The following is a 288,358-nucleotide window of genomic DNA, read 5'->3' as shown; positions in this document are numbered from 1 at the left end:
TGCAGACTCATTGTCTAGGATCCCTCACGAATGTATAAGTGACCAATAATATGAACTAAATTGGGAAAAAAAAAAAAAAAGAAAAGAAAAGAAAAGAAACTAATGTTTGGTATCATATAGTTTTTTTTGTGTGTTTGTTTATTATTGTAACACTAGAAAGGATAATGTTCCATGCTAATATGGCAAAAAGCATATAGATATTGTAACGTTCATTTATTATTTTTTTGTATTATTGTGGTTACTCTAGAAAAGGTAATATCATTACTAATATGTCATTATTGTTTTATTGTGTTATTATGGTAGCTCTAGTAAAAGAATAATTCATTACAGAAGTGTCAGAGAGTTGTTTTGATATTGTAATGTTTTGTTTGTATTGCTATAGAAATTTGGACATGTGCAGTTTTTATGTTTATATGTGTTATGTTTTTTTTTTTTTTTTTTTTTTTTTTTTTGTGTGTGTGTGTGTGTGTGTGTGTGTGTTAGTGTTTATAACTGTAGCATGACCCCTTTTTTTTTTTGCTCTCTGATTTTACTGTGATTACTTGTGCTGTGCCCTGGGAAAGAGGGACTACCTGGTAAGTGCCAAAATAATAAGGGTTTCAAATTTTTCGACTTAGTCGTAAATATTACAAACCAAAGGGGAGGTGTGAAGTTCCTTCCCCTGGTGAAAGACGATGAACGGAAGTGACCTACCCCGGAAAAACCGGTCGAGGCAGGCTGGTGGGGGGGGGAAGACTGGACTGGTTGGCACTTGGAGTTGGACCGGCAAGCATGCCGTGTGGGAATATAGAGAACGGAAACATGTTTTAATTTATTTTGCGCGCCTTGTATATATATAGCATATAGTTTATTTTACAGTGTATTCGTTTTATGGTGTATCAATAATGTAGTATGTGTAATGAATTAGTGAACAAAATGTCAAAGCGGACAAGTGTTATTTTTCTATCATGGTAAGTTCACCAGAAGAACCCACCTCGTGTTTGAACGAGCGCGAGGTATGACAGGTCAACTACCCTTTATTTCACTCAAAATAAGATAAACAATCCGCCCCTTTCTTCGGGCTCACGACAAAGCTTCCACTCGGGCTTGAAATCAAAATACGAAATAAGAACTAACTATCTCTAACTAAAAGACTTTGCCGAGGCTTGCGCAAATATAAAGTAGCTGCCTCTTAAATTTAAACTAGCGGGCGACTATCTAAAATGCACGTAATATACGGCCGAGCTTAGCAGCTTCTATAAACTTAGCCCGAATGCAAATAAGCGCTATTCAAGATTCCTAGCTCTCTCTCTATCGAAGTAAGTTGAACATTCCTTTTATACTCCTTCTTACTAATTTGCATTCAGTGCAATTCTAAAAACTCATTGGGAGTTGTAAGTTGAAACGAGGAAAGATAGGAAAGCACAATTAAATTAAAATAACTGTTATAAAATTAAAATATACCTTAAACATATATCTAATATTCTAATATTAGAATTAATCTAAAATCTATATAAGTCTAATATTTATATAAATAAAAAATCAGTTAATTTAAATGCTCATTATGCTTCCGTAAGTTAAATAATACATATTTTATAACCTTATGTGAAAATTTATTCCGAAATTTGGGGACGAATTGATCGATTGGGTCGCTTTCAATGATGATTGAGAAGATATTTTGGTAACATTTTAACCACAATTAAAGAGAAACTGCAAAAGTATTTTTATCTTAACGATGAATAGTTAGATATCGATTAGAACTACGCTTAATAACACATAGATAACTCCACAAACCGTTAACTAATAGCTAATTATCTAAGAGAATTTTCACCTAAATGTGAATACTTTTATTTCTTTTATACGTAAATACTTGAATACTTCTGTAAAATCTTCTGTAAATCTGTAAATTCTGTGTGATCTATGATTCTGTGTAATCTGTAAATTCTTCGAATACTTTTACTTACTGTATTTGAATAATACTTTTTACACTTTTCACGTGAATACTTGTACGTTTTTTTATATAAATTTGCTCCAGATATAAATCGAGATATTATAAGACGCAACAGATTATTATTATGGAGAAGCATCATTACAAAATATTTTAACTTTCAACACTCTTTTGAGGATGTAGCTTCCATTTTAAACATTTTACTTGTTTAGGAACAGATTTTCAATAGTAAATGCCAGTAAATAAGATTCTTTCCGTCTTCCACCTCGGCTTACGATAAATTTGCACATCATTATCTCAGCACTAGACGAAAATTTAAATATTTACATCTCTAATAAAACCCTCGAAATCTAATTCATGTTTGGACATATACACCCTCGAAGAGCTCGCAAATATTTAAACAGCAAATCCGGAAGCTGAATAATGTCGCGTAAGGTATTCGGAAAGATAATTTTCTCCTCTCGAGCATAAAGAATAAGTTTAAATTTTAATGGAAACATTTATTATCTTTCAATGAGAAGTTTTCTTTCATATTTCATTTTGAATTCTAACATCAGTAATGCCATACCATGTTTTTTAATTATCTGTTAAATAAGATACAATGCGTTTAATATTTAACACAATGTTTCTACTTTATATACAACTGCAGTTTATCGTCTGCCTTGATTATTATAATTTTCAGGTACTATACGATGGTTTATCAAAGATTTCTACATTTATTACATAAGCTTTATATTTCCTGAAAACTTTTCAATAATGAATCCCCTTCTCTAATTTTATTTAAAAAAACTGATAGTCATGAAATTTCTATGTACGTTGCTGGCTATTAAATTTGCTACACCATAAAGATGGCATGCAACAGATGTCAAATTCGAAAAAATGTCTAAAAGTTTTCCGATCTCATATTACGCAGAAACTGGCGTTTTTAATTCTTTGTACAAAGTAAAGGAAGTATTGTAATTACGAAAAATTCCAAGTACAGTATTTCAACGAAAATATCCATTTTGACTGCTATCGAATGCAATGAAATGTTTTTGCGTTACTTCTGTACGTAAGAACAGAATAAAAGATCCTTTTTCCAAAAATGAATTATAAAACTAGTTTAAAATGAATCCGAGAGAGACTTTTTCGTGGCGTCTCTACGTATATATATCGCATAATTCAAAAACGAGAAGCCTCAGAAGGTTGCAATTTTGTATATACCACTGCTATAGCATGTAGTTGTGGACGTCCCGTTTTGGTGGCAACCGACCGCATCAAAAGTATATAAACGCATATATATATCTATATCCACTCTGTTACTCGGCTCATTGAGCTCGGGTATTTTTATATGTTGTTAAAATGTGCATTTTTGCTTTAAAAATTATTGAATTATGTTGTTCTTATCTTCCGGGTAAGGTTTCTATGCCTTTAGTTGACTTTCACGCAATAGTTGCAGAAATATCGACAATTTAAAAGCTGTTTAAGTGCAGCTAAGTCTATATTTTAACCATAGCAGCCATATTTGTTTACATTTGAAACTTAGAAGAATAGTTGATTTGCTGTCAATCTAGAGAAGCTAAGCTTCGCATCAACAAAGATAATGTCTTGTTTTGTCATTACGAATTAAATAATGCTTAATCCATTCTGGAATTATCATTTAAGTTATTGAATTATCCCATATATTGACTCAGCATAGCGTCCAGAACAAATTCAGTTTCTACGCCTTCGGTGTCTGCCAAGTGAGAACAAAAGTAAACGTTCAGTTTTGTGCACCGAAAGATACGTCTTCTGGTGCGCTGGCTGAATTGCTTGATTTTGCACAGAAAATTTAATTTTAATTGTAAAAAAAAATTTCTTTTAATTGTTTTAACTGTATTTATGTATTATTGTTTTCAATTTTTAATAGAGATATTTTGAGGGTTCATGTATTTTGACTTTGCTGCGAAGTGAGAACTGAATATAGAAGGAAAAATACATCTCTAATAAAATTCAAAGAAATAATGCAGGAATAATAAAATAAACGAAATGCAGGAAAAAATGCATATAATTTAATATTCCATACAAGGAAGTCATGTGGTATACATATCAGATTTTTTTCATTTACAGACGCATCCTTGTTTCGAGAGCATTTGGACTAACGGCTTTTGCGCTGAAAATATTTAAAAACAACACATCTTTAGAATTTCTGATAAACAATCTCGCGAACTGGAGATAAAAATATTTTATTCTGTACAGTGCGTTGCCACTGCTCGCTTTGAAATTCTGGAATTCCTTAAAAATTGGTTAACGTAAATAAAATACGAAACAGATAATAAAACAAATTCGAAATTTCAAAATTCGTACTTTCAGGTCCGCATATTCGAGTAGAACATTATGTTATTCAAAATTTGATGGCTCTAGGTACCATTGGTTTTTCACAATGTGAGAAACATACATACTCTCATGTAGATTTTTATTATTTAATTTCTTTAAATATAATACAAGGCGATAATATTTGGTGGCAACAATTTGAAATGTGGTTCTTACTTTCACAGTAATTCAACTCAAAATTCCGTTTTGTGACTAATAGCCCTTGTTGTCTAACGCCATTTGGGACAAAACGTAATAAATTAATGATAACGCAATAATCTACAATGAGAATGAAATTTGGAAAAGCAGAAATTGCATTTTAGTCCAAAGGAGTTCAGAAACATTGGAGGCTGAGATACAGGCAGGTGCTTCAAAGTCAAATAAATAGTTACTTTTTCATTTCTTGCAGCAGAACCTAAAGGTACGTGTATATCAGAGCAATCATTAAAATATAAAGGATAGCAGTAACAGTTTATACTTTGTAATTATTCTTCCAACTAGATATTGCTAACATTTTCTTGCTATCCAATTAAAAATGAAACAATAAAATTATTTTATTTCTCCTTTCGGGACAACACTTACCTCGAGTTGATTATAATAAATATACGCAGGAAAAACACTTAATTCGAGTTCATTGTAATACGATCATTATTAATTTTTCCTTGTTCATATCACATGAAGGAAAAGGTCCAGCTGATATTTTTACTTCCTTCTACGAAGTAAAGGAAGCTTTGAAATCGCGAAAAGTTTCGGGTTTTTAAATGAAAATATCCATCTCTGTAGGAACAAATTATAAATCTGAGCTAATTCCTCTTTAAATGCATTCCACCCAAGTCTCCTAATGTATCTCCTATGGATTTATGTGCAATTGGACTTTTAAAAGAAATTCTTTATGAGTGGCATCGCAAAATATTGGATGGACTCTGGAAGATTGTGAAGGAGGGAGTGGAATAAAACCAACTTGTTTTAAGAAAATACATTTATCTTGGAAATCCAGATGTAATATGACAGTTCAACAAAAAGATAGTATAAAGGGTTATGACTGAACATATTATAGAATAAAATTCTAAGGTTTGTTTATATATAAATCTTTACAAATTGAAGTCGTTGAAAAAATGTGTAACTACCCTCTGCAATATGTAGTAATACGAGGACGAGCAATTGGCTTATAAGAGAAGAAAGCGTTGTATATATTGTAAAACGTTTTCATGGCATTGCAAGTATACAGGCAGGAAAACTGTCCATTGGTAAACTAACTATGCTTGTGGACATAATTCATTTAGTAATTATATACCTGCGTGGTTGATTAATTATAAAATTTTCTGTTTAGAATTAATTTTCGATTTTTAAGTTAAATTTTATTATGCTAAAATTTATTAAATTACTAAATTTATTACGTTAAAATTTACGTTATTTCGATTTATAAGTTTATACGTTTTTTAGAATTAATTTTCGATTTATACGTTTAAATCTCCTGAGCTGCTGCATATTCTAAAGATACGTTTTATAATTTTCGAAATTATATATTTCATAAAATTAATACCTTCAATTATGCTTTGATTTTGTCGCATCGTGAAAAACCTATCACAGAAAGAAAACATTATTTTTTGACAGGATGAAACTAAAAATGCTAATGAGCAATTAAATTTATCTCTAATAAAAATTAGCTAAATATTCAATATATGTATCAAATTTTTTAGAGTAAAAACTGTAGAGAACACGATTAAAATAATGAAATAATAAATTTATTTATATGAAATCAATTTGATACTGAATACGCACAATTTTTATATCGTGACAAAAGAAACAAATTAACACATTCATTGCATATAAACAATGAATAAATCAGGCAGGAACAATTCAATACTTCTGAAACAAAATCGACTGTAAATATTTTATTACTGCATATAATTACACTAAAAAACAACAAAATCTGATGTGTACACTACATGACTTCCTTCTACGGAATATTAAATTATACGCATTTTTTCTTGCATTTCATTTAAACTTATTGGATAGAATTAAATCTACTTCGTCGATAGCGCATGCATAAACCACAATAGAATTAACTCCACTATATTTATTTACCATAGCCACACTCTGGTCCTAGGTTCACTTAACAGCATTATATTTCGTTCATTTTTTAACTCAGAATGCACAAAATTTATATCATCTTAAGAATTATCTAATCGTTGCCACATGTTCTGTTCAAATACTATAATAAATCTAAAAAGATGAATAAAAGCAACAAAGCATTACAATTAAGCAAACAAAACAAAAGAAAAATAGTTTTTCACAGACGATTCAGTATTTCTCATTCAATTAATTCAGTTCTCACTTCCCGACAAGGCAAAATTACATAAAAAGAAATCTTAAACCCTTATTTCCTTAACAAATTCCACAAAGGATTAAGCATGATTTAATTCGCAATAATAAATGAAGGCGTTGTCGTTGTTGTTGCGAAGCTTAGTCTCTTTAGATTGGCAACCAGTCTACTAGTCTGCTGTTTCAAATGTAAACAAATATGTCCGCCATGTTATTTAAAAATTAGTCTTAACCTCGCTTAAACAGCTTTTAAATTGTTGAAAATTCTACATATATTGCTTGCAGATTTCCTAAAGGCATAAAACCTTAACTGGAAGATAAGAACAACATAATTCAATCATTTTTAAAGCAACAAATGCACAATTGACAAACGTATAAGAGTAAAGAAACTGAGATTACTGAACCGGGTAACACAGTGGATATATATATAAATATATTTACATACGTTTGGTGCGGCCGATTGCAAGCAAAATACGAAGTTTACATCTATATGTTATATCAGTCCTATATACAAAATTTCAAATTTCTGAGGCTACTCGTTTTTGAGTTATACGAGATACATACGTTCGTACAGACATCACGAAAAATTCTCTTGAGAATTCATTTTAAAGCAGTTTTATAATTTTTTGGGGGAAAAGAGTCCTTTGTTCTGTCCTTACGAACAGATGTCAAGCAAAAACATTGTTAAATTGCATTCGATAGCGGTCAAAGTGGATATTTGTTTTGAAATATGCTGCCTGAAACTTTTCGCGATCACAATACTTTCTTTTTACTTCATACAAGAAAGTAAAAAATAGAGAATAAAACCCTACATTTAATTTCAAACCTGATATTCTCTAATTAAGCAGTTTGCATTTCAGCTACTGTATATAAACGATCCTATCAGCTTAGACAGCATCTATAATTCTGTTATGACTCTCATTAAACTTACAGTTTTCCAAGTACATCCTACCCAAAGTTTCGTTCACAGTTAGATTAGCTTCATTTATTCTGTCACAGAGTTCTTTTTTCCCAACGATTTCATTTAATTTCATCTTCTGTCTGCAAAAAAAGGGCGGGATTGCCATTACATCTAAGAGCCCATGTTTCATCTCTTTAATTCAGATGGGTTTGGCTGACATACGCCGCCCACCAACTAGGTATTCAGAAACGCACCGACAATTAGTTTCAGGGAATTATACCACTTCAGCAGATAATTCTAAAAGTGAGATTGATTGTCATTTAGATGGCTGCCATTGGAAAAGATGTTCAATTTAAAGTGGCCTATCTGGAAGAACGAAAAAAAATTATTTCCTGCATAAAATGTCTAAGAAAGTTGATGAATTCTTCCATAAGTTTAAATATTCTGAGACGTGCTACTTAATAAGATGTTTCAAAAGAGAAAATCAGTTAAGACCAGTGTTTCACATCGGACATATGTTATGTAATTGTTACATATGTGTGCCTACTTGTGACGATTACGATTTGCACTGTAGACATGACAGGAAGCCATGTAACACTTGCAAGCAATAGAATGAATCCTCATGAATAGTGTCTGCGACTGGTGTTGTTGTCTTCAAAATAATGTATACTGTTTTTATATTATTTATAATGTTTGGGAATGAATTTCCCAAACATTATAAATAATATAAAAATATAAATTATAAATAATATAAATTTCCTTTTTCCGAATACACATAATTTCATCTTGTTGCATGGTTTTTGTAATAAGTTTCTATATTCCCGGCTAGATAATAAGAAATAGAAACTACACAAATTCTGAATTTTTTCAGTTTTTATATTACGCCCAAAGCAGCGTTTTTTTAACTCTCTACGACAGAGTGTGTCCGGTCTGGACACAACTAAAAATCTCCTTCTGTACGCACAGAAAAATTGAATGAAAAAGTATTTGTAGGTTACTATAGATTACTCTGAACCTTCTTTACTTATGGTAAATGGCAGCTCAACACAAACCACTCCATATATTTTAGCCATGTTTAGTTTTTTGAGACCCTCATTTTTCAAAGAAATCTTCCAGATTTTTTAGGGTATAAAAGGAATTGTTTGAAAAGAAATTTCTATGTTATTTTTTTTCTGTAGGCTTATCTCCGTATTCTATATTAGTTTTAAATTTTTACCTTGAAATCTTGCCTAAAATCAAACGGCGAACCCTAGGTGTGTCCAGACTGGGCTCACCGATCTCTAGGACAACTGAGAGTGTTCTTTGTTTCTCCGCATCTCATTGGTCAGTTCATTGACAACAATGCTCGTTTCAGCACTTTTTTAGAAGGTCTATTCAATCAGTGTGCGACTTTGGGCACACCCACAGAATTAAAAATATAAGTGCTACCTTCACAAAATTTTACTTGTGTACTCCTCTAGGCCTAATTAGACTGCCTACCTTTTTCTTTTTTATCAAAACTCCGACTTTAAAAGGTAGCGTACCAGAAAGGGTTAACGCTTTGTGCGTCACCCTTATTTATTAAATAATCATGTTTTTCACATTCAATCTCTACAATTCAATTCAAAAGCAATATCAGAAAATATTTAACAGAGCGTATCTTTAGGATTTCCTATACACAATCTCGCACGCTGGAGATATTTTTTTTAGTCTTACTGCGTTCCTCGCTTTGAAATCCTTGAGTTTCTTCATCAAAAATTCATAAATGCTTTACAAAATGTGAAATACATAATAAAACGAATTCAAAATTCTGGCTTCCAGATGCCCATATGCGAGTGGAGTGCTACGTTATTCAGAATTGGATGTCTCCAGTTACCGTTGTTTTTTCACAGTGCGAGAAACATACATACATTCATGCAGATTTCTTCATTATTTATTTTCTTTAAATATAATGCAGGTTTCTAATAATTGGTGGCAGCAATTTGAAAAGTAAAACGCCGAAATTAGGCTAATAATGCTGAATTAGGCTAATAATGCTAAAACTGTAGTTTCGCTCTCTAATAATATTTACTTGAAATTAAATTTTACTTAATAGAATAAGAACTAAATTTATATTTTGTTCTGTCATCCAGTTTATAAAAATGTGTGGTTTTCCATTTAATAAAAGTTATAATTTTTAGTTTCATGATCAATGAAGATTAAAACTTCATTTCAGAAAGCTAAGTAGAATTACTTTTTCGTAATTGATTGGAGTGTGGTTGATACAACAACACTCCATTCATTATGGTAAACGGTTTGGTATGTTATTTTTATCGTTGGAGTTTTTCCGAAGCATTTCGAATTACCGGCATTGAGCTCATAACAAATATAAGTGTAATCACGATTTAATATACACATTATTTAACATTTGTTTTTATTAGCTGCCTCAGAAAACGTAGAAAGATGATGCCATTTTTTTTTCCTATTTGGTAAAAAAACTTCTCGATTCATCCATAAACTTTCATAAACTAAAAACTTTTAAAACCTTATCCAGTTCCCAAATTTACAACACTTAAAAAACTTAAAAAGTTGATCCCAAAACCTTCTCAAATTTATAGCTGAAATTTTCGGGACACTGTTAGAATTAAAGATGATAAGAACAATATAATTAAGAAAGAAGAAAAAGATTTTCGAAACAGTTTTGGTCTTCTTCAAAAGTGATTGGCTAACAGAAATAAAAATCTATAATCATATTTACATACGATTTCAAAATGTATGCGATTCGGTTTCAAAAATAGGACAGCCCAGAAACGGTTTAAAAAATTTAAAGTTGGATAAAGCATCATTGATGATGAACCCTGTTTTCAGGACGTTTTAAACTGTTAAAACCAAATCAAAGGATTAATAGTTTATACTGAACAAATTTGCCGTCTAAACTCAGATTAACCTTTTTAAGATTAACTGCAGTTTGTCTAACGTTCCAAAATAATTCAAGAATTGGGTTTGACTGTCGAAATTCAACTTTGGGAACCAGTTAAACTTTAATGATCGTCATAAACTAACGTTAATGATCTACTTGAGATTTCTGATTTTCGGCGAGCAAAGAGAATTTTATGATACAGAAGGTTACGCCAAGCGTATCTTTGACGTTATAAAATCTTCTAAAGATGTTTAGCACACTGTATTAAAATCAATGAGTCTTCATCTATATATGTAAAGAGGAATGTCTGTTTGTGTGTTTGTTCGCGATTACCTAAGTCACTACTACAGCCTATCGTCAATAAATTTTTTACAATTCTTTTCCGGGTCCTGGGAAAAGTCCACTTTTTTCAATAAAAAAAAAATAGCTTAAATGAGAGATATTAATTAAAATCTCTGAAAACGCTCATTTTCGCACTCATTTTTCCGAGTGGCAACAGTCTCGAGCGTTGGAGAATAAAAATGCTTTATTTCGAAAAGTGTTGCCACTGCTCGCTTTCAAATCGTAGAGTTTGTTAATCAAAAATTTGTAAGTTTTACAAAATCTATACATATAAAGACGAATGTCTGTGTGTGGGTTTGTTCGCGTTATTGATTTCTGATCAATTCTGATCCATTTTCGAGACATTTAATCGACTCAAATTGAATATAGGTAAAATATTGGATGGAACTTGAGCTTTTACGACCATTCGATTAGAAAGGCGAAAATCATTCAAAACTACGTGCCATTGTTGCTGATATAATGAGAGAGAATTAGTTTATTTTTCTGTGGGTTCCATATCGCATCAGACTGTAAAATGAATGACTATGAATCGTATCTTTTGCATCGTTATTAGAGCAGTAGCGTTTTCTCTGTTGTTAGATACGTTACTCTGAATCGAACTTAACTGGCATCGGGTACTTCCGCTAGTGGAGGATAATTATTTTTAACATAATATTATTAATTTAAAATTTTACAGAAATTCTGTGTTTGTTAAAAAGCATCCTATAATAATGATTAAAACATTTAGCATATCCCATGCTATAGCTGTACGTTATGTACAAACTTAGTACATTAGGTATAAATTTAATAGTACAATACTACTGCACATGCGTAATGAATCGAAAAGGCTTCTGACTTTTATTGCGTGGTAATTTGGAATTTAACTTTCCTCAGAATGAAAAACCTCTTTCTTCTAATACTACACGAACGTGCTGCAATGAGAAGAATCTGTTCTCTGTGATCTGTTCTCATTCATATCCCGTATGACCATTATTTCTCGAAACAGGCAGAATAGGGGAATTTCTGGAAATGCAAGTAAAAGTCTGATGAGAAGTTGACTAAATCCACTTACAGCAGTTATTAACCTAGGGAAAGAGGATTTCCTACCCTGTATCAATTATGTTGCATGAGAGAAGAACCAGCTTGTTCTAATCGAAGCTGAAATAGCAATCTAAAAGATGGTTTGTCATGCTTCACCATTAAATTTTATCCTTCATTTGGACGAAGTACCAAATTTATAAAGATCTTAAAATAAAACATATTCAAGACATTATCCTGACAAGTTCTTAAAGTTTTTTAACGCTGATCTTCACTTTAAATTTTACTCATATTGCCAAATTGCAAGGTTACGCTATTTTTAACTATTTTGTGATTTTGCTGTTGAACTGAATTCTATAAGACCTAATTGGGAAGAATATGCTATTGAATAAATAAAGTTAGCATACAAAAAGGTTGTAAGGATTATGTTAATTTTATTAACATTTAAATTTTAAGTTCCTTTCCTGTCAAAGTCTTAACTTCAACTTACTACTTCCGGCCAGAACGTAGTTTTGAAATCACTCTTAATACTTAATGAGGAGGAGCGGTATTTAAACCGCGAAGCCTACTTGCAGAGCAGAGTTAGAGAGAATCAGAGTTTCTGATTTGCGTGCGTCTGCCTTTTGGCTACTCTCTCTCTCAAAGCTGTTATTACGCTCGGCCGTACTCAGCCCCTTGATAAGCTTCGTAGTCAAATAGAGATAAGGTGCCAACTCGATTAGAATCTTGATAGCTTCGGCTGTATTTCTTTAGTTAATCTTAGTTTTAGCTTATTTCTTAGTCTCTTAAGTTCAAGCCCAAGTGCCGGCTTTTATTGTACACTCCAAGACGGAGTTTTGTTAAATCTTATTGGAATAATAAAGGGTTAGTTACCCTTCCTTCTTGTTGTTTCTTGTCACACGAACTTAAGCGATTATATTCGTCACTTTCTACAGTAACTGAGAAATACAACAGTGAGAATCTTACAAGGTCACTGATAAAAAAGATAAGAAATAGAAGTTTTGCAAGCCCTCTTACAAAGAAAACTGAACATTGATATGATGAAATCAGAAAAGAGTGAGAACATAGAAAAAGGTATGCCACTGCATCGGATATTCAAAACATATGTTACTTTTAAAATTTTTGTAATTTTACAGTTGAATTTCACATAATATAAGTGTGATGAAAATTATGCTTAATAATAAAATTAAAAATACTTGTGACAATTAGGATGTTAGCAGGACGGAGTGCGATAGCAGACGAGTAGACTGCGAATTCAGCGGCAGGTTAAAAAACCTTAACAACTCCCTTTTGGACGATCATTAAAATCTGAACCCTTTCAGATTTTTGTTATTAAATATTCTATTTTTATTTAGTATTTATATTCGTATTTAAGTTTTAAAAGCTCTTCCCCTCTCAATATATTCCTAACTAAGAATAGCAAAAAAAGTAGCGTAAACGTTTTAAATGAATAGAAGGATATATTGCTGAAAAGACATTTTATTTCATTAGGGGAAATTGAATTATGTCAGGTAAAAGATAGACTATGGAAGAAAGCTACAGCGTCTTTAAGGTAACTAAAATATTTCTTTTAAAATATGTCACCTTTTCAGAATTATGATATTTCCATTAACTGGAAAAGTACTCGTTGGGACAATAATTGATAAAAATGAAACTTTACTTTTACTACTAACTACTCGATAACTACTTGATACTCGAAACTACTAGATAATTTCTGAAAACAATACAATGATTAAAAGTTCGAAAATATTGTAACATATTCCTTTCATGAATGACAATGCTCTTTTAGAATTTCCAATGAAACAGCTTCCCATTATACATTACTTGTTCCGAATTCATTAGTTCATAAAGCCTGAAAATTTCTGTTCTAATATTTGAAAAATAACATTTCAAATAACCATGAAGGTTTATTTTTAAGTAGTATGACCTGGAAGAATTTATTTTTAAATATTTAAAGTATGATATTACTATGATGCAAGACGCTTTTTACTTCCTTGTACAAAGTAAAAGAAGTATTGCAATCAGGAAAAATTTCGGGTACATTATTTTAAAGAAAATATCCATTTTTGATGGCTATCGAATGTAATTTAACGATGTTTTTGCCTGACATCTGTACGTAAGAACAAAATAAAAGACTCTTTTTCCCTAAGTGAATTATAAAAGGGATTTAAATGGATTCAGAAGAGATTTTTTTCGTGGCGTCTCTACGTACGTACGTATATATGTATCTCGCAAAATTCAAAAACGAGTAGCGTCAGAGCGTTGAAATTTTGTATATAGGCCTGCTAGAACATGTAGTTGTGAACCTCCCGATTTGGTTGCAATCGGCTGCACCAAATGTATATATAGCAACTAATAAGTCTTTTTAATTAACTTATTTCTTCTATTTAGAATTTATATATATATATCCGCTCTGTTACTGCGCTGAGCACATTTTTTTTTCTTTTGTATTGGTAAATTATGCATTTTTTGTTTTAAAAAGGATAAATTATGTTGCTCTTATCTTCGGGTAAGGTTGTTATACCTTTATTAAATATGCATACAGTAGTTATAAAATTATCAACAATTTAAAAATTCTCTTGTACGAAGTAAAAAGGAAGTATTCTAATCGCGAAACGTTTCAGGCAGAATATTTCAACGAAAATATCCATTTTGACCGCTATCGAATGTAATTCAACGATGTTCTAATATTTGCGTCACATCTGCACGTGTTAAGGAATATTCTTTGATATCTCCAAGAGATGGCGTTAGGAGTCCATCTATTGGCTTACTTGACCTTTCCCCTTCTGAACACGTGACTTGAAAAAATATTCTTCTTCTTGAAGGTAGAATTTCGATGCACTACGCAATAGAATTCGATTGAGATTTTAGCTGGAACTATGCAGTTCTTGCCTTTTGAGCCTTAAATATTCGATTCAGGCATGTTAGCCAACATTGTATATATGTAAATATTAAGCTTAATTAAAATTTATGGAAAACCCTCCAGGCCATGCATCTCGTCTTTTGGATTATGAGTGATTCGACTTTGATCTAGAATTTTCGTTACATAATGGTGCATCGGCTCCAGAAAAGAATCTGATTAATTTGAAAATTTGTGTTTTTCACCTTTTGGATTATCTTTGTAAGAGAAGACTTCTCACGGTAAGTCTCCTTTGATAATTTACTAAAATGGAACAGGAGACACTAATTAAGAATCGAGCACATATACGTGCTTCTGTAACTCAAATTATTAAAAATGTAGATGAGTATTTAAAAGAAGAAAATCAAGAAGAGTTAGAATATTGTTTGGAATTGTTAAATAGTAAAGAAACGGAACTACGTGATTTAAATGAAAAAATACAAAATTTGATTGAAGATGAATCAAAATTAGATTCAGATATTAACACTTCTATGGAATATAACGATAAAATAATAATAGCAAAGTCTAAAATCAACCGTTATTTAAGGAAATACAATACTCAAAATATCAACACGAATTTAAATAATTCATCTACAGAAGTTGAAACCAAAAGACAGATTGAAGGCAATGTGAAATTGCCCAAACTCTTAATTCACAAATTTTCCGGAGACTATAACGATTGGATGAATTTTTGGAATTCATTCAAGGTCACTATTCATGACAATGTTACACTTTCGAAGATAGAAAAATTTAATTATTTGAGAACTTATTTATGTGGAAACGCAGCATCAGCCATAAAAGGTCTCTCAATCTCAGAGGCTAATTATGACTCTGCTATAGACATTCTTTAAAACAGATTCGGTCAAAGTGACCTTATTATCAATACACATATTTCTAATCTCTTAAATTTAAATCCCGTTCAAAGTTCAAGTGAGGTGGCAAAATTGCGAAAACTTTATGATACAATTAACGTTCAAGTCAGAAGCCTTTTAGCATTCGGTGTGAAACCAGAAACATATTCCAACATGTTTATTCCAATTTTGATGAAAATTGTCCCTAACGATATAACTTTAGAATTTCATCGTACAAGTACTGAAAATCCTTCAACCTATGATTTAAACAAATTTCTAGACTTTCTCCGATTAGAAATAGAATCGCGAGAAAAGATTAATTCGTTATCCTTTCCACGCAAGTCAAACCCGGAAATGAAAGGTATTATCAGATATCCACCGACGCCGAAACATAAACAAACTGTCACCACACATGAATTTATGGCAGCCGCGTCATCAAATCGAAACTGCATTTTTTATTTTCAAAACCATGACTCAGAGTCCTGTTTATGCCTTACAGTTAATGAGAAGAGAGATATTTTAAAAAAACAAGCGCGTTGTTTTCTTTGCCTGGCCCCTAAACACAAAATCTCACAGTGCCAAACTAAAGTTTGTAAAATTTGCAAAGGTTTGTAAACATTCAGAAGCCATATGTTTTAAATCCAGTTCGATAGTTAAAAATACACCAAGTCATAAAAAGGATAGTATATTAATTTCGAAAAATGATACACAAACTAAGGAACAGAAAGAAGAAATTGTTTCGGCCGTTTCACATAATGCAAATAATACAATTCTTTTACAGACTTGCACGATAAAAGTTAAAACAGCTAAGGAAAAGGTGTTTGCCAGACTTCTCTTGGATAGTGGAAGTATGAAAAGTTTTTGTGCTCGCGAGTTAGCGGACAGGTTAAACCTCGAAGTCATAAGAAAAGAAAAATTGACTGTCTACACTTTTGGGAATACTTCTCCCATCCAAAAAAAATTATGACGTAGTTAAATTAACTTTAGAACATAGAAGTTCTACCGATTCTAGAATAGAAGTTGAATTATTAGTAACTGATCATATATCAGGTACAGATATTCCACCTCCTAAATCAGAAGAAATTAAGCAAAACAGACAATTAAAAAATTTGCTGCTCGCAGATTTTCCCGATTGTAAAAAACCCATTGCCATTCTAATTGGTGCAGATTATTATTACAGCATAGTAATGGGACACGTTAAATGCTTAAGCAAAAATCTTGTTGCAGTGGAAACTATTTTCGGCTGGTGCCTACATGGACGAAAAGGTGATGATGATGTCTCCTAAACTTTCAATGTAGTTGTAGGGGAAGATTTGATTTCCAAACAAATAACAAAATTTTGGGACTTTGAAAACTCAAGACTTATTGATAAGAGGGAAAACTTCGATTCAACTGAAAATGAAGTCGTCGAATATTTCGAATCAAATATAACATATGAAAATTCTCGCTATAAAGTTAGATTGCCTTGGAAACATGACTCATCAAATCTAAATAATAATAGGGAAATCGCAGAACAAAGATTTCATCGACTTAGAAAACGATTTAAAAAAGATCCTAATCTATTTTCCGAATACAGGAACGTATTAAGAGATCAGTTAAAACAAAATATTATCGAACCAGTTTCAGAAATTTCAAATGAAGAGGATGTCGTGTTTTACTTGCCACATAGGGAAGTTATGCGCGAGGATCGAGCTACAAGTAAATTACGTATTGTTTATGATGCATCATCGCATGCCCCAGGATCCATTTCTTTAAATGACTGTCTACATGTTGGGCCAAATTTATACCCTGAAATATTCGAAATATTGTTAAGATTTCGGTATAATCTAATAGCCTTCACCGCAGATATAAAACAAGCCTTTTTACAGATTCTCATACATGAAAAAGATCGAGACGCAACCAGGTTTCTGTTTTCCGATTTCCCTAATGATGAAACCATTTCTCCTGACATATATAGGTTCACTAGAGTTTTATTCGGAATAAATAGTAGTCCATTTCTATTAGCCGCTACCATTAAACATCATCTGAAAAAATATAATAAACTTTATCCTACAACGGTTAACTTTTTGAATGAGAACGTATATGTAGATGATGTGATTGGAAGCCAACCAACGATCAATGAAGCATTAACTACGAGTCTAGAATCGGTCCAAATATTTAAGGAAGCAAGCATGCAGCTTCACAAATGGCATAGTAACTCAATACAATTACATGAATTGTGGGTAAAACAGGGTATCGTTCCAGATGAAAATCCTGAAGATTTTAATAGAGAAAATTTCCCATTCAAAGTCTTAGGTATGGCATGGGATAATTCAAAGGACTTACTGTATTTTGATGTTCGGAACTTATTGTCTTTCACATCTAAACCAATAGAAACAAAACGATTTCTTCTACAAGTGTTGGGTCGGATATTCGATCCGATTGGAATTTTAGGACCATTCACTGTTAGAATAAAGTGCTTAATACAGAAGATTTGGTTGTCACAAATAGATTGGGATGAACCGTTACCTGAAGATTTGTCCTCTGAATGGAGAAAGTGGTGTGAAGAGCTACCTCAAATGGCTGAATTCTCCATCTCTCGTTACCTTTTCATGCACTCGAACATTAATGTCGAAAATCTCGAACTACATTGCTTTTCAGATGCAAGTGTCAAAGCCTATGGTACAGTCGCATATTTACGTTTCACGACAGAAAATAAAGAAATCAAAACGGCCTTTGTCTCTTCTAAAAATAGGGTAGCCCCACTAAAATCCCTTACTTTACCGAGGTTAGAATTAATGGGGCATTGTTATCAGTTAAGTTTTTCAGCAATATTCTGAAAGCACTGAAATTGAGAATTCCGTGCTATTTTTGGACAGACTCAACAATTACTTATTTTTGGATCCAGAAACAACCTGAAGCCTTCAAACCCTTTTTCAGGAATCGTGTCGAAGAAATACAAAAATTGAGTTCACCTCAAGATTGGCATTATTGCTCAGGTGTCGACAACCCTGCAGATCTCGTATCTCGGGGAACGAAGATTTCCAAGTTAATAAATGAGACCATTTGGACGCAAGGTCCCCAATAGCTTCAACTCCCTCACGAACTTTGGCCAAGATCAGATATTAAAGAAACAATAGATGAAAACAAGCTGGAATACCGAAAGGGATCCGGTGATATACATCAACTAGAATGTACAATCGAAAAAAATGCAGATGATCTTTTCGACATATCAAAATGTAGCAAATTAGAGAAGGTGTTAAGAGTCACTGCTTGCACAACACGTTTCATAAAAAAATTAAGAAAAACTAGCGACATTCAAAGAACTCTCACAGCTGAAGAGTTACAAGAAGCAGAAAGTTTCTGGATAAGATCAGAGCAAAAGAAGTTTTTTGCTGAAGAATATAAATCCCTCAAATAAGGTAATTTAGTTGGAAAATATTCTCCTTTGTACAATTTTCTTCCTTACATTGATGAAAAGGAAATCATGAGGTTGAGAGGAAGACTGGAATTTTCTGACTTCTCACTAGATAATAAACATCCAATAATCTTACCTAAAAATTCTCGACTAACGATTCTGATTGTATGCAAAGAACATGAGAAGATAATGCATGGAGGAATTGCTGCGACTTTAGCTAAAGTCAGATCACGCTTCTGGATTCCTAAAGGACGACAGTTAGTCAAAAAAGCATTAAAAGGTTGTATAATTTGCCAAAAATATTTAGCTAAACCAGCAGACCAGATGACAGCACCCTTACCAAAGGATAGAATCCAAGAATCGCCTCCATTTGCAGTCTGTGAAATTGATTTCGCCGGACCAGTTTACGTAAAGAATTCTAAAGACACTCGAAAATCCTATATTGTTTTGTTCGTTTGTGCAGTAACCCGAGTTGTACACTTAGAACTTGTATCAGATATGTCAACAGAATCCTTTTTACTTGCATTTCGCAGATTTTTGAGCAGAAGAGGAAATTGCGTAATCATCTACTCTGACAACGCCAAGACCTTTAAGAGGACAAAGAAAGAACTTGAGAATTTTTCAAAAGTTTTAAAAGATGACAAATTTAAGAATTTCATTGCCAAAGAAAGAATCCATTGGAAATTTATAATCGAACAAGCCCCATGGTGGGGAGGGTTTTATGAGAGACTTGTTAGATCTGTTAAAGAATGTTTAAGAAAAATCGTAGAAAAAGCATTGTTGACTTTCGAAGAAATGTCTACACTACTTGTCGAAGTGGAGTCAGTTCTTAATTCACGACCTCTAAGTTACGTTTACAACGACAATGACGAGCCACAACCGTTGCCTCCAATGCACTTCTTAAACATTGGACAAACTGATTTGAAGTATCCTTTGACTTTTGCTAGAATCATCGGTAGCGAAACGACAAGAGAAACGCTGTTAAAAAGAAAGCGTTATCAAGAATTGCTGTTAAAACAGTTGTGGTGGAAATGGAAGCAACAATATTTATTAGATCTTAGAACTGCCCATTTCTTGAAGAATCCGCAACTTCAACCAGAACTAAAAGTAGGAGATGTTGTTTTAGTCGAAGGAGGTAATAAAAACAAACTCTTATGGAAACATGGTAGAATCATAAAAATTATTCCTGGACGTGATGGTAAAGTCCGATCATTCGAATTAAAAACTGGTAATGGGACCTTAAAACGTACTGTTCAACATCTATATCCTCTTGAACTTTAGATATTTTGAACTTTAACGATTTATTATGTTTTTATTTTCTTTTTTTTCTTGTCTATTAATGATTAAATTGTTAGTTAAGTTTGTTCAGTTAAGCGGAAATTATTTTAAAATTTAGTTCATTTATTAGTTATAACATTTATTATTTGATACATGAAGTGTATAACCTGTATTGGAATTGAAGTGTTTGACTAATTAGTATTTTTTAATATTTTTATAGAATAGTGATTTATGTACTTGATTGTATGTATAACTGAGTTAGATGAACTCTTGTCAGAGTTCAGGTGGGGAGTGTGTTAAGGAATATTCTTTGATATCACCAAGAGATGGCGTTAGGAGTCCATCTATTGGCTTACTTGACCTTTCCCCTTCTGAACACGTGACTTGAAAAAATATTCTTCTTCTTGAAGGTAGAATTTCGATGCACTACGCAGTAGAATTCGATTGAGATTTTAGCTGGAACTATGCAGTTCTTGCCTTTTGAGCCTTAAATATTCGATTCAGGCATTTTAGCCAACATTGTATATATGTAAATATTAAGCTTAATTAAAATTTATGGAAAACCCTCCAGGCCAGGCATCTCGTCTTTTGGATTATGAGTGATTCGACTTTGATCTAGAATTTTCGTTACATACAAGTAAGGGCAGAATAAAAGACTCTTTTCCTCCAAAAAAATTATAAAACTGCTTTAAAATGAATTCTGCAGAGAACGTTTCGTGGCATCAGTACATATGTATGTATCTCGCATAAGTCAAAAACGAGTAGCCTCCGGAACGTTGAAATTTTGTATATAGGACTGCTATAACATGTAGATGTGCACCTCGTATTTTGGTAGTAATCGGCCGCACCAAACTTATATAAATATATTTATATATATATCCACTTTGTTACCCGGCTCGGTGATCTCAGTTTCTTTACACTTATATGTTTGTCAATTGGGCATTTTTTGCTTTAAAAATGATTGAATTATGTTCTTCTTATCTTCCGGTTAAGGTTTGTATGCCTTTAGTAAATCCGTATGCAATATGTTTAGAATTATCAACAATTTAAAAGTTGTTTAAATGCGGCTTAGCCTAATAATTTTTTCCAGGGCGGCCATTGCTTGTTTACATTTGAACAGCAGAATAGTAGACTTGTTGCCAATCTAGAGAAAGTAAGCTTCCCAATAACGTCTTCTTTTATTATTGCGAATTAAATCATGCTTAATCCATTCTGGAATTTATTCGAGGAAATAAGTGTTTAAGATTTATTTCGTAATTTTTAATACAGATATTTTAAGTTTTATGTATTTTTGCCTTGTCGCGAAAAGAGAACTGAATTAATTGCATGAGAAATACTCAATCGTCTGTGAAAAACTGTTTCTTTTTTGTTTTGTTTGCTTGATTTCTTTTATACATTGTTCTAGACTTATTATAGTATTTGAATAGAACATGTGGCAACAATTAGATAATTCTTTAAATGATATAAATTTTGCGGATTCTGAGTTATATTATGAACGAAATATAACGCTGCTAAGTGAACCTAGCGCCAGAATGTCGCTATGGCAAACAAATGTAATGAATTTTAAAGAGTTCATTTATTCTATTGTGGTTTACGCGCTATCGAAGAAGTAGATTTAATTCAATCCAATAAAGTTTAAATGAAATGCAAGAAAAAATGGGTATAATTTAATATTCCGTACAAGGAAGTCATGTGGTGTACACATCAGATTTGATTTTTTTTTTTACCATAGCAGCCACATTTGTTTACATTTTAAGCTTAGCAGAATAGAGAATTAAGTCTTTCTGCACCTTCAATGTCTTTTTGCCGAGTAAGACCAAAAGGTAACTTTTGGTTTTGTGCACCGAAAAATCTGCCTTCTGTATCTGCATGGCCGAATTGCTTGTTTTTGCGTAGAAACTATAATTTTAATTGTAAAATTTTTTAATGTATTTTGTGTTTTATGTTTTTCTGTATTTTTCAATTTTTAATGATGGTAATTTGAGTTTGTATGTATTTAGCCTTGCCGCGAAGTGAGAAGTGAATTAATTCAGTGACAACCATTATCCCTAATGAAATTCGAGGAAATAACTTTAAATGAAATACAAGGGAAAATAGATATAATTTAATTTTCCGTACAAGGAAACCAAAACACATTACATTTTGTTCTCAAGATTTCTTTAAATTTTGGGCAACTATAAGCGGGAAAAGGAAGTAGTTATGAGAATACTTTAGTCTTTTGTGTTAGAAATAGAAGTGTAACACAAAATCTGTTTAATCTCCTAATAAAATAATAGAATAATCTAATCTGCCTGTTCGCGATTGCGCTGAGCAGAAAAGGTGAACTATATAACTTTGCGGAAGGTTCCTGCCGACGGAGAGAGATGAAGAGAGAAAGGGGTAGTGTGTCTTCTGATGGTGCTGAAGTCTGAACTTCGTGCTATGCCTATCTGATGTGAAGCCAGTAGCTGTGATTCTCTCAAGCGTGGTGTAGAAACGGGATGTATGGAGTCGTAACAAGGAACAGCGCAGCGGAAATAAGAATCTATTCAAGCATCAAAGAACACAAACATTCAAATACATGATTTTTGTTTATCTAATTGAATCATAATTAATTGAAATCATTTAGTACACTATACCGCTGTACTTACAAAAATATTAATCATATTGTTATGAAATGTCTAGGCGCGGTGAGATGGCTTCCCCGCAAAGCAGTTTTAGGGTTGCCATAAAATGGCAAAGGAAGGCAAAATTGCCACATTTGGCGATATTTGGTGACAAAATCGGCGATATGTCATCGACTGATGGAGAAACTTCTGGAACGAATTCTTACCGGTTTAGCCCAGAATTTTCTCGAACACAAGCCGAAAGCTATATAAACCCTGCTGGTCTGCAGTCAGTTAGTTAGTATCGAGTTAGTGTGTGTGCCTCGTCTAGCGAGCTCATAGTCAGTCATTGAGCGAGTGTCTCGAAGTCTAGCTCCGAGTGGGTCGTCGAGTGTATCGACAGAGTCTTTTAGTGCATCGCGAATTAGTGCATCGTCGAGTTTTGTCTTAGACTGTGCTGAGTCGAGAGCTATAACTCTTGTGTATTGTCAAGTGCATCGCGTGGAGAGTCTCGGGAGTACGAGGAGTTCCGAGAACGACCAAGCAGAGTTGGGAGCGGTACTCGGGTGCTTTGCAGTGAAGCTGTCTCCACCGTTATTGCCTGACAGTGAGGCTGTGCCGCTGAACGTGTCAGCGTGTTTGTAACAGTTTGACGACTGTAAAAGTGACTTTAGAGCTGTCCTGATTAATATTGGCTAAATAAAGTGTGTTTCGATACTTCATCAAGTCTCGTCTTTACTCGCTCCAAATCTACGAACCCCGAACGAACGTGAAGGAAGAAAATAACGTAACAACTGGCTTCAGAAAAAAAAAAAAAGCGCAATAATATAAGTAAATTTCAGCTTACAGCGACACACATTAAAACATAACAAAAGAACTTTATTGTCCATTTTCGTTCCTGTTCCATTGTCACTAAAACGCTACGACAGAAATTACGATTAAAGTAATTAATAAAAGTACAAAACCATAAAATGTCAAACGCCATTAATCCTTGACACTGAATTTTGTAAACGTTCTTCAGAGTAATGGTATTGCTACATTAGACATCCTTCCTTTTGGTTCCTTTTAGCTAAACCAGTTACATTTGTCTGGGGACTACGCACTACCATAATGGTAATGAGGTCTTTTTACTTGCCAGGATTTTCTGGAAACTGGAACAGGAGCGAAAAACTGGAAAGCTCCTTATCGGGTGAAGTTTTTGTGGCAGCAGCTGTCAGATCAGATACTATGTTTATTTTGCTTTTATATGTCTAGCAGTTCTAACAAAATCATTGAAACTGAAGGTAATTTTCCGTTAGACGTGAAAAAAAAAAAAAACTAAAATCGCAAAGCGTTTCGCCCCGAGAAATAGTTTGTCTTGTCTGTAGAGTTAGTAGTTCATGAATATATTTAGTTAAGATTCTGCTCTTTTAAAAATGAGTAACGATACATAATAAAAACGAAATTCTTGAGGCATTTGTGAGTGATACATTGAGTAAAATTAAGACTTCTAAAACTTTGATCATTCGAATTTTTTGTAGACAGCCTCTTTCGTTAACCGCCCTTGTCAATTTCCTTCGAAAAATCTTCAAAGTATGAATTAATTTGCGTATTCCTCGTTCTGAAGTGTCATTTAGACGTAACAGAAAAATTTCATTCCACTGCCATTATAAATGTTTAGAAATGACTCCATAAAGTGTTGCAATTTATTTTAAAATTGCTATTTTTGTTTCTGTTTCTCATATAGCAAAATCAAAATTAAGTTTCAATTCTTAATTTTTTTCTGTGTTTTGAAATAGTTAATATATTTTTCTTAAGAAATTGAAAGATAATATCCACTCAAACTAATATAACAAAAGCAAAAGGCCTCATGATTTCACCTATATTACTAAAAAGCAGTACTTTAACACAATTGCTGAGAAACGTTTCCCAATAAAAAGAAAGCCTTTCATTAATTTTCAATACTCCTTTTCGAACGGATTTATTTACACCGCCTGATATCCATCACGACCATTTATTTAAATCCGTACCATTCATTACAGCACTATTTTAAAACAAATACGCAAGTAAAAATATGATCTTGATTTTAAATATGTTTCATTATTTCTTCAAAATAACTATCATAATTAATGTATACGCAATGATATCCTCTGCACTTAATTAAATATATCATGTGGAGTCTGTAGTTCCTCATTCTCCTGATCAGAGGAGATATTTTGCTCATATCCATGAAATTCCTCATGAAATTCCATGAAATACTTCATGACGAATAAGTAATGAACGCCAGTCATCGGCCTGCACTGGGACGCCTTACACGATTTTGACTTACTTCGTCAAAATTCTGAAGCAGAATCTTCCTGGGAATGAATCCGAAGATCCTCTACCATCAACCTTTCGAAAGGACTTACAGCTCAACTATATTCTAAGTAGTTCCATGCTGCAAAGACGCTATACATTTACATGGTAACAAATTTACAATAACCAACGACAACATCTGTAAAAAACATGGTAACATGAAAGAATTCTAATGCGCAGTAAAATGTTCAGATTTGCGAAGGATTCGATGAACTTTATAAATGGCAATAGAACAATACCGGGAATTCTGATTTGATGTTTTTGACTATATTTCTAATTTAATCTGTGTATCTGTGCATACTGTGATCTGTGTAGATAATTTAATCTGTGTATCTTTTAAGTGTATTTTTGTTTGTACGTGTCAGTTGTGTGCGTTAACCTGTGATGCGTTAACCTAATTACTATACATTTGCAATCATCCATGCCTTTTCCGAAATTCAAGCTGACCGTGAAGCTATGTTTCTCTACAACCAGGCTAATACTAGTACGACGTATATCTAGTTCTAGGCGCTTTTGCACGGTAAACAAAACGCCTCATGAATATTTCACTACTTGATTTTGTGTTTTCCTTGTCCTATCGAAGTCTGACACATATTCTATATCTTCAGCGAATAAAGAAAGGCCTCGAATGTTTAGACTATTTACTATTTTTCCTTTACATTTTAGGTGTGTGCAAACGTTTACAGCACTTTTTTTAAACGGCTGCATTAAAATACTTGAGGTTGTAAGAATTTTTGGTAGGGGTATGTAACCTGAGACCTAGTTGCTATATGAAACGATTTCATACTTCATTGGACATGACTGCCGACAATGTACACGTTCGCATTGCATGCTATTCATTTTCAACTTTCTCAACAGCAACAACTCGACTGTCAACAACAACAACTCAACAACTCGGCTGTAGAATATCAAAGAAAAAAAAATTCGAGAAAGCATATGGGGAGGATATCACTGGTGACAAGATGGCAATGTGACGGGGTGGTCCGCCAGAAGGAGATGAAAATTGAGTTAACACGAAACTAGACCTCTCGAATACGTGCCGAGTGTGCTACCGTTACACCACGAAGACATGCTGAAAGAAGGGAGAATCCTTCAATTTCCATTGCTAAAACGAATCTCTATGACAAAGGGCATTTGTTGTACATCTGGTGGGATATGAAAAACGTGAAAATCTGGTGAACCGTCTTTGCCGAACGCAATTGCTCATTCTATTGAAAAATTCGCGAAGCAGCGATCTTTTGCTCGCCAAGGAACGCAACAGGTCATATTACATATTGTTGCGTTTTTCTTATTCTTCTGACACCAGTTATTACGTTATTTTCTTCCTTCACGTTCGTACGGGGTTCGTAGATTTGGAGTGAATAACGAGGACAATTGATGAAGTATCGAAACACACTTTATTAGCCAGTATTAATCAGATAGCTTCAAAATCCCTTTTTACAGTCGTCGATGAACTACTATAAACACGCTGACAGGATCAGCGACACAGCCTTCAGGTTATCAGGCTATCACGGTGGAGACAGCTTCCTGCAAAGCACCCGACTCTGCTTTCCGGAGTACAGCTCCCGACTCTGCTCGGTCGTTTTCGGAACTCCACGTACTCTCGAGACTGTCCAAGCTACAACTCGCGATGCACTCGACGACACACAGAGCACGGCTCCCGAATCTTCGGTTCAGTCGTTCCCGGAGCTCAGTACGCTCTCTCGACGATGCACTAACCGCGATAAACTAACAGACTCCTTCGGTGCACTCGACGACCCACTCGGCACTCGCTGCCCGGCTGCTAACTTGATCGACTTCGCAGGGATAGACTCGCTAGACGAGACACATTCACTCTCGATGAGAGGCACACTAACTGACTGCGGACCAGCAGGGTTCATATAGCTTTCAGCTTGTGTTCGGGAACATTCTGGGCTAAACCGGTAAGAACGAGTTCCAGAAGGTTCTCCATTCGTCCATGGTATATTGCCAATTTTGTCGCCAAATGTGGCAACCCTGCCTTCCCTTGCCTGCAACCCTAAAACTGCTTTGCGTTGAAGCTATCTCACCGCGCCTGTACATTTCGTAACAATAATGTTGCATGGCAATGCTCATCCCCAACGAGATATATACTGGTAGAGAGCGTATTGCAACCTCCAGCCGGTTCCAACATTAGTGTCACGTGACTGCTGGTCGAATTCCGAAAGTCCGGAAGTACTTTACATTCATTTCTATGGGATGAAAGACTGCTGCTCTGCTTGGGCACATAAAATTTAAGAAAAAATGGTTATCCGCTGCAGCGCCTGTGGATGAAAAGAACGTTTCGTAAAAGGAGGACTTGTAACCTTTCATAGGTTAAGTTAAAACTGTATGATTTATTATTTTATTTCCAGCATTTTTGTCATTTTACTATCTCTGTTGAATTGGTTGGAAAGTTTCAGCCATATTGTATAAGAAAATTGCCGCTGTATATGACATTTTCAGTATATATTATTAGCATCAAAATGTGTTAAATACGGTGACACTATTTACTAGAATCTCCCTTTGCAAATAATTGAATTTTATATTCTTTTTCCGTGTACACCGTTGAAATAAAAAGCTGCGCCAATTGGCGCTAACCTTTTTTCGCCAAGTCGTGCGCGTTTTGATTTCGTAAACAATTACTGCCTGCGATAAAAAAAAGAAAAATGCTATTATTATTAATAATTTAAGTAAATTTATGTTTACTTAAATATAAGGAAGTAAAATATCTTTCTTTAATAAGATTTCAGTATAATTTATCTTTTTGTATCGTAAACTATATTATAAGTTTGGACAGTAATAGTTTATAGTTCCAGCTGAAAGTCAACAGTCTGTAAGTATATCTTTCATCAATTTCATAAATACATATATTACAATGTGATTTTCTTTTTCTCTTTAGGATGCAATGCATTAATAATAAACGAGATTTTTTTATCTTCTAAAATATTATAACAGTAGTGCAATTAATTTTTAAACGTTATTCAAAATTAAAGTTTCTCTCTCAATTTTTTATTATTTATTTTACATTTTCTTCCTAAAATTATTCAACTTAAACATCTTAAACAACGGTGCAAATAATTTAAAGCTATTATTAAAAATATAGATAAAATATTCAGGAAAAGAGGAGTTGTTATTTCTAAAAATAATTGTAAAAATTCGAATAACCTAATTCGAGGTCGTTGTCTGCCGACTGCCAACAGACGGAAATAAAAAACACTACCTGCCATATCAAAATCGCGCCAAACTGGCGATGAACAGCCTACGCTATCGCTCCCCAAGAGCGCCAAGACCATAAGTCACCTGGTATATGTTGGAGACAGCCTATCAGACAAATTCTCTGTGGGTGAGCTGTCTACCTGTTATATGAAGTCGTTACTCATCCCCATGTCGCTTTGTCAACCAAAAGAAAAAGAAGATCTTCAACTTAGACCGGAAAGTTCTACGTATGGCATATTCGCGGGACCTTGTTTCTTCAGATTATCATTTGTTTAGTTCCCTATATAAGCACACATTTTCTGTCTAGCACTTTGGAAGACAACGATAATAACATAGACTGGATCGACAATATCATCATCTCTAAGCCGCAATCCTTCTTTGAGCAGGGAATACGAAAACTAGCTGATTTATAGGCTAAATATTGCTACAGAGTTATCGAAAATAATTTGATGGTTAAGATTGTATAAAATTGATCAGAAGGTTACATTAACGATTTCCTTTACAAAATTGTTTAGTTTTTAAAGCATAGCCAATCTCTTCTATACGTGGTTTATGTAATTGAAATCAAAATGAAGAGACTGCTAGCAATGGCAAATTCAAATTAAATTTTACGAAGAGGTTGTTACAGTTTATGTAGCTGGCCAAGAGAGGGCGCAACGTTTTTTACTTTTAGCTTGTTATATTTTTCTTACCGCATTGCGGATTTTTGAGATAGATGTAGTGGCAACCAGAAAAACATGATGAATGTTCTAGTGTAAGCATACAATTCTTGTACATAGCAGTAAATAAAGCTTTTGTGTGATAAAAATGAAGAGGAATTCCAAGCGTTCCTGTGGATATTCATTAAGAAAGGTAAGCAAAATTTCACTATCGATGTTGTTAAATGTAAATAATAAGAATAAGAAAAAAGATCCTAAGTTACAACAGAGGTAAAGGTGAAGGTAAAGATAAAAGTATGGAGGACACCAGCGATGTACCATAGGTCAACTGGTAATGCCTTCCCATACTAACTCTTAAAAAAAGGGGGGAAATTGCAAGTTTTATAGGAATTTACATAGACTGAAGCTTTCCAGAAGGTCTAGAGTTTGCCTATTATGGTACATCGTGCAATCCCTCAGTACGCCCTGCATCCAGTATTTAATTAAAATAATGATGTAGGACATAAGTAGGTTACAAAATAGTCGGAATACAATTTGAGATTCACAAGATAAATTGAACATCTGATTTGGTGCATCAAAAACAGGAGATAAACATAATTAATAAACAGATAAACATAATGAGATAATTATAATTAGTACTGGCAACACAATGTTAAAATAAATTGTAATAATAATGCTAAAGAGGTGGGTGGCCATGGGTTATTTCAGATATATTGGTTTATTACACTTTATAAATTTCACCAGAGGAGCCATTTTTTCCATAATCACAGCATGTAAAAGCTCACTAAGCCAGTATGGGGACTTACACTTCACAGAGATCTAGGCCGTAGAAAGAGAGTTGTTGCATAATTTTCTGAAATTTTGGATACTGATGTTTATCTTTAATTAAAACCTTTGGAATGCCAGGAGATCAGTTCTTGGATCAGTTCACGAGATCTTTTAAGAGCATTGGCGTAAGATGTATTTGGTCGTAGCTCTGTGGTTTGGTCTAATGTTCTGGCTTCGGCATATGAGATGTTCCTAGTAACTTCTGCAGTCTGCACTTCTTTTTCTGATTTCCATTTTGGGCACAGGCGTGAAAAGGCTGGGTGCTCACCCTTGCAATTTATACACAAAGGCGCAGCGGTACAATTTTCAGAGTCGTGGCCAATCTGTGAGCATCGGGCGCATGTGAGGCTGCCACAACAAGACGTCTTAGAATGGCCGAAACGCTGGCATTGGAAGCATCGCATAGGGTTTGGAATATAAGGTCTTACAGGACAAATTAAATATCCGGCCTTAATATTCTTAGGCAGATCAGGCGTGTTGAAGGTCAGGATCACGTGTTTCGTATCAATCAACTGGCCTTCCTTTCGCATCTCGATCCGCCTAGCACCACAGACATTTTGGTCAGCTAACTCCGAGACGAACTCTTCTTCTGAGACACACAGAAGGTCGATCTCCGAGATTACACCTCTACATTAATTAAGTGTTTTGTGCGCTGACACAGTTATACATATTTCTCCAAGTTTGGTTTGTCGGGAAAGAGAAGCAAGCAGACTGGGTGGCCGATATCGTATCAATAAGCAGGTCTCCTGATCGGAGACGCTTTATGTTCCTTAGCTCACCTATACATGAATGTATATATTTACTTACGAGAAAAGGAGACATCTTTTGCAGTTCACCAGAAGGACTAGAGACAACAAGGAAGCGAGGATTTTCAGTGGTTTCGTTGGCATTTGCATTGGTACGAATCTTCTTGTTAATGGATTTGTCAATAATCTCAGTATCTTTGGCATTTGCTTCAGTACGGATCTTCTTGTTAATAGATTTGTCAACAATTTCAATATCTTGGTTCGTTTCATTTGACTCGGGTTTTTTAAGAATAAATAAAGAAGTCATGATTGAAAGAGAAAAAATTCGGGTCCGACGCCCCCGCCCACCACGGAGCCCAACAAGGGAACACAGATTCCTGTGTTAGGGCTAGCCGGATCCATACGCAAACTGAAGCCACACAGTCAACTTTCCCGAAAGCAGGTACTCCCGAGAGCTTGACCCCAAGCCACTGACACAAGGACTAGTGACCAGCCGATTGACACCCGTGAGGACGACTAAGGTGCCTCCCGTTTAGCTGAAGCAGAGGCCAAAGTAGTGTGTTGGGGACAGTACCTCGCCCCTCAACTACCAGGACCCTCTTCCAGCGACACGGGTCTCCACCCATGGCAAACACGTGGGCAGTTTTCTCGCCCCTCGAGAACTAGAGACAAGGGCTGTTCCAGTTTCTCGTGACGAGCCCCAAACTCCCTAGAGAGAAACCACGAGGGAGAAGGGAAGGGAAAAAGTTCCAGCCAAGAGGATAGGAGACGGAAAAGAGGATAGATCACTGGGGCTCCAGGATCGTGACAACCGTCTCACCAAGAAGATGATCCCCTGAAGGGCTAGGGTACCTCTGGATTGCCACACCCGTACTCACAAAAGTGAGCATCCTGAGGGATTGCCGATGTTTAGAAGATCTTTAATTTTATCAGTAATTCGTAGAATATCATTCAATCTGGAGGAGTCAGCATTTTCAGGATTGCTAGTTAAAGAACGGGAGATGTTTAATAATGATGGTGAGGAAGACCTATCTTTAGAAGCCATCGATAGGAGTTTACAATTTCATAGCGCACACAAAACAAAAATGACAATAAATCAGAAACTATTCATAAGGAGAGCAGAAAATTACTAGTACATGAAGTTAAGAAAAATAAATAAATAAGTAAATAATAGTGAATAATTGCTTTTTAGAATAAATGTTATTACTCACATAAAGCCTGGCAAAAATAATTCTAAATTCAGCTGTTATGCAGCTTCAATGTTTCTTAGGAAAAAGAATATATATATAAAGAAAGAAAAACAAATTAAATAAAAATAAAGAATTATCTGTTGGTAAATACTATACTATGTCAAGTCTTAACCAAAGGTTAATTAATTAAAAACTGCGAGTTGTCAGACGTACATTATATTAAGTGGTTAAGAGGAGTTCTAAACCTTATTCAGACAGGTATTTCTGCAAGTGAGTGTTAAGTAATAAGTATTATACTTAGAAAACAGATATAACAGTATGTAAAAACTTTTCAGAACTATGCAAAACACACAAAACACAATGTGATAGGTTAGGGGAGTATAAATAAGTATGAAAAGACACACTAGTTACATTAACACATGTACATACAATTCTAAATACCAAATAATAATAATAACAATAATTCTAGTGAAAATAAAATAATAATAAAAAAGAATTTTTAAAAAAAGTATATTCTTTCCTAAAGTACAAGACTGCAGGAGTTAATAAATATACCGTGATAACTGGTAAACTGTGCAGAGTTCTGCTTGCAAGTGAATAAAAATAGTGATTCAAGAATTAATTAATTGAAAGATAAGCGCGTGGTATCAATCTGATAATGTGATGATCTGTGAAGATGCAGTATTTAAGCCCGTTTCATTCACAGCTTTTATCCTTTTAGAATTTTGGTTAAAGATTTAAAACACAATTGTTGAAATTGGGCAAAAATGTTCCGCCGCTGAAACTGAGAAAGTCGTGTGCACAAGCGTCTAGCCCCTCAGACGCTAGTTTCCTCCCGGTTCCTCCCTGAACATCTGCGCAGATTACTGCGCATGTCGTCATTTCCCTGAAGGCGCGTCGTATTTACTCTTACTCTTTGCACTGCTGTGGTAAAGTGTGATTGATGATACAGTTCTCTTTTTTTTATTTTGCTTCGATTATTATATCTTCTGCATAAAATTAAGAAAAACTGCCCATTTCATGGCCAAGTACTTCTGTTTCCCCAGAAGGTATTTTTGATTCTAAATCGAATCAAAATCAGGAAGGTGTAATCCTGTGTGATAATTCTGATTGTGTTGTGAGTGATATGGTTCATTGTGCAAATGATTTTAGTATAGCTGAGAGTGACTTTGTTTGCCGTGATTGTTTAAAACTTTCAACTATAGATACAATTTGAAACGCCATGCATATAAATTTCTGTACAATAATACTACATTAATTGAGTGTCTGAAAACTAAGTTCTAATTGTATGGTTGATTGTGCAAATAATTTTAGTGTGGCTGAGAGTAATTTTGTATGTTCTGATTGCTTAAAAACGTACCATAATAAATGCAGTTTGAAACGCCATACGAACACATTACACTCTAATAATACTACATTAATGATTCATTAAAAAGTGGTCAATCACCAAGCTACAAATGTGAGGACTACCATCTAAAATTTAGTGACCTAAAAAATTGGAAATATCATCAAAATAAAATTCATACTTCTAACAGGTAATTATGTGTGTCCTGTACGTTATGCTAATTTTTAAAAGCGAGAAATAATATTTCATTTCAGTAATGTTCATGATGTTGATTTGAATCATACTGAACTAGACTTTAATTCATTTAATGATTTTTTGGCATTTAAGGCAGAAATTGAAAATAATACGAAGTCAAAATTTCTTATGGAGTAAGCATATTTAATATACATGGTGTAATGCCACTGTTCAGGAAATTTTATATCAGAAAGTAAAGGTTTGTATCACTTAAAAATCCTTGGTAGCAATAAAATAAATACATATTGTGCAGCTGCATTAAAAGTAACAGAACATACAGATGGCAAATGTGTAGTGTCATATCAGAAAATACATACTGGGCATCGGAATGATTTAGGTCACTTATTTTTAACAACAGATGAAATAAAAAATATTGCATCAAAGATAGCAGCAAAACTTTCTCTGGATAATATTTTAGATGAAATTAGAAATTCTCTATGAGATACCCGGCTTGAGAGGTTTCCTTTTCTTACAAACAAGATTTACATAACATCAAAAAATCTTTCAATTTGTCTTCTAATTCTGTTAAACATGAAAATGATTGGGTTTGTGTAGATACATGGGTACCTGAAATGCAAAATTCTGAACATCAATGCATTTCATTTTATAAAACCCAGGGATCAACATAGCATGAATGAATATTGTACACAATATTAATTTCTAAAAGGAAATGATTTTGTTTTGATAATGATGACAGAAGCACAAAGAGAGATAGTGAAAAAATTTAGTTCTGACTTGTATATGTATTGATGGTACACATGGGGTAAATGCATACAGATTTGAACTCATAACTTTACTTACAATAAATGATTTGCACCAAGGATTCCTGTGTGCATTTTTAATTTCTAATCGATGTGACCGACCTGTGCTATCAATTTTTTTTTCATGCATTAAAGAAAATGTTGGGCAAATACAACCACAAATATTTATGTCTGATATGGCTGAATCTTTTTTTAATGCTTGGAAGTCTGAAATGGGTTTACTACAAGACATCTTTTTTGTGCATGGCATATTGATAGAACCTGGAGAAATAATTTTAAAAAAAAAATCAATGGTGTTGAAAAACAGGCAAAAACATATAAAATTATTACTGTATTTAATGGTGTATAAGACGCACCCTTATTTACATGGCCACAGACAAGGAAAAAAAGTTTCAATAGCGTGGTTTCTTTTAGTTCTCACGTTTCATAAAAGCCAAATAAACAATTATTGAATGCAATTACCTTCACGTATAAGACTGTGTCCTTCACGTATAAGATGCAGGTAACTTTTTAGAGAACAAATTTAGGAAAAAAAGTGCGTTTTATATGCCGTCAAATACGGTAGGTCTCACTTAGAAGAACAAGACATTCATACTTTTCATACACTGAAAGAAGCAGCAATAAAATTACTTAAAGAAGATCTGGACATTATTGAATTTGCAAATTACTTTGAAACATATTATTTACAAAATAGATCTAGCTGGGCATACTGTTATAGACTTCACAGTGGTGTTAACACAAACATGCACATCGAACGAATGCACCAAACATTAAAATATATTTACCTTCATGGAAAAAATGTTAAGAGATTGGATAACACTATACATGGTATTATGAGATTTGTAAGAGATAAAATGATTCATCGCTTAATTACAGCAAATAAAGGTAAATTAACAAGTAAGATTTGGAATTTAAGAATCAAACATAAAACAAATGAAACACTGTTTCTATGTAGTTGAGAATGGGTGGTCTGTTTCATCAACACATAATACAGAAATATACACTATACATGAAAGTAACAAAACTTGTACATGTCACATACAGTGCACTGATATGCATTCATTGATATATATGCAGCTGTATTGATTCATCAGTTTGTAGAGGCATTAGGTATTTTTTTGGAAGCAGGTAAGATGAAAAATATGCAATGCCTTTGCCAGGAATCAAACCACGGACCTCTGGATACACATCACACCATGAAGACATGCCGAGAAGGTGGGAGAAATACTTTATATACTCCTCCTTTTAAAGGGCGACTGAGTTTTTAGGGAACCTAATCGCCAAATCCTGGGTGTGGAGAACAATCATCTAACACCCTTTTAGTTCGGGCGCCACTGTACAGACATTAGAATTTTACATTGGAAGCAAGAGAGAATGAAAAATTAGCAATGCCTTCGCCGGGAATCGAACTGCGGACCTCTGGAATATGCGCCCAGTGTGCAGATCACCACTCCAAGAAGGCGGGAGAAATACCTTATAAGTTATGTAGAGTATGTGCAAGCACACTAGAAATACTGCTACTTATACTACAACTACAATACATAATGAATTATCCACTTATTATAGATGATAAAAATGAATTTTGAATTAAGTAGCCAAAAAAAAAATCACAGACCCTCTCACTGGAACACAAAAAATGAACTAAATCAAACATGTTTAGAATAAGTAGATTCATTAAAATCTGACAAACAATGTGACGTGTTAGACAGGATTCTAAAATCAGCACCACTACAACTAGATAATATATGATATGTTAAATGCACAAGAAATACAGGTAAAAGTATATTTTAGGGTGCCCCTCGGCGATTTGTGCTGGTACATGGATACCGATTTTGTGCGATTCTTTGACTCGTTAATTTTGGCTTGCGAAGCGGCGATTTTTGCCGAAAATAACAATACAAACAATTGCAGAAACTCGGTATCCATGTACACATCGACTTATTTTCACTTAAAAATAATTCCTCGAATTGCTCAAAAATGGCATTGCGCACTCTTTTAACTTTATCCATGTACACCAACCTATTTTCTCTTGATAAAAAATCCCAGAATTGCACAAACTTCCATTGCGCTCTCCCTTTACTTTGTCCATGTACACATCGATATATTTTCACTTAAAAAGTCAAAGGAGTACCAAATTATACAATATAGGCAAACAAAAAAGACATAATCTCAATAAAATACATTTTAAACCAAACAATAAAATAACATAAAAAAGGAAAAACATGTTATACATTTAAGCACTACCAAAAGCAAATATTCACTTATCATGATTTTCGAATTCGCTTCGTTCACCCAGAGCCACGTAAAAATCAAAATATCAATCGTACTCAAATGACTTTTTTCAAACCAAGTACTCTTTCTGATCGAACGCTTCACATAGTGACCATCTGAACCTTTCTTCCTGCAAACTCATTCACATCCATCTAAGTGGTGTTTACGTTCGACTAGACGCATATCCTTCCTGCAGGGTGATCAGCGAATAAGCCCTGATTTCAAAATTAAATAACTCTACAACAAAGATCGATAGAATTATGCAGTAAACTCTACGTTTATTAGAAAAACTGTAAAAATGATGTACAAAAGTTTATAAAATTTAGTTATGAAAATCGCTAACAGATGGCGCTGTAATCGCAATGACCTAACAATAGCCTTTAAAATGTGCTTCGAAGTCGAAAGTAATCAGTACAACTGTTGGCTAGTGAAAAGAGGCTAGCGTAGAAAGTGAAATAATGTATTTCATTGAACAATGTGTATTTTGATTCTGGAATTTCGCCCATTAGAACACAGTCTTATGGCAACACGTCGCAGATTTCAAAACCGATTCAATGTTCCAGTTGGACCCGATGCGAAAACCATTCTCATGCTCTTCATGAAATTCGAATGGACTGGCAGCATGGCTGATGATGGAAAGGGAAACGTTGGGCCTAAGCAAACTATAGTCACTCCTGAAAATGCAACCAAAGCTTCTGGATTTGTTCAGCAAAATCCTAGGAAAAGCATCAGAGACAGGTTTGAACGGGCACACAAAAAATATTTAAAAATAGCCTACGGCTGTTTCCATACAAAATCCAAAGTCATCAGGCCATACCCATGAAAGCTATGCAACAAAGGGTTGACTTTGCGAATCAGATTCTAACAATGATCGACAACGACAGATTTGATGGGAGCTGCATCTGGTTCACAGATGAAGCACATTTTCATTTGAATGGAATCGTTAATAAACAAAACTGGAGCTTTTGGTGTACTGAAAATCCTCATTTGTGTGAAGAAAAAGCACTGCATTCGCCTAAAGTTATAACATGGGCTGTGGTATGCACCAGAGGCATTATCGGACCCTTTTTCACATGAGAAACGATAACTACTGAACGTTACGTTACAATTTTAGAACAATTTGTCAGCACTCAACTAGTGTTGGAGGGTTGACCAGGTATCGACTGGTTCCTGCAAGATGGGGTTCGACCACATCGAACAAATAAAGTTTTTCACTTTCTTCATGAATACTTTGAGAATAGAGTAATTGCATTACATTATTCTCAATTTACTAACACAGGAATAGTTTGGCCTCCATATTCTCCCGATCTGAGTCCATGTGACTTCTTTCTGTGGGGCGCATTGAAAGACGCTGTCTATCCTCATTATCGAAACAATCCTGCTACTCTAGATGAGCTTGAATTGTTCATTAGTGTTGCATGTTATTCCATTTCCGTCGAGACATTGCAAGACGTGATGTCAAATTTCATTGTTCATTTACGCCACCTCATTGTTTCGAATGGTGAACATTTTGAAAAAATTGTATTTTGATTGCAAGGGCTGCTTTATTTTTTTAATTATTTTTTTTGACTCCTTTCAGAAAGAATTTTCAAGGCAGAGCGCCATCTATTAACGATTTTCGTAACTAAATTTTCTAAACTTTTGTACACTATTTTTACAGTTTTGCTAATAAATGTACAGTTTACCGCATAATTCTTTCGATTTTTGTTGTAGAGATATTTAATTTTGAAATCAGGGCTTATTCGCTGATCACCCTGTACATACAGGACACTTATAATAGCTACTAAGTAAACCTTCATTTACACACCAGTCAATTAAAGCTCTTTTCCCCTTTCGCTCCAAATCGTACAGAAACTTCAAATTAATCTTACTACATTTGGCCATTCTACCGTCTAAACACACACCACAAAAACGCTTACAAAACATCCCATGATTAAAAATTTCCCAGAATCATGCATGCACCCGATTACGTCACAATAGGGTTTCCATAACATTCAACTATTCAGGCTACCATAAATGAAACAACAACTTGGCGATAAATCAAACAACAAATTCGCCAAAATACAAGGGGTACCTTAAAGTCTACTTTACCCGAAATACATTTCCCAACTGCTAATAAAGATATTCCACCTAATAAAAATATAATACCCAAAAGATTCTCAAATACAAAACGAAAAGGAAACTGACAAAAACTTCTACAATAACTTCACAGAATGAAGACAATAATACAATTCTAAAAATTATTTTGGATCACAAAAATTTTACGCATAATTCCACTGAAGAAACTTAACACATCTAGTGAAAAATATATACGAGTATTTTAACAATAGTCATTAGTACCTATTCACAATTCCTTTTGTTCATTTTTATCATCTAAAACATCTTTCAACTGCCTGTAAGTGTTTTATATGTGTCAGATGATATTTTTTTCTTATTTATATAATACTATCTCTTTCTCATTCTTTAGAACTTCTCTTTAATAATAAGATAATTCCAACTCTAATCCTTAAAATGATCAGGAACAGATGTAGAAGGTCAGAACAGGGTTTTGAAACATAAAAACATGTTTTGCACGCCGAATCTTAAAAAATCGCTTCTTAAATAACATCTTCGATACAAAAGTAATAAGCTCCTAAAGTTTTGATATCTGCATCTCTAATAGCTTCGGGCGATGATCTGTACGTGAATAAATCAGGAATTCTTCCTTTATGTATAGATTTATAATAAAATATCTGAACAAATAAATATATATACCAATTAAAAAGAAAACTATTTCAGAAAAACTAATAAAATTAATTAATTTACATTCAGTAATGCGCACCAAGTTCGTAACGTTTTAAACGCGTGGCGCTTTAAAAAAATCGCCTTTGACCACGCCCAGCTCCTTGGAGTAAACACGCTGCGCGTGAATCTGCGCAAACGATCAAGGAGGAATCAGGAGAAAACTAGCATCTGAAGCCCCGTTCACAAGAGCAGATTCGACCGGTAGCGAAAACCGGTTCTTCCAACGTGCCCCGTTCACATGGGACAAGCATTAACTGCCTCGCCGAATTGGAGGTAGAACTTGGTTGAATGTTTCTTACCTCTCGGGAGCAGGGCAAATGGGGAGATTTCCCGTACTATACTGCGCGGTTCACTTAATTTTAGTTACTGCTCGCTGGACTGTCAGCGAAACAATCGCGCTGATAGATGTCTGGGGATCCCCCCCAAATTAGATAGAACTGTACAAGATACGGAAATTATAGGCAAATACAGACAAGGTTATCTGATGCTAGGTAATCCAGAAATATCGTTCAAATTAAAACTAAAGTTAAAACAAGTGCATATCGGCTTCAACGCAAAAAGGGACTCTACCTTTTGAATGATTTTTTTTTAAATTTAAGCATTTTCATCTACTTAATAATTATGAATCATCCATTTAATAATTATGAATATTATTAAATGGTCTTGTGAGACAAAATAATTTTAAGCTGAAAAAAAGTTTTTGCTAGCATTTTTTTAATTTAAATTTTTGAAGAAAAATTTTACAATTAAAATGTCTTTCTTCTCCTACAATTTTCAATGTCTCCCCCCCAGTTTTTTTATTGTATTTATTAGAGTGTTCGTAATAACTTCAAGGAATGATTTTGCAATTAATGAATTAGTTTCTGAGGAAAAAAATACACTTTTATCTAAAATCTTTAAAACAAATATGATCTCAGTCACATTTTCATTTCAAATAATTTTTTCCCAAAGTATTTTGCAAAATCCATCCTTGTTTCTATAAAGTATATAATTCTATATAAGCAGTAAAAATAATACAAAATTTAATCCATACGTGTATATGTTTTAGGAGTAAAAGGATTTATTGAAAAAAGTGCAAAAGTTTCTCAGTTTGCATTTGCAGTTTAAAGAATTCAAACTGTCTAAATAGACATTTAATCATTTCAAATCTTTAAAATTTTATTACTGAATTTCAATATAAACATATGTATATAAATCAAACCTAGTGCTATTTATTCAATTGGTAAATATAAACATAAATTACAATCCTTTTTTTAAAACCTTATGTGGCCAGAAAAATTGCAAAAACTAATAAAACGCAAGCAGAATTTTTCTTTACCTCTTTTTGTTTTGTAAAACACGTTCAAAACAATTTTAATACATTAATTACTTCTAATATTGCTGCTTGCGTATGGGTTTGTAATAGATTGATAATAGTTCGTAAATGATTGTCATTGCACTCAAATCCGATGATAGCTTAATTAAGTTTATTTTATCAACATAAACACTTCAAAGTTCTGGAATTTTCCACAGAAATACTCGTACAAGTGTTTAGCATATCACTAAGTATAATCAGTAGTTATGCTTCAATCTAAAGAACGTTAAACACAACGGAATGCAAAACGCATCTTAAGAGAAAGTTAACTCAGAAATATCTCCAATCTCACGCTGAACTAACAACTGGTAACAATAACAACTTATATAGCGTAAATAATGTCATAAAAATAGTGTGGTATAATGAGATTATTACTTTTAAACCGATGTTTCGAATTGATGCCCAAGAAGAACTAATATTTTCCATTCTGCTTCATTGCATATCTTTCAAAAAAGTACAAAATTCTCCCAAAATATTTTTTTAAAAAATTACGCTAAAATTTCATTTAATTTCTTTTTTCTTTCGCAGTGTGTTATGGTGCAAACTATAATATTCTGAGATTCTCAGTTTATCTGTTAATATTTGCAAAAAGTCGTTTCAGCTTTAAATTTGAAAAAAAATCTAATTCTCTAAAAATCAAAAGCGTGACACCACATCCACAAGCAGTGTATGTACAAAGTTTGAGTTCTATATCTTATCGGGAAGCAGTTTAAAAATCCATTACCCTCTTTTAACCATAGCGACAAGCACCAAGAGTGAACTAAATAACAGCTTATAAAATAATAATAATAATAATTAAAAAGCATATATTTTTCAGGAACCATTACGAAAGTTCAGGTACCAGTTGCGAAAGTACAGATTACAAAATTAACAACAGTAAAACACGTTAAAAATGTGTAAACAGTATTAGAAATCTGCCAAATCGGAGACATGATTGTTCACAGAGGCTTTAGGTGTAAAGGGGAAGGAAGATGGTGGTCTTCTGAACGGGTCCTAAAGACGAAACTCTTTCATGTCTCCTTTTTCTCCCCTTGCTAACGGCAGCTGTGCGAAGGAGCGTTGCATGTGAACGGGGCTTGAGGGGCTAGACGCTTGTGTCGTGTGCAATGAAAGGGCGCTGTTTTTATTAGAGCTATAACAATAGAGCACAGTCGTGGGCATACAGATACAGTTCAAGGTCGCCTCCCAATTGGTTTCGGGGGCAAGTATGTGGGGAAAAAAAATATCTCTGTAGAAGATGACGGGGGAAATGGAACACGCTTGCACGTTAAATGATGTAAAATAATTAAAATAAACGCCTCAGAAGAAGGAACGGGAAGAAATTTCCAATGAAGATAAAGTGTTTAAGAGCCTACCTCTTGAGTACGATTTCAGCGTGGATAGTCTTGTAAATAAGTTATAATCCAGGGAAAACTTGCATTAATTGAACTGAATATGGCACAATTTTAATGAGCTGTACTTCCTTAATTGCTTGAAATAATAACATCAAATGGCATCCATAGGTATCCTGGGAATGTGAATTAATCAAAAAGTTCAATTAATTTTATAGACGGCAGCACTATTACACAGGAAGAGTATTATAAATAACTTGTGGTCCTTGGCACTTTGCTTAACCACTTTCACATGTAGGGTTTATATTTATTTTAACTAACATTTATTTTAAGTTTAAACTATCTTTCCTATCAAGCCTTACTTTCCCCTGGAACTGCCAATGCCAGAGTATGTAAATTTTTAGTAGAACGCGCAAGGATTCAAATTATCAGCGGAAGTATTCTGAGTTAAATAGAAAGGAAACGAGTTCGAAGTGTGCTTTTCTTACTTCACGAGCGCGGAGGTAGTTAGTCAGAAAATGAAGAACCGCGCGTTTCGGCCTGGGTGCTTGCCTCGGCAAATTGTTAATCTTTCAACGTAATATTCAGAGTTTGCTGAATTATCAGCGGTATTGTGGAACGCGGTGAGGTCAGTTACGTTTAGAGAGCCTCGTAGTTAGTGACTTGTTAGTATCTCTTTTAGTTTCTTATTTTTATTTTACCGCCGGGTCGGCGTAGTTTGTGAGCGTCAAGAGCACGCATTTGTAATTTCTAAAGATGAATAAAAAGGGACTTAAACCCTTCTCAAGACTCTGTCTAATTTCCAGTTTCAGCAATCACCACTTTGTTGCGTGCAGGTTGGAGGCGCGCAACTTTACACACAAGCAAAGGAATATCGGCCATGTTTCACTGGAGCAATAAAAACTAAGTATTTGCTGAAATAATGGTCTGGCAACTAAAACTTTGCAGCACTGTGTTCGCGGTATGTTGCTGAAACTTGTGCTATACAATTGAAACCGACTTGTGTGATTTAAACGACACTTACAACAAAACAAGCGGGAGCACGTGAAACTGCAGCCTACACAGCTGCTAGCGTTTGCATCAATAATTTTACGAAGAGAAATTTATGCGAAGTCTATAGACATTTTTTTTTTTCTTTTTAGTCTACTGAACGGGGAAAAAATAATAAAGGAAAACAGGAGGCCTCTGAAAACAGGAAAATTATCCCTTCAAATTTATTCCTTCTATCAGCATAGCAATAAAGTAGCATTATATGCAAGACAGCAGTTTTTTATTAATTTTATTTTTAATGAGGTCTTCAGATGAATACAGTGGTGTAAAATTTCAAAAAAAATCGTTTAAATTTTCGTCTGGTTTAGAACTCTGATCTCATCATTACTTAAAATCATTTTATTGCTTACAATAAATGATTAAGTCTTTTAATTTAATCATTTATTAAAATATTTTTTTGAATTCTAGCGTCGAATGTTTCACGAGAAATATCAAATTCTGTGAATAGTATAAAGTCTTTAAAGATCTTCATTTGCAAAGTGACTTATTATCTATCCTATGGTGCAAAAATATAATAAGAAATTAATACCAAATTTGAAATAAAAAGTCTATATCGAAGTAAGTAAAATTTTGTATGATGTAATATTACATCATCGAAATTACGCATGTGTGTAAATCATTTCAAACAAATCGATTTTGTGGACGGGTCAACACCTTATTTCAAACTTTCAGCCGAACAAAGAAATAGAGAGAGATAGTTAAATAAAAGCATCTATTAATATACTTTTTTCCTCGCTTTGCAAAAGCTTGCTTACAGGACAGTTTTCATAAAACGATAGGTGCTTTTAATATTGCTTATAAATGTGTCGGATATTTTTAATTATAAATACAAATACAAATTTTTTTCCTCAATATACCTGAGACCTTCATTATACAGCAGTGATTCTCGATAATTGAATCAGCAAAGCATTGTAGATGATAAGGGTACACATTTCTTAACCAAACATGAACGTTAAAATTTGTTAAATCTAATCAAGTGAAAATTTATTAAACGCAATATGCATCGAATTGTTTTATCATTGTCTAATCAGACACTGCTATGTGTTATCATTTTGATAGGCATCTTTCGCAGCATTTCTCCTAAAAACCAGTATCCAATTTTTACATATTATTGTTGCCATTTATTTTCAACTTTTTAAACCACTTTTTTTTTTTTTTTTTCTGAAACTGAATCACTGAGTTGAAATAGGAGTAAACTGGAAACTTTAATGTTGTAGCTTGTCAAAGCAGTTTTCTTATATAAAAAAAACTGTATATAATAGCAATAAGAGAATGTTATTAAAGGACTATATCATTATGTTATACACTTACTTTTCTGACGCTAAGTTTGAAAATACCTAATGTGGACACCACGTGACTTCCTTGAACGGTCAGTTAAATTATGCGCATTTTTTGCTGCACCCCATTTGAACTTGTTTCCACGAATATCATGAAAGATATATTTCTCATTCAGACAATTCAGTTCTCACTTCGCAGCAAGGAAAACTAGATAAAATCTTAAAGCATCTTATTTAATAATTGTAAAATATAGAAAGACCTAAAACACCAAATATAATTAATAACAATTAAGGAACAATTAAGGAATTAATTAGAGCTAATTAAAATTAGAGTTTTTAAGCCTAAAGAAGCAATTCAACCAGAGGACGGGAAAACAAAATTTTCAATGCACAAAACTGAAAGTTAACTTTTGGCCCAACCCGGGTAAAAAGACACTGAAGTTATTGTGCCAGCTGACTTAATTCATTATTCTGCTAAGAATTTCACATGTAAATAAATGGCGGAATCGTTAGGCCTATTGTCACTTAAACATTTAATTTGCTGATAATTCTACAACTATTGCATACGAATTAATTAAGGTATAAAAACCTCAGCCGGAACATAAGAGCAAAATAATTCAATCACTTTCAAAGCAAAAAATGCACAATTTACCAACATATATGAATAAAAAGAGCTGAGCTCACTGAGTCGGGTAACAGGGGTGAAATATATATATATATATATATATTCCGCGAATATATATATATTCTACGCTTTCGTCCTCCATAGATGGAATATATTTTCTCATACTGCAATTGTTCGATAGTATCATTCTTGATGTTATTTATTGATTGATTAATTATTCGCTACTCTTTAGATAAGAGAATCATATTTTTCGATGCATCTTTACAATAACAAATCATTCTGACAAGAAGATCCTACCTTGGAGAAAAATTAAAACTGTCGTGACATAGAATGCCACTGGCGACGATTAATATCAGACTAACATAATAAAAGCGTAACGTTTTGTTGCATTATACAAGCATTACTTATTTACATTAAATTCACCTTTATATCAAACCTTCGGTTGCATTTTAATATATTTGTCAGTTATCAGCACGATAATGTATAGCATGGCTCTGAAAAAATATATGTTATCAGTATTTCATTGAATCTATTTTAATACAGAAGACTAATTTTATTTTTAAGTATGATTGGTCAAACAATCACAGGGCTTAATAATACATACACTTCAACAAATAAATTATTCACTAAATGATTGGATATTTATAACTCTACACGAAATGTTTATTTTTGGACTCTTTTCAGGATCGAAGTTTCAATTGTACTTCGATATTATTCTGAATAACTCTTGCTGCATTGCACGAAATGCTTTCTTTTTTTTTTTTTTTTTTTTTTTTTTTTCCTGGACTTTCCCTCTTTTTAACATCGTATTATTCATCAGTTCACTGCAACCAAGCAAAAGCAATGTAAATATTAGCGAAATGGACCATGTCGCGAAATGTTTAGTGCTGCCATCTGTCGATACGTTATGTTATTTTAACTTGATAGCAATTTATTTAGAAAGAATTTAAGAGTAATAAACGCCTGCACTTTTGTTTAACTAACATTCTAACAAAAACTTTGAGCATTTTGCGAAACTGTTAGAAACTTAATAAATAATCAAATGTTATTTATTTTAACACACTCAGTAATTTTTTTTTTGTCGTTATACGACAAAAACGAATAAAAAATATAAATAAATAAGAAAGGAAAATAAAATGTCGAAGCTTTCATATTTTACACTACCGCCCAAAGAGGCCTCTTTTTTAACATCTTGTGTGTTACACGTTCTTCGCACTTTATCCATAAAATTCAGTTCAACAGCAGTATCGCAAAATAATTTTAAAATGAGCATATCCTTTAGAATTTCCAATACACATTATCGCGTGCCAGAGATAATTTTGTTGTTGTTTTGTACAGTGTTGCCATTGCTCGCTTTGAAATCGTTGATTTTATTAATAAAAAATTTGTTAAAGTATTACGAAATCGATGATAAAACAAATTCCAAATGAGGGCTTCCAGATGCCCATATTCGGTGCAGGATGACGTCATTCAAAATTTGATGTTTCTAGGTGCCGTCACAGTGCGAGAAACATGCATACATTTATGCAGGTTTGGTTTATTTAATTATGGCAAAGCACACTAGGGGTATTTGCCTAAGGGGAGGGATGCCTTCGAAGAGGACTTCTAAGGGAAACTGGCTTCTATACATTGGGAAAACCACGAAAACGCCCATGCAGCGAGCCCGTTCGCGGAATTCGAATCTCGGACCGAACTATCAGTGTTCAGCGACTTTACCGCTCGGCCGCTGGTGGGCCTACATTTAGGTAGATTCTTTATTATTTAATTTCTTTAAATACAACACATGGGGATAATATTTGTTGGCAACAGGTTAAAAATTTAAAGTTTTCAACGCAAAATGCCAAATATATGTTAAAAAATACAATAGACCAAAAAAAATTTAAATTAAGAAAATACAAGAAAATTATAAAAAATCAAAAAGTTATAAAAAATTAAACTTTGTTTTCTCTCTATCTCTAAACTTTCTCGAGCCCATCTGGCTCCCTCTAGTGTGAATCAAGATAATTAGTTATGCATGTTTCCTATTTCTGCTCACTAATTAAATATTTTGTTGATGTGAAGGTACATGGTTTTGAACTATAGGCACTCCGTATATTTAAATCATTGGCTTGGCAAAACGCCAAAACGAAATTAACAGCCTTTCTGGGCTAATAAAACAAAATAAAATAATCTGAAAGCTTTCAGATTTTATATTACGCCGTAAGGGGCGTTTTTTTTTTTTTTTTTTTTTTAACGTTCTGTGTGCTACATTTATTTATTAAAATATCATATTCTTGATGCACTTATACCATAAAATTCACTTCAACAGCAATATCACGAAGTAATTTTAAAACAACATAAGATTTTCGATAAATCTTTAAAAATTTCCGATACGCAACCTCTCGCGCTAGAAATAAATCCCACCCGTCGTACAGTGTTGCCATTGCTCGCTTTGAGTTTTCGATGAGTTTCCTAACGAAAAACTCATAAATGCTTTACAAAATATGAAATAGATAATAAAACGAATTCCAAATTTGGTCCTCCAGATGCCCATATTCGGGTGGAAACCTACGTTATTGAGAATTGGATGGCTCTAGGTACCATTGTTTTATCACAGTGAGAGAAGCATACATACATTCATGCAGATTTTTTCATTATTGAATTTCTTTAAATATATTACAGGGCGATAATGTTAGGTGGCAACAATTTGAAAGGTGATTCAGACGTTTAAAGTTTTCGACGCAAAATGCCAAAACGAAATTAATAGCCCTTCTGGGCTAACACCCTTTGGGCTAATAAATAAATAATAAATCTTTTTCAAACAAATCTAAAAAAAAACTGAAACTAAATTTTAATATGGTTATATGTACTATAATTAGACTTAAAACTGCTTCGTTAAATTTCGCGGAAAGTTTTGGTTGGACATCGAGCTCTAATCGCTCATATTCATGCCGAAAAAGCTGAGTTAAGGCACCAATAATCTGTGCCTTAAATTACATTACGCTTCTGATATCATTAATAAAAAATCATATGTATATAATATTGCTAGCAGCTACGCGGCCAGCCTTCGTCTGGCTTTTATATGCACCGGAAAAGTGTCTGAAGGGAACACCAAACGTTAAATTTAAAAACTGCGCAAAATTTTACTCTGCAGAACAACTTCATTAAAAAAAAAATAATAAAATAAAATTAAAAATGTATTACGCATAACAAAATAACATTGAAATAAGCAATAGCCCTTAATACAAATATTAATTATCCTAATAAATAAATTAACCATCTTCGCGTTGCCTTCTCTAAACTTCCAGTATCAAAGAGAAACATTAAATTTAAAAACCGCATGGAATTATCTCCCTCATTTTTCCAAGTGGAAACAGTGCTGATTTTCAAGTCAGCAGTCCAGTATATGATTAAATGAAAAACTGTTGCCAAAACCACATTTCTAAAAGAATGAAACTATTCAAAATGATGCGATAAAATTGAAAAGATGAAATTTTAAAAAAATCTGATTCGAATTTTGAAAAAATCGCTTCGAGGTGCACTGGCTCTTGTCTAGATGCACCTCTATACCGAATTTTGTAGCCCTGGGTCTATTTGCTTACGCGCAGCACGAACGAAAGACACACAGACTCTTTCTTTTATTATATGTAGAGATTACAAAAAAACTTGATATATCATAATTAGGAAGAATCGTTATATTTATTTTTTGCCACAAAACAAGTAAGTATTTAATTGAAATTATATTTAAATGCATTTGGAACATTCCTTCATGATTCTTCTTTTTTTAGAATAATTTCATTAACAATTAGACTGACTGTATTTCATTCTAAGTAACTAAATTTTAATAAATGTTGAAAATCAGCGGAATAGAAATTTCACTTCAATACTGTTGCGCGCGTAGCGATTCGTAATAGATTGAATGCACAAGTCCGATAAAAGTTTAATAAAATTTATTCTTATGAAAAGAAATATAACACAACGCTGGAATTTTCCTCAGAGATATTCGCACAAGTGTTCCAATATCACGCTATATAATAAGTAGTTATTCTCCTAACTACTAAAAATGTTAAAATGCAACGCAATCCAAAGCTTTATCTAAAGAAAAAGCTCATTCAGCTATCTCAGTTCAAGCTAATTCAGCTAATCAAATCACAGTAGCAGTAACTTAGAAACTAACTAAACAACTGACCTGAGCAATGCCAATGATTAAAAGTTACGGAGTGCCTATGGTATCCAATAGTTAGGGATAGCGAGAATTTATAAAACTTAAGAATACATAATTTGTTTTTAAGATTTTAGATGTTTATTCCTTTTTTTTTTTTTTTTTTTTCTTTGTGTGTGTGTGTGTGTATTTTTTTATTTTTAATTTTTGGGGGTATTTTATATTTTTATATACAATACAACACTAAAGCAAATAGCGGAGAGGAAAGATTTTACAATTAATATGCTCATTGGCATGTGGCATAAAATGGGAGTGCAAATAATAAAGTTATCGCGAGAAAATATTCTAGGCAGAATTAGTTTCTGCGGAAGATGTGATTCTATAGTGAACAGAATGATAACATTGCAAAATGACCACTTGTCAGGTTGCAGAAAAAGATGTTGGCATATCTTTAGTAAATGAAAGCAATTTAAATGACTTCAAGGCGACTTCTCGCACATGCGTGAAGAAATAGCACACATGGAAAGGGTTTAAGTTTTCCTTTTATTTGATTAAAATCTTTAACAAAAATGCACGTACTTCGTGCTAATAATAACACCGACTACTTGCGGTGGGAACTTAAGAATAAATTAGCAATAACTTAAATGGCAAAGAATTGTGCTGGACTACTTAAAACTAATAAGCTGACTCAGCAGCCTACACCGGCGATATATTTCAAACAAATCACGCTCTGACTAGCTTTCTCTTTTCGCCCGTTTAAATATTATTCTTCACTTTAACTTAATTTGCAGCCTGGAGAGGAAATGGGAAGGGAAATTGAGGAGTTCAGAAAAGTTAACAAAAATAAGAATTATTCGTTATTCAAACTAAGGAAAATCCTACAGCACAACTGTTAAAATAAATTCGATTTTCAGTATGACTATACTTTCTAAAACGGCTGTCTTATAAACAACACATAAATTATTGGTTGTTTTGAACGACAATTAGTACGTAACTTAGTAAAACGTTACTCTTCCTTCGAATTTACGACGCAAAACTCATACCAGTATTTGATTTAGAAAATAATTTTTATTCTAAATACATTAACAATACTCTTCAACAATTCATCAACTTTTCATTTTACATGCAAATGTCATTAAACACTTTAAATATTGATCTTGACTATGTAAGAAACTTTTGAACTTAAATTAAAATTTTTCTTGCATATGTTTTCATTGTGCACCGAATAGACTGTAGCAAAGTAAGAAATAGATGCAGACGCTATAGGAATGTGGTAAAAAGCTGCAAAAATATATTTTGCTGCCATTCTAGACTATTTTACGGTTCGCTTCGTTTACTTAACATTCAGATTTTTTGTTTTTAATCTCTACTGATTTGCAGCTGGCATAATTCAGAAGATTTAAAATGCTTTTGGTATTAAATTTTAAACATTTAATACACAAAGTTTCACTACAGTGGAACTCCAATTATTCGAATCAATTGGGACCGGACCAAATTTGGACACTTAAAAATTCGGATTACTGGATTTTTTCGGAAGAAAGTGTCTACGTACACTTTAATTAATTACTGTATGTATTCTATGTTGAAAATGCGAGGGAAAAATAACTAAAATGAAAGTTTTAAATAATTAAAATGAAAGGGCAACCCTTTTGCCTACAATTTATATAGCGTATTGTACAATACTTACAAGTGCTGAAAGTTGCTTGCTGAACATCTCGGTCAAAGTAAGCTGCTTGATTGTCTTCATCCGTCTTCGGGCAGCCAAGTTGCGCGTCCGCTCGACAATGAGAAGCTACATTGCTCCGTCAACTTCAACGCAGCTTCAAGGCCGGCAAACGCTTCACTAGCTGATGGTCCCGCGTCTGCTTCAACTTCGACATTAAAGTCATCTTCTACTTCGACACCTTCTTCTGTCATACTTTTAATAAGTTCATCATCATTAAGAATTTGAAACACAAGGTCTGACACACCATTTGTTCCTTTTTATGTCTAAAATTGTTATTGTCAGCACCGTACATCTCAGCCAACTGTTTACGCATAACTCCTTTATGTGACTGCTCTATAATTTTTAGTTTATCCGCTAACGATAACACAACACGTATTCTTTTAGAAGCCGTGGTGAACGACGATTCGGATAGTCGGAGTTCGGATAATAGGACTTGTACTATACTTGAATTAGTTTTTTGGTGTTAAACCCCAAACGATTAATCGCCACTTATTTCACGGTTTATGGTATCTAATTCGTTTAGAAGTTAAAGAAAATTTGTATCTTACTTTTGATTGATATGGATCTCTGAACCTTACCTCGAAATGAAAAACAGGCTATTCGCTATTTTCAGAATTACAGCATACTACCGGAAAATGAAGAATGCAAACTTTCGAGCTTAATGAAGCTATTACATTAACGAAGACGAGTTTTTTTGGAAATGTAAGATCTGTACATGGCGAAAAAGTATTAAAATGCGTGCAGGAAACTGGTTCGAAAAGAGGTCGAATAACAGCTAAACAGCATATATTGGCTGGTGTTTTCGATGTTAGTTCGCTAAAAGTTATTCAGAAGACCTTGGGAATACAGACACATTTTCAGGATGGCCTTTCTGCTGTAGTTACTCAGTCGATATAGCTATATCAGGTACAAATGTCCATATCAGATATCTAACATCGTGAAGAACGAACATCGATCAAGTTCTGACAAAATCAAAACTAGGAATGTCCGACAAAACGAATAAACAGTGAGCGTCCTGAATGTCATCTTCAGACTTTTACACGTATTAATTTCGAATTATCTTTGACTCAACATCATATTTTATACATAAAGTAATATCATTTCAGACAGTTCTTGCTTTTTGATTTAATTTAATGTATTGTTACTAAATGTCCAGGCGCAGTGAGATAGCTTCCCCGCAAAGCAGTTTTAGGGTTGCCATAAAGTAGCAAGTAAAGCAGGGTTGCCACATTTGACGAGAAATCGTTCATTTGGCGGCAAAATTGGCGATACGCCATGGACGGATGGAGAACCTTCTGGAACAAATTCTTACCGGTTTAGAGCAGAATGTTCTCGAACACCCGCCAAAAGCTATATAAACCCTGCTGGTACGCGGAGAGTTAGTTAGTATCGAGTTAGTGTGTGTGCCTCGTCTAGCGAGCTGATAGTCAGTCATTGAGCGAGTGTCTCGAAGTCTAGCTCTGAGTTGGTCATCGAGTGCATCGACAGAGTCTTTTAGTGTATCGCAAGATAGTGCATCGTCGAGTTTTGTCTTAGACTGTGCTGAGTAGGGAGCTATACTCTTGTATATCATCGAGTGCATTACGAGTTGTAGCGTGGAGAGTCTCGAGAGTACGTGAAGTTCCGTGAAGTTTACGTGAAGTTTTCACTTAAAAAAAATCAGAGAATTGCACAAACTTGGCACTGCGCGCTCCCTTGACTTTGTCCATGCACACATCGATATATTTTCACTTAAAAAGTCAAAGGAGCACCCAATTCTAGGTAAAAGTATATGTACGGAAAGTTCAACTACTCAGGTAACCATAAATGAAACAACTTGGCGATAACGAAACAACAACTTGGCGATAAATGAACAACAACTGCGCGATAATACAAGGGGTACCTTTCAGTCTATTCTAACCAAATTCTTATTCTTATATTACGAAAAAAGAGAATAAGTATAACCAACGAAAAGTGTTATTGAAACAATATGGATTAGTTGTTTACTATGTGGAAAGCTGGGGAATAACAGGCACTACGTGGAAGAGTGCGAATTAACGGAAAGACATTAAAGGAGGGAGCAGAAGTAAGTAGGAGGACTTAGGAGTAGCAAGAAGGACATTAAAGAGCTGGTTTATAATGTAAATGAAGCAAGAAAACACAGCTAAAGAGATCGTGGAAAGAATTGATAAAAACGCGGTCGCAGTTGGAAAAGAACAATAACAAAGAACATCCAATACGCTCGGCCGTATATTAAGTGCCTTTTGATATTCGCCGGCTAGTTTAATTTAAAGGCAACTACATTAGATAATTGTGTCTAGCTTCGGCTAAGTATCATTCAGTTAATTGTAGTTTAGTTTCTTATTTCTTATTTTGTGTTGAAGACAGAGTAGAGGCTTACTGTAAGCCCGAGAAGGGGCCGACTGTTATTCTTATTTGAGCGAATACAAGGGTAATTTAACCCTTCTCGAGGCTACGTCTTAGCTGTTTTGAATTCAGTGAAAATTGGTTACAGTGTTCACTAGGTTCCTCGACATTCATCTTAGATAAAAAGTTAGGAATCCTACAAACCTTTGGAGAAATATTTATTTGACCTCCATGGAAGTAATTAAGAAAATTATCGAAATAAGCCAGTTTTTTTCCTTCTTCAAAATAGTAGATGAAGCAGCAGAAGTAGACGAAGATACCTGAGGCATACCATTGGTATTTCTTTGAATATCATTCGTACACGAAGTACAGAAATAGGTATATAATTGGAAGGTTTCTTTCGAAGCTTTGTAAATATGAAACTATTTTTATATTCAAGCCATGTTTCCACTTCTGTAATGTCTTAGAAAATGCAAGATCGTCATATGTATCGAGCTATTTTGTATTCAGATGATAAAAGGAAAAATTTACCATTTTTAGCCATTTAATATGTACGAAAAATATAATTCTTACTTGAACATACCGCGAACAAAAAAGAAAAGAGGATGAACCACATTTTGATTCAAATTTTGGAGCGCACTAGTAGGCTAGAGGATTTTGCATTCTTAAGTTTACACGGACAATGCCTTGGGGAAGTTTTAAGTTATATAAATCTGATCTGAAATGATACGCTCCGGATATCCTTTCAGTCGAGCAATTAGTATTAATTATGATTTATCTGAGTAGAAATAGCAGAAGGGAGAGATTCCATATTTACACATATTTTGACTGCTTTGAATATTTCCGCCAGGAGAGAGGACATCAGAGGGACTCTAAGCAAAGAAGTTGAAGGGAAAGATATATAGATTCTTTGCTCTAGGCATCACTTACAGGGACGAAAGATCAAGGTGTTTACAGAGTACCTTTGTAATAAAATTACATGTTGGGTTGGCAAAGGGTCAAGGTCCTTTGATATTTTCAGTGACGGAGTCCCTCTATTGTCCTCTCCCTAATCTGATCTTTAGAGTCGTGTTCGGTTGTACTTAGCTTACTTTTAAAACTGTTTGCTAAAAGGTTTCGAGTAATTAATTATAAATATTCTTAAAAGAGGTTTTAAACCTGGCTTTAAAACTACTAATGTTGCATAAAAATTTGACAACCTTCCAAATACAATTCAGCGCCACTCTTGAATATGCCGCCCTTAGAAGTTGCCGCCCGGGGCACATACCCCGGCTTGCCCCCCCTACATCTGGGACAGCTTTCACCCAAGCAATTAGTGGAGTGATTATGATTTATCTGAGTCTAAAGAGCAGAAGGAAGAGATTCAATATTTACACAAATTTTGGCTGTTATAAAAAATCCTACAATTAATTACTAATTAGGCTCTGATAAGGAAATCCGGTTGTTGTTAGGTAAACCGTTTAAGCTGTTTTCTAAAAGAACACTTGTTAGTATTTGAAGACTTTTTCCTTTACGTTATCTTCAAGAACCTATCGTGGAACATTTTATACATTCGTGTTAACGCATAGGAAACTTAGATGTAATAACGTAGGAATGTTGATTGCGTAGATACTGAGATGCTGATTCGTAATGAAGGGCAAAACATACACTTTTATTTGAATAAACATTCTGCGACACAAAAACATTTTTGTGTAAATGTGCAAATTTACACCAATGTACCACACACAATGTAACTTAGGCAATCTAAATATACAAATTTACACAAATTTTGCAATCACAAACAAATCTTTGTGTAAAGGTGCAAACTTGCAAATTAATGTTGATGTAGTATTACTGTCCTTTAATTATCCTATTAGTATTATATACCTTTTCATAAAATATTTTTTTAATAATTTTAAGAGAAAAGAAATTTTATGCCCAATAAAATAAAAACTATTTTTATTTGGATTTAGAAGTGAAACAACAGAAATCAGCGTTGTATTTTCAAATTTTCACAGGACTAGTTTCGACGGTTTCATCGAACCATCATCCTCAGCTGCAAAACCGCAAATGGACGAGATAAGACATAGTGATTAAATGAGAAAAGCTAAGAAAGAAAGGACAAGAGTGAGTCAAGCTACTGGCGCCATCTGTTGATGAAACCAGAACTAAAATCTAATATCTTTAAAGGCTGAAGGCAAAGATGCATTGGAATTAGGGTCGTTAACTAGAACAGAAAGATTTTTTGAATGTGAAATGCCTCTAGAAAATCCATTTCACCAATGGAAGATGTTTTACGAATAATTTTGGCTGCAGAAAAATTGAAAGTGTGATTTTTCGGACCAACAATGCTGGGCAACAGAAGATTGTGTTTCCTTTTTTCTAACATATGCCTCATGTTCCTTAACGCGAAATTTTAAGGCTCTCTTTCTTTGACCAATGTAAATTAAACCACACTGGCAAAGAATCCTGTAAATACCCCAGGAATTCAAATCCGGAATGAAATCCTTGAGTATGGAACTCGGAATCTTACTGATGGGATAATAAACGACCCGAAAGTTAAATGTCTGTAAAATACGTACAGCCTTATAGTTAATTCATGGAAAGAAGGGAATGAGAACAGAATTTTTATAATCTCCTAAAACAAGAGTGGGCCTTTGTGTTGAGATGAGAATTTTTTAACTGCTTGATTAATAATGTTGGGTGAAAAGCCCCTGTCAATAGCTACTGCTTTTAAATAATTTAGTTCTTCATCAAGGGCTAGTTTGGAGGAGCAAACTTGAAGAGCACGGAAAACATAGGAATAAAGTGAAGTTAACTTTTGTTTAATCGGATGACATGATTTGAAGTGCGGGAAAAGGCAAACCGATGAAGTTTTACGGTAAATCGTAGTACTGAAGTCGGATGTGTTACGTGTGACCAAAATGTCGAGAAATGGAAGAGAATTGCAAGTCTCAAGTTCAAAGATGAACTGAATAGCAGGAGCAATGGAATTCATTGTTGATAGAGCTTTATTTAAATCATCTGTATTACCTTCAAACAGAGTAAAGTATCGTCTACGTAGAGGAACCATGCCGGGAAGTTTTAAAGAATTTTGATTCATAATAATGCATGTAGATATCAGCCAGGATGGGACTGAGGGGGCTTCCCGTGGTTAATCCCTCAGTTTGCTTGTAATATTTATTTTGGAAAACAAAATGCGTTTGTTTCAAACAGAGTTGAATGAAGGAAATTAACTCATCGATCTGGATGCAAGAGAAATGAAATTCGCGAAGTCTGGTTTCTAGACATTGTAATGCACCCTCCACTGGAACATTGGTGAATAACGATTTTACATCAAAAGAAACCATGAGTAAATTTCTAGAAGAAATGCTTTTAACTTTTTCACGAACTCTATTGAATTTTTTATGGTGTAAATGCTATTATCTAATAGAGTTGAAAATCTAGAAACTAAATATTTAGCTAGCGGATACGAGGCAGTGCCTAAATTTGATACAGTAGGGCGGAAATTTATGAATTTTGGGAAGAGCATAAAATCTGGCACATTTCGCAGCAGATGGGATAAGCGACTGTTTTAAGTTGCTTGAAAAAATTTATGAAGATTTGATCGCAGTTTTTATTTTTGACAGGTCCGAAGATGAAGAATCTTTAGGGATCGGATTATAGGGTCCTCCGTTTAAGAGTTTATTGACACCATCGATGTAAGTGGTTTTATCCATGACGACTATCTGGCAACCTTTGTCAACATTTGAAATGATAATATCCGGGTTAGAATGAATTTCGCGCATTTTGTTGTTTGACTCCTAAATTATTACTTGTTCGGCGTGTAATTGTATCTTAATTATACGCTGGATATTTATGCTATTTATGCTACTTCAGCGGTAGACACTCTTCAGTGAAATATAAAGCATACAAATGCACATGCACAAAGACACGTCCACGGTACTCTCATGTGGGACTGTCTGTTATCTCGTGTATACCCAGCATCCCCTAGAACTAACTCATCTAGGGGGGGCTGGTATACCGCGGACGTAAGATAGAAAGTGGCTCAATTACTTCTCAACCTCTTAACTTAATATGCGAAGTGTGCACTCGAAAACACATCAGAAGCGGAGCAGCTCACCGAATGCTGAAACCGGAGATCAGATAATTAGAAAGTACCAATTGATTTCAATTTATTAAGCTTACATGTGTACATCTGTTAGAAATTTTATATGCAATAATTCAAAATAATGATTCCTACAAGGAATATAAACTGGAGATTAAATATACACCAGAGTACTTCTCGCCACGCTCATGGCTAAAGCCGCAGACATTTATTGGAATTAAAAATATATGCTTGGAGAGATAAACGGGTTCCATTTTTTAATATTTTCCAGATAATTTCAGAAAGAATACAAAGTAATGCGCATTTCAAATACCCAATTGAAAGAGGAATTCACAAAAGGAAGAAGAAAATATGGTAGTATTCTGTTTTGAGGGCCGTAAAAAAATTGCAGCGAAAATGTATGCGCAAAAGCGTCAAATCTAGCAAACGCGCCCATTTAACAGCGCGCCAAATCTAGCGTACGCGCTGATTTCAGATTGCGTAAGTTTATATAATTCTATATTTCTTAAGACGCCATTGAAATACTAGTTTAATTTTAAAATCCTTTTTCGATTTTAAATCCTTTTTTGATATCCTATGGATTTAACAATTGCCCATGACGAAAAGTCGGCAGTAGAATTTTGGGACCCTTGTAAAAAGAAGCGAACAAATAAGTGAGTGATTCTGCACTGTACCGAGAATATTTTCAAAGAAAAGGCATCATTCATTATAGAAAATTACGTTTGAACAACCAACGAGATGAAATTATGCTTTTGGGATAAGTCGGTAGCGAAATAGCGATGCAGGCATCCATTCAGTTATGTTTAGCAATTTTTATATAAATTATAATAATGATCTGAAATAGTTATTTACTCTTATGCTTCCATTCAGTCATGTTTAGCTTTTTCACATAAATTATAATAATAAAAAAGTATTATATGAAATTAACCTTTCATCTAAATTAAAACATCAATCTTAAGTAGTTATTTACTACTATATTTCCTTTCTTGCCGCAATTATTAGGGTTGCCGCAATTATTTTTGGCAGCATTGGCATCAACAATAGTTTGGCGATTTTTTACGGCCCTCGAAACCGAATAGTACCGAAAAGGTTGAAAGTTTCAATCATCGATGAAAATTCAGATATGAGAAATTGTGCACTAATTCATTTATAAGGTATTTCTCCCACTTCCCTAGCGTGCCTTCGTGGTGTAACGGTAGCACGCTGGGCCGGTATTCCAGAGGTCCGTGGTTCGATTCCCGGTGAAGGCGGTTGCATATTTTTTATCTTTTCTGCTTTCAATTAACCTAATGACTCTACACATTTATTAACAATGTATTCCCTAAAAAAGACAACATAATAGTTGTTATTTTATTTTATATTAGTATTTATTAAGAGCATACTATTTACTTGTACTATTTTATATAAAAGTATTTGTTAAACGCTCTTATTATAAGAAAATGTGACTTTGAGTCTAAAAGGTCATATTTTTATCTAAAAGGTCATAGTTAGAGTCTAAAATTTAGACAATAACTTTATCCCCTTTTTTTCGTTTGTAGAAGAAGCCATCTCGAAACAACCTTCTTTATGCAAAATGCATAAAACGGCTGGTTTTAGGAAACATTGTGTTTTACTGAAGCTTTTGAAAAGAAAGTTCTTTAACGCACACGCATGAGGAAAATTACAAAAATTTCTTTGCAGCCATCTCATGTCAGTATGAAATGTAAGTTGGATAAAAATTACTTTTGCTTTTAGGGAAAAATAATAAATTGGGTAAAAACTACTTTTATCTACAAAGGGAAAGAGCAGAAAAGCGAAATACCGTGTAAAACCTAGGAGAAAAGCCATCTTATCTAACTCCCAGTGCTTCGTAATGTGCAAATATACGATCGTGCGGAACAGCCCATCTAATCAAAAACCAGTACCCTGGATTTCCTAATATATTCATATAAATATGTTCACATAAACTGTGAAGCATTTTCAATTTCTAGCCCACGACAACTGTGCTTGTAGATTTTAGGAGACTTCGATCCAGGTGAGTACTTTTGAATATTTCTTGCTTATCAGAGTGAAAAAATTATAAAAATAATCCCAATCGAGTAGGGGGGAATTGAAATGTGTGATATACTTGTGATAGAATGCCGATAATGTGAAAAGGAAAATGACTAATATAGGATCATGTTACAAATATAAGATTTTTCCATTTCTGACTAAAAAGGAATTTCACTATCGTAATTCCGTGTATAAGGCAATCATTTTAGGAACTTTTTCAAAAGCTACATTTTGGGTATGGGCTTCTATACGCATCCGCTAATCTCGCAATCACAGAACTGCCTCCTTTTGTGTGTGTGTGTGCAGAGTGTACATATTCGAAGTAAGAGAGTACAAATTCAAAGATAATTATAACTGCTTCCTTAAACTATTTATTACACTAAGCAAATAAAGTTATTAAAGCCTTCTTTTCCAGGAACCTGACACATATATGTCCCGCACTTTCACTACTTTAAATGTGTCTCAAGAAATTTCAGTAAACTATGGAGATTTAAAATTTACTTCTTAATATGGATTAGGAAATGCAAGACCCTGTAGATTTGTTTTTCTGTTCCTTTCATTTAAAATAAGTGACTAAATGGCCATAATACTTTCGAAATTGGCCCCTATAGCTCACGGGAAAAGGTAAGGGAAAAAATATCGAAATGCGGTCGTTTACTTGCATGACATACCAAAGAATATAAATTGAAATGTGAAGCAATAAAAAATTATAAAAATAAATGCAATGAGAAAGAGTACATGAAGGAAACACGTCAGAAAAACCTTACCATCTATTTTTTGAAATTTGATTTTTGATGGTCTACTAAAGAACATAGCAAAAATAACTACCTTAAATTCTCAAATGCCAGTGTTAAGAGTTGTTGCAATTTCTCAACCAATAAGAATTTTTTCTTTCGTGCATAGTTAATGCAACTAAATACGCAGATAAAAAAACACATGTATTTCCTAATATTTTTTTTTGTTTTGTTTTTTTGTTTGTTTGTTTTTGTTTTTAACTTACTTTTCGATAACATATGGAATTCATAACTTTCATAATTATTTATACCATTTGTGCCATTACGAAAAGATGTCTCCATATATCCATATAATATAATTTATCTACAAAATAAATTTTTAAGACACCTAACCACCTAACAACAAGATTGCTACATCCTCTGTTTTATTCCTTATCTATTTACGTATTTTAAGTATCTTTACGAAATTTACTGAAGATTTCTTGAAAATTTCGCATTTTATAGAAAAATAAGAAGTTAAAAGTATATCTTTATTTATGAAACTTTCAAGATGAGATTTAGTTACTTGAATTCGGCAAAGCACACGACGGCCATTTCCTTAAGGGAGGGGATGCCTTTATGGAGGACTTTCTGAGGGAAGCTGGCACGTATGCTTCTTATTCATTTGGAAACCACGAAGACCAACTACGCATTGCAACTATTGCGTGAGATCAAGCCCGGGTCGAACTCCTAACATCCAGCGGTATACGGCCACTGGTGGAGCACTAAGGATTAGGAAATCAAACTGGAGTACAAATAGAATCCATTTAGGAATTACTTTTAAATACAAGATAAGAATGCAATGATAAATTATATATATATATATAATCCAATTAATGAAAGGAAATGGTATTATATATATACATATATAATAGCAATATAAGAGTATAAATGATAAATAAATCGACTGGAACCTGAGATCTGAAAATTTGTAATTAGCAGTCAGTGAGAACAGTCTGAATGCAGACTGTCTTGTAATCTTAAGTCTCACTGCCCGCAAAAACGAAAACAACCAGCATTAGTGCCGAAAATAAAAGTGACAAATTTTCATTATGAGGGGATATTTTACTAGCATAAGCGGATCTCCTTAAAAAACATATATATATATATATATATATATATATTATTTAGCTTTCGATATAAATAATATATATATATATATATATATATATATTATTTAGCTTTCGATATAAATAATATAAAACAATATAAATTCCATGGCCTGGCATACTCGAGGACCGAACAAAGAGCATTATTGCTGAATCATACGTTTTCACTTACGTTTTCACTTTCAAATAAATGCTATAATGCCCGAGCTCCCGAATCATCATTTCCTGATAGCAATCCAAAGCGTATCTGGAGTTGCTAAAAGACAACAAGGTGACATGAAATTCTTTTGGGCAAAGAATTCTCGCTATTTTTAAGCATCATAAGGATAGTTACAAATAGTTCTCTTCTTCCACTCCGGCATATTTTTGTTGTATATTGTCAGCTACCCTTCATTTTCAATATGCATCACATAGCTTGTTTAGATCGGCATGCTTTCATTGAAATTCGTGCTGTTTTCAATTAAGAACTATTAATTTAATAAACGATTTCGTCTCATGAAATATCAACTGAGTTTTTTCAGGCCAGTTTCTATTTCGCTATACGATTGAAGGACTGCCTAATAGGAAAGCCTTAAAATCTACTAATGACGAAAAATTGTAAAAGATCTTCTTTCCGCTTATGTACTTTACTTTGCATATTCCGATGGAATTTGTACATGCTGTCCCTAAAATATTACTGGAAATATCTGACTTTCATCGCTATTATAAAGTAAACTGATCTTAGGAGGAAACCTGACCATTTCTCGCACAGGCGGGAATAATAGCAGCACAGAAGAAAGATAAAATAAACCCTTTCATTCGTCAAGCACTTGACACAAATGGCACGTACTTCGTGCTTATAATAACACCGAAGACCGGCGGTGGAACTTGAGAATAATTTAACGATAAATTCAAAGAGAACGGCTGGGCTAACAGTTTAGTTTGAGGATAAATTAGGATGACTCAGCAACCTACGCGGCGATATATTTATTAAATGGCAGCACAGGGCGTATCAGCAACTGCGCGTAACAACAGCAAGGACAAACTAGTAACGTGTGCTGACTAGCGTAATCACGCATTGAAACACTTCTAGATTCGTTTGTATGTAAACTCTCTTCACTTTAAATTTGCATCCTGGCGAGGAAATGCGAAGGCAGAATGAGAGTTCAGGAAAAGTACCAAACTTAAAATAATTTGTTGTGTAAACTAAGGGAAGCCCTCCATTATAAAACATGTTACCTTTGAGTAAAGCATGTTACCTCTGAGACTATAAAATCTCAGTATGCATAGAGAGATTCTCGTGCCAGGTTTTCCAAGTTCGTCTGTTATGCTGAGAATATCGTGTTACCTAAACGATATTTTCCGGCTCTTTGAGATATCCATCCATCCATCCATTTTGCTATGGCCGGTGTGCAGCTAGTAAATGCCGCTTTACCGGCTCCTGATGTGTGGTGGCACCTGAAATCAGTAGTTCTTACAGGTAGGTGGTGGTGACTAAAGGTCAGGAGAAAAGGGGGTGACCCTGCGTCACAGAATGAAAACCAGACTTATTGGAAAACGCGGTGGTGGGAAAGCATTGTCTTTTCCTGATAATTTCCTAATAATATATAAGATTGAGGAGAAATACATAGTATAAAAATTTGCATAAATTGATAAAGTCTCTTTGAGATAAGGTCCTGTATGGACGCTTAGCGATGAAGACTTGTCATGTGAGCTCAAGTCAGATGCTGATTGGAGGTGCAAGGAAAGAGGAGTGACCGGTTGTCACGTGTGCAGTAGCAGGCTGTCTGATACGAGCGCTTGGAAGTACACCCTGAGTTGGATTTAATACATAATATACAATAATTTTTTAAAGTAATAAAGTATAGATGAAAGAGAAAAACTATATACAATTTAGGAAAACATTTCAATTTCATGAATAAGTCATCTAAGTTAGAACATTTTCTGCCATACGCAGTTTATGTGGCATTAACGTCAGGTGAAGCTCATACTTCATAAATAAGGTAGAACGTACTGAATATTCATTCCGAGATTAGCTTCCATTCTCTCAATTTTATGACGATAATGTCGGCGTAAAATTGCTTAAATTCCCCTTAAAATTTTTATGCCCTTTCAAAAAGGGAGAAAATCCCCCTCCAGACTTTTTCAATCGGCTTAAATAACAGCATAAAATCAGAAGATATTGTAACAGCTGTGGAAATGATGTTCATGAAAATTATCTTCTACTTTTGGGTTTAAGGTAATCTTCACCGAACTTTGAAACAACAAGCAACATATTGGAATCTAAGAAGTTTCACTCAGTCGATTTTTTTTTTCCAATGGCAGATTGTGAGCAATTACAAATGTAAACCAGTCCATTAATCTATACAAGGCCGGATGTGGCGGTCTCTTTATTATGGAGACACCTAATAGGTGGGTCACCATCGCCTTTCCTATGAAGGGACGGACAGTTACAACCATGCCTTCTCCGGGATTCTAAACCAGGCCTTTCGACATCGCAGTCAGCTTCCCTAACCAGTATACCGACTGGGCGGCTCCCTTAGTCGATCTATGCAAAGAGCAAACTTAAAACGTAAGCTGAACTGAAATATTGAAACATTATGTTAAGAAACTAATTTTTATATTACAAAAGGCCTCAGTAGCCGTCGAAAGCTATGTATACAGGAGACTGAAAAATATAATGATATAAAATCTCAATCTGGAGTTGCATATCCTATATGCTTAACAGAAAACTGCTTATGAAAGGTTAAGGTCAACAAAAGCATGCTCAGAGAAGATTATTGATGAACCAGAGGTGGCTGGCAGAATACATTTTAGTGATAAAATTTTAGTGATATCATATCTCCAACATCAAAAGCTGCAAATTAGCAAGAAGCGGTTCACAAAGATTGTTTAAAGCGTTGAATAAAATTTGCCACGCCTCTCAAAGTAGACGTGTCCAAGCAGTTGGTTTTTTGTGTGTTATACAGTTAATTCCGAAATGTAACAACATGGGTGAGTCCCGGTTTCTCTTAAAACGTTCTTCTCATTGAAGATATCCATCCCTGAAGATAGGTAGATAGCCGTCGTGTGCTTTGCCATAATCTAACCAATAGAATCCTTTCCGAAGTGAGCCCACCAGCGGCCGAGCGGTAAAGTCGCTGAACACTGGTAGTTCGGTCCGAGGTTCGAATCCCGCGAACGGGCTGGCTGCATGGGCGTTTTCGTGGTTTTCCCCATGTGTAACGTGTATACGAGCCAGTTCCCCTTAGAAAGTCCTCCACGAAGGCATCCCTCTCCTTAGGCAGATAGCCCTCGAGGCTTTGCCGTAATCTCACACACACACACACCCTTTCCAAAGTGTAACGAGAAATTATTCCCAGTTTCCTTTTACCTCCATGGGACATTTCATATAATGCTGCTTTTTTTTCAGCAAGATTCTGTCTTTTAATCAGAATATTATTGTATACCACATAGTATTCTGTCTTTTAATCAGAAATCTGCCCACACAGGATCACACCATTTTTGTCATTTCGTGAAGACAGAGTGGTGGTGTCCGTTATTCTCCTTTACAAACCTCTAATCATCGCAAATCTCCTAGAATGTTTGTAAGGATGTAGGATCTACTTGTCCAACTTCTAAGCCCACAGGGAAAAAAGTCCACAGGTATAAATGCTCACAGGATAAAAGCCCACACAGAAATCTGCCCACACAGTATTCTGATTAAAAGACAGAATACTGTGTGGTATATGTGTGCCGTATTGACCATTACTTTTCATAGGTAAATCGGTGTGATTCTTTGCCCCAATAAACTCATAAACTTTGAACAATGCTGAAAGTTTTGTGGGAGATTATAAAGGAACCTGCCACAAAAGACAAAAATGATCCCGTTTTCAATTTAAATGTTGTATTATAGGTTTGTTTTCATGGACGAAGAAGAGACTGAACTTCTGCAAATATTATACGAAGTTGCTTATTTGCCATTATGAAAACTAAAATGAATGAAGCAAAGCGGCAAATTATTTGGCTAGTTCTACCTTTTTGGCCAAGTTCTACATTTAACTTTTAACTACCCTAATAACTTTGAACTTAAAAATTAGCTGATTTTCCCCAATACTTTGAATAAAAGTTTTGTTGAAACTTACGGTATCATTTTCAATTATATGCATACAAATTACTATAAATATTGCCTTTCATCATTCTGAATTTTTGATCTAGTTGTAATTAGCTACTTAAAACTCTTTTTCACAATAATAATTTCTTTTTAGCAAAATGATTTTAAGAAGAAAAAGAAGTGGCAACAAAAATACTCACATGTTCCTGCTCTTTCGAGAAATGTAATCCATAAAAATAAATTACACCATAAGGGTATTCAGTTTTTCTTTCTTCAGCTAGTTTTTATGCACTGCACCCTAAATTTTAATTGAATTTTATTTTAATAATAGACCCACTAAAAATAACTCCCAGCTTCCCTTTGTTTGGAATTTTTTAATTTTATAACTTAGGATAGAAAAAAAATTAAGATTTATTACATTTATAAAAGTTTATAAAATTTTGAAATTTCCATGGAGGCTGCAAAATTAAAGCAGGACTTCAGATATGACGCCTATGTATCGATACTTTATATCACTTATCATAGGTCCGTTGCAGTCATTGCTCAGATAAGCTTGCTCCAAACTGTGATAAAATGACATTTATTTCAAGCATATTCCAACGTAGCGATTTTCATTTACTCAGAGGCAAAAAATTATAAGCACTATCTGCTCTTTCTAATCGTACATCTTATACATCATAAAATGAAATATCAGAACTTTTATACCAATCTAATTTAGGCTCTTTTATCCTCAAACTAAAATTCAAGCTAAATGTTGAGTATCAGGTTTTTTTTGCGTAAATTTAACGTAAAATTTACGTAAAATTTAAACACTAATTATCATATTTCTTCTGTTTCAAGATGCCACCGGCTGTGAAATGCGAACCTTAGCAACAAGAAAGGGAGTTTTAATTTTAAGAAAATGAAATAAATCACAAAATACATCTAATAATTAATTTTATTTCAATGCAGCTAAGTTTTCTCAAACTGTATATTTATTGATGAAGCCATGCATTATTTATTTATTCATTCTGATTCTGTGACTATAATAATATAGTCGTGTTTCACAAAATTACAATCAATCTTTATGTTTTTGGAAGCATCTTCAATATGAAAATATCGTCCAAACTAATTTGTTCTACTTATGTATGCAAGATGATCATAAAGTCTTTCGTACATTATAAAAATTCAGCGAAAAACGTACTATAAGAACTAAATTACAACACGGTGATGAGTGCTAAATTAAAAATTCTTTTTAGGTAAATAACTTCCAGGTAAGCGCATTTTGAGATTTGAGTGTTATTTGAAGCAATATGTGATTTCACACCATTTTTGTCATTTCGTGAAGACAGAGTGGTGGTGTCCGTTATTCTCCTTTACAAACCTCTAATCATCGCAAATCTCCTAGAATGTTTGTAAGGATGTAGGATCTACTTGTCCAACTTCTAAGCCCACAGGAAAAAAAGTCCACAGGTATAAATGCTCACAGGTTAAAAGCCCACACAGAAATCTGCCCACACAGTAAAAAGCTCACATAGATATATGCTCACATGGAAATAAGCCTACTGATAAATAAAATACGTAGAAATATACTTACATTAATCAATCAATAATTAATCTATCTGAACATCGTACACCTACTTAATTTTTAAAAGACAAATTATTTAATCATTTGAAAAAATTATTGGACAAATGCTCACATTAACTTTTTCAGAGGCGGTATATAAAAGAATGAAAAACTATAGTAAAATTTTGCATGTACTATAATATTTTATACCACTGCCCCTGTACGACATTTTTGTTCTTGTAACTGTCAATGGTTAGTTTTTTTACTCTATTTTTGCATACTTTTTTCATATTTTTTTATGTGTACCTATAGGAATTGATGTTTGAATGTAGTTATTTAAGTTTTGAATCAAAAAAGTTCTAGAAGACCACATTTTCCAATTGAAGTGGGGAATCATTATGAAGCAGCCTCAGAAAAATCTCCTAAAACCGTAAATCTTTACGGAAGCTTTCGTAAGGTACTAAATTCATTATTTAATTGTAGCCATTCCAGTATGTGGTTTTTATTTGACGGACTGAAAAAAGATTTAGTATAATAAACGTAGCCTGTCAACGTTTATTAATAGCTATTGCAAATACAGGGTGTACTGAAGTTTAAAAAAAAAAAAAGAAAAGAAAAGAAAATATGAAAACTTACATTTAGTAATCGCGAATCATGTAATAAACTATGATGAAATCGATGATAAAATTAGATATTTACACATATTTGCTAATTTTCAGTAATTTTATGTATTTATAACTTTTTGAAATATATATTTATGATTTATATATAATAAGGTAGTTTACGTAATTTAAATGCAATAATTATTTATATTTGCTATTTTTCTAAATGTGTAACTTAAATTTACTATTATTTTTTAACAATTAAAATTGTATTAATTTTTTACTCTATATTCTGTTTCATTTTTCTTTCTTCCTCCTCTCCTTTTCCTAATTGAAAACAGTCCATTTGTTAATCTTATACCAGCAAATGAATATACATATAAGTTATACAGTTGTTTATATATATATATATACATATATACCATAGATGTTTTCGTAATTTAAATTTCAAGTAGGTGTACGATGATCAAATCGATTAATTATTGATTGATTATTGTAAGGATATTTCTAACTATTTTATTTATCAGTGGGCTTATTTCCATGTGAGTATATTTCTAAGTGAGCATTTTTCCATATGAGCTTTTTTTCTGTGTGGGTATATTTTTTTGTGGGCTTTTTTCCTGTCATCATTTATACCTATGAGCATTATTCCTGTGAGCTTCTTTAATGTAGGCATTTTTCCGGTCACCGAAGAAGGAACTACACAGAAGAAAGTTTAAAAGTACCCTTTATTAACTCTTTAAAATTTACAATGCGTCAACTCGATGCTAACGCAATAAACCTCCTTTGGGCGGCAACTGAAAAAAAAATCACGTAAACCAGCAATAACTCCGAGAGTACAAGCTCAAGCACCGGATGTAACGGTAATAGCCTAACTCTCTCTAAGTTTCCTACTGAACCTCGGTTTTTAAACTCTTTCTTCAGAATGTAGAATTTGCATTCTTTCACGCGCGATACCAAATTTAAATATTCTGGAATTGACAATTATGGCAATGAAGGCTTATAGGAAAGTTTAAAATTAAACTTTAACTTGTTAGTTAAAATAAATATAACCCTACAAGGTATTTTCTCCTTCCTTTCGACGTGCCTTGTTGCTGTAATTGGAGGCACGCCCAACTAGCAATCGAGAAGTCCCGAGTTCAAATTTTGGCTGGAACAATGATCATTTTTTCGGTTTCTTGACGTAAAAAAAATCAGACTAGCTGTGCAAGTTATCCCTGAACTGAAATGTGGTGGACAATATAGTCTCACCACTATGGTTTTGCGAGGTGATCTATTTTATCTTTATGTAACTGTCCTGATTAATACGGAAAAGGTCTACAAATTCCAAATTTTTAAATTCTTCTTAAATTAAAGAATTTTTCAGTTTATAATACTTTTTGTATTAGAATTCTTAAGAAATTTTCGGGAACGTACCAAACAAATAACTTTGTCCTTCATAGAAGAAAAAGAATCCTATAACCAATTTTCATAAAACTGAAGATTTCCACTCCCTGTTCTGCCTTTTGTCGATTTTAAACTCGACGACAAAATCCTCGCTTTTCATACGATAAACAGGTCACCAGCGGTGAACGGTAAAATCGTTGAAAACTAATAGTTCGACCCAGTACACATCTCAGCGAGTGGACTGGCTGCATGAGAATTTTCGGGATTTCTTCACGTGTAGACGTGTCCCTTACGTGCTTAGCCGTTGAATCCTAATACATCCGTATAATGTATCAAAAAGCTATCAGAACAGTTAAATGAAAATATGATGAAGCCAAAATACCCTAGTTTTCAAATAAGGGGGGGCAGGAAGTACGGAAACCTAATTTGTCCACTCGGAGCAGTACGCGGGAATCTTTTCCAATGTCGTTGCGAAATTAAAAAATTTGATTTTCGACTAATGTTCAGCAAGTCGCTCAGATCTTGGTTACAATAAAGCTGAGCAGGCGCAACTTAATTCATGTTTATCTCTTCCTCTTCCTATCCTTTTCATCTGATATTGTATTGTCATCTATAGTTATAAAATTTATGATACCTGTGGATCTTTGCGGCAACCAGTTCTCCAAAATCCGTATTTATAGTTTTGCAATCTGTAAAGTTATAACAGTCTCGTAGTTCTATGATCTTTAAAGCTGTAAGGTTTATCCTAAGTTTTTAACAGTTACCTTTAGTTAAAGTTACTTCCCTATCCCTTCTAATTACAGCTTACAAATGTCCGGCCAGAATGTGCGTTTAGAATCGTGGTTAAATGCCCTCGATAGCTTCGCCGTTTACTTAACATTTAAGGGCCAACTCCTGTAGAATTTTGATAATTTCGGCTATATCTTTTTAGTTAAGCATTAGTTAAATTTGATTTTCTTAGTACTCTTGAGTTCAAGCCCAAGTGGAGGCTGTTTTGTACGTCCTGAGAAAGGGCCATCTGTAAAACTTTATTTTGAGCAATAAAGGGTAATTAATCCTGCTTGAGTTTACTTTTCTATTTCCTGAATTAAAGCGATTATTCGCTTACCAGTTCTCAAGGTTCCACATATATAGCTGTAAATTCTAGGTTGGAACTTTATATATGAGTTGGCCCCTTAAATAAAGATAACTGTTAAAAAAAACTAAACTAAAGATAACTGTTAAAAATTTATGATAAACCTTACAAAATTGTAAGAATTATTTACAGTAAAAGTATTTATACCCCTCTTTATCAAAAGTGTCTTTCTTATACCCCTTTTATCAATAAATATATATTGAAATTAGTTCAACACGCCTAATGTTGTTTTGAAAAGTGTTTTGGCATCCGTTTTAGGAATTTAAAACATTCTTATGTTTCGTTGCAGAGGCTTTCGAATATTCAATATGTGGGTACGATACTTCTTGCAGCGTTTTCCTCTGCGTAGAGAGATTCTCGTTGATTTCGACAATTTCTCTTCTTTTAGTATATCTTACCAGGTGTTTTGAGCAAACCTCGAAAAGTTCATAAATTTATTCCAATCAGTGGTTGTATTCTTAAAATATTTAATTGCTTTTGACACCAATTTAATTGATATCACTTCTTCCAACAGGAGTAGATAAAATGTAATAGTGATTAATTTTTTTTTTTTTTTTTTTTTTTTTTTTTAAGCGTGAAACCAGCTTTCATTACGGACGCGGCTCTTTTCTACGCATTGTTTACCTGCACGTAACCATGCAAGCTCGTTATAATGTTTCATGAAGGATTATTATCGCAAATCTTTGCGAGTGCTAGAATAGGCTTTTCTTGAAACAACAAAACATTTTTATACCCGATGGCATACTGAAAATATTGAATATGTTTTCAAATGAAATATAACACTTAAATTATCTTTTAGTATCGTTATAAAAAAGAACTGAACACAGGAAGATAACACATACGAAGAAAAAGTGAGAATTGAAATATTAAAGATCACTTAGGTTATCAGGGTCACCGTTCCTTCTTACCTTCTTCGGGAACATGCAAGGACCTGACTCGGAACAGAGAGCTTACTAAAGCTATGTTCACTAATTGTGGGAAGTAGACAGGATACACAAGAAGGGTATACAAAACCCTTTATTTTCTCTATTTAAAAAACTTCCGTATTTCGGAATACACCGACGCGCTACTTGGGGTCTAACGTAAAAATATAAAATAAAACTAAACTCTAATTTAACTTTAGAATAATAAACGTGGAAGATTGGCCTTATAATAACAGGAAGCCGTATGTAGAACAGAGAACTGTGAACACTACAATACGTTTAAAATTTATCAAGAGGATTAAAACCTCTGGCCTGGAAGGCAACAAGCAACTGCGTAAAACTTCTAAGGTAAGCGGCCTGCTTCGACTCACTGCTTCCTCTCTCTCGCTTGGCAAAAAGCCACAACTTAAATACTTGGCGTTCGCCAGACAAACTTTGCATAAAAACCTTCACGCTTATAATTCTGGCCGGAAGTAGAAAATAAGAAGTGATAGTAAAGATTTAAAATAAAATAAACGTTAGTAAAACTTAAGATCCTTACATACTTCCCGCCAGAGTTAATTAGTTTGAAACTGAGGTCTAAAACGACCTTGTTGAAAACTTTTAGCTCTAGAATCTAACGCGAGGCCAACCTTTTACAAACACAACTTCCCTAGAAACTAGAAATTTAAAAAAAAAAAATTGTTTTTACAATAGCAGCTCCCAGGACACGCAATTTTGTCATCTGTACTGCACCTAAACAGGAGCTTTTAGTTCAAATCTGGTTCCTTCCAGAGATCTGGAAGGAAAACTAGTTTAATGAAATGTTACACAATGAAATGGCAAGTAACATGTATAATTATATTTCACTTAACATTCTTATTTCATTCATGACTATTTTAATTATCTCTCCCCGTGCTCTCTGACATGTGTTGTAAAAGAACACCAAACACGAATGTGTTTCTGTCTACGTGTTCCACACTTCCTCCTACAATCAAAACACTAACGTGCTAAAATTCAACATAACAAGACCTCTTAACACACCCTAATTTCAACTCTAAACCCTGAAATACTATTCTAAAAGTGGCTAACTCTAAAGTGTAGCGTCAGAGAGCCTAACTACATCATTCAACCTTTAACACATATTCGCCATGCTTTAGTCTTTTTACAGTCACACGAATAAAAAAAATTTTAACATTCACTTTACCATATCACGGTATTTCTTAACATTTAAAATAACAGTTCACATGTATATAAGAACATATCAACATGCCGTTAATTTTACACATTTGAAAACATACATTAGTAGTACATTGTTAACTTCTATTCTTTTCAAAGCAAGTGCCAATTCTTTCTACATTGAAATAATACTACATTTCAAAAAGTCTTTCAGACTAAAACTTCTTTCTTGCTAGAATGTTTTAAATAAAATTTATACAATAACTTTTTACAATATTTAAGTCTTTACACAACGCTATTATACATCAACTTTAGTTTTACGCGCGAGTAATTGAAAAACATAATACCAAAATCGGTAACAACTCATTTCTCGCCCTTTTGGCGATAAAGGTAGACCTCGCATGAGGTAAAACTTCTTGAAATGTGCCACTTGCAGTAAGAATGAAAGATTAACTTAAATTTGCAAAGTAACATAAAATTTTACTTATCTTTGTGATATTCGGACATCCTTTTCTGGGCCCAGTCTTTAAAGGTATTGCAGATAGTTGTTTGATTTATCCTCCTTCTTGTACAGGCTCGCCCTTCAGTGCCTTCCTCTGGAAGCTTCCTTTTTTCACCAGTTCGGTCACCCTTGAATACCTTCTTTTTCTCCTCTGCTTGTGGTCTTGGCCGTTTGATGGCAGCTGGTCTTGGCGGAACCGGGAAACTTCTTTCGTGTGCCTGCTTGGACCTCGTTGCTGGCCGTTCAAATTTTCCTTGTAACTTTTCCTCCGCCGCTGATGGCCCTTCAGTAGTTCGGCGACATTTGCTGCGGAGAGTCCTGTCGGATGAGTAGACCTTCCGTTTTAGAGCCGGGTTATAGTTGCCGTCATTTCTCCTGGTTCTCTTCACATACGTCGTCCTTCTCCCTTCATTCTGGCTTCTTCCTTCAAATCGTGGAAAAAACTTGGCAGTCTTATCTTCTGGTGCTGAAGAAAGTGAATGCTTAATTTTTAAAACTTCATCCCCTACTTTATAAGTTACTCCCCGTCGTTTCAAATCATAATAGAACTTCTGTTTTCTTTGTGCTACTTCCGTATTCTTCTTTGCTTCCTTAATTAGTTTTTCTATATCACCCATTTTAAATTCTGGGGCTCTTTGTTGCACATAAAATAATTTATCTAACGGCGTTATAATCTTTCTGCCTAGAAATAACTCAGCAGGAGTTTTGCCCGTTGTATCATGTTTTGCGGTCCTAAGGGCGAAAGCAAATTCATTGACATAGTTATCCCAGCTTTTATGAAAATTTTTAACATAACTACGGATAATTTTCACTATATTTCTATTGACCCGTTCCGCTATATTTGATTGCGGCCGATACGGGACAATTTTTAAATGACGTATGCCCAGTTTTTGCACATGTCTTCAAATATATTACTTACAAATTGAGGACCATTATCCGATATAACTTTTAGGTGCGCCCCGTATTTTAAAATATATTTATTTAAAATAGAATCAGTAACTAATTTCGCGGAGGCTCGTTTTAAGGGAACAATTTCGGTCCATTTACTAAAATGATCAACCATAACAAGGAGATAGCGACTTTTATTTAACTGACTTTTTGGGAAAGGGCCCAATAAATCGATGCCAATTATTTCATTTGGAAATTCGGATTTAATACTATTTAGAAACCCGGCCGGGCGGATTTTAATATAATTAACTGCTTGACATGTTGGGCAGGACTGGACATACGCCCTTGTTAACTTTTGCAGTTCAGGAAAGTAGACTGCCTCGCGTACGCGTTGGATAGTTTTTCGAATACCAGCATGAGAAGCTAAAGGGCTGTCATGGAGCTCCTGCAGAATATTTAATCTAAGACTAGCTGGGATAACAGGTCGAAATTCGTTGTTGGAATTCGTAGTTTTTGTATAGAATAATAGACCATCTATTAGTTCGTAATGGGCCGCCCTATTTCTTATCGCCAGAATATCTTGGTGGCTAAAATTTTCAGGATCCTTTAAATACTCATAAATGCTTCCAAACTCAGGATCCTTACCCAGTTCGGTTATTACAATTTCTCGGGAATTTATTGTACATGCTGTGAGCATTGCCACCTTTACAGTATTACCTTCTTTATCTATTTTAATTCTGGATAGGGCATCTGCTACGATATTTTCCTTTCCGGGGGTATGCTTGATTACCAGATTATATTCTTGTAGCTTGAGTGCCCATCTTATTAACCTTGGGGATACGTTTTTCCCTGAGTACAATCTAGTTACCGCCGCATGATCAGAGTACACTGTTATTGGCGCCTTTCCAAAATAGACTCGGAACTTTTCCACTGCTAACAGAACTGCAAGTTCCTCTCTCTCGGTCGCGGAATAATTTCTTTGTGTTTGATTTAAAGTTCGGCTAAACAATGCCACGGGCTGCTGATTTTGCGAAAGTACCGCTCCTACCGCATAATCCGAAGCATCCGCTGAAATTTCTAAATTCTCATTCTTTTCAGGAAATTTCAACACAGGGGCTTGCGTTAATGCTTGTTTTAATTTTTCGAAAGCACTATTGGCTTCGGCCGTCCACGAGAATCTTGCCTTTTTCCTTTTTAATTTTAACAATGGCTCAGCGATAGCCGCAAAATCTTTTATAAAGGACCGATAATATGAACAAAGTCCTAGAAAAGAAGAGAGCTTCTTTGCCGTGTTTGGAGTCGGATACTTTTGTACAGCGATTATTTTTGATTCGTCTGTCTCGATTCCTTTTTGAGATATTTTGTAACCTAAATATTTTAATTCAGGGGCTGCAAATTTGCACTTTTCGACATTAACTTTTAGACCGGCCTCATTTAATAAAGAAAACACCTGTCTTAAATCCTGTACATGTTGATCGAGATTATCACTAGTAATAATGATATCGTCTAAATAGATAAATGTGGACTTTCCAAGAACAGGTCTTAACACAATGTCCATGCATCGCTGAAATGTTGCCGGGGCCCATGAAAGGCCAAACGGCATACGCAAAAATGCATAAGTGCCAGACTTGGTTATAAAAGCAGTCTTAGGCACGTCCTCAGGCCTAACCCCTATTTGAAAATAACCAGTCGTTAAGTCTAAAGTCGTCATAAATTTGGTTGATTTTATGTTCCTTAGAATTTCTTCAATGATCGGTAACGGATATACCGGATATTTAGTTATGGAGTTTAATTTACGGTAATCAATAGCGAATCTCCACCTTTTTGGATGCGTCAAAGGATAGTCATTATTTTTCTTACATAAAACCACCGGGCTAGCATAACTACTTGAGATGGGCGTTATGATCTTTTTACGTAGCATATCGGTAATATGCCATTCTATAATTTTTTCCTTATTCTTATCATACCGGTATGGTTTTTGGCGAACTGGCATTGCATCTCCGGTGTCAATACTATGGTTAGTAACCTGAGTAAATCCTGGAATATCACTAAATAACGAAGCAAATTCACTTACCACTTGTCGGATTCTTCCTTGCTCGTCATTAGGGAGGTGGTCAAGTTTTAACATCGGCGGTTCAGCCTTTTCTGCACGAACTGGTTTCATTGTCAGCTTAAGGGACGCTTCATTAAAATCCAGTGTTGCTTGTGCGTCTGAAAGAAAATCTATTCCCAAGATTATATGTGCTTGCAGATTCTTTACTATAAAAAACATCACCTTTACTTGTTCGTCCTTGATACGGATATACAACGGTACTTTACCTATGCACTTACATTTTTCTCCTTGCGCCGCTAACACTGTCGTATTATCCGAATTATTTATGCGGTATTTGCGAAAATACTTCCTAAAAAAATCTTCTGCCACACAGGAACACTGCGCGCCTGTATCCAGGAGTGCGGTGTCTGGGATATTATTCACCAACACTTCAATCTTCGGAAGAGTCAAATTTTTCACCATTACTGTATTTAACTTGTAGGAAGAGTGGTTTTCGTGACCTTCGGATTTCCGCACCCTCCCGTCAGCAGAAATCCGTTTTAGTTTAAATTATTTTTCATTTCCGTGCTTTCCTTCTTTTTCCCCTGGCCTTGAGACTTTTTTCCTGGATTGCTATTGAACTGTCGACGTTCGTCGGCTGTTTTTGAATGCTCCGGTTTCCTTGCCCTCTGATTCGCTTTGCTTCCGTAGCCGTGTGCTTGAGTTTGCTGTAGTCTTGGCGCACCAAATTGGTTTCGCTGTTGATATTTCGTCTTCTTTCAATGTCCGCCGTTCTTCTACTTTCAAACTGGATTGCTAGCTCAAATAACTTTTCCAGTGTAGTCAGATTTCTTAATTCAATAAAGTCTTGCACTTGGGGCAGTAACCTCGGCAAAATGACTTGAATTATTTCAGGATCCGGACGGTTTCCATACAAGAGTTTGAAGACGTGAATTTTTCTTAAAATAAAGCTTGAGAGGTTTTCGATTCTTTGTTGATACATACTAAAAAGTTCCGTTTCTAATTTCGCACGATCCCTTACAACAGGGAAGGCTTTTAGTAGGGCAGTCTTGAAATTCTTCTAAGTATAGGTGGGACTTCCAGCTTGACCCAAGAAACTTCTGCCTATACATTTGAACCAGTTAAGCGCTTGGCCCCTCAAAGCGCTGGTAGCTAAGGTAACTTTTTGAAACTCGTGCACGGGGTAGAGCATGAAGTGGTCATCCAATTTTTCCAAAAACTGGTTACCGGTGAGTTTCCATTAAATGTTGCTTCTGGTTTCATCGAAGCGCGCATGGTCTGGACGATGTAACCAAATCCTTCCAGGGCGGCAGCTGGCATTTCTGGATTCTGAGCCGTTTCTGCAGGCAGCACAGGTTCTTCTTGAAACTCGGCCATGGTTATTCTTCTTCGTTGGGCGCCACTATCAGGGTCACCGTTCCTTCTTACCTTCTTCGGGAACATGCAAGGACCTGACTCGGAACAGAGAGCTTACTAAAGCTATGTTCACTAATTGTGGGAAGTAGACAGGATACACAAGAAGGGTATACAAAACCCTTTATTTTCTCTATTTACAAAAACTTCCGTATTTCGGAATACACCGACCCGCTACTTGGGGTCTAACGTAAAAATATAAAATAAAACTAAACTCTAATTTAACTTTAGAATAATAAACGTGGAAGATTGGCCTTATAATAACAGGAAGCTGTATGTAGAACAGAGAACTGTGAACACTACAATACGTTTAAAATTTATCAAGAGGATTAAAACCTCTGGCCTGGAAGGCAACAAGCAACTGCGTAAAACTTCTAAGGTAAGCGGCCTGCTTCGACTCACTGCTTCCTCTCTCTCGCTTGGCAAAAAGCCACAACTTAAATACTTGGCGTTCTCCAGACAAACTTTGCATAAAAACTTTAACGCTTATAATTCTGGCCGGAAGTAGAAAATAAGAAGTGATAGTAAAGATTTAAAATAAAATAAACGTTAGTAAAACTTAAGATCCTTAGAAGGTTACCATTATAGTGGATTTGATAGACCTTGTTCTTTTCGCTATCATAAAAGTAAATGGATCTTACTAGGAAACCTGGTGACAACACAATTTAATTTAAAGTTAATTAGGCTACCTCAACAACTACCCGGTGATACACTTATTAAATGGCTGAGGAGGCTTATCAGCAACTCAGCATAACAGCAAGGACCAACTAATAACTTGCGCTGGCTAGCGAAATCACGCTCTGAATAAATTACTCGTTTCGTCTGATTTTATACTCACTTAACTTTAAATTTGCATCCTGGAGAGTGAGAGCGAGGGAAAACTGAGAGGTTCAGGAAAGGTACCAAACTTAAAATAATTTGTTATGCACACTAAGAGAAAACCTACAGACTTGCGGGGGTTTCTCAAAATATCTAAAATTACCAAATTCATGGAGGATCGCGGGTTATTCATCGTTCCCTTAAACTATTAAATCACTTTTCATATGTAGCTTCTCATACTATTAAGATATTTATATTAATAGAATATCATGTTTTGAATACTTTTCTCACAAAATAAAACCACCAGTGAATGTAAGGCACGTGCTCAAGGCATCAAGGAAGGAGGACATCAAGGAAAATGCTGCTTGGCGATTCGAGGAAACGGTGCAATGTAGAAATTTTCCATTGCCGATTTTATCTTGGAAGATATTGTTGCGTGTGTACGTGTTCCTAACAGATCGAATGCACACAGATCAGAAGATGGGCTGACAAAATTCATTTTATCAAGGGAAAACACTTCACAGTTCTGGAACTTTCCACATATAATAGTCGTGCAATTCTTCACAGTATCACAAAGTACAATCAGTAGTTACACTTCAAACTGCTAAGAACGTTAAACACAACTCAATGCAAAGTGCATCTAAAGAGCGAAGCTAACCCGGCGATATCTCAGTACTCCGAAATTACGCTTAACTAAACAGCTAGCAACAACTCTCCGGTCTTATACAACTTTCACCCGGACGCCGAGATATGATACAGGCACAGGACCAAAATGTCTCCAAGTTTGGCGAGTTTTCGCAAAATTTGGCGACAAAAAATGAGTGGCCCAAACCACTGCCATATTGACGATATCTCGCCAAATTAGCGAGATAGCCATTTACTCAATGCTAAATAAACTTGTCTCTGCATTCTTACCTTTCCGGCATAGCATGTTCTCTCTATATCTTCATGTTACATTACATAGAAAAATAGAGCAGTTTCGCATATAATTGCATTCATTATCTGCCTATGTACAAAATTCCTAACAATGTTTCAATTAAAACGAGAGAGAAGGAATGGGGAAACGAACTGTGAATGTATTTGGGGACACCAAAATCTTTGAAACTGTGTCTGTAGAAAACTCAATCTGGTTCTGTTCATCGTATCATTTTTGTCTGCCCAAAAAGAATATTTTCAATGCAAAAAACCAGTGAAAATCATTCAGCACTAAATCTGGTCTATATTAACACTCTGAGTGGTAAGATCGGTTTTAGACGGACAAAAACATCGTCGTAAGCGGTGTGCGAAAGCTTTTATGCAATCAAATCTGAAGCCTTTGGAATCATTGTCATCTGACATGCCAGTCTATACCAAGTATCGTGAACGGAAAGCCACAATGCAGATAATATTGGAATTCTGGCGAAGGCTTTGATGATTTTTTATCAGTGCCTGTCCATCAATAATTTCATCAATTACTGTTTCAACAGAATAATCAATTCCTGTTTTCACTCTACAAATGGCTCTAAAATTTAAATGTGGGGGACGATAATTCGTCACCATAGAGATTGCGTTTCCACCTCTCCATTCGCGCTTTATGTGGCGTAGAGCGATATTTCTCCCTTCTTATGCCATGTCTTCGTAAGGTAGTTAGAAGCACATCCGGCTAGCAAGCGGGAGGTTCGGAATTCGATTCTCGGCAAGGGCATTGAGGATTTTTTTAATATTTGTTGCTCCGATATATACCTAATCGCTGTACAAAGTGTCAACATTTTATGATGACAGCAAACATCAATAACTTTTATGCACCATTAATTTAGCTAATGAAAGATGTTCATAACTTTGCATTTCTTGTTGTTTTTATTTCTGCTTTTCCTCATATCTAGACATTTAGCTATATATAAACGGCCTGGTGAATGGTCATCCGAAATTGCACCTATTATTGAGAGAAGATCTTGGAAAGTGACGATCATTCCGGAATTTTCAGTCTCTTTTCTTGAAAACCTTTTCTGTCGGCCAACATTAAAAATTTTCCATTTTGTAAAGGTACTATGCAGTTCATACTCTTGGCTTATTTCAGAATCCAAAGTGTTAACCACCATACCGTCCTGGATAGCTGAACTTCATGCATTATGCCTACTTCTACGTCAGATTTTCAGTCCGTCTTTTCTGTACATCTACCTTAGTCATCTACCTTAAAAGCGAGACATAATTAATAAATCTAAAAACACTACAATTCGTTATTCAGTTGAATTCACCTACTTTTAATTTCAATTAAAAGTCGAATATTTTTCGTAATATAAGGGCAACCGAAGCTATTATCTCGTTTAATGAAAACAAAATATTTGCATGATTTCCTGTTGTCATGTGCCTCAGCAAATTCTTATTTTTGGATTTCTGAGTTTTTTCATTCCTTAGTTTAGGATGGGTGTGAATTTGCTTCAAAGTCTACGAATGTGCAAGTAAGTACTTCCCGATTTGAAAAACACTCCGGAATTTTTGATAGGCTTGCAAATTTCATAGAATAAGAAAATTAGTTTAGGAAACCTTTCAGGTGTTAAAGGGAAAGCGAAAGTGAAAGATAAGATTGCATTTTGAATTATTTACTCTCTCATCAGTCTCAAGATTTTCACAAATTGAGTATCCGGATAGCACTTTTAGGAATCACAGCTATAACAGGTAATTCTTTGAAACGTATTTTTCTACTGGAAATAATATTGAAAATTTGTTTTTCCTTAGTGGTATGCTTTATTAACGCTGTACTTAGAATATAGGATAAGTAGCTTACTGGCACAGATTCGTGATTAGAAATACACATAGGCGAGCAGATCTTTGTGCTTGTGAAAGTGAGTCGAGTTAATTTTCAAATGCTTTCACCCACAGAAATTTACCACTTTTGTTTAATATCAAATACGTCAAATAATAGTCTTTCAGGTTTTTTATCATTTCCAGTTTTTGAGAAAAGGAATTTTATATTCCGTAGTTTTACTGATAACATTGTATATTATAAATTCAATTTGATATTGTTCCAGCTCAGCTTAGAATAATCACACATGTTACTGTAATGGGATAGCTTTATTTGTTATTTAAAAGAATGTTATACTTTATTTAAAAATTACTTAATCATATCATACGATGAATTCTCTCGGACCACTTACGACTCCAGATGATTTTTGGACTTCTGTGAAAGTGGTCGTTCTAGACAAATGAAATCCAATATCGATGTTTATCCCAGAAATATTCATTACCTTTATAGATGGTCGCTGTATTTCAGATGAATGTTATAAAATTTATTTACTTAAAGACTACTTTGATAAATTTCACTTCGCCCAGACGGCATAGTGGATAGGGGAATCTATTATGGTACTGAAGGGCAAGGGTTCGAATTCCGGAGAAGACGTAGATGTTTGTAAGTGTATGGTGTCGTGCAGCATGGCGGCACTTTAAATATGCGGCGAACCAAAAGTCCTCTAGTGCGGATTTGTGGAAGGAGAGAGGGAGGGGGAAACCCTCGGATCTCCCCCTGTTTGATCTCCCTCTAAATTGGGGTGGTAAATAGAAGTCTAACCTCTCTTCGGAGTAGGCTCCGGCGACCGTTGTTCCACGTAATATGGACAAGACAGCAACAACGAATAAATTTCATACTCATGTAGATGAAAAACACAAATAAACATAATTATGTTAATTTTATACATTATGTATGTGTTCAGTAAGCATAATGGTATGTTTATTTTTATATTTTGTATTTTACAACGATCTTATTTTTGTACGAGTAAAAAGTTGTAAATCCTAACGCTAGATTATTTTAATGTTAAGCATATGGATATTCATTCTTCTTGGATATGTCATAGGTATAATTTTACCTTATTTGGTATATGTCAGAACCAAGTGAATGAGCGAGACAAGTTTTTGTCCTTGACTAAGCACGTGGAACACATACTAACAATGGTTGAGCATGTGATAGTACACTGGTCGATGGAATGATTTATTAATCCTGCCAATTAGCTAAAACTAATCTTTAAAGGTGCATACTGGCTGTATTCAGACTCTCAAATACCGATATTTGAACTTACATCAGTATTGCCATGCCTATTAAAAATAAAACGATGTGAATAAAGCTACCGGACAGAAAAGAATAGCTGATTTTTAATTTTCAATATTTAAATAAGACTTTACGCTTTAGAAATATAATAACGTACCTAAAGCAATCTAAATAAATTATCCAAATGAAAAAAAAATTAATAAATTGTGTAACGTGTTAACGCGAGCCTTTCTGCTGCGATATATTCATTCCGATTCAGCATGTTTACTTCGGTGAGAGTTTTCATGTTTGATTCTAACGATTCTAAGAAATAAATTTTAACAATATTTCATCATCAGGGAAAGAAAATGCAATAATGTTATTTTTAATGACCAGATACATATCGCGAATTTCATAGCTTTGCACTTAAAACAAATTGCATCAGATAACTATTTAATTCTTCAACATAAATTTCATGAAACAAACTTTTACATTTACTAGCATAATTCGGTATTTTCTTTAAATCTAAAAAATCTGCAAAAATGCTTGGAATTTGTCAATTTCTTGTTATTTTTATATTCCTTGTGAATTTTGGTATAATGTCTGCTATTTGTTTATTTAAAACTTGCTGTCTACTTCAATTGACATCTCGCCAATTTTGGTCTTCGTCATTGTATAAAGGCTAACCAGAGGCCGAGCGGTAAAGTCCTTGAACACTGGTAGTTCGGTCCGAGGTTCGAATCCAGCAAACTGGCTGGTTGCATGGGCATTATCGTGGTTTCCCTCATGTGTGACGTGTTAATACGAGCCATTTTCCCTCAGAAAGTCCTCTACGTAGGCATCCCTCCCTTCCGTGCCTTAAGGCGGAACACGTAAATAATAATAATCATAGTAAACAACTATATATAGAACTTCTTACTAATATTATATCGTTATGGAGTTGACATATTCCATTCAATATTCAAACTACTCCTATTTTTAATTTTTTGCATGAAGCTATCTTAATGGAAGAAAAACGTTTGCATGTATAGTAAAGTAATTCATTATTTTTATTTATTTTTCTATGCCAAACATGTTTTTCACATTTTTTTACATTTTGCTTTGTATGATATCTTTTCTCGTTTACGTAACAATTACTTCTATGTATTTATTAAATATATGCTTAACAGCGATTTATATTTTGAAGTAATTCCTGGATAGCACTTAGGTGCATCCGAGATTATTTAAACAATGTGGTTGCTGTTTTTTCTTTCTTAGGCTAAACTAGATATTATTCCATTTCTTTGCCGTTAAATGTTGATATTCTTGATACTGCTTTTCCACAATGCTTTAAAAATTCACTTTGGCTTTGGGATTTTATTTTTATCTTCTTCTTCTACTACTTTCTCTTTTATTACATACTGAATTATATCTTCTCGTCATTTATTAATGTTGATATATATATATCATTTTCGTAATATACCTAACCAATGTATCTCGTCGGTTTAAGTTTTCTTCTTTCTTTATTTTTAAATTTTTATCTGCGCTTTATATGGTATTTTGTTTAATTCTGACTTTGAACATTTGGTATTTTGCAGAATTCTGAGAAAATAAAGTAAATTCGTCGATTAAATGAAAAAATTTTTCATGTTGCTTGTTACAACACTAAACCTAGTTTTAAACAAACGGAAAGGAAACGTACATATTACAATATGCGTATTTAGAGATATCGCATTTACATAGGTTAACCAAACGTCCCGCTTTAACTGGGACTGTTTCGATAATGATGATGTAATTGCTGCGTACTTGTTCAGTCCCCTCTCATTCCTTCATAGTCACAATCATTAACGACACGTCCGATATACTAGTACGCATAGGGTTACGTTATAATTTATGTATTCTCTTTCGCATGTGCGAGTATGAGAAAGAGAGTCGCATGAATATCATCGTGTTGTCAAACTTCATTAAAACGAATTCAAAGGCAATATAAGTGTATACGAGCTAGTTTCTCTTAGAAAGTCCTCCACGAAGGCATCCCGCCCCTTAGGCAGATAGCACTAGTATGCTTTGCCATAATTAAATACACCACACCACACCAAAGGTAATATACGTCGTTTTTAATGATTTTTGGACAAAATTGTATTTATTTAAAAAGCACCTCCTAAAATAAGATGTTCGTCGCAAGTGTAATGACGACTTCTTAAAATTTGGATTTACATCTACAAAGGAAAATAATCAAACTGTTCTCTAGTTTGCGGTGGTAAATTGTTAAAGAGGTTTCGAGCAATCTCCAGCATCACTTGCTCATTAATCATCCTTCGCCTGAATCGAAACACAAAATCTACGTTTAAAAATTATTATCAAACAAATAAAGGTTTTTGAAAAGCAATTGAGGTGCACCTGAAAAAGCTGAGATAGCTTACTATGAAGTGGATAAACTCTTAAAACCTCATAATTTGATTGAAGAAATTATATTGGGTGCTTGTCGTAAAATTTTAAAAAGAATGATAGGTAAATCAACAGAAATTGGTATTTGCAAAATACAACTTTCAAGTGATGCAGTCATCCCTGAATTGTCCCGACATTTTGGAGAAAATGCTACTAAAATTCAAATTTTGCTCTGTAGGTCGGAGAAACAACAGATATTACGGGAAAAGCACACTGAATTGCGTTCGTCCGATTCACTCACGAAAATGATATAATTAGTCAATTTTTTATGGTATCGTGAATTATCTGATTTCATGATATTTTCGATAAAATTATTTCCTATTCACAAGAAACTGAAATTTCGCAGAATTTGTGCATTGGCATTTGCACAGACGGTGCTCCGACTAGGATTGAATTTATAAAAGGGTTTATGTAAGGGATATGTAAGGGAACATCGCGCAAATATGTACCTTGTTTTTTGCATCGGGAAACACGCATTACAAAACAATTAAACAATTACCATCAGAAATGAAAATAGAGCTGGAACAATGTGTTAAATTATTCATTGTACGAAATCAGGACCATTAAAATGTCTTTTATTTAGTCACTTGTGCCAAGCTATGCAGTTTTATGCAAATCATTGTTACTGCACACGGAAGTTAGGCGGTTGTCCAAAGAGAAAGTTTCATTGCTGATAATTCTACAATTCCATTCAGATTAACTAACGCACAACAACATTAGCCGGAATATAAAAACTACATAGTTCAATCACTTTTTAAAGGAAAAAATGAACAATTTACGAAGATGTAAGAATAAAAATATAAGCTCACCGAAACGGGTAAGATTGGGAATATGTACAGCTAATTTGCATACATACGTTTTGATGCGGTGGATTGCAACGAAAAATGGAGGTGCACAACTATATGTTATAGTAGTCCCATAAACAAAATTTTAATGTTCTAAAGTATTGGTCTTTAACCAGTGGCCCGCTGAAGGCATTTTAGTGACCCCACATTTCAGTTTGAAGAAAAACTGAAGAATTTAAGAAAAAATTTGATTTCAAGAAAAATTACTTTTATTACAGCTTTTTGTTGTAATAAATTTCATTTTCTCTTATTCTTGATATTTAAAACATTTTATTGACATGTCGGATATTATTTGAGATAAAATTTTCTAAAAATGACGAGTTTTTCAAAAATTTCCCTTTATCTTACGTAATTTAAAAAATTAAAAATTTGACTACGCATAAATCTCAATTCCATAAAAATGGTAGATTCTTATCCCTGTTGTAAAAGTGGTTAATTTCATTCGGTCTAAAGCAGCGGTTGCCAACCGGTGGTCCGTGATAACTTTTTGCTGGTCCACAGAAAAATTGGGACATTATTTATATTTTTATGAAGATTCAGTTAAACTGACGAGTAACAAAACCTATTATGGAATATGGGTTATACTTCTTTTTTAATTTCAGCGAAATTTCTTCTGCATTTAAGCGACTTTTTAGCTACTTTTGCAGTTGTATCTAGAGACATTTGAAAGTGAGAGTTGGCATCCATGTATATGCTGCTGTTATCAATGTTAGCGTGAACTGGAATTCTCTTCCCCGTTGAATTACAAACATATGCTATTATATTGGTTAACAACACTGTTCTTCTCCGTGTCAATAGGCAACTTGATGGATTTTTAGGAGGACTATCTGCATTCTTGTTTATAATTACATCACTGGAAGTTTTCGTTTTTGTTCTGTCTAACTGTTGATCGATGGCGACATTGCTGAGTGAACGATGATTAGGTTACAATAATTAAAAATTGGCCGCATAACACTTTCAGTTTATTGATATTGCTTTGCGTTTGCCGGTTTGTTCTTGTTTTTCGTGAAGTTCCTTTTCAGTGATATAGAAATGTGAAGCTTTCTGTACAAGAATGTAAGATTTTTGTATTTTATACTCGTCATGTAATTTTTCAGTGTGAACGAAATATGTGCAGTTTGCTGATTATTACTGTATAAATGCATTTGATAATTTTTAAAATTCATATTAGTGGTCCTCCAAATATAAAATTATATATGTAATGTCTTAAACACAGGCAGTTTCAACGGTTCTTGACTGATTTGGAAGCTGAATATGGTAACGTTGTGTATAACGTTGTGCGTTGGTGGAGCCGAGGCAAGATGCTTCAGCGCCTGCTTTCTTTGAAAAGTGTTCATCAATTCATTCGATCTAAAGGGAAATCTATTCATGAATTCAGTGATGAGAAATGGTTGTGAGACTTTGCATTTCTTGTCGATATTACAGGTCATCTCAATGACCTTGAACTACCGCTTACTAGGAAAAGATCTACTTGTTCATAATCTTTATTACTTTGCGAAAGCTCTTGAAATAAAATTAATTCTGTGGGAAAGTCAGTCGCTAAATAAGAATCCCACTCACTTTCCAATACTGGCGGAGTGTGTGAAGAACTGCACAATATGGAATTCAAATAATTATGTACAATGCATTTCAAAGTTGAAAGAAGAATTCAGAATCAGATTTTCCGCTTTTCGTTGAAATGAAATGTTCATAAGAGTCTCGCCATTTTCAGTAGACGTTGGAAGTGTTCAACCTGAACTTCAATTAGAATTTATAGATTTACAGTGTGACTCTGCAGAAAATGCGAGTTTCTTGAAAATCCTACATTAACTGATTTTTATTCGAAGTACATGACCCAAGACAAGTTATAAAGTATTTCTCCCGTCTTAGCGAGCCTTCGTGGTGTAGTGGTCTGCACGCTCAGCGCCTAATTAAGAGGTCCGCGGTTCGATTCCTGGCGAAGGCGTTGTATATCTTTCATCTCGCCTGCTTCCAAAAAATACCTAATGTCTCTAAATGTCTCTATAAAGTATCCAGAAATTCGTAACCATGCACTCATGTTTCCTAACTTTTTGGCAGTACCTACATATGTGAACAACTTTTGTAGTAAAATGAAAATCCTAAAATCAAAAACAATGACACGGCTGACAGACAGACATTTGGAGGAAACTTAACAAATTGGAACAACACAGATTAAACCGGATGTTGAAGCTTTAATCAAGCAAAAACAATGTCAAATTTCACATTAAAACTAAAGTAATTACCATCTCCTGCCAGTAATGTAAGTTTTATCATTGTAAATGCATTTTGTAACATCTTTCTCTACCATCTTCTTTATACTTTTTTTTCATAGTTAAAAATGTTGCAAAAGATTTAAATTCAATTTCCATTCGACGTTTTGGAACCAATGCACATATATATATATACAAATGTGTAACACTTATCTCTTAGCTTAGAATAAATTGAAGTTTTGCAAAACAAACCTCCCTTTTTCATATAAATTTTCTAACTACACTATTTTTTGACAGACATGTGGCTAGCGGATCTTTGCGAATTTATTGATGTGGCTCTCGGGAGAGAAAGGTTGAAGACCTCTATTCTAAAGCTACTCTTTTTTGAGTTATGCGAGATATATTTTTGCGTACGAACGTACCTTCAAACGTCACAAAAACAATCTCCTCTGCATCCATTCTAAATCCATTTTACAAATCCGCTTTGGTAAAAGGAATCCTTTATTCTGTCCATACGTACAGCTGTCACACACACAAAAAAAAAAATTCATTTAAGTGGATTCGAGTGCGGTCAAAATGGGTATTTTCGATTAAATATGATACCCGAAATTTTTCGCTATTGCAATACTTCCTTTACTTCGTATTAGGAAGTAAAAATTTGAAATCACTCTCATAGGATAAATCTCAGATTTCTTGGTATTAGATTAAAGCGTGGTTCAGACTTAAGTGCATTTTGAACAATGTTTATCGTTTTATAATATTAAATTTAGTTAAACGCTTTACTTCAGGGAGTTTTTGAATATTTTGAAGATTCTGCTTTGACCATCTTTAAAATGATAAATAATTAGATTTATAACAGAACATTTTTTTAATTTGTAACGTCTTGCCACGTTCATTTCAGATATGGAAATTTGAATATATTTTGTCGAACAAGTAAATATTTCCGAATTATCATGCTGTAATTTTATTTAAAACACAAAATTCTGACCAGAAATCTCATTTGCCGAAACATTTCAACAAAACTTTCGAGTGTCGGAATTTTTCAGCGAGTTACTGATTAACATACTTTTTTCATAAATTGCTTTGTTACAAAGAAGATTTTCATGATATTTATTTTATAGTAAACAAAGCTTAAAATGAAAAAAAATATTAGAAATACATTTACAGCCAGTATTTTAATATTTAGTGTAAGATCTATGTAAATAAAATCCAATCTTATATAGGTCCGAAAACGAATTAAAACAACCGTTAATAATCCTGCACTAGAATCGCCGTAGAAAAGGAGGAAAAGCTGTTTATTCATCCCCTTAAAATCCGTTCTTGGCCGAATTTTTTTCGAATCTTTGACTGAAAAAAAGCATTTTTTATTGATGAAAATTAATATATGCTCTATCCTAAGTTCAAAAAAGCAAACCATTTTTGATACAGTAAACAGTTTAAACAGTTTTTGATGGAACTACGGGTGGTCAAATATGTGATACCCCGTCCACTGATCATACTGCAATGCACCCAAGTTTTAAATTTTAAAAAATGCAGTGTGATACTATATTTATTAACCCCATTGCTTTCATGTGTTTAATATATATATATAATTATTAAAATTACGAAAAAATGCTTTAGAAAATGGGTTTTCAACCTTACAGCTAAAACAGCTTTACAACCTGCCTTGAACATCAGAGCATAAAAACCGCATTTATCACAAAACGAAAATAGTTTATTTATTTAAAAAATGATTATTATTGCTTACTTCATCCAAAAAAGTTAGCTATGAATATCAAAAATATCCTGAATGGGTTTTAGTTGAAATTCTATCAGATATCGCGCGAATATTTAATGACAGATATTCAGAGTGGGAAACTAGAACTAGCGCGCTATCTCTTAGTAATATTCAGAAATACAAAAATAATCGCAAAATTTAGAAGGAAGTATTATAGGGTATTTCTCTCGCCTTCTTGGCATGTCTTCGTGGTGTGGTGGTCTGCACACTGGGTGCATATTCCAGAGGTCCGCGGTTCGATTCCCGGTAAATGCGGTTGCATATTTTTCATCTTTCTTGCTCTCAAATAACCTAACGTCCCTACAGGTGACAGGTGACAGCAGGACAGGGCACCCGGACGGCTTTCTATGACTACTCGGGTATTACCCTGGCCCTGCAACCATCTAGAGACTTCACAGTTGTAAGACGCTTAACAGATGTGTGCTCAATACATGCCACGTTACATGTACAGTATTATATGTGCACTGTCCATTACTGTGCTAATAGCCTTTAACGACACGTCGGCTCGTGGATAACTAAAAACAGTTACATTTCCATACTACGGATACACATACCATTGCTGTCCTAGCTACTTTAGTAAGCTTTGAGAATCGTTATGGCAATTATGTTTATTGCATGTGCCCTATTCCGGCCTGCAGAGGTCTATGCCCATTTTTTCTAGCTGGTCCATTATGCTTTTAAGCTTTTGCCGCGTGCCTCGATGTTTTACGAGAAGGCGTTTGAAAGGCAGAACATTGGTGGTTGGGAATTTGATGTGCCATTCTGCTGTTAAGGGTCACTCCGTGACATAATGGTCTGGTGAGCCCAAGTTGTCACAAACACACATATTAGTTGTTGCTAGACCCCTTTCTGCAAAGTACGTCGGAAAGGGGCCGTGGCCTGTTATATATCGCGTGAGGTAGGGCGCTGAGATGAGCCGGTCCACCTCTACCTTGGGCAGGAACTCATATGCTCTGCGGCCTTGCGGGATTTGCTCCCATTCATTCTGCCAGTTTCCAATGGCGGTCTCCTCTATTTGCCTCTTTAGGCATGACCGGGGCAGGGGCACCTGAATCTGCTCCGTTTCCTCATTTTGGGCAGCCTCCTTGGTAAGAGCGTCTGTTGCTTCATTTCCCTGGATTCCGGCGTGCGCCTTCACCCATTAAATTTGGATTCTCATTGACTTTTCTTGTAGACGGAGGACTTCTTGCAGGTGCGAGATTAGTGCGGAGCGCTGGAGAGGGTTGTTGATAGCATAAATGCTTGACAGGCTGTCAGTAAATATCGTAGCTCGACTCTGCCGTGTGTCAATTGCCCATTTCTCTGCCTTTGTGAGGGCAACTACTTCCGCTTGGAACACTGAGTTCTGTGCGCCCAGACGGCCCTTCCATTCCATTGTTTCCGTCTATGTAGGCTATATAGGCACTGCCTACAGCGTTATCAATTTTTGACCCGTCTGTATAAAGAACAGCCCCTGGTCCATCTAAGCGCGGGGTTAACGCTAGTGAGTGGAAAGTCCTTATGCCCAGTCCATATTCCGACGGATGTGTGCTTAGTTTGGACCTGCGTGTTTCGTAGACTTCTGGCAGATAGCATGTATCCCCATATGTGCATGGCTGTTGGAGTTGCGTCACCTTTGCAATTGAGGCTTTTTGCTGCACTTTGATTGGGAGCGGCATAAGCCCTGCTAATACCGAAGCGGCCGCAGTCAACGTTGTCCTGTAGGTCTTCGTTATGGCCAGGACAAATGGTCGCTGTGCACTACTTAGCAACTTTGCCTTTCTGACTGTCATCGGGGCTGCCCAGATGGCTGCTCCGTAGGTTAGGACCCTCTCCGCGACAGTGGAGTAAAGTATCTTGTAGATATTGGGCCGAAGGCCCCAGTACGGGCCTTGTATTTTTTGCAGATTGTTTGCGATTCGGCGAGCCTTTTCTCTTTGCGCTTTAAGGTGAGGTAGCCAGGTGAACTTTTCATCCAATATAATACCCAGGCGTTTTAGTTCTCTGACCCTTTTGATGGTCTTCCCATTAAGCTGTATGGTTGGGTTTCTTATTAAAGTTTGGCCTGGCTTATGATAAATTATATATTTCGATTTTGCCTCAGAAATTATTAGCTTTTTCTCCTGACATAGCCGTGAGAAAGTATCAATTACATCATTGCAGTTTTGCTGCAGTTCATCTCTACTCTTGCCGCTCACCACAAAGGTCGCGTCATCGCGAAGGCTATTATCTGTGAATGGGATGGCCTACAGTATGAGCAGCGACAAATTCAGTTTCAACGATGGAATTTTTCACTTCATCGTCATGCGATGTCGACCTTACGGGCAGAAAAACGCCGAACGTGTGAGATGCGACGCCGACCTAAAAGAGGTTAAAGGAAAATAGACTTGACCCTGCAGAACTCTCTCCTAACATAATATTTTACACTTCGTTATGGAGAGCTGACAGTGATCGTATCCCTTTTTTCAATAAATAATATGCATATCTTTACATTCTAGTTGTGTTTCTGGTATTCGTAATTTGGATTATCCCTTAATGAAGTAAAAAGCTGTGATTCTGCTTTAATATTTGCTTATCGCCACTTAATTGTGTTTATGTTACAAACAAAATAACTGCGTGTTTCTTCAACACCTATGGCATGTAGGACCATATTAAACAGTTTAAAATCTAACAGAGCACATAACCGGAAAGTCAAGGGATATTTGTATTTACGGCTGTTACCAGAGTAAGCTGCTTCTTTATCAGTAGGAATTTCATTTACTTCAACAAACTGCTCTGTAATGAAGTCATATTCACTCCTATACTGACTAGAAATTGAATCTTGGAAGAACTAATACTACCCCAAGAGCGAAAAGTTTTAATTCTTCTGATATAAATACTTATCTAATTTATAAGCTCCATAAGATGTTGAAACAAAAAAAAATTAAACGTAAATGATAATATTGAAGTAAAACTGATTTATTAAACTAAAAAATACTGTAAATCGTTATTTCCTTTTGTTATGAACATAATTTAGTTTGTTTATTCTTTTAGGTGGTAAGAAATGGATATAGCAGTTTCAAAGTCCAAATACTGTATGGTTCCGAAGGAGGATATGGATAGTTTTCTGAATTACCTAAAAGCCTCCCTGAGGCAAGCAGAAGACGTGAAAAGCCATATAGTAAGCAGCATTTTTATTGTTATTAAACATCCTTCCCTACACTCGCGCTTCTACTGCATGTTGATGATGATCGCACAGCTAGTTTCTTTGTTTAGTAATGACCACAATTCATTAAATGCCCAAGTGTGTTAAAAATCTTATTGCTGGTAGAACTATTAATTTATGATATTTTAAATGCATATTTTTAATATAATAATATGAACATCATCACTTGGTGAATAAACATGCAAATGACGACTTTTGCATTTAAGGGTACAAAATCCGTTAAACAAATTCTATAAATATACGCTGTTTCAAAAAAGCGCTAGATCTAGTACGCCAGGAAACATACTTTATTTTTTAGAAAATGGAAAATATTTTATATACTTTCAACAAGCGTATGTTCTGAATTAAGAATATTAAGTTTGATTTAACTTGGGAAGTCTTGCAATTTATCACCCTCAGTTCAATTCGCAGCTTCGATGCACTTTGACTTGGGGCGCTACAGAAAGGAACAGCGGGTTTTCACTGTGAAAACTCACTACAAGAATGGTGAGTGCTATTGACAGACTGTCAGGAAGCTACAGGCTTTGACGTGAAAATGTCTCTAATGAAACAACAAACCGCAGATTGACGAAGAAGTTTGAGGTTCGACAGGAGACATGAAATCACCATGCTATCGATCCAGCCATTATGTTGAAAACACCGCTATACTGCGTGAGAGTGATGTTTCAAATTCCAAAGAATCCAAATTTAATGAGTAAAATTAAATGAACTGAAAGAGGAAACTGAAAGTGTTATTAATCTTTTTGATGGGCAGATGTGTGAGAAAGTGAATATGAAATGCATCGAGAGAGTGCAGTGTTGCAGAACAAGTCATGGAAGATATATGTCAGAAGTTATACTTTATTCTCAAGTCAAAACATTTACCTATTGTAAATATGTAAAACTACTTTTCCTTTTCTAAAAATAAAATGCTTTACTGACCATATTGAATCCGGCACACTTTTATTGGGATATCCTTTATTACGATTACGAAATATTTTAAGTTTTGCATAATTTACAACCTCTATATGCAGTGAACTTCTTGTGTCACCATTAAAATAATTCCATATGGAAACATCGACTTTGTATAACCTCTGGTGGAAATCCCAGAATTGGGGTTTTTATAAGATGAAAGTTTTTAAGTGTCATCTGCTCACAGCTCATTATAAATTAACATTTAAAATTTTAAATATCGCTCTTGAATGTCACCATGCAAATAATTCTGTATAGAACTCAGCAGTCTATATAACATCAGATGGAAATTACAGAACTCTCATCCTTACAAGGAAAAGAAAACCTATGCCTAGAAACAGCTTAAAATTCATTCAAAGTAAAATTTTATTTACAATTATAATCACGTAAATATATATATTTGAATGTTTTAGAGTATTTGGATTAAACTAGGATACATTTCGTTGGCATTTCAGAGATATCTTCACCTCATTTTTTTAAGGTTGTTAAGAATCGTGGACAAATTTGATTAAGCAGAATCCTCTTTCTATGGTGGTTCTAATATTCTTAGCGTATGTTATTTGAAACTTTTAAGCTTTTCCCAAGCTGTCGTATAAAGAGCCACTCTAGAGAGGAATTTCATAATTCGCGATCTACATTTGGAATAAGGTCGTTAAGGCCTGAATGACAGATTTTCATCATGAGAGAAATGATAAATTGAAAAATCAATAACATAAAACAGAACATCATTTTTGAGGAACAGGAGAGTAATGTTTAATTTAAATGCAGTAAAGGGAGTATGCTTTGATGAATGCAATTTTCTAACTAAAGGTATGACTGCTTATGTGTAATTTCTCCTTTCTTATTATATTTTAGTTATTACTTGCTGTGTAGATTATTGCGTGTTTATATAATTTTCTATCCTCATGTTCATTAATTTTTCTTTCCAGTTCAAAACTCACCCTTCTTTAGACGAAATGTCGTTAGAAGAAAACGAATACGAATTCTTACGTATTCCAAATCTGGACATGTTGGGCGTAAGTAGGAAATTTCTTTATTTATTTCATTAACCCAAAAATGCTCGAAACACAATTTTACGTTGATTCACTTTAATTGCCGTCCACCGTAAAGGTGTTGTTTCATGAGTAATGAAAGAGTCGAATGAGTAATTCGACTCTGCTGCCATTTGCAAACTTTAAGATATTTATTTTTCAAATTAAATCTGTTCGTTACTGATAAATAACTCCGCTGTTTAAAAGCAACAGATACAGTTCTTAAGAAGATATTTTTTTTTTACATTTTAAACTGAATAATGTAAATGAAAATGCATTTAATTTATGATACAATTAATTAAAAGCATTCAATATTTTTCTAGAATGACGTTGTATGATTTTTTACTGTTCAAATATACAGAAGATATATATAACTTTCCCAAGTTAGTCTAAAAATATTTTCATTCTTAGTACCCTATAAAATGTTTCGCTTTTCCTATTAGCCCATCTTTGTGGGTAATTTATGTTGGTAAAGCAAAACTAAACTTTAAAAGAGCGCTTTTGAGCGACCCCTTTAAAATTTCAGTCCTTTTAGATTTTTTAACCCAAAAGGCCTTTGCTAACGATGAAAAAACTAATCTATTTAAAAGTAATAGACGCAGCCCTTACGAATAATACTTTTTTTTTAATTTTTGAATCTGAGTCAGTTAAGTAAAAGGCCACTTAATTCATGATAAACCTAATTAGAAACATGAAATATTTTACAGAATTATGTTATATATTTTTTTCATATTTTAAATATACAGATGATATATAAGATTCCCATGTTAATATAAATGGATATTCGTCAAGTATCTTGTAAAATGTTTTGCTATTCCATCTGGGACGTTTCTAAAGGTAATCTCTGCTGATAATAATATTAAACTTTAAAAGAGACATTTTGGATGAAGTTAAAATTCTGCACCTTTTGATATTTTTAATTATTATTATTATTATTATTCGCAGTGGCTAGCGCATCGTGCAGCAGCACCACAGGTCCGGGGTTCGACTCCCGGGGTGGGCAAGGTCGACTCGGCCTCTCACCCCTTGAATTCCAGCCCTTGGGTCGATAAAAGGAGTACCAAGTTCGCTTGGGAACTAAACACTGGGGGTCCTGCGACAAACTCACCACTTGTTTAGGGCATATGCTTACGCACTCCAGGACCCATGGTCAAGAAAGCAGATTTTGCGCACTGCAGGCCTTGGCCCATTAGGGCTGTTACGCCACTGAGTTTAGTTTATAATTATTATTATCTCATTGTTCAATATTTTAAGAATCTGACTATTTAATTTACAGATTTTATAATAAAATGGGCTTTTTGGAGACATTCTGAATTGCCTCTTCCAAAACTTCATTTTTTAATATAAATTTTAAATTCAAAACTAATCTGTTGTTCCAGTTAGCGAACAAGGAATTACGAACATGGGCAATAAATACAAATTACATTTTATGAAGGATTTTAATCATCCGTTCCGTGATATCCTAAAATGCTTACCTTAAAAATGCTTAAAATGTTTAAAAAAGTATCTTGAAGTGTTCCTTGCTCAAGATACTGTCACTGCGTTCCGGGCTTACTAGACGTATTCAAACCAAAATTCTAGAAATCTGATCTTTCTTTAATACTGTTAAAACAGATAATTCTTTTGGTTTTTCGTTGTACTAAAATCATTAATATAAAATAATCCGTAATTTTCTATCTTAACATTTATTTTATCTTGAAATATTTTAATATTTATTATCAATTTTTCTTCAATCACAGAATTTACCTAGATTTTTCCTAGAACTTCTCAATGTTTTTAAAGGATTACTATTTATTCCTAATTTTAACTTTAATACAATCCGTTTAAAATCATCTATACCCCATCAATGACGCCATTTATCGCTCTCAGTAATACACACTGCCCAAACTCCGAAAATAACAAGATTCAAACAAAGGGGGCCAGGCTTACAAATATTCCAGTTGCTGTACATGCACTCTCTTTTCGCTTATTCCTCTGCCTGAATAACCGAAGTCCCTTCGCTATTGGAATCTTCTAATATTTAAAATATAATTGGTATGTATAAAATTGCAGCGTGCAAATTGCATCGATTGTGGTGTGGTAATGAAGGAACTATGTCTTAACCCATTAGCCGCTGGTGTTGCGTTGACTCAACGGTCAAAATAAATGCGTATATAAATATAACTACCTAAGATATTTTATACCAGCAGATGATTTTGTGTAGGGAACATTATGAAGATTATTTCCGTAAAATAATATTTGCCTTCAACAATCATTTTGTTTTTAATAATTAATCTCATACTTTAAGCAAAATTTTCGACCGGCTATTTTTGCTGAAAATATTTAACGAAAGAATCGCCATCTTTATGAGTGATCTATTTTTAGTCAAGGTCACCGTTTATCAGAACATTACATCAGTAAGATGTTTATATTTGTGTTGGGGAGAAAGGGAAAACAGATGTTGCGTTGACGAAACGTCAGCAGGAAACGGGTAGTCAATCTCCTTTTTCACTCATTCCTTTCGATGTTCTGTTTTATGTTCTGGTTGTTTAAAAATGCCTAGAACGAGGCATCTTACATTAGAAGAAGCCCTTCAAAGATATTTTGATGGTGAAACAGATGATGATAATGTTAATAATGACCAGAATGAAACTGATATTGTTGTTGTTCCCCCAGAAATTGCAGAATCTAGTGACGAAGAAGAAAGGAATGGCAATGTTTTAAATAATGATAATGATATTTTACCAAATGATACTGCTGGAGAAGTTGAAATTCACGTAAGAAGTAAGTTTCAGCCTTCTAAAAGCAGTTATAGTCATACTAAAATGTTTAAAAAGCAGAAGACTGAAATCTTGAAGTGGATAGAAAAGGAACTTATATGCCTCCAGTTAGTTACGTCTCAGGAAGAACATGAAGAAAGAGATAGAAGAGAAATTATAAAAGACAAAATACAAGGTAAAACTAGTGCAAAGATTTTCGATTTTCTTTTTGGTTTAGACATTTACTCTCTCTCGTTGAACAAATATATACGCTCAAAAAAATGCTGAGAATTTATTGCATCTGAAGCCTATATGAAAGATTTATTGGAATATTATTGCTTACAGAATATCATTCTTTACCTCAAGAAAAAAATTATTGGTCTTTTGATAAGGACATTTCTGTTCCTGTTGTACGAAAATCGATATCACGTTTGCAGTACAGGAATATGAAGCAGAACTTGCATTTGACAATAGTCAAATTGACAATACTGATAAATTATATGAGGTGAGACCGTATCTAAACTTACTAAATATCACCACTTTTTACTACTGGAAATATAAAGTATCTTTTAGATTTCAGACGCGAGAGTGCATTATTCCTTTTGAAAACTCCTATTGAGAGTGTAGAATTAGCCAGAAATGGATCAGCAACAGGAAGACCTAGTAAATTCAGCATTCAAAAACCATTGCATGGAGATGGTAGACATTTTATCGTAAAGTCCGTTGATAACAAAAGACTTTGTTGTAAAGAGTACCATAGCCAGACTGTTTATAGATGCGAAGTATGTAATGTAGCTTTACATCATGATTGTAATCAAGCTTTTCATGCTTGAATCTTTTAATTGAAATAATCTGTATTTGTAAAAGAAATACAATGTATATTTTAATATTAAATTAATTAACTCCACTCAAAAGAAACATCACACGAATACAATCCTACTCACTAAACATCCGTAGTTTTATTCCGCTGACGTTGCGCGAACGCAAAACTCGCGTTTTCCACAGGTAAGAGCATTTTTTTTACTTTAAATGTAAATTTGTGTTCTAAATGCTTAATTTAATATTTGTTATTATTTTCATGAGAAAAGAAACATTCTTTGTAGTTTTGGCGGTTAATGGTTAACAGATTAGTCGACAAGAAATAAAGGTGTTTTCAACATCCAGATACTTGTGGTTTTTACCGAAGTTCCACTCATCTACGCAATAGTTTGAAGCTATTTGCAATGACCATCCCCACCCGATTGCTACGTAATATTTTTCCTCATCTGCGAAACTTCTAACATATATCTAGGCAGATTTTAGCTCCGGAACGGGGAGATGAAATTGACCTCCCAAGAGCGTCCCAGGCATATTCTATAAAGTCAGGAAATGTGGCTGGCCAGTCGTCCATGAACAGGAACACAGGACAAATTAAGCCCCTGAAAAGTCGAACATAGGACTCTAAGATCTTTTGTGTATACCTCATAGCAGTCAGGAAGCCTTTGTCAAACGCATTCAAGACTATGCCGCCGTCCAACATAAGGCCTGCTAAAACCATTACACCTCTACCACCGTAATGATCCGTTTCCCTGCTGAGAGAGGTATAGTATCGTTTTCAAGGCTCTTCCCAAATACGTGTACGCCGAGAATCTGTATCCAAGCTGAATCTCGACTCATCTGTAAAATGTACGGTGCTCCATAGTAGTGTGGCCCAGGGCGCATGCTGCCCGCACCACACTAACTGCACATTCTTATGTGGTGCAGTGAGCGGGACGCAAATAGCGGAACTTTTAGCACACAGCCATATTTCATGAAGCCTTCGGGCAACTGTAGTTCCTGAAACTCCAGTTCCAATAGCAGCATACAACTCAAATGAGAGCTTTAAATCTGTAGTAGTCCTGTGACACCGCGCTGAAAGTGCCAAATATCGATCCTCATTCGTCGTTATGGATACTGATAGACCTTATCCATTTCTTCTCGATACGGATATAGTGGCCTGAAACTACTTGTCAAATAACAGAAGACACTAGGCGTTACATTGAGCTGTGTAATTACAAGTGCTTGTGATTGAACCTGCATTCAATCTACCGCATTCAATTCTACATCTTATCCCGTCATCCATAAGCACGCGGCTACTCAAAGTACTGATAAATCTTGTCCAACTTTTTCGAGAAACACGGGGAATGTCGTGAAGGAATACGAACACAAAAATCGCCGAAAACTCCTTCTGCGCTTAGTTGCCTTCCAGAATAACAGCTCCGCAGACATTCAAGCATCATATTCGAATCCTATTCGAATACTTGCATAATTCTTAGAGGGCATAATTAGTACATTTGGTTCAACACCTTTTGTAAAAATAGACATAATTTGCAAATACTCATAATTTTGCACACGAGTGTTTATACATATAAATGTTTCCTAAAAGTGTTTATAGGAAGCGAAAGAAAAAGGGAGCAAAAAAATAAAATAATAGAAAAGGTTCTTCCGGAGTCATATTTTATGTAATTCGTGCTAGCGGAATGCGAATGCCTTGCGGAACTATTTGCCGCCCTGATCTGAATAGTGGTTAGAGATTCTACCTACCGTATTGATGGGCTCGTGTTTGTTATATCATTATTGTATAATATAATTTCATACGTATTATTTACTACTGAACATCATTACTGTGTAATTACTATTATCAATGTTCATACCAGATTATGTGGTAGGTAACTGTATGTATATGGGTAACATAACAGAACATTTCAACCAATATTGTATCAATCACATAACATAGGAGATGAGTAGTTATCATAGTGCTACATAAAAGTAATTAAGCAATTCTAAATTTCAGAAAGTTGCGTTGTGTTAGCTAAACCCATTCTATGACTAAGGTCCAGTGTAAGGAATTAACTACAATAATTACAAGGCTATGTAGATAAAATCAATCTCACGTTTATTAAGGATAAAATAGTATGAATAATTTACATTTTAACATAAGGTGGTGACTAGTCAGCCCTAATCTGAAGAACAACTGAAATTACATACCTTCCTTACAAATTTAACAATTTTACCTTTCCCGTTTTGGGAGGCATCAAACAAAATTTTGGGTACTTGATACAGGCGACAACTCAGATGTACACTGTCGCGAACTGGAAATAACAATTACGTCGGTAGAGGTTTCTGAAAAAGAAAAAAAATAATATAAGAATTAATAATGTGCAACCCCTTCAGAGGCCAGGCTTTTCACCCCACAGCCGCTTCTAACCGGTAGGACTCCGGTCTTCCCCGAAACACCCGCCATCATGAAATCTCCGATCTCAGGAATTCTTGGTCAAAATGCCTTTCTTCAGTGCAGATAGTCCAATCGTTCAGCTCGGCAGGAACTCCCGACTGCTGGTCTCCTCTCTGCATCTTAGAAGTCATCTCTCGTTTCTTTTCTTCGAGAAAGTCCCCTTGGCTCCTTCGGCAGGCAACCTTGAAATCGAAAAATGTTCTCCTCGTCTCCCCTTGAAAACACAAGCGTCTACGGAGAGAAGGCAACTTTTGGGATCATGAATCTGATCCTCCCGTCTTACGCGCATCTCACTTTCCGCATCATGTGACGTTAACAGATACGTCAAAAATGTGTCTGTTTACATTTTGCATTTGACTTCGTGCGTTTTATGCTTCGTTAGTATGTGAATTTTGCTTTCACATATTTTTAATGAACTGAAGAATCTCTCAATAAAAGACCCTTCTCACGGCCAAATACTTAGGAATATTGTGAGGATTCTGCTTCAGAATATTAGAATATATAGCACCATTTTAAATGAGCTGGGTGGTGATATCAATGATCATTCAAGACAATAGATCTGAAATTCACATTTCCGCTTTGATTACGATTGGTAAGATCTTTCAGAAAACTGTAATTTCAAAATCTTACAACTGTTCTATTTGCAAAAAGTGTTTCTCAAATGCCAGCAATTTATAGCATCATTTGAAGAACATACATTCCAATAAAAAGCATATTTCTACTGCTGAAATATTTAATTCCAATTCAGATCATGCATTTTATAAAGTCGTCAATGGTAATTCGATTTCATATACTTTTGCTTCAAAATCCAGTATAACTTCAAAAAAGTTTTAGCTGCCCTGATTCCAAAAAAATGTTTCTCAAGTAACAGCAATCTAAAATGTCACTGCATGAAATTGCATATATCACAACAAACAACATCACTCAAAGCAAGTAAAAATAAAGTTTTCCAATTTAAATGCAGTTTATATAGTCGTCAGTTCAACAATAATAAAAATTTATTATTTTCACAATCAGATAGTGCATTTACTGCCCTGAGTGTTCATCATTAAAAAATTATATAAATGCACATTATGTAATGAAGGTTTTCCAAAGGAAAACTTTTCATTACATTTGCAAATGGAACATAAAATAGTCATTGAAAAAGAAGAGAGAGATTTCTCTGTGTTTAATGATTTCATGTTGTGAAAGGAGAATTTTGAAATGGAAACATAATCTAAATTTTTTTAATTTACAAAGAAACATGACCCATTACATGTAAAAGATATTTATTTTGTATGCCATCATTCAGGACATTATTTTATATCTAAAGTGCAAGGCATGGGACATTTAAAAATACAAGGGAGTAACAAAATTAATGCTTATTGCCCAGTAAGCCAGTTTAATAATGGAAAATGTACTGCTTATATAGAAAAACCCATTGTAAGTCATAGAAAGGGTATAGGGCATCTGTCTCTTACAAAATTAGAATGGCAGTTATACCATTCTAATGTTAATTTATGTAACTTAAATTGCTGGAAAAGTATCTTTTGATGAAATTTTAGATAAAATTCAAGATTCTGTATATGATACTGCATCTTTTGACAAAGAATGATTTATGGAATATTGAAAATTCGGTACTCTTCCGTTATCAGAACCAGAATCAGAAATGTATGCATGTATGGCTGGATGGATGTGTTCATGTATGCATATATATGTGTGCATATGAATGTATACATTTCTGAATCTGGTCCCAGTAACAGAAGTGTGCCGAAAATTCTTATAATCCACAATCAAATGCTGTAAGGCATAAAAATGATTGTATAAATGTTAATGAAATGCCTGGGGTTAATGAAATTACTAGTGAGGATAACAACTCTATTTTATTTTATAAGCCTTAAAATAGAATTTTAGAAAGTTATCCTGAATTTTAAAATGATGATTTCACATTAATGAAAATGAATGACTCCCAGAGGCACTTTCTTCAGAAGTTGGGATCAGACTATATATGTATAAATGGTACACATAGGTTGAACGGTTACAGAATTGAATTAATCACACTGCTTTTACTTGATGCTTTGCTTCACGGCTTTCCCTGTGCATTTATTATTACAAACAGAACTGAGCAGGAAGTTTTGTCTGTTTTCTTTGCACATCTGAAAGATAAAGTATGTCAGTTAACACCCGAAGTATTTATGAATATGAATACAAGCTAGTTTTGGCTCACCAGCGGCCGAACGGTAAAGTCACTGAACGCTGGTAGTTTGGTCCGAGGTTCAAGTCCCTCAAACGGGCTGTCTGCATGGGCATTTCCATGTTTTTCCCCATGTGTAATGTGTATACGAGCCAGTTTCCCTTAGAATGTCCTCCACAAAGGCATCCCTTCCCTTAGGCAGATGGCCGTCAAGTGCTTTGCCATAATAAAATAAACCAAACCAACAAACTAGTTTTGATTAAAAAGTCTTCCATGAAGGTATTTCTTCCCCCACATGATCTTTGCCATATTCCAGTTCCAACAATCAAATCAACACATTGTTATTTAACTACTTAATTTGAAGATTTTTGGGTCCACTAGCGGCCGAGCGAGCGATAAAGTCGCTGAACACTAGTAGTTCGGTCTGAAGTTCGAATCCCGTGAACGGGCTGACTGCATGGGCGTTTTCGTGGTTTTCCCCATGTGTAACGTGTATAGGAGCCAGTTTTCCATAGAAAGTCCTCCACGAAGGCATCCCTCCTCTTAGGCAGATAGCCCTCGAGGCTTTGCCATAATCACATGCACACATTTTGAAGATTTTATAGCAGATTATGAAATATACAATATTATATTGATGCAAAAATATATTTTTTACTCAATTCTGGAGGAGGGGGCAAGTGTTCATTTCCCGTTTCTGCAGATTCCTACAGTCTAGCATTTTCAAACCTAAAACATGATAACCCTAAGTAACATATCACCATCATTGGTACGCATTAGAGCAAACAGATCACTAGAATTTGCATATCTTCTATGTCTATTTGCTTCAATATTAAATGAAAGTCTGTAATAGTTAATGTGAAAGGCTTGAAATAAAGCAGTATGCATGATTGTTTAGAGCTCATATTCGCAATATCATTATTGTTTAGAGCCTGTTCTCTGGAAGTAATTTACAGACTTGCTGGGAATTTTATTAAAAATGATATACTTTTCTGTAGTTGCTGCATAAAAAGTAAAAGCCGTGTGTTGGCCATCTCTGGTGTAGGACGGTAAGGATAAAAATTGCCTTTCTCTCGACATGTTGCAATGCAGTGAATATAACTGAGCTTTAACTTCAAATATCTTGAGTTATACTTTGTGCAGCAAATGAATGACATATGTGTTATCCCTGTTTCATTCTTACTTTTAAGCAATTCTACTGCAGAACGTAGCTTGAGAGTTATACACCAGAAATATGAAATACTTGTCAGCTGGACTAACACCACAGATTTACACCAGTGGACAAGGCCGTCCCTAGGCCATTGGCTGCCTGTGTACTTTCCTAAGAATACAGTGCTCAAATTTAAAAAAAAAATTCTTAATGATTAGTTGAATTTTTATTTCATACTCACTAAGTACTTATATGTGACAAATTGTATAAAAAGTATTTACATGTGACAAGTACAATGAATTAAAAATATTTAGTCGTGGCATCGCGAGTGTTCAGCTGTTGCATAATTTTACAGCTGCACCGCGCTAGGAACGGCCCCGACAGTGGAAGATAACCATGTTCAAATCATGACAAAATTGCTTTGGCAACAACACAATCAACTGGCTATTAAATTGCTGCTGAAGGTTACTTATCAAGTTCCTATAATTAATTAATATCCTTATTCAGGACTTAATTTCTAAACTTAGAAGTGCCAGAACCCTATGCTAAACTGTCAGCAAAGGGGAAGGAAAGTAAATAAATAAATAAAATGACTGTTACAATCATTAATAATTTAAAAATTAAATAGTTAATTAATACCAAATTAATTCATTATTATTTAATTAATATTAATAATTATCAATTATTTTAAATTAATGATTGTTATTTAATTAAATAAATTATTATTAAAAAAGCTAAATTATTAAAGTAATTAAAATTAAGTAAAATGTAAAGACATAAATTAAAATTTAATAAGCGATTTGTAATACAGTTTTACTGCAAAAAATAAAATTTTTGAGATCAAATTTTTGTTCAGTTGCATAAAAGAAGTGCCGGAGCCTTTTTATTTAGGCCTCCGGCTATATTTATGATTTATTCCAAAAACTAAGAAGTACCGGAGCCAGGCTCCGGTGCAATTTAAGCTCTGTCTCTATTAACTTTTTAAAATTATTATTTAATTAATATTAATAATTATCAATTATTTTTAATAATTATCAATTATTTTTAATAATTGATTATTATTTAATTAAATAAATTATTATCAAAAAAGCTAAATTATTAAAGTTGTAGGGTTTATATTTATTTTAACTAACATTTATTTTAAGTTTAAACTATCTTTCCTGTCAAGCCTTACTTTCCCCTGGAACTGCCAATGCCAGAATATGTAAATTTTAGTAGAACGCGCAAGCATTCAAATTATCAGCGGAAGTATTATGATTTAAATAAAAAGAAACGAGTTCGGTGGTGATATTCTTACTGCACGAGCGCGGAGGTAGTTAGCGAGAATTGAAGAACCCCGCGTTGCGGCCTATGTGCTTGGCGGGAAGTAGTGGTAATCGTTCCAGTGAGCTTCAAGTCTGCTGAATTAGCAGCGGTATTGTAAAACGCGGTGAGTTAGTTATTTTAGAGAGCCTCGTAGTTAGAATCTTGTCTTTACTTTCTTTTCAGGTTATTATTTTTATTTGACTGCCAAGTTGGCACAGTCTGTGAGCGTCAAGAGCACGCAATTGTAATTTTATTACGTTGAATAAAAAGGGACTTAACCCCTTCACAAGGCTCTATCTTTTATACAAGTTTTCACAGTCACCTCTTGGTTGCGTGCAAGTTGGAGCCGCGCAACGTTATAAAGTAATTAAAATTAAGTAAAATGTAAAGAGATAAATTAAAATTTAATAAGCGATTTGTAATACAGTTTTACTGCAAAAAATTAATTGTTTGAGATCAAATTTTTGTTCAGTTGCATAAAAGAAGTGACAGAGCCTTCTTATTTAGAGCTCCGGCTATATTTATGATTTATTCCAAAAACTAAGAAGTACCGGAGCCAGGCTCCGGTGCAATTTAAGCTCTGTCTCTATTAACTTTTTAATAAACTTACACATTTAGTCATTATGAATATCTTAAACTTCCATTAAGTTATAAGGTTATTCTTGGTCTAATAATGGAATTTTAGTCTTATAACCCTAATATAATTATCACTTGAGATATTGTGACAAAGCTTTATGAAAGATTTTAAAACAACCCTTTTATTTAAACTGAACTTTTAACAAAACAGAGCATGGCCTGAACTTAGAGCATAACCACGGCTAGTGGCGATGCAAATAAATGCGAACAATCAAATAAATGAAAAATGTTGATCAGTAGTCTAAGACTACATAGTTAATTATTAAACTAGCCACTAATTTACTGGCACATCAGATTAAAGTATCGGTGGCATGAGAACACAAAGCTGATACTTTTAATTATACTAGAGCTGGAAGAATCTGACCATCCAACACAGATGCCAGAAACACTCTCTAAAGATCCAAAATCCTCAATTTAAATAATGGAGGTAGAAATAAGAGGAGAGGTCTTAACTGGTTTTCCTCGTGTACTGCCCTGAAGCAGTAGTGCACCTCTCGTGGAAACCAAACTATTCAGTGACTATCCATTAAGATCAATAGGTTTTAACATAATCGGCGGTAAACATTTTGTAATTACATCGTAAATATACATATAAATATATATATTTTCTTTTTCCATAATACTTCAAAGTCATAAGTATGTAAAAAGAAAATATTTTAAAACAATGTTTTATTCTGAGCGGAATTAAATGCTATACTTTCCCAGAAAAGTTTAATTTGAATGAAATATTTTCACAAGTTCTTGTTAATTACATTACAAAGAAATTTTAAGTTAATTTGATTTTATTTGGTTAATGATTACAAAAATTAAGATCAAAGTTTATTATAATACTAAAATCAAAATTATGCATTATTTCTTTCCTATTTACAGAGCTTCTTCCTGAAATACCTTCTCAAATGCAGAATGATTTTTTAGCTTCTGAGGCATCCTTTAAAAATCAGAGTTACTTTATAATTAATGCTCAGTTCGGTTAATTTCAAATTAGAGCACATGTTATTTCCATAGTAAAATACGTTAAATATTGCTACTGATTTCCATGTACTTAACTTTCTATGAGTATTTTTGAAATGGATTAAAAAAGTTTATTTTTAATATTGTTTAAAACTTGTAACTGATTTATTACAAAATGTAAGGAAAGAATTCTTTTGATACTTACAGTCAAAAGTCTTTAATCTGGACGTCCATAATCCGGAATGATCTATAATCCGGACCTCAAAGCTACAAACTTTCTGCGCATGCGTCAACACAGAAATTATGATTTCATATTTTTAATTGTATAATTTCTGCATGCCATCTTACCAGATTTAAATTTATGATCTATAATCTGGAAAAACCCCTAATCCGGAATCACTGAAGTCCCGACGAGTCCGGATTAAAGGTTTTTAACTGTATTATATTTTTTTATATCCTTAATTTCAACAATGCATATTCTAAAAATTATTTTTTACTAATTCCTTAAGTACACATCTGTCTACCTCACTTTTATGTACTTTGTGTGTTTCTGGACAAGTCATGGACACTGCTCATCTGGACATGAGCTCTGCACTTTAATGGTCAATAGCCAGGCATTTGATAGATAAAATTAAGTACACATCTTGTAGACTGTGCTTTACAGCACTTTTTAACAGATTGCTTTCCAGTATGAATAATTCTTGCTGCAATAGCAAATAAAAAATTCCTGCTAAAAAATTTCAATTTATGTTTACAATTAAATGTTAAGGTTATTATATATTTAAATAATATTTATAATCATTATAAATTTAGATATATTTAATAACTAGATTTCTTCCCAATAACGTTAACAGGAGTTTATGAAAGAATAAATCCTTCATTTCCAAATACATTTATAATAATTTAATAAATATTTATGTATTTTATGCTTTTTACAAGGATAATGTATACTCATATATTTAATATTTTTCGAAATGTGCAAATCTTAAATTTCTGTGTATTTACTATATTTTTCAAGTAAAGTAATTAACAGTAATGTAGCATATATCAGAATTTTTTACATATGAAATATGTATAAATTGAATGAAAATTAGATGTATTATTTTTTAATATGCACTCAAACGTCAGTTTTGCCTTGAAATTCCTCCATGAAGGCATATTTTCCTTTAGGCATATAGCTCTTGCATTTCTTACCTTATTTAAAAAGATTAACCTGACCTATGTGCCTAATTACAAAGTATTTAAACATCCATAATTTTATATTTACACTCAGCCATCAAGTTTCAAACTTTTGACTCAAAACATGTGTTTGGATACATTCATTATGAAATTCAAATTTTTTAGTAAACATATTTTCGCATAGCATTCAATACCTTCCTTGGCGATTATGCCCAGTTTAACAATTCTCTGATAATATAATAAATAACAACTTTCCATTTCACATTTAAACATTAATCTCATTGTCATCGGATCACAATCTTGATTTCCTTACTCTGCATAATATTGCTTCAGTTTTTAAAACAGTTAAAACAACTAATTGATCTGAATTCACAAATGCATACATTATACAAGTAATTAAAAATATATAAATTATACAAATTTTCACACTTAATACTATTTAGATGTAAGGAAACTGAGGTTTAAAGAGTGTTATATTTTTCCGAAATTTTGACATTTTAAATGTATCTTAAGGTATTTTTCATTCTTTACGCATAACATGAACATTTTGCTAAAATCTATATTTTTGTTATCCAGTAGCTTAGAATTTCCTAAAACAAATTTATAATCAAAATCACTGTTGCAAGTTATTGAAAAATAACCAACACATAATTTTTACATAAATGCCACCAAACTGTACAAAGTACTATTATCCATCCAACAATTGAATGTTTCTTTTATGTAGAAGTGTCCCCCGTTTTCGATTTGTGTTGAACTGTCATGTGTGGAAAAAACACTATCAAAGAGCTCTGGATGTAAAAACAAAAAATACTGCCTCTGGAGACAGTAAGTGAAAATACATGCAAGATCGAAGTACTGTAGGCAGTTCAGGTAGAATGTTATAGCTAACATTCAACCTGAAATGGTCTTTACTAATATCTCAACTATGAACTAGCAATAAAAATGTTGCAAATTTACTAATTGTAGTCTACTACTATACTGTTATGTTACATAATCCTTAGCCATTGAAAGGCTCCTCAATGATAAAATCACAAATATCTGAATTATTAAGTAAACTGCAGCTATGGCTCTTACAGTTATTTTAAAATTAGATACTTCTATTTAAGCTTCATGTCTATTAATTTCATTTTAAAATCCAGGTTGATGTATGTTTTTTAAGACAAAACACAGAGCATCAATGATAATTCTGAGCACCTTGTTCTCCAGCTGTTACACACAGTCGATTCATTGGCAGCAACCATCCAGTAAGATGATGTACATAAAAACACGTTATTCATGGATTGATAAACCTCTTTATTTTAGTACTGAGTAGTGAATCATGTTTAGTTACAGAAAGAATTCTTATACTTTCTTTGTCAACCTTGTCCTTGACATATAATATACCTCTTTTAAAATGATAAATTATCACAAATAATACTTAGGTATTATTAGCTTGACATTGTAAATATATTGAGAATAACATGATGAATATGAATGTCTAAAGTATTTATTTTTTCCAAAAAGTAACAGTTTTTTCAAAGACATTAACTTTAATTTTCTTGTTTTCACACTATTGTAATAACAATTTAATGCATTTGTCTCACATGCACGACTTAATGATATAATTAAAATACAGTACAGTCAGGATATATGGAAAAACTGTGCACTTCATTGCTCTTGTACAGATGATGAAATGTCAATAGTTTAATTCATAGTTGAAATGCCAGTTGTAACACCAACTTATCACATAGCTGATGCAACAGAATGTGCTCATATGTGTCGTAAATAAGCCTTTTTAATACACTTTAACGCATAAGCTTAGTATAAGCAATAAAGAAATTTCAGGAACAAATAATAGACACTCTCTATCATGGTCCTGTGATTACCTGCTAAGAAATAAACTAGCATAACGTATATTTCCTCATTATTTGCACATGTTTTAGCAATAATTTACAGAAGATAGGCATGCTTAATTAACAACAATCATAGGTAATATTTCATTATTATTTAATGTATATAATTAATTTAATGTTTAATGTATAAAAAGAAATAAACTTTTTTAATGAAAAGTGCACTACTTAATAACTTTCATTAGCAAAAATTTTGTTTTTTTATCTCCAAGCATAAATTAATTTTTTTAACAAACACCGATTTATTAATTGAACTGTATTTCACTGTAGATCAAATACAGATGTAATACAATTTCATCCATTCTCAACACATGACGCAAATTTCAAAACCACAGAGTACTTCACGTAAATAAACAAAATTTCACGAAGTGCACGGCAGCATATGCGCAAATTGAGATGCGCACGGGAGGATCAGATCACGATCCCAAAAGTTGCCTTCTCTCCGTAGACGCTAGTCTTGAAAACACTGCGCATCCACTTTAATAGCTGGCGCGTTTTTTGAAAACTTGGCGTAGAAGGTGATCAGCAGGAAGCCAAGTCCTGCAACCCAAAGAGAGAAATCTTCACCGGAAGGGGTTTCCCGACTACCAGAAGAGCCAGTTAGCGCCATTCATTCATTCAGCTTCCAATGCCACACCAAATGTGTCAACAATCTCCGCAGACGAAAACAAGGGGGGGGGGGATAATCTAGCCTTGCTCGAGGTCCCAGTCAACCATGTAGAGCTTCCTACCCAACGATTATTTCTCCCTCCTCAAAATACGCTGTGGAACCTTTCCCTGCTCGCCTGTCCAGCAAAACAGGGTCCTCTTTTCGGGAAACTCCAGATGGTGTATCCATCCAACATGTCACCCGCACATATGGTTTTTCGTTTTGGCGAAAGAATTTTCGGGGTGCAGAAAATTAATCCTCTGATAAGGGATTCCGAGAATGAATTCCAAGCCGACGGTAAGGGGTGAAAATTTTCAGAACCTAGTTAACACAAAATGACTTTGGGAAATTAAAAATGAAACTACTAATTACACAACAATAAAATTCATAAAAAAATGTCAGCACTGTATAAATTGTTTCTTAAGCAGCAATTAAAGTATACACACTTATTATCCAGATTGAATTACAATTACATTCGTTTTACCTACTGCCAGTCAAAAAATATGAATTCCATTAAATTTAATAGAAAGAGGGATAAAAATTAAGTTACCAAAGTTATGAAAAAAAATTTAACACACCAATAGTGCAGCAACAAGGCTTTAAAATAATTAAAGTTAAAAGCTAAACAACCTTAAGGGTCAAAACAACAAGATACAAAAACCAAAAATTTTAAGTCCCTAAACTCAAATTAAAATTAAACAACTTCAACTCAAAAAACTTTTAAAGCAGCCAAACCTAAATTTAAAGTTTACAAAAGTTATAGTTTAAACTTACAACCAACTTTAAACAACAAAAGCAAAAAAAAAAAAAAAAAAAAAAAAAAATTAGAACTTAAGTTACAGATCAAAACTGAAATAATAAGCAAAACTGAAGCTTGAAAATAATAGCGATTAATACATAACATGTTCAAGCCACGGAGAATTCATGAGAGCTTGTAAGTATGTAATGTCTATGCAGCATTACGGCATTTAAAATGCTGGAAAGCAAAACGTTCTGTCAATGGACTACATGCTGGAGGTATGGAAGACTGCCAGATTGGTCCTCTGGGCAGCTTTCTATCATCATTTGAGCTGCGTTCTACAGTTAGATCGGTCGGACTATACTTGTACCAACGTAAGTGAGATTTGGGTATCCTGACCGCTTTTTCTTGTCCTCGCTTATAATGAAGATGGGAAACAAATAAAAACTGGTTGAACAAATCTTAGCTCACATTTGTTGTCAATTGCCAGCCTTTAAATTAAATGTGCTTTCCTTTATGTTCTGTTCTTCTTTCCGTTTTCTCGTTACTTTTTTTTCTCATGCCGCCCAGGCGGTATAATGTTTAGGGAAGCCTACTGCGATACCAAAGGAGCCGGGTTTGAATCCCGAAGAAGGCATGGTTGTAACTGTCCTTCATTTCATAGGAGACAAAGGTAGGCCACCTATTAGGTACCTTCATAATAAAGTGACCACCTCTCCTGGCTTTAGTAGTGGCCAAGCCGAAGTCGGCAGAGGGATCGCCATTGAACAAAAAATACTTCTTTTGAAAACGAGAATTTTAAAATAAAAATTTAGTTAATTCTCTGTTTATTGCAAACATTAACCTATCTGGGTCTTAACTGGCTTAGGTAATTCAACTGACAAATCTGATTATGTGTTACACAAATCTCTAGGGTAATTAAAACTTAACTCTTAAAGTAAACAGACTCTGATATACATTAAGTTTATCTCTTAATGTAGTATATTTAACCTTAATGTATAATTAAACCACTCATGTGGTTACATTAAAATACTATAACACAAACGCAGCAGTCACAGGCACATAAGCTTCCCTAAAATTTATTCCTAATTACAATATGTAACATATTCTAACAGAGGCTATAAGATTCACCGACGACACTAAAAGTAACTCAAAATTCTAACTCATCAAGCTAAAACTATCTTGCAACTTTCGGTGAAACATTTCCTCTTAAAGAGACAAAATCTACGGCAGGCGCTGTAGGCTTGAATTTCAAATTTCTCGCATACCCGCTATGCGTTATTCTTCGAACTTTAGAGTTGAATTGCTTATCATTCAAATCTACATTAATTCTGGAAGGAACGAACATTGTGGCGAAATGAAGCAACAGAAAAGATACAAATTAAACTTGTTAATGGGCCCAAACATAATGGCATAACCTAAAAGATATATTTCTTATGAGATAACGTTTTAACACCAGGTTGTTCTATAGTTGAAAATATCAACAAATTAATTTCTTTTGTTTCTAAAATATATGTTAAATGTGAAATTCGTTTTGTTTCACCTTCGATTAAACTGGATTATAGTAATGATGGCCGTTGTTAACTTATGTAACGATACAAAATAATTTAAGTAAATTTATCTAAGTTTCCAAGTATTGTTTAGTACTGAAACAATTTAAAAGAAGGGTAATAAATTTTCTTTAGAAAGCATCACACTCGTTATCACAGAAATATGTATTCAGAGATGTATATTATTTAGGGCTTAACCATAGATCTTTAAATTTATAAAAAAGTTTATAAAAAATAAGTTTATAAAAAATCACTACATTAACGGTCCTCGAAGTAAAGAACTTTCGTAGAAATTTGTATTAAGGCTAGCGTAACAGAATATTTCAGAATAAGCTCACAATTTTAAGTATTTGAAAACATAAAAATATATTTTAATGAATATAAAAATATTTGTTTTATTTTTATAGGCAGAAGATTTGTTTTTAGAAATATGGAAAATTTTCGAAAAATATAGCAAACTTTTTGAAAGAATGGAAAAACAACAACAAAATGAGGATGTTATCTACTACAACCAATTGGAATATACTCTTCAAAACTGTAGAGTGTTGAGAGAACATGTTTCTTCGTGGTTAGAAAAAACTCCCCAGCCGGTAGATGATGTTCCCAGAGACATCTGGACTTTCAGTAAATCGGACGCTGTAGTACGAGATATAACCATACTTAAAACGTATATAAAAACTCTAAAGCTGATTTTAGACAGCTTAAATAAACTGAAATGGGTGCAGATGTTTAATAGAGAAGAATTTATGTCTTCTAATAGTATTTAAAAATGGATAAACTTTATGCTATACATAATCTTGAATATTAGTTAATGCTGTCTTAAATAATAACTAATATTTAAAGTTTATATATACATAACATAGTTCAGTCATTACATGTTTATATAAAAAATCATATTATGTTGTTAAAGCATTTAGTTTGAAAATAAAATCCTCCTTTTCACAATGAATAAACTGCCATTTTATGCATACTTTTGTGACTGCTTGTGAGTATTTCAACATTTCTTTTCAAATTAAAGAGAAATAGCTGTGACCTTGAAAGCTAACAAAATTAAGTATAATTTGCAGTCATTAAAATCATTTCAAAACACGCTTGGATACTCAGAAAGTCACATTCTACTCAGAAAGTCACATTCTTAGGCTTACTATATTTAAAACTAAGAGAATCCAGTCTCGTCAACGCTTGCGTGGAGAGAGAGTGAAGCATATGTCTCATTGGAATCCAGTAAAATACTTGTTTTTTATTAAAGCGAGTAAAATATACGCAGAATATATAAGTTTTGTATTGATGCAATAATGTATTCTGTGGACACCACCCCAATCACAATTTCTACAATTCGTCCTTCCCCCGAAACTTTTCTGTTGACATCCAAGTCAGGACCCTTTAAGAAAAATTCCTTTTTTCATTAGAAAAGGACTGCATGTTATATAAGGCTGTATGACATATGGAAGTTGGTGTGAAGGAATGAAAGCTCTTGAGATTTCGCACTAATTATACATAAGGTTTGGCTTATGTATAATTAGTGCGAAATCTTAAGAGCTATCGCTTAAGGGGAGGGGTGTCTTTCTGAAGGACTTTCTAAGGGAAACTGGCTCGTATACACGTTACACATGAGAAAAACCACGAAACCGCCTATGCAGTCAACCCAACAGAGTTACCAGTATTCAACTACTTTACTGCTGGACCAGGAATGAAAGGAAATCGTACAGAGCTGACAGTAAAATATACAATGCATTGAAAAGTAGACAACTTGTCTCTTTAAATATGTCTGCTCTGAAAATGATGTGGATGGCAGAGACGTTCCACTTTTGCATAATTTTCATTAGCTATTGCTTTCCTTAGAAACTATTTGTTGGATTTTATATGCTCATAAATATTATTTTATGAATATTTGGTCTTCAATTTTAGGTTTCAAATTCACTTTACTGTTGACACATGTAATCCACTCTTCTGGAGAGTAAATATTAAGTAGTTAAGAAAGTACTCGTAATCTAAGGCGTTTAATTAAATCTAAGGCAGACAATGGAAAAGCTGATTAAGAGACAGGCAATAATTTTCTTTTAAAAATCCCGGACAAACTTACAACCGTAAGTAAAATCTCGGTGTGTTCGGATTAATCTGAGACGTCTAAAATCCTGTACATGTGAGAGATGCGAAAGCACTAAAACGCAGCCTAAGTTCCATAAATTTAGATGATTAGTATCTAGAATTAAATTCTAGGACTAGTTTTGAGAATTAGAATTAGATTCTAATCTGTCCTTACTCTCAGCTTCTAGGGAAACTATTTCATATTTGTTTTCACTTTTTCTCAATAGATGGCGCAGTAGTTTTGCTTCTTTCTTTAATTGGATCCATCTCGATTTTTTTTTTTTTTTTTTTTTGGTCTGTTGTTATCACGTGAGAGAGTGCGTCTCCTTCGTCACTTTAAAATGTTCTAGATAAATTTGTGGTCCTTAGAAGCTAGAATATTTGTGAACTGGGTAGCGAAGTATCACTGAGTTCACTAATGTAAATGAAAGTCCAAAGAAGGGTTAAATTGACGCTTTATTCAATTCTATAATGGTTCACAAATGGCCCCACTTGGGCTTACAGGAATCTCCCCTTGGAATTAAAATAGAAAATAAGAAGCTAATATAATGCTAACTAAACTAGAAACTGAACATAAATAACTAACACAGTTAGCCCTCATTGAATTACACCGGTGCACGCGCACCGATGCACCTAAGCACGCGCGTAACAATACAGGCGAACGTGGTAAAGCAGCGACGTGGCCAGAAGGCAGAATGCCCTCCACTGAGAACTTCTAAGCTCTTCTACTGAAGCGAATCGAATCGAACCGTAATAATCCGCGAATATCTCGCACAGTTCGATGTGTCTGGATCGTTGATATATCCCCCATAGCACAAAACATCCTCAGGATGTTGTTGATACTCAGATGTCCTGAGGACTTCACAAATTTCACATCCTGAGGACATTCATACTGCATTGTCCAGGGAACTTCGGTTGTCAAACATTCTAAAGATATTTGTTCTCAAATTTACCAGTTTTAGTTTTTCGACATTGCACATCTGAAGCTAGCACATTATTTAATTTTCATATGTATTTTAGCCCACCAGCGGCCGAGCGGTAAAGTCGCTGAACACTGGTAGTTCGGTCCGAGGTTCGAATCCCGCGAACGGGCTGGCTGCATGGGCGTTTTCGTGGTTTTCCCCATGTGTAACGTGTATACGAGCCAGTTTCCCTTAGAAAGTCCTCCACGAAGGCATCCCCCCTCTTAGGCAGATAACCCTCGAGGCTTTGCCATACTCATACACACACACACACATATGTATTTTACTAAATTGTTTCTAAATGCTGTACACTAAAAATATTGATATGATTGATAATTTATTCTTGTTATTTTGTTATTAATTTTAACTGCTATTTTTTCTGACGTTTTTAAAAATTATTTACTCATGAAAAGATTTTTTTCAACTGTAAACTGAATTTTTTTTTTAAATTACGGAAACAGTTTTTTTTTAAATTAGGGTGTAGGGACATTAGGTATTTTTTTGGAAGCAGGAAAGATGAAAAATTAGCAACTGCCTTCGCCGGGAATCGAACCACGGACCTCTGGAATACCGGCCCAGAGTGCAGAACCACTGCACCACAAAGGCACACTAGGAAAGCGGGAGAAATACCTTATATTACTCCCCTTTTTAAAGAGCGACTTTTTTTTAAAAGAGGGCCCAATCGCTAAATTCTGGGTGTGGATATATCTCTTCCAACACCCTTTTAGTTCGGGCACCACTGTAGAGACATTAGAATTTTTTTGGAGTGCCGGAGAGATGAAAAATTAGCAACCGCCTTCGCCGGGAATCGAACCACGGACCTCTGAATTACCGGGCAAGCGGGCAGAACCACTACACCACGAGGGCACTCTAGGAAAGCGGGAGAAAAACTTTATAAGGGGAAAAAATTTTTCCCTAATTACTGGACTGAAAATGTTATTCTATCGCGCGATCTGTTATTGATATTGAATTACAGTCGTGCGATAATTCCGCAGTAAAAATAATTCTCTGATTACTATCCAAGATTCTAGACGCTTTGGTCTTATATAAAGATGGTCGTCTTAGAGAAATAATGCTTAATATCAATATTTATTTATAATCTTAGAATTATTGGTCACTTTCAGAAGTGGTCGTTTGAGAGGCGATATTCTATATATTTATTTACTGATACTCTTAGATTCTCAGATATTTGTTTATATTCTCAGAAATATTGGGCAGAAGGTGGTCGTCACATACATGCCAAATTTTACATTTCATTAAAAATGAATTCGGCATTATTTAACTATTTCCCTATTAATTAATTAATTAGATAAAGAAAAAAATTATGAAATAGTACTGTTTATTACGGAATAATGTAGGAAGTTCTGCAGAATTATATTCTTTCGCGTCATTGCTCACTGTATCCGGCAAACTACTAGTTCCTCGTATTCTTCCGCAAATCCGTAAACGTCTGTGTGATTTGAAACGAAATCCAAAATGGCTGCGCCATGAGGTTTACTTGTATGGATATCTTTTGTTGCATGAAAGGTAAGTTCAGTTGCAATACTTGTATGTTTACTTTTTTTCGCTTTTCAAATTTATGTTATTTATGTCATTTTGACAGTTAAATGTTTCACAGCTTTATGAATTGTTTCCATTCTTTCGTGAATTACGTGTAGAGTATCTCAATGGCTGGCTGTCTTTTCAAATACCTAATTTGCCCTGCTATCCAAATGTTTATGACTGAATTTTTTTTAGTCTAGTTTATGCATTCATTTTCAAAATAATATGTGTGATCAGATTGCTTATTATTTTATTGCAACAATAAATTTATGTTAAATAGTTTGAATAATTGTATAACAATTAAGAGTTTGCATTGTTTTGTCCAAAATATGTATGGTTGAAACATTATTTTAATCTAGTTTGTATAATTCAATTTTAAAACACGGAGAATTAGAAGTTTTAAGTTTTTTTGGGGGTACTGTTCTGTTATCGGGACCAGAATCGGAAATGTATGAACCTGTGTTTTTAAGTATGTGCATAGATGTGTATATGTAGACACACACACATACAAATATACAAGCATACATAAATAAATTTCTGAACTTGGTCTTGTTAACAGAACAGTACCTTTTTTAAATCTTTTTTGAATATTATATAAAAGGATTAAACATTTTTCAAGCTGCATATCATTTTAAGATTCGACTTGCAGGAAGACAAAATATGGTCATTCAATCAAATGCTTATGATTGCTTTTAACATTTTCTCATAAATATTGTTTGCATTTTTATTGTATTTTAGATACTTTAGTTATGTAAAGTGAACATGAGAATATTAGGAAAGCTGAAGAATATGAATAGTTACCATAATACATGTATTTTTTCATCCAGCCCATTGTTTTAGAAACCAATGCACCATTATTATATGCTGGCTTATTTTATAGTTATATGCAGTTTAATTTTATGTTCATGTTACTGTAGTATTGTCATTATAATAAAAGTATTGATAATTTTTGTTGAATCTTGCAAGTTGCCTAACATTCAGAATTATTACTATCGAATTTTACTGATAGGTCTTTTGAGTTGACATAATCTGTGTGATAAATAAAATAAACTGGTGTTTAAATTATATGCATTTCTCATAATGTTTCATTGAAAGTGAGATGGGAATATAAATGCTATCCAGAAAAGTGAATTCTTTTTGCCTGAAATAACAAACTGTACTACAGTCAAAAGTCGTTAATTCGGACACCCATAATCCGGAATGATCTATAATCCGGACGTCAAAGCTAATAACTTTCTGCGCATGCGCCGCGTTGGCACATGCGCACAGGCGTTTTACGTGTGCGCGTAAGACCTTGACTACTGCGCATATGCGTGTGCGCTAGTGCAGAATACGTTTTCGCCTGCGCGTTTAATGTATAACGGACGGTGTAAGCTAAAATTATCTAATTATCTATTTCAGTTAATATTAATGATTGCGTTGTTCCTTAATCTTCGAATTAGATCCCGCTTATTATTTTTTGCAGACTGTAAGAGCAATTTTATAAAAGTAAACTTGAACTTTCGATTATGTCAAATAGAATTTCTGATGCTGGAACTTCCAAAGGATCTACAAAACGAAAGTATGTTTCGATGTCCAACAAACAAAAAGTGGAATTGCTGCAAAAAATGGATAAAGACATGAAGAACGTGACAGAGAGGTTAGTGAAAACGAAAAAATTTCGATGGACAAGTTAGTCGGTATTCTCGGCACAGCAATTAACGGGACTTGAACAGCGGAACTTTGTAACTGAACAAGAAATTATGTCTGTTTATAGAATTAAAGAGAAAGTATTATCACATAAAACGAATCAACTTACATTGAAAGAAATGTTTAATAAAGTAAACAAGTAAATATTAAGCTTTTTTTTTTTTTTTTTTTTTTTTTTTTGTAAATTTTGATACTCTTTAGATCATAATTGTTCTTTATTTCATAAATTACGATTTCATATTTTTAATTTTAGAATTTCTTCATGCCATCTTACGAGATTTAAACTGATGATCTATAATCCGGAAAAATCGATAATCCGGAATCGCTGAAGTCCCGACGAGTCCGGATTAACGACTTTTGACTGTAAATGATTAATGTTTATATCATTTTAGAAATGGCAATATTAAAGTTTCTCCCCCTTCTCTTCTTTGATTTTGAAATAATTTATAATAAAATAATATATGCATAAGTGTAATTAATGTAAAGTATCATTCAATAATATAATTTATTTTTACTGATATTTTTATATTTCTTATCTGGGCTTTCTTTTGGTGTTAGAAGGAGGAAAAGACTGTAATGTTTTAATTAAGGAAATAATTAAAACATTACAGTCTTTTAAATAACACAATTACAGTAATGTTTATTGAAGCAATCAGTACTGTGTGATCGCCAGTGATTGAGTAATGTTAAAATGCATTGTTCATAAGGAAATTTGCTTATCTTTGTGTTATAGTTTTTATTTTGACATAAGGTGAAATTTGAATTATTGGAAGCACTTTGAAAACCCGAATTATTTCCTGAATCATTAATCAGGCCAATATATAACATACAAGTTTTCATACAAAATTATTTCTTTGAGCATATTATAAAGAACTCATTTAATTTTATTATTTGAACAAATTTTAGACAAAAGTAGCATGTAACAGTTAAAGATTTATTGAAGCCTACTTGTTACTTGTGGTAACAAAGAAGTGTGAAAGATATTGTCACATTAGCGAACATGGCGATCATTGATGCTTAATTTAGTAATTTAATAATATGCCGAGAAATGCTGGGAGCTTTCAGAAATGGACATTTCGGAAATTATGGGCTTCATAAGAAATTTACATGGTTTTATATTTTTTAGTTAAGAATGGATTTTAATGTTCATGTGAAAGAATTCTGTTTAATTATATGTGAAAGAATTGTTAAAGTTTGGCATTTACAAAAATGAATTAATAGTATGCAATTATCTTTTTATTATACATATATTACTATATATTTTTTCTAATTTACTATTTTCTAATTACTATAATACTATTTCTAATTTCAGTGCTAAACAATTGAGATACTATTGTCAAGGCAATCTTTTCTTATACATGAAAAATTCTGATACTTTCTGATCATCTGCCCTCACAGCTTCAACTTATGCTAAAACTGCAAGAGTATGTAGTATTTACATGCTTTATATTTAATCTTTATTTCTGAATAGTATTCCATTGGATGAAAAATATGTGAATATTGACCCAATATATATATTTTTGTGTGTGTGCATCCTAAAATTTCTTGTTTCTTATAAAGTGCTTATTTGAATTACTACTTGTGAACAGAGCAGTAGATAACCATAAATTAACCATTTTGCCAATTTTCACAGCTTTGCAGATAGTCAGAAAGCACCAAAATTTGTAATAATGTTAAGTTTAAATGATGTTCTATACTTTTGTGTTAATTTTTCTATTCTATTAATTCTATTATTGTGTTATCAAACTTTCTGTAGGAATTTCAACTGGTTAAGATATTACCATGTGGAGAAGAATTTGGTTTTCAAGGTTGAAAAAATTGCAGCTGAAGGATTTTGTAGAAGGTTAATCAAACTGGTTTTAGTTAATTATAATTTAATTTTGGGCGAAGAATTCTCAAATTTATTTATCATAAGTGTCTAAAGGTCTTCTAAATTAAATTCTGCTTGTTTTTGAAATTTTTCATGACATTCATTCTTTGATGATGATTATTATTTTTTAAATTTACTATATATTATTTTGTGCATTTCTTTTACAACCAAGATCTCGCATATGACTTGCTTGTCAAACTGATAACATGGTGTAATAATGTAATCTAATGGTTAAAATTTACTATGGAACGGGCCAAATTTAATAAATTATTCTTTGATAGAAATTTATTCATGTGTTCAGTGTGTCTCATCTCTTTAAATTGCTAAAGTAAATTTTATGTACTTGCATTTAGGAATTTTGACTGTATCAGTGTAATTTTGTTTCAGTTATTATAACATGCAAGGGAAAAAATTCATACATAGCTCCGTATTTAAAATTAGTTAATTAAAGTCCTTAACAAAGAGGGACGTTTTGTTGTTTTTAAAGTCGATAGAGTTTAATTCAAAAATATGCCAAATTAAGAGTTATTTTTTAACCCAATTTAAAATTTTCATTATTTTAACATTACCAATAATTGTTATTTGGAATGTTATTAACTCAGATATTGTAATAAATTGTGTAATAATAAATAATAATGTGTCAAAATTCCTTACTTTTTGATAGGTAATCCAAATGTAAAACAAGAAAAGAAAAAATTAAAATGTAGAAGTATATTTATTTCATACCTCTAACAAATAAAAACAACACGAGCACTTTTTACTGTCTATCTGCATAGTGTGGCATGTCCTGTAAGACTGAGATTTGTATGGTCAAATCCATGTTTCAGTTAAAGGAAATGCATGCACAGTCTTCTCATTTTCACTTCGATTAAGGATTCTGTATATACTAGCATAAGAAATATATTAGTTAATGCAGTGTTATACATCAATATTTATAGACAATTATTGTGGCTATGTTTATTATAATCTTATTCACTGTGATGGCTGGAGTGCCTAAACCATCATGCTGTGTAAACAAAACTCAGATCTTCATCTCTGCATACTGCTCCACTAGTGTGTAAACCACTGAAATGGTGATTATTTATAGTAGAACATCTTTGGTAAAAATTTACTCTACTGTAACCCTTGGCGAATCGTTTCTTTTTTTATATCAAGATCGTCACCTGAGAGGATCGGCACCAATTTCAAGATGGCCGCTACACAAAACCAAAATAAGAAGTCAAAGACATACACAAACTCGGTGTCCATGTACACATAGACCTATTTTAACTTAAAAAAAAAAAAAAAAAAAAAAAAAAAAAAAAAAACAGAGAACTGCACAAACTAGGCATTGTGCACTGACTTAACTTTGTCCATGTACACATTGATCTATTTTCACTTTAAGAAAATCAGAAAGTTAAAAATATCATGTTTACCAGAAAAAATTCGCCACTGTCTTAACACACAGAGACAACCAAAAATACACAAACAGAGAGGAATAAGTTACCAAAAATACATATTTCCTAACATGAAAACATTAAACAACAAATCTAACAAAAATTAACACACAGACGAATAAATAAATAAAACGTCATTTTTTTAACATACCTTTTTTTTCACATGCATACGTTTAGGCTTCCCACCACCATCTCCTCCATCCTCCAGGTAAGCAATTCAATTAAATATTTCGTCTCTTAGTCATCTCAGACATACCCAAACGATGGTACCCACACCAAAATAATAGCATGTTCAAAATACAAGACCATACCACTTCCATGCAACCAAACACAGCAATTGAAAAGAATGGTAAGAACCAAAAACCTGGGTCCGTACAAAAGGTTTACTATTACAAAAAGTAACCCAAAACTAAATTTATCACAACACGTTGGCAATATTTGCAGAAATAACTCCTTTTATTGACAAAAAAAAAGGCTACTTTCGCCAACATTATCAACATTAGGGTTACCGAAAAACTTATTTCACGCAATGGGCTTCCACATTTCACAAACAACCAATACCACTTTGCGATTTTCTTTTTCAGACAGAAACCAAGGTGTACCATACAGTAAAGATTAGCCACATCTTCATTTACTACTGTTACAACATAAAATATACTTCTTTGGTAGATTTCTGCAATTAAATTCAAAAGTTTAAAATTGCATATTGCTTATCATGATAAGATTTTATTTTCTGCACGTAGCTAACAATTACTTATGTGTTGTCAGATAAATGTCACCAGATGCAGTTAATTATTTTTTACTTGCCAATCTCATGAGACAAGTTTTTTTGCTCCTGCAAGACAACTTTACTTTGTGTTGCAAAATAAATTCATTCTCACTCTTTTTGGACTTGCCTACACATTAAATTAAAAATAGTTTTATGATTAGGTAAGATGTGATTATCATATTATCTTGGCAACTTTATATATTGATTCGGTATCCAGGTTACCTACCAGTGGCTGATTGATAAAACTGCTCATATGCTCAGCTGGTGGTTTGAGTTTATTTTCTGACATAAAAAATTTTAAAAGGCATCCCCCATGTTTATTTTACTATAATCGAAAAATCAAATAATTGCTACTCTGTTTATACGTACTAAATGTTAAAATATTTTAAATGCTTTCTTTAATTTGCATTCTAATAGTCATTTGTTTAAATTTAATTATGAATTATATTCACATATAGTAATTGTGAGTGTTTTTTTATTTTAGGTGCTGTGAAAGGCAATGGCAGAGATCCAGTTTATCAAAAGTTCTTATATACATAAGAATACATGGATATAAGATTGTTTTTCAGGAATTCAAATAAAATGTGATAAATTGGATTAATAAAAACTATTTTGAATTTTGAAAAGTGTTTTTCGTCTGTTAATCATAATATAGTGCCATAAATTTCTGAATGTGTTTATTTTTCATCCAAATAAATAGGTTTACAAAAATTTGTCATATTAATAGATATTGCAGGATTTAGCATTATTATAAATATTTATTATAGCAGATTTAGCTGAACTACTTTTTTAGTCTCTCTGCAGATGAAGTCACAAAGGTAAGTGGTTAGATATTTTTCTGTATTCCCCATTAAGTAATTTTATCTGGTAAATTACCATTACTTATATACTAAAGGTGAAAGAATAAGCTTTCCTTGAAAATACAAAAATTTGTAGACATGGTATACATAAAAAAGTTCTTAAATTGCCACATATGCGAAACTGAAAATGTTATATATGAAATAGTTCAGAAATATAAATATTTTCATGAATTTTTAACTATAATTCACTGCATTTGTTATATATAATCACAGTTTAAGGTAGCAGTGCTTTTCTCACTGTGATTTCTCATGTACTCGTATTTTGATTCATAAATCCACGTATTTTGATTTCTCTTTTGAGACCGAATAAAAAATGAACTAAACCTTCTCGTTGACATTGAGAGTTGAATAAAAGCTCACCTCAAAATAAAATGAATTAATAAATGTATGGAAAATTTTACATAGCATATATTAAGCAGAAAGAGTAAACTGAATATACTTAAAAGTATTAATAATTGGTAGAGTTGATTGCAGAATAAAGTGCCTTAATTGCATGGTAAACAGTAGATCTTCATGAGTTTTTCTATGTTGCATAAAATGCAGATTTAAATTTTTGATATTGATTGTCATATAAATGGCAATTACTATTTTATTTTGCTCTGAAATGAATAGTTAGTAATAAAATTCTGGATGAGGTAACCTTTAACATGCGCTAGAATTTACAAAGTTTAATTTGGTGCTGATTTCAACTGGTAAATTTCATTTTACTGAATTTTACATAAAATAATACTAATGAACCATTGCAAATTATTTTCAGAACTTTTTTTTGTAATCCAAAAGGGCGATTAGTCTCGAAATGTGACTTCATATCGCCAATCGTAAACTTGTTTCGATTTTCATTCAAGTCTTGCCATTTAGCAAAATTTAACATATTTACCTTTAAAATCTTAATCTCTTATCGATTAACAAGCCAAGCTATTTAAAAGCAATACACACAGTTCTTAACAACGTATTTTTTTTACTTTTTAATCTGATTGATTTAAAATGCATTTAATTCATGATATATCTAATTGAAAACATTTAATATTTTTATATAATTACATGATATAGTTCATCACTTTTCAAATATATAGAAGATATTTAACTTTCTGGTGTCAGTATCTTATAAAATGTTTTGCTATTTTCACTGCCCCATCTGTATTGATAATCTATGCACTCATAAACTTTGAGCCCTTTTGAGTGACTGCTAAAATCGGAGGGCTTTAAGATTTTTTTTTTTTTTTTTTTAATTATGTGATCAGAAAGATAGAATTTTAGAAGAGCTTCTTGAGTTACTTTTTGAATGATATAAAGAATTGTTAACATAACGTCAAATTTTTACAACTAAATATTAAATATATAAAAAAGCCTGCAGCATTCTCATGTTATGAAAACATATTTATTTATTCTGAGGCTAGGAATTGATTTAGTTTTAAAAATACAATTTATTCCTTTTAAAAATTTCCCAACAGTGTCATCAAAACACTATAAATTCCTTACATGTTTTAAAGAAAGATGATTAATTTATGTAAAGATTATTAAATGGCTAATTTTATTATTGAATTTTTAATACAAATTAACTGAGATTAGAAACTGATTTTGTAAAATAATTTAATTATGAATAATTCAATTTGAGGGCTATTGGATGTTTAAAAATGATCGAAATATTTTTAATATCTTAAAAATAAAAACAAAATGTTCAGTTTTAATATTTTGTATTAATAATTCATTTTAATTTCCTTGCTCAGTTTTAATATATTCACAAATTCAGATTTAAAAACAAAACAAGTTGTATAAATATTTTCAACATTTCTGATTTTTCCATAGTAACCATAGAAGGATTTGAGACTATCTGAGTAAAATAAGTAGGTTTTAGATCATCACAAATTCACATACTTTCACTGGAGGTTTCCTCTGTATATATACTGGGATGTGACACTAAGCAGTTGAGAGTATGTATTTAAGAGGTTAAAGGGATATTGTAACTAGTATTTCATATCCTGATAACATCCCATACGCTGTCGGTGGGACCTAGATAGGATGTCCTAAGGATATACTGGGATGTGACATTAAGCACTCAGGAGGATGAGTTTAGGAGGAAATTGGGATATTACGGGATGTCCTAAGGATGTAGTAAGTAGGACTTTAAATCCTAATAACATCCCATACGCTGTCGATGGGACATAGATAGGATATAATGGGATATGTTTAGGAGGTTTGTGGGATATCCCGGGATGTCCTGAGGATGTAGTAAGTAGGAGTTCATATCCTAATAATATCCCGCACGCTGTCGATGGGACTTAGTTAGGATGTCCTGAGGATATCCTGGGATGTGACATTAAGCACTCGGGAGGAGGTGTTTAGCAGGTTTGCGGGATATTCCGGGATGTCCTGAGAATGTGCGCATATCCCGCGAGCAACATCCTTGGGATTGTCATGACAAGTAGAACCTGAAATGGAGTAGCAGTGAGTGGAGGCAAAGGGGCAAGTCAATAAGTGCAGTTAAAATTTAACTGGCAGTGGTTTAAAGTTAGAAAATTTTCGCATAGTGTAAAAAATACAATGCGTAACAAGTACAATAAGAGACAAAACAAATGCAAAAACTGTAAGGAAAGGAAATATGAAAAATGATTAGGCGGTAGAAAGGTCAGTCTTTCTGTGGTGTGCGGCAAATGGCCCAGGATCATGTCCACTTCAAGTATTTTATAGAGTGAAGCGACTGAGATTTCCACTTAAATACTGTTTCTACATTATTTACATAAAACGCCATCCTGAAAACTCATTCTGGCAGGGAATTGTACGTGGGGAAAAAAGGAAGCAAAGGAAAGCATGCTAAAAAAATAATTACGAGGAAATTAAAGCACAGCCTTACAACTTTTATTTTTCTGTTGAAGAAGGCTATAACTACTCGCGTCAAAGAGATAAGTACGAAAACAGCATGCAATGCTTTGGTGAGGATGTTTTCTCAATTTTGGATTTCAAAAATGATTTGTTCCGACCAGGGAACTAATTTCACAGCCAAACTCATCCGAGCTTTTGAGGGCCTGCTTGGTGTTTCTCCACTCAAGGATATCCTGAGAGTATGGGTGCTGTCGAACGTCGGAATAAAACCTTAAAAGAGATGATGAACAAAAATGTCCAAGAATATGGGAGAAGTTGAGATTTTCATTTCCCCAATCTCCTGTTTGTTCAATAGAAAATTATTTACAAGATCTTTTAGAAAAATTCTGAATAGCTCGTGACATTGCGTCAGCAAACTCCAAAATATTTGAAGAAGAATAGACTTCAAGATGTAACTTACGTTCTAAAAAAATACTTTTAATTTGGGGAACAAAGTCCGCGTGTTAATGCCATCATCACCGCATAAATTGCTCACCACTTGCCAAGGGCCAGCTACTGTAATCGCACTTACAAAACTGTATTCCGCCAAAATTGAAATGGAAAACGGGGAAGTATAAGAAAACTCCACATAAATAAGTTAAGACCTTATATTGCTTGTGTAGATCACGTTGGTATCAATTTTGGCCAAGATGAAGACTTTGGAGATATCCACTATGCACCAGTGGATCCTATGATTGAATCTCAAGATATCTGTACCCACTTGCAAAATTTGAAAGGTGACATAAAACATTACCAACGAAAAGGACTATTGAAGGTATTAAAATCTTATGGCGATGTTTTAAGAAACCGCGCTAAGCCAATGTCGATGGTCATGACATAAAGGTTATAACAGACTGTAGTCCAAAAAGATTAAGACCCTATCGTGTGCCTGTTTCGCTTCAAGATGAAGTTGATGGTCAATAAAAGAACTCTTAGGATGGGATCTTATAGTATCCAGTGACTGTGAATGCGCACATCATATAGTATGTGTTGCAAAGAAAGAATGGTAGTGTTAGACTGTGCATAGATTTTAAGCTTTTAAATAGTTTTACAGTTCCAGACGCCTATTTGATTAAGATTGCTAATGATTTACTCTTCGAAATAGGGAAAGCCAAATTCATAATAGTTCTTAATTTGGCCAAGGAATATTAGTAAATCCCGATGAAAGAAGAAGCCAAACCTTACACAACATTTGTCCCTCATTTTAACCGTAACCAATGGAACTTCTTTCTTTCGGTTTGAAAAATACCGGAAGTATCTTTCAAAAAATCCAAGGATATTTTCTGCGACTTTTCACATCGACCAAGTGTTTTAGGTTTAACGTAGGTTTAACCGCAAAATTAGAAAAATGTATTTTGGAAATAGTCATGTGAAGTTTGTAGGTCACCTAGCAGGTTCTAGGACTCACTCTCCAGATCCTGAGAACGTAGATGTCATCCGGAATCTGTCTAAACCTACCACTAAAATAGAAGTCAGAAGTTTTTAGGGCTAGAAAGTTATTATAGGGATTATATGCAAAATTTTTCTGAAATAGTTTTCCCTCTAACCAACTTTACGAAAAAGAGTATTCCAAATAATATCCCGTGGGACTCTCAAACGGAAGCATCTCTCAACAAACTTAAAGAACAGCTGATTAAAATGCTATCCCTGCATACTCCGGACATCGACAAGCCCTTCCAACTCTATACAGATGCGTTTGCAATTGGAGCGTGTTTAGCTCAAAATGATGAACATGCCAAAGAAATTCCCATAGCGTTTTTCAATAAGATACTTACTCCCTATCAACAACGATTGTTAACCATCCGAAGAGAAGGGTTTGTATCATCAAAGCCCTGAAAAAATTTGACACTTGGATTTTCGGTGCCAAACTGCAAATTGTGCCCGACCACAATCCCCTCCTCACCTACTTGACCTAAAATTCCCCTCATAGTGCTAAACTGCCTCGTTGGGCGTTACAACGTTGCAATATGACTCTGACATACCGCAAAGGCAGTTCACACGCGGGAATGCTGATGCCTTATCAAGGTTATTAGTTAACTCGTAAGCAAAATTCAATTACAAAGGAACTTATTTTCACCCCACAATTTTAAAATACTTAAAATAGTATTCATTTAATATCGTAGTATTCTGATAGTGTGTATATGTTATATATATATAATTTCGTAGTTACTTTTTATGCTAATATATGTTTATTAAATCATTTTATTTTGTGGAGCTGCTTATTTTGGAGCTCTCACTTATATTTCATTGTTTGAATAGAAACTGTGTTACTGTTTTTAGTCAAAATTGGCAATTTGCCCAGAAGGATTATTAATTTCGTTTTCGCATTTTGCGTTGATTCACTATAAGCGTTGTTTCACTTTTCAAATTGTTGCCACCAAATATTATCGCCCTGTATTATATTTAAAGAAATTAAATAACGAAGAATCTGCATAACTGTATGTGCTTTTCTCGCACTGGGATGAAACAACGGTACCTAGAGCCATCACATTTTGAATAACTTAATCCTCCTGCGAATATGGGCACCTGGAAGCCTAAATTTGAAATCTGGAATTTATTTTATTATCGATTTCATATTTTGGAAAACTTTAACGAATTTTTGATTAAAATACTCAAGGATTTCAAAGCGAGCCATGGCAACGTTGTACAGGAAAAACATTTTTATCTCCAGCTCAAGAGACTGTGTATCGGAAATTCTAAAGATAGGCTCATTTTAAAATTATTTTGCGATATTGCTCTTGAATTGAATACTATGGTTTAAGTGCAAACATGATATTTCATAAATAAAAGTTACACACAATATGATAAAAAAAAAAAGCCCCTTTGGACATAATTTAAAATCTAAAACCTTCTGATTTTTTCTTTTCTTTTTCTTTCTTTTTTTTTTTTTTTTTTTTTTTGGTTATTGTATATTTTAGACTCTCTCTCTGAACTATGAGCACCACTGACTCTAAGATACGAATGTCTTCTGGTGGAGGAACTTGTAAAGATCGTGAATTATAAATAAAGGAAACAGAGTTATGCTTTGCCAGAATGGCAACATCAGAGGATGTTTTAAAGATCTGGTATAAAATTTGTACTATTAATACACTCATGTCCATAAATAAAGGATAATTCGGAGTCACGCAGAAATAGAACTCTAAAATAAATATATCACCTGTAAAATCACTACACACATCTTCAAGAATCATATGCAAATTTCAGGAAGTAACCAAATGACACCGATGATACGTCACAATGACGAGAGTGTAAGAGACTGATATATAAGGAATACAGGCAAAGAAGTAAAAGTGTTCGCAGGCGCTTTATAAGTATTTCAGTGCAATAACTGAAAGGTTATGACACAAAGGACGCATTTGGATGATTTTTTACGTGGTAGAATTATCGGAAGTCTGGAATGTGGGTGTATCTAACTGGAAGTATCAGACGAACATGGAATTGCCCAGAGTGTCATCTCCAGGCTTTGGCAACGATTCCAAGATGATGGTAATGTGAGTAGACGTTACAGCACACGTCGCCCCAGAGTTACAACGCTGAATGAGGACCGGTATTTGGCAGTTACTGCCAAAAGAAACAGGCTGAGCACAGCCTCAGACCTGTCTCGTCAGCTCTCTTCAGCCACTGGTACTACAATTTCAAGGCAGACCGTGTACAGACGCTTAGGGCAGATTGGTGTATATGCTCGTAGACCTGTCAGATGCGTTCTACTTACTGCAACTCACTGTCGCCTGCGGTTAGCCTGGAGTAGAGAGCATACATTGTGGACACCGCAACAGTGGGCTTGTGTGATATTTTCCGACGAGTCCAGGTTTAGCTTGCAGTCTGATTCTCGCCGGACTTTTATATGGAGAGCCTCAGGTAACCGTTACCACCAAGAAAACATCATTGAACGACACCGTTACGGTGGTGCAGGAGTGCTCGTTTGGGGTGGAATTATTCTGGGTTCCAGAACTGACCTGCATGTTCAAATTGGAGCCATGACAAGCCAAATCTATCGGGACGTCATTCTGGAACAACATGTACGTTTGTTTCGGGGCGCCATGGACGCACAATTTGTGTTTATGGATGACAACGCCCGTCTTCACCGTGCAAACATCGTAAGCGAATGCCTTCAGTCGTAGGATATCACCCGCATGGACTGGCCAGCATTCTCACCGGACTTGAATCCAGTAGATCACGGGTGGGACATGCTTGGCCGACGAGTTGCAGCCCGTCACCCTCCTCCTACATGTCTACCGGAACTTCGGCCCAAAGCCCAAGGCGATAGTTTCCGGAGTACCTTTGCAAATTAATGCAATTACCTCCACAACTTCGTTAAGAGAACTGAGGTAATTAAGAATAAGCAATGGCTAAAGAGTATCAAAGAAAACCGTTAGGGGTTTAACGAAGAAGAGTTGAATAAGGAGTCCACACTAGGGACGAAAAAATTCTTTCATCCTTCAACATGTTTTGCAAGATTGAGAGTGAGAGAAGAGATAATTGAGTTGAATTCCTGAACGCATTGCGTTAATGGAATCGAAAGGTTGGAAGACAATCAGCCGGGAAACATATTTTTCCAGGGCTTGGAAAAGGTATCTTAGGTATTACGGAAACTCGCGGTGATTGCTAATGCATGGAGGTAGGAAGTAAGATGGAGTCGCCCTAAACAAGTTTCTCCCGTACCCTGCTCTGAAGCACCGGCGATCCCTATGTGGTGACCAAAACATTGGGTCATTTACCATTGAGTTCTACCGGATTTGACGCGTTCGAATGTAAATATTTTGTAATTACGTCGTAAATATACATATAAATGTATATATTTTCTTTTTCTACAACACTTCAGAGTCCTAAGTATGCGAAAACAACATATTTTTAAACAACATATCATTCTGAACGGAATTAAATGCTATACCTTTCGCAGGATAGTTTTCTCAGAATGGTTTAATTGAATGAAATATTTTCACAAGTTTTCGTTAATTACATTAGAAAAAAAAATTAAGGTAATTCGATTTTATTCGGTTAAGGTACAAAAATTAAGATCAAAGTTTATTGTATTATTAATATTAAAATTATGCATTATTTCTTTTCTATTTATAGAGCTTCTTCCTAAAATACTTTCTTAAATATGACATGATTTTTTGGCTTCTTTTAAATCGAAAAATGTAGGTCAATTTACAATTAATGCTCTATTCGGTTCATTTTAAATTAGAGAATTATTAACAATTAGCGAAATACCTTAAATAAGTATTTCGCTAATTCCTAACATTTAAATAGGTATTAAATGGTATTTGACTTTCTCTGAACATTTCTCAAAGAGAATAAAATAAGTTTTTTTTTAAAGTATTATTTAAAACTTGTAACTGAGTTATTATAAAAAATAAAGGGAATAATTCTTTTAATTATACTTATCAGATTTTTTTTTTTACCCTTCATTTCAACAATACATATTCCAAAACTCTTTATTACGTTCTTAAGTGCGCATCTCATAGCATTTGCTTTACAATACCTTTTAACAGATTGCTTTCCAATACGAACAATTCTTGCTTAAATAGTTTTATAACGTATTTGTCAACAGGATTTCAGTTTATGTTTACAATTCAATATTAAGGTTATTATATATTTAGATAACGTTTATAATCATTATAAATTAGATACATTTAATAATTAGATTTCTTCATAGTACTTTCACAGTTGTTTATAAGTGAATAAATTCTTCATTTCAAATACATTTATAAATAATTTAATGAATATTTCAGTATTTTGTCAAAGGCAGATACATGCTTTTTGCAAGCACATGCATAAATACCCATACATATTTCGTATTTATCATTTCCGGCATGTGCAAATCTTTAATTTCTGTGCATTCACTATATTTTTCGTGTAAAGTAATTTACACTAATTTAGCATACACACGAAAGTTTTACATAAAAAATATATATGAATATAATTTGAATGAATATTATAAGTATTATTTTTAATACCCACTCAAAGGTCAGTTTTTCTTCAAAATTCTACCACGATGGCATCTCTCTCTTTAGGCAGATAGCCCTTGCATGCGTTACTCTATTTAATAAAAACTTAATCTGACCTATGTGCCTAATTACAAATATTTTAACATACATAATTTTATATTTACATTTAGCCATCAAGTTTCAAACTTTTCAAATCTTCTAGAAAATTAATTTTGGCAGATCTCTTTTAGCAATTTTCTTAAAATCTATATTTTTGTAGTGCAACAGCTTATAATTTTATAAAACAAATTCATAATCAAAATAGCTGTTGTTAGTTATCGAAAAATAACCAAGATGTGATTTTTGCGTAAATGTCAGTAAACTATACAAATTGCTATTATCCATTACACTATGAATGTTTCTTTCATGCGAGAGTGTCCCTTTTTCGATTTCTATGGAACTGTCGTGTGTCGAAATACTATCAGAATCTTGTCAAGCGAGCTTCTGAATGTAAACAAAGAACACCCCGTCTGGCGACCCAAGCTTCAAAGCAGTGCTTCACTTCTAGTGCGGAATGGCCCTTCCTCTCTTTCCTACCTCCATGCTAATGCCTTGGGGATGGGCATGGAGGTAGGAAAGGGAGGAGGTAGGAAAGGGAGAAAATTCTAAGCTGTTGCACTACAAAAATATAGATTTTAAGAAAATTGCTAAAAGAGATCTGCCAAAATTTATTTTCTAGAAGATTTGAAAAGTTTGAAACTTGATGGCTAAATGTAAATATAAAATTATGTATGTTAAAATGTTTGTAATTAGACACATAGGTCAGATTAAGTTTTTATTAAATAGAGTAACGCATGCAAGGGCTATCTGCCTAAAGAGAGAGATGCCATCGTGGTAGAATTTTGAAGAAAAACTGACCTTTGAGTGGGTATTAAAACTAATACTTATAATTTTCATTCAAATTATATTCATATATATTTTTTATGTAAAACTTTTGGGTGTATGCTAAATTAGTGTAAATTACTTTACACGAAAAATATAGTGAATGCACAGAAATTAAAGATTTGCACATGCCGGAAATGATAAATAGGAAATATGTACGAGTATTTATGCATGTGCTTGCAAAAAGCATGTATGTGCCTTTGACAAAATACTTAAATATTCATTAAATTATTTATAAATGTATTTGAAATGAAGAATTTCTTCACTTATAAACAACTGTGAAAGTACTGTGAAGAAATCTAATGATTAAATGTATCTAATTTATAATGATTATAAATGTTATCTAAATATATAATAACCTTAATATTGAATTGTAAACATAAATTGAAATCCTGTTGACAAATACGTTATAAAACTATTTAAGCAAGAATTGTTCGTATTGGAAAGCAATCTGTTAAGAGGTATTGTAAAGCAAATGCTATGAGATGCGCACTTAAGTACGTAATAAAGAGTTTTGGAATATGTATTGTTGAAATGAAAGGTTAAAAAAAATCTGATAAGTATAATTAAAAGAATTATTCCCTTTACATTTTATAATAACTCAGTTACAAGTTTGAAATAATACTTTAAAAAAAACTTATTTTATTCCCTTTCAGAAATGTTCAAAGAAAGTCATGTACTATTTAAAGTATTTCGCTAATTCCTAATAATTCTCTAATTTAAAATGAACCGAACAGAGCATTAATTATAAATTGACTTACATTTTTCGATTTTAAAAGTAGCCAAAAAATCATGTCATATTTAAGAAAGTATTTTAGGAAGAAGCTCTATAAATAGAAAAGAAGTAATGCATAATTTTAATATTAATAATACAATAAACTTTGATCTTAATTTTTGTACCTTAACCGAATAAAATCGAATTACCTTAATTTTCTTTTTCTAATGTAATTAACGAAAACTTGTGAAAATATTTCATTCAAATTAAACCATTCTGAGAAAAGTGTCCTGTGAAAAGTATAGCATTTAATTCCGTTCAGAATGAAATGTTGTTTAAAAATATGTTGTTTTCACATACTTAGGACTCTGAAGTGTTGTAGAAAAAGAAAATATATACATTTATATGTATATTTGCGACGTAATTACAAAATATTTACACCCGAACGCGTCAAATCCCATAGAACTCAATGGTAAATCACCCAATGTTTTGGTCACCACGTAGGGATCGCCGGTGCTTCAGAGCAAGTTAAGGAGAAACTTGTTTAGGGCGACTTCTTCTTACTTCCTACCTCCATGGGGATGGGCGGGGGGTGAAAGAGTCTTGCGACTAAAACTTGAATCCAGGAATGGAAGCATGGAGGTAGGAAAGGGAGGAGGGGCCATTCCGAGCTAGAAGAGAAGCCCTGCTTTGAAGCTTGGGTCACCAGATGGGGTGTTCTTTGTTTACATTCAGAAGCTCGCTTGACAAGATTCTGATAGTATTTCGACACACGACAGTTCCATAGAAATCAAAAAAGGGACACTCTCGCATGAAAGAAACATTCATAGTGTGATGGATAATAGCAATTTGTACAGTTTACTGACATTTACGCAAAAATCACATCTTGGTTATTTTTCGATAACTAACAACAGCAATTTTGATTATGAATTTGTTTTATAAAATTCTAAGCAGTTGCACTACAAAAATATAGATTTTAAGAAAATTGCTGTATTGAAAAGAGATCTGCCAAAATTTATTTTCTAGAAGATTTGAAAAGTTTGAAACTTGATGGCTAAATGTTAATATAAAATTATGTATGTTAAAATATTTGTAATTAGGCACATAGGTCAGATTAAGTTTTTATTAAATAGAGTAACGCATGCAAGGGCTATCTGCCTAAAGAGAGGGATGCCATCGTAGAGGAATTTTGAAGAAAAACTGACCTTTGAGTGGGTATTAAAAATAATACTTATAATATTCATTCAAATTATATTCATATATATTTTTTATGTAAAACTTTTGGGTGTATGCTAAATTAGTGTAAATTACTTTACACGAAAAATATAGTGAATGCACAGAAATTAAAGATTTGCACATGCCGGAAATGTTAATAGGAAATATGTATGGGTATTTATGCATGTGCTTGCAAAAAGCATGTATCTGCCTTTGACAAAATACTTAAATATTCATTAAATTATTTATAAATGTATTTGAAATGAAGAAGTTATTCATTTATAAACAACTGTGAAGAAATCTAATTATTAAATGTATCTAATTTATAATGATTATAAATATTATCTAAATATATAATAAACCTTAATATTGAATTGTAAACATAAATTGAAATCCTGTTGACAAATACGTTATAAAAATTTTATTTAAGCAAGAATTGTTCGTATTGGAAAGCAATCTGTTAAAAGGTATTGTAAAGCAAATGCTATGAGATGCGCACTTAAGAACGTAATAAAGAGTTTTGGTATATGTATTGTTGAAATGAAGGGTAAAAAAAAAATCTGATAAGTATAATTAAAAGAATTATTCCCCTTACATTTTATAATAACTCAGTTACAAGTTTTAAATAACACTTAAAAAAAAAAAAAAAAAAAAAAACTTATTTAATTCCCTTTCATAAATGTTCAGAGAAAGTCAAGTACTATTTAATACCTATTTAATTATTAGGAATTAGCGAAATACTTATTTAAAGTATTTCGCTAATTCCTAATAATTCTCTAATTTAAAATGAACCGAATAGAGCATTAATTATAAATTGACTTACATTTTCCGATTTAAAAGATGCCTCAGAAGCCAAAAAATCATGTCATATTTAAGAAAGTATTTTAGGAAGAAGCTCTATAAATAGAAAAGAAATAATGCATAATTTTAATATTAATAATACAATAAACTTTGATCTTAACTTTTGTACCTTAACCGAATAAAATCGAATTACCTTAATTTTTTTTCCTAATGTAATTAACGAAAACTTGTGAAAATATTTGTGAAAAGTATAGCATTTAATTCCGTTCAGAATGAAATTTTGTTTAAAAATATGTTGTTTTCACATACTTAGGACTCTGAAGTGTTGTAGGAAACGAAAATATATACATTCATATGAATATTTACGACGTAATTACAAAATATTTACACCACCATATATATTACATTTGGTCACCACGTAGGGATCGCCGGTGCTTCAGAGCAGGGTACGGGAGTAACTTGTTTAGGGCGACTCCATCTTACTTCCTACCTTAATGGATGGAAGAGAGAAAGGTGGAGGGGGGAGATAGTGTATTCATTGAAGGCGAAAAGTTCTCCGACCGTCCGTGGCGGGTTGAATAACAGGAGCAACTTTTCGAAAGGAAAAAGAACCGTAAGGAAAGTTAACTGTGAAAAAGACGGAGAAATTTTTTGAGAGGATTTAAAGGGAAGTCGAACGAGGTAAAGTGGCTTAAGAAGGAGGTAAAAAGTAGAATTAAAGGGGGGAGAATTAATTTTAAGAGCAGGATTAAGGAGTAAGGATGTGAATTGAAGAATATGCAAGCTTGTAGGTTTTATTACGAAGTATTGAATGATAAATTTTAAACAGAAGAATATTTGTTGTATAGATTTAGGATAGAGTATCTTGAATAAGTACAAAATCAGACGTGAAAATTATGAATTTACTGAATTTCATGGAGTGGCTTTAAATGTTATTTAGTCAGTTATTCTATTGCAGTTATGAATCCTAATTGTCTGGACCGTGAGATATGAAAAGCTGAGGTCTTGGCAAGTGGAGGAGCATGTTATGTATAGCAGCACGGATATGTTGCCGAAGAACTAGGCCGAATTAAGTCCGGTGGGTAATTGATGATAATTAAGAAATAGTTAAGGGTCGCCGGGTTAGGCCCGTGAAGTTCTGGTTGATTTTAAAATTAGAAAGAATTCCTAGTCAAGCAACTACCTCCGCTTTGGCTTCCTAGAAAAGATGTTAAATGTTCTATCTAGAACGCTCCTAGGTCGCTTAGCGGAGCTGGGCTCCGCTGGATCGGAATTTCGGAGAGCATTACTTTTTCAGTGGTGTAATATCCCCCAAGATCAGATCGATAATTTGATACTCAGCATACCTAGGCGTTCTACGGACTGTATTGCATCGTCTGGGAGACATACAATGTATTAACAATCATACCAACCATGTAATATTGGTTTTTTGTAAATAGGTTGTTTTTGTAATTTGCTCCAGGGAGAAAAAATCGCTAATTTTTTTAATAATATCAAACATATAGCATCGTTTTTTGCTCTTTACCTTTTGTTTAATAAATAAGCTTTACAAATAAGTCAAATTTGTTTTGCTTATAACTCTTCCTTTGCCTGATTTTGCATTATCCTTAATTTATGGACATGAGTGTAGTTTTTATGAAGATGAAGGAGTTATATGTTTGAGTTTTAAAGATCTAAATATAATTTATTAATATCATCAAAGATGGCTTTTTATTGACAATTAACCAAATTTTCACTTCATTGAAATAAAGTGCGGGAAGATGAAGTTTCATCTCAGAATGAAATTAATCATAGAATCAAGAAAATTCACTGAGATGGAATGGAATATCGTTGCTAAGATAATTATTTGTTGTTTTCTTGGTTTAAAAAAGTCTACGGGTGGAAAACAAGAGCTCAGCTTCAGAGGAAAAAGGCTTTAAATTCTGTATACGTTACGTGTTCCATTTATTCTGCAAAGTAGTTCAAATATTTTGAGTCACATCATATGCAAATAATTAGAAATATTATAAAAAATATTATAAAACGGCGTAATGAAACGGCGTTGCAAGTATTTTAATTGCAGAATAAATTATAATATTTAAATTCAGTGAAGTTCATTTTTGAATGAAACATTTAAAAAAGAACATATGCCACTGTTTTGGCTCAACTACAGCTGAGTTTTCTAAAAAAAAGTGAAAAAATTCGGAAATTACTTATCAGACTTTAGAAAAGATTTTGAAATCTAATAATTCAGCAATATTTCAGTACAATGTTTTCTGAATTTAAATCGGAAAAGGCATTTTGTTCTCAAGAATTTGTTTTTAATTGAACATTATTTCATCTCTTAGTAAGTGAAAAACTTATTAACCTTTAAAACGTATTCTTTGATATAATATTATTGTTGTTACGTTGGTGTTAATTTAATCAGACAAGGATTTTAAGTTCAAAGTTAAATTATAATTTTTAATACATAAGTGGAAAGCAAACTGAACTTCTATGAAATTAGAGTTTTGTAATCATCGCCTTTTAACTTACTTCTGATAAAGAAATAACAGTTTTATAACTATGCGTTTTAATCTATGAAGAATAAATTACAGAGATACTGTCAAAAACACTGCTATTTTTTTTGTTGAAAATTACAAAATCCTTATTTCAATTTCTTAGTTGTGAAATTATATTTCTAAGAGAACGTTTTGTTTAAATTTCGCATTAAAATTCTTTTATTTGGTATATTATTTAAAATATAAAAGAATATTCCATGTTTATTTCCAAATTACGCATTTGCGTGAAAGAATGAAAACGAAAGAGTGATTTACATCCGAAAAAAGAAAACGTTTCGTTGAAGTATTACAAAATGTGTTCCCGTGTTTTGAAATTGCTGAAAGAGAACAAAATAAAACCAGTTTCACCTTTTATTCGAAATCATCATTAGATTTCATTAAGTAGCAATTCTCTTCACTTTGCTGGTATTAAAGGGTTATTTAAATTCCAAAAACGTCGTAATGTAGGTTTTTCACAAGACTATTGCAGTTATTTCCGAAATCGATATGTGTGATTTTGTACATAATCAGTGGTCTTGGGAGCATGTCGAAGTTTGGCTTACCACTGAAACTAGTTATAATCAAGCTATTGGTTAACGAGTATGATCATTTTGAATATATTTAATAACAATAATGTTTTATCGTTATGGATCGAAACAAAGAGAAGATGTGAAATTTATCTCTCAGTTATACAAAATTTTATCTCTCTTCCTCAGTTTAAAAGATGTCTCGAGAGTAAAGAAAAATATCTATTTTTGATGTCTTGCATTTCCAGTAGTAACTTTTCTATCGATTTTATTTAGGTTTATAGACATAATGTATAGTAATAATTCTGCCACATACAGCAAAGATTTATTCAATATTATAATGGATGCAATTTCAAAATGTTTATGCTAAAATTAAAAAACTAAAAGGTTACATCTAAAATAGACGAAACCTTTTCAGTTCTTACTTTTCACTCTTAGGTTTGCTATAGGATTAACGTAGTTCTTGATATTTCAAGATTTATTTAAGATACTAGTGAGCAAGGCCACCAAATGAGCGGGCTGCAGCCAAAGCAAAATTTTTAACTTCTATGTACCCCTGAGAAGCAAATGTATAGCAACATTTCAGTATTAATGTAATCAGTTCATTCTTTCCAAGCAGCAACCCATTCGTAAATAATTTTTATTGCCAAATCAGGAAACAAACACTTTTGATGCTTAATGTTACATGTTAATACGCATGATGTCATGATTTAAATTTAATGTAATATAGTAATATTATCTAAATAACAATAAAAAAATTAACATAGCATTTATTTATAGCGTAAAGTGTAATAGCCTGAAACAAAAAAAGTTGCCAACAGAAGCTATTGATTTTAAATTCTGACATTAATGAGACATTTTAGACATACAATGACGTCACATGAAATCGCATGCTTTCTTCAACGTCAGAATAGGACCTTGTATAATAATATGTTTAAAGTTTGGCAATGCTATTTTTATTTCATATTTTGTAAAACTTACAAATTTCGTTTTAACAAAGTCTACAATTTAAAAGCGAGCAGTGGCAACACTTTTCGAAATAAAGCAGATGTGTACTTCTAATGCGCGATACTTATGCCACTTCGAAACATGAGGGCGAAAATTACGTTTTTCCGGGGTTTTAATTAATATCCTGGCTAATTAAAGCCGTGCGAAGATGAGAATGGTCGAAATGGCTTCCCATGAATTTTTGGAATCCGAGGTCACCTCTCTCGAAGCCCAACCCGTTTTTATTTTACATTATTTTTAAAACTCAAGTTATTCAAAATCTACATGTGAACTATCATTATGCATTAAAAAATATACACTGTACCTGTATATCATGCGGGTTTTACTTCCGCAATTGTTGGTCTTAGATATGCACTTCCAACAAAATTTATTTTACAAAAAAAAAAAAAAAAAAAAAAAAAAATCTTTACAGTTTTGGAACTTTTCATAAAAGCTCTTCTCGCCTCTTTGGACGCAAGATCAAAGAGTACAATCAGTGCACTACAAGCTGCTAAGAACGTTAAACACAACACAATACAAAGCGCATCTAAAAGGCGAAGCTCTCAGCAATATCTCAATACTCTGAATTCAGCTCTGAACTAATAACTGAGAAAACCTGATGCTCTCTCCTGTCTTATACAGTTTTCTCTCGGCCACCGAGAAATCTCTAAAACCTTTCACTTCTCGAAAGTATTGTAAGGCCGGATAAGGATATCAGAGCCGGATACGGTTAGAGTTACATAAAGAGTAAATTAAAGTTATTCATTTAAGTACCACTTCCATTTATACAAGGACCGGAGCAAAATGTCGCGAAGTCTAGCGACTTTTGGAGATTTCTCCTCAAATTTGGTGAGAAAATTAGTCACCAAAGCGATCTCCACCTTGGCGATATCTCGCCAATTTAGCGAGACAGTCTTTTACTCAATGCTAAATAGACTTGAACCTGCATTCTTATTTTTCCAAAAAAGCATCAGCTCTTTCAAGCGTTTCATGTTACATTAAAAAAATATATTACAGTTTCACTAAACTTATATGCAAATATACGAATTTCGTAACAGAATGATATTTTTAATTTTTTAAAAGTCAATTTCGTAAAAATTATAAAGTTTAGCTTCACACATAATAAAGATCTAAATCTGTCAGAATTTTCTTGTGAGCGTCTGAAAGAAGGATTTTAAACTCCGAAACGATGAAATTTAATGTCCAGAACTTTTTATATTTATCAAAGTTTCTTCAACTCAAAGAAATCTTAGAACTCCAGCGACTATGTTCTTCAAATGGCTCGCTAACTTTAAATGTCTACGACCAATGGTTGGTTACATGATTTTTATGAACACAATGTTTATTTCTTAATATAGGATGATATTTTACGTGCACATTTAGTAAAGTTAACATTTTTCAAATTTACGGGACTGATAATTTTAATCTTTTTCCGACTTTAAAGCCATTTCCAGAAGGACTTCTAGAAACTTCATTTTAATAGTCTCTCGTTGCTTGCTTTTCAAGGCCTAGCAGCATGTGTTCTAGAGACCATAAATTCTGATTGGGGTTTGGAGGAAAAATCTGGGGATTTCTCTGCATCTCTAGACAGAGATATGACCTTGGGAGTTAATAATGAAGACAAAGAAGTGTTTCTATTTAATAGTATGTTTTTATGTAATATGTGTTTAGTTCCATGTAATGTACTACCATGATAAAGTTAAAGCATAAGCATTTTTAGTTATAATGCCATGTCTCAATTTAGAAAAATTTTAAAACATCATATCGCTTTGGACAAATTTTGTGTGAAACGAAGAGCTAATTTAGTTACAAGCAGAATCTAAGAAACAGAGAAAAGATTAAAGATGATAAAAGATAATTACGGAATGTTTTCATGGAAGGGGATTCGTCCTCCAAATAACATCATTTCTACCTTATCACTTTCCATTCGGACAGGGGTGATAAAATCAAATAATAATAATAATAATAATAATAATTAAATTTTATTCTGTTTTATGTGATAAATATCGTTTATTTGTTTATTTCCCCCATTTTTGTCTTAGATTTAATTTCCTTGTTCTGTGTTGTGCACAAGATGCTGCAGTGAATTTTGCTAAAGTTAACACGTTTCAAAATTACTGGACTGATAATTTTAATCTTTTTTCGACTTCAGAGACACTCACAGCTTAGTATACAAATGGCCAACAGCTGACCTGCCATCTAAGAGAAAAAATTTTAATATTTTATAAAACTTGAACACTTTAATTATTTGCTTAAATGTAACAATAGCATTTGTATTATATGTTTATCTGAAAGTGTGACAAACTTTTTCAAAAATCCTGTATGTTTTCAAGGTGGATAAAAAAAGGATCTCGCAGAATGCACAATCATTTATTAAACTTGTTCAAGTTGAAATTAATATTTAATGATTTCACAGAACAATAGGCTAAAAACATTTCTCCATATAATGATAAAAAAACATGATGAATGTCTGAAAATTTTGTGTTCTTCAGTGACATTAAAAAGATTCAGTCACAGTTAGAAGTTATTTTTAGTCTTTCCATTAACGTCGTGTCATTCGTTGCTCCTGAAAAATAAACAGTGGTCATTTTTCAATTTAGAAAAGATGTTTCTTTTATAATTAACTACATTCAACGTAATTTAAGAATCGCGTGAGAAAGAATTCCAGCTGATGGAGTATATTAAAACAGAGTTGAATGCTGAACAAATTTGAGTTTTAAATGTTATGCAAATAAAAATTTATATTTTGTGACAAATAATAATTAAATGCGGTTTTAACTAAATATAAATATTTAAGAAAAGTAAGTTCTTCCTGTTTTAGGACAGAACATTATTTCATATTTAGTAAAAATATTAGACCATTTGTACGTTCTCAGATATGTAAAATTTAAAAATTATTGAAATATAGCGCGTAAAATATACAACCCTTATTTTGAGAGGTTAAAAATTCTAATTATCAAAGAGTTTTCTTTTCTCTGCGGTCCATATAACAGACATAACGAGTTTCAACGAAATCGGTCTGGCAGAAAGGGCTCTACGTAAGTCTAAATAAGATATCTTTAATTATAACCTTTCGTTATATAAAATAAAAGTTAAATAAATAGTTATTACACTCATGCAGTTATTTCGTACTTGATAAATTGTACTTACACCCTAAAATTAGTAAAAGAGCAGGAAAAAACATTGTTTCTTAAAAATAAATCATTTCACTACAAATAATTTATGCAAAGAAGAAAATCATTTCGACACAGAGGGAGTATAATTAATGCAAATGAAATTATACTAACGCGATGACAGGGCAGAGCATCATCTTCGGAAAAACCAAGGATGTAGGCTTTTTTAATCCTGAAACAAAATAATAAGAAGAAGAAGAAGTATAATAAGAAGCACTACTAAGATAATTCTGCATATAGATAGACTGTTCGTATCATTTTGCATGAAGCAAGCGCACAGAAAATATTACTATTACTGGACTATAGAAACTAAGTTCATACGGGAGACTAATGCATCTAACAACAGAGAGAACGATACCGCTGTAATCCTTCTCTAATAATGACGCAAAAAATACGATTCAGACATTTTTTAGTCTCATGCGATATGGAACCCACATAAAAAATTTCGATAGAAAAATAGGCTAATTCTCTCTCATTCTATCAGCAACAATGGCACGCAGTTTTAAAGGATTTTCGTCATTCTAATCGAATGGTCGTAAAGGCTCAAGTTCCATCCAATATTTCACCTACATTCAATTTTAGTCGATTGAATGTGGCAAAACAAATATCATAATTGATCAGAAATCAATAACGCGAACAAACAAACACATACAGACGTTTTTCTTTATATGCATAGATTTTGTAAAACTTACAAATTTTTGATTAACAAACTTTACGATTTAAAAACGAGCAGTAGCAACACTTTTCGAAATAAAGCATTTTTAACTCCAAAGCGCAACATTGTTGCGACTCAGAAAAATGAGTGCGAAAATGAGCGCTTTCAGAGTTTTTAATTAATATTTCGGCTGATTAAAGTCTTACGAAGGTGGAAATAGACGAAATGGCTTCCCATCAATTTTTGGAATCAGGAATAATGTATTTAATGTTTGGCAAAGCTATTTTTGTTTCATCGTAAAACTTAGAAAATTTTTATTAACAAACTCTAGGAAACAAACATTCTCAAGTCAAAAAACAAACAAACAAACAATAATAATAATAATAATAATAAACAATCAACAAATTATCTAATATCATTATTCATAGTTACTTAATACGAAAAACAGAGCACCAAAATTATTATTTTTTATTTAAATAGAACATAATCTATTTGTAATGATATAATCAGCCTTAGAAATTAATCCTTATCTAGGCAATAATTTTATTTAATTATAGTATAAAGGTCCTCCTGATTAACAAATTTCAGTTGGAAATACAATTATTCTCAAAAACTAAGAAATGAAAAACAAACAAATAATATAACAATAACAATAAGCTTATTAAAGAAATAATCCTTAACTGAGAATGTAACTCTTTTTGAAAGACAGGTCAAGCATAAGAATTAGAAGTGTGGCACGTGTTTTACTGCGTGTGCGTTTCTAAATTGAGCGCAATGAGCGCAAAATAAAGAATTTGTATAATTTTTAATATGGTGATGGCCAAAAACCTGGCGTAACATAAGCCATAACATCTTAAATTCGAATGCATTTACGAAAACTACACGAATATAATCCAACATAAACGCGACCCTTACGGCCCGTAATGTCAAAGACTGTTTGTCTCTATGTAGAATGAAATTCTTACTATTGTCTGTATATTTAAAGATCGCGACAAAATTTAAATTTAAATTAGTATCTCTCGGCAAGAGCGCCTTAAGAGCATCTCCGATTGCAGCTTCAGTCACATTAATAGGAACTCCAAATAAAATAATTCAATCCATATGCGATCAGTGTACTCGTACCGAAATATTGCCGTCTGGAGAAGATGATATCAAATCTTTAAGTTGTTCATGATGCTCCTGCGTATCCTAACCTATCAGAAGATCCTTCAAACGAGTTAAGGCATATTCATAATGCGAATTTCTGTATTTGAAGTATCAAATTTTAGCTAACTTAGATAGAAAATAAACCAAAGTATTGACTAGTTGCGATGAGGAGACAATAATAACATTGTCTAAATGACGTTTAGAAAAATTACTAATCATAGACAAATTATCCTTAAACGCAACCTTTTTGATCTCTTCCGTCAAAGAAACTTCCTTTATTGGGATAAGTGTCTGTGAAATTTTATCTTTTCTGCCTGTGTACGTCTAAGCCTCTTTAATTTTATTAATGGACTGTGAGTCCATATATGCAGAATCAGTTTGAACGCAAGCGTCTGAGATCGCTATCGATTTGTTTGAGAAAATTTATCTTCCCAAGGTATCGAAATGGAATCGGTATTTCTCGTTTGATCATTTAGATCATCTGCCTCAAAGGTTCTCCCTTCAACAAGTTGTTTAAAATCCATTAAAGAATGTAGCATAGGTTCCGTTTCCTATGCTACATTCTTTAACGGATCTCATTAGATCAGCTTGTGATTAGATCAGCTTTGTCTTTAGTCTCATTAGATAAGCTCGCGAGCGGATAACCTCAAAATTGCTTTCGAGTGTTGATTTTAGGTTTTCCAAAGGTCATTTTAGTATCTTTCCCGGATAATTTTACAATTTCTTGATGTTGAAGTTTGGAATGAAAATAAGCAAAATCGGCTAAATCCGTTTGGACAGCACTTTCAGTCATGATAAAGGCAACGGAAATGAACCCCAAAGAATCAATTTACAAAAGAATTAATTCGATTTCAACGCGAAACATTAGAGTCTATTGAGTTATCCAAGAAAGAACCACAACCGTTTAATTTCTAATATTATATGAATATTAAAATACTACGAAGGTATAATTTAGTTAAATAGAAGTGGCAACTTGATACATTAAGAGGGATTGTTTGTCACCAATCCATTTCTAAAATGCTGCAAATGGATTGGCGACAAACCAGGGCAATAAAGGAGCCGATACGGGATACACTTATTCTTTTAAAACAGGTTAAAAGCAGTTAGAGAAAATGTGAAAACCAGCTAAACAAGGACCTAATGGAAATTAGTTAATTAAAGACCGCAATTAGACAAATAAATTAAGTAAAAAAACTACTAGGTTAAAAAAGGCGCGATTAAACTGTATCGCCAATCTTATAGACAAACGAAATAAGGAAAATAATTCGTTAAAATGTAAATAAACGTAAATTAGTACAAAAATTGTTATTAAACTAAACTATGCACAGAATAGAACTATAATAATGTAAATAGAACGAGATAAATGCTAAAATTTTGTAAATGAAAATATGTAAACAAACATGGTAATTCTGGAATTGTATGGCCACGAACAAATGGCATACTATTGGTACCGCTGGATTCTAATTTAAATTTCACACATATTTCAATCGTGCATCATGTGTATCAGGTGCACTGCAAATTATAAAAATAATGTGTAAACGAAAATGAAGAAACACTTTTTGCACTATGGAACTATGGAACTAATTATCACTGGTATATAAAATCCGTATCGCTCTGTTCAGTAAATTAAAAAACACAAAAAATAAACTTGCAGGATTCCGATAGGCTTCTTCAAGTTGAAGAAAAAAGAAAATAATTCACGAATTGTGCAAAACACCACTATGAAATCAAATCCGATGGCACACTTTTTTCTTCATAGCTACGGTACTAATAATCACAGATAAATAAAACTGGTATCGTTGTAAACAGTAGAAAAAACACACAAATAACAAAGCTGCAGCTTCTTGATGTAAGAATTTCTACAAGATGAAATTGAAGAAAAAGTTTGTAGCACTTCAAGAAACACGACACTTGAATCGCATAAGATACACGATGTTGGATTCAAATGATTATGTAATAGCATTATTAAAATCTGTAAAGCTTATTTAACAAAATCCTAATTTTCTGCTAGTTAATTCGAATATTTTCCACATCAAAAACTTCTAAACAAACTTAAAGTTGTTGAAATCGAAAATGTAAACAAAGCAATAGTGTATAGGACAGTGATACACGAAGCAACACGTCTAGGTACAGAATCTATGAGACTGCGGATGGTGTCCTGGAAAATAACTCTCTATTCCCTGTTAACCATTTGCCACAGGTCGTCGTCTGAACGCGGCAATTGCAGGGTCTGCAAGTGGCGTCGAATCACATCCCAAATGTGTTCAATTGGTGAGAGATCAAGAGAGAACGGTGGCCAGGGAAACATCTGTACACCTTGCAGAACACGTTGATGCGAGCAGTATGTGTTCGGAAGCTATCCTGCTAATAAAGGGCATTGGGTACTCCATGAAGGTAGAGAACTGTCGCCGGCCTCAGCACAACATCCACGTATCGTCATAGTGCCCTGAATACCAACTAGAGGTGACCTAGAATTGTACGCAATTGCGCCCCAAACAGTGAAGCCGCGTTGTCGAGCTGTGGTGCGTTTAAAATTTTCTGCCGGATTGGACTTGTCTCCACATCGACGCCACACTCATACGCGGTGGCTGTCATTGGAGAAGCAGAAGCATGACTCATCTGAGAACACGACTCATGTGCCATTCCTTCGTACACATCGCTCAAGCCCGGCACCAAATGCAGACGCTAGCGTCTATGATGTACGGTCAATTGCAGTCTTCTTAGCGGACCGCCACGACTGCAGATCGCTAGCCACCAGTCGATGGCAAATAGTTCTGGTCGATATGGGAACATCCAGGATGTCTTGAACATGCTGCAGGATGGAGGTAGAAGTGGCTTGGGGATGCGCCGCTACTTGTCGGCGGATGCGTCGATCCACGCGTGCTGACGTTCCTCTGGCTGAACCGGCACCCCCTCGAATTTGCCACATTTCATTGTTCCAACCATCGTCGCCACAGCTGGTGCACTGTGGATGCGTCCAGGTATGTGTCAGCTGAGATTTGTAGTATGGATCAACCTGCCCTTTTCAGCCCTATCGTAAAATCGTCTGCCTTCTGGAACTGCCTCCGTTGACGACGGCCTGGCATTCTTTGCTATTACACGTATCCTCTGAGAAAAGAACAAATTTTCTACGATGATTTCCTTAGCAGAAATAACGACAGGAAAATTGAACATTCTGCAGGTTCCTTCCCTTATATCGTCTTCAATGTGCGCTGGAGAGCTGCGCATTTCTCATCATTCGCATAATTCTGTGACGTGCGTCTACCCTGAAATTTGCATAATTTATGGGCCATTCCTTGTTGGTGTTGCATTTTTAATATCGGGTAGTGTAGAAAATCAAATCTACAAGTTTATGAAAGTTTGTATGAAAATAGTTCTAAGTTGGTTACAAATGTGAAAACATGTATAAATTCGGAAATTCGGTCACTAGTATTAAATTTTCTTAATCTAATCGCGGCCGAATGCAGCCCTCGGCTGAGCACTTGAAGCATCCTGCCCTGGGGGTAGGGCACTTAGATTTCAGGTAATATGTTCACTACATGGTTATTCGTCAGGTAATGTGTTCACTACATGGCTGTTTTTCAGGTAATATGTTCACTATATGGTTATACTTCAGGTAATATGTTCACTATGGGGTAATGACTGTCATTACCATATAGTTATTACCAGATATTGCTGGCTTGAATCAAAAACATTTTGAATTACTTAACATACAAATAAATTGGTGAGAAATTTAATGAACTTACGGTTGGCAACAGCATAATAAGCGTACGATGATGACCAATGTTACAATTGCTATGAGAAGTACTACATACATCTTCCAGGAATCATCAATATCTGCAATGAACATTTGAGAACAACTTAAAAAAGCATAAGTAATTCATCTGATCATATATGATAAAACACATTTAGGTAAGATACCTTAAAATATAAATTAAGGGCATTAATGTTTCCACTAAAGAAATAGTTACGTGTATAAGAAATTTTCTCCTCTTGTACCTTCGTGGGATAATTAGCACGTCCAGCCAGTAATCGAAAAAGTGGGAGTCCGGATCCCGGTGAAGACATAACTTGCTTCCTTCGCTTTCTTGTTTGAAAACGATTATAAAGATTTTACAAATGTCACCGGAATTAGAATGTAATGGACATTATTTTATCACTAACTGAATTTGGCAATTCGGTCTCATCCCTGTTCAGTCGCAGTGTAAAGGGAGAAGAATGTATGGAATTTTCTCATTCCTAACTGCGTGGCTTCATGGTGTAACTGGTAGCACGTTCGGCTAGTAATGGGATGATCTGGAGTTTGAATTATAGAGACGGCATCTCAAGTGTTTCTTGTTTCGAAAAGCCTAAGAAACTAAAAAAATATAATTAGGTTAGTTAACTACACTTTAAAAGCACTTTTAAAGCTGTTAAAAAATGTTTTTTAGCTTTCGAGCTTTTTTGGTGACTGAAACTAAAATCGCGGGAGTGCTAAAAATGATGGATTTTAAATCCAAATTGTAAGACAAATTGAAATTAATGTAACGTAATTTTGTATATATACCATTCATATCCAAAACAACAATTAAGCTTTACAGCTCTGTCAGTTTGTCCAATTATTCCTCTCTTGGCTCGTCCTAAATTACCAAGAATATCGTCATAGTTAACAAAAGTACTTTGGGAGAATTTAACTAAAATTCTATAAATTTCAATTCTTTTCACATTTTTTATTTTACGTAATTTACAGAAACGGAAAAATAAAATTGCGGTTCTGCATACGACATGTGGACGACACATTTGACTTTCAGACAAGCCTACGAATGATCTCCCAGGCTTACTTCCTGCGATGAATACTTTAGACGGAGACACGCAATATACTCTTGAAGTCCAAGATTTGAAGAGTAACTCTTTTCTTTCTTGGATGTAATGATTCTGAAATCGGATAACCAATTTTATATGACTCTTTTCGTTAACCGTTGATTCTACCTGATACTAGAGGAGATTATCAGAGTACAGATCTCAGCTAGTAGAATGTACGATCTGTTGAAATGTTGAAAATGGCAACAAACGTTCGCGTCGGTTTCGGTGTTTGAAAACGAATTAACTTCCAGTGTAAATAATAAACACGTAATAAGTAAAATTTGATTTTATGGTATTAACCTGCTGATTCGTTTTCGAATACCTTCGACGGAATATCAAATGATTTATCATGTCTATCGTTTCATAATCTTCGACAGTAGCTTAAGGACCAGTTGTAGTTCTTAATCGACGAGATATCATGTCTTTTATTTTGTCAGTACTTGTAATTGTATTACCACAAGATTGTATAATAAAAGTTCCGCGTTCAATTTTGCACTGTCTTTCGCAATAAGCATCAACAAAGATGAAAACTGTCCTATTGTTATTATTAATGCCTTGAGGTCAGCCATTATGCTTCATGAAAAGCAGTTTAATTAGTTAAGCGCATTTAGAATGTGACAGTGAAATGCAATAGTTCCATAAAACAAGGCTTAAAACAAACCGGCTTATAAAAATAAAAAAAAAACTTAAGTAAGAACAGCTGTAAGAATGTTTCAAGGGCTTTCAGGTTGCCCAGCAAAACCATTCATCCATGGAGACATTTCTATTACTAAATGTTTAACTGTTGATCATTTAAAGATAGAGTAAAATTAGTGTTCTTAGTTAATTTATCCTATAAAGTGCCTTTGTTATTATTAATTTAGCCAATTATTTTAAAGAAATATTTTAAAATGTCAATCTTAGGCGCAATGATAATGATGTTACAGGTAGAAAAAGAAAGTAAATAGATTCACGGACCATTGCAGATTCCATGCTTTTCTTCAAATCCCTTAGGACAGATGCAGAATTTCTGGACTTCATTTCCTCTTCTATCAAAAGTGCAGTTGGAATCTTTGCCACAATTACAAGCTGTGGAAAAAAAAAAGTTCAATTCAGAGAAAGAAACTGAAAGGTAAATTTCAATTACATAATTTTTTTCATTAAAGTCAAATGGGTATTTTATTTGCATAATAATAAACGATTGTTTGTAAAATAACAGTTGTGTTATCTGTAATGCTGCGTTCAATTCTAATATCAGAGAAGAATTTGAGTGTGTTTTTGCTGCAATGTGAGGGAGCACGTTATAAAATAATATATGCGTCAGTGTGCTTAAGATTACATATTTCGAGAAATTTTATATGTATTCGCGTATAACGCGCACTCTTTTCTTTACGAAAACACCTGAAAGATACATGTGCGATGCTCTTTTCTTATCTTGTTGCAGCAAGGATGTCTAGTGCTGGTGAAAGCTCCATACGCAAGTGGAAGAAAAATTAAATCACAATAATTAATATGCCAAAGAATAAATGTGCTTTGCTTAAAGGAGCAACGAAATGGCCTATTCTGGTAGAGAGTGTTGCGGGCTGCGTCCTAGAAAATCGTCCGAATGAATTAATTGAAACAAGAAACAGCGTATGTTGATGTGCCTTAAAGTGAGCAAAGAAAAGAATGCAAATGAAAGTGAAAACTTTGAGTGGGTGTAGTTGATTTATGACACGGAATAATTTAGCTCTAAGCGAAAAAACAAGTTTCGCAAGGGCTTTCGAAAGATTTGAGCAAGAGATTAAGAACTCAGTTTCCAGAAGTATGTTATTGACCTACGAAGGCAAAAAAAAAAAAAAAAAAAAATTATTTGTTGTCCCATATTGCAAATATGCGTGAAACTCCACTAATGTTTTATATAACAGAAAATGAAAAAAATGACGCGAAAAAAATAAAAACGGTTCACATAAAACAACAGGTAACAAAATATTTTACCTTACCATAGTGCTTCACTACTTAGCGCACGGTATAAAATTAAAACCCTTGGTTTTTTAAAAGAAAGACGATGCCGAAATGTAATTTCTCAAATGGTGTTTCCATTCATGTTTTCAAGAAAGGATGAATGGACGAAAACTGTGTGAAAATGTGCATAAGGAATATTGCTGAGTGTAATACATAAGCATGGCAGTTATTCCAGGTGGATTAACGCTATTAGTTACGGATCAATAAACCATTCAAAGAAACTTTAAAACGACAATAGAATACGCGGATGTTAGAAGGTGAAAAAATATTTACAAAAGAAGGCTAAAATATATTTACAAAAGGAGGCATTCTAAAAATATTCTGTGAGAGAATAATAAAAGCGTGGAGTGAAATTAAAACCGACATAATTGAAAGGTTATTTAAAAATGTAGTATATCTAACAATCTAGACGAAATGAAAGATGATTATTTATTTATGGATCAGAATAACAGTTATGGTGAAGATGAAATAGAATTTGATGTTTCACCTGAAGATATAACGGAAGGCGAAAATAATGAGCTTTTCATGTTATCCGATATGAAAATTTTCAGGTTCGTAAGGTTTGTCATTTTTCTAAATAAACAGCATTTAAGTGCATGTAGGAATCTAATTTTTGCGTGTTCATCTTTTCTTATTTTTAAATCTATCATTTCTATACCCAGTGTAAAACGCTCACCCGTACATTTCGATCTTATCGTTTAAATAAAATTACGCGTTATACACCGGAATACGTGTTATTTATTTTATGTTTTGCGTAAACTTGCTAAATTTTTAATTACCAAATTCAGCAATTTAAAAACAAAGTGTTCCCATTCGGCAAAGCATATGATATTTATTCTTCAAATTTAATCAGAAAACTCAGTGATTTAAAAGGAATGTATAGCCACTAGGCAAACTGCAACAAGACAAAAACTGATAGGAAAAAATAACAGAAAATTAAAAAGTGAAAAATGGATCATGTAGATACTCAGAATATTAAAAAATAGAATGCATATAGCCATATAGAGTAAGTGTAAATAATGCGAAAACATAAGAACGAAATTACTCAACAACATCTAAAATTTTATGAGGTTCTACTCAAAAATAACCTTCATCCGAATAGAAAGCATTAAGGCTCCTCTAAACCAGGCTGAATCACCAACTTTTCTCTCTTGGCGAGGGAGTGAACGCGCTGCCAATTTTGGCGCGTTTATCTCACACGCTGGCTGAATGTCTGCTGTTTTTTTAAAGATTTATTTTATAGACGCGCGGCATTCAGCATATAAACTTTTCGGATAATTTATTAATTCTCGAATAGTATATAGACGTTTTCACTTAAATAAAAATTTCGCGTATATTTTGTAAACATATTCAAAATAACTTATTCTTTAGATGTTTCAGTTTCGTTAGCAGACTAAAATAAATAAGATATGAATAAAAACTTTCAATAGTGTCAAATGGGGAAATAATTAAAGCGTAGAGTGTGCAAATAAATTTATCTTAATGACATTTTAACAAAAATTTCCATAAAAACACTGTAAATTCATACTAAAAAAATAACTTAAGAATATGTTGTCATTTAAGTCTGAGGTATATGGAAATAATTGTGCAAGATTCTGAAGAAACACTTTCTTTTAAATGTGTGAAATATTTCATAACATATATGGAAGAAGAAAGTACAGCATTCTGTGTTTTGGATGCTTTTTATCAAATGTAATATAAATACGAACTAGAAACCGTAATAAAAAGTCCTTCCTCTTCAATCAGATCACCTTTGTGTTGCATTGTATTTGTAATACTTCTAAAAATCCAATTTTTACCTAAATTAAAAAACAGTTATTCCATAAAAGATAATAACTTTGAATGTATATAGAATGAATTTTGTAATTTGAGTTATGTTACAATAACTCAAATACAATAACTGCATAGTTTATACAATAACTGCATAGTTTATACAATGCTGCATAGTTACAATAACTGCATAGTTTATATATTTTATACTAATAATTTAAATAAAACCTGTCCAATTTAAGAATGTGTGTTAACCACATTCTTAAATTGTAAAAGGACGACTTAACCACATGTAATTCATTTCAAAGCATAAAAGAAAGCTTATTTTTTATTTTACACAGCAACAGCATTTTCATGCAGTCAAGTTTTTTTAACTGCTAGTTATTATACATAATACTTAATTTTAAACCCATTCTTATTAGAAAGCATAACTAAGAAACTTCTTTTTAAAGCACCACAGTGATTGCAAAGAATGTCGTTAAATTTACAAAAGTATTGAAGATATATTGAACAGCATTATAACAAGAAAGTACTGTACAAAATATGTAAATTGCATAACTTCTTTTTTAGTATTTGCATAGTTTCCTCCAAATGAACCTTAATGGGAAGTTATCTTGCGAAAATTTAAAAGTATTAAAATGGCCTCTATTTAAGATGTAACTGCATTTATAATTACTTTGTAATTGCAAATAGATTATATTATTGCAATTAGATTATGCACTTACAACATAATTGCATAAAGTAATGAAATTAAGAGTTCACAGATACAATGTAATATAATTACAATGCAATTACCTAAATTGTAATTATAATCACTTATTTAATACCACAATATTATTACAATCACAATGTAATTTAAATTGGGTACTATATTTGCATACCCTCCACTCAAAAGGAGGTACTGATAAGCCTGGAAGTTATTATCAACAAAAAGCGTGTTCAGGACAGTTTGATGACAATTTCCACCGGGCGAAAAGTACATTCTTAAGCCCAGGCAAATCATGACAATAAAAATCATTTAGTCTTATGATTCACTATATTTTAAACCCTAAATTTGAATTCTGCACCAAATTATTTACCTATATTTTAACATACTTTATGAATTATTAGAAGCGATATGGCAAATATCATCTAAAAATAACTGTAAAATATTTGTATCCATTAATTGATTCAGATACACACTTTTATTATTTAAGTATATCAAAATAACAGTTTCATGTTCCTGAAATACAAAACTTATGGAAAAAGTTAAAGTAATATTCTTAGAAGCATATGATATTAGTCACCAGATGCAAAATTATAGTTAATTTTTTGCTCTAAATACAATTTTATTACACAGTAGTCAAATGTGTAACTTAATAACATGTTATATAAAAAATTAATGATAATAAGTTTATCAGAAATGAATTAATTCTGCAAATAAACTTTCTGCACTTGAAAATTTTCTACACCTGAGGGGAGGGAGAGATCTAGTAAAATTAGATTTATTATAACTTCAGTTGAACCAAACACCTTCTCTCTATATATATGCATCACTAAAGAAATAAATAAAATTATCATGCTTAAAAAACAGATATACCATACCGGTTTTTTTTTCCCCTTGTTACCCTTTACATTGAGAAATAACAAACACTGAAAAATACTATCCTTGAAATTTTGTTTAAATGAAGAAACACACACCATCTTTTTATTTAAGCATTACACTTCAAAAACAGATACACATACCAATTTATTTTCACTAGCCTTTATACTGATGACATGCCATATAAAAATGAAAAGAATTATCCTTGAAATTTAGATAAAATGAAGTAACACAATGGGAAAATTTATGCACACGGACATCTTTTTTCTATTGCATGTTGTCTGACATGATCCACAAGTGCCTAAAAATGTACCCAAAGAAACGCATTTCAATATTAACAAAAAATTGTTTACAGATTAAAATTCATTCATTTCATACCAGTATTATAAAGATCATGCATGAAACAAATCTGCTTTCCCATACTTTTAAGTAAAACTTTTATACTGGAAAATAGACTATATTTCTATATATTAGAAACAAGAAAATACTAATTTGAATGTTCTGCATTCATTTCTAAATCTTTACTCCATTGCCAAATTGTATAATACTGTGATTATAAATAAACTTGCACAATCCTTGCAATTATTGAAGTCAGATTATATATATTTTGTCTCACACTATTCAATTTATTCTATTGACTTCAGATGTCAATGTCAAAATTCTGGAAGTTATTTTAACCAAGAAACAGTAGTGGGCACCGTGCATAAACAACTCATCTAACTTTTTAACAATAGTGATTATAAAATAAAGAAAAAAATTACATATCATTCCAACGATATTGCAACTATAGTATAATGTTACATATATCTTTAGCAAACATTCAGATTTTATCTTGACTTTCCAAATTATTATTTATTTTTTAATAAATTTCAATATGCTAATGATTTTCATGTTACATTACTATAAATTCCACAATTAGCACAGGAAAGCAAAATCCGCGCTTTATATTAGAAGAGAAATTTCTTTTCCACATTCAAAACATCTACATTGGCGATGTTTGGCGACGGGTACATTAACCCTAGACTAATTTAATTATAGCTATTATTACAGAAATTAGCAGATACTCAGGTTATTGTACACAAGAATTTCACTTTACTTGCACATTATAAACATCAGAGAAGATATAAACTCTAAATGAAGGCGTAATTAACATTATACTTACTAAGCAAAGTTCAGCACCTGGACCAGGTTTCCAATTGTCTCTTCGGCAATTATTTACCCATATTTTCTTCTTTCTTCATTTTTAGGAAATTTTACCAATGTATGACCTTTCCGTGAATGATTTAAACAATTAATAGCTGTACATCCGCCCATTTTACACAAAAAAAAAAAAAAAAAAATTGTTGCACCGTAACTACACAGCCGCCATTAAATCTCCCACTTGGGAGCGCGAATGCCTGATGATTCAGCCTGGTATATAGGAGCCTTAGAAAGCATTCATTATAAATGTTTTTAAAACTATCCTCCCGCCGTCTGGAATCAGTTTGACAGTTTTTATCAAGTATCAACCACAATGTATGGAGCTCAAAATATTTTGCAAGCTTTGTTCAGAAAATAAAGGATTAAAGTTTTATATGATAAAAAATAAAGGAATGAATATTTTACATGTCAGAAATAAAGGAATGAAGAATTTCATAGCTGGAAGGGATGCGGGAAATAATGAACTAATATTTTATATAGCAAAAAACTAAAGGATATAACGTTTGATATAATGTGAACTACGATAATGAACTTGGAAAGAATTTCATCCCTCAATTGATTCTTTTGTTAAGGAAAATTAACTGCAGTTTTTGGCAGAACCAGCACAAAATTTACCTTTGCAAACACCCTCCGCATACAGTCCAAATTCTGAATGGCAGTTGCAAGAATAGGCATCTGTAGCAACATCTCTTCGGCACCATCCATTTTCGCATTTGCATTCTGAAAATGTAGATTTCTAAGCTTTAACACAAGAAGATAGAGCATGTTAATATACAATCAACCCCGAAGGTTGCATGCAGACAAACAAGAATGATATAGAAATGCAGGGTCGAAAATACCATTTTCAAAACAGAGATGGCGTTGTTTGGCCGCAAGACTGCTCTTAAGGGGCTATCACATCTAGCAGTATTCCCTGCTAGACGGAACATTTCTGAAAAACGAGATTCTACTAGCAGCTAGGCAGCTGTAGCTAGGAATCCCTCCTAGCTACGACCGGCTACGTACCGGCTACGTGGGATTTTTTGAAACCTCGCCGAAAATGTTTCGACTGCAGCTCTGTCTCGGGTAGAGATCAACCAATCTGCTTCTGAAGGATCACGTGATCCCAATCTGAGCGATAATCGATTACTTTTTTAGCGTTCAAGTTTTTGTATAGTAAGTGTAAATACTAACCTAGCTACGTAGGTTTCGTGGAAATGTGCGGGTCTGAGAATTGTCCCTTTCGACGTCCAGTCCCTCATAGCGGAAACATATGTGATTAGGACTTTGCGATTTCCATGCGGTTTCTGTTACTTCTAAATCTCTCGCTGACTTCCGCGATTACAGCAAATAAATGGCGTACATACCCTCGTTCAAGGTAATCAGGAGCTTGTAGCGCACCTCTCTGTAACCGCCACCTTCGAGTAACATGTAAGGTCGTTACGCCTTGGTATTCCGAATCATAGCAGGAGTTTTACACAAGGTATGCGATTCTATGAACCCGCGATGTAATACGTCTGTTAAATTACACTCTCGTTACATCTATAATCTCAATGCATTTCGAAAATGCGTTGAGAGTTATAAAAGGCATTTTGCTGTTTTACGCGCTTCTCCTTCAGTTCTTTTATCGTTTGTACACTAATAATGGAAAATGATCTTTCCAAATTTCCTTTACTGTATGATTCCGATCTGTGTTTGTGCAACCTACCTTTGTCCCCGCTTAGCTGAATCATTTTGTCGAAAGATCCACGCATCCTAAAAAAAACGAATTCTATATTTATCACAGATTATTTACATTTTGAACAGAACAGAAGACAATTTTTACCCCTTTCACATCTGTCTCCTGAGAAAGCATCTAAACAATGACAAATTACTCTTTTGGCTTTTATTTTACACGGCCCACCATTTTTACAAGGATTAGAATCACAGGGATCTATATAGCAAAAAGAAACTTTGAGTAGCTTTTTCTTCTTTTGCATATATATCTATATAAACGAACATAGACTTGACTCATGTAATCACTTGACTCATATGAAAAATCACTTCATACCATTTTCACATTTCTCTCCTGAATAAGTATCCGGACAATCGCAGGCCACCTTTCTGCCTTTCATTTTGCAAATTCCACCATTTTTGCAAGGATTTGGAAAACAAAAGTCTGTAAACAAGAAAATCACGGGCCTGCAACTAAATTCTACATAAATACTGCCGTGTCTTTTTCGGAGTAAATTAAGAATAAATTCTTACCAGTTTCACACCTTTCTCCTGAATAAAGATCTGGGCAATAACAAACCGCTTTCTCGCCTCTTACCTTGCATGTACCACCATTCTTGCAAGGATCTGAAGAACATGGATCTATAACAAAAGAAAACATCTAAATCTTCAGAAGACAATATATACTACATTTTTTTCTGATGAGATCGAAAAAAATAAAATTTACCACTTTCGCACGTGTCTCCTGAGTAAGGATCTGGACAATTGCAAACTACTTTTCCATCTTTTATCTTGCACGTGCCGCCATTTTTACAAGGATCTGAAGTACAACGATCTAAAGGAATGGGAGGGTTCATTTTAAAGCCGGCTACAGACATATGTCGCAACTTTGTTTTTGGAATAAAAAGATAGTTACGTCTTACCTTTTTCGCATAAATCTCCCACAAAAGGATCCGGACAATAGCAAACAGCTTTTTCGTATTGTATTTTGCAAATCCCGCCGTTCTTACAAGGATTTGGAGTGCAAGCATCTATAGACAGAGAAAAATTACTTTAAAATTTTCTTACGAATTAAAGCTATATTTTTAACTTCAGAAATTGTCAAATTTCCTAATCCTTCGCATTTGTTTTGTCACAAGACAGGTTTCACGGCACAACAATAAACAATGCGTTTATACACACTGCGATTTTTAATGCTCTTAATTAAACAAATCTCGTTAAATGGTCTCGAGAAACCATTATAAAGTCTGTGGTTAAAACTTCTGACCTTCAAGGTCAGAGGTGATATTCTTTACGCTCCTGGTGTGTTCGTTCTTGTGCAATGAACGGGAACATCAAGTTTCTTAACATCTTCCTGCTTCTTCAGAATAGTGTAGATCGTCGATGTAGAAAGGCCGTAATAAGTCTTCGCCAATTCCTTCACTCTTACACCACGCTTATGTTTATCTATGATTTCTTTTTTAATTTCAACAGCCATGCCTTCCTTATTTTTCTTTGCAGCACTATCTAAGACAACAATCTACTTGGGAGGCATCTTGAAATAATTATTTTCACGTTAAATGTAATAAACAATTAACTCACAAACGCACAAACACGTAAATCAAAGAACACTGAATAATCTAACGAGGGGATTCTCCGAGTCCAGCAAAATCGGGAAATGGCGCCACGCATACTGACAGCCTGGCTCATTGCTCGTTACTCGAGTCAATCCTCGTATTTAGAGACAAATGTTTCGCTCATACTTTCCTCGTATCTCGAATTTCTCGTATATAGAAGTGATCGTATTTCGAGGCTCGTATTTCGCGTTATGTATGTATACATAACGCGTACACGCATAGGTATAAATTCAGTCTGATTATGTTTAAAAACCATTTTGCAGTCAGCTACTTTTTACTTCCTTGTACGAAGTAAAAAGGAAGTATTGTAATCGCGAAAAGTTTCAGGCAGCATATTTCAACGAAAATATCCATTCTGACTGCTATCGAATGCAATTTAACTATGTTTTTGCGTGATATCTGCACGTAAGGACAGAATAAAAGACTCTTTTCCTCCAAAAAAAAATTATAAAACTGCTTTAAAATAATTTCTGAAGAGAATTTTTCGTGGCGTCTGTACGAACGTATGTACGTACGTACGTATCTCGCATAACTGAAAAACGAGTAGCCTCAGAAATTTGAAATTTTGTATATAGGACTGATATAACATATAGATGTAAACTTCGTATTTTGCTTGCAATCGGCAGCACCAAACGTATGTAAATATATTTATATATACATCCACTGTGTTACCCGGTTCAGTGATCTCAGTTTCTTTACTCTTATATGTTTGTAAATTGTACATTTTTTGCTTTAAAATTGATTGAATTATGTTGTTCTTATCTTCCGATTAAGGTTTTTATGCCTTTCGTAAATCTGGAAGCAATATTTGTACAATTATCAGCAATTTAAAAGCTGTTTAAGTGCGGTTAAGTTTTAAATAACTTGGCGGACATATTTGTTTACATCTGAAACAGCAGAATAGCAGATTTGTTGCCAATCTAGAGGGATAAAGCTTCGCAACAACAAAGATAACGCATTCATTTAATAGTGCGAATTAAATCATGCTTAATCCTTTCTGGAATTTTTTCGATGAAATAAATGTTTACGATTTACTTCTTAATTTTTAATGCAGATATTTTGAGTTTTTATGTATCTTTTTTTCCTTATTGCGAAGTGAGAACTGAATTATTGTTTGCTTAATTTCTTTTATACATCGTTCTAGCTTTATTATAGTATTTGAATAGAACATGTGGCAACGATTGGATAATTCTTCAAATGATATAAATTTTGTGCATTCTGAGTTATAATATGAACGAAATATCAAATGAACCTAGCGCCTGAGTGTCGCTATGCTAAACAAATAAAGTGAATTTTAAAGAGCGCATTTATTCTATTGTGGTCTATGCGCTGTCGACGAAGTAGATTTAATTCAATCCAATAAGTTTACATGAAATGCAAGAAAAATGCGCATAATTTAATATTTCGTGCAAGGAAGTCATGTAGTGTACACATCAGATTTTTTAGAACGCGCATTCGGCCCACATGCAGTTTGAGTTTCAGACTAGTGGTGTAGAGGACATGGGAATCAAATATTAAAAGGATCCAAACTTTTTCTCTAGAACTTTTCGATTTCGAGGTGGATGCGATGACGTTTAGTGATAATTCCATAAATAGTCGCATATCGGAGTTTCGAATGGATGAAAAAAATCGAAAAGCTTTGATGATTGTTTCTGAAAAAACGCCAACCATCTTATCGAATGATAAGCTGATGAGCTTAAGTATCAGTAAAACTTCTGGTCACAAAAGTTTTGTGTGACGAAACAAAAAAATTGCTTTCATTTCGTTTCTCAAGAATTGACTACAGAAGAGTACAGAACAAGAAAAAATGGACGAGACACCAGAATTTCACCAATATTTGTACGAGTTAGTCCCAATGTACTAACTACATCACTCCGTTTCAATTTTGATGAAGATAAGATACTTCAAATTCTTTATCACCAAACAGATGTATACGGCCTTCGGCTCGCCAGTACTTTAAGAGTCCTCATGATGCACAGATACTATACTCTTACAATAATTAGAGTTTAGCATTGGATGATAGCAAAAAAAAAATAATTTTTATAACCTTTACTTTTTTTGTTTTTAATCATGCAAGTTCTCCTGTTCTTATAATGATTTAAAACACAAGGATCTACGAAGTGAGGAAAACTACTTTTCCAAGCAAAAATGTAGCAATAGATTGCACTTTTTTCAGTTGTTATTATTTAGGATTAAGGATTAAAGAATAATCAGTTCTTACCAATTTCACATGTCTCTCCTGAATAAAGATTTAGGCAATCACAAACGACTTTTCTATTTTTGATCTGGCAGGTTCCGCCATTCTTACAAGGATTTGAAATACAAGGATCTGTAGACAGAAGAAAGGTTGTTTGAAATGCAAATTAACGAAAAAAACTCTTTTTACTTGTTTTTTATTGCTTTAGTAAAAGAAAAGTATACACTCTTACCATTTTCGCATCTCACTCCAGAATAAGGATCTGTGCATTTGCAAACGGCTTTTCTGTACCTTATGATACAGGTTCCACCATTCATGCAAGGGTTAGAACTGCAAGGATCTGCAAAGTGAGATAAGGTGTTTTGCAGGCATATATATACATAAAGTATGTATTTTGGACTTAAGACATAGAAAATAGGTTTCTTACCTTGATCGCATTTCTCTCCTGAGTAAGAATTTCGACAATCACAAACCACTTTTCCATTTTTTATCTTGCAGGTCCCACCATTTTTACAAGGATTAAAAATACAGGCATCTATAAATAAACGAAAGCTTTTATTTAAAATCATAAAATAATTAATAAACGGTTTCGATACAATTCGATTAATGGATTTCGTTATTTGGGCTCTAGAAATCGAAAAAGGGGGTTCTGCATCAGGAGGCTTGAAACGCGGCAGTGACGTCACACAGAAGGCATGGCTTAATACAATTTTTAGCAATTTAAATTATTTTAATTTCCTGCGTATATTTTCCGCATAAATTTTAATATACTTGCTATATTTTACGATCATAATTGATCATCCACATGATTTGATTTGACATAGTTTCGGAATATTCTAATATCATGCTTAGTTTTAAATCCCAATTACGTTTAAGTGTATTATAATTTTCATTTAATTTTATTCACTGTTTCATTCACTCATACTAAAATAATTCTTACAGCTTTTAATATTTAGTATATGCAACATTTCAATATTTCAGATTAATTTACACCACTCATGCCATTATCTATATATATATAAAGAGTGTGTGTGATTATGGCAAAGCCTCGAGGGCTATCTGCCTAAGGGGAGGGATGCCTTCGTGGAGGACTTTCTAAGGGAAACTGGCTCGTATACACGTTACACATGGGGAAAAGCACGAAAACACCCATGCAGCCAGCCCGTTCGTGGGATTCGAACCTTGGACCGAACTACCAGTGTTCAGCGACTTTACCGCTCGGCCGCTGGTGGGCCTATGTATATAAAGAAGAAGGTCTGTTTGTTTGTCCTCTAATAACTCAGTGACTACTATAGCTATCGTCACCAAACTTTCTACAATTATTTTCTAGGTCCTGGAAAAGGTCGACGTCCACGTATTTCCAAAAAAAAATGTAGATAAAATCATAGATATTAATCAAAAAATCTGAAGAACAATAAATTTCGCTCTCGTTTTTCCGAGTGGCAACAGGCTCGCAAGCTGGAGATGAAAATCTTTATTTCGGAAGTTGTTGCCACTGTTCGCTTTCAAATCGTATAGTTTGTTAATAAAAACTTTGTAAGTTTTACAAAATCTATATACATAAGGAAGAATTTATATTTGTGTGTTTGTTCACGTTATTAATTTCTGGTCAAATATGATACATTTTTTGTCACATTTAGTCGACTAAACTTGAATTAACCCATATTTTAGCAATGATCGAAGAAATTAAAATTTTTGTTTGAAATTTCTAATTTTGTTTTTTAAATAGGTAAGAAAAGATAATAAATTGAAAAACATACGAAACTTATTTTCTTTGAGTTTACAGGTTGTCCTATATACAGGACGATGGTCAAATCCAGTGCTGTGAAATTCCAAGGCATTATTTTCTTTCAAGCCCATTCTTTTGAATGGAATGGTGAAAAACAACTCGAACATTAGCCAATATTAGATTTTTTACAAATAGTTGTCGTTTTCCTGGTACAATTTTTTTAATTGACAGCGATGTTGACGTCCATCACGATTTTTGACAATCACATGGTGAGTTTGCATTTTCAAGAAGTCTGGATTTGTCTGCTGCGCACCTAATGAATGCGCCTTGAATGTTCCTAGTTATTGATAATCCCAAATAACTGATTGTTATAGCCCATCGATATTCTATAAGATCAAGAGCTTTGGTTTCGTTTATATATATTTTACAACCATGTCGACCGAAATAGCTCACCATTCTTTGATCAATGCTTAGATGTTCGGAAAATACACCTAATTGTTGTAAAGCATCATTCAGTAAATCATAAATTGGACGTACTTTGTAGATAGAGGTAATGGTGCTATTGTGAATGTACCGCTTGATTTCAAAATATCTATTTCGTGGCATTGCTCGACTCAATAGTATAGTTCCTGTGTCTGGCGCGTTTTCCCAGGACATTTTTTCAGGTAGACACTATAAAAAAAGTATACCTTAGAATTGCTTGAGTTCTTTTGTTTTGTCAGTGAAAAATTATGATTATTTGTCTGCCCAGCGTATCTGTTACAATCAATAACACCTTTGTCTATCATTTTTTTCAGCGACATACTCAAAGAGTTCTGTAGGAGATTTTCCAGAAACAAAATCAGTTAGAGACTGACTAGAATCTTGAGAAAATATTTCTGAAGCACGTGAATATTTAGAAATGCAATCTTTACAATCAAATTTTGCATCATCTTCATTTCCTACTAAAATTTCCACAGTTCCTGCAGTTTCTATAGTTCTTACTGCGTTTTCGTCACAAATAGCGTATGTGCATTTCGTCTTAGTGCAGACATTGTCTATTTCTTCATTGTCACTGACTACATCTGGATCAGGTGGTATTATTACCATTTCCGGCTCAGTATCTTCATCATCTAATGTCTTAAAATATTACAAAGCTTTTTCAGCTGTTTCATTTTGGATGCATAAAATAAATATACTTAGCGTATTCGGAAACTAAGTACCGTTTCATTCTAGCGCCGTCGCAGCGCTGTGGTAGGCGACCCTTGCATGCGCACTAGTCTTTCTTGTTCACTGACTTTCAATTGTCGTCATTTTGGTTGCTCTATGTTGTGTTTTCAGTTTGCTGTGCACATTCAAAATTTTAAGACAATTAGTTCTCCCGCTGACTGTGAGATTCGTGCCGTGATTAAATTTTTGAACGCGAGGAATGTTAAACCGGCCGAAATTTATCGTCAAGTGACAGAAGTTTACGGTGAATACGCGATAAGTGATGGAATGGTGAGAAAGTGGATAAGAATGTTTAAAGCAGGTCGAACAAATGTCTATGCCAAGGCTCGGAGTGGTCGGCCTTCTGTTGTCACCGATGATTTAGTGAGGAAAGTTGATGAAGCAATTCATGAGAACAGACGCTTCACAATGACAACTCTTTCAGAGGCATTTCCACAAATTTCACTTACTGTTTTGTTCGAAATTGTGTCTGACCGCTTGAATTATAGCAAACTGTGTTCCCGATGGGTTCCAAAAATGCTCACTGATGTTGACAAAACAAAGCGACTTGGTAGTGCCCTGACATTTCTCACGCGGTACAGTGATGAGGGAGAAAACGTTTTAAACCAATTTGTGACAGGTGATGAAACTTGGGTGTGTCATTTCACACCAGAATCTAAACAACAATCGATGGAGTGGAGACACACTCATTCTCCAAAAAAACAAAAGTTCAAAGTGACAATGTCATCACAAAAAATCATGTGCACTGTCTTCTGGGATAGGAAAGGCGTTTTGCTTACTGAATTTCTTCCCAGAATTGAAACCATTAATGCGGCACGATATTGTGAGACTTTAACAAAACTAAGGCGTGCCATTCAAAACAAACGAAGAGGAATGCTCAGTAAAGGAATTGTGTTGCTCCATGACAATGCTCGGCCCCATACTGCTGGTGTCACTCAATCGTTAATTCGACAGTTTCATTGGGAGCAGTTCGATCACCCGCCGTACAGCCCGGACTTGGCGCCGTCCGACTATCACTTGTTCCTGCACATGAAGCGCGAGCTTGGTGGCAAGCGCTTTGGATCTGACGATGACACGAAAAACGCTGTGGAGTTGTGGTTATCGAAACTGGCGGGAAGTTTCTTTGACGATGGTATACAAAAACTGGTCAACCGCTATGACAAGTGTTTGATCATTGGCGGAAACTATGTCGAAAAATAATTTAAGACATGTAAAAATAAAATTGGATTCGAAAAAATTGTTTTATTTTTTTTATTTTTTATTTATTTATTTATTTATTTTTTTTTTTTTTTTTTTTTTTTTTCCAAAACGGTACTTAGTTTCCGAATACGCCTCGTACCTTACAAAATAAACATTCACAAAAGTAAATTTCTTTCATACAAATTAAACGTGTGAAACGGCTTTCAGATGCTAAATTTACTTCTTTACAAAATGAGATACAGTGCAGGAAACAATTGATTGCTACATTTTACACCGAGGAGATGAAACGGACGTAACTATTTCACTCCAAAACGATGTTATGTTTTAACGTCATATAATAGTGGATTTTACTGTTATCCTATATATAGGGCGCTCTAAAAATGAAAGCAAAATAAGGATCTATAATATATTTTTCTTTTGGATTTTTTGTCTTTCGCGTTAATGGAGACCTATTTTATTTAACATAAATTCAAAACTTTTTATTTTACCCTTTTTTCCTCTTTTTTAATCTGTTCAAAAAATAAAATGCAGAAAATCAAAATTAGTCCTTTTTGTATGTTTAAAAAAAAAAAAAAACAGGTTTATAAAAGTCAAAACTTAAAAGAAAATAGCTAATATAACAAACAGCTTTCTAGCAATAATATAATGTGAAAGAAATAGTTTAAACATTATTACTTTTTTTGTACAATCATCAAATATGTAATATCCTGCATATAGGACAATGGTAAAATATGGGTTAAGTGAAATATTGGTTGAAACCTTTACGACCATTTTATTAGAAAGACGAAAATCATTAAAAACTGCGTGATATTTTTGCTGATATATTGAGAGAGAATCAGGTTATTGTTTTTATTGAAATTTTGTATGTGGGTTCCATATCGCATGAGACTGAAAAATGTATGACTATAAATCGTATTTTTGCAGCGTTATTAGAGAAGTATTACAGCGGTGTCGTTCTCTCTGTTGTTTGCTGTTAATCTACTCGTAACTTAACTGGCATCGGATACTTCGGCTAGTTCTTTTATATTTTAAATGCACTGACTATGGTAATTTTTACCTTTTTCTTGCACTAATTGTATCTGTGTCTATACTCATGGAGAATTTTTAAGGGAAACTGGCAATTATTTACATCACATGTACAAAGAAATTCTTAAAACCAACTTTTTCTATACCATACCCAAATTACCATTTTTCGACTGGGAATTATCGGTGTTCAATGGTTTCACTCAGTTGCATGGCTTTAAATTTTATTTTTACACCTTACTTTAAATCCTAGTATACTTTTTTTTAATTCTAGCATATAGATTTAACTTGTTTATTTGAGTCTAATACAGTACCAACTTAATTCACTATCCAACCGCAATGTCTTTCATTTACATTCTATTTTATAATACTGCAATTTTTCTTAATTAAAAAAGCGACTATTTAATTATTAGTCATTTCAAAATAGAACTAGCATATTTTCAAAAACACGTCCGTCTTCTGTTCAAAACACCCCTTAACCTATAATTAATTTTGGGATACAAAAGAGATCCTTATCATAGACTGCTCATTTGTAAACATCTTTTGACATTTCAGGTTTTTGGAATTTCTTTCACAAGTATTTCAATGTCATCAGAAAATATACCCGATATTTTGACTCAGTTTAAAGGCGACATACAGTACAAGGATTTTTTTAGTTAAATTTATAATGCAAATAAACGCGTTTTGTGATAAATATGGTTAAACATATATTACATTTTAATCCCACATAAGACTTGATTTTCATTAATATGTAGATTTCCTATTGATTTATTTGATCATACACTACATAAAATTTTTATTTTACAAATTCAGCTTTTAACGAAATACCCAAATAAAAACTGCGATACACCTGGTCTTTTTAAGAAAAGGATATTTGATATACTTCTGAAAATATTCTAATAATTCTTTTATTAGCTAATATAGTATTTTCTTATGAACGAAAGATTGTCAAAAACATGACACACTGAACCGAAGAAAGACAGAGATATTTTTACACCAATCTACATCATATTTTATGTATTCAAAGAACACAGCTAAGTCTTGATCCTTCTGTGTGTGTTAGAGGAAATCGACTCAGTTACGAGCATAGCATTAAGACGTGTGATTTTAGTAGACTTACATGCATTAACAGGGTCAATTACTCTTCGTATTTGCAAGGTTCGTGTGAGATGCTGTTCCATTCGAATGTGGTGTAACGAATCACTTTTTCTTTTAAACACTTCTGAACATTGGGTACAGTATCTGCGATGAGAAGTTTCTTGTTGTTTCAAAGCACCATCATTAGTAAATCCTTCTGGACAACTACTATACTTAAAAAAATTCATGAGATTTCATGTATCTCTTCAAATCCTTTTTACTTGGAAAAACATCCGAAGATTCATTATAACTTCTGAGATGTGAAGCTTTATGCTGCTTTAAATTATCATGTTCACAAAAGATCTTTAAGCATAACTTTGAACTTGAGACTTGCAATTCTCTTCCGTTTCTCGATATTCTGGTCACACGTAACACATCCAACTTCAGTACTACGGTTTACCGTAAACCTTCATCGGTTTGCCTTCCACCACACTTTAAATCAGGTCATCCGACTAAACAAAAGTTAGCTTCATTTTATTCCTATGTTTTCCTTGCTCTTCAAGTTTGCTCCTCCAAACTAGCCCTTGATGAAGAACTAAATTATTTAAAAGCAATAGCTATTGGCAGGGGCTTTTCACCCAACATTATTAATCAAGCAGTTAAAAAATTCTCATCTCAACACACTAAAAGGCACACTCTTGTTTTGGGAGATTATAAAAATTCTGTTGTCATTCCCTTCTTTCCATCAATTAGCTATAAAGTTGCACATATTTTGCAGAAATTTAACTTTCGGGTTGTTTATTCTTCCATCAACAAAATTCCGAGTTCCATACTCAAGGTTCCCATTCCGGATATGAATTTTTGGGATATTTATAGGATTCCTTGCCAGTGTGGTTTAATTTACATTGGCCAAACTAATAGAGCCTTAAAATTTCGCGTCAACGAACATGAGGCATATGTTAGAAAAAAGGAAACACAGAAGTCTTCTGTTGCTCAACATTGTTGGTCGGAAAATCACACTTTCAATTTTTCTGCAGCCAAAATTATTCCATTGGAGAGCTGGATTTTCTAGAGTCATTTCACATTCAAAAAAATCTTTCTGTTCTTGTTAACGATCCTAATTCCAATCCATCTTTGCCTTTGGCCTTTAAAGAAATTATGTTTTAGTTCTGGTTTCACCAACAGATGGCGCCACTTGCTTATTCTTGTCCAGGCTTTCTTATCTTATCTAATCATTATTTCCTATCTTGTTCATTTGCGGTTTCGCAGCTGAGTATGGTGGTTAGGTAAAACCATCGAAACTAGTCCTGTGAAAATTTTGAAAATTAACGCTGATTTTTGTTGTTTGACTTCTGAATTAGCAATCTTTAAGCATGATTTGCGCTTAAAAGTAACTTTATGAGTTTTCATATACGTCTTTGTACATCCCTTTTATACGAATTATGCGGAAGTGTCTGAATACGCAGGATATTAAAACAATTCAAATGTTAAAAAAAAAAAAAATATTAGTATCTAAAATGGAATAAAATATTATAATTGTCAGTGGTGAAGCTATGACAAATGAAAACAGCACTATAAATAAATTAAATTGGAAGTATGAAATATGAATGAAGGGAAAAAAGAGAAATTATTAACGTCAGAAAAGAAATTAACAATTATAGACTTAAAATGTTTAATTTAATAAATTAAGAAACATATTGTTAAACATGTGAAAGAAATTCGAAATTCTGTATAAAATTAAGTAAAATAGCTACGAGTAAGAAAAATAAATTTTTTTTACAACCACAACATATACCAAGTAAATCAGAATTAAACAACGTAGAAAAACTTATTAAAACTAAAACAAATAACAAAAACAAGTTTAAGAATTAAATAATATTAAATAATATATGTACAGAGATCTTAGGATGTTTTTCCAAGTAAAAAGGATTTGAAGAGATGCGTAAAATCTCATGATTTTGTTTAAATATAATAGTTGTCCAAAAGGATTTACTAATTATGGTGCTTTGAAACAACGAGAAACTTCTCATCGTAGATACTGTACCCTGTTAATGCATGTGAGTCTACTAACATCACATGTCTTAATGGTATGTTAATGATAAGAATTAAATAATATGGGAAATAACGATCATAAATAAATAACGATCATACTCATATATATATATGATGGAAAAATATGAGAAATAAGTTTTCAAAATATGTTGAAAATAAAAACTTCGAAATTGCATCTAAAATTAAATAAAATGTCCAATAAACAGCATTTTAAAATTTAGAGTATGCTTAAAATTATGTAGGGTATAGGACAGAGGTCGGCAAACCGTAGCTCGCGCGCCAAATGTAGCTCTTTGGCTCCCTGAGTATGGCTGTTCTACAAAATAGCACATGCGGGCGCACGCACGTGAAAGCAATATACTCTTGAAACTACAACACAGAGGCCGTCAAATTTTACAGAAGCATTAAAACACCTGAAAACATATCCGTCAATGTTATTCCTAGGAAATTTTGTTTGTACCTATTTCGTTGTTTTGATTGTACTGATTATACATCAAATTGTGCTGTCGTAGTAATTGTCATATGCCAAATTTTAACTAATGTGTAGGGTTTATATTTATTTTAAGTAACATTTATTTTAAGCTATCTTTCCTGTCAAGCCTTTACTTTCCCCTAGAATTGCCAATGCCAGAGTATGTAAATTGTAGTAAAACGCGCAGAGTATTCAAATTTTAGCAGAAGTAAATTGAGTTTAAATAGAAGGGAAACGAGATTGTAAGTATGCTTCTTGAATCACGAGCGTGAAGGTTGCTAGGTAGAAATTTAAGAACCGCGCGTTTCGGCCTGTGTGCCTATTTCGGCAGTTCGTTGAATCTTTCAACTTCTTAATCAGTAAGTTTGCTGAATCTCAGCTGTATCTTAGAACGCGGTTAAGTTAGTTACGATTATAGAGCCTCGTAGGTAGTGATTTCGTTATTTATTCATCCTGTCATTTATTTTCAGTTGTACTTTTATATTTTGTTAAACCGCCGTGTCGGCGTAGTTTGTGAGCGTCAAGTGAACGCAGCTGTATTTCTAAAGTGGAATAAAAAGGGATTTAAACCCTTCTTACGAGTTTGTGTAATGTACAGTTCAAAGCAGTCACTACCACTGTTGCTGATAAGTTGGGGCCTCGCAACATTATATTGGCGCCCGAACACTTTACGAACTGAGATGGCCGAAAACTGGATGGAAGCTCCTGTACAACTCCAACAACAAGAAATGGCGAACCAGTTAGAAGGATTTGGATACCTGGTCCAAACGATGAGAGCATCTATCAAGCCAAACGTCAATTTCGACGGAAAAAATTCGGTGGCGATATTCTTAGAAGGCCTCGAAAATCACTTCCAGTTGTACCCTGTGCCTGAAAGACAAAAAGTTGCCATTGCCACGTCTGCACTAAGAGGAGAGGCCTCACTATGGTGGAAGAGTATAGGGAAATTTTTGTTAGGAGAATTCGGAGGCCAAACATATACCTTTGAAAATTTCAAAATATCATTATTAAAGGCCTTCCCCATATTGAAAGACCGAGCAAAGCTAGAAGCCGAACTGTATAGTTTTTATCAACGTAATATAGAAGATTTGACGGACTTCATTCTGCGAAAAGTTAAGCTGACAAACATGCTTCATGGGAAGAAATCTGACACGGAGATAATTGAAATAATCTTACCAAAATTGCTACCTGCTGTCCAAGATTACTTCGAAATCCGAAACCCAAGCACCTTGCAGGAACTCTTCGAATTGGCGGTCAAGTTCCAAAACCGAAGAATAGCAGAAAAATCTGGAGGGGCATCGTATTCTCAAGGTCTCCGTAGGCAATCTTCAAATGAGAAGACCAGAAATCCAATTCTCAAATCAACAGACCGGAAACACAAATCGCTCTTATGGGGGAAAGAGCTATCAAACCAACTCATCGAAGCTCGAAGGTCAAGGCCCAAAAATGAAATTTGAAAGCAACCGTCCGCGTACCCAGAAGACTGAAGTTGAAAGGAAAGCTTTAAATGAGTAGAGGGGCCTGTAAAAGCGAGGGTCCAGACCCCGGAAGTTTCGAAAAAACCCTCAAGAATATACCTAAATACGGTCGTGGTAAAGAATTCATAATTACCGATTATACAAGTCCTGGTTGGCGATGTACCAGTGGAAGCTCTCATTGATACAGGGGCAGAAAGTAATTTTATAAGTGATACATTTTTCAAGAAGAATTTTAATAGGTTACGATTATTTAAAAATAAAAACACAGAAATTATAGCGGCGCAAGGAAAAACCTGTCAATGTATCGCGAAATTATCATTAAAAATACAGGTAAAAGATGAGAGCCTCAAAGTATTAATTTTTGTGGTGAAAAATTGCAGAGTCCACTCATCTTAGGCATGGAGTTTTTAAAGGCCGCGAAAGCCAAACTAAATTTTCAGGAGAATTCGATTATGCTGGAAACGGATCGGAGGGTGGTGGAGCCAGTGAAACAACCGCAGGTAGACCTTAGCCATTTGAATGACCATGAAAGCCAAGCCATCCAGCAAGTGGTGAGTACTTTTTCAAACTTGTTTTCAGAACGGCCTGGTAATTGTCAAATTATAACGCATGATATACAACTGACTGCCGATAAACCCTGTAGGACTAAACCCTAGCGGTATGATAAACAGAAAGAACAAATAATTGAGGAACACATTCCGGAAATATTGCAGAACCAGATACTAACGCCCATAAATAGTGAGTACGCGAGTCCAGTCGTACTATGTAGGAAAAAGAATGATTTCCCTCCTTCGGATAAAAGGGCTTGGAGGTTTGCTATCGATTACAGAAAGCTTAATAGTATTACTAAGTTCCCAGTTTACCCTTTGCCGGTAATAGAGGAAATTATTAGAAAGGTTAAGTCTACGAGATACATGACTACGTTGGACTTAACGTCTGGCGACTATCAAATAGCTTTGAGACCTGAAGATATACATAAAACAGCGTTTATCACAAAATCGGGCACTTATGCATTTTTACGCATGCCCTTTGGGTTGTGTGTGGCCCCGTCAACATTCCAGAGAGCTATGGACATTGTTCTAAAGCCTGTCCTAGGAAAATCGACTTTAATCTATCTAGATGATCTAATTATAACGAATAGTACGTTGGAACAACATATTAAAGATTTGGAAGAGGATTTTAAATTATTAAAAGAGGCCGGTCTTACAATTAACGCATCAAAATGCAAGTTCGCGACTAAAGAACTTAAAAATCTGAGTTATAAAATTTCGCAAAAGGGTATAGAAACTCAGGATTCAAAAATAAAAGCCATCAAGAATTTCCCACCTCCCAATACCGCCAAGAAACTTTCTTCTTTCCTTGGGTTATGTTCTTATTATCAGTCGTTCATAAAAGATTTCGCGAACATTGTTGAACCGTTGCTAGTAATTAAAAGAAAAAAAAGTAAGTTTACGTGGACAGCAGAAGCAAATACAGCATTTGAAAGGTTAAAGGAAGCACTCATCAATGCACCTCTTTTGAAATTCCCGGAAGGGGACGAAAACCTGGAAATTGCAGCAGATGCGTCGGACTATGCCGTAGGTGCGGTTCTCATGCAGAATGGCCATCCTTTGGCATTTTTTAGTAAAACTTTAAATTCTACGCAAAGGAATTATACAGCTACAGAGAGAGAAGCATTAGCCGTATTAATGGCTGTACACAAATTTCGAGTTTATTTCGGCAAAGCGCCAGTAACAATCTTTTCGGATCATGCGGCTGTTGGTAGACTTTACTCGGGGAAAAACCTAACGCCCAGGTTAATAAGGTGGGCTTTAAAACTTCAAGAATATAATCTAATAATTAAATATAAACCGGGTAAGGAAAACAATGTTGCTGACGCACTATCTGGAATAAAACTGGACGATGAAGGCAATGAACTCAAATGCGCTGTGTTGACTTCAAAAATTTTAGATTCTCGAGAAACAATTATTGCTGAATTGAAAGCTGATCCTGAATTTGGAAGTATCTATGCGTATTTGAAAGACGCCGAAAGCTCTGAACACACAGATATCGATTCAATAAGAAGTAGAGCAGAAAACTATGAAGTAATAGATAATTTATTATTTTATACGAAAACAACAAACGAAAATTTCGAATATAAACCAGTCATCCCAGCCTTGCTTAGATTAAGCATTTTGAAGGAATTACATGACGCGAAAACAGCGGGTCATTTAGGGGTCAGAAAGACTATAAAAAGGGTACACGAGGCGGTATATTTCCCGCAATTATACAAAATAGTAACTGCGTATGTCAGGTCCTGCAATCAATGTCAATTAATAAATGATATTAATTACAGCCCGGCCGGGTACTCAAATAGCATTCACGCCACTTTTCTGACGGAAATTTTAGGCATAGATCTTCTTGGTCCTTTCCCCCAGTGAAACAAGCTAAATAAAAATCGTTTTCTTTTAGTAATTGTAGATCATTTTTCAAAATGGACAGAAATTGTTCCACTTAAACGCGCGTCAGCCAAAACAGTCGCAGATGCATTCTTACACAGATACATTTTTAAATACGGTTCACCGATAAAAGTCATTAGAGATAACGGTAAACAATTCGTTAGCAAATATTTGAAAACATTTCCACTGGACTTGGCATACGCCATATCAAAATGGTTCCGTATAGACCACAGGCAAACATCGCAGAAAGAGTTAATAAAAATATTGTAAAAATAATTCGAAGCTATGTTAGCACACATCACAAGCGCTGAGATGGCTATATAAATGAGTTAGCTTATGCTTTAAGAACAGCAAATCATGATACTACGGGAAAAACTCCAGCAGAATTATTTTTAGGACGTAAGCTAATTACGCCACTAGGATAAATTATTCTTTGTGCAACAAAGAGAAGAAGAATTCAAACAAAAAGATATACAGAAACTTATTGATCAGGCGGTTAGAAGTTCGCATATGGCAATAAATAGACAGAAACTTTACTATGATAGAAAACGCTGTGAAGCAGATTATAAAGTAGGGGATAAAGTTTTAAAGCGTAAATTTTCTTTATCAAGTGCCCCAGATAATTTCACTGCAAAATTGGCTCCAAAGTTTGAAGGCCCCTATGTAATACAGGAAATCAAGGGTGTCGTATTGTACCTTAAAGACGAGAGAGGGGAAATCTGTAAGGTAAGTCCCGACCAGGTGAAAAAATATTATAATCAAAATGATTTTGAAATCCTTAAAAGTTTCTTGCAGGATTCAAGCGCAAAAGAAGTGGAAATTCCAGAATTAACGCCACCCGCTCCACCACCCAAGAAGCAGAGAACAGAAGAGGAACCTAGCCCTTCTACAAGTCATTTTAGAGTCCCGAAAAGAAAGAAGGAAAATGGTCAGACTCCAGCATTCAAGAAGTGCAGAAAATCAACGCCGCCACGTAAAGAATCTTTGGTAAATAGGAAAAGACCAGATACAACTTTCCACAGTAGAAATTCTGCGTCGAAGAAATCACTTCCAGGGCCAGATGGTCAGGATCAAACAAGGCCGCCGTTCACGAGAAGAAAAAGACAGGTGACAGGTGAATGCAGGGCCCGGACACCCGGACGGCTTAATATGACAAATCGGGTGTCGTCCGGTACCCGAACCTATTTAGAACAACTCAATCCTGGCGACTTCCTGAGAGGGCTGCATCGGAAATATATTAGTGGAGAATATGCGGTATTGACGTGGCCAAACAAGGGCGTGTGCATATATATGCTTCAGTATACAATTAATAAAAAGTTTCATACACAGGTACATTGGTGGTACAGGTACATTGGATACATATATATATTGGTCTAAGTGGTTAATGCCCCCCGGGGGTCGACGTAGAGAACTCTGCGAAGCTACTGGCTAGGATCTGTATCTAGGCAGTCTCGGCCACGGGGGTATAAAATTTATGAACTTGGTGGTGCTGAAGGCTCTGGGAAAGGTCACTTATTGGCCGGCCCCGGAGTCTGGCACGTCCTAGCGCGGCGTGGTTCTAGTAACTCGGGGGTCCCCCCGGGGTAGCTGGGTAATGTCCCGCTGCGACGGGCTCGCCCAAGCGACTGGTAGGAGCATTAGACGACCGGTGCTGCCTGGGGTCTATCTCCAGGTGGTGCACTGCTCTCCTGGAGGGTAATAGTGGAGGTTGAACCTGCACGATGTGCCCAAAGGGGGAGTAGACCTGTAGTGGGCTTAAGTTCCCGGAGCAGGGAAGCCAAAATCCTCCTCCTCCTAAGTGGTTAATGAGATAGGCAAACAATAAACACTTATACATTTAAAGAAATGAACCACTGACGCAACTGGCGCAATAATGCAGAAGATGACAATTAATGAATACACGTAATCGTGTGTCATCCTATATGACTATACATAAACTACTATAAATGATATGCATAAACACCACGAATGATGACGATAAATGAAAACACATAATCATACATTATTCTACTGGGCTATACACACATCAATAAAAATGATACATACACACCTTATCAGGTTCAATGTTCCTTCTAACCTTCTTCGGGAACATACAAGGACCTGACTTGGAACAGAGAGCTTACTAAAGCTATGTTCACTAATTGTGGTAAGTAGACAGGATACAGACGAAGGGTATACAAAACCCTTTATTTTTCTCTATATACAATAACTTCCGTACTTCGGAATACACTGACCCTCCACTCGGGGTCTAACGTAAAAAAGTATAAAAATAAAACTAAACTCTAATTTAACTTTAGAATAATACACGTGGAAGATTGGCCTTATAATAACAGGAAGCGTATGTAGCACAGAGACTGTGAACACTACAATACGTTTAATTTATCAAGAGGATTAAAACCTCTGGCCTGGAAGGCAAATAGCAACTGCGTAACTTCTAAGGTAAGCGGCCTACTTCGAACTCACTGCTTCCTCTCTCTTCTGCTTGGCAAAAAGGCCACACTTAAATACTTGGCGTTCGCCAGACAAACTTTGCATAAAATCCTTAACGCTTATAATTCTGGCCGGAAGTAGAAAATAAGAAGTGATAGTAAAGATTTAAAATAAAATAAACGTTAGTAAAACTTAAGATCCTTACATACTTCCCGCCAGAGTTAATTAGTTTGAAACTGAGGTCTAAAACGACCTTGTTGAAAACTTTTAGCTCTAGAATCTAACGCGAGGCCAACCTTTTACAAACACAACTTCCCTAGAAACTAGAAATTTAAAAAAAAAAAATTGTTTTTACAATAGCAGCTCCCAGGACACGCAATTTTGTCATCTGTACTGCACCTAAACAGGAGCTTTTAGTTCAAATCTGGTTCCTTCCAGAGATCTGGAAGGAAAACTAGTTTAATGAAATGTTACACAATGACATTGCAAATAACATATAGAATATACTTCTCTTAACATTCTTATTTCATTCATGACTATTTTAATTATCTCTCCCCGTGCTCTCTGACATGTGTTGTAAAAGAACACCAAACACGAATGTGTTTCTGTCTACGTGTGCCACACTTCCTCCTACAATCAAAACACTAACGTGATAAAATTCAACATAACGAGACCTCTTAACGCACCCTACTTTCAACTCTAAACCCTGAGGTACTATTCTAAAAGTGGCTAACTCTAAAGTGTAGCGTCAGAGAGCCTAACTACATCATTCAACCTTTACCACATATTCGCCATGATTTAATCTTTACAGTCACACGAATAACAAATTTTTAACATTACTTCCACTTTTACCATATGACGGTATTTCTTAACATTTAAAATAACAGTTTACATGTATATAAGAACATATCAACATGCCGTTAATTTTACACATTTGAAAACATACATTAGTAGTACATTGTTAACTTCTATTCTTTTCAAAGCAAGTGCCAATTCTTTCTACATTGAAATAATACTACATTTCAAAAAGTCTTTCAGACTAAAACTTCTTTCTTGCTAGAATGTTTTAAATAAAATTTATACAATAACTTTTTACAATATTTAAGTCTTTACACAACGCTATTATACATCAACTTTAGTTTTACGCACGAGTAATTTAAAAACATAATACGAAAATCGGTCACAACTCATTTCTCGCCCTTTTGGCGATAAAGGTAGACCTCGCATGAGGTAAAACTTCTTGAAATCTGCCACTTGCAGTAAGAATGAAAGATTAACTTAAGTTTGCAAAGTAACATAAAATTTTACTTATCTTTGTAATATTCGGACATCCTTTTCTGGGCCCAGTCTTTAAAGGTACTGCAAATAGTAGCTTGGTTTAACCTCCTTCTTGTACGGGCTCGCCCTTCAGTGCTTTCCTCTGGAAGCTTCCTTTTCTCACCAGTACGGCCACCCTTGAATACTTTCCTTTTCTCCTCTGCTTGTGGTCTTTGCCGTTTAATGGCAGCTGGTCTTGGCGGAACCGGGAAACTTCTGTCATGATCCTGCTTGGACCTCGTTGTTGGCCGTTCAAATTTTTCTTGTACTTTTTCCTCCGCCGCTGATGGCCCTTCCGCAGTTCGGCGACTTTTGCTGCGGAGAGTTCTGTCGAATGAGTGGATCGTCCGTTTTAAAGCCGGGTTATAGTTGCCGTCATTTCTCCTGGTCCTCTTCACATACGTCGTCCTTCTCCCTTCTTCATTCTGGGGGTGTTCGTGAACTCTGTTTTCTGGACGGTGGAACGGCTTCTTTTTCTTGTTACCTTCCATTTTTCCGCGGGGCAATTTTCTTTTCACTTGCTTCTGTCTCTCATTGGCTTGCCCTTGTACTTGTCGTTTTTTCACCTCTGGAACTTGCACTTGCGGGTCTGCCGTGCCGGATCCTGCAAAAGATCTGAAAAGATTTGCATTTTATTACGATCGAAGTAGGGCTTGATTTGATCAATGTTTGCGGAACAGGTTTCACCATTTCTGGCTTTTAACACTACAACAACGTGAGTTATTTTTTCTATAACATATGGGCCTTCAAATCGTGGAAAACATTTGGCAGTTTTATCTTCTGGTGCTGAAGAAAGTGAATGCTTAATTTTTAAAACTTCATCCCCTACTTTATAAGTTACTCCCCGTCGTTTCAAATCATAATATAATTTCTGTTTTCTTTGTGCTACTTCCGTATTCTTTTTTGCTTCTTTTATTAGTTTTTCTATATCACCCATTTTAAATTCTGGGGCTCTTTGTTGCACATAAAATAGTTTATCTAACGGTGTTATAATCTTTCTGCCTAGAAATAACTCAGCAGGAGTTTTTCCCGTTGTATCATGTTTTGCGGTCCTAAGGGCGAAAGCAAATTCATTGACATAGTTATCCCAGCTTTTATGAAAATTTTTAACATAACTACGGATAATTTTCACTATATTTCTGTTGACCCGTTCCGCTATATTTGATTGCGGCCGATACGGGACCATTTTTAAATGACGTATGCCCAGTTTTTGGCACATGTCTTCAAATATATTACTTACAAATTGAGGACCATTATCCAATATAACTTTTAGGGGCGCCCCGTATTTTAAAATATATTTATTTAAAATAGAATCGGCAACCAATTTCGCGGAGGCTCGTTTTAAGGGAACAATTTCGGTCCATTTACTAAAATGATCAACCATAACAAGGAGATACCGATTTTTATTTAACTGACTTTTTGGGAAAGGGCCCAATAAATCGATGCCAATTATTTCATTTGGAAATTCGAATTTAATACTATTTAGAAACTCGGCCGGGCGGAAATTAATATAATTAACTGCTTGACATATTGGGCAGGACTGGACATACGCCCTTGTTAACTTTTGCAGTTCAGGAAAATAGACTGCCTCGCGTACGCGTTGGATAGTTTTTCGAATACCAGCATGAGAAGCTAAAGGGCTGTCATGTAACTCCTGCAGGATATTTAATCCAAGACTAGCTGGGATAACAGGTCGAAATTCGTTGTTGGAATTTGTAGTTTTTGTATAAAATAATAGACCATCTATTAGTTCGTAATCGGCCGCGCTGTTTCTTATCGCCACAATATCTTGGTGGCTAAAATTTCAGGATCCCTTAAATACTCATAAATGTTTCTAAACTCATGATCCTTACCCAGTTCGGTTATTACAGTTTCTCGGGAATTTATTGTACACGCTGTAAGCATTGCAACTTTTACGGTATTACCCTGTTCGTCTAATTTAATTCGTGATAGGGCATCTGCTACGATATTTTCCTTTCCGGGGGTATGCTTGATTACAAGATTATATTCTTGCAGCTTGAGTGCCCATCTTATTAACCTTGGGGATAAATTTTTCCCTGAGTACAATCAATCTAGTTACCGCCGCATGATCAGAGTATACTGTTATCGGCGCCTTTCCAAAATAGACTCGGAACTTTTCCACTGCTAACAGAACTGCAAGTGCCTCTCTCTCGGTCGCGGAATACTTTCTTTGTGTTTGATTTAAAGTTCGGCTAAACAATGCCACGGGCTGCTGATTTTGCGAAAGTACCGCTCCTACCGCATAATCCGAAGCATCCGCTGAAATTTCTAAATTTTCATCCTTTTCAGGAAATTTCAACACTGGGGCTTGCGTTAATGCTTGTTTTAATTTTTCGAAAGCACTATTGGCTTCGGCCGTCCACGAGAATCTTGCCTTTTTCCTTTTTAATTTTAACAATGGCTCAGCGATAGCCGCAAAATCTTTTATAAAGGACCTATAATATGAACAACGTCCTAGAAAAGAAGAGAGCTTCTTTGCCGTGTTTGGAGTCGGATACTTTTGTACAGCGATTATTTTTGATTCATCTGTCTCGATCCCTTTTTGCGATATTTTGTAACCTAAATATTTTAATTCAGGGGCTGCAAATTTGCACTTTTCGACATTAACTTTTAGACCGGCCTCATTTAATAAAGAAAACACCTGTCTTAAATCCTGTATATGTTGGTCGAGATTATCACTAGTAATAATGATATCGTCTAAATAGATAAATGTGGACTTTCCAAGAACAGGTCTTAACACAATGTCCATGCATCGCTGAAATGTTGCCGGGGCGCCTGAAAGGCCAAACGGCATACGCAAAAATGCATAAGTGCCAGACTTGGTTATAAAAGCAGTCTTAGGCACGTCCTCAGGCCTCACCCCTATTTGAAAATAACCAGTCGTTAAGTCTAAAGTCGTCATAAATTTGGTTGATTTTATGTTCCTTAAAATTTCTTCTATGATCGGCAACGGATATACCGGATATTTCGTTATGGAATTTAATTTACGGTAATCAATAGCGAATCTCCACCTTTTTGGATGCTCCAAAGGATAATCATTATTTTTCTTACATAAAACCACCGGGCTAGCATAACTACTTGAGATGGGCGTTATGATCTTTTTACGTAGCATATCGGTAATATGCCATTCTATAATTTTTTCCTTATTCTTATCATACCGGTATGGTTTTTGACGAACTGGCAATGCATCTCCGGTGTCAATACTATGGTTAGTAACCTGAGTAAATCCTGGAATATCACTAAATAACGAAACAAATTCACTTACCACTTGTCGGATTCTATCTTGCTCGTCATTAGGCAGGTGGTCAAGATTTAACCTTGGCGGTTCAACCTTTTCTGCATGCACTGGTTTCATTGTCAGCTTAAGGGACGCTTCATTAAAATCCAGTGTAGCTTGTGCGCCTGAAAGAAAGTCTATTCCTAAGATCAAATGTGCTTGCAAATTCTTTACTATAAAAAACATCACCTTTACTTGTTCGTCCTTGATACGGATATACAAAGGTACTTTACCTACGCACTTACATTGTTCTCCTTGCGCCGCTAATACTGTCGTATTATCCGCATTATATATGCGGTATTTACGATAATACTTCCTAAAAAAGACTTCTGCCACACAGGAACACTGCGCGCCGGTATCCAGGAGTGCGGTGGCCGGGGTATTATTCACCAAGACTTCAATCTTCGGAAGAGTCAAATTTTTCACCATTACTGTATTTAACTTGTAGGAAGAGGGGTTTTCGTGGCCTTCGGATTTCCGCACCCTCTCGTCAGCAGAAATCCGTTTTAGTTTAAATTATTTTTCCTTTCCGTGCTTTCCTTCTTTTTCCCCTGGCCTTGAGACTTTTTTCCTGGGTTGCTATTGAACTGTCGACGTTCGCCGGCTGTTTTTGAATGCTCGGGTTTCCTTGCCCACTGATTCGCTTTTTCTCCGTAGCCATGTGCTTGAGTTTGCTGTAGTCTTGGCGTACCAAATTGGTTTCGCTGTTGATATTGGCGTCTTCTTTCGACGTCCGCCGTTCTTCTACTTTCAAACTGGATTGCTAGCTCAAATAACTTTTCCAGTGTAGTCGGATTTCTTAATTTAATAAAGTCTTGCACTTGAGGTAGTAACCTCGGCAAAATCACTTGAATTATTTCAGGATCCGGATGGTTTCCATACAAGAGCTTGAAAACGTGAATTTTTCTTAAAATAAAGCTCAAGATGTTTTCGATTCTTTGTTGATATATACTAAAAGGTTCCGTTTCTAATTTCGCACGAGCCCTTACAACAGGGAAGGCTTTTAGTAGGGCAGTCTTGAAATTTTCGTAAGTATAGGTGGGACTTCCTGCTTGACCCAAGAGACTTCTGCCGATACATTTGAACCAGTTAAGCTCTTGGCCCCTCAAAGCGCTGGTAGCTAAGGTAACTTTTTGAAACTCGTGCACGGGGTAGAGCATGAAGTGGTCATCCAATTTTTCCAAAAAACTGGTTACCGGTGAGTTTCCGTTAAATGTTGCTTCTGGTTTCATCGAAGCGCGCATGGTCTGGACGATGTACCCAAATCCTTCCAGGGCGGCAGCTGGCATTTCTGGATTCTGAGCCGTTTCTGCAGGCAGCACAGGTTCTGCTTGAAACTCGGCCATGGTTATTCTTCTTCGTTGGGCGCCACTATCAGGTTCAATGTTCCTTCTAACCTTCTTCGGGAACATACAAGGACCTGACTCGGAACAGAGAGCTTACTAAAGCTATGTTCACTAATTGTGGTAAGTAGACAGGATACAGACGAAGGGTATACAAAACCCTTTATTTTTCTCTATATACAATAACTTCCGTACTTCGGAATACACTGACCCTCCACTCGGGGTCTAACGTAAAAAAGTATAAAAATAAAACTAAACTCTAATTTAACTTTAGAATAATACACGTGGAAGATTGGCCTTATAATAACAGGAAGCGTATGTAGCACAGAGACTGTGAACACTACAATACGTTTAATTTATCAAGAGGATTAAAACCTCTGGCCTGGAAGGCAAATAGCAACTGCGTAACTTCTAAGGTAAGCGGCCTGCTTCGAACTCACTGCTTCCTCTCTCTTTCGCTTGGCAAAAAGGCCACACTTAAATACTTGGCGTTCGCCAGACAAACTTTGCATAAAAACCTTCACGCTTATAATTCTGGCCGGAAGTAGAAAATAAGAAGTGATAGTAAAGATTTAAAATAAAATAAACGTTAGTAAAACTTAAGATCCTTACAACCTATACGTTGACAGAAATGATACACTGAGAATGAAAATTATGTATCAGTGTGAACGATGACAATTAATGGTTACACATATTCGTGTATTACCTTACTTGACTATACATATATATTAGTAGTACAAATGATACACTTAAACACTTATACACAAACGGAAATGAAATACTGAAAATGGCACTTATACATTATACGATAGATGAAGAATAATGGTAACACGTAATCGTGTATCATCCTAAGTGGCTATACAGTAATAGAAATGATACACTTATACATTAATATACATTTATCACATGGTAAATGATGCATTTATACATTAATAGAAATGGTACACTGACAATGATATTTTCACATTAATATGAAAGATGACGAGTAATGATAACACATAATCATGTATTATCCTACTGCGCTATGCGTACATGAATAGAAATAAGACATTTTAAGCACCTGTAAGTTGACAGAAATGTTGCACTGAGTGTAATGCTTGTGCATCATTGGAAGAGATGACAGTTAGTATATACACATAATCGCGTATCGTCCTACGTGGCTATACAAATACATTAGTAGAAGTGCTACACTTAAACATTAATACTAGAAACGACACACTGAAGATGGTACTTGTGGATAAATATGAAAGATGACGATGACATAAATTATCCTACATGGCTATGTAATACATTATTAGAAATGAAACCTTAACACCTATACAATAATAAAGCTGATACACTGAACTGTGTATTAATGTGAAAAATTACAATTAATGATTATACATACTCGTGTGTTATCCTACATGGCAATATAGATTTATTAGTAGAAATGATACGCTTAGATACTGATACATTACTACAGAAGATGCTCTGAAAATGGTACTTGTACAGTAAAACGATATATAACGATTAGTCATAATACAAAATCCTGTGTTATTCTACATGGCTTTACATACATAGACAGGGATGGTACACTTAAGCGAATGATGTGCGTTGGATACAAAAGTGCGCTGATCTAGATAGTTAAAACTAAAGTAATGGTATGCGACAATTATTGGAGATGCACTGGTGAGTAATGAAATAATGAATGACAATTAATAACATAGGTAAGAATGAGTGAAAATTAATGAAGGCACGATACATAAGCACATTGCCATAGGTACATTGGATATAAAGGTTGGTTATGTGGAAAGGATAGAGTTGTGGTTAAGCCGAATCACACAAGTCCTGGCCTAATGCTTGCAGTCTGTCCATAATATTTTTGAGTTTTTTAAGTACAGCTGGTTGGCGAATAAAGAATCTTTTATAGGCTGGATCTGTGTTGTAAAACGGCATGTGCCACTCTCGTGTTAGTGGGCAGAAGGTGACATAATGGTCCGGGCTACCTGGCTGGCCACACACAGAGATGTTGGTGTTTGTTATTCTTCGCTCTAGAAAATATTCGGGGAATGGACCATGACCCGTTATAAATCTGGTGATGTGTGGCTGAGATATCTGTTTGTCAAGGCTGACTTTGTGAGCGAATTCATAGGTCCTTCTTCCTTGCGGAATAGAATTCCACTCTTCCTGCCATTGCTTGAGTGCGGCGTTTAGAACAGCCTTCTTTACATAGGATTTTGGTAATTTTATTGCCAGTTGTTCCGCATCGAGATTGCTCGCGGCTTCTTTGGCTAGTAAATCTGCCTCCTCATTCCCCTGGTGTCCAGCGTGTGCTTTAATCCAGAAGATGAGGATGCGTCCTTCGTGCTGATGCAGGGTTTGCTGAATGCGCCCTATGATGGGCGACCTGTGAAAAGGATTCCGAATTGCATGAATTGCTGACAGGCTGTCGGTGTGTATTTGTGCGGTGGTGTAGCTAAATTGGCTCGCTGCTAGGATTGCCTGGCGTATGGCTTCGGCTTCCGCCTGAAAGACTGAGTTGCCTGCGCCCAGAAAGTCTTTCCAAGACCTTAAGGTGCTTCTATTTCGTGCAATCATTGGTTCAATATCTTATTTATAGCCGGAGATATTGGACTTTTAATTTGATTTGCACTGTGTGTGTGTCTCCAACTTTATCCAAATGCTGAAGGATGAATTTTTAGTGAAGTGCTGTGGTCATCATTACATTTCTTAAAGGATTTTGCAAATTCCAGCAGGCACTCGGCTTCATTCAAAATACCATCAGATGGCGGGTGTTTTTCGGCCTCTTCCAATACAAGTTTTATGTAAGTGTGTTTTGTGATAGTATACCAATAGGTTTTTTTGTAAAAGCTACTTTTGCGCCATTTTCCTGGATTGATTCTTCAATAACTTCGGTACTTTCAAGAATATCGGCTTCATTCTCATCTGCAAAGGTAGGCCTTTGAATTTCCTTTAGTTTGATGTACTATACTTGACAGTAGAGTCAATAGCCTCGGAGTTATTAAGTTTTTCATTCATTCCTTCTTCTTAAACTTCATGTTTCCCCCTGCCTAATTCATGGAGGTAGGAATAAGATGGAGTCGCCCTAAACAAGTTTCTCCGTACCCTGCTCTGAAGCACCGGCGATCCCTACGTGGTGACCAAAACATTGGATCATTTACCATTGCGTTCTATGGGATTTGACGCGTTCGGGTGTAAATATTTTGTAATTACGTCGCAAATATACATATAAATGTATATATTTTCTTTTTCTACAACACTTCAGAGTCCTAAGTATGTGAAAACAACATATTTTTAAACAACATTTCATTCTGAACGGAATTAAATGCTATACTTTTCACAGGACAGTTTTCTAAGAATGGTTTAATTTGAATGAAATATTTTCACAAGTTTTCGTTAATTACATTAGAAAAAAAATTAAGGTAATTCGATTTTATTCGGTTAAGGTACAAAAATTAAGATCAAAGTTTATTGTATTATTTATATTAAAATTATGCATTATTTCTTTTCTATTTATAGAGCTTCTTCCTAAAATACTTTCTTAAATATGACATGATTTTTTGGCTTCTTTTAAATCGAAAAATGTAAGTCAATTTATAATTAATGTTCTGTTCGGTTCATTTTAAATTAGAGAATTATTAGGAATTAGTGAAATACTTTAAATAAGTATTTCGCTAATTCCTAATAATTAAATGGGTGTTAAATAGTATTTGACTTTCTCTGAACATTTCTAAAAGGAAATAAAATAAGTTTTTTTTTTTTTTTTTTTTTTTTATAGTATTGTTTAAAACTTGTAACTGAGTTATTATAAAATGTAAAGGGAATAATTCTTTTAATTATACTTATCAGATTTTTTTTTTTTACCCTTCATTTCAACAATACATATTCCAAAACTCTTTATTACGTTCTTAAGTGCGCATCTCATAGCATTTGCTTTACAATACCTTTTAACAGATTGCTTTCCAATACGAACAATTCTTGCTTAAATAGTTTTATAACGTATTTGTCAACAAGATTTCAATTTATGTTTACAATTCAATATTAAGGTTATTACATATTTAGATAACATTTATAATAATTATAAATTACATACATTTAATCATTAGATTTCTTCACAGTACTTTCACAGTTGTTTATAAGTGAATAAATTCTTCACTTCAAATACTTTTATAAATAATTTAATGAATATTTAAGTATTTTGTCAAAGGCAGATACATGCTTTTTGCAAGCACATGCATAAATACCCATACATATTTCCTATTTATCATTTCCGGCATGTGCAAATCTTTAATTTCTGTGCATTCACTATATTTTTCGTGTAAAGTAATTTACACTAATTTAGCATACACCCGAAAGTTTTACATAAAAAATATATATGAATATAATTTGAATGAAAATTATAAGTATTATTTTTAATACCCACTCAAAGGTCAGTTTTTCTTCAAAATTCCTCCACGATGGCATCTCTCTCTTTAGGCAGATAGCCCTTGCATGCGGTACTCTATTTAATAAAAACTTAATCTGACCTATGTGCCTAATTACAAATATTTTAACATACATAATTTTATATTTACATTTAGCCATCAAGTTTCAAACTTTTCAAATCTTCTAGAAAATAAATTTTGGCAGATCTCTTTTAGCAAATTTCTTAAAATCTATATTTTTGTAGTGCAACTGTTTAGAATTTTATAAAACAAATTCATAATCAAAATCGCTGTTGTTAGTTATCGAAAAATAACCAAGATGTGATTTTTGCGTAAATGTCAGTAAACTATACAAATTGCTATTATCCATCACACTATGGATGTTTCTTTCAAGCGAGAGTGTCCCTTTTTCGATTTCTATGGAACTGTCGTGTGTCGAAATACTATCAGAATCTTGTCAAGCGAGCTTCTGAATGTAAACAAAGAACACCCCGTCTGGTGACCCAAGCTTCAAAGCAGTGCTTCACTTCTAGCGCGGAATGGCCCCTCCTCCCTTTCCTACCTCCATGGCCTAATTCCGTAGCGTCGGTCCTGCCTCCCCTCCCCACTTAAGTAGCGGAGCAGGGGTTGTCCGTGACCTTCGGGAATCAAGAATTACCCAGTTGGCTGTGGCTCCCCTCTTTTACAGACCTTGAACAAAGAATCTTTTGCCTTGAACTTCTTCCCGATTCAAGCATGCGTTAGCGTTACAGAGTTAACCTGCAAGTCTTCTAAGTAACTAAGTGCCACGCAGAACTGTTTTTATAGTTCGGCAGTTAGATTTTCTGCAAACAGTGTTAACCTTTCTATTTCTATTACATTAGCGTATTAGCTATATAAATATATATATCTGCATTTTTTATATATATTGTTTATGTGAGTATCGTTTGCTTCATTTTATTGTTGCAAACAGCGTAAATTCCTTTTTTTCTTCCTTTAGTTTTGAACTTTATGTGTGGCAACAAGATAATTGATTGATAGAATTGTGTTTGTGACAGCCATGTAGAATGGCTTGCTTATTTTGTATCAATTATTTCGCATCGCTGACATATTATTTATAATTAGTGTAATGAAATAAAAGTGTAGGAATACAGTCCATTTGTTGATTGATTATTGTTTGTGAAACATATTAATTAAAGAACATTTATGTTGGTCAAAAGTCTAGCCGGAGAGCTAGTGAAGATAGTGACTGTTCTAAGTGTATTCTAACAACGCAAATATGCATATGGTTGGTGAAAAATTACTCCACTTTGTGAGGCAAGTGGATTTTGAACAAAAATTCGTTTAATTTGTTGTTAAATTTTAAGAACAATGTTGTAATACAACATAGAATTCGATTTCATTTTAATAATAGTGTTAAGTGATTTAAGAACAATTTCTGTTTTTGAATTGATCAATTATGAGTGAACTTATAACTTTTAAAACAAAAAGAGCGGTCTTACGCAGGAGTGCTTCTAATTATGTAAAGAAAATTGAAACTATTTTAACTGCAGATGAAATTAATTTAATAGAACTAGAGGAATGTGTCGAATTATTGAAAAAAAAAGAAACTGAGTTAAGGAAGCTTGATTCTGAAATCGAAAGTTTAATTACAGATACTAAAGAATTAGAAAACGAAATAGATAATGTTCAGGAGTACACAGATAAAATTTATTTATTTAAATTTAAAGGTGAAAAAGTATTAAAAAATCAAAATAGTAAAAATAATTCTAATGGTGTAATTTCAGAACAGGTTCTTGACAATATTAAATTACCCAAGTTAACATTACCGACTTTTGGTGGTAATATTACAGAATGGATAGCTTTTAAAGATCTTTTCAGTGCTTGTGTAAGAAATAATACAAATTTATCTAATGCTCAAAAATTGCAGTATTTGAAGGCTTCGTTGAAAGGTGAAGCATATCGCATTATTCAAACCATTCAAATTTCGGATTGTAATTTTGAAATAGCATGGAATCTGTTAGACGAAAGATATTCAAATAAGAGAGAACAAATTTTTGCATATATTAAACGTTTTCTAAGCTTACCAACTATTCAAAATGAATCAGCATTTGCTATTTTAAATTTAGTTGACAATATTAATGAAGTAATTCGTTCTTTAGAAGTATTGAATCAAACCATTGATAATTTTGGTGACACTTTAATGACTTATTTAATTTTGCAAAAATTAGACCCTTCTACAAAATTATGGTGGGAACGTCAGTTAAAATCTAATGAAATTCCAAAACTTACGACTTTAATTGAATTCCTAAAAAACTATGCAAGAACACTTCAAAATAGCAAATCAACAAGTAATAAGGTACCTAAATCTGTGTTTCAAAATAAGAATAATGTTCTGGTTACTACTTTGGGTTGTGGTTATTGTAAAGAAGATCATAGTTTAGCCAAATGTTCGAAATTTCTAAATTTATCGGTTCAGCAAAGAATAGAATTTGTAAAATCTAATCGTTACTGTTTTAATTGTTTATCTAATATGCACTTGCTCAAAAAATGCAAGAGTTTAAATACATGTCAACATTGCTTTAAGAAGCATCACAGTATTTTGCACATTGTAAATAATTCAAAGAATAAAACTCAGTTAAACAGTATATCTCCGCCTACGCAATCTATCATTAAAAGAGATGAATTAACGAGTCCTAAGGACGTTTCAGCCACAGTTTGTGCCTCTCATTATGATTCGAATGTAAAAGGTAATCAAATCGCATTTTAGAGACACATCAGGTCGTTATTCAGTTGCATTACCATTCAAACATAATAGAGATATTCTAGGTGACTCCCTTGAAATGGCGTACAGAAGATTTCAATACTTGGAGAAGAGGCTGTTATCTATGAAAGAAATTTACAACCAGTATATTCAGTTTATGAAAGAGTACTTTTCACTAGAACACGTAGAATTAGTGCCAGACACAGATTATAAATTAGAGAATAAACACTATTATATCCCACATCACTTCGTGTTGAAGGACTCTAGCTTAACAACAAAATTGAGAGTTGTTTTCGATGCGAGCGCTAAAACAACCACAGGTGTTTCTTTAAATGATACACTAATGATAGGCCCAAAAATACAAGATGATTTAATTTGTATTTTACTAAGATTTAGACTTACAATTACAATAACCGCTGATATTAAAATGATGTACAGACAGATAAAGGTTCATGAAAAAGATAGAGATTTTCAAAGAATATTATGGAGAGATAGCCTGTATAAGCAAATACAAGTTTGTCGTTTGAAAACAGTTACATTTCGTTGAAAACAGTTTGAAAACAGTGGAACTGCAGCTGCTCCATATCTTGCAACCAAAGTTTTGAGTCAGTTAGCGATTGATGAAGGATTGAATTTTCCAAAGGCAAAGCATATAGTTTTAAGAGATATTTATGTTGATGATATGTTAACTGGTGTAAAAGATAGTTCGGAAGGTATTGCATTGATAGACGAATTGCAACATCTGCTAAACAGTGGTGGCTTTGAGCTTCACAAATTGTCGACAAGTGAACATTGTTAAAAACCTCTGGCTTAACAAACACAGATAGTGACAATATTCATCGTGTAATAGAAGACAAAACATTGAAAGTTCTGGGATTGGAATGGCATCCGGACAATGATGAATTCAAATGCAATGTCGGTGTAATAGAGTATCAAAGTGTTCCGACTAAAAGAATTATTTTGTCATTCGTAGCAAAACTATTCGATCCATTGGGGTGGATAGCTCCGTTTGTAATTCTCGCTAAAATGATCCTTCAGCAATTGTGGAAATTACAGTTATCATGGGATGATCCTGTAACAGAAGAGATTGATCGCAATTGGAGAAATCTATGTAGAGAAGTTAAACTTTTGAATTCTATAAATAGGAAGGTTCAATTCTAAACCTAGGAAAATTCTGCTACCTGATTATTTTCGATGTGAATTTCACGGAGTTTGTGATGCGTCTGAAAGAGGTTATGCAGCAGTTATTTATATCAAAACTTGCAATAACTCTGACATTAATGTTAAACTCGTAACAGCTAAAACTCGTGTAGCACCATTAAAATCTATTACGATTCCAAGACTGGAATTATGTGCAGCAGTGTTATTGGCACGCTTGATTCAGTCTGTAAAAGCTGCATTAGTTATAAATTTTGATTTAGTGCAAGCTTGGAGTGATTCACAAATCGTGTTTTCATGGCTAAGGTCAGATCCTAAAAAATGACAAGTATTCGTATCCAATAGAGTTTCTGAAATACAATCCATCTTACCACTTGAGAACTGGAGCCATGTTGATGGAAAGGAAAATCCAGCTGATTGTGCTTCACGTGGGTTATTTCCTGCAGAACTATTATCTCATCAATTGTGGTGGAATGGTCCTTCTTGGTTAAAGTGCAGTGAGATTGCCTTGTCTAAAAATATTCTTATAGATGAAGAGGCATTACCAGATGCACGTAAAACAGTCTCATTTGTAGTTTCTGAACCTGTACAGGAACTTGCTATTATATCAAATATATCTTCATTTCCAAAGTTACAACGCATATTTGCTTGGATATTAAGATTCATATCGAATTCTAAAGTAGCATATCTAGAAAGAAATACGTCTTTTTTTTATCTAGTAATGAAATTCGAGCTGCAACTTTCTGTATTGTCCGAATAATACAGCGATTTCACTTTTTTAAAGAAATTCAATGTTTGGAGTTGGGAAAGGACTTATCTACAAACAGCAACCTCCTTAGCTTGTGTCCAATTTTAGATGACAACAAAGTGTTACGTGTAGGAGGAAGACTGAAAAATGCGCAACTATCAGAAAATGAAAAACATCCAATCTTATTACCTTCAAAACACAGTCTGACAGAAATCATAATTAGACACTTTCATGTCAAATATCTGCATGCAGCACCGGAACTTCTTCTATCTTTAATTAGACAGCAATTTTGGATCATAGCTGCTAGATCTGCTATCCGAAAAGTAGTAAGATCTTGTATCACGTGTTGCAAACTTAGAGCTAAAACTGCAAGTCAAATAATGGCTGATCTACCGGAATCTAGAGTAACACAATCGCGACCATTTCATCGAACTGGAATAGATTTTTCTGGACCGTTCATGATTAAACATCGTGCAGGACGTGGACAAAATCATTTAAATATTACGTAGGCTTATTTGTGTGTTTTATAATCAAGGCAGTACATCTTGAAGTGGTAGAAGATTTGTCAACAAAGGCATTTTTAAATGCATTGAAACGATTTATTGCAAGAAGAGGGAAACCATTTGAGATTTATAGTGACTGCGGTACTAACTTTAAAGGTGCAGACAAAGAAATCAGAAAATGTTTTTTGCAATGTAAGCAAAATCAAGAAATTCACAAATTTTTGTCTTTAGAGGAAATAAAGTGGATATTCAACCCGCCATCATCTCCCCATTTTGGTGGACTATGGGAATCGGCAGTAAAGTCAATGAAATTACATCTAAAAAGGACTGTTGGTGATACTGTGCTGACCTATCCGGAATTTCAGACCTTGATAGCGCAGGTTGAGGCTTGTCTCAACTCTAGGCCATTGTGTCCAACATCGGCTGATCCAAATGATTTAACTGCATTAACACCTGGTCATTTCTTAATAGGAACGTCTTTAACTGCCATACCTGAACCAGACCTAAATTATAGTTCCTTCAATCACATTGACAGATGGCATGTGAGACAGTTTATTTTTCAGCACTTCTGGAAAAGATGGAGTCGAGAATACCTGTCTCAGCTTCAACAAAGACCTAAATGGCAAAAAAATCAAAACAATTTAGAAGTCAATGACTTAGTCCTCATCAAAGAAGACAACCTTCCGCCTCTTAAATGGAGGTTAGGGAAAATAATTGCTGTTCATCTGGGCTCAGATCAAAGAGTCAGAGTTGCTAGTATTAAATCTGGTCATGGTGTCATTAAACGACCAGTCGTGAAATTGTGTCCTCTTCCTATTCAGACTAAAAAACTATGAACTGCTTCGCATATAATATTTTGTATTATTTTTCTTATGTTTATCTTTTATTACAGACTATTTCAACGAGGGCCAGGATGTTTATGTGAGTATCGTTTGCTTTATTTTATTGTTGCAAACAGCGTAAATTCCTTTTGTTTCTCTTCCTTTAGTTTTGAACTTTATGTGTGGCAACAAGATAATTGATTGATAGAATTGTGTTTGTGACAGCCATGTAGAATGGCTCGCTTATTTTGTATCAATTATTTCGCATCGTTGACATATTATTTATAATTAGTGTAATGAAATAAAAGTGTAGGAATACAGTCCATTTGATGATTGATTATTGTTTGTGAAACATATTAAGTTTAAGAACATATATATATCCATGCTGTATGTGTAGGTTTAAAACCAATATGTGAAATAATGTAATTACTATTAATATTTTTTATTCATTCTCTGTGTGTTACTTCCACATAACTGGTACTATGATGTCAGTATTTTTATATATTATTGAACATAACTATGTTTTTTATGCATATATGCTATTGTATTTTTCGTTGTGAGAAAAATTTTGATGTCCCATCTTACGACATGGAAGATATTTTCTAAGTTAGTGCTTAAAAACTAATTTTAGCAAAATTACCCTAAGCCCTCTATTTTTGTTTTTTTGCTTTTTTAATTTAAATTTAAAAAAATTTTCTTCCAAAAAAGTTCTTAATTTTTTTTAAAGTTTTTTAATATTTTACTTTTTTATATTCTTCATATTTATTTTATTTTCATTTTTTTATTATATATATTACAAATCCTAAAAAAGGAAAAAAAGTCTCCATACACTATACTATACGCAAGCACCTTAATCGATCCTCTTCATCTTCTTTTCTATCAAACTTCAGCGTCCAGTCACTAATTGTTTCTACGCTTTAAGCATTTTAATTTGTTTTCATTAGATTTATTTTCACTTAATTTCTTATTTCTCTCTATCAGTTTCGGCGCCCACTAACCACATTTTTCAGACTTCCCATTAGTTTTTTTTTTTCTGTCCGTAGACAGCCAACATATTGTTAACACTAATTCAAGCCTCTGATCCCCCTTTTTAATTACTTTTAACCGACTTTAATACAATTTACTTTTCTGATAGCTTGCCTTTATATCAACCTAAAGTTTCTTAATAAACTCCATCCTATTTTATTTATTTCTCACGTTTTTCCTATCACTCATCCCATCTCCTTCAAACACCTCGTATTTTGCATCACCTTATAATTCATTTTTATTTCTCTCATATCTCCTCTTCTTATTCACCTTGAGCAATCTAGAAATCTCCATCTATCGCCTTATAATATCTTTCATCTAGAACCACTCTCGACCCCAAATAACATCCGTCAGCTAACCCCTTTTAATTTTTTTTCCGCTAGTTTTTTTTTGGGGGGGGCTGAACTATAAGCCTTCCAACAAACTCCCTTTAATTTCTTTCAATTTAAACTTTCTTCTGACTTCACACTCAAATCTCTCTGACTCCCCTTCTTTTCACCCTCATATTTACCGTGGTTTAAATTATCCTGTTCTTCTCTTCTAATTAATGTAGAGCCTCCAAACAAACTTTCTTTTAGTAATACCTTCCCACTGAATTAATTTAATTTTCTCTGACCCCCCCTTAATCTTGGTCCCTTTTAGTTAATCTATTTTAAGACTTCGGAATAATTCTCGCAGCTCAGAAATCTTAGCTCTGCTGTTATTTAACTCTATTATTATAATTATCAACCATTTTCATCTTACACACTGTAGTTGTGCGTGCTGACTCACCTACTGATCAGCTAGTTTTATCTGATGAAAAATGAAAGATACATGCACTGAAAGATCTGAAAGTTGCCTAGACTTGGCAACACTTATTTCGTCAAATTCAACCACCCATGAGGAGAAAGTGCATTTAATCTTTAGAGTGCACAAATATTGTAACATCAAAAAAAGAGGAATAAATTTCTTCTACCAACGGAAGATCGTGAGCATATAGTTAAGACTCTTGCTGCTCTTCAAACCCTCGCTTTGCAAGGCTCCGCATATAGAACATCGCCACCATCAGTTGAAGCAGCTGTAAATACAGATTTTGTACTTTATCCGACGTCTGGAAAGCTACCACAAACAATCTGCCACCAGAGCACATGCCCAAATCCTTTGCTGACGTATTACGGCGACCAAAGAAACCAAGTTTAGTCATTCAGCCTCGTGGTGAAGTCTCTGCAGAAGAGCTAAGAAACCAACTTAATTCAAAGGTTCCAATAGCTCACCTAGGTGTGGCAGTGGATAAAATAACATCCACTAGAAGGGGCGGAATAGAGGTACACTGCAAAACAGCGGAAGATGTTCTCAGACTTGAAGAGTGACTTCAGCAAGCCAAAGTTTCAGCTGACATCAAGGAACCAGCAAGGCGGAAACCACGCTGAGTCATCCATGATGTCGCGGAATGCACTAAACCAGAAGAAATCATTGATGAACTCTGTGAAATTACAAGAATGCCGAGAAGCTCCTATAAGCCCCTTTTCCGCATCAAGGAAAGGAGAAATGGCCGAGTCAAGTGGGTCATTGAATGTGACTGAATGTGAAAGTATACACGGGATGGACAGCGCATGGTATTAAAGAATACCTCGGTATCGTGCGGTGTTTCAGGTGCCAGCTATATGGCCACACCCAGGAAGTCTGCCAGAGTAAAAGAAATTACTGTGGATACTGCGGAGGAAATCATGCAACAAGACAGTGCATGGCCAATAGTGCAGAATGTATCAACTGTGGAGAGGCCAATAACAAATACGGCACCCATCACGACTACAGGCACCCAGCATATCATCTAAGCTGCCCTGAATTCCAGCGGAGCATTCGTTACGTCCGCAGTATTACAGAGTACTAAGGCAGTAACGGGGAAACGAACAGTTGTCACAGAGCTCAATTCCTTAGCAATCAAGAAGACTGACACGTACTCTGGCAACAGAGCATCCGATAAAAATCCGGAACGTATATCTCAGGAACCCACATCTTCCATAACCCACGAAAGCAATTTTCCTTTTATGCCAATAAATACTAACATCTTCGAGCATGATGAGATTAAGATACTCCAGATAAATTTACAAAGAGCTAGAGCCGCAACGGCCCAACTGGTGCAACAAGCAATGGAAGCGGAAGTAAACTTTATTCTTGCTCAGGAGCCGTACCTGCAAGCAAGCAATGTAGCTGGCCTCCCTCTAATGTGGACCATCATCCAGTCACATGATGGAGAAGGCCCAAGAGTAGCTACTATTTGCTGTAATCAAAAATGGGCACCCACTATCATCAAAGCTACCAGAGATGCAGTAACAATGGCGATTGAGGCAAAAAATCTTAGAATACTAGTTACTAACATCTACATCCCTCCCACGGTAGACATTTCTGAATCACTAGATCTACAACAAAGAATTCTGGCTGATTACCCCAACGAACAGCACCTTCTTGCGGGGGACTTTGCATTCTGAAACCTGGGGATATCCACATACGGATCTGAGAAGACGTGCAGTAGAAGACTTTGTGGCAAGTAATGATCTATCCATTCATAATGAGCCTGAATGCCTGCCTACGTTTGAAACCGTTAATGGCAAAGGGTGGCCGGATTTAACGCTCTCATCTGCAGCTCTGACCCCAAAGATAAAAAATTGGACAGTGTAGGATTCCATTACCAACTCAGATCATAGGTACATTACCTACAGTATAAACCAACAGCATGAAAGGCTAGTAATGAAGCGCTATAAGCTTACCAGAAGTAAAACTACTCAATTTTCTAGGAAAGCACGTCCAATCCTAAATAGATTATTAACGGAGCTGCCAAACACCATAACAGTCAAAGACGCGGAAGTATTGACCAATAATTTCATCAGTGACCTCCAAATTATCTGTGACAGCACCTTTGCGCTGAAAACCCCCAAAATGCTACACGCTGCAAACTGGTGGACCAGGGACCTCAGAACACAGCGTAGCCGTACCAGAGCTATGCGCAGGCGCATGAAAGCAGAAAGAGATCAGGATGCTAGACAATTACTATCCATAGAATATAATAAAGCGCAGGCCCAGTATAAAAAGGCCATATTTACGGGCCAAACTTGAAAGCTGGAAAACATTCTGCACTGATCATAGAGATACCTATGGGATTCTGCACCAAATAGCCAGCGAAAAAGTTTTTAACCCGACTCTACATCACACTTTTGATGGTCATGCCTATGGAGAGTCAGGTATTATGGAAGCAACCATAAGAAGAATCCTAGATGCGGTTTTTCCATGAGGATGACACATAAGACTTGCAATTGCATCCGGCATTCTCACTTATATCAGGCACTCCAAATGATGTACCTTATACCGATTCAGAAGTAAATGCAATTATGCGAAATCTGCCGAAGAAGAAAGCTCCAGGTCCCGATTCTTTAGATTACGATATCATTAGAGCGGTGCACAATGCGAATCCGAAATTTCTTGTCACCTACTTCAATAAGCTCCTCTCTCTGCAATATTTTCCTAAGTTCTTTAAGATCGGGCAAGTGGTCCTATTTCAGAAATCTGGAAGAGACAAAGAAGATCCTTCTTCCTTTCACCCCATCTGTCTTCTTTCGGCTTTAGGCAAAATTTATGAAAAGTTGACAATACTCAGGATCAAGCATCATTTAACCTTGTCTGGCCACATCTCAGAGGCGCAGTTTGGCTTCAGGGAGAACCGTTCCACTCTTAACGCTCTTGACATTGTTAAAGATGAAGTTCAAAAGATCAAGGAAGATAACCAGCATGCGGCCGTCCTCAGCCTTGACTTACAGAGTGCGTTTGACTCCCTGTGGTGGCCTGCCATCATTGAAGCTTTACATGCGGCAAGCGTGCCTAATAATCTTCTACAAGTAATTAAAAGCTATCTCAGCGATGGCACTTTTACCGTGGTCTATAATGGCAGCATATTGAATAAAAAGCAAATACGAGGCTGTCCACAGGGGTCATGCGCTGGACCAGATCTCTGGAATCTCACATTTCACTCCATACTGAATGCGCGTTGGCCGTCGCATACAAAGACAGTAGCCTTTGCAGATGATGCCACTTTCATCGTTCGAGGCCACAGCAGGGACGAATTGGAGAAAAGCTGCAACAAGGTTATCTCGCTCTTTGACAACCTCTGCACTGGAAAACACTTAAAAATATCACAGGATAAATCAAAATACATTATATTTCACAAGCCTAAACAAACTAGCATAAGAAACCCGTGCATCAAGGTAAGAGGAGTGACGGTCAAGAGGGTCAAGTAGTTAAAACTCCTTGTCCTCATTTTGGATGAAAACCTCACTTGGATTCCTCACTTGCAAGCCCAAAGGTCAAAGCCACAAGAATAGCGACTAGAATTAAAAATATGCAGGGTAAAGATTGGGGATTACGACCCCACATCCTCAAGACTATTTACAAGACGGTAGTGGAAAAAATAGTTTTGTATGGGGCAGCTATTTCGGCCCTACCCATGACTGCGAGAAAATTGAATTTACTTAATAGCATCCAACGACCTTTCATCCTTGCTATCACGAAAACATACAGGACAATGACCACAGCAGCGGCAGCGGTTTTAGCTGGACTTACTCCTCTGCCAATAGCCGCACTACAAGAGGCAACTGTCTCTACTGTCATGCTTCTTAGGAAGTCAGCCTCATTTAGAGGAACTACATTTGTACCATCAGACTTTGAGAACAAAAATTCTCAGCTCAAAGTTCATCCCGCTAGTTATGGGTTGGGCATTCGTGCCCATACCTCTATGTCTCAGGATTTACGGGTAAGAGACACAGGCGGTGCAAATACCATCAGCATATTCACTGATGGCTCAAAAATCAACGAAGAGGCAGGCTGCGCTTTTATTTCTCATTATCATGATAAAGTCTTAGAAACATGGAAAGGATACCTTGGACTTAATAGATCGGTATTCCAAGCTGAAGCAGTAGCATTGCGCCAGGCTATAACAGCAGCTATGATGTTTGTTGACCAAGAAGTTTGCATTTTCTCAGATGGTCAGTCGGCAATCTTTGCTCTTCGTGATCCATTCCATCCATCACCGATCGTAGCAGATATACAATGCCTGCTCAAAGAAAATGCGCATGACTGCAACATCCAGATTTTATGGATTAAAGCGCACGTGGGCCACAGGGATAATGAGGATGCAGACCTCTTGCAAAGGAAGCTGCAAAGAATATCGGTGCGCAAGATGTCCAGATCCCGCTTCTTAAATCTTATCTGAAGCGAGTCTGTCGCATTAAATCGCAGCAACAATGGCAAGAGGAATTGGACTCTATATCGCAAGGCCGTAGAACCCATGACTTTGTCCATAGAGTTTCCCAAGATCGACTCATCTCAGCCCATTTTCGTTCCCGTTTCATTACAGGCCACGGACCATTTCCCCAATATTTCTACCAAAGGGGAATATCAACAACTGATCATTGTGTCTGTAATGAAGTAGGTACACCTGATCATTACGTTACGTCTTGCCCTCTCACGGAAGAATGGCACATGAGGCTTACTGATACTGACATTGCTTATAAACGCTTCTTCATTAAGCAGCCAGCCTATCTCAAGAAGCTCAAAAGCATTATGAAGAAACTTGAAGCACTAGGACTAGAATTATGCAGTCCAAAATAACAGACTTAAATTTCGCAGAGATTCAGAGCACACTGGTTTTCAGTGGCCTCTGCAAGAAGCCCATCTTGAGTCAGTACGCAGAGTAACATTAGGCTGGGAACACGGAAAACAAATGTAAATATGATTTAATATTATCCAAATGTAAATAGTTGAATTATGTATATTTGTAATGAGCATATTATTGCATGGGTGCAATATTGTAATGCATGGGTGCAATATTGCATGTGCATTTTATAAATAGAATATTGTGCAGAGTATTGTGAATAATGTATTGTACAGCACACTGTGTATAGTACCTTGGTAAAATGTGTAAGTGCTCGTAGCATGCAGAGCTATGCTTTGAGCCGCAGGATGCATAATAATTATAACTGTAGTACTACAACTTAATGTATTCAAGAGCACAGAATGTAAATATTATAGTGGTAATTATTATAGTAGTTATATGTATGTAAATATTATTGCATTCTGTAAATTTTAGTGCATTGAGTGATTTATATATAGTAGTGTGTTAACGTGCATATTATGAAATGTATAGTGCATGGTAAATACGGTATTTAATGTATCTAGCACATGTAATTTTTTAACTGCAATTAATTTAATCTGTAATTTTTTCCCTCAATGTGTATTTCTAACAGTGTTTTTTATAAGCTTTTTGTATTAAGAATTATGTTGTATATAACAAAGTGTTACTACCACTGGCTATATTATTTAATCAAGAGTAATGTTCAATGTAATATGTAGCCAATACACACAGTGCATTATGTGTAGAAATGAGTTTTGTAAGGTGTCCTAAATATAGTGCAGTGTTCAATGCAATATGTATTATAAAAATTTTAGTGTATTGGGTGTTTTATATACAGCAGTATGTTAAGGTTCAATGTAACCAGTAGAATGTTTAATTACAAAGTTATTTTTGGTATGTTTTAAGAATACAGCAAAATTTATGCCACAGTTAACTTTTAACATGTTATTTAATCAAAAGTAATATGGGCTGTACTATGTCCTTAAAGCTGTATTTTGTATATTATAAGTACAGCACAAAGTAAACAAAGATGATTTCTGTGTGCAAAATGTGTAATCTGTTTGTAGTGTGCAATTTTGCTCTTTATTTAAGAGCTTTTAATTTATTTATCTGTTGTATCAAGTTATTTATTTAAGTCTGTCTTATATAACGAAGTTATATACTATATAATCCAGTTATGTCTTATTTAAACAATTACATTGTTCAGAATCTATGTTGAATTGTCAAGAATAATGTTTAGCGTAATATGTTGCAAAGTATAGTGTATTAAGTGTAGCATTGAGTTGTAAATGTGCCTTAAGTACAGTGCAGTGATCAACGCAATGCATATTATGAAATGTATATTGTAGCGAGTATGTGTAGTAATGTGTTAACATGCGATGTAGCCAGGAAAATGTTTAATTTCGCATGCAGAAAAATCTATATTTTGCCCTTGTATGGCCATGTACTTTGCCCTTGTATTGTTTTCGGAATGTAGCTTCAGATAGTTGCGGGTTCCGGACGATACCCGACTAGTCTATGTAAGCCGTCCGGGTGTCCGGACCTGCTCTCACCTGTCACCTGTCGTTCCATTCACCTGAGAGCCATCTGTATAAATCTTTAAGCATCGTTGTATAAGCACGGACATTCTTGCAGAAAAGGGTCGGGTGTACTTCCGCAACTTGTAGATTGCTCTCAAAGTCCTCCGGTGAGAAATAGAGGTTCTGGTATTGAGCAGGTTGCTTAAGGAGAGTGACTTTTGCGATGACCGCTTCACTTTGGGCCCGTATGTGCAGTGGAATAAGTCCAGCCAGCATTGTGGCTGCTGCAGTCGCTGTGGTCCTGTAGGCCCTCGTGATGGCCAAAACAAATGGGCGCTGAACGCTGTTCAAAATTTGTTGCTTCCTCGTAGTCATTGGAAGTGCCCATATAGCCGCCCCATAGATAAGCATTTTTTCTACCACTGTACAGTATATTATCTTTAGAATGTGGGGCCGGAGCCCCCAGTCTGAGCCTTGCATGCCCTTTATTCGAGGGGCTATTCTATGAGCTTTAATGCGTTGAGCTCGCAGATGCGGGAGCCAGGAGAGTTTTTCATCGATTAATAAGCCGAGAAGCTTTAGTTTTTTCACCCGTTTTACGCTCTTTTGTCTAAGGTGGATTGCGAAGGAGTGTCTGGCCAGGTTTATGGAATATTATATATTTCGACTTGAGCTCCGAGATTCGTAGCTTCTTTTGGTTGCATAGCATGTCAAACTGCGAGATAACGTCATTGCAGCGGGCTTCGAGAACGTGCCTGCTGTGTCCTCTGACGATGAATGTAGCGTCATCTGCAAATGCAAATGCCTTCGCTCCTTCCGGCCACTGAGTGCACAAGATCGAATTGAAAGTCACGTTCCATAGGACAGGAACAGCGCATGATCCCTGTGGACAGCCCCTGGTCTGTTGTCTGGTAATGATTCCTCCGTCGTGCACAACTATGAATTTTCTGTTGCTGAGGTAACTTTTAAAAAACTGTAAAAGATTGTTTGTAATATCAGCTGTGTGCAGGGCTTCGAGCACAGTAGGCCACCACAGGGAATCAAATGCGCTTTGGAGATCTAAACTTAGCACTGCTACGTGTTGATTGTTACTGCAAGCTTCCGTGATTTCTTTCTGAAGAAGATCAAGGGCATGGACCGTTGATATGCTTTCCCTGAAACCGAATTGTAGCTGCGACAGGAATTTTTTCCGGGTGAGGTGATGCTTTAGTTTTGTGACTACAAGCTTTTCTAAAATCTTTCCTATTGCCGACAACAAGCATATCGGGCGGAAGGAGGCAGGGTCATTCGGATGCTTCTCAGGTTCGGCAAAGAGGACTACTTGCCCCGTTTTAAATGCCACTGGAAAATACCTGTGCTCCAGCAATTTGTTGAAATACTTGCAGAGGAATCCGGGTTTTGCCTTGTGTACAGCTTTGACTATGCTGTAATCAAGCGAGTCCGGGCCTGGTTCTTTTCGCTTGGGCAGAATACGCATGATAGCGTTGACTTCCGGATCCTGAAAGGGAGGATCGTCAGTTGCCGTCGTGAAGAGCTGATATGCCAGGTGAGAATTTTCTGTGAATTCCTCATGACTGTCGTTTGAAAAGACTGCATCCAGGATTTTGGAGAGTATTCCTCCTTTGCAGTCTCTTGCTCTATTGGTGAACTGTCAAAAAGGCGAAGCTGTTGTGGTTTAAAGACACTACCTCGTGCTATTTTGAATACCGCACCATAAATATCGATGTTATTAGTGCAAAAGTTTCTCCAACACGCAAGCTTTGCTCTAAGAATTGCTCTTTTATATTCCTCTTGCGCCTTTCGGTATGAGATGCTGAGTGCCAGCCTAGCTTCCTGGTCGTATTCTGCTTTCATGCGCCTTCTCATTGCGCGTGTTTTACTGCACTGCGCTCGGAGATCTTTCGTCCACCAGTTCGGCATATGCAGCGTTTTCCGCGTCTTCAGGGAAAAAGTACTGTTGCAGATGTCCTGTATTGTGGAGATCAGAGAGCTGGTGAACGGTTCCGGGTCCTGGGATGTAGTGCATGCTGTGAGATCTTCCTCTGCGCTTCTAAGGGAAAAACGAACTTTGTTTATGAATTGCGCTGTCTTTCGCTTTGTAAGCTTATAGCGCTTGAGGGTCATTCTCGTATGTGGATGGCAAATATTGTAAGTAACATACAAATGATCAGAGTTGGATGGTAAGTCTTGCACCGTCCATTGTTGGATACATGGGGTCAATGAAGCTGAGGTCAAGGTTAGGTCAGGCCGACCCCTACCATGAACCGTTTTATACGTTGGAGGACTGTCTTCAGTGTTGTGCAAAGTTAAATCATTGCTGGCCACGAAATCTTCTATGGTTCTCCCTCTTGCGTCTGAGCTTGGGTAGTTCCAAACTTTCGAGTGCGCATTAAAGTCACCTGCAAGGAGATGTGACGTACTAGGATATTGTACAAGAGTTCTCTGAATTAGTTCCAAGGAGTATGTCATGTCTTCAGATGGTGAAAGGTAAACATCCGTGATAAGCACATTGAAGTTTAATGTCTCTGCAGCTATAGTAATTACGCGTGTGGCTAGGACGATGGTGGAAGACCATTTCTGTTGGCAGCATATTATTGCCGTTCGCGGGCCTTCGGCAGTATTGCCCTGAAATACAGTCCACGAGAGAGGAAAATCGGACGAAGAAAAAGACAGAAGGAGGAACGAAAAGACTGGCACCAACGGAAAAAATTCAAGCAAGAATCCAGACCGGAGGCCGCCAAGACCAGCCGTCCAGGGGCCAAACGGAAAAGACAGGAACCCGAAGACTACTACCCCAAGAAGCCGGAGTACAGAAGGCGAAAAAGAAAAGTCACCATGGAGGAAACTCGAAGAACCCAAAAGCGGAGATTGACTTCCATGAATTCTATAACTTGGGATCAATTTTGCCAGAAGAGGATGTCGAAAAGTCAAAGATAAGTTAAAATCTCCTATAAATTTTTTCTTTTGTTCTGAAATGTTATGCGTAAATACGTAGTTCTATGTGTTGACGGAAGTCAATTTGTCTCGGTTAAGACTTAGTTTTGTTTTACTTTATTTAGCTAAGGCAAAAGCATTATTTTCTTTAAGTGTAAAATCTAACAGCAAGCAGTTCCTGTTGGTCGAAAGACTGGTTCTGTTATGTTAAGCCAGAATTTGGCCGAAAGTAAAATAACTTCGTATTCTTGTATTAATGAAAAATTTAGTTTCAGTGCCGCCAGCTTGGCGAAGAAAGCGTGAAGTAAAATTTTATTTTTATCCTATTCATTTTATGGTAAATTGTAAACATCATATATATTAGAATTTTGTAAATATAGGTAAATACTTGAAAGTCATGTAAAAGTAGAATTTAGTCTAGAAGCATAAAATTTTAGATGCTAAAAGTAAATGCTCAAAAGATATGAATTCAAATTTAAGTATTAAACAGTAGGTAAAATCATGCTTTAGAGCGAAAGCCTGCATGTCTAAAGATGAATGAGGGGGAATTTAGAATGAATGTGTTTTGTAAGGTTCTTCACCTACACTTGAATTTTAAGAATGTTAAACATAGCTCATCGAGTTTCAGTATGTTCGATTAAGGTGTGTCATATTTGGTCGTTTGTATTCTAACAAATCATTGTGGTTAGGGGAAGTGTTGTAATACAAAACAGAAAGATTCCCGTTTGACACCACACATGGTGGAGAACCAGGGTAAAGTTAAATTCATGTTTGAATATTTGAATGAATGTGAGTGTAAGCAGTTAATTAAGGAAAAGAAAAGGATCGAAAACGAAAACGTTATCGAGTGTTAAGAAAGTGTAAATCATAATGCATTTGTAATATACTGATACTTATTCTTTCCAGATGCTGGAAGGAAGAGAAATAGATTGCTTGATGAAGACCAAATTCCAGAAAGGATCCTGTAAGAAGATATGGTAATTTAACATCTACAGAAATGATAATAATTGTTTTAGGAAACAGTTTGTTTTATGTAAACGGGGCTCTTGAGTTTTAGGTCAGAATATGGAAACCTTTTCAACAGGTCATTTCTAGGACCTGCTTCCAAGTTTACCAAATTCTGGCAGCGGCAAATGTAGGGTTTATATTTATTTTAACTAACATTTATTTTAAGTTCAAGCTATCTTTCCTGTCAAGCCTTTACTTTCCCCTAGAATTGCCAATGCCAGAGTATGTAAATTGTAGTAGAACGCGCAGAGTATTCAAATTTTAGCAGAAGTAAATTGAGTTTAAATAGAAGGGAAACGAGATTGTAAGTGTGCTTCTTGAATCGCGAGCGTGAAGGTTGCTAGGTAGTAATTTAAGAACCGCGCGTTTCGGCCTGTGTGCCTATTTCGGCAGTTCGTTGAATCTTTCAACTTCTTAACCAGTAAGTTTGCTGAATCTCAGCTGTATCTTAGAACGCGGTTAAGTTAGTTACGATTATAGAGCCTCGTAGGTAGTGATTTCGTTATTTATTCATCCTGTCATTTATTTTTAGTTGTACTTTTATATTTTGTTAAACCGCCGGGTCGGCGTAGTTTGTGAGCGTCAAGTGAACGCAGCTGTATTTCTAAAGTGGAATAAAAAGGGATTTAAACCCTTCTTACGAGTTTGTGTAATTTACAGTTCAAAGCAGTCACTACCACTGTTGCTGACAAGTTGGGGCCTCGCAACATTATAAATGAAAAAGCCAAATTTTAACTAGACGACGTTTGGGTTGCATACAATATGAAAATACTTCAAACTGGAAACGTCTAAAAACTAAAAGCCCGGATATTTTGACATGAAGTTTCATTTTTACGTTATTTGGTATATCATGTTAAAATTGCCATTGTACTGATTCTACTAAGATTTTTATTGATGTATTGATGAATTGAATTCAATACAATGGCCTATTTATTAATCATGATTTACTTACATTAATATTATAAGCTGAATCTGTTAACCATCGCCAGTTTGAAGAATTGTTATGTGAAATAGAGAGTGAGTACGCAGATTTTCTGCTGCATAACAAAGTACATTGGTAAGAGGAAATATTTCGTGTTCTTATTAGCATAAATGAAAGCATTTCTCCTTTAAAAGTGTATTTATTATCCAGAACTAACGAACGATCAGGAGATTTAAAAATTTTACTTCATGGGTAGTCGTTACCTCTCATCTAAATCAGCTTAATCAAAATCTACAGGGAAAATGAAACACATTTTTTCGAGAAGTTATTTCATTTAAAAACAAATTATCTCATTTCGTTCAAGATTTTGAAAGAGAAACTTTGACTCACATTCCAAGCGTATCGAAACATCGCCAAGACAATAATTCTGATATTGACATTAGCTATTTCAGAACAGCAGTTTTAAATATGAGAGAAGGTTTTTAGCTGGTTTCAGAAATTCAGAAACAACAAAGCAACGTTGGCATATGTTAAAAGATTCTTAATATTACTCTAACAGAATTAAATTTTACTCCCTATAATACTGACATTGGCAACTTTTAAATCCAGTTCCTGGATTTAAAAAACAAGGAATTATGTAACGCGAAATTCGACCATCTTACCACTGATATAGAAACACTGGAGAAAACCAAATGTGAACTTAGTTCACAGCACATGTGGTCTGCTTTGAAAGTCCTGAAGAAGGAATATATGTTTATATTTAACACATGGATTAATATTCCTGACTCATATAATCAGCTGAAAAATCTGGCGTTTGCTGCTGTTTTCTTATTCAAGTCTACATATTCATGCGAGCAATCATTTTCTAACATGAATCAAGACTGAATTGAGAAGTCCTCGCATTGGTGAGATTTTAGAATCATGCTTAAAATTAAAAACAACAACATACGAAAATGATTTAACAAACTTTCCAAGGAGGTGCTAGGCCATTCTCCGCATTACTTACTGTTTGTTCGTTATAATCATGATTTAAGTATTTGAATACGTTACAATTTTATTTTATCAACAAATAGTACCGTCGTTTAGTGTTAAATAGTCGTCGTTGTTTGACATACCTATACAGCTTAACTAAGACTTCAAAATTGCAGTATTAAGTTACTTTTAGGGAGTGTTTGAAGTGAAGTGTGGATGGGAGAGTTGGAAGAGAGTTGACCTCAGAGAATGTACGCTGATCAGATTCAGGACGTTCTTAGTAAAAGCCAGCGTAGGAGTACCCTAATTAAGTAAACGACAATATACCTACGTACATAATTTAAGTTAATAAAATGTGGCCCTCAAAAGAGATTTCAATCGGTGAACTGTTGATAATTGGCTCTATTGACTAATGAGTTTGCCGACCACTGGTATAGGGGAAAAAGAATCTGTCTAAAATTAAATAAAATCTTAGAAATAGGAAACGTTAGATATTAAAAGAATTACAGCAAATAAATATGTTATTATGAACAGATAATGAGAGAAATAAGTTGAATTAGAAGTTCATAGAAATGATAAAAATTTGGAAATAAATGTAAGAAAAATAAATTTTTAAAAAATGAAGAAATTTCATTCTCATAAGATAATGAATTGCTATTAGAGGCAAGGTCTTTTTTATTACTTTTTTCTCTCATAATGTATACATTGTTTTCAAAGATGCGCACTGAATGGTTTTAGTTTGTTTGTCAAACGGAGATATTTTTTGAAAAATTCACTTCATTCTTCGGGAATATCACCCCGATTGTATTGATATCCTCGAAGAGAGTGTATGTCAAATTTGTGCACGATAGCTTTTAAGAAAGTAATTCAAAAATAGATGACAAACCATTCACCTCAGTGATAAACACTATAAATGCGCTAAATAAAAAAGAAGGAAAACATTTTACATTGTAACTCCTGATTTCATGTGGGGAATTTGGCCATTCTTTATTTTACTTGTTACATTCACGGCACACCGCTAGATATCTGTGACTGCCGTTCTGGTTTCCAGTCATCCGTCAATGCTGCTACTTGCCATGTTTTAGCTGTTTACTAATAGGTGATCTACTGTTTGTTAATCATGTGCGGTTACCAAGAGTAGAAATACAGCCTTTGTGTTATGATTATCACTATTCACTGAAGAAAATGCTAAATTTCTAGGACTAGGTACCTCTTCAAAGCGTGTTTTTTTTTTTTTTTTTTTTTTTTTTTTTTTTTTTTTTTTTTTTTCTGTTATTAATGTTTGATTTTACTTTGCTTCCATCAGCTATCAAAAGGTAATTATAGGTAATAAAAACCTCAGGCCAAAAAGGCTTTCTCTTACCTTTTTCGCATATCTCTCCTGAATAAGGATCTGAACAGTCACACACACTCTTCCCGTTTTCTATTCTACAAGTTCCACCATTTTTGCAAGGGTTTTGAGTACAAGGATCTAAAAAAGGAGAAAAGCATTTTAGAAGAACAGTTACCTTAAAAGTCTTTTTGTTTGTTTTTACTTTTTCTCATTTACATTTAAAACAGAGCATTTACCTCTTCCATTTTTGAATAATAATGTGAACATTAAAACAGATACTTTGTACAGTAATTAGTTTAATTGGAAGCAGAAAAGATGAAAAAAATATCCAACTGCCTTCGCCGGGAATCGACCCACGGACCTCTGGAATACCGGACCAGTGTGCTACCGTTACACCACGAAGGCACGCTAGGGAAATGGGAGAAATACCTTATAACCTAAGATTATTTTCTTCTTTGTACCGCATTGTTACAGATTTGGAATAGTTCTTAAAAAATTTTTGAAAAAATTCTTAGAAAGATTTTAGAATTCTTTCAAGGACTATTGTATTCATAGAAATTTATTCAGTGATTTCAGAAGGGAAGTTCGAGAGATTTGCAAGGATTTTCTCTAATCAGTTTTCAAGATAAAACTGCATTCATTGGCTGGGAAAAGAATGCTCTGTTACAACATTCACATCCCTCTCCTGAAAAACAATCTGCGCAATTACAAAATGTCTTTCCAGCTTTTATAAGCTTTCCGCTTTTATTTAGTTCCCTCATGTTCTTTGTACCTATGGTAAAAACTTCGGCATCGATTTATCATAGTCATTGTTGTGAGTGACAATACAATCCTTCAAACTTCGATTTAGACTTTTTGAAATTAAACTCTAAAATCATTTTTTCGCGCAATTAAAAACTACAATCTGAAAATTTCAGAATTTTACAGTTTACATCATAAGATAGATAAAAAAAAAGTATTGAGAGAAATTTGTATGTAACATTTCACATGATTTCTGTCATTTTGCAGAATTTTTGAAAATCGCTCAATTTTTTTCCAACTATTTTTCATCATGACTTTCCTCATATAAAAATTCATCAACTATAATATTTTGAGTTTTCATACATTATAAAAAAAGGTTTCACGCTCTTTTAAACAACAATGATCAAAGGAAAATGATATTGATTGGGAGATTTTCTACATATTTAAAAACAAATGTTCTGCGACTTTTAAGCAAAAGGGGAAATTGCGGTTCTCTTTTGAAGCCATTTGATTTCCATAGAGTTTCGAGGTTACGATGTCATTTTACGTCACATGTTTTCCTTGCTTTGTTACAGATTTCTTCTCGCTAGAAAGAATTACTTAGAATGAGATTAAGTTTACCACAAAAGTGTCTTGCCGTTTTATAAATGTCTTTTCCCCTTTCTTTATAGATTTATAAAAAATATTAATTAAGAAACTTTCTAAATATTTTATGATGATATTACAAGCTATATGCTAAATTATTTTTCTACTTTTAATGCATTACTTATTTTATAAATTTTACACTATAGCTTATTTTATAAACGTTTTGCTTTATTTAATCATTTATATACATTTGTTTATTAAGTTTTACTCGTTCCAGCATATTGACAAAGATTTTCAATTCAAGCATCTGCTAAAAAGAAAGAAAACGCTTCAGAAGCTATTGATATAAAAAATTGCTTTTTTTAAAATCAGCTTTATCATTTTTCTTCCTGAATAATGGTGGAATGAATCAGAAAAACGGTTAAAATTTCTCTTTTGTGTTCCAGCAATCTTGCAACAAATCTGGAAAGCTTCTTGAAAGGAATGTACTACACATATTCTTGAAAGGATTAAGCTATTCTTAGAAAAGTTTTACGAGAATTTTAGAAGAAATCTTATATTTATTTAACAAAGAATCCCCTTCCTCTTGGATTCTGAGAGATAACTAAGAAAAAAACTGTATTCACTCCTTTTAACTTTAAAAACATATACGTTACCATTTTCGCATCTCTCTCCTGAGTAAGGATCTGGACAATTACACATTATCTTTCCGTTGTCTATTTTACATGTTCCACCATTTCCACAAGGATTTGAGGTACAAGGATCTGTAAAAACAGAAAAGCACTTCAGAAAAAAATTATATTAAAAAATGCAATTTTTCTTTAAGGAAAAAAAAATACAGTTTACTCCTTCTTATCCTTAATCACAATCTAGACAATGAGAATGGAGTTTAAAATGTTTCTCTTCCTTGTCCCCCCTTTCGTACAGAAATTTTGGAGAAATTTTTGTAAGAACTGTACCAGAATTCTTAGAAGGACTCTTTCAAATATCTTTTCAAAGAATACGCTATTCATACAAGGATTTTCAAGGATTTTACTAGGATTTGTCACTACATTTTGATAGATAACTATCGATAAAATTATGTTCACTCCTTTGAGGTTAAAAAAATTACCAATCTTACCACTTTCGCATCTGTCTCCTGAGTAAGGATTTGGACAGTTACAAAATATCTTCCCATTTTTTATTTTGCACATTCCACCATTTCTGCAAGTATTTGGAGTGCAAGGATCTGTACAAAGCGAAACGTACTTTAGATGATAATTACATTTAAAAACTTTGCCTTTTATGCTGAAAAAAGATCATTTACTTCTTCTTTTCCTGCATAATAGCCTGAAGAGTCACGATGGTATCTAAGATTTTTCTGTTTGTGTTCAACCTCACTTACAAGAATTTTGGAAGGAATTCTTGCATGTAAGGAATTCTACAATAATTCTTAGATAAATCTTACAAGAATTCTCATTAGTATTTTGCCATTCTTAGAAGGATCATTAAAGAGTTCCAAAATTATTAAGCCATTCTATTAGAATTTTGTAAGAATTTGTACTAGTGCCTAACAAGAATTTTTTTCATTAACTTTGGAAACTAATTATGCATGAAAGTGCGCTCATTCCTTTAAGACTAAAAAACGTTGCTTTTACCACTTTTCCGTCTCTCTCCTGAGTAAGGACTGGGAGAATTACAAAGTGTATTTTCATTTGTTTCGCGGCACGTTCCACCATTTTGGCAAGCATTTGGATTGCAATGATAGCAAAGAGAGAAAAGCTTTTTAAAAGATTACACTAGAAAATGCCTTTTTTACTTAATTAAAAAACCGCTTACCTTTTTTCCCTGGATAATAATCTGAACAATCAGAAATGAAGTTGAAATTTTTCCTCCTTACAGATCCTTACAAGAAGTTTGGAACAGTTCTTGTAAGGATTGTATAAGAATTCTCGGAAGAAAGTTTTACAACAGTTTTTACTAGCATTACATCACTCTTACAGGGATCATACAAGTGTTCTACATGGACTACGACATTCTTATAAGGATTTTTATAGAATTCTTACAAATATCCAGTAAGGAGTTTTCCTGTTGCGATTTGAAAACTAATTAAGAAAAAAAAATTTTCTTCTCTTCTGTGACATTAAAAAACATTGCTCTTATCGCTTTCACATACCTCTCCTGAATAAAGATACGGAGAGTAACAAAATAACTTTCCATTTTCTATTATGCATATTTCACCATTTTGGCAAAAAGTTGGATTACAAGGATCTGAACGAAGAGAAGATCACTTCAGGAGATCATTATATTAAAAATTTTGTTTTGGCTTAACATTTTTTGTTTTGGGTTTACCTATTCTTTTGCTGAATAATTATGTATGTAAATACATTAGCGTCCGAGATTTTTGTTACAAGGATTCTACAAGAATTCTTACTAATATTGTGCCATTCTTACAAAGATCATACATGTGTTTTTACAAGGATTACGCTGTTCTTTTAAACGCTCTTTAAGAATTCTTACACGTATCTAAACAGCAGATTCCTCGTTAGAGTTTGAAACATTACTATGGATAAAATAGAAAACTTCGTTAACGTCTTTGAGAAACATTTGCTCTTACCACTTTCACATCTCTCTCCTGAAAAAGGATCTGGACAGTTGCAAAATATCTTTCCATTTTTTATTCTGCATGTTCCACCATTTTGACAAGGATTTGAAGTACAAGGATCTATAAAAAGAATAAAGCCCTTTATAACATAATGGCATAAAAATTTTCTTTGAACAAAAAAATAGCCAACACCGCTTTACTTTTTAGGAATTAATGTCAACTTTGAGAAAAGTGATTAAGATATTTCTCGTTTGTGTTTCACTTCCTTCATAAGAATTTTGGAAAAATGCTTTCAAGTATTTTACATGATTTCTTACATAAAGATAAGTATTCCTATAAGAAAGTTATGAGGAATTTGAAAAGATTTCATTTATTTAACAAGAAGTTTTCAAATTATAATTTTAAAGATAAATAGTAATAAAACTATATTTACGTGCTTCAGGCTAAAAACATGTACTCTTACCATTTTCACATCTCTCTCCTGAATAAGGATCTTGACAGTCACAAATACTCTTTCCTTTCTTTATTCTACATGTTCCGCCATTTTTACAAGGATTTTTTTCAGTACAAGGATCTACAAATAAAGGAAAGGGCCTTTAGGAAATAACAGAATTTGGAAAAAAATTCTATTTTTCGTTTAGTATTTAAGATTATAAAAGTAACGTTTGTCTTTTAATTTTTGAATAATTTGAAAGTGATGGGTTCTCTTTCTCTCAGCCCCCCTTTAAACAAAACCTTTTGAATAAAAAAGAACCGATGACGGACATTCGAAGGACACTTTAGTCGAACCTCGCTATAACCAGTTTTAGGGGACCAAAATTTTGATTCGGTATATACGATCTGAGAACAAAAAACAAAGGATCACTTCACAGAAGGCGTATAAAAAGGGGATTGATGAATCACACGGAAACAATGATTAGCATTAGCATTGTTATATCTAACAAAATGTTTTAATAGGAACTTTAATTTAGAAAATATATATTAAACGTTAATTACAATTATTATCATGTGCAGTGACTAAATTTCTTTTTCATTCTTCCAGTTTCACTCTGTGTTAATAAATTTACACAAAACACTTTCTTAGCCTACAAGTCATGCATGGTTTGCTTCTGTGCATCTAATTACAGCTTGCCATCTAAAATACGTATTTACAACTTTTTAGAATGAGCGCCTTGCCTCGAACACAGTGCTATCTGGCAACTCAATCAAAGGACTCGAATGAAATCAAAGAAATGTTTCAAGTTCTTTGTCTCAATGGGTTAATGAAGTAAGTTCTTGTGACCCGCGGCTCGCCGAGAAATATTGTAAAAGCTTCATAATTAATTGAACCATGACCTTTGATGCAACTTAACAAAAAACAAAGCGAGGAGCTAAAAATATATAGATTTTTTGGGTGGTTTGTATTTACTTGATCCTGTATTCTAAAGTCTCTGGCGCAGAGTATTCTTGCGAGCGCGAGAAGGCAATGCTGCGCTTTTTCGATCCCTGCGATATGATCGCGCTATATCTCACGGGCAATGTAACCTGAGAACACGTACAAGGAGCGACCTTTTCATGATTCTTTCTGTAAAAAAAACCTCGAACTTTTATTTGTATTCTTGCCAATGTTAAGCTCTTTGTTTGAATCGCGTTCGTGTGTATGAACTTTTAGAGGCCTTTTTTTACCGGAAGTCGAAAATTCACTATTTTCTTTATAGTCGGATGCCATGCGATTTATGTTTATCACAGAAACGCCCGTCAAATCAGCAGCAAACGTGAAGTTTCGTTGCCGAATTTATTACAAAAATGCTCTCGCAATTTGACAAAAACAATCATAACGATACTCTTAGCGAAACTGCGTAGTGGTTTTGTAACTCTAGGGGTTTTGAAATTATAAACATATAGCAAAATGATGCAGTTACTTTCTTCTCGTCCCTGTCAGTGAATGAATGAATGCTTCAATTACTTCTCTCATCGAGAGTGGGGTGAGACTGTGGTTGCGGGAATTTTCAGTTTCTGCAGTAATGCCAAAAAAGAGGATGTTTCCCTACTGGTCATCGAAAGATTAACATGTCATTAGCAATTTTTTAAATAAAAGGCTGGATGCAACGTAGTCTATTGTTTCACACATTTTTCCCTTCCGTTCCCTTTGCTCAACAATATTTTTATTCCATAACATAATATTTACAGTATGACATTTCGAAATGTTAGAACTATATTCTACGATGGACGCATACACTTTCTACTGCATTCAGTGTTCTTAACTTATGTTGACCGTGTAGTATAAACACGTCGATGTGACTCTTCTCCACAGATTTGAACTGTTCTGGAAGATCTTGTGGGAAGCATATAAGCCAACGTCTCAGGCTCGATCAGTCAATCGGTTTATAATCTAAATCTAATTAAATATTTTAATAAAAGTATAATATATTATAATTTTAATAAAAGTAAATTAAGCCCAGTGCTTCAAATAAGTGAATAGTAGTATAAATTAGTTCATGTAGTATAGTTGGTGTTATATTGCTTCTCGTTTGTTGTCTTTGATAAAGTTTTGTGGTTTTCGGTTCTCCTATCTTTTATAATGAACCAAAGTTTGAACAGTAAAAAGCGTAATAGTGCAGAATAAAGGACGTACGTCTTCAACCAGCGACAAGCCTGTGAAGAAACGAAAAGTGCAGTGTGTGTCCTTCCAAGTACATTTAAGCCTCATTTAGAAGTTAATCACCACAGCAAGATTGGCAAAACTCGTGATGTTTTTGACAGGAAGTTAAAATAACTGAAATAACAATAAAATACATTTTTAAGATTGCATCAATACCAAACAATGCTTTGCTAGCATCTTACAAGTAGACTTACAGAGTCGCGAAATGTAAGAAGCCTCATACCATCGCAGAAGAGCTTACTCTACCGACTACTGTAAATATGATGAACATCGTGGTTAGTGAGTCTTCTGGTGAAGCTGCTTTTAAAAGCGCTTTTGTTCAATAACACAATTAGTCGGAGAATACAATATATGTCAGTACAAGGATCAATTAATTGAAAAAGTTAAAGAAGTAGAATACAGATTGCAACAAGATGAGGCTACGGGTAATAATGAGGATGCTCGTTTGCGCTGTACGGTAATACTGTTAAAGAAGACCTTTTGTTTTGTAAAAATACCACTGCAGGAGCGAAGGCTCAGGACCTGTTCGAGATTCTTGATGCATTCATATCTGAAAATGATTTGAATTGGCCTAAGTGGGTTAGTGTTTGTATTGATGGAATTCTCTCCATGTCTGATTGCTATGAGGATGTCTGACTGCTAAGAGACACTTATTCAAAGTAAATTACCAAATGCATTGCGAACCCATCGGCAATATTCATAGAGAAGCGCTTGCGTCAAAGCATTTGAGTCCTGCATTGAATCAGGTCATAAAATGTGGTTAATTTTATAAAATCTCGTTCATTTAAAGTAATATTTTTCAAAAAAAAAAACTGTGTGAGGATATGGGAGTCGAACCCTCTTCTTTTATGTACTATAGCAGTGCACGATGGCTCTGTAGTAGTAATGCTTTATCACGTACCTTTGAAATGCGACAAGAAAGTTTTACTTTCTTTCAAGAGGAAAGGATACAAACATTCAGAGGATTTTGATGGTTCCGATTTTTTAATAAAACTGGCATATTTATGCGACATTTTTTAAAAGCTGAATTGTTTCAACCTCTTCCTGTAGGGGAAAAAAACATGCACCTTTTGAAGTCAAAGGAAAAATATCAAAATATCAGCTTTCATTAAAAAATAAAAAAATAAAAAAAAACTCAATCTATGGAGGGAAAAAATTTAATGAAACTGCAGGCAAAGATTGTTTTTTAATATTACAGCAATTGTTTACGTCACATGAAGTAGATCGTTTTCAAGATATAAAAACCATGATTGAAGGACAGTTATCACGGCCAATTATCTGGTTTTATTGTTACAAAATTTCGATAAATCCGTATGGATTCAAGATCCATTTAACATAAATGCTCAGTCTCAATTTACTTCTGTGAAAGAAGAGAATCTTATCGAGTTACTTTAGGACAACAGTTTGAAAGCAAATTTTGGCAGCATGGAATTGATAAAATATTAGATTTCAATAAACGATGAATATTCCTTTCTAAGTGATAAAACTCAGCGGATTTTAATTTTATTTTTGATGTCCTATTTGTATGAAGCTGGCTTTTTGGCGGTTCTGAAATAAAAAGTAAGTGTAGAGCAAAAATCAATATGGAAAAGGAAATGAGAGTTGAGAGTGGCAGTGTCCAGTTTAATTTCACGATTTGAGAAAATGCGCAGTAATTTGCAAGCTCGTCCATCACATTAGGTATTAATTTAATGTCAATTATGTAAAAAAAAATTAAATGATGAAGATACAAGAGTTTTGCTTACTTTTAGCTCTTACGATTAATCATCGTTTTGCTTAACGTAGGGAATTTTAGTTGAAAATGGCTCTGTGATTCGGAAGCGTTTGTGAACCACTGGATTAATGGTTCTTTGCGTGCGACAAAATAGAATTTTCTGAGGTACGAATTTAACTGAAACAATTAAGTGCTACACCTGCTTCTTACAATCTTCTGTTAAGAACACACAGAAAGGTGAAGGCGAATATAAAAGAACAGCATTTTAAAGATGTTTTTCTTATTCTAATATTCCAAACATAAAGGATTTAAAATTAGTATTTTTTCAACTGAAAATTTCAACCATTCTGGAAAAATATTTGAAAGATGCAAAACATTTTCACTGCAAGGCATCCATAAAGTTTGTTATAAGGTAAAGTGGAGTAAGTGCAGACTGGTTTTTGTAAAGTTGAATTTAAATCTGTGTATTTTCAGTCTGTTATGAAAATATTTAAGCTGCCGATACTGTTTAATTATTATTACCTAAAATTCTAAGTTTCCTTTTAAATTTTTATTTTGACAGGATATTGGGCAAAATGTTAACTGCTCTGCACTTTCCCCGAAATTAGGGCAACAGCGCAACTTAGTAATGCTCTGAAACCTTGTTGAACTAGGTAACTTAGATATGATTTTGTTACCTCTTGGGCATGTGAAGACTTATTTACAATTATAATATAAAATGCTTGATTCATTTAAGCAAGGAAAACACGGTCGTTTTTGCATAACACTATATCGAACAGCTCGGGTAAACTTGTAGAAATTATTACACCACTAGCTAGAGAAACTTCGCTCATACTGCAATAAAAACCAGTATACTCACTTGCTCCGTTTACGCACACTTACCACTCCACCTTATCCTATTTTTATATATACTTCCAAATGTATTATAGATACATTAGGCTAATTGGAAAAATCGGAGAGATGAAAAATTAGCAACCGCCTTCGCCGGGAATCGAACCAGGTACCTCCGGAATACCGGCCCAGCACGCAGAACCATTACACCACGAAGGCACGCTAGAAAGGAAGAAGAAATACCTTATATACTCCCCATTTTAAAGGGCGACTGGGGTTTTTAGGGGACCCAATCGCCAAATTCTGGGCGAGAAGAATCATTATCCAACACCCTTTTAGTTCGGGCGCCACTGTAGAGACATTAGGTTAATTGGAAAAGCCGGAGAGATGAAACATTAGCAACCGCCTTCGCCGGAAATCGAACCACGGACCTCTGGAATACCGGCCCGCGTGCAGAACCACTACACCACGAAGGCACGCTAGAAAGGCGGGAGAAATACCTTATAGTATAAAAAAGTATGGAAAATAAATAGCCGTATAAAATAACATTAAGTGTAAAAGAAATTAAGCAAATGTGAAGCTGTAAAACATGAGAATTTCGTTTGACTGTATAGCCTTAGGTAAAACAATGTAGAAAAAAGCAGTTGTTACTATTTGACACTTGAAGCTTCAGTAAAATAAAATTTTTAACGCATTGTACTATTATGTTTGCAATAAACAGCGTAGATTTCCGATATTACTTTGTGATACAGACTAAATTTAACGTTAGAAACAAAATGCAGCTCTCCGAATCACCAGTATCCACAAAATGGGTACAACCGCCTTTGAAGAATGCTTATTTAATCGAGCCGACGGCTCCTTCTTGCAATAGATGATGTTGAGCTCATTTATTGTTTTGTAACGCAATCGTGATTAAGTATTATTACGACAATGACAAGGAACCATACTGTACAACTCAGTGAAAGAGCCATAGCTACAGACAAAATGATTATAATAGCTTTAAAGAAAATTGCTTTGTGTAGTGGAAGAGATTTTTTGAATGGCACAAGAAAATTGTTCATTGTCAGAAGATATAAAGCAGGACTTCCTCAACTAGGGAAGAATTTCATAGTTTCAGGAGGGGAATGATGTCAGCAGCCCTTCCGGTTACCTGTTAATTATCTAGTTTTAGTTTATGAATGTAAAAAAGAATTTTAAATTTTAGTATTTATCAATCAATATTTTGATACATTTTCTTTACTTAATTTATAAAACACATAAAAAATATTTTTAATTTAAATAAGGGTATATGTAATTCCCGAGTTCTGAAATGGAGTGGCGGGGGGAGAATGATAGTCTAGCAATGATGAAACGGGTTGCATGGATCAATGGTTGTCTACAGAGCCGCCGAATGAGAAGCTACGCATGGCATGTAAATGAGTCTTGGCTCGTTAATGTACTGGGAAAAATATTCGGGTGCAAAAGAATATTTCCACAGATGTCTCTTACTTGTTCGCGAATCAGTATAAACAGTATCTTGATCACGCTCGTTATTAATGGAAAAATCAGTTACGAATCAAGAGAAGTATTTTGAAGTCAGTAATCAACATTAGTATTTCGTTTTCTTCTTTTCTGTCTAAACTTATGGTCGTCAGAGTCTCGGAAAGGTTTTCGGAGTTCCAAAAAAAAAAAATTGAGAAATCGGTTTATGTCAAGAAATCTGCAAAAGTACCAATGAAGAATGTAAAAAACAATATTTCCAGAGCCTACAGTTATGTTTCCATATAACATTCTAAATGAATTTGAGGGTTATAGTACCTTAAAAATTATCTTCTTTCTCTAGAAAGGGATTTTCAATAATATTACCTATTTCACATCTGGCTCCTGAATATGGCTCAATGCAGTCACATTTCACGTTCTGTTTCTCGGTGCGGCATGTTCCACCATTTTCACACGAATTTTCAGTACACAGATCCTTTTCTAGAGAAATAGACACCTTTTTTCTTAGAAGTGATTACTGATAACGATAAAATTACTCAGAAATGTTGAAAATGAGGAATAAGCAGGAAAACAAATCGGTATTTAAACCACATATTGTAATAAGAAAGTTAAACTAATATGGGATATTAAATTAATTCAAATTTGGTTTAAAATCTGTAAAAATTATTATATATAAAAGAACGAAAACATGATAACACAAACAGAAGCTAGATAATTTAAACATTCTTATTTAAGGTCAAATGAAATTGTTAAAAAAAAAAAAAACCTTTTTTTCATTTATGTAACAAACACAGCAATGACATTATAAAGTTTTATAATCTGAGAAATTCAGTATCGTTTCAGTAATAATTTTAGTTTGAAATGGAGCTTTGATACGTTTGATCAGTTAAGTTTAAATGAAGTAATGATGCAATTTAAACGAAATAGGATGATCAAATGATAAAATTATTTTAAAGTTTTTATTCATTAAACATGAAACAAATTTAATGAATGCATATCTAACTTTCCATATTTTTTGTATCCTGTTGCGATAAATAATTTGTTTTCTCTCTTATTTTTGAGCGATACCTCTAGAATTATTTTCCATATTTGACTCCATTTGAATTAACGTGTTTGCTGATTAGTTTCGTTTTAAATTAATCTGAAAATAGAATCAGCATTATTATTTATCTTTTCGTAGTTTTTTGTATGAACCTAAGATTTGAGATAATATGGCAAGCTCTTTTCGTCTTTACTGAATTTACCTTAAAGCTTCGTGTTCAGGTATCCACAGTTAAGTAAAAGTGCTTTTGCTTGCCCAGTGTGATAAAGATACAACGAAAACATATTTAAAAAGTGTATTTGCCTTATTTGCGCCAGCGGCTAACACAGATTTATCTAACTTGAATAATTGTCCTTAACTTCTATTTAATTGTCAGCACAAAAACAAGATAAATTAAAATTTAAATACGAATTTATTAATCTACTTTTGGTAGTTTATTTCGAAAATTACAACACAAATTAAAACAATGATTTCCCGAGTTAGAAGTGATATAAAAACGAAGCTATTTGTTTTGTAGAGACATTAGGTTATTTCGAAGCAGCAGACATGAAATATGTGAGATGCCTTGGCCAGGACTCGAATCTCACACTTCTCGAATACGCGCCGAGTGTGCTGACCTACGAATGTGACACCACGAATGCATGCTAAGAAGGCGGGAGAAATACCTAACCATATAACTAAATTTTCAAATATTTACAAAACATTATTCTAATTCAAAGCTACATACTTATCGATATATACATTCATGTGCAATATTAAAAGAATTTACAAATTGTGTAGAATTTCTGAAAACCTAATGGGCAGACTTTAATGAAATATGGTGTTCCTACATTTATAGCAGAGAAAGAGATGTACCGTTCAAAAGTCATTTTATGTACGCGTGATTATCAGTAAAGACCATAGTTCAGGAATGTCTAAAATTCACTTTTAGATATCAAATTGTAAATGAGTCTAGTATGGGGCTTAGTCCCCTCTCACAGCCAGACAGGTGACATACTGGAAGACGTCCCTGGGGCAGTCGATCTCACTCTGCAGCAAGGCGGTTTTCAATTCCAGGATAATTCTAGGAGGTGGCTGGCAAGATGAAATTGCTTTCTAAAAGCGTCCTAAATATAGTGTATAGTGTTAAGATCAAGAAATCTGACTGGCCAGTCTCTGCAGCGAATATCCTCACTTTCCAGATAATCGTCGACCACCTTAACCCTATGACGACGAGACATGTCTTCCATTGACAGGAAACCGGGACCAAGTGCACTCCTGAAAAGTCGAACATAGGGCTCTAAGATCTTCCCTCTATACCTCATGGCAGTCAGTGAGCCTTTGTTAAACACGTTTAGTGTGCGACAGTCCAACAAAATTCCTGTCCAAGCCATTATACCTCCACCACCGTAATCATCCGTTTCGCTGATATCGTTTCGCTGTTTCGATGGTATCGTATTCCAGGCTATCATAGATATAGGTACTCCGAAAACCAGTTTCTAGGCTGAAACTTTCCTCATCTGTAATAAGTACGGTGCTCCGCCATAGTCCAAGATGAATATTGGCCTCAGCATGCTGAAACCCTGTTATGTGGTGCAGTGAGCGCGACGCAAACAACGGATCATCTGGTGGACACTCCTATCTCAGGAAGCCTTCAGGCAACTGTAGACTGTGAAACTCGAGTTCCAGTGGGAGCTTAAAACTCACGTGAGAGCTGTGAAGCTGTAGCTGTCCTATGTAGCCGCGATAAAAGTGCCAAATAACGATTCGCACCCGTCGTGTTGTAGATATTAGTTCCGTTGTGGACTTGTCCAGGACGTCTTGATATGAATCCAATGTCCTAAAATCTGCTTCCAGAAACTGCAGGCGACACTGTGCGTTACATTGAGCTCTGCAGCTATCTGCGCTTGTGATTGGTTTACCTACAACCTACCGACAATTCTCCATCTCATTCTGTCATCCGTACGTTTGTGGCTACTCATTTCACCTAATACCTTACAAAATTTACCTAACTCTTACAAGAGAAAAAGTGAATGTTGTGATGGAATACAAGCATACAAATCGTTGAAAATCCCTCATGCGGTTATATTCCCTCCACAATCCCAATTGCGCAGAGACGCATGGATAAACTTGAGTATTCAACTCTGAATATTTGTATAATTGTTCGGTGGTATATTAAATCTCTTTTGTAAAATACCTTTCGCAATTTACATAATTTTCAAATTTTCTTAATTTTGCACACATTAGTTTCCATCAGCACAGCTATTTATCTTAATTTCACCTCACGGCTATTTAGCAGAAACTAATTCTCAATAATTATTTGAATACGGCAAATCATTTGAGGGCTATCAGGATACTGGAAGAGATGCTGGAGGACTTTCTAAGGGAAACTGCCTTGCACGTTACACACGGGGAAAACCACAAAAATCAATGCAGCCACCGTATTTCCCTGGGTTCGAATTTGCGTCGAACTACTAATATTCAATGGTCTTTAACATTCGGGCACAAGTGGGGCTTGGTTCTGAATCAGACAGCGGCTATGTGAAAAACGGGTCCAATAGGCCGCAGTTAAATTCTTATGTTTAACTATGTTTCTTCTTGTATTTTAACTATAAATTTGTATAAATTTCTTATCTGTGCGAAAAGTGTGGTTTGAGGCAAGAAACACAAGATAGGGTTTCAGTCGATAATGCTTTATTATTTATTCCATTAAATGTTCTTCTACTTTAACTATAAATTTACGTAATTTCGATGACATAATCCAAAAAGGAAAGGATAGATTACGTATTTCTTAGAAATGAAGAATAATTGTCACATGCCAAATCTTCACTTGCCAGAAAAATCCTAAATCTAAAGAACATATATTTCTAGTTGTGAATAAATAGCATTTAACTTGTAGCAAATGCAACTGGAAAAATAAAGGAAGACTACAGGAATTAGCATTCATTCGAGAATGATAAATATCAAATTCTTAAAAATATTGACAAACTGATGTATCTTCAAACCTTTTCAGTAAAGCATTCGGCAATGTGACGCAACTATTAAAAAGACGACTATTTCGATTTTCATATTTCATTCAACTTTTATTTGCTTCAAAAAGTGCATTTCTGGAAAAGATCTTTGAAATGTAGACATTAAATTTGCAATGGGGCTTCGAGAAATGAAGCTGTTACTTAAATTTACTGTCATGATGTTTGAAACCAATGTCTTTGTGCCACATTTTTATTTAAATATAATTGGTCTTGATTAAGCAAAAGAGATACTGACGTATTATCCCGTAGACCGTTGGCGGAAATTTAAGCAACGGTCGAAATTTAAGCAACGGTTTGTCTGGTTGTGGATTCATTAACGAAATCATCCATTCAGTTGTGACTTAAAATTTCTATGCATTTTGATGGGCTTATCTCATGTATGTTGTGGAAAATCCGCGAATCTGCGTGGGCTTTAATTTTGAAGTCTTGTGTTTTATGATAACCAGAATAGCTTTTGACAGATATGATCAGAGCTGAGAGTTTTAACCGTTTCAACAGCCATAGGAATGGCGGTATTGGAAAAGATTTTATCTAAGACATCCGGCAGTCCTTCTAGGAGTCTCTAAGTGGCATACTTCATAATTGTTTAGTGTCCAAACGATATATATTTCTAAATGGTTCCTTTACGCAAGAAACTAATTGTGTCTTGAACTCAATCTTGCTGTTATGAGTTTCCAAATTACACATTTATCTTTTATTAGATAAAAAGTTCTATATTTTATATTCATTTTTAGCGTTATTTTGTTTGGCGTATAATAATTTTTTAAGGTATTACACCATAAAATGAACGATCCGATCAACTTACCGAATTCACAGAACTTCCCAAAATAATTCATAGAACAGTTACAGTAAGCGTTTCCGTGTGCAAATGTGCAGCTTCCACCATTTTGACAAACGATTTCTTCACAAGGATCTAAACGACATATGGAAAACTTGATTACGGTATAAATCTTAATAGAAGAAATAAGTACTGCATATTATACTAAATGTGTTTAGTATTCATTTCATACAGATACAGTTGTAAGGATCTTAAGTTCTACTAACGTTTATTTTATTTTAAATCTTTACTATCACTTCTTATTTTCTACTTCCGGCCAGAATTATAAGCGTTAAGGATTTTATGCAAAGTTTGTCTGGCGAACGCCAAGTATTTAAGTGTGGCCTTTTTGCCAAGCAGAAGAGAGAGGAAGCAGTGAGTTCGAAGTAGGCCGCTTACCTTAGAAGTTACGCAGTTGCTATTTGCCTTCCAGGCCAGAGGTTTTAATCCTCTTGATAAATTAAACGTATTGTAGTGTTCACAGTCTCTGTGCTACATACGCTTCCTGTTATTATAAGGCCAATCTTACACGTGTATTATTCTAAAGTTAAATTAGAGTTTAGTTTTATTTTGATATCTTTTACGTTAGACCCCGAGTGGAGGGTCATTGTATTCCGAAGTACGGAAGTCATTGTATATAAAGAAAAATAAAGGGTTTTGTATACCCTTCGTCTGTATCCGGTCTACTTACTACAATTAGTGAACATAGCTTTAGTAAGCTCTCTGTTCTTAGTCAGGTCCTTGTATGTTTCCGAAGAAGGTAAGAAGAAACATTGAACCTGATAGTGGCGCCCGACGAAGAAGAATAACCATGGCCGAGTTTCAAGAAGAACCTGTGCTGCCTGCAGAAACGGCTCAGAATCCAGAAATGCCAGCTGCCGCCCTGGAAGGATTTGGGTACATCGTCCAGACCATGCGCGCTTCGATGAAACCAGAAGCAACATTTAATGGAAACTCACCGGTAACCAGTTTTTTGGAAAAATTGGATGACCACTTTATGCTCTACCCCGTGCACGAGTTTCAAAAAGTTACCTTAGCTACCAGCGCTTTGAGGGGCCAAGCGCTTAACTGGTTCAAATGTATCGGCAGAAGTCTCTTGGGTCAAGCAGGAAGTCCCACCTATACTTATGAAAATTTCAAGACTGCCCTACTAAAAGCCTTCCCTGTTGTAAGGGATCGTGCAAAATTAGAAACGGAACTTTTTAGTATATATCAACAAAGAATCGAAAACCTCTCGAGCTTTATTTTAAGAACAATTCACGTTTTCAAGCTCTTGTATGGAAACCGTCCGGATCCTGAAATAATTCAAGTGATTTTGCCGAGGTTACTACCCCAAGTGCAAGACTTTATTGAATTAAGAAATCCGAATACCCTGGAAAAGTTATTTGAGCTAGCAATCCAGTTTGAAAGTAGAAGAACGGCGGACGTCGAAAGAAGACGCCAATATCAACAGCGAAACCAATTTGGTACGCCAAGACTACAGCAAACTCAAGCATACGGCTACGGAGAAAAAGCGAATCAGTGGGCAAGGAAACCCGAGCATTCAAAAACAGCCGGCGAACGTCGACAGTTCAATAGCAACCCAGGAAAAAAGTCTCAAGGCCAGGGGAAAAAGAAGGAAAGCACGGAAAGGAAAAATAATTTAAACTAAAACGGATTTCTGCTGACGAGAGGGTGCGGAAATCCGAAGGCCACGAAAACCCCTCTTCCTACAAGTTAAATACAGTAATGGTGAAAAATTTTACTCTTCCGAAGATTGAAGTCTTGGTGAATAATATCCCGGCCACCGCACTCCTGGATACCGGCGCGCAGTGTTCCTGTGTGGCAGAAGTCTTTTTTAGAAAGTAATACGACAGTATTAGCGGCGCAAGGAAAAGAATGTAAGTGCGTAGGTAAAGTACCTTTATATATCCGTATCAAGGACGAACAAGTAAAGGTGATGTTTTTTATAGTAAAGAATTTGCAAGCACATTTAATCCTAGGAATAGACTTTCTTTCAGACGCACAAGCTACACTGGATTTTAATGAAGCGTCCCTTAGGCTGACAATGAAACCAGTGCGTGTAGAAAAGGTTGAACCGCCAAGGTTAAATCTTGACCACCTGCCTAATGACGAGCAAGATAGAATCCGACAAGTGGTAAGTGAATTTGCTTCCTTATTTAGTGATATTCCAGGATTTACTCAGGTTACTAACCATAGTATTGACACCGGAGATGCATTGCCAGTTCGTCAAAAACCATACCGGTATGATAAGAATAAGGAAAAAATTATAGAATGGCATATTACCGATATGCTACGTAAAAAGATCATAACGCCCATCTCAAGTAGTTATGCTAGCCCGGTGGTTTTATGTAAGAAAAATAATGATTATCCTTTGGATCATCCAAAAAGGTGGAGATTCGCTATTGATTACCGTAAATTAAATTCCATAACGAAATATCCGGTATATCCGTTACCGATCATAGAAGAAATTTTAAGGAACATAAAATCAACCAAATTTATGACGACTTTAGACTTAACGAATGGTTATTTTCAAATAGGGTTCAGGCCTGAGGACGTGCCTAAGACTGCTTTTATAACCAAGTCTGGCACTTATGCATTTTGCGTATGCCGTTTGGCCTTTCTGGGGCCCCAGCAACATTTCAGCGATGCATGGACATTGTGTTAAGACCTGTTCTTGGAAAGTCCACATTTATCTATTTAGACGATATCATTATTACTAGTGATAATCTAGACCAACATGTACAGGATTTAAGACAGGTGTTTTCTTTATTAAATGAGGCCGGTCTAAAAGTTAATGTCGAAAAGTGCAAATTTGCAGCCCCTGAATTAAAATATTTAGGTTACAAAATATCTCAAAAAGGGATCGAGACAGATGAATCAAAAATAATCGCTGTACAAAAGTATCCGACTCCGAACACGGCAAAGAAGCTCTCTTCTTTTCTAGGACTTTGTTCATATTATAGGTCCTTTATAAAAGATTTTGCGGCTATCGCTGAGCCATTGTTAAAATTAAAAAGGAAAAAGGCAAGATTCTCGTGGACGGTCGAAGCCAATAGTGCTTTCGAAAAATTAAAACAAGCATTAACGCAAACCCCTGTGTTGAAATTTCCTGAAAAGGATGAAAATTTAGAAATTTCAGCGGATGCTTCGGATTATGCGGTAGGAGCGGTACTTTCGCAAAATCAGCAGCCCGTGGCATTTTTTAGCAGAACTTTAAATCAAACACAAAGAAACTATTCCGCGACCGAGAGAGAGGCACTTGCAGTTCTGTTAGCAGTGCAAAAGTTCCGAGTCTATTTTGGAAAGGCGCCGATAACAGTATATTCTGATCATGCGGCGGTAACTAGATTGTACTCAGGGAAAAATTTATCCCCAAGGTTAATAAGATGGGCACTCAAGCTGCAAGAATATAATCTGGTAATCAAGCATACCCCCGGAAAGGAAAATATCGTAGCAGATGCCCTATCACGAATTAAATTAGACGAACAGGGTAATACCGTACAAGTTGCAATGCTTACAGCGTGTACAATAAATTCCCGAGAAACTGTAATAACCGAACTGGGTAAGGATCCTGAGTTTGGAAGTATTTATGAGTATTTGAAGGATCCTGAAAATTTTAGCCACCAAGATATTGTTGCGATAAGAAATAGGGCGGCCCATTACGAACTAATAGATGGTCTATTATTTTATACAAAAACTACGAATTCCAACAACGAATTTCGACCTGTTATCCCAGCTAATCTTAGATTAAATATCCTGGAAGAGCTCCATGACAACCCTTTAGCTTCTCATGCTGGTATTCGAAAAACTATCCAACGCGTACGCGAGGCAGTCTACTTTCCTGAACTGCAAAAGTTAACAAGGGCGTATGTCCAGTCCTGCCCAACATGTCAAGCGGTTAATTATATTAATTTCCGCCCGGACGGGTTTCTAAATAGTATTAAATCCGAATTTCCAAATGAAATAATTGGCATCGATTTATTGGGCCCTTTCCCAAAAAGTCAGTTAAATAAAAGTCGCTATCTCCTTGTTATGGTTGATCATTTTAGTAAATGGACCGAAATTGTTCCCTTAAAACGAGCCTCCGCGAAATTAGTTACTGATTCTATTTTAAATAAATATATTTTTAAATACGGGGCGTCCCTAAAAGTTATATCGGATAATGGTCCTCAATTTGTAAGTAATATATTTGAAGACATGTGCCAAAAACTGGGCATACGTCATTTAAAAATGGTCCCGTATCGGCCGCAATCAAATATAGCGGAACGGGTCAACAGAAATATAGTGAAAATTATCCGTAGTTATGTTAAAAATTTTCATAAAAGCTGGGATAACTATGTCAATGAATTTGCTTTCGCCCTTAGGACCGCAAAACATGATAGAACGGGAAAAACACCTGCTGAGTTATTTCTAGGCAGAAAGATTATAACACCGTTAGATAAACTATTTTATGTGCAACAAAGAGCCCCAGAATTTAAAATGGGTGATATAGAAAAACTAATAAAAGAAGCAAAAAAGAATACGGAAGTAGCACAGAGAAAAAAAAATTATATTATGACTTGAAACGACGCGGAGTAACTTATAAAGTAGGGGATGAAGTACTAAAAATTAAGCATTCACTTTCTTCAGCACCAGAAGATAAAACTGCCAAATTTTTTCCACGATTTGAAGGACCATATGTTATAGAAAAAATAACTCACGCTGTTGTAGTGTTAAAGGCCAGAAATGGTGAAACCTGTTCCGCAAATATTGATCAAATTAAGCCCTACTTCGATCGTAATAAAATGCAAATCTTTTCAGATCTTTTGCAGGATCCGGCACGGCAGACACCGCAGGTACAAGTTCCAGAGGTGGGAAAACGACAAGTACAAGGGCAAGCCAATGAGAGACAGAAGCAAGTGAAAAGAAAATTTCCCCGCGGAAAAATTGAAGGTAAAAAGAAAAAGAAGCCGTTCCACCGTCCAGAAAACAGAGTTCACGAACACCCCCAGAATGAAGAAGGGAGAAGGACGACGTATGTGAAGAGGACCAGGAGAAAGGACGGCAACTATAACCCGGCTTTAAAACGGAGGATCGACTCATCCGACAGAACTCTCCGCAGCAAAAGTCGCCGAACTGCGGAAGGGCCATCAGCGGCGGAGGAAAAAGTACAAGAAAAATTTGAACGGCCAACAACGAGGTCCAAGCAGGATCACGACAGAAGTTTCCCGGTTCCGCCAAGACCAGCTGCCTTCAAACGGCCAAGACCACAAGCAGAGGGGAAAAGGAAGGTGTTCAAGGGTGGCCGTACTGGTGAAAAACGGAAGCTTCCAGAGGAAAGCACTGAAGGGCGAGCCCGTACAAGAAGGAGGATAAACCAGGCTACGGTCTGCAGTACCTTTAAAGACTGGGCCCAGAAAAGGATGTCCGAATATTACAAAGATAAGTAAAATTTTATGTACTTTGCAAACTTAAGTTAATCTTTCATTCTTACTGCAAGTGGCAGATTTCAAGAAGTTTTACCTCATGCGAGGTCTACCTTTATCGCCAAAAGGGCGAGAAATGAGTTGTGACCGATTTTCTTATGTTTTTAAATTACTCGTGCGTAAAACTAAAGTTGATGTATAATAGCGTTGTGTAAAGACTTAAATCTTGCAAAAAGTTATTGTATAAATTTTATTTAAAACATTCTAGCAAGAAAGAAGTTTTAGTCTGAAAGACTTTTTGAAATGTAGTATTATTTCAATGTAGAAAGAATTGGCACTTGCTTTGAAAAGAATAGAAGTTAACAATGTACTACTAATGTATGTTTTCAAATCTGTAAAATTAACGGCATGTTGATATGTTCTTATATACATGGGAACTGTTATTTTAAATGTTAAGAAATACCGTGATATGGTAAAAGTGAAAGTAATGTTAAAAATTTGCTATTCGTGTGACTGTAAAGATTAAATCATGGCGAATATGTGGTAAAGGTTGAATGATGTAGTTAGGCTCTCTGACGCTACACTTTAGAGTTAGCCACTTTTAGAATAGTACCTCAGGGTTTAGAGTTGAAAGTAGGGTGTGTTAAGAGGTCTCGTTATGTTGAATTTTAACACGTTAGTGTTTTGATTGTAGGAGGAAGTGTGGCACACGTAGACAGAAACACATTCGTGTTTGGTGTTCTTTTACAACACATGTCAGAGAGCACGGGGAGAGATAATTAAAATAGTCATGAATGAAATAAGAATGTTAAGAGCAGTATATTCTATATGTTATTTGCAATGTCATTGTGTAACATTTCATTAAACTAGTTTTCCTTCCAGATCTCTGGAAGGAACCAGAAATGAATAAAGCTCCTGTTTAGATGCAGTACAGATGAAAAAAAAAAAAAAAGATTGTTGTATATCCTGGGAGCTGCTATTGTAACAAATTTCTTTCTTTTAAATTTTCTAGTTTCTAACGAAGTTATGATTGTAAAAGGTTGGCCTCGCGTTATATTCTAGAGCTAAAAGTTTTCAACAAGGTCGTTTTAGACCTCAGTTTCAAACTAATTAACTCTGGCGGGAAGTATGTAAGGATCTTAAGTTTTACTAACGTTTATTTTATTTTAAATCTTTACTATCACTTCTTATTTTCTACTTCCGGCCAGAATTATAAGCGTTAAGGATTTTATGCAAAGTTTGTCTGGCGAACGCCAAGTATTTAAGTGTGGCCTTTTTGCCAAGCAGAAGAGAGAGGAAGCAGTGAGTTCGAAGTAGGCCGCTTACCTTAGAAGTTACGCAGTTGCTATTTGCCTTCCAGGCTAGAGGTTTTAATCCTCTTGATAAATTAAACGTATTGTAGTGTTCACAGTCTCTGTGCTACATACGCTTCCTGTTATTATAAGGCCAATCTTACACGTGTATTATTCTAAAGTTAAATTAGAGTTTAGTTTTATTTTGATATCTTTTACGTTAGACCCCGAGTGGAGGGTCATTGTATTCCGAAGTACGGAAGTCATTGTATATAAAGAAAAATAAAGGGTTTTGTATACCCTTCGTCTGTATCCGGTCTACTTACTACAATTAGTGAACATAGCTTTAGTAAGCTCTCTGTTCTTAGTCAGGTCCTTGTATGTTTCCGAAGAAGGTAAGAAGAAACATTGAACCTGATACAGTAAGAAAATCGATAGTGAGATATCCAATTCGTATCTAATATAGACTGTGGCATGAACAAAGCTGTTAAAATGGGGAAATTCTAGTCGTAGATTCGGGAGAAAAAAATATTATAAAATATTCTATATTTTCACTTAAATATCTGAGAGGTTTCTCATTAGCCTTAAAACAATTATCATAATATCTTCAATTGCTTCCATTCTATTTTTATTATCACTTAAAGATTTTGTTTTTACAAGTAATAATTAAAATCTAAAAGGTTTCAGAGTTTTTTTTTTTTTTTTTTTTTTTTTTTTTGAGATTCATTTTATGAAGAATATAAGAACGAGGATAAACGAGAATGATGATGATTTGACGAGAAATGAGACGAAAATTGTAAAAGATGCAACGAATATGACAAAATCCTATCTGAATATCCGTCTGTGCGAAACAAGAATAATGTATGAAAGAAGTCTTGGATTGCTTTTACCATTCAGAAAATATCGTTTATACCTTCCAGAAAGATAATGCAAGCTGTCTGAAGTTATTATCTTCGCATAGATTTTCAGACGTAAATGCTGTTTTAACAAGTTTGCATTCTCCGTTCATAGCCATAAATTGTTGTTGCATAGGTGGCAAGAAAGGCATTAATGAGGCCAATTCTGAGACCATTGATGGAAATTCTTTCATGAAGAGGAATAGGTCTATACTATATTCTTTATCTTGCACTCATATCATGAAATAGGATCAGAATAAAAAAAAACTGTTTAAAGCCTCCTTTTGAAAAGCCAAGTGCGGTGCAACTCCAATTATTATAATCCGAATCGCACTCGGAATTTAAGAAAAAAATTAATACTTAAAAAATTAACAGTGTGGCCACATGCAACTTCTCATTGTCAAGCGGATTTGCAACTTGGCTGCCCGAAAATGGATGAAGACAATCAAACAGCTTACTTTGACCGAGATGTTCAGCAAGCAATGGCTTTCAGCACTAAGTGCTCTACAGTATGCCATATAATATGTACGTAAAAGTGTTGCTAGTAGTAGGCAGAGTAATTCGCGCGGCGGAAGTGACGTCACAGAAAAGGGGCGTGGGCAGTATCCAGAGGGGCCTGGACCCGGAAGTGACGACACCAGCGCCATCTTGTACCAAGTGATGGAATGACATCATCAAACTTTCGTTTTTATTCTGTGGCAACGATTTTATGTTTTCAAAGTTTTTATTTTTTGGGGCAACGAGCTCTGGAGCCACGTATTTGGCAAGACATCACTTTTAATTTATTATTTTTAATTATTTGACACGTGATTAATTATTTAATACGTCATTAATTTTTAATTATTTACTCTTTTTAATAAGTATTTTAATCCGCCATTATTTTTAATTGATTCCATTATATTTTAAACCATTTTTAATGAATTTAGTATCATTTTCCCTGAATTTTAAAAATAACTCCACAGCCAAGATTCGAACTCGCTATCTCTGGGATGGGAGTCTAGCGCTTTACCGCACGGCTAAGCACTTCATGTTATCAAACCTGTTATTTTTCCGTTTGCAGCGAAAATCACAATGACGTCAATAGGCTGAGGGGAAACTGGCAAACGTCATCTCTTTCACGTTGCAGCATGCCGAAACCGCTTCACGCTTTCTACATCTGCCCTGGCGAACGTATACAATCTTAACAACCAATCAGCATTTCGCTGACAATATCTATCTTATTTCAGCCAATGTTTTCATTTTTCATCATATTCTTACTATTTTTTTAAGTTATTAGTTAATTTATTAATTTTTGATTTAATATGTTTTTCCTTTCCCAAACATAAATTTTATTTTTTAACTTTCGCAAATTGACGTTTATTTCTACAAAAGTGAATTTACATTTTCTTTTTACTTTGTAAAAGTTTTTTTTTTTTTCAAATTTTTTCCTTATCGTATTTTTACTTTATTTTTTTATATTTAATTTTCTTTTTGGTTTCAAAAAAGTAATATTTATTCTTACGAATTGAATTTTCCTTTTCACTTTTTTATTTTGCAATTTTTTTTTTTCAAAATTTATTCCTTTTCGTATTTTTACTTTACTTTATTTTAATTTTTTGTTTAAACTTTTTTTTTTTGTTTTACAAAAGTGATATTTATTTTTACAAATTTAATTTTTCCTTTCCGCAATTTATTCTAAAAAAAGGTGTTACTACATTTTTAACTTTATTTTTTTTACAAAAGTAATATTTATTTTCATAATTTTAATTTTTTTGAGTTTTTTGTTTACACAAATGCAGTTTTTTGTTTTTTCCCTTTGCATTTTACTTCCAAAAGTAAATTTAATTATTTTTCTTTTCCTTTAAAAATTTTTTGTTACATTTTTTTTTACCCTTTACTTTTTCCCTTGTTTTATATACAATATGATGTTACATTTCCATTTCTCCAAAAGTAAACTTACCTACATTTCTCTGTCTTTGAAATTTTAAGCTAGAATTTACATGTATATAACTTCACTAGATAATATTTTCTATAACAGTAAACCAATATACACAATGCTCATTCTATATAGTTTAACTAGAATACTACATTTCTTACTTTTTTACTACTAAGTTGGAGATACTCAGAACTTTTCCTTCTAATGTATTGTACTAACTATTAATGACCGTATTAACATTTTGGCCAACTATACAAAACTTTGTTGATTCCCTTTTACACGTCTTACTTTTATTCAAAGGATTAACCAAACTATGTCTGACAAATGTAATTTTTACACTTTCCATTTACACATTTACCCTTACATTTAACTTATAAAACATATTCATGCCGTATTTCTGATTCCTTTTTCCCATTATAAATACACACTTACACATGTTTCTTTATTGTAAGACCTACTGACTTTAAACAAATCTTATAAGGAGCAATAAATTTTCATGGTATGAAGCCCACTCAAACCAATGCATGGAGCATTTCAACCCAGTTAAGTTTATATACGTACCAATAGTACTTCATTTCTTCTTATTTTACTCTACAGACATTTATACATATATACTATTCAGAACACCCTTTTATTCAGTAAGATTCATTTATACTACTAACACAAATTTTGCAAACTCTTTCAAATATTTTACAAAAATATCTTGTATTTTCTTGCACACATCCTACTTAAATCACCAAACATACACTGAACCTTAATTTTTCCTTCATGTGAAAACGTCATTCGGATTCTTAATATGATTCCACCATTTACCGCAGAACTTTGTAAACACTACTCTATTTGAACTTATCACAGCCTTACTCTCTTAACAAGGTACAGAAGATTGAATTATATTTTAACTACAGAGAAGAATATCTACATTGTAACATAATATTTTAAATTTGAATTATAGTCACATTTTGTGAAGGAGAACTTAAACTCTATAATACACATGGAATTAATATTCAGCCATGGAAATGAAACTTTATCGCCTTTTTCCCAATTTGGAATATAAAAATTTGTTAACTTGGAATATTTTTAACGTATTCATTGTAACTTAACTGAAAAATGCCCATATTTCACATTGTCAATAATTTATTTAGCACTGAACTCTTACAGCCTTTTGAGAACGAAATTTAATTTATCATACCTGACAAATGACTCCTACATAGTTATGATACATTACACGAAATATTGAGTAGTGTTCCAAATAATGATCTAACATAGTAATTAACGTAAAAGATGTAACACAAATAATTTTAAGATAGAAATTTCAAACTGACATTGCTTAATAATGAACTTTTACACCTTTTTTGACATTTAACTTCTCATAGATAGTAAATAAAATTACACACAAATAATTATACAAAATAGGTAATAATGACAGAAAGTCCATATAATGATCTACTATAGTCACCAACCTTAAACATTTTAACGCATTTTTTATATGTCATAAGAAAGACCGCACTTTTTTGAAAAGCATTATTTTAATTAAACATTGGAACCACACAGTCCTGCGCACATATATGACAATTTTATTTATCATGAGCATGACACATAATAAGTATATCAGGTTCAATGTTCCGCCTTACTTTCTTTGGGAACATGCAAAGACCTGACTGGGAACAGGGAGCTTACTAAAGCTGTGTCCAATAAATGTGGGAAGTAGACAAGATACACAGGAAGGGTATACGAAACCCTTTATTTTTCACTCTTTACAATAATTTCCGTACTTCGGAACACAAAGACCCACTACTTGTGGTCTAAACGTAAAAATATAAAAATAAAACTAAACTCTTAACTTTGAAATAATAAACGTGGAAGATTGGCCTTATATTAACAGGAAGCCGTATGAAGTACAGAGAACTGTGAACACTACAATACGTTTAAAGTTATCACGAGGATTAAACCTCTGGCCTGGAAGGCAACCAGCAACTGAGTAAAACTTCTAAGGTAAGCGGCCTGCTTCGACTAACTGCTTCCTCTCTCTCGCTTGGCAAAAAGCCACAACTTAAATACATGGCGTTCGCCAGACAAACTTTGCATAAATACGTTAACGCTTATAATTCTGGCCGGAAGTAGAAAATAAGAAGTGATAGAAAAGATTTAAAATAAAATAAACGTTAGTAAAACTTAAGATCCTTACATACTTCTCACCAGAGTTAATTAGTTTGAAACTGAGGTCTAAACGACCTTGTTGAAAACTTTTAGCTCTAGAATCTAACGCGAGGCCAATCTTTTACGAACATTTCTCACTAGAAACTAGAAATTTAAAAAAAAAAATTGTTTTTACAATAGCAGCTCCCAGGACACGCTATTTTGTCATCTGTACTGCACCTAAACAGGAGCTTTTAGTTCAAATCTGGTTCCTTCCAGAGATCTGGAAGGAAAACTAGTTTAATGAAATGTTACACAATGACATTGCAAATAACATATAGAATATACTGCTCTTAACATTCTTATTTCATTCATGACTATTTTAATTATCTCTCCCCGTGCTCTCTGACATGTGTTGTAAAAGAACACCAAACACGAATGTGTTTATGTCTACGTGTTCAACACTGCCTCCTACAATCAAAGCACTAACGTGTTAAAAATTCAACATACCAAGACCTCGTAACACACCCTATCTTCAACTCTAAACCCTGAGGTACTATTCTGAAAGTGGCTAACTCTGAAGTGTAGCGTCAGAGAGCCTAACTACATTCATTCAACCTTTAACACATATTCACCATGATTTGGTCTTTTTACAGTCACACGAATAACAAATTTTTAACTTTACTTTCACTTTTACCATATCACGGTATTTCTTAACATTTGATATAACAGTTCACATTGTATATAAGAACATATTAACATGCCGTTAATTTTACGCAATTGACAACATACATTAGTAGTACATTGTTAACTTCTATTCTTTTCAAAGCAAGTGCCAATTCTTTCTACATTGAAATACTACATTTCAAAAAGTCTTTCAGACTAAAACTTCTTTCTTGCCAGAATGTTTTAAATAAAATTTATACAATAACGTTTACAATATTTAAGTCTTTACACATCGCTATTATACATGAACTTTAGTTTTACACGCGAGTAATTGAAAGACATAATACCAAAATAGGTAACAACTCATTTCTCGCCCTTTTGGTGATAAAGGTAGACCTCACATGAGGTAAAACGTCTTGAAATATGCCACTTGCAGTAAGAATGAAAGATTAACTTAAGCTTGCAAAGTAAGATAAAATTTTACTTGTCTTTGTGATATTCGGACATTCTTTTCTCAGCCCAGTCCTGGAAAGTAGCGTAGATTCTTGTTTGATTTATCCTCCTTCTTGTGCGGGCTCGCCCTTCAGTGCCTTCCTCTAGAAGCTTTCTTTTTTTTCCAGTTCGGTCACCCTTGAATACCTTTTTTTTTGCCTCTGCCTGTGGTCTTGGCCGTTTGATGGCAGCTGGTCTTGGCGGAACCGGGAAACTTCTTCCGTGTTCCTGCTTGGACCTCGTTGCTGGCCGTTCAAATTTTCCTTGTAACTTTTCCTCCGCCGCTGGTGGCCCTTCCGCAGTTCGGCGACATTTGCTGCGGAGAGTCCTGTCGGATGAGTAGATCTTCCGTTTTAGAGCCGGGTTATATTTGCCGTCATTTCTCCAGGCTCTCTTTTCATACGTCGTCCTTCTCCTTTCTTCATTCTGGGGGTGTTCGTGAGCTCTCTTTTCTGGACGGTGGAACGGCTTCTTTTTCTTGCTACCTTCAATTTTCCCGCGGGGAAACTTTCTTTTCACTTGCTCCTGCCTCTTAATGGCTTGCCCTTGTACTTGTCGATGTTCCACCTCTGGAGCTTGTGCCTGCGGTGTCTGCCGTGCCGGATCCTGCAAAAGATCTGTAAATATTTGCATTTTATTACGGTCATAGTAGGGTTTGATTTGATCAATGTTTGCGGAGCAGATTTCACCATTTCTGGCTTTTAACACTACTACAGCGTGAGTTATTTTTTCTATGACATATGGTCCTTCAAATCGTGGAAACAATTTGGCAGTTTTATCTTCTGGTGCTGAAGAAAGTGAATGCTTAATTTTTAATACTTCATTCCCTACTTTATAAGTTACTCCCCGTCGTTTCAAGTCGTAATACAGCTTTTGTTTTCTCTGTGCTACTGCCGTATTCTTTTTTGCTTCTTTAATTAGTTTTTCTATATCACCCATTTTAAATTCTGGGGCTCTTTGTTGCACATAAAATAATTTATCTAACGGCGTTATAATCTTTCTGCCTAAAAATAACTCAGCAGGAGTTTTGCCCGTTGTATCATGTTTTGCGGTCCTAAGGGCGAAAGCAAATTCATTGACATAGTTATCCCAGCTTTTATGAAAATTTTTAACATAACTACGGATAATTTTCACTATATTTCTATTGACCCGTTCCGCTATATTTGATTGCGGCCGATACGGGACCATTTTTAAATGACGTATGCCCAGTTTTTGGCATATGTCTTCAAATACATTACTTACAAATTGAGGACCATTATCCGATATAACTTTTAGGGGCGCCCCGTGTTTTAAAATATATTTATTTAAAATAGAATCAGTAACTAATTTCGCGGAGGCTCGTTTTAAGGTAACAATTTCGGTCCACTTACTAAAATGATCAACCATATCAAGGAGATAGCGACTTTTATTTAACTGACATTTTGGGAAAGGGCCCAATAAATCGATGCCAATTATTTCATTTGGAAATTCGGATTTAATACTATTTAGAAACCCAGCCGGGCGGAAATTAATATAATTAACTGCTTGACATGTTGGGCAGGACTGGACATACGCCCTTGTTAACTTTCGCAGTTCAGGAAAATAGACTGCTCGCGTACGCGTTGGATAGTTTTTCGAATACCAGCATGAGAAGCTAAAGGGCTGTCATGGAGCTCCTGCAGGATATTTAATCTAAGACTAGCTGGGATAACAGGTCGAAATTCGTTGTTGGAATTCGTAGTTTTTGTATAAAATAATAGACCATCTATTAGTTCGTAATGGGCCACCCTATTTCTTATCGCCACAATATCTTGGGGGCTAAAACTTTCAGGATCCTTTAAATACTCATAAATGCTTCCAAACTCAGGATCCTTACCCAGTTCGGTTATTACAGTTTCTCGGGAATTTATTGTACACGCTGTAAGCATTGCAACTTGTACGGTATTACCCTGTTCGTCTAATTTAATTCGTGATAGGGCATCTGCTACGATATTTTCCTTTCCGGGGATATGCTTGATTACCAGATTTTATTCTTGTAGCTTGAGTGCCCATCTTATTAACCTTAGTGATAAGTTTTTCCCTGAGTACAATCTAGTTACTGCCGCATGATCAGAGTACACTGTTATTGGCGCCTTTCCAAAATAGACTCGGAACTTTTGCACTGCTAACAGAACTGCAAGTGCCTCTCTCTCGGTCGCGGAATAGTTTCTTTGTGTTTGATTTAAAGTTCGGCTAAAAAATGCCACGGGCTGCTGATTTTGCGAAAGTACCGCTTCTACCGCATAATCCGAAGCATCCGCTGAAATTTCTAAATTCTCATCCTTTTCAGGAAATTTCAACACAGGGGCTTGCGTTAATGCTTGTTTTAATTTTTCGAAAGCACTATTGGCTTCGGCCGTCCACGAGAATCTTGCCTTTTTCCTTTTTAATTTTAACAATGGCTCAGCAATAGCTGCAAAATCTTTTATAAAGGACCTATAATATGAACAAAGTCCTAGAAAAGAAGAGAGCTTCTTTGCCGTGTTCGGAGTCGGATACTTTTGTACAGCGATTATTTTTGATTCGTCTGTCTCGATTCCTTTCTGAGATATTTTGTAACCTAAATATTTTAATTCAGGGGCTGCAAATTTGCACTTTTCGACATTAACTTTTACACCGGCCTCATTTAATAAAGCAAACACCTGTCTTAAATCCTGTACATGTTGGTCGAGATTATCACTAGTAATAATGATATCGTCTAAATAGATAAATGTGGACTTTCCAAGAACAGGCCTTAACACAATGTCCATACATCGCTGAAATGTTGCCGGTGCCCCATAAAGGCCAAACGGCATACGCAAAAATGCATAAGTGCCAGACTTGGTTATAAAAGCAGTCTTAGGCACGTCCTCAGGCCTAACCCCTATTTGAAAATAACCAGTCGCTATGTCTAAAGTCGTCATATATTTGGTGGATGTTATGTTCCTTAGAATTACTTCAATAATAGGTAACGGATATACCGGATATTTAGTTATGGAGTTTAATTTACGATAGTCAATTGCGAATCTCCACCTTTTTGGATGTGTCAAAGGATAGTCATTATTTTTCTTACAAAAAACCACCGGGCTAGCATAACTACTTGAGATGGGCGTTATGATCTTTTTACGCAGCATATCGGTGATATGCCATTCTATAATTTTTTCCTTATTCTTATCATACCGGTATGCTTTGTGGCGAACTGGCATTGAATCTCCGGTGTCAATACTATGGTTAGTAACCTGAGTAAATCCTGGAATATCACTAAATAACGAAGCAAATTCACTTACCATTTGTCGGATTCTTCGCTGTTCTTCATTAGGCAGGTGGTCAAGATTTAACATCGGCGGTTCAGCCTTTTCTTCATGAACCGGTTTCATCGTCAGCTTAAGGGACGCTTCATTAAAATCCAGCGTTGCTTGTGCCTCTGAAAGGAAATCTATTCCTAAAATAATATTTGCTTGCAGATTCTTTACTATGAAAAACATAACTTTTACTTGTTCGTCCTTGATACGGACATACAGCGGTAATTTACCTATACACTTACATCGTTCTCCTTGCGCCGCTAACACTGTCGTATTATCCGAATTATATATGCGGTATTTCCGAAAATACTTCCTAAAAAAAATCTTCTGCCACACAGGAACACTGCGCGCCTGTATCCAGGAGTGCGGTGGCTGGGATATTATTCACCAACACTTCAATCTTCGGAAGAGTCAAATTTTTCACCATTACTGTATTTAACTTGTAGGAAGAGGGGTTTTCCTGGCCTTCGGATTTCCGCACCCTCCAGTCAGCAGAAATCCGTTTTAGTTTAAATTATTTTTCATTTCCGTGCTTTCCTTCTTTTTCCACTGGCCTTGAGACTTTTTTCCTGGATTGCTATTGAACTGTCGATGTTCGCCGGCTGTTTTTGAATGCTCGGGTTTCCTTGCCCACTGATTCGCTTTGCTTCCGTAGCCGTGTGCTTGAGTTTGCTGTAGTCTTGGCGCACCAAACTGGTTTCGCTGTTGATATTGGCGTCTTCTTTCAATGTCCGCCGCTCTTCTACTTTCAAACTGGATTGCTAGCTCAAATAAATTTTCCAGTGTAGTCGGATTTCTTAATTCAATAAAGTCTTGCACTTGGGGCAGTAACCTCGGCAAAATCACTTGAATTATCTCAGGATCCGAACGGTTTCCATACAAGAGTTTGAAGACGTGAATTTTTCTTAAAATAAAGCTTGAGAGATTTTCGATTCTTTATTGATATATGCTGAAAAGTTCCGTTTCTAATTTCGCACGATCCCTTACGACAGGGAAGGCTTTTACTAGGGCAGTCTTGAAATTCTCGTAAGTATAGGTGGGACTTCCTGTTTGACCTAAGAGACTTCTGCCTATTTATTTGAACCAATTAAGCGCTTGGCCCCTCAAAGCGCTGGTAGCTAAGGTAACTTTTTGAAATTCGTGCACGGGGTAGAGCATGAAGTGGTCATCCAATTTTTCGAAAAAACTGGTTACCGGTGAGTTTCCATTAAATGTTGCTTCTGGATTCATCGAAGCGCGCATGGTCTGGACGATGTAACCAAATCCTTCCAGGACGGCAGCTGGCATTTCTGGATTCTGAGCCGCTTCTGCAGGCAGCACAGGTTCTTCTTGAAACTCGGCCATGGTTATTCTTCTTCGTCGGGCGCCACTATCAGGTTCAATGTTCCGTCTTACTTTCTTCGGGAACATGCAAGTACCTGACTCGGAACAGAGAGCTTACTAAAGCTATGTTCAATAACTGTGGGAAGTAGACAGGATACACAAGAAGGGTATACAAAACCCTTTATTTTTCTCTATTTACAATAACTTCCGTACTTCGGAATACAAAGACCCACTACTTGTGGTCTAAACGTAAAAATATAAAAATAAAACTAAACTCTTAACTTTGAAATAATAAACGTGGAAGATTGGCCTTATATTAACAGGAAGCCGTATGTAGTACAGAGAACTGTGAACACTACAATACGTTTAATTTATCAAGAGGATTAAAACCTCTAGCCTGGAAGGCAAATAGCAACTGCGTAACTTCTAAGGTAAGCGGCCTACTTCGAACTCACTGCTTCCTCTCTCTTCTGCTTGGCAAAAAGGCACAACTTAAATACTTGGCGTTCGCCAGACAAACTTTGCATAAATACGTTAACGCTTATAATTCTGGCCGGAAGTAGAAAATAAGAAGTGATAGTAAAGATTTAAAATAAAATAAACGTTAGTAAAACTTAAGATCCTTACAGTAGTATTGTAAAAAATGGTAATATTCAAAGTGTTCTTAAGGTTACCTATAAGGTAATTCACAAAAACGGTTTATGAAAACAGGAACACATCACAGCCACCCACAAATAACTTCCGTCACATTTGAAAATTTTATACTCAAAATTTACTTTGAATTCAGGAAAAGAAACATTAGAGGTTTCAAACTGAAAACACTCATGTAAACTTTCCGGAATGAAAATGTACACTATTTCAGGAAATATTCATTTAACTTCCAACTTGTTTGTACTTTTGTTAAATCATATGTAATGAGCGTATGTGATAACGAACATTTAACTATCTGGAAATGAGTCATATTTTATTGGAAATGTAATGGCATGAAAATTAGACAAATGTATCTGTATGGAAAATCTTGATGATAATTTCTGAGTATGCTTGTTTTTAATAGAAATAGTTAAAGACTCCTAGATCAGTAATGAACTACTAAATTCGGCCAATTTTCATCAAAAACGCCGTAAGAAGTTCTCCGTACTGGTAAAATATTACTTAAATTATCTAGCTTTGTGACTCAGACTTTGGCAAGACCAACGGCTGTCTGGTCAATACAAGATAACTATGTGTTTAATAGGTTGCTTCAAAGATGTGAAAGAAATAACAGTTGGGTAAAAATATGGACGTTTTCAAGAAACAAATGTTCTCTTGTGTCCTTTTGGTATTATAATTATAAACAAAATGCAAAAATTTAGTAAATACGTAGATAAATCTCAGGAAAAATGGTAAATTAACATGAAATGTTTACTTAAAGTTCATGTAAAGTTGGAAAACAGTGATTGTAATACATTTGAAAAATAGTTCATATACAGTGCATTAAAATTTTACACCCGATCTATGAATTCATGAAAATCAGCCCAAAAAAGTCATTTATCACGTTCGCTTGCTTGCAGTATATTCTCTTGTCGTTTTAATATTTTTTTTTCTTTTGAGTTGTATTATTTCTGAAGTTGTAATATTTCTGAATCTTTAGCTTTAAAACACAAAATCACTCTGATTTATCAACTTGCGTCTAAATGTAAAGTACAGTCAACCAAATGGAAGATTTTAGCATAAGTAAATGTACTACAGACAAAATAAAATTAAAATTTCATCATTATTTTTCATGCTCTGTTCATGAAACTAGTCCTGACTTATTCCATTCGGAACATTTTAAGAAAAAATGTTCGTTTCTTGTTCATGTTTTTGCATACTCAAATACCAAGTTCATGTTCTTGCATACACAAATACTAATTTTGTTGGAAATATGGCATTTTCTTATTCCATTTTATATTTCACTGTTAAAGTCCGACTTGGTAAAATTGTTTTCCGCGGAAATGGCATACTTGTGCTATATGTCTGCGACTGTTCTAATAAATTACATTACTAACAAGTGCGAATAAAATCCTTAGTTATACAGGAATTATCTTGAATGTTTCCTTAATCTGAAATGCAAAATGTAACCCATGTACAAAAATAGAGCAAGTTTATCTTAAAAAGTTCTCCTCGAATACATCTTTTTCTTGGTCCTTACATGTTTTTCTGTATTTATCACGTAAGTTCATTCTGAATCTATCTTTCATGTAATTTGTGAAGCATTCCTGTATGAATACTTGTATTTGAATTTGTTTAACTGATTTTAAAGTACATGTATATTTTGGTCAATGCGTGGGGAAATGAGGGACTGTGGCACTGAGTGTTCTAAGCATTCCACACTGCATTTTTCTTAAGAGTACAGTCAGTTAAAAGAGAAATGTGTTTCGTACTTTGGGAAAATTTTATTTACTTATTATGTGTCCTGCTCATGATAAATAAAATTGTCATACATGTGCCCAGGACTGTGTGGTTCCAATGTTTAATTAAAATAAGGCTTTTCAAAAAAGTGCGGTCTTTCTTATGACATATAAAAAATGCGTTAAAATTCTTAAAGTTGGTGACTATAGTAGATCATTATATGGACTTTCTGTCATTATTACCTATTTTGTATAATTATTTGTGTGTAATTTTATTTACTATCTATGAGAAGTTAAATGTCAAAAAAGCTGTAAAAGTTCATTATTAAGCAATGTCAGTTTGAAATTTCTATCTTAAAATTATTTGTGTTAGGTCTTTTACGTTAATTACTATGTTAGATCATTATTTGGAACTCTACTCAATATTTCGTGTAATGTATCATAACTATGTAGGAGTCATTTGTCAGGTATGATAAATTAAATTTCGTTCTCAAAAGGCTGTAAGAGTTCAGTGCTAAATAAATTATTGACAATGTGAAATATGGGTATTTTTCAGTTAAGTTACAATGAATACGTTAAAAATATTCCAAGTTAACAAATTTTTATATTCCAAATTGGGAAAAAGGCGATAAAGTTTCATTTCCATGGCTGAATATTAATTCCATGTGTATTATAGACTTTAAGTTCTCCTTCACAAAATGTGACTATAATTCAAATTTAAAATATTATGTTACAATGTGGATATTCTTCTCTGTAGTTAAAATATAATTCAATCTTCTGTACCTTGTTAAGAGAGTAAGGCTGTGATAAGTTCAAATAGAGTAGTGTTTACAAAGTTCTGCGGTAAATGGTGGAATCATATTAAGAATCCGAATGACGTTTTCACATGAAGGAAAAATTAAGGTTCAGTGTATGTTTGGTGATTTAAGTAGGATGTGTGCAAGAAAATACAAGATATTTTTGTAAAATATTTGAAAGAGTTAGCAAAATTTGCGTTAGTACTATAAATGAATCTTACTGAATAAAAGGGTGTTCTGAATAGTATATATGTATAAATGTCTGTAGAGTAAAATAAGAAGAAATGAAGTACTATTGGTACGTATATAAACTTAACTGGGTTGAAATGCTCCATGCATTGGTTTGAGTGGGCTTCATACCATGAAAATTTATTGCTCCTTATAAGATTTGTTTAAAGTCAGTAGGTCTTACAATAAAGAAACATGTGTAAGTCTGTATTTATTATGGGAAAAAGGAATCAGAAATACAGCATGAATAAGTTTTATAAGTTAAATATAAGGGTAAATGTGTAAATGGAAAGTGTAAAAATTACATTTGTCAGACATAGTTTGGTTAATCCTTTGAATAAAAGTAAGACGTGTAAAAGGGAATCAACAAAGTTTTGTATAGTTGGCCAAAATGTTAATACGGTCATTAATAGTTAGTACAATACATTAGAAGGAAACGTTCTGAGTATCTCCAACTTAGTAGCAAAAAAGTAAGAAATGTAGTATTCCAGTTAAACTATATAGAATGAGCATTGTGTATATTGGTTTAAAGTTACAGAAAATATTATCTAGTGAAGTTATATACATGTAAATTCCAGCTTAAAATTTCAAAGACAGAGAAATGTAGGTAAGTTTACTTTTGGAGAAATGGAAATGTAACATCATATTCTATTTAAAACAAGGGAAAAAGTAAAGGGTAAAATAAAAATGTAACAAAAATTTTTTAAAGGAAAAGAAAAATAATTAAATTTACTTTTGGAAGTAAAATGCAAAGGGAAAAAACAAAAAACTGCATTTGTGTAAACAAAAAACTCAAAAAAATTAAAATTATGAAAATAAATATTACTTTTGTAAAAAAATAAAGTTAAAAATGTAGTAACACCTTTTTTTAGAATAAAAAGCGGAAAGGAAAAATTAAATTTGTAAAAAAAAAATATCACTTTTGTAAAACAAACAAAAAAAGTTTAAACAAAAAATTAAAATAAAGTAAAAATACGAAAAGGAATAAATTTTGGAAAAAAAAAAACTTTTGCAAAATAAAAAAGTGAAAAGGAAAATTCAATTCGTAAGAATAAATATTACTTTTGTGAAACCAAAAAGAAAATTAAATATCAAAAAATAAAGTAAAAATACGATAAGGAATAAATTTGAAAAAAAAAAAAAAAAACTTTTACAAAGTAAAAAGAAAATGTAAATTCACTTTTGTAGAAATAAACGTCAATTTGCGAAAGTTAAAAATAAAATTTATGTTTGGGAAAGGAAAAACATATTAAATCAAAAATTAATAAATTAACTAATAACTTAAAAAAATAGTAAGAATATGATGAAAAATGAAAACATTGGCTGAAATAAGATAGATATTGTCAGCGAAATGCTGATTGGTTGTTAAGATTGTATACGTTCGCCAGGGCAGATGTAGAAAGCGTGAAGCGGTTTCGGCATGCTGCAACGTGAAAGAGATGACGTTTGCCAGTTTCCCCTCAGCCTATTGACGTCATTGTGATTTTCGCTGCAAACGGAAAAATAACAGGTTTGGGAACATGAAGGGCTTAGCCGAGCGGTAAAGCGCTAGACCTCCCATCCCAGAGATAGCGAGTTCGAATCTTGGCTGTGGAGTTATTTTTAAAATTCAGGGAAAATGATACTAAATTCATTAAAAATGGTTTAAAATATAATGGAATCAATTAAAAATAATGGCGGATTAAAATACTTATTAAAAAGAGTAAATAATTAAAAATTAATGACGTATTAAATAATATACACGTGTCAAATAATTAAAAATAATAAATTAAAAGTGATGTCATGCCAAATACGTGGCTCCAGAGCTCGTTGCCCCAAAAAATAAAAACTTTGGAAACATAAAATCGTTGCCACAGAATAAAAACGAAAGTTTGATGATGTCATTCCATCACTTGGTACAAGATGGCGATGGTGTCGTCTTTTCCGGGTCCAGACCCCTCTGGATACTGCCCACGCCCTTTTTCTGTGACGTCACTTCCGCCGCGCGAATTACTCTGCCTACTACTGTTGCTGTTCCATTTTAATTAATTGAAACCACTTTTTCTTTAAAAAAGCTTTTTTCTCCCATTTTCAACATACAGTACATATATTACTTAATTAAAGTGTACATAGACACTTTCTTCGGAAAAAAATCTAATTATCCGAATTTTTGATTATCTGAACGGGGTCCGGTCCCAATTGATTCGGATAATTGCAGTTGTGTTGTATTCTTAAAATCAATGGAGAGCACAGCGAGTTTTCGCATTATAGGACAGGACAAATTTTTTTTGTTAGAACAAATTAGACTGCAGCATCAGTCTGATTCTGATTTATGTGAATAGTTGCAGAGAAACTGAAGCAGAAATGGAACAAATTTAAGCCAATATTTTTTATAAAATAAAACAAATTTTTGAGCATTTATTCACATCAAAACTCTAATATTATTTCAGTTTTCCCCCTGAAGATTATTTTGGATTTGATCTTGTTTGTAGATGATATTTACACTCAAGATTAATAAAGGGATCCTGAGTTGCTTTCGCATTAACTGAAAAAATGTCGATGAAAACATCCGAAGTTGCTCATGAAAATGATACACAGCAAAATTTGCAGAAAATATTAACAAAATGTTATATTCTATGAAATATATTGCAAAAAATGCTTATAAAAGTTACGTACAAGTCGTATGTATTCTTACCTATCTCGCAGTTTGTTCCATTGTAAGGAGGCACGCATGTGCATTCATAATTTTCGCCAACGGCTGTACAAGTCCCTTCATTTTGACAGGGGTCAGAACTACAAGGACCTTCAATTCAAATTATTACATTAATGCATATGATGTGAAGTTTACACAAGTTCTCTTTACACTGTAAAAGTCTTTATAACTAAATTAAAAGTCTTCACGAAATATGCACCGTAAAAATAAATTAGCACTTTTAAAGTAAACAATTAAAAAGAAGATCAAATAAGCCTAAATACATTACAAAAAGTTCACTAAATAAATAAGCACAGCCCAAACGTCCACTAAAATCATAATATACATGAATAATCAGAATTATCTGCATAATTTATAACAATATGTTGTTTCGGATTTTTTTAGATTCTAATGCCATTGTAAAATTCACAAGCTTCATACCACAGAATAATACACTTAAGAATTCTAAGAAGGAAGGGGTCTAAAGTAATTCTAGATAGTACATGGCTAATTTTATGTAAAAATATAACATTAAATATTTGTTCGTCAACCCCTTAATTTAAAATTTCAAAACAGTATTTTCATTAAAAAAGAAAAATTTCTTACTTATTTCACATATCATTCCTCCGAATGGAGATTTGCATAAACAAGTGAAACCACTACCATTTCTCACACAAATTCCGTCATTCAAACAAGGGTTGACATCACAAGAGTCTAAAAAGGAGGAAGCACGTAAAAAAAAAGAACTTTATTTTGTGTTTTAACTAAATGTGATGTAAAGCCTGGAAGGATTTAAATGCATGATTCATTCAGATTAAATTCTTTTATCACATACAATCATTAAAGCATGAAAATAGCAGCAGTAAAAGATTAATAATAACAACCTTCTCATTTTTTGTGGAAGTTTGGATTTCTGCAATGTTGAAATCCTATATACTCTGCTGACCATTAGAATTGTTAGATTATAGAGGAAAGTAGTTAGCAGAATCAAGCTTATTTTACAAATACTTCATTGCATTTGGCAATTTTGTAAGATCTTTCTCTTTTATTCCACATAAACTAAACTAGATCCTACAATGAAGCTGGCGAATTCTCGCACAGGCATGAATACATTACCAGCACAGAAGAAGAGTGAAAATTTCCCTTTATTTAATTCAAATAATTGACAGAAAGGCACGATCTTTGTGCTTTACAATGGCACCGTCAACTTGCGGTGAAACTGAAACGTAGAATATAATTCAAGTCAAAATCTAAAATAAAATAGTTCTGGATTAGCCGGTTAAGTTACGCCTAACAGGTTGACTCAACAAAAACCTAACAGGCGTGACGATAATCTGAAATGGCCATGAGGCTTACTAGCGTAATAGCGAGATAGCAACGAAACGTGCGCTGGCTAGCGAAAACACGCTCTGAATAAACTCAGAGATTCACCCGTTTAAATACTCACTTCACTTAACTTTAAATTTACATCCTAGCGAGATAATGTGAGGGGAAGTTGAGGATTTCAGGAAAGGTATCAAACTTAAAATAAATTTGTTACGAAAAATAAGAGATATTGCAGTCCACTCGACTTCAATTTTCGAGTTCCTATTGGTGGATGCAGTCTTGGAATTTTAGACATGCTAGCAAGCACTTTTTGCTTTTTACACGAGGCATAACACGACCTTCAGCACAAAAAAACATAATTTTCGAATGAAATATCTGCACTTTAGAGACTGCCTTTACACTTACTTATACACTTCTATATTTACATTTTGTAACGACACCTGCTTTGAGGTATCGTTACGTTCTCCTGCAATATGCGCATGTCAGTCATTTGCATACCCGTGTATATTCTACATTTCATGTAAATTTGAGATTCCTTCATGGTGTAGCAATTTTAGTGGCTACCAGAGTAATCACTAACAGAGTTTTAAGACCTAAACGCAGACTAATAAATTACGAGGTAGAAAAAAATAACAGTTAATTAGCACCTTCATTGGTCTCTATCTCACACTTGCGACCTTTATAGCCGTATGGACACACACATCTGTAAGACCTTCGAACATCCAAGCAGGTTCCACCATTATTACATGGATTTGGTGAGCAAGGTCCTGTAAAATTTTTAAATTTATTTTGAGTCTTATTCAAAAAACATAAAATAATATCTTTCTTAAAGTAACATAGCAAACATAGTTTTTAAGTTGTATATTGAATTAGCACTTTTTATTTTAGTGTTCCCTTATTTCTCTGATTTCAATCAACGCCTGTTGCTAAGAATAAAATGAACTTATAAGGTATTTCTACCACCTTCCTAGCGTGCCCTACGGGTGTAGTGGTCAGCACACTGAGCCGGTATTTCAGAGGTCCGTGGTTCGATTCCCGGCGAAGGCGTTTGCTCATTTTTCATCTCTCCGGCTTGGAGAAATACCTTATAAATTAAAGATTAGTGCATCCAAAATGACATGAGCAAATTAGACTTCACGTTTAATAGCTTTAATAGCATAACTGGTAGCATAAACTATCAATTTACTTAATCTTAGAATGCAGCCACTAGGACTGATTGCTGTCACCTTTCACATTTTCCAATTATTATTAAGCAGGTGATTTTAAAAAGTGAAGCTTACCAATGCAAGTCTTTTTCTCTTCTTTGTACCCCTTTTTGCAAATGCATGTCTTGAATCCCCAAAAATTGTTAAAGGTGCAGTTGGATCCTGGACCACAGTTGCAAGCTGAAATAATGAAACGAAAGAACTCTTGAGAAACGCTATGTTGTTTTAAAGTCTACATTCGAAAGGCGATTTCATAAAGCAGAGAGAAATAACATTACACTTCCAAATAGCGGTTTACACGCATAAAATCAACACAAGCATAGGATAGGCACGGGGTAGGATCAACACAGACACTGTACCCACGTTAACATAAAACTGACACCAAATACCGTCCTACGAATGATACGATAAAAATGTCTGATAATGATATAATAATGAGTAAGAGGATAAAAGCACATTTACCATCTGCAGCGTCAAAGGAAGCCGCAACTGAATGCTTGAAGTTCGATTGCAGGCGAAAGGGTACGAGTCAATTTCCCTTATATAGTCTTCCCCGAAGACATCCTCTTTCAGACAGATATCCCTCGTGTGCTTTGCCATATTCAAATAACCATTTATCAAGCAACAGTGGAATTTTTCAGTTGGGAATAAATAATGGTTGAATTCCTACCTAAATAATAGTTGAATTTTACATTCATTAAAGACTGAATTCTACAGTTATTAACCCATTCTTTCAAAGAGTTTCGAAATTTAGTTACATCAGCGACTTTTGTGCCCTCGGTAATGTTCAAGAGAAATTCTTGTTAAGGCAATATCATTTGAAATGTGCAAAATTGTTTTTTAGTCTGTAAGATTCCTTTATTTTTATGAACCAGCTATTTTACGTTTTGGATCTTTACTGTCACTTCACCCTTCCATTCTCCCACCAGAATGAAACTTTGGTAGGCGTGTATTCGAGATAACGTTTTAGATTGTAAGACAGAGCATGCTGTGACTCTTGGGGTCATGTTTCTAGGTTTGCTAGATGAGATAAGATACCTTCTTTCTTCTTGGAGAGATTTTTAGGTCCCGCATTACGATTGCCGATAGCTGAATTTGAAGCCGGTTACGTTTTGAGCCAACTTCACGTTAAATTGATTTATGTAGCCTTCGGCTACTAGCTTATTTGAAATTAAATTTTACATTTGACTGTTGTTTTAATTTATCTCGGAAGAAGTGGAGGCTGAGTTGTACGTACAAAGTTTGCCTTCTCTTCTTATTTAGTTTTAAATAAAGGGCCTTTGACACCCTTCTCAAAATCAGTTGTTATTTGGCGATAATTCACTTAACGTCTGCCAAGAGTTTGAACACTTAGGATGATTTCAAAAGCGCTAAACTCTACAAGTTAATTTTCACATAAAATCCTTCGAAACTTACGCACTTGCTTCAGTGCTCATGCCATTCTCGAAGCGCTTACAAAATACCTCTTTAAGGATCTGTTGGTTTCAAGTGCCACCACATCACATGAATAGATTGAATTGCCTAAAAACTTCAGTTCAGTAGGCCCATCAGTATGACACAGAACAATGAGAAAGATACAAGATTTGGCAAATACATTGGTTTTTGGCCTGCCGTGAAGTTCTTCTGCAGTAATAATTATTCATCTGAGGATTGCTGTAACGTTCGAAAGATGTTTTGACTCAGTTGCACAACACGAAATATTCTGTCCGAGTTCTGGATGATATTAATTCATACATTTTGTCTACGGTGATTACTTTAGCGCCTCCTAACAACCTGTTAACTCATGGCAAGCTTCGTTACATAGTAAAATGAGTTTCTTGGGAATGCTTTAAACACAGGTTTTCGCATCACCATACACGTGCTAACACGAGTCGAAGAGTTAAAAGTCATTTTATGTTAATTAACCAGTTTTAAGATTTAAACTTTACTATAACTTCTCCTTTCCAAAGTCCTCACCAGGATACAAATTAAATGGTAGAGCATTTAAGTCGAGGGTTTTGAACGTTTTAGGTACAAAGTTTTGGCTGCATCGCCTACAGTTTACATTCTATCGCAGAGCTTTGCCAGTACATATCTCTAGTTCAACTATTTTGCTAGCCGACGTTAAAAACGCGACGCTAAAAAATATTGAGCCTGCTTAAGTAGGCCAGTTTATGGAGTCTTCGAAATAATAATTTTATTTGAAATTTAAATACACACAAGTGGCTGATTTTTTTTTTTTTTTTTTTTGGTGCGTACCAGATGTATTTTTGTTCGTTTGAACAGTTGATTAAAAAGCTATTATTTAAGCATTCATAGGACTCTGTCATGCTATTTCAGATGGAACGATAATTCGCTTGTCGTCTAACAAAATCTGAAGGATTTTGAGTTAATTTCTGCACAAGTAGAACCCTATTGTGTTAAATCATTAACATTTGAGTACATGCATTATCAATGTAAAATTTAGCATCATGATTAGAATATTTATCTATTATTTATCGGATTTTGGCTATCTGCGAAATTTTTTCAGACTTCTTATTTGTTTGTTTTAAATTGAAGAAAATAGAAATGTTGTTAAATCTACTTATCAGGAATTACTTTATTAACTGATTGTAAATATAATTCTGCTTAATAAATCGATATGTCAAAAATTATGTAGCATGTTTAACTCAAAAAGAACACCGTTATTAACCAGTCAGGTAAAATTTATTTTTAAAGGCTTGATTTTTTTCATAATTCCTTATTTTTTGAATTTATAATATTTTTAATATTATAATAAATTAATATTTTTTCGAACATTTTTTATTTTTATTTTTGCTGGGATTATATTCCGAAACCTTACTTTGATCTGAAATTTGAAATTTTTCATGAAAAGAAATCACTATTACAGTATGGCCGTTGTGATGGATGCCATTTTTGATTGCACGTTGAATGTTAACAAAATCTGACTCGGTAATATTAACATTTATATTTAATTCTAGGATGATATATATTTTAACATATATTCATTTATACACAATCACATTGCATGTAGTTACAAGATGAGTATTTTTACAGTTCGCAAGTCCGCATGAGCAAAAATCAAGAAAGTCATATTACAGCCACGATAACATCACGGAGGGAAAGAGAGGTGAGTGCGTACTTCACCGACGGCAGCCAGGAACCGAGTAACCAGTTCGAATTTTCCTCCAGAGAGGAAAAGGGAGAAAGCTGGTAGCGCCCTCTCTCGGGGCAGCGGACAAATAATAATAATAAAGAGCAAATTCTGTCAACATTTTCTTTTTAATCTGTTGATTTCTGTATTTTTAAAAATCTTTTTTTAACTTTTTGAAACTTTAATGGTAAACTGTACGAGGTGTTAGATAGCAACCTAAAGTTTTCAGATTTCGATTTTCCTTTAAAATTTTGTTTAATATTTTGTTATGGTTATTTTATTTCAATGAAATTTAGGAAGCATAATCAACTTGGAAGTAAGCAAAATTTGTCACCAGCAGTGAAAAGAGCATTAAAAACAGCGACATATTTTGAAAAATCATTACAATAATTTAATGCCTGTAATAGGTTATCTTATGCATGCGTAATATTCGTAAACCCAAGAAGGTTCTTGTCTTGATAAAATGATAAGCTTTAACTTACCTTCGCATCTCGTCGGTGTGTATTGGCTAAATTCAGGTGGACATACACAGACTTCTTCTCCCATTGAATCCTTAACACATTTTCCGTTTTCACACTCGCAGACTGCAGAAGAACAATGACATCTTAGTACATATTCGTTAATAAATGGTACGTTTTTATGAAAGATGTATGCAAGTATGTTGCTCAGCTGAGCTGTTACTTACTCGTTTACGTATTTTTCCGTATCGCCTAGACATACTAGTACTGTAGAGTCCCGCAAACTCAACATTAGTGGACTGAGAGACTGTCGAGTTTTATGGAATAAGGGGTGAGTTTTTCAGATCTCTTAATATTTAACTGCAAATCACTCTACACAATATTGAACACGGAAAAGTACAGCATAAATTTTAAGTAATGTTGATATTTTATGGTCAAGTTCTAGCACAATAGGAGTCATAAAAAAGAACAAATACCGTTAGATAAGTGAATTAAAAACTTAATAAGTGAAGTGAAAACAATTCTTAGTAGTTCTTGATATAAAAGAATCTTGTAATGGTAGATTGTCTCTCACACTCATCCCGTCGTCGTGCAGCTTCACCCTGTTGGGGATGGAGGAACAAAGTGTCCATACGAGATGCACCTTGTTCCTTCATGTAACAGAGCATTCCTTCAGTGGCCTTCAGTCCTTCACTATGAGTCATCAATTTAGCTTTCCCGTTGTCTTCAGTCTCTTCGTTTTCTGATTCGTCTTCCTTTTTATCCATATTGTTTTTCACTAACTATTTCTGTATGTCCTAAAATTTCACAATTTTCATTTTATCCCATCCATTCTACAACATCACTATCAGTAACTTCTTGGAAGCCTGGAATTTTCTTACGTAAGTCAACTATTTCACAATTTTCTCTTTTCTGCTTTCGTGAAATTCGTTTCCTGAATGGCCCAGCAATTTTCTGCAGGAGCGAACGAAGCTTATCTGCTCGATTTCACTCTAAGAATGAGCCAACAACATATAAAATATCCAACTCTGAGAACTTCTTGCCAGACTAATAGTATCACAGAATTACCAGTAATAGAAATCAAATTTGGCGACTTTGTGGTAGAAGCATTACTTGATACAGGTGCAAATTTAAGCTTAATACAGCCAGACACCTTGCAGGTAATAAAAAATTATACAAAGATTCATGACTTAAGCAGATCTGTAAGAATACATACGCTAAATAATGCCACTATCCCATATTTATCTGCTGTAAACTTAAAATTTCGTTTAGGAAATAAATGGCTTGCCAACCAATTTTTTGTTACACAACATAATTGGAACACAAATTATCAAATGATTTTAGGGTATGATTTCATTCAAAAAAATAAGATACTTATAGACGCAGATAAAAGTCAGTTGATCATTGATAACACATATTTTGATCTTCTGGACAAAAGAAAAAATTGTACTAACAGTAATGCAAAACAGGTAGACAAGAATAGTAGACCAGAGGAGTCGGGTATTGTAAGAGTAGTATTAAATACCAGAATTGCGCCAAATACAGCAGAGAGAGTAAAGTTAAGCATTCCAATTAATATGCAGAAAGAAAAGCAAATAATGTTCTCACTAGATAGGCGAAAAGTGGGCAAGATAGGTATGACTGATTCAATTCATGAGATAAGTGACAGACAATATATATTCACCATAATTGAAAACTATTCCAATTCCACAATTATTCTAAGAAAGGGTGAAAAGATTGGTAACGTATATAAAGTCGAAGACAAACAATTTGAAAAACCTAGAGAGCAACAAAATTTGCAGATTAACCATATAACTTTAAAAGAAATTAAAAAATTAAGAAAGAAGGAATTAAGCCCAGATGATTTTGATTCAAGTCATTTAGAAGCAGAACAAAAAAATAAGATGATTGAAATGCTCATGAAAAATTCAGCTGTGTTTTCAAAATCTTACACCACTCTGGGTGAGACTGATGCTGTCGTGCCACAATTTAATTTGTTACATAACTTTCCAATTCAAACTAGACCATACACGATTCCTCGCATTGCTAAAAAATATGCCCAAGAGGAGATAGCCACATTGTTAGAAGCAGGTATTATAGAGCCATCGACATCGAGTTACAGTTTTCCAGTAATTTTTGTCAAGAAGAAAGCACCACCTAATACTGATCCTAGCAAATTAAAATTTAGAATGGCAGTAGATTATAGATTGCTAAATTGCATAACTGAATCATATCAAATATGTCTACCTAAGATTTCAGATATTTTGCATAATATAGCAGGTAAAAGTTATTATTGTGTGCTAGATCTTAAGTCAGCATTTTTTCAAATAAAGTTAGATCAGAAAGATAAAGAAAAATTAGCCTTTTGCACGGAACTTGGCAATTTTCAACCAACTCAGTTACCTTTTGGTGCAAAAAATTCATCTGCTTATTTCCATACTCTAATATCAAAATGTTTAGGTGAATTGCAGGGTCCATATTTACAATATTTTCTAGATGACATAATTGTTGCAGCTAACAGTATAAATGAACTAGTAATTATTTTACAAAAGGTGTTTGACAAGTTAAAAAAAAATTAATTTAACGTTAGACCCAGCCAAATTGCAGTTATATAAACAAGAGATTACGTATTTAGGTTTTTCGGTTAATAAGAATGGTTTTGCTCCTTCAGAGGAGAATATTCAGAAAGTAGCCAAATTTCCTAGGCCAAGAAATGTGAAAGAGGTTCAAACGTTCATAGGCATGGTAAATTATTTTCGACACTTAATTTTTAATTATGCAGAAATTGTCAAACCAATAGTAAATTTAACAAGAAAGAATATACCATTCGTGTGGAACGAGAAATGCCAAAATACATTAGATAAAATACAAGAATTAATTTTAAAAAACCCACAATAAAAAACATAGAAAATGATAAACCTTTGTATTTAGTAACTGATGCTTCTAGATCAGCCATTTGTGGCATATTAATGCAAAAAAATGATAAGTTTTTCCCAGTACAATTTTACTCAAAAATTTTAACACCTGCTGAGGCTAGATATCCTTCAATTCGAAGAGAACTTTATGCAATCTTCAGATCAGTAAAGCAATTTCACGAACATCTGTATGGGAAAAAATTTATAATATTAACGGATGCTAAACCTCTGACTTTCCATATTAGTCTAGACAAACAGCCAGATATTGTAGCACGCTGGTTGTTATATTTACAGGAATTTCAATGCACGATGGAGCATATTCCTGGTTTAAAAAACCCAGCAGATTACTTGTCAAGAGTTTCAGAGGATGTAGTGGTAAACAATGTAAATATATTTAGGACCAATGATAATTTGTCTATTCAAAATATAATTAGTAAACAGCAAAGTGATCCAGACATAAAATCAATTATAAAAAAATTACAGGATAACCACAAAGAAAGTGTAGAACAATATTTTATTGATAGTCATACAGATGTAGTAATGATAAAATTAAAACCCGTAAATGTTAGAAAGAAAGACAGAAGTATCCAGAATAAAATTCTAATTCCTAAGGCATTAATTAAAGATGTATTACAGACAGTTCATGCGCCTCACTTTGGTAGTGAAAAGACATATGAGTTTGTAAAGGCAAAGTATTATTGGAAAGGTATGTACAGCGATACTAAAAGTTTTGTAGAAAATTGTTCAGATTGCTTACAAAATAAGTCTAGACCTCACAACACTCTGCCACGTCTAATTCCTAAGAAAGATCTTGCTCCTGGAGAGATGATAGCTATAGACATAGTTAGTAAACTGCCAAGATCCATAGATAATAAGTTTTATGTACTCACTATCATTGATCATTATTCCAGATATTTGGAAACAGTTCCGTTAAACAACTGCACTTCTCAATCCATCATAAAATCTTTAAATGATTATTTTGCCAGATTTGGCATTCCAAAAATTTTGTTATCAGACAACGGTTCCTATTTTCGTTCCACAGAATTTAATCAATTTTTAAAATCGCTTAAAATAGAACACAGAAAAAGTTCAATTTATTATCCACAGTCCAATGGGTTGATTGAAAGAGTTCATAGGGTAATGAAAGAATCAATTGCAGCAATATCAAACAAAATATTTGAATGGCCACAAAAAATACTGATGTTTAAACTGTATTATAATAATGCTAGACATTCTGTAACTCAGTTTTCACCAGCAGAACTATTTTTTGGTAGAACATTAAATACTCCCATATATAGCAATGATCTTAAATTAGCAGAAGATTTCCAGGAATATTCCAAAAGACTAAAGGAACAATTGAGTAGAGATAAGCAACAAGTAAAATTAAATGAGGATGAATACTTTAATTGTGCAAAAAAATATTTGAAAGGGAGAAAAATTCCAGAATTGAAATCAGGGGATAAAGTTTTTATGCAGGAATTTACTGATCAAAGGGTGCTACATCCAAAATACAAGGGGCCATATGAGATCATTAAAAAGCTACGAAATGATAATTATATAATACAATTAGAGAATAAAACCACTAAAGTTCACGTAAGTAAATTGTTTTTACAAAAGCCTTCAAGAATACGTAGATTCAACACAAAATGAGGATTAGGAGTGTAACACAATTATAAATTGTAGATCAGCAAATCAAAAAAAAAAAAAAGCGTAAAGAAGTTGTGATTATGATAAGAATGTAGCATGTGTACAAGCTCGATAATGAATGATGATCATGTGTGGTATGGGTCAATTTAGTGTAATAAAGCGCTAATTGCACGATTTTTGGTAGAGTTGGCTGGTCCAGATACCAGGAGAATTGAATTGTACTATGCGGGGTATCATTGATTACTAGGTAGCAGATTAAAAAAGAAAGAGTGTGGTGCAAATCTCCTCGTCTTACTGCTGAATCAAATTGAAGGTATGTAATTTAGTAGTGGATCTAATACAAATGTAGCTTGTAACAATGTCATGACACATTGGTGTATGAAGTGTATATGTGAAATGAATATGATCAAATGATAAAAGTAGCTAAGTAATGAAATAGTGCATGTGATTCTAAAATGTAAAGAATGAGATAATGTAACAAAGGTAAACAATGGTTAAGAGGAGTAACATCAAATTGATAATGCAATATCATTAGTAGTTGATAAATTGATTTTATCATATGTGAGTTATAAATTATACATGTCAAAATTTCTTTTATGGAATCACATCTGTGGTGATATTTTAGATAAGAGTAGACATGCATGAGTACGTAAAAGAATAATACTAATTTAGGAATGTAAAAATTGTGTATCACAAAGTGTTTAAAGTGCTGTGTTTTTTTCAAGCAATGTGAAAAAGTAATGTGAATTATGTGTGTATAGTGCATACGAGAGCTCAACTGTGTGCGTGTAATGTGGAATGTTTATACAGTGCCAACGAAATGATAAAGTGCAGTGCCTTTACAAGTGATGTAAAGATTGGTGTGAAATGTGTATGTAGTGCAGACGAAAGTTCAAGTATGTCCAGTAGAGGAGGATTTCATTTGTCCAGTGATCGGACAAATTTTTTCTTCGGCCGGAGGGAATGTGAGAACACAGAATTCTCACAGTGAACACGGTGGCATTATCGATTCTTGAATCGTTATCGCGCTCTACCACGTGCGTCGCAGTAGATAAAAACTGGAAGGACTGGTTTTGTTTCTCTGTTTTCTGCCTGTCGTCGTGTTAACGAGTGTGTGGGCCTTCGGGCCACACACAGCTCTCGCCATCGTTCTCTGTAAAACATCATGTAATCGAGCTGATATCCCTTTGCATAAGATGGAGGAGAAAACATGTTCTTGTACGAAGAAAGCTGCATAAATGAATATAAGAACTCAGGTAAAATTTACTGGTTATGCTGCGAGGTAAAATTGTTCCTGTGCTGTGATTCAACGTGTATAATCCTAATAACTGGATTTTTCGAAGTGACGACCATGTGCGCCAAATTCAAACACATCTACAAGAAATCTTCTCTCGCGGATAAGTGCACCACCTATGAATTAAGCTTCTTGCAAGATACTGATAAGTAGTGTGTCATCGATGCCTTAGGATTAGGAATTACAGTATACAGTAAGAAAATGAACACTGTGAGAGTCCCATAGGACTAACGAGTAGGACATGCTGAAAGGCATTCATGAATGTTGTTTTTTTGTAACGTATATAATCTAGGCTAATCAAGAAAAGTTTGTTTTGTGATTTAATAAATGTATATTTGAAAGAGAACTACTGACTCATGCATGCCTTATTGGGTAAGTCATTTTATTCTTATTATTAACGATCATACAATGTACTAACCACTAAATTTTAGTTTAACTATTTACGCGGAATTAATTCGCATTTGATACTCTTAGTATCGTTACTTTGATACGATCACGGCCAACAACAACACACCAACTAACATCCAACGTATCTATTTTCTTCAGTTTTTCGATCATATCACATCCTTCCTCTATGGCTTAGTCGCCCTGTCCATCGACTGGTACACTGTTACGTTAGGAGGGATAAATATGGCTCTAATATCTTAGTCTCGTAATTATTCTCTTCGGGTTGGGATGAGGCATTGTCTAGAATGAGAATCGCCTTCCTTGGTAGATTTTTTTTTATTTTAAAAACTTTTCCACCGATGCAACGAACTGCTGATAAAACCAATCATTAAATATTGCTTCATTCATCCATGCGTTTGACTGATTCCGGATCCAAACAGGAAGATCATAGTTGGTTGCGGTTCCATTAGCGTATTTTTTTACGTTTTTAAACACTCGGAGCTTTTTTGATTTGCTTATTAAGCGCTAGTTTGAGCTTATGGCTGCCTGTTGCATTGCTTCATGCCAAGTAGTTTGTAATTTGTACTTGTCGACATAGTAAGATTTATAAGTCGACTTATAAGGCATAGCTTTATATACGACTAACATGATTTAATGTAGTTAGTATATTCATTTGACTCTGTGTATTTAGTATATTTGAATGGCTCAGTGTATCTAATACACAAATGTGTAACTTCCATATCATATAGCATCACGTATTTACAACCTATAAGTAACTTGTTTAATGCTTGCAATAATAATGATGATAATGTAACAATAACGTAGTACCTTTGCAGCGTATAGCTCCAAAATCTCCGCCACACTATTTTCCGACGACCAATATATTTATATTTAGATTCAGTCTCAATAAAAGCCCCTTCCCTTGGCTGGGGTGGCTGCTGGCTAGTGAATTTCTCTGTTGATCACGCAAAAATCCGTTCGGTTGTACCTTGGGTCGGATGCTTGGTCAGTGGTGTTCTGCTGCATGCCAAGACTGTGACTCTCTCCTTGCTTCTTTTGTAGCCAGGTGCCGATTCTTCTTCCCTGAATGCCAGCATATTCGAAGGTAGGATTCCAAAATTCTGACCAGTTTCATCGGAATTATAAATTTGATCTCCAGATATACACTCCTTTTCAATTAGTTTGTGGAAATTGTCTTTGAATATTGCCGCATTTTCCAAGTTATCAGATAGCTTTTCCTCACAAATGTCTAACCGCCTGATGTCGTACCGTTTTTTCCATCTGTCGATCCAGGCAGCACTAGCAGTAAATCCAGGCTTTTCTTCTTAAAATTCATCATAAAATTTTAGGGTCTTTCTCTTGTAAAATTGGACCTGAAATGGGTGTTCGTAGTTCCCTTTGCTCCTGAACCATAAATAAAGCGCCTCGCTTACTTTTTCGTATTCACCACCTTTCATACATTTTCTGTCCTTTAAACTATCCATAGATGCACCAAGATTCGATTTCGGACCTCCTCTTTTTATATCCAACAAGCGTAGTCCGTCCAACACCTAAATCCATGGCAATTTTGTTTATATTTGTCCCTGTGAGACATCTAGTTTCATTTCGATTGGCATGTCAGTTTGTTTTCTTTTCCTTTCGAAAGACATTTTTACTTCACATAAAATCAAAAGTTCCCAAAAATATGTTAACACTTATACGTCTGGATGAACTGAGGAAAGATAACCGCAATGAACTGGTGTGAGTTTAGTTTGCAATAAAGATGCAGTTATAAAACTTCAGACAAGTCTCCTAACGTTTCGTAAGAATAGAAGGGATTGTGAGCCAGCGGTCAGCTGACACCTGACTTTTTTCGTATCCTCGAAAGAAGCAAACAGCGTTGCCAAGTAAATACAACATATCTTGAAATTTGTTAGACAGTTCCAAGAATTAATGGCGCAAAGCGAAAACGACAAAAAGTACAGAAAAAGAACACAAAAATCTTTAAACGGGACAAGAAAGACAAAAGCATCAATAATAATTATATGTACTCTATGTGATATTTGCCCTGTTTGACCTAGGGATGCCTTAAAAAAGTTCTTAAAAAGTTGTCGAGTTATACAGAAGGTCGAGATATCGCGAGTCGAGTTTGCAGGACTCCCATGTATATGATTTACATAGTAAAGCATACAATAATATATCAATATGAAAATAAAAAGGGAGATTTAACAGTCTTGGGTTTTGATGAAATTTCTAATTTTGATTGAACAAAAGCAATAATAACAGAAATGAATAACTAATTGAAAACTTTACAAATTGTCCTTCTTTGGTATAGGATCACCGCATGACAGTATGTGAAAAAAATTGTTTTTTAATTCTGAAAGCTTTCAGATTTTATTTTACGCTCAAAAGGGCGTTTCTATAACCCATTTTGTGTTACTTTTCTTTATTAAATATCATGTTCTTCGCACTTAAACCTCAAAATTCAATTCAACAGCAATATCATAAACTATTTAAAAAGGGCACATCTTTACAATTTCCGATATACAGTGTCGCGCGCTGGAGATAATTCTTTTTTCGGTACAGTGTTGTCATTCCTCGCTTTGAACCCGTTGAGTTTTTTAATCAAAAAATCGTTAAAGTTTTAAAAAATATGAAATAGGTAATAAAACAAATTTCAAATTTGGGCCTTTATATGCACATGTTCGAGTGGAGGACTACGTTATTCAAACTTTGATGCCTCTAGGTACCGTTGTTTTTTCGCATTGCGAGAAATACACATACATTCCTGCAGATTCTTCAATATTTAATTTCTTTAAATATAATGCAAGTTTCTAATATTTGCTGGTAATAATTTGAAAAGTAAAAAGCCATTTTATAGCGGACGACGCAAAATGCCAAAACGAAATTAATAACCCTTCTAGGGAAAATGCCCCTTTGGGCTAAAAAAAGGTTTTTTTTAAAGAAAAAACATGCTTTTATTTAAAGCTCGTAAATGATTTAAAAGTCATTTCATCAACGATTATTCATTCATAATCATTAATGAACTAAAGGAAGAAGAATAATTTAGCATATAACTTAATGCGCACAAGAGATTAAATAAATCTCTTCACAAAATTCATCTACAATTTTATATCCCGAGTAATAAAAGCGGGGGAGGGCACTCTTAATGAATTTGTAAGCATAATGGCTCATACTTTGGAAGTGCAATGTGATTATTCGATTTCCTTCTGTATGCGCCCACGCTTTTATTATTCGTGAACATCAAAATGTATATAAATTTTTTAAAGAGAATTATCAGTTTTTTTCTTCCTATTAAACTGTAGTAAAAATTATATTTCTCCTCTTAGTTCATTAATTATTTTGTCGTTCACGTATCAGGAACAAACTCCACTTCACACCCTATCCTTGCTGGTCTCCCCCAGGAATCCCTGCTCCGACCTACCTATTTTAATATTTACGTGAATGACATTCCCACCACACACGACACAATATACGAGCTATGTATGCAGACGACACAGCGATCCTAGCACAAAGTGCATTCATCGATCCAGTTATCCTACGACAACAAAATTACATACACTCCCTGGAGATTTGGCTCACCAAATGGAAGGTCCGAGTTAACGAGGATAAGACTAACGCAGTTCTGTTCACCAGAAAGACCAAAATTAGAAAGAATCTGCCATTCTATAATACCAACATTCCATGGGCCAAGCAAGTCCTTTATCTTGGGGTGATCCTCAATAATACTTTTACATAGTCCCACACATCACTTCCATTATCCAAAAGTTCCGAGTTCGTAAAGCACAACTCTATCCCTTAATTGCTCGGAAGAGTGTATTATCTGTATTATCTATAGACAACAAATTACTTATTCAGAAGTCTGGTTTTGCAGCTGAGGATGGTGGTTCGATAAAACCATCGAAACTAGTCCTGTGAAAATTTTGTAAATATAACGCTGATTTTTGTTGTTTGACTTCTGAATTAGTATTTATTCGGCGTGTTATTGTGTCTTAATTAACAAATTACTTATTTCCAAGTCCATTCTCAGATCATTACTTTGTTATGTCCATACCAGAAAACCAGTTTATGCCCATACCAGAAAAACAAATAGACAAAAACTTCAGGTTTGTCAAAATAGTATACTTATACAGATCCTTAATGCTGAATGGTACATACGAAACAATAGAATCTACGAGGAACTCGATATGGAGTTGCTCAGGACCCATTACTATAAACTTGCTAAAACTTTTCACATCAGGCAACAAATTATTGACGACTCCAGTATAAAAATTTGTAATTATAACTATAATGACTGAAACAATATGGACAAGCCCCTGGCCCAGTTAAATACCTGGATCATTTTAACCTCGCCTTTTTTTCCTTCATTCTAGTTGCTAAGTACCATCATTTTGCTGTATCATGTATTTATATCTGTATTTGTATATGTATAGTATATTGCAACGTTATTTATCATTCTTTATCATGCATTTTATATTGTGTATTCTTTTTATATTGCTTAATATTATGGACTCAGGCTACTAGTATTTGCATATCTTACCATGTGACATAATACTCTTCTCACCAGCTCGACAGCCTCCGTGCCTAGTCTAATGAACAGCTCAACAACTTCCCCAGTTCACCTTTTGCTCTTATTTGTTAGTTTTTTTAACTTGCATTTGATCTTATCCAATTTAAGCTTTAATTATTAATTAAAAAAATGTTATATCCTAAATTGATGGGCTAATCACATATCAACCTTCGGAGCTACCAAACTATTCTACAAGGGGTAGAGCTCAGGCACCCTGGTGTAGCAAGCACCGTTCCACAGGAAGGCAAATTATTTTACGAGTTTTAAATAAAAGCTGAGTTTATAAAAATCTTTTTTGTTTTATAAAAATGTGCATAATTTAATACACCATGCGAGGAAGATGTTTGGTGTCCACATCAGGTATTTTATATATATTTATTATTATTATAAATTATTAGAGTCATTTCAATATACATATGTCTCATCAGTTGTTACCATAAATTTCCATTTACACTCATGTCCATAAATTAAGGATAATTCGGAGTCACGCGGAGGTCGAACTCTAAAATAAATATATCACATGTAAAATCACTACACACATATTTAAGAATCATATGCAAATTTCAGGAAGTAACCAGATGACACAGGCGGTATGTCACAATGACGAGAATGTAAGAGAGTGATATATAAGGAATACAGGCAAAGAAGTAAAATTGTTCGCAGCCGCTTTATAAGCATTTCAGTGCAATAACCGAATAGTTATGACACAAAGGACACATTTGGATGATTTTTTACGTAATAGAATTATCGGCCGTCTGGAATGTGGGCGTACCCAACTGGAAGTTACAGACGAACTTGGAATTGCCCAGAGTGTCATCTCCAGGCTTTGGCAACGATTCCAAGTTAATGGTAATATGACTAGACGTTACAGCACACGTCGCCCCAGAGTTACAACGCTGAATGAGGACCGGTATTTGGCAGTTACTTCCAAAAGAAACAGGCGGAGCATAGCCTCAGACCTGTCTCGTCAGCTCTCTTCAGCCACTGGAACGACAATTTCAAAGCAGACCGTGTACAGATGCTTAGGGCAGATTGGTGTATATGCTCGTAGACCTGTCAGATGCGTTCCACTTACTGCAACTCACTGTCCCCTGCGGTTAGCCTGGAGTATCGAGCATGTGGACACCGCAACAGTGGGCTTGTGTGATGTTTTCTGACGAGTCCAGGTTTAGCTTGCAGTCTGATTCTCGCCGGATTTTCATATGGAGAGTTTCAGGTACCTGTTACCACCAAGAAAACATCACTGAACGACACCGTTACGGTGGTGCAGGAGTGCTCGTTTGGGGTGGAATTATTATGGGTTCCAGAACTGACCTGCATGTTCAAATTGGTACCATGACAAGCCAAATCTATCGGGACGTCATTCTGGAACAACATGTACGTTTGTTTCGGGGCGCCATGAGCGCACAATTTGTGTTTATGGATGACAACGCCCGTCCTCACCGTGCAAACATCGTAAGCGAATGCCTTCAATCGGAGGATATCACCCGTACGGACTGGCCAGCATTCTCACCGGACTAGAATCCAGTAGAGCATATGTGGGACATGCTTGGTCGACGAGTTGCAGCCCGTCAACCTTCTCCTACATGTCTACCGGAGCTTCGGAGAGCATTGCTTTTTGAGTGGTGTAATTTGATACTCAGCATGCCTAGGCGTTGTACGGACTGTATTGCATCGTCTGGGAGACATACAATGTATTAACAATCATAGCAACCATGTAATATTGATTTTTTGTAAATAAGGTTTTTTTGTAATTTGCTCCAGAGAGAAAAAATCGCTAATTTTTTTAATAATGTCAAACATATAGCATCTTTTTTTTTTTTTTTTTTTTTTTTTTTTTTTTTTTTTTTTTTCTCTTTACCTTTTGTTTAATAAATAAGCTTTACAAATAAGTCAATTTTGTTTTGCTTCTAACTCTTCCTGTGCCTGATTTTGCATTATCCTTAATTTATGGACATAAGTGTATTATCAGCTATGTGTTTTTCGAATAACTTTATACAGTTTGCGTTTCTTTCCACAATATTATTCGGCGAAAGCAGATGAACTCGAGATTCAAGCATCTTTTTAATTTCAACTTTTTATGAATAATTTTATTTACAGTGCCAGGAGACATTCTAGTTCGCATGTAGCGGATCTTTGAGTCCACGAACACTTTTTTGTTTTTCAGGATAAAAGACTTTACTTCCTTGATATTTGAGCGCGTTCGAAAAAACTTACCGTACGGCTTTGCGGCCATTTTTTCATTTCTACCTTCAGCTAGAGGCTTTTCCCCTTTCAAATTTTATATATTAAGCATACCTTTCTTTGAAATGCAACAACCTCAACTTTTACACCTCTTCATAATTTGTTGAAAGGCATAATTTCCTCGAAAAATGCATTCACATAACCTTCGACCCATCTATCAATTTTAGGAGCCATTTCCAATGAAAAAACTCTTATTCTGCATTTGAATCAAAACAAAACAGTAGCAGACAATTATATTGACGATGCCACATATTTATTTCAAAGTGCTAGTTAGAGAATTTAAATAAAAAATCGTTTATATTAAATGGGAACGACCTTCTGCGTAAGGAATCAAGAAAGCCAATATTCCTTATAATGACATCGGCAAATTCGAGCTCCAAGCAACCCACGTGACATCAAAGAAGAACCATTACGCTGTTTTTACTTAAAAGTCTGCAATATATTTTTTAAAAAAATGTAGAAAATTGTCCAATTAAATATCTTTTTATCAACTGCTGTTCTAAAAGAGGACGTAACTTTGTTTTTTAATGTATGAAAATTTTTAGAACTTTTACTACATTACAAAGTATTACATCAAACCATTACGCCGATACATTTTCAGATATTAAAATTTTAAAATCATGGATGTCAAATAGTCTACAAAATAGAGTGATTTTTAGACATTTTGCTAAAAAATCAGAATTTATATTACAAATTTCATATGAAAAGAATTTTTTCCGCTCTACCCGAAAGTGCAAACAATAAAATTCTGAGATTTTTAGTCTATTAAGAGAAGATATGCGTGAAATATCGTTCTAAAATTAAATTTTAAAAAGTGCAAACTGAATTTTGAAAACTTCGCTTCATTAATTATACTGTCATCCACCAGTTTTATGTGTACAAAATTTGAACTCAATAGCTTATGAGGAAATGATTGGAAATCGATAAAACTTAGCCATAGCAATACCATAAGTGAGCTAAATATGAAAGCTTATAAAAATCCACGATTTTTTCAAGGGACTGATGCCACGAAATATTGCAATATTAAGAGGTATTTCTCTCGCCTTCTTAGCATGCTTTCGTGGTGTAGTGGTCAGCACGCTCGGCGCGTGTTCGAGAGGTCCGTGGTTCGAGTCCCGGCGAGGGCATTGATCATTTTTCATCTCTCCTGCTTCCAAAAAATTCCTAATAGCTCTACATTACACCACCAGGATTTGGCGACTAGCGTCCCTTATCCGCAGTCGCCCTTTAAAAGGAGGAGTATATAAGCTATTTCTCTCGTCTTCTTAGCATGTGTGGTGATGGCGATAAGGAGCGCGCCTTGCGCCCTCCGATAAGTGTGGCAACCCTAGAGGAGAAGCTTCTTACGAGTAGCGAGCAGAGCGAAACAGGCAGGCTGTCGGGCAGTGTGCGCGAAGTTCCTAAATAAAGTTTAATTTTTATTGTGCACTATGTCTAGTTAATATTTATATTAATGCAGTAAGAACATAATCTGTGATATGGAATTCGAGGATTGGTGGTAAAAACATAACAGGAAATTTCCATAATGGTAACCCGGACTGTGTTAAATCGTATGAACAGTTCTCAAGCACTTTCGGTTTTGACTACAAGCCATCACTCAAGATCTCCAAACCAGAAGTAATGGATTACATCGATTTTCATCCTCCGGATCACAGATGAGTAGTAATTATAGATCATTTTATAATTCTGTTTTCTACTTATCATTTAATTTCATTTTCTTTAGTTAAATTTTTCCTTTTATTTTGGCTTAAAAACCTTGCACAATGTCTGATGTTTATGCCGTCCAAATTCCGGTTTATAACCGATCAGACCCATCTTTATGGTTTATTATGTGTGAAAGTACTTTTGCTCTTGCCACCCCCAAACCTATCACAGAATCCATTACTAAATATAATTATGTAGTTTCTCATCTTCCTCCAGATATCGCATCACTAGTACGGGATTTACTTATGAAACCAGACCCTATTGATCCATATGCAAAGCTTAAAACTGAGTTAATAAATCGTTCAGGAGAATCTTCTCAGCAAGAAATTCGCCAATTATTATCTGGAGAAGAATTAGGTTCTCGAAAACCTTCCGATTTGCTTAGAAATATGAAACGTCGAGCAGAATCTTTAAGTGTTCCTGATAACTTAATGTTAGAATTATTCCTTCAAAGTTTGCCTTCGACTGTTCAGTCTATTTTGGCAGCGGTTTCCAATTTAACTGTAGATAAAGCTGCAGAAATTGCCGACAGAATTTTAGAAGTAAATCCAACCCCAGGGACTTGTGCCGTTTCTCGCACAGTCGATCAGTCTCTTGAGGATAAATTATTTAAACAAATAGAAAAATTAAACAAACGTATTGATCGCATTTCTCTTTCTCGTGGTCGCTCGCCAAATCGCGGAGATCGCAATAAGGAAAGAAGCAATTCCAAAAGGAGAGATTATTCTGTTTGCTGGTATCATAGACGTTTTGGGAAAAAGTGTAGAGATGACAAATGTACAAAACCTTGTTCATGGCAGGGAAACGAAACCAGCAAAGAATAGAGGCGACTTATTCTTTGCCTCAAGTTTCACGTCGCCTGTTCGTTCGTGACCGTAGAACAAACCTTTCATTCTTGGTCGATACCGGCTCTGACGTGTCCTTACTTCCAGCAAATAATTCTCAAAAACGGAATTCGTCCCAACAAACACTTTTCGCTGCTAATTCTTCTACTATTCATGTTTATGGTCAAAAAACACTTTCTTTGGATTTCAAATTAAGACGACAGTTTACATGGACTTTTCTTATAGCAAATGTTAGTACACCCATTCTTGGAGCAGATTTTCTCCATTTCTTTGAATTGGTGCCTGATCTCAGAAACAAATGTCTCAAAGATTTAAAAACGCATTTTAAAACCGTCGGTTGCGTGAAAAATGCAAGCATTTATTCAGTAAAAACTGTATTTAGTGATACACCATATCACAAAATTTTAAAAGAATTTCCTTCAGTTACTAGATTACCAGATCCTAACCAACCTGTTAAACATAACACCGTTCATTATATCATAACTAAAGGTCCACCTGTGGTTGCAAAACCTCGTCGGTTAGCTCCAGATCGCTTAAAAATAGCAAAACAAGAATTTCAAACTATGATGCAATTGGGGCATTTGAGACCTTCGAGCAGCAATTATGCATCCCCACTTCACATGGTTCCAAAAAAGGGAAGTCTGGAATGGAGACCTGTAGGAGATTATCGAGCATTGAACGCTCAAACAATAAAAGACAAATACCCTATTCCATGTTTAGCCGATTTTACTGCTGCATTGCACGGTACTAAAATTTTTAGTCATGTCGACCTGATTAAGGCATACCATCAAATACCAATTAACCCAGCCGACATCCACAAAACCGCCATATGCACACCATTCGGTTTATTCGAAAGTATCCGTATGCAATTCGGCTTATGCAATGCATCTGCGACTTTTCAACGTTTTATAGATGAAGTCACGCGGGATTTAAAAGGCGTTTACGCTTTTGTCGATGACTTGCTCATAGCCTCTAAAGATTCTGAGGAACATTGCAGGCATTTGAAAGCTTTATTTTCCAAACTTCAGGAATATGGACTTTGCATAAATGTTTCAAAATGCACCTTTGGTCAAACATCTATTGATTTCTTAGGTTTTCACCTTAGTGAAAACGGAATTGAACCTCTTCCTGACAAAGTCAAATGTATTTTAGATTTTCCTCAACCTACCACTCTCACTCAGCTTCGCCGATTTTTAGGCATGTTTAACTTTTATAGATGTTTCATACCTAAAGCAGCACATATTCTTTCTCCTTTAATAAAATTGTTAGAAGGCTATATTAATAAAAAGAAATCTCGTTCTCGTGTTCAGGATTCATCCCCACAATTAAATTGGAACGAGAATGCTGAACAAGCCTTTATTGCTGCCAAAAATGCCATTGCTCAGGCTACCCTTTTGAGACACCCTATTCCCGGAGCCCAGCTAAGCATCTGGGTAGATGCCTCAGACGTCGCAATCGGCGGCACACTTATGCAGTTGTCTCAACAAACATGGGAACCTATAGCATTTTTCTCTATGAAACTCAGTAAAAGTCAACAGAAATGGTCCGCGTACGATAGGGAATTATTTTCTATTTATTCTGCAATTAAGAAATTCCGACACATGTTAGAGGGCAGAAATTTTATAATTTATACGGATCAAAAACCGTTAATATACGCTTTTAAACAGAACCCTCATAAATGTTCACCTCGACAATTGCGCCATTTGAGATTTTATTTCTCAGTACTCTACTGATATTATGCATGTGCAAGGTTCAAAAAACGTCGTTGCTGACGCTCTTTCAAGAATCGAAATTGATTCCATAACAAAATCTCCATTTTTGGATTTTAAAAAATTTTCGGAAGCTCAACGGCATGATCCGGAGGTACAAGACCTTCTCAAAAACAACACATCATCTTTGAAACTGGAATTTAAACCGTGCCAATATTCTGATGGTAATATTCTTTGTGACATATCAACGGACATTCCTCGTCCATTTGTTCCGAATTCCTTTCGTAGACTCATCTTTAATCATCTGCATAATCTGTCACATCCAGGAATTGCAGCTACTACGAAGCTTATTTGTTCTCGTTATGTATGGCCCGATATGAAACGTCATATCAAAAATTGGGTGAAATCCTGTGAATCTTGCCAAAAATCGAAAATTACTAGGCATACTAAAGCACCACTGGGCACATTCTCTTTTCCTGATGCACGTTTTTCAGAAATCCATATGGATATCGTCGGACCGTTACCTCCATCAGAAGGCAATGTGTACCTTTTAACTCTAATAGATAGATTCTCCAGATGGCCTGAAGCCATTCCCATCCCGGATATGAAAACGGAAACCATTTGCAGAGCCATCTTCAACTGTTGGATATCTCGTTTTGGCTGCCCATCGATCATAACAACAGACCAAGGTTCTCAAATGAGATCCGCACTTTTTGCAGAATTCACGCGCATTTTGGGTACGAACAGAATCGCAACAACAGCCTATCATCCAATGTCCAACGGCATTGTTGAACGATTTCATCGACATTTAAAATCTTCTCTCAAGGCTCACGAGACCAATAACTGGACTGAAACACTACCAGTTGTTATGCTTGGTATTCGGACAGCCGTAAAGGAGGATCTACAGTCATCTTGTGCTGAACTGGTGTACGGCACAACTCTCAAGCTGCCTAGTGATATGATAACGTCATCTAAGATATCTCCGTATGACACACAATTTATCACGAATCTTAGGCATAGAATGCAACAATTGAATCCAATAGCAACATCTGCACATTGCCAAGAAAAATGTTACGTAAGTGCTACCTTAAAGTCGTGTACGCATGTATACTTACGTGTCGATCGAGTAAAGCCACCTCTGTGCCAACCATATACAGGTCCGCATAAAGTTCTTTCTAGAACGGACAAAACTTTCACAATTGATATTAACGGTCTGAAATCTACTGTGTCTATAGACCGTGTGAAACCAGCCTATTTGCTTTCGGACTCTAATTTGCCTGAACTGAAAACAAATAAAGACTTAAAGACAGTTCAGCAGAATAAATCTGCAAACGAACTCTCTAAGACACAAACTGTCACCAGATCGGGAAGACATGTTCACTTCCCTAAGAAACTTGCTTCTTACATAACAATTTAAAACACTTTTTAAAATTCATATCTTAACATATTTCTTGTTATTTCATATTTATTATATGTGTCAATACCTTGTTATATATTGAATTGCATTTTGATCTTTTCTAATTTTATATTCTAATTTTGTAATCATAAAAAAAATACCCGACAGCACGGATACTCTGAGATAATTTCATAACCTATGTCGTTCCTTTGAATAGCCATTAAAGGAACTGGGGGGAAACTCTGTGGTGATGGCGATAAGGAGCGCGCCTTGCGCCCTCCGATAAGTGTGGCAACCCTAGAGGAGAAGCTTCTTACGAGTAGCGAGCAGAGCGAAACAGGCAGGCTGTCGGGCAGTGTGCGCGAAGTTCCTAAATAAAGTTTAATTTTTATTGTGCACTATGTCTTGTTAATATTTATATTAATGCAGTAAGAACATAATCTGTGATATGGAATTCGAGGATTGGTGGTAAAAACATAACAGGAAATTTCCATACATGCCTTCGTGATTTAGTGGTCAGCACGCTCGGCCTGTATCCGAGAGGTCCAAGGTTCGGGTCCCAGCCAGGGCATTGCTCATTTTTCACGTCTCTCAGCATAAAAAAATCTGAATGAATCTACAGTGGTGCCCAAACTAAAAAAGGGGGTGAATGGTGATTCTCCACCACCAGGACTTGGCAATTGGTTCTTCTATTCCCCAGTCGCCCTTTAAAAGGGTGAATATACAAGGTATTTCTCTCACCATCATGGCTTCGTGATGTCGTGGTCAGCATGCTCGGCGCATATTCAAGAGGTCCGTGGTTCGAGTCCTGAAGTGGGCATTGCTCATTTTTCTTCTCTCCCGCTTTCAAAAAATACCTAATGCCCCTACAGTATGACAATCATGTATCATTGACTGTCTTATCGTTACATTAACTGTCATGGCACCAAGACATGGGGCTCTCTGCTTGTCGTCTCCAGTATTACACCAGGAATTAGAAGATGGACCCAATCAAAGCTGGAAAACAGAAGCTTTCATATCAAAACTCCGCTGCTTAATTTGGAAAGGGGGATTCAAGACTATGAAGCAGCATCAGCTGAAAGAGCAACATGTCAGTGTAAAATTTGAAATCAAGAAAAAAAGAACTCTTTCTTGGATGTGCATATTGAATAAAACCCGATTTCGAGGATGATGGCTTACAAATCTTTCTTCTTCAGAAACAATTTTATTTATTTATTTATTTATTTTTCAAAATATGAGGAGTAAAAACTTTTTTTTTTTTTTTAACCAAAAGCAATTTGCCGAGCAAAGTGATTTAAAATGTTACCTATCTATTCGAAAAAAGAAACAATGACAAGTGAAAAACAAGATGTTTGAAGCCTGAAAGCATTAGATGAACTGGTTTGAAAATAATGTCATCACGTAGAGAAAATAAATTTTTATAACTCTGAGAAGATTTAAGAAAATCCATTTCACTATCTGAAGAAGCTTTAAAGTATCATTTTTGAAGAACCAAACTTAAAATTGTGATCAAACGTCAAACTATGATTAAGTACTGAATATTTGTTTATTTCTAACAGAATATTTGTGTTCTTTGGAGCGCAAACCACAATAATAAAGATATGCTATAATTTCTCCAACAGTTAAAATCAGAGATGAGGGTCTTCAAAAATCGAAAAACTAATTTTACTTAGAGGTAAAAAAAGGACGTAAAAATTAAACTTCTGAAGAATCCTAGCCATTTTAAAACTGACAGGTACAGGAACAAGCAAAAGTGGGAGAGACACCATATTTTCACTATATTTGGGTTGTATAGGTATTGCATCTCAGCAGGTTATACGGGTTTGCATCTCATTGTGCAACTCAGCCCCAGTTTTGAGGGACAGCACACCGAGGATCTGCCATCTCTCTTTCCCTACGACCAAGCACCCGACAGAACTTTCAGTTCGCCAAATATATCAAGTAATTGAATAATCAAAATCAAAATTCGAAAGGGTTTTTAAAATACTACAAAATTAAGCATCCAGATTTATTAATTAAATAATAATTTTTATATTGCAGTAATTATTGTTATCTAAAATAATGTAAAGATCTGTTCTTACGGTTAAAATCCTAATGAAATAATGAATTTATTTTGATTTTCGTCATTGAGCGCTTGCAACATCGATGTATTTCCGTTTTCTTTTAAGATAAATAATTTAATCAATAAATTATAGATAATTTAATTTATAATAATTTAAATTAAATGAAATAATTTCATTTTAAGTTATTTAAAATTAAATTACTTTTTAATTTAAATTATTTAAAATTAAATAATTTTAAATAAAACAATAACAGACAACAATAATAACCGACGAGGGTCATCTTACAGGGAAGTAGAAATGAAGATATCTTATTAGATATCACTATGCTAATATTACTATGTATTCTTATTGGAATGTAGTGTTGTTCTTGTGACTAATCTCGCTTGCCTAATATCAGAGCAAGGCCACGAAATTCATCGTGGCAAGAAGGAAAAACTGTGCCTGTCGTTGGCAAGAGCCTTGAGCACCATACAACAAATGGCAATCCGACTGCTTAATTCACCCCCCCCCCAATTTTGAAGAACACCCCGGAGGAGTTAATGCGAGGGTCCCCCATCTTCCCCTACCACTAGCCTCTCGAGAAGACTTTCGTCTCGCCACATATGAAGAGTGCAATAATACTGCGCAGACACTATACATTTACAAGCCTTCTCCGGGTTTCGTGCCCGGGCCCTTTGGTACGGCAGCCATCTTCGCTAACCGCTATCCCACTGGATGGCACATTACAAATTAAAAGTAAATGGAAACATTTTATTCACTTGATCATAAAATTTAATTGAACTATATTCCTTTTTCAAACATTGCTCAGCAACGGTTACACAATACAAAATACGGCGTTGCGACTCCAGCTTCAAGGACCATAAATATAATTGTTTGTTAAATAAGAAAATATTACTAAATATATATATATATATATATATATATATATATATATATATATATTTTTTTTTTTTTTTGGATGAGGTATGTATTTGAGTTACATCTGACTTAAAATAACATGCCGAAGAAGGATTCTTTTTAAAAGAGATGTTAAGAGAACAAGAATCACAGTAGGATTCACAAATTTCCAGGGCGAAAGTTTTTTAAAGTTTAAACGCATGACTTTCTTTTTTATGTCCAGAAATTCCAATTGAAAAAAAAAAAAAAGAGAGAGATCAGTTTCTGAGTTACAAGTCTAATAATTCAGAATTACTAGGAAAAATTGTTTATTGTAACATTGCAGTTGCAGGTTTTAGAATAGTAGTCATAAAAAATTGCGAAAAGATATTTACCTTCACTTGCAGCCTGTGACCAAACCAAAGGAATTAGCACGATGAGAAACAAACCAATGCTTTCATATTTGAACTGCATTTTTACCACTCCAAAGAGTCCTTCTTATTAATCACAAGCAGTTTATTTTAATTCTGTCCTTGGGATACACCACACGTGTTTCTGAAGATAACAAAAGTAATATCATTTTGTCGCAGCTGCTTTCATGCTACTTTTCTTTCTCAGGTCAAGTAGCATTACATAAAATGGGAGATCGTATTAAAGTTAAATTTCGTTATTTGTCAAAAATTATTATCGTTATTTGTCAAAACATTTTTTTTAATTTGACATTTTCAAAAGGTGAATACTTTCGTCATTTAAAACACCTCTATTATGGGTATATATATATATATATGTAGATATTCCAAAATATATATTCATCCCAAAACTTAGAATGTACGCACATTTTTAGACGATCTTTATAGTATTTACAGAAGCATCTTGCTTAAAATTTTTGTGTTTTAGATGTTTCATTTGATAACCCTTATTCATCACTATCTTTCTGCATCGTAATTGCCAAGAAAATAAAGCTTTTTTTAGTAGCGGAAGAGGAATTTTATCCCATTCTTCTTCAGCGTCTTTCCGAAGTGCTAGGAGGGCTGTAGGTCGACGTTTGGAGAATTTTCTTTCTAAAAGTCCAAATCCGCAAAATATCCGTTGATGATACATCAGGAGAATTTAATAGGGATGTGAGTGAAGGGTAGAGCCTTGATACACGTTTCTTGTTCCATTTTTCCCAGAAAATTAACAGTGGATTTTGACGTGCGGCTGCGTGTTTTGTCTTGATGCAGTTCTACTGATGGATGGGCACTGTGGTTAAAGAGAACTTATTTCGTATTTGAAAATAAAATATGTTCCTTATAATATGTGGAGTTGACCTTAACAATTTTCTGTGCTCTCTTTAATTTTTATTTTTATTTATATCAAAAAACAACAATAACCGTAAATCCTTTTAAAAACTTTTTTTAGATTCTTTGAACCATGTTGAACCATTCTTTGAACCAAGACTTTTTCTACTCTTTGATGACAATAAATGGATCTCTTTTTATTGGGGTCATTTAAATATACACAAAATTCATCTATTCTGACAACAGTTTTCCATTTGTCCGAATAATTGCTTCTCATAGACAATTCTGCAGAGCGTTCTGCTTTCGACAATATGTCGTGTAGAAAATGAAGCGCGTAAAATTTTTTCGCCCAATTTAAAGATTCAAATCATCTTTAATCGCTTTGCTTACAATCGACACTGAGAATTTTAATGATTACGCAGCTGCTTTAGATTATGTTTTTAACATTAAAAAGCCTTTTAGCTTCATTATTTTTTGAATCTAACTATTTAGATATTCAGTTTCTAAATCAGAGAAAATATAAAGGAGACAGACAATAATCAATTTTACATAAACAATGAATTCTTCCCTGAAAAATCAAGAGACTCAATGGAAGCTTTTCATAACGATATTAGACCAAATAAGGAATATTACCTAACAGATTCTTATTAAGCTTTGCACCGAAATTTTCCATAAATGTTAATGCATACATTAAACATAACTAATACAAATGCGTAACACCTTTTTGTATGCGTACGTCTAATCAGATCGCCGAATAGATTGTCTTCAGAAACGAGAGAAGCGAAATTAAATTACAACAAATTAAAGAACCTATAACCACAGAATTCTAAATACAAGGTCACTTAGATTCTGAAAAGTATTCGTTAGCTGCTGAAGCTTCGTATAATTTGCACGTAAATGTATGGAAATTTTTATTTAAATATTTAAAATAGTATAATGAATGATTTATTAATAAGAAATTTGCCTCCAAAAGATCTGCATAAAAATTTACTAGTGTGCTTATTAGTTTTTCGTTGTGAGGGTGAGGGTGAGGATTGTATAAATAACACTCCTCACTATGCGGATGCAGTTTTCATAATATTATGTAATTTATTTTATTAGATGTTTAAGCACAGAATCAATATGTAACCAAATAAGACCTTTCCCAACATTCTCTATTCTAAAGTAAAGAAATTAAAACGTGTCGTTTTTCCATATTTTGTGAGAAAACTCTTCAGTGAATTCGAAATAGACATTCAGTCTGCTTTCAGTGCTGATAATTTTTAAAAGAGAAATTTGGGCAAATTTGTTTAAGCAAATAACTTTATTTAGGTTGCATTAGGATGAAAATAAATATTCACTCCAGAATCGAACTCAGGATGTAACTAGAAATTTTCAGCAACGTTACTTTCTCGGCAATTAGTTTTTATGCTTCTAGTGTTATATAAAGTAAACTGTTTGAGCAAGAGATGCATAAAGCATTTAATTTTAATCTGCAGTAATAAGTTTTCAATACACATGAAATGATTCATAAGCCTGGTATGACTTTAAATAAAATAAAACAACATCAACAAGTAAATTAACATCTTTAACGGCAGATTTTATTTTAAAACAATTGCATTAATGATTTTGTTTCGCTAAAAGGAAGACTAATGAAATTATAACTACACAACAATTAAATTACAATTAAAGTTACTAGAGTTATCAGGTTCAATGTTCCGTCTTACTTTCTTCGGAAACATGCAAGGACCTGACTCGGAACAGAGAGCTTACTAAAGCTATGTTCAATAACTGTGGGAAGTAGACAGGATACACAAGAAGGGTATACAAAACCCTTTATTTTTCTCTATTTACAATAATTTCCGTACTTCGGAATGCAAGGACCCACTACTCGTGGTCTAAACGTAAGAATATAAAAATATAACTAAACGCTAAGTTTGAAATAATAAACGTAGAAGATTGGCCTTATATTAACAGGAAGCCGTATGTAGTACAGAGAACTGTGAACACTACAATACGTTTAAAATTATCAAGAGGATTAAACCTCTGGCCTGGAAGGCAACCAGCAACTGAGTAAAACTTCTAAGGTAAGCGGCCTGCTCCGACTAACTGCTTCCTCTCTTTCGCTTGGCAAAAAGCCACAACTTAAATACTTGGCGTTCGCCAGACAAACTTTGCATAAATACATTAACGCTTATAATTCTGGCCGGAAGTAGAAAATAAGAAGTGATAGTAAAGATTTAAAATAAAATAAACGTTAGTAAAACTTAAGATCCTTACAGAGTTAGCTTATAAGATGCCTGAGAAACAGATTATAATAATTTTTTATTATACCGGTATTATTTTATTTTTATGCAATTATTTTGTATATTATTTTGTTTCTACATGTTTCGTTATATGATCGAATAATCAACAGACATGATTTTTAAGTAATCAAAGAAAAAAAGTAACAAGGCGCGGTTCTGGTTCTTAATTTGGAATGAACTTTGCAAATTAAAACAGGTATATTATTTACAGTTCTAAATTTTCGAAACATGCTGTTTACAGCGTTTAATTTTGTTCATATATTCATTCTGTTACTGGCATTTCTATTAAACCAAATCCAAAAATCAGTCCTAATATTAAGCTTTAAATTAAATTTATGAGTGATCCTTATAGTTTAACATAATATGTATTACGTAGGTTCACTATAAACGGCATATACCTTTCAAAACGGTTGCCAATATATTATCGCTCTGTATTATATTTAAAGAAATTAAATAATGAAGATTCTGCATGAATATATATTTCTCGCATTTTAAAAAAGCCGCGGTAACTACAGCCATTAAATTTTGAATAACGTAATCCTCCACCCGAATATGTGCACCTGGAAGCCCAAATTTTTAATTTCCAATTTGTTAGGCTAAAGGGAATTAGCCCAGAAGGATTATTAGTTTCAAAAAGGCATTTTGTAGCTTTTTACTATAAATGGTGAATCACGTTTTCAGTTGTTGCCACCAAGTAGTATCACCCGGTATAATATTTAAAGAAATTAAATAATGAAGAATCTGCATGATCTTTATTAAACAAAGGTAACACACAAAACGTTAAAAAAACGCCTCTTTCGGTGTGATAGAAAATCTGAAAGTTTTCGGTTTTTTTATTTGCTTTTGCATTACTTTTGTATTATTTATTTCATATTTTGTAAAACTTTAATAAACTTCTGATTAACAAACTTAACGACATGAAGACGAGTAGGGCAACACTTTTCGAAATAAAATTTTTTTATATCAGAACACGAGACTGTTGCCATTCGAAAAAAATAAAGATATTTATCTTTCAATTTTAATTAATTAAATTGCCGCTGCCGGAAGTAAAATTCTTTTATTTTCCACGCGCCAACTTGTTGCTACTCGATAAAGCTTAATGTATATTCATATTTTATCTGGGAGATTATTGAATAGTAAACTAAGAGATTAATTTTGTCGCAGCTGATCAAGAAACTCAATGGAAAATCAAGAGACTCAATGGAAGCTTTTCATAACGATATTAGACCAAATAAGGAATATTACCTAACAGATTCTTATTAAGCTTTGCACCGAAATTTTCCATAAATGTTAATGCATACATTAAACATAACTAATACAAATGCGTAACACCTTTTTGTATGCCTACGTCTAATCAGATCGCCGAATAGATTGTCTTCAGAAACGAGAGGAGCGAAATTAAATTACAACAAATTAAAGAACCTATAACCACAGAATTCTAAATACAAGGTCACTTAGATTCTGAAAAGTATTCGTTAGCTGCTTATTAGTTTTTCGCAATAAGCAAAAGCAATAAGCGAAGTTCTTGAGAATATCATTTGTTTCTGTTTTTAATGTGATTGATTTAAATAAACATGCTTTAAAATCATGACATGTTTAATTAGAAGTATTCAATATTTTTATGAAATTACTTTTGCTGGATTCATTAAAATCATTATATACTTTTCACTTTTTACGATAACTTCAAACTATATTAAGCGCTTGGCTGCATTAGCGGCTAGTTTTTAATGAAATAATATATCGAATATAAAAATATGTATAACAGGCTCTAACGCTCTATCGAGAATTCTAAATATATGCTGTTTTAAAACATATTGTGATTTTAATGTAGAATGTGTTTTATGGGACATAAGTGCGGAGATCGTGATATTTAATAAAAAAACTTAACACATAAAAAGTTAATAATGAAGAGACAAAAAAATAAATTGTTACTCATTATAATAAAAAAACTGAATATTGATATAATAAACTGGGAGATGACTGAAAAGACTGTAAAAATGTATACCAACATTTAACATTGCATTAGGGGTTCTAAACACATACTGCTATTCAGCTTATAAAAATTTTGTGATTTTGGTGCTGAACTGTATACGAGGTAAGTGCGAAAAAAATGATGTTAATAATAAAGGCACAATAAATAAATAAATAAAAGGAACAGTTAGCAGAAAGGACCACGTACTCAGCAAGACCGTAAAAATTCTTCACAAACCCATTTTTTGGGTGGCTGTTAAAATTTAAAACCTTTAAAGCTTCTTTCATCTTCTTTTTCTTTCTTTTTTTTAACCCAGAAGGGTTATTAACTTCGTTTTGGCATTTTACGTAGGTTCACTATAAATGCGTGTTCACTTTTCAAATTGTTGCCACTAAATATTAGAGTTCTGTGTTATATTTAAAGAAATTAAATAATGAAGATTTTGCATAAATGTGTCTATGTTTCCCGCACTGTGATAAAACAATGGTACCTACAGCCATTAAATTTTGAATAATGTAATCTTCCACGGAATATGGGCATCTGGAAGCTGAAATCTTTCTGTGCTAATTTTCTGCTTTTTTTCGTAAACATAGCAGTTTTATGAATCCAGCATTAACATTAGCAGTCTCATAAGAATTATCATGCCTTTTTCCTTTTAGAAGTATTAGCATCATTAACAGGGGGAAGGGCGTTATCTACATGGGAATTTTCATAAAACTGACACTTACCTCCTGCTTACTGAAGTCTGTCATTGAGCTTCTGGTACACTGTAAAAAAAAATCTGTAAGGTTACTAAGAAAACTCATGTAAACTGGGATGCCATGGGTTATTTGAGTAACAGAAACAGGTGTTTCCTTTGTAACATTACAAGAGTTTTGCCTGTAATGGTTACAGATCTTTTTCTTGTAATATCACAGCATATACAGTCAAAAGTCGTTAATTCGGACACCCATAATCCGGAATGATCTATAATCCGGACCTCAAAGCTTCAAAATTTCTGCGCATGCGTCGCGTTGGCGTATGCGCGTAAGGCCTTTACGGCTGAGAATATGCTTGTGCGCGTGCGCAAAATACGTTTACGAATGCGCGTTTAATGTATAACGAACGGTATAAGCTAAGCTAAAATTATTTAATTATCTATTTCAGTTAATGTTGCAGATTGCGTTGTTCCTTGATCTTCGAATTGGATCCGGCTTATTATTTTTTGCAGACTGTTAGAGCAATTTTATAAAAGTAAGCTTGAACTTTCGATTATGTCAAACAGAATTTCTGATATATATTTATTCTTAGTAAATGATGTACAAAGCGAAAGTATGTTTCGAAGTTCATTAAACAAAAAGTGGAATTGCTACAAAAAATGGATAAAGGCATATCCTTTGTTTATCTAAACTTTAACGTTTGTTTATCTAAACTTTGTTTATCTTTAACGCCGCGCTATGAATTGGAAGTTGATCTGTCAGCACTATCCTTATCTTCAGAGCAGATGATTTTATTTTATTTGGCTTATTCCTTATTAAATGTAGTATTTCATCTCGATGTACTCCATCTTTGATATGATTTAAATCAAATTCCTCGTCATTATAATTCGCTTCCGATAGCGAAGAAAGTGACAGAGGTTATTGAAAACGAAAAAATTTCAATTGACAAATTAGTCGGTATTCTCGACACAGCAATTATAGGACTTGAACAGCGGAACTTTGTAACTGAACAAGAAATTATGTCTGTTTAAAGAATTAAAGAGAATGTATTATCACATAAAAAACGAAGCAACTTAAACAACTTACATTAAAAGAAATGTTTAATAAAGTAAACAAATAAATATTAAGCTTTTTTTGTAAATTTTGATACCCTTTAGATCATAATTGTTCTTTATTTCATAAATTACGGCTTCATATTTTTAATTTTATAATTTCTGCATGCCATCTTACCAGATTTAAACTGATGATCTATAATCCGGAAAAATCGATAATCTGGAATCGCCGAAGTTCCGACGAGTCCGGATTAACGACTTTTGACTGTAGTTATGTAAGTAGAACATATTTTTCTCATGTAAATTGCCAAACAATATATCTGTAATGGTTACAGATTATTTGCGTGTAATATTACAGCAAATAATTATGTAAAAGAATATGTTTTTCTCATGTAAAATCCCAAACGATATATCTGTAATGGTTACAGATTATTTGCGTGTAATATTACAGCAAATAATTATGTAAAAAGAACATGTTTTTCTCATGTAAAATCTCAACAGATATATCTGTAACCGTTATAGGTTATTTGCTTGTATTATTATAGCAAGTTATTATGTGAGTAGAAGATACTTTTCTTACGTAAAATTCCAATGGTTGTATCTGTAAGGGTTTCAGATTATTTCCTTCTAATATCCCATTAAGTAATTATGTTTGTAGAATATATTTTTCATAGATAATACTAAAGGATATGTCTATAAAAGTAATAGATTTTTTTGTCTAAAATGATGCTTATTATAATAAAATATATTGAAATCAAGATGTTTTGAGTAAAACAATATCTGCATGTGTATATCATTATACAGATATATGCAAGTGAAGCATAATAGTTTGGCTTTTTAAATTAGTCAATTTGACCTCAGAATAGCATTAATTTAAAAGATGTGCTTTCAACAGCAATGTTCTTTTTTCAAAAAGTAACATTAGTCTGTTGCAGAGTATTTTTGTTTTACGAAGAGAAACTTATGTCTGATATTATTGAAAGGCCTTTCATATTATCATTTTGATTAATTTAAAAGTTCAAATTGATATGCTACTCCTTATATTTGTCCTGTAAAATAGCTGAAAAAAATGGTATGTTTTATTTGCATGTTTTAGTGTCAGTTAATAAGATATGTTCTAGAACTTTCTTTTTAGTAATTTTAGCTAAAATAGACACATGTTGCTTAGATTTAACTTATATGAGTAAACGTGTTGCATGTTGATATGATCATATTATTACAGTAAAAGACATTTTGTGAAATATTTCTATGAAGAACTCAGAACAGCTGTTCTTCATATTTCAAAAATATATTCTCTCCTTCTAAAAAATGGCATTTTCAGTAAATTAAAGATTTCAACATAGCAATGAACTTCATTTTGTTACTACAAGGAATTCAAATTTTGTTCATACGCTTGAATTACAACGTCTAACTAATCTTTTTATTCTTATCTGCACTCAGTGTTTGTCAACAGTCTGCTATTGTTTGAAATAATGCATAACTTTTTTACTTACCTTCAAATAATTTCCTTTGAATTAACAGATAGAAGTCTTTCATTAAAAACCTAACGTCATGCTTTTTGAATAAGCATAAAACTTTGCCAACTGACCTTAATTTTTAAAGCCTTGTTTCCCTTAAAATTCTTAATACAATTATGCCTTTAAGAAATTTATTTCTAAAATTAATACTTCAGTTTAGCTTAAAATTTAATGCATTTTAATTTTACCTATAATTTTTTACAAACATAATATGTAATAAATCTAAGCTTAATATTTACCATTTCGAAAGTGATACTAAAAAGTATTCCTAGTTATTATAAATTTCGAGATTCAAATACAAAATTGTGAAATAAACATGTGACAACAGAAAACAAACTTTGTGCTCTCTCTATATTACAGCATGTTAATTAAGAAGTTTATTGAATTTATAATTTTATTGTGAAACACTATGAAGCAAATAATATGCAAATTAAAATACAGAAGTAAAAATAATTTATTACTTAATTCATAAACTTTACATAAAACCTGAAAAAAAGAATTAATTTAAAAATAACATAATTTAATAAACATTTCATAAAAATTCGTTTCGACTGCTTGGAAAAAATGAATGGTTTTTCTCCTCTTTGTAAACCATGTCTCCTAAATAAAGAAAAAAACATTTCTTTTAAAATCATAATCATGCTCTTAAAAAGCTTATAAAAATTATTTTAATAGATGTTTTAAACATGTGCTTATATAACACTTTTAATCATATTTCTTTATAATATCTTAATTAATTAAGAACAGTTTAAATTCTTTAAAAAATTGGATTACAGTGAACAGTCTCATTACGACAAGCTACCTCAGTCAATCACTTTTTAAATTTAACCAGCATTCCTCATAAAATAACTAATTAGTAAACATAACTTCTCTAGCATGCCCACTATCATTTAAAGATCAAAATTTTCAGGAATCACATATAGCTAGCTTAGAGAAGGTTCATTGTACAAAAACAGCCAATATTCAAATATTTTCATAAATGAAGCCACCATAGTTATTAAATATAATATACAGTATACTTATATTCAGAATTCAGAACCTGAATAAATTTCTCGAACTGTTTTAGCATTCGAAAAATATTATATTTATTACCTTAAATTTCTAAAACAATATTACATATTCGTCCAAAGGAATCACTGGGACTCGGACAACATTTTCCCCCTAGCTTTCTTTTAGCACAGGATTCTGAATATGTTTTAAAGATTTAGGTAATGTTTGTCTTCCTTAAGGCGCTCACAAAACAAGTTACCCTAAATGTTTTGTCCGCATAGTGGTCATTTTCATCTTACTAACTGATTTGCTAGTGGATTTTGGGTGCATGGCCTATCATTGATGAAACAATAATAGTGAACAGCTTCAAGAAAATGGGGATATCTAATGCTATTGATGCCATATTCCCACTTATTTTTACTAATTTTATCTTCCGAAAATTAAGAGGGAAAAATTAAACGAATAATTTAATTTCCAAAGAACACATTAACAGTAGGAATACAACAAATGAAAAGTAATCATGGATAAACTACTACTATCACAATATTATTTATTTAAAAGAAACCTCTATTTCAATAAGAATACACATAATTGCAACATCTAATAAGTTATCTCATTTCTTCTTTATAATTTGAACTTCTGTCATTCTCATTGTTGTTCTTGCAAATCCTTAGGCCTCAGATCATACATAAATAATTAGAGAAGGTTGTGGTCCGATGCTTGCTAGGGTGAACATTCAGCTGATATGGCAAAATTGCACAGTGAATGGCAGTTGGTATTTGCTTTCACTATCATAGATCATTGTTTGTATTAGGCTGACATAATATTCAACAGTTAGAAGAGAAAGATTCAACGGGGCCTTAAGTGTGCAAAAGTTTGCCTTTGTTAGTATGACGAAAACAATCATTATGTTGATAAATCCATTTTAAAATCTTGGGATATTCATTTTCTGAATGCATTAAAAGGGGAAAATTATGTAAATATTTTTTTAATTTTCAGAATCTGGTTCTAAAGCTGGGTGGGATGGAATATGCAACGCAATACGGTAATTCTGAAGATCATTGCTCGTGGCAGTACAAACTAAACGGTGATAACTTGCATGCTGTAGAAGAAGACACAAATTGCAGTTCCAGATGCATTAAATGCTTTGAGGTCTAGGGAGTAGCAGTGGGAAATACTAAGAGTGAAATTCAAGGTATAGGGAAGTAGGAATGGAAAAAACTTTTATCAGATAACTTAAATGGTTATGTTACTAAGCGTTCTTATTGGAATGTAGGTTTCTTTTAAATAATAATACTATGATAGTTACCAGTAGTTCATTCATGAATATTTTTGATTGGTTATGATCTTATTGTAATCACATCCTTCAAAATTAAATTGATTGCTTAATTTCCCCCTTGATTTTCATACTATAATATTAGTAAAAAGGAAGAAAAAAGTCTTCAAGTAAACATAACTCCTCTTTCTCCCTCTCTCTCTCTATATATATAGGTATGTATCTTCGTGTGCAACTAAGCAAACCAAATGTGACTTTTTCTTCTTTAAAAAAATTGTGTAAATATATAGAATTAAGTTCATTTCAAAGACTTATGACATATGAAATATACATGATCAAAATAAATTAGAAAATTAAGTTCAAATAAATTTTAAGCTAACTTACGTGTTGCAATGTAAGTTGCAATAATTCAGTTGTAATAATTAATATTAACAAAACCAAACATCATATTCCCATTCTGCAAAGTATAAAAATTCTTCTGCAAAACTGAAAAAATGACCAACACTTTGGCTTATTTGATAACTTTCAAATTCACTCCTTTGTTTGCATTTAGAATTTATAACTTTAATTTTCAACAGAAATTTGTTTTTGATTTTAAAAAATTTCACTGGCATAATTTCATTCACTTCAGCATATATTAATAGATGCAGAAGGTTTTTGTACCTTACATAATTTTAAATCTTATGTAAACTAACGTAATTAATAACAAAATCAAAACATAGATCTGAAACAGCATAAAATTTAATTAATAATTACTACTAGTGTTACACAAAATGCTATGAAATTAATTAATAAAATAAGAATGAGATAAAATATATAGAATTAATATTCCACATGTGTGAAATTTGGAAGTTTTACGTTAAGTAATTTTTTTTAATTAAGTATTTTTAAAAATGACCCCTTAAAGCATGGGACCTTTTGTAATTAGAACTTGCAAATCCACTTCGCTAGTCTTTCATAACATTGCTTTTCTTTCATTAACAAGAAATATTGCATTCTGTTATTTAATTTAAGATATCAAAAATAATGCTACTGAAAGGCATGAATACTTACTTGAATTTGAAATTAATTTGACTTAAAATAATATTTAAAAAAATAAATCTTCATATATACGTCTAAAAATCAGACCTTATTAATTTTCTTTTATTTGAACGATATCTGAATTCTGCCTTAGTTTGGACTAGTAAATCATTGGGCAATTAAATGCCAAGCTATAAGAGAACTAATGTAGTTTACAAATGCACTGAATTTTATTTCCGGTATTAACTTTCAAAGAAAGTAAAATTTTCTGCATATTTGCATCATTTGGATTGATAGAATATGGCAACAAAGCATGCAAAGGTTATCAGCCTAAAGGGAAGTATATATTCATGGGCGGTTTTGTAAGGAAAAGTAGCTTGCATTTCCATTTATTCATGTGTGTATATATATATTTACATTGTTAATGCTAAAATCAATGTTTCATTAAAAATTCATTATTATTTTATTTTTAATACAACATACAGATACAGAATTGTTTTAAATTCCAATAAACAATAATAATTTATTTTTAAGAAAACTTATTTTATGATTTATATATTATATTACATGAATAAGAGAAACATTTGTCAAGAAATGTATTAAACTTGTATTAGCAGATTCATGCTATCCTAGTAACAAGACTATCATACTTCAAAACTGTATTAAAACTGGGCAAAATAAAATTAACATAAATTCTACATTAAATGTTTAAAACTTATAAGTATGCAGTGGTAGATATTTATACAATATAATATATGTTGTCATTTATAAAATATTAATGAAATGATATTTTTGGAAATAATGAACAAAATTTTAGTTTTGTTTTATAATTAGTTTAACGAATTGTTAGAAAAATATTTTAGGTCATTTCCATTTTTCCCCTGTTGATATTGGTATATTAAAATATATGGAATAATTAAGTTGCATCTAGTTAGTAAAACAAAACATTACGAAAAGTATGATACGGCATATTTTTAATCAATATAATTACTTCATTTTGGAATTATAATATTTTCGTAAGAAATTAATACCACTGAAAAAAATATTATTACACTAAAGGAATAAACGAGATTCTCGA

General features: G+C 34.1%; 2 protein-coding genes across 5 annotated transcripts; one reads left to right on the top strand and one right to left on the bottom strand.

Moving 5' to 3' along the window:
* The first annotated feature begins 58,938 nt into the window (after positions 1-58,938).
* On the top strand, positions 58,939-113,047 carry LOC118200981 (uncharacterized). 2 transcript variants are annotated; one of them, XM_085822705.1, is made up of 4 exons: positions 58,939-59,050; positions 91,715-91,841; positions 93,767-93,853; positions 112,485-113,047. In XM_085822705.1, exons 2-4 carry the CDS (start codon positions 91,725-91,727, stop codon positions 112,842-112,844), a joined length of 564 nt encoding a protein of 187 aa, XP_085678831.1. In that variant the 5' UTR covers positions 58,939-59,050; positions 91,715-91,724; the 3' UTR covers positions 112,845-113,047. The 2 variants fall into 2 exon arrangements, with proteins under 2 accessions (XP_085678831.1, XP_085678825.1); XM_085822699.1 differs by lacking the exon at positions 58,939-59,050 and adding an exon at positions 79,947-80,101.
* Positions 113,048-142,142: 29,095 nt separating this feature from the next.
* LOC118192531 (uncharacterized) lies at positions 142,143-275,716 on the bottom strand. 3 transcript variants are annotated; one of them, XM_085822685.1, is made up of 24 exons: positions 275,586-275,716; positions 253,565-253,666; positions 250,025-250,129; positions 249,392-249,511; positions 248,025-248,132; positions 247,422-247,529; positions 223,915-224,022; positions 219,423-219,536; positions 212,855-212,965; positions 212,404-212,511; positions 210,464-210,571; positions 208,512-208,619; positions 162,072-162,179; positions 161,877-161,984; positions 161,669-161,776; positions 158,755-158,862; positions 158,559-158,666; positions 158,366-158,473; positions 158,169-158,276; positions 156,755-156,859; positions 150,562-150,672; positions 148,509-148,599; positions 143,076-143,133; positions 142,143-142,354 (listed from the first exon to the last, which is right to left on the bottom strand). In XM_085822685.1, the coding sequence occupies exons 1-24, from the start codon at positions 275,662-275,664 to the stop codon at positions 142,331-142,333; spliced, it is 2,424 nt and encodes an 807-aa protein (XP_085678811.1). In that variant the 5' UTR covers positions 275,665-275,716; the 3' UTR covers positions 142,143-142,330. The 3 variants fall into 3 exon arrangements, with proteins under 3 accessions (XP_085678811.1, XP_085678819.1, XP_085678821.1); XM_085822693.1 differs by lacking the exon at positions 143,076-143,133; XM_085822695.1 differs by lacking the exon at positions 158,169-158,276.
* Between the last annotated feature and the right edge of the window lie 12,642 nt (positions 275,717-288,358).

This window comes from Stegodyphus dumicola, chromosome 1, assembly GCF_044657685.1.
Source record: "Stegodyphus dumicola isolate Sdum_Otavi_A_Nest chromosome 1, ASM4465768v1".
Taxonomy (NCBI): domain Eukaryota; kingdom Metazoa; phylum Arthropoda; class Arachnida; order Araneae; family Eresidae; genus Stegodyphus; species Stegodyphus dumicola.
Note: the sequence above shows the minus strand (reverse complement) of the source record. Positions and strands in the feature narration are given on the sequence as shown.

What these genes read in the sequence shown, in the direction of transcription:
- LOC118192531 (XM_085822685.1), bottom strand. Translation starts at nt 275,664, where the DNA reads ATGCAGTTCAAATATGAAAGCATTGGTTTGTTTCTCATCGTGCTAATT. An exon ending in AGGAGCCAGATGTGAAATAG is followed by an intron (nt 212,966 to 219,422) that starts GTAATATTATTG and finishes CTTTATTTGTAG; the next exon opens with ATCCTTGTACTGAAAAAAAT. An exon ending in AGGAGAGATATGCGAAAAAG is followed by an intron (nt 162,180 to 208,511) that starts GTAAGAGAAAGC and finishes GTTTATTTATAG; the next exon opens with ATGCCTGTATTTTTAATCCT.
- LOC118200981 (XM_085822705.1), top strand. Translation starts at nt 91,725, where the DNA reads ATGGATATAGCAGTTTCAAAGTCCAAATACTGTATGGTTCCGAAGGAG. An exon ending in AAGACGTGAAAAGCCATATA is followed by an intron (nt 91,842 to 93,766) that starts GTAAGCAGCATT and finishes TTTTCTTTCCAG; the next exon opens with TTCAAAACTCACCCTTCTTT. An exon ending in CAAATCTGGACATGTTGGGC is followed by an intron (nt 93,854 to 112,484) that starts GTAAGTAGGAAA and finishes TTATTTTTATAG; the next exon opens with GCAGAAGATTTGTTTTTAGA.